Here is a 283,996-nt window from a genome sequence, read left to right as displayed (position 1 = left end):
ATCTCTCTGGCTTCCCAGTGAGTAGCAGAGACTAAGAAGGTGACAATGATGGGGCTTTCAGACAGTCAAAGACCCTGGCTGTACTAGACCTGTGATTGACAGAAGAGGCTTATTTCAAGAATCCTCCTGGCTTAGAAAACAAGGTCATCCACAGTGATCCTGACTGGAGTAGCACCCAGATTCCTGTGCAGTTGCAATAACAGTGATGACTGCCAGGCTGGTATTCTGAAAATTGTCCCTGTTAAATTATTTTAAAACATTTTTGTATTGCAAACTACATACAATTTTGTTGTGATGCCAGGTTACTTTGACATTTGGAAATCTCACCCTTATGCCTTGAATTCAAAGCATATGAATCTCTTACTCCATTTTTTTCTTCCTTGACTCCAATCCACCCACAGCCTGCAGTCGTAGGCAGATCTGTGCTTCTATGAGTCATACTGTACTGTCACATTGAGTAACTTGCAGTATAAGGAAAGAAAGGAAAGTTCTCTAATTTAGACATTAGATTTACCAAATCAACAGGATTTCAACATGACAGAAACTGTTTTTGGTACTTTTGCATCTGACTGTGCATGAACCAAGAAAGAAGAAAACAAACTGGAAAGTGTACTTTGAAACAAAATACAACTCTTGCCAATAAAAAATTGTTATCCTTGTTTAAAAAAAAATTGTCTACCCAAAGTTATCAAAGGAGAATTGGGATTATTTGAAGAATAAAAAGGTAGAAGGAAATAATTGGAGTTAAAATACCTCAGCATTCTTCCTTCAACTGGTATAGAGGCATAAATTGCTTTTAATTAGCATATTAAAAATTGCATACAAATATTATGACTCAAAGGCACACTAGTCCGGGGGTATATATATAGCTTTTCTTGAGATATAATTTATATGCCATTCAATTCACCCATGTAGATGTACATAAATTGTGCAACTACCACATAATCTAGTATATTTTTATCACCTCAAAAAGAAATCCTGTACGGTGTAGCAGTCAATTTTAATCCTCTTCCCCTTCTTCCACTCCAGGCAGCCACTAGCTTAAGTTCTATCTCTATGGGTTTTCTCATTCTAGACATTTCAGATATATGGAATTACACAATATATAGTCACCTGTGACTAGTTTCTTTCACTTAGCATAATGTTTTCAATGTTCATACATGTAGCACATAGGAGTATTTCATTTTTTTGATTGCCTAATTTTCTATTGTATGGATGTATCACCTTAAGTTTATTCACTTATCAGTTGATGGACATTTGAGTTGTTTCTACTTTTTAGTTTTATGGATAATTTGTGTACATATATGAGGTTGAACTTTACAATGATCAAATAGTATTTTATTTTCATTATTTATGATTCATTAAAGGTCCATGTCATATTAACCTTATGTTAATTAACTTTATTTTCTAAAATTTGTATCCAAAGGTATGTTTACAATTTACACTTCTTTGAATTACATATTTAATATTTTCTATTATAAATATTTTATAAGGAGTACACTAAAATTTTGTAAGTTATAAATGTATGGCATAGATATATTTTTATTCTATGACTTCCGTCAAAATCGGTAAATATTGTACATAATACTACTACTCCTAGTCCTCACTTTCTTACTTCAATGAATTGTCTAGATGAAACCATCCTCAGTGATTGCTGAGTCTGAAAGTTTTCACTTCCCATCTCTTTGATATTATACTCCCTAAATTTGGAAGGAGAAAATTGGACTCCTTGCATACTAGGCTTTCAGGAATGATTGACACCCTCATCAATTTGTAGCCATAGATGCTGTTTTAAGGCATACTCTGTTAAATATCACCACTGCTTAGAGTGTGGCAACTCATTATTACCAGGACACCTGGTCCTGAAATAGTAGTGCTCACAAAACCAGAGATAATGCTGTTCCTCAAACATAAGAGATGAGCAGAACACTCAAAATCATCCTTTAGAACTAATGTGATACCCTTATTTATAAGTACTGAAAGCCTTTTCACATGTAGATAAGAAAACTTGATATTCTGTTTCAGGAGGCAATACAGCACTGAGACAGAGCAAATTCTCCTCTTAGCTTCTCTCCCCACCATTCATTCCCTTACCACAAGAATGACAATGGGAGAGAATTCACCATGATCTCATTTTATGCTTTCAATATTCCTTGATACATAGTTGATTCTGGAAATACATATGGAAAGTTGCATCACAATGTGAACAATACAGTATAAACTTTTAATTTTTAGGCTGGGTGTGGTGACTTATGCCTGTAATCCCAGCCTGTAATCGCAGCACCTTGTGAGGTCGAGGCAGGTGGATCGCTTTAGGCCAGGAGTTTGAGACCAGCCTGGCCCACGTGGTGAAACCCCTTTTGTACTAAAATTACAAGAAAATTAGCCAGGCATGGTGGCACATGCCTGTAATCCCAATCTGGAGGCTGAGGCAGGAGAATTGCTTGAACCCCTTAGGCGGAGGTTGCAGTGAGCCAAAATCGCACCACTACACTCCAGCCTGGGTGACAGAGCCAGACTCTTTCTCAAAAACAACAACAAACAAACAAACCTTTTAATTTTTAAAGAAAATTACACCTGCTTAGGCCTATAGGCACATATTCCTTATTAAGTTTCCTATTTACATGGATTACTTGAATGATAATGCTAACTAGCTAAAGTGCTAGGTAGGACCAAAAAGATTATTAGTTAACCTGCCGTAGAAATGCTTTACATCTCAATCTGGATAGAACTTGCCAATTGACATTGATCTTAACATGTTAACTGATTGACCCAAGACCTATTTTAGCCAATTAACTACTTACTATTCTATTGTACTAGAGTCCATAAAGGCACCAGAGAATAATGCAGGTGATAGTCTTCCCCAGTCTTGGAGCTAAAGCAAATTAAAATGATGAGCAACTGGATAGTTCATGTATATGCATGACTTATGTGAGCCTGTCAGTAGTGATGCCCTCAGAAAAATATTTCCTCTAACCATGTTCTGTGAAACACTAACCCCCATCTCACCCACTAAGCTCAAGCAAGAAATGCTGCACGCTGCATTCCTGTCTTCTTAAGTATGCACATTGTGTTGTTGTTTACTAACGGCTAAAGAATTCTGCAATAAAGCAACTGATTTAATTTTGTGTATTCCATCCAGCTTTGCTCAGTTATTCTCACAGCCCACTTAGCTCCTTGTTGAAATTTTTAATTTCTTTGAGTAAATACTATTAACATGCTTTGAAAATTATGTTCCAAGATCATGTGTTGACTGTTTTTGACAATTTAACTGCTTTTGACAAAATTTATTATTTGCTTCTTTTTTTCTTTTTCTTTCTTTTATTATTATACTTTAAGTTTTAGGGTACATGTGCACATTGTGCAGGTTAGTTACATATGTATACATGTGCCATGCTGGTGCGCTGCACCCACTAACTCGTCATCTAGCATTAGGTATTCTCCCAATGCTATCCCTCCCCCCTCCCCCCACCCCACAACAGTCCCCAGAGTGTGATGTTCCCCTTCCTGTGTCCATGTGATCTCATTGTTCAATTCCCACCTATGAGTGAGAATATGCGGTGTTTGGTTTTTTGTTCTTGCGATAGTTTACTGAGAACGATGATTTCCAATTTCATCCATGTCCCTACGAAGGACATGAACTCATCCTTTTTTATGGCTGCATAGTATTCCATGGTGTATATGTGCCACATTTTCTTAATCCAGTCTATCATTGTTGGACATTTGGGTTGGTTCCAAGTCTTTGCTATTGTGAATAGTGCCACAATAAACATATGTGTGCATGTGTCTTTATAGCAGCATGATTTATAGTCCTTTGGGTATATACCCAGTAATGGGATGGCTGGGTCAAATGGTATTTCTAGTTCTAGATCCCTGAGGAATCGCCACACTGACTTCCACAATGGTTGAACTAGTTTACAGTCCCACCAACAGTGTAAAAGTGTTCCTATTTCTCCACATGCTCTCCAGCACCTGTTGTTTCCTGACTTTTTAATGATTGCCATTCTAACTGGTGTGAGATGGTAGCTCATTGTGGTTTTGATTTGCATTTCTCTGATGGCCAGTGATGATGAGCATTTTTTCATGTGTTTTTTGGCTGCATAAATGTCTTCTTTTGAGAAGTGTCTGTTCATGTCCTTCACCCACTTTTTGATGGGATTGTTTGTTTTTTTCTTGTAAATTTGAGTTCATTGTAGATTCTGGATATTAGCCCTTTGTCAGATGAGTAGGTTGCGAAAATTTTCTCCCATTTTGTAGGTTGCCTGTTCACTCTGATGATAGTTTCTTTTGCTGTGCAGAAGCTCTTTAGTTTAATTAGATCCCATTTGTCAATTTTGTCTTTTGTTGCCATTGCTTTTGGTGTTTTAGACATGAAGTCCTTGCCCATGCCTATGTCCTGAATGGTATTGCCTAGGTTTTCTTCTAGGGTTTTTATGGTTTTAGGTCTAACATTTAAGTCTTTAATCCATCTTGAACTGATTTTTGTATAAGGTGTAAGGAAGGGATCCAGTTTCAGCTTTCTACATATGGCTAGCCAGTTTTCCCAGCACCATTTATTAAATAGGGAATCCTTTCCCCATTGCTCATTTTTCTCAGGTTTTCTCAGGTTTGTCAAAGATCAGATAGTTGTAGATATGCGGCGTTATTTCTGAGGGCTCTGTTCTGTTCCATTGATCTATGTCTCTGTTTTGGTACCAGTACCATGCTGTTTTGGTTACTGTAGCCTTGTAGTATAGTTTGAAGTCAGGTAGTGTGATGCCTCCAGCTTTGTTCTTTTGGCTTAGGATTGACTTGGCGATGCGGGCTCTTTTTTGGCTCCATATGAGCTTTAAAGTAGTTTTCTCCAATTCTGTGAAGAAAGGCATTGGTAGCTTGATGGGGATGGCATTGAATCTGTAAATTACCTTGGGCAGTATGGCCATTTTCACGATATTGATTCTTCCTACCCATGAGCATGGAATGTTCTTCCATTTGTTTGTATCCTCTTTTATTTCCTTGAGCAGTGGTTTGTAGTTCTCCTTGAAGAGGTCCTTCACATCCCTTGTAAGTTGGATTCCGAGGTATTTTATTCTCTTTGAAGCAATTGTGAATGGGAGTTCACTCATGATTTAGCTCTCTGTTTGTCTGTTATTGGTGTATAAGAATGCTTGTGATTTGTGTACATTGATTTTGTATCCTGAGACTTTGCTGAAATTGCTTATCAGCTTAAGGAGAGTTTGGGCTGAGACAATGGGGTTTTCTAGATATACAATCATGTCATCTGCAAAGAGGGACAATTTGACTTCCTCTTTTCCTAATTGAATACCCTTTATTTCCTTCTCCTGCCTGATTGCCCTGGACAGAACTTCTAAAACTATGTTGAATATGAGTGGTGAGAGAGGGCATCCCTGTCTTGTGCCAGTTTTCAAAGGGAATGCTTCCAGTTTTTGCCCATTCAGTATGATATTGGCTGTGGGTTTGTCATAGATAGCTCTTATTATTTTGAAATATGTCCCATCAATACCTAATTTATTGAGAGTTTTTAGCATGAAGCGTTGTTGAATTTTGTCAAAGGCCTTTTCTGCATCTATTGAGATAATCATGTGGTTTTTGTCTTTGGCTCTGTTTATACGCTGGATTACATTTATTGATTTGTGTATATTGAACCAGCCTTGCATCCCAGGGATGAAGCCCACTTGATCATGGTGGATAAGCTTTTTGATGTGCTGCTGGATTCGTTTTGCCAGTATTTTATTGAGGATTTTTGCATCAATGTTCATCAAGGATATTGGTCTAAAATTCTCTTTTTTGGTTGTGTCTCTGCCAGGCTTTGGTATCAGAATGATGCTGGCCTCATAAAAAGAGTTAGGGAGGATTCCCTCTCTTTCTATTGATTGGAATAGTTTCAGAAGGAATGGTACAAGTTCCTCCTTGTACCTCCGGTAGAATTCGGCTGTGAATCCATCTGGTCCTGGACTCTTTTTGGTTGGTAAGCTATTGATTATTGCCACAATTTCAGATCCTGTTATTGGTCTATTCAGAGATTCAACTTCTTCCTGGTTTAGTCTTGGGAGGGTGTATGTGCCGAGGAATTTATCCATTTCTTCTAGATTTTCTAGTTTATTTGCATAGAGGTGTTTGTAGTATTCTCTGATGGTAGTCTGTATTTCTGTGGGATCGGTGGTGATATCCCCTTTATCATTTTTTATTGCATCTATTTGATTCTTCTCTCTTTTTTTCTTTATTAGTCTTGCTAGTGGTCTATCTATTTTGTCGATCCTTTCAAAAAACCAGCTCCTGGATTTATTAATTTTTTGAAGGGTTTTTTGTTTCTCTATTTCCTTCAGTTCTGCTCTGATTTTAGTTATTTCTTGCCTTCTGCTAGCTTTTGAATGTGTTTGCTCTTGCTTTTCTAGTTCTTTTAATTGTGATGTTAGGGTGTCAATTTTGGATCTTTCCTGCTTTCTCTTGTGGGCATTTAGTGCTATAAATTCCCCTCTACACACTGCTTTGAATGCGTCCCAGAGATTCTGGTATGTTGTGTCTTTGTTCTCGTTGGTTTCAAAGAGCATCTTTATTTCTGCCTTCATTTCGTTATGTACCCAGTAGTCGTTCAGGAGCAGGTTGTTCAGTTTCCATGTAGTTGAGCGGTTTTGAGTGAGATTCTTAATCCTGAGTTCTAGTTTGATTGAACTGTGGTCTGAGAGATAGTTTGTTATAATTTCTGTTCTTTTACATATGCTGAGGAGAGCTTCACTTCCAAGTATGTGGTCAATTTTGGAATAGGTGTGGTGTGGTGCTGAAAAAAATGTATATTCTGTTGATTTGGGGTGGAGAGTTCTGTAGATGTCTCTTAGGTCCGCTTGGTGCAGAGCTGAGTTCAATTCCTGGGTATCCTTGTTGACTTTCTGTCTCGTTGATCTGTCTAATGTTGACAGTGGGGTGTTAAAGTCTCCCATTATTAATGTGTGGGAGTCTAAGTCTCTTTGTAGGTCACTCAGGACTTGCTTTATGAATCTGGGTACTCCTGTATTGGGTGCATATATATTTAGGATAGTTAGCTCTTCTTGTTGAATTGATCCCTTTACCATTATGTAATGGCCTTCTTTGTCTCTTTTGATCTTTGTTGGTTTAAAGTCTGTTTTGTCAGAGACTAGGATTGCAATCCCTACCTTTTTTTGTTTTCCATTTTCTTGGTAGATCTTCCTCCATCCTTTTATTTTGAGCCTATGTGTGTCTCTGCACATGAGATGGGTTTCCTGAATACAGCACACTGATGGGTCTTGACTCTTTATCCAATTTGCCAGTCTGTGTCTTTTAATTGGAGCATTTAGTCCATTTACATTTAAAGTTAATATTTTTATGTGTGAATTTGATCCTGTCATGATGATGTTAGCTGGTTATTTTGTTTGTTAGTTGATGCAGTTTCTTCCTAGTCTCGATGGTCTTTACATTTTGGCATGATTTAGCAGCAGCTGGTACCGGTTGTTCCTTTCCATGTTTAGCGCTTCCTTCAGGAGCTCTTTTAGGGCAGGCCTGGTGGTGACAAAATCTCTTAGCATTTGCTTGTCTGTAAAGTATTTTATTTCTCCTTCACTTATGAAGCTTAGTTTGGCCGGATATGAAATTCTGGGTTGAAAATTCTTTTCTTTAAGAATGTTGAATATTGGCCCCCACTCTCTTCTGGCTTGTAGGGTTTCTGCTGAGAGATCTGCTGTTAGTCTGATGGGCTTCCCTTTGAGGGTAACCCGACCTTTCTCTCTGGCTGCCCTTAACATTTTTTCCTTCATTTCAACTTCGGTGAATCTGACAATTATGTGTCTTGGAGTTGCTCTTCTCAAGGAGTATCTTTGTGGCGTTCTCTGTATTTCCTGAATCTGAACGTTGGCCTGCCTTGCTAGACTGGGGAAGTTCTCCTGGATAATATCCTGCAGAGTGTTTTCCAACTTGGTTCCATTCTCCCCGTCACTTTCAGGTACACCGATCAGACATAGATTTGGTCTTTTCACATAGTCCCATATTTCTTGGAGGCTTTGCTCATTTCTTTTTATTCTTTTTTCTCTAAACTTCCCTTCTTGCTTCCTTTCATTCATTTCATCTTCCATTGCTGATACCCTTTCTTCCAGTTGATCGCATCAGCTCCTGAGGCTTCTGCATTCTTCACGTAGTTCTCGAGCCTTGGTTTTCAGCTCCATCAGCTCCTTTAAGCACTTCTCTGTATTGGTTATTCTAGTTATACATTCTTCTAAGTTTTTTTCGAAGTTTTCAACTTCTTTGCCTTTGGTTTGTATGTCCTCCCGTAGCTCAGAGTAATTTGATCATCTGAAGCCTTCTTCTTTCAGCTCGTCAAAGTCGTTCTCCGTCCAGCTTTGTTCCATTGCTGGTGAGGAACTGCGTTGCTTTGGAGGAGGAGAGGTGCTCTGCTTTTTAGAGTTTCCAGTTTTTCTGTTCTGTTTTTTCCCCATCTTTGTGGTTTTATCTACTTTTGGTCTTTGATGATGGTGATGTACAGATGGGTTTTTGGTGTGGATGTCCTTTCTGTTTGTTAGTTTTCCTTCTAACAGACAGGACCCTCAGCTGCAGGTCTGTTGGAGTACCCTGCCGTGTGAGGCGTCAGTGTGCCCCTGCTGGGGGGTGCCTCCCAGTTAGGCTGCTCGGGGGTCAGGGGTCAGGGACCCACTTGAGGAGGCAGTCTGCCCATTCTCAGATCTCCAGCTGCGTACTGGGAGAACCACTGCTCTCTTCAAAGCTGTCAGACAGGGACATTTAAGTCTGCAGAGGTTACTGCTGTCTTTTTGTTTATCTGTGCTCGCCCCCAGAGGTGGAGCCTACAGAGGCAGGCAGGCCTCCTTGAGCTGTGGTGGGCTCCCCCCCGGTTCCAGCTTCCCGACTGCTTTGTTTACCTAAGCAAGCCTGGGCAATGGTGGGCACCCCTCCCCCAGCCTGGCTGCCGCCTTGCAGTTTGATCTCAGACTGCTGTGCTAGCAATCAGCGAGACTCCGTGGGCGTAGGACCCTCCGAGCCAGGTGCGGGATATAATCTCATGGTGCGCTGTTTTTTAAGCCCGTCGGAAAAGCACAGTATTCGGGTGGGAGTGACCCAATTTTCCAGGTGCCATCCGTCACCCCTTTCTTTGACCAGGAAAGGGAACTCCCTGACCCCTTGTGCTTCCCGAGTGAGGCAATGCCTCACCCTGCTTTGGCTCGCGCACAGTGCATGCACCCACTGACCTGTGCCCAATGTCTGGCACTCCCTAGTGAGATGAACCCAGTACCTCAGATGGAAATGCAGAAATCACCCGTCTTCTGCGTCGCTCACGCTGGGAGCTGTAGACCGGAGCCGTTCCTATTTGGCCATCTTGGCTCCTCCCCCTGCTTTTGACAATTTAAAATTCAGTCACATCCAAAGTAAAATTGGCCTTGCAAAGTTAGAAAGGAAGAAAAAAATCAAACAACCCCATCAAAAAGTGGGCAAAGGATATGAACAGACACTTCTCAAAAGAAGACATTTATGCAGCCAACAGACACATGAAAAAATGCTCATCATCACTGGCCATCAGAGAAATGCAAATCAAAACCACAATGAGATACCATCTCACACCAGTTAGAATGACGATCAGTAAAAGTCAGGAAACAACAGATGCTGGAGAGGATGTGGAGAAATAGGAACACTTTTACACTGTTGGTGGGAATGTAAACTAGTTCAACCATTGTGGAAGACAGTGGCGATTCTTCAAGGATCTAGAACTAGAAATACCATTTGACCCAGCCATCCCATTACTGGGTATATACCCAAAGGATTATAAATCATGCTGCTATAAAGACACATGCACACGTATGTTTATTGCGGCACTATTCACAATAGCAAAGACCTGGAACCAACCCAAATGTCCAACAATGATAGACTGGATTAAGAAAATGTGGCACATATACACCATGGAATACTATGCAGCCATTAAAAAAGGATGAGTTCATGTCTTTTGTAGAGACATGAATGAAGCTGGAAACCATCATTCTCAGTAAACTATTGCAAGGACAGAAAACCAAACTCCGCATGTTCTCACTCATAGGTGGGAATTGAACAATGAGAACACTTGGACACAGGGTGGGGAACATCACACACCGGGGCCTGTTGTGGGGTGGGGGGAGGGGAGAGGGATAGCATTAGGAGGTATACCTAATGTAAATGACGAGTTAATGGGTGCAGCACACCAACATGGCACATATATACATATGTAACAAACCTGCATGTTGTGTACATGTAACCCTAGAACTTAAAGTATAATAATAAAAATAAAAAATAAAGCTTCTTTATTGCCTTAAAATTCTTTTACCTCACTTTTCAATCCTCTGACAAGATAAAGCTCTTTGAGATACATTTAGTATTATTACCCCTATTGAATAATGGTTAAAATAAAGAAAATGGGAGTGACCTAGTACAATGGAATAAGGAATAAAAATTAGGAATTGTAAATTTTGGCTGTGTACGGCAGGAGGCTTGGGGATTTAAGATTTAGTTGGCAGGATACAGTTAGGTCCACTGCACTTAGTTCAGGGATGGCAAAAACATGATTAGTCCAACCCAAATGTGAATCCCAGTTGGCAACAAGAGATATCCAGGAATTCTGGGCCTGACTGGTGATTCTCCTAGTTCCTCTTCCAGATGCAAGACCACTAGGGAGTAGCGACTCAAGAAGATGACACAGAGGTTGGCAGTATTGCATGTGATTCAGGGGAAGAAAGGGTTCATGTGGGTGTGCCTAACAATGAAGTGTGTGATGTGATGACTACACCACAGGGGGACCAAGTGTGAGCAGAGAGCCAATGGGTGCCCCAGGGATTTTGAGAAGCCAATCAGAGTTAATTGTGCATATAAGAAGTTAGATCACTGTAAGAATTCATTTGTAAACTAGAGCTGCTTGGCAATAACAAACATGCATTTACAACAGACAAGACTGCAGCATTTATTATACTTTCAGCATTTGAAAATGCTTGCTATTAACATAAAAAGTACAGCTCTGACTAGAAATTATCAGAATTATATGGTACAATTATTAAAGTTGTATTCTTGCAGTACCTCCCATATTAATAAGATAATATTAAGATATTAAGAAGACAATATTATCTTCTTTGGCACACAGCTAGAAAATTCTCTTGTTCTAATTCTCCAATATTTTCTAGGCATTTGTTCTTATGGAGCAATTTAAAATCCATAAAACTTTATTGAGAAATTACTGTGTACAAGCAAACATGCCAGACAATAAACGGGAGATAACGATGTGGAAAGAACTCTTCCCTCCAGGAGTTTATCCTCAACGAAGTGCAATTCGATTATGATGTAAGCCAATTGAGGTTCTGAAATAATTCACTTTGCTTAACACATATTTTTTATTTTTTGTAAAAACCGTATATTTAACATGTACAACATGATGTTTTAATACATATATGGAATAAAATAAGCAAATTAACATATTCATTTCCTCACTTACTTTATTGTTGTCATGAGAGCACCTGAAATGTTCTCTTAGAAAATTTCCATGTGTCTGGTTTATTAATTTTGCATAATGTCCTCCGGGTTCATCCATGTTGTTCTAAGTGGCAGAATTTCCTTTCTTAAGGCTGCATAATACCTCATTTTGTGTGTGTGTGTGTATGTTGTATAAGTTACATATGTTATATACAAGTTATATATATATACACACACACAAGTTTATATATATATATATATACACACACACACACACAAAATGAGGTATTATGTAGCCTTAAACTTATATAAGTTTTATTTATATTCATTACATACTGTAATTTTGTTATCCATTCACCTGTCTACAAAACTTAGGTTGTTTTCTTGTTTTGCCTAATATGAATAATACTACAATGAACACGGGAATGCAGAATATCACTCTGAGGTACTGAGTTCATTTCCTCTGGTATATACCCAGATGGAGACTTGCTGGATCATATGGTAGTTCTATTAATTGTTAATTTTTTATTTTTGATGAATCTACATGCTTTTTCCCATAATTGTATTCCCCTAAGAGCATGCTAAAGTTCCCTTTTCTCCACATTCTCGCCAGCACTTGTTATCTCTTACCTTTTCGTTAACAGCCATCTTAACAGGTGTGAGGTGATAGCTCACTGTAGTTTTGCTGTGCATGTCCCTGATGATTAGTGATGTTGAGAACCTTTACATATACTTGTTGGCCATTTTTGTCTCCTTTGAAAAAATGTCTACTCAGATCCTTTGTCCATTTTCTACTTTTTAATTAGATCGCTTTTCTTTTTTCTTTTGTTCTTTTTTTTGGCTACTGAATTGTGTAGGCTCTTTATATGTTGGGGATGTTAAATCCTTATCAGATACATGGCTTGCAATATTTTCTTTCAATCTCTTGACTGTCTTTCCATTTTGGTACTTGTTTCCTTTTTTGTGTAGAAGCTTTTTAGTTTGGTGGAGTCCCACTTTATTGTTACTTTTTTACCCTGAGCTTTTGGTAGGATATCCCAAATATCATTGCCCAGACCAAGATCAAGAAGCTTTTAGCCTATGTTTTCTTCTAGGATTTTTATGGTTTCAGGTCTGATGTTTAAGTCTTCAATCCATTTCGAGTTGAGTGTGTGTGTGTGTGTGTGTTTTATAAGATAAAGATTCAATACTGATTGTATGTTCTCAATAGAAATATTCTGATGTTGGTCAAAGATATGAAAAAGATGCTAATTCTGGTAAATCCATCTATTTTGGTGACCTATGCCAGGCCAGAAAAGCTTTTAAGTTGAGAAGGGACATTTACACAAGCATAGCAGTATATCAGATCACACAGAGTGTTCATCAAAAAAGAACTGAAACTTGACTGATTTTTAAATAAATTGAGATATTGTGACTGAACCTCAAATTAGGCTCATTTTCTATGTCCTTGAGATATCAAACTTCTGTTATCTGTAAGGAGATTAACAATCTTGAATAGTTTTTTTTTTCCCACCTGGTAAAATGCCACTGTAGGTAGTCATTTCAATCAAAATGATTAAGGTGGACTCATCCCAGAAAAGACAGGGTCACTGCACACGTTTGTCTCAGTGATAGGTTATCCTGAGTGATTATAGTATCAGAATCCATTATGATTCCAAAGTAGCTTTGCCTTCTGTTTTAGTCCGTTCTTAAACTGCAATAAAGAAACACCCGAGACTGGGTAATTTATAAAGGAAAGCAGTTTAATTGACTCACAGTTCCACATGGCTGGGGAGGCCTCAGGAAACTTGCAATTATGGAGGAAGGTGAAGAGGAAGCAAGGACATTCTTCACATGGTGGCAGGAGAGATCGTGTGTATAGGAGGAACTGTCAGACCCTTATAAAACCATCAGATCTTGTGAGAACTCAGTATCATGAGAACAGCATGGAGACACTGCCTCCACGATCCAATCATCTCCCACCAGTTCTCTCCTATGATGCATGGGGATTATGGAGACAATTCAAGATAAGATTTGGATGGGGACAAAAACCTAATCATATCACCTTCATAACATTCAGAAGAAAATATAGGAAGGACACTCAATTGAGGAAGCTCCTGGAATAGATATAGTTGTGTCCATAAAAGATACTACTCAACCTGATCAGAAAATGAACCTTGAAATTCATCAAGAGATCACTGCCCTTCTTGACTGCAGCTTTCAAAGTACTAAAATGCCATGAAGCACTGGCCACGTTAAGTCTATTTCTGGTGATTGTCCTGAGATCTCTAGAAGTTCAAGTCCAAATTCCTCCTATCTGGTGCCACAAGAAAGAAAAGGAGGGACTCTTACCAACCCCTAGGTTGAATGATCTCTGTTTACATACTACCTCACCTCAGTCACAATGGAGGATCCAATTTTACGTTGATTATGAGTGGAGAGGAAAAACAAAGGTATTAGAAACTGCAGCTTCACTTGGGTAAGGGTGAGACGGACACAGTGTGGGAGCATACTCTTGTATGGTTGTGCTAAGTTGGGTTTTTAGGCTTTCTAACGCTCATCAAGATAGTCTGCTTGCAGATAAGATAAAGTGTGCTCACTTAGGTTGCCCTTAAAGAGGAACAGTTAGGAGACTTTCTCCATGTCACAATATCCTGGATACCTTCTTTTAGTGTTTTAATTTACATATATGATGAAAATTAGTTGATGACTTCCCTTTTGTGGCCATACTTCTTGAAAGAGTTTCATATATGTTTTAAATACTTAACACTTCACTCACTCTTTAGCAATCTGGTTTCCTTGACCATGACTCTACTGCAATTGCTTCCCTCCACAGTCTCTCACAAGGATGGGGGCTGCTCATCACCAATGCTTCTCCCTAAAGCACACTCTTCTCTTACCTTTTGTGACTGTTCTCCTCTTCCTCTTCCTGGCATTCTTTCTAAGTCTTTTGGAAATGCTGCTTCTTCCAGCCCCATCTTTAAAGTTAACGCTCCTTGGGACTTTGTTTAGACTGTTTTATTATTTATTTATTTATTTATTTTTAATGCTATATTCTTCCCCTGCATGATTTCATTCATGTCCATGGCTTCAGTTATGTCTTTATCCAGTTGTCTCTTTCTCTCTTGAGTTATACTTCTACATTCTATATGCACCTAGCAGTACTTCTAAGGCTGAACACATCACTTCACCCAGCCAAAACCATGTCTACTTCTGTGTTGCCTATGTCAAGTTACCCAACTATCTAATCTATCTAAATATCTAATCTATCTAAATAAAAATCCTCTTATATCCTACAAATCGATCAACAAGTCCTGTCAATTCAACTCCCTCAATGTTTCTTGATTACTGTCCACTTTCACTGTGAACTTCTACTACCTTTGTTCTGATCACTAATATATTTTATGGAACTTGTTATAACATCCTTCAGTAAATGTGTTACACAATAGCCAGAATGATCTTTTAAATATTATCTGGTTGTGTCATCCTCCTTCCTAAAATCCCCAATGTTTACACCTCATCCTCAACAAGTTCAGTGATTCTTAGCCTGCTTTACAGAATCCTTCCTTGTTCACCCCACTGTTCATCTTCTTAGCTTCATTCTTGCCAGTCCCTAACTTGTGCTGGAAACTACAGCCATATGAAACTTGTTTTTGCTCCTCCAGTGAATCTCACTCCTCTCTAAGTCTTTTCATACGATGTTAATTCTGCTTAGAATTCCCTCTGATTTGGTTTCATTAACAACTATTTTTTCTGATGTTTCCTGTTTTTTTTTTTTTTAATTTTCTCAGTCTGATTTTTCCACAGGCTTCTTGCCCTTCCCTGATTATAACAGTGTATCACAATTTCCTACTTGCTTGTTTGTATCCCCACTAAATTGAAAGCAACTTAAGTTGATCTTATTCACAGCTGGGTAAGGGAAGGAGCCATCCACTAATATAAAGCATAAAAAGAACAGGATAAAGAAAGGTAATTCATTTTACACATTTCTATACTCCATTATGCTTCCGGTGTATTTTTCTATGCTTCTACTTTTATATTAACTTTTTATGGAAAACTAAAAACAGCACAATTTTTATTGAGCAAATTTATTAAGTTGGGCCTCAAAGCCTAAAAAAGAATAAGAAATAACTGTTTGGAATAGGAATTGTGACTTTCAGAAGGAACAGTAAGAAATGTTGAGATTTTACTTGATGGCCTGAATACAATTTGGTATCAATCATATTTCCCCATAGATCACATACAACTTTTGAAAGTGTTGGGGCCTTAAGAACACCAAGGAGAAGCCGATACATGTCCTTTAAATATAAAAGCTGAGAAAGGAAAATCGGTATGTAGATGTGTTGTTAGAGCCCATAGGAGAACACTGCTGTTTCTCTTAATTAGAAAATTCAAGAGAGTTCTTATTTTGGAATATCTTTGTTTTTGTAATTGTGATATTTTAAAAATTTGTAAATATAGCAATCTCTTTTGTGTTTCAGCTTGGTATCACTCATATTACCAAGTCTTAAATGCCCAAGTTTGAAAAAAAATTTTAATAAATTTTATTGTCTATATTTAAGGTATATAACATGATATGGGATACATAGAGACAGTGAAATGGTTACTAGAGTGAAGCAAATTAACATATCCATCATCTCACATAGTTACCCTTTTTTCAGTGTGTGTGGCAAGTGCAGCTAACATCTACTCATTTAGCACAATTTCTGAATACAGTATACTATTATTACTATTATTATTATTATTATTTGAGATGGAGTCTCACTCTGTCACCCAGGCTGGAATGTAGTGGCCCCATGTCAGTTCACTGCAACCTCTGCCTCCCTGGTTCAAGCGATTCTCCTGCCTCAGCCTGCAGCACAGGTGTGCGCCACTATGCCTAGCTAATTTTTGTGTTTTGAGTAAAGATGGGGTTTCACCATGTTGGCTAGGCTGGTCGTAAACTCCTGACCTCAGGTGATCTGCCTGCCTTGGCCTCTCAAAGTGCTGGGGTTACAGGCGTGAGCCAATATATTAACTCTAAACCTCATCTGCATTAGATTGCTAGACTTGTTCACCCTAATATCTGCTACTCTGTATCCTCTAACTTACATCTCCCCATTGCCCACCCCTGCCTTCCCCCACCCCTGGTAACTACATTGAGAAAATATTTCTGAACATAGCCTTGGAAACTATTTACATGTATTATTTCCTGCTGGGTTGTATTATATCTTAATATGCTCAAATAAGCCATTTATCTCCTCTATTAAGTTTCTTTTGTGTTTGTCTTATCTCACTAACTAGAAAATTACTTCCTTGAAGACTTCCTTATTTATACATCTCTCATTTCTCCTAAAACAAATAGGATAGTTCCAGACACATAGCAGATATTCAATAAATATGCTTTGATTAAGTTAATACATTTGGAATCTTTCTTCTGTTTAATGTTTGCAGTGTTAATCACCATCTGTGGTTCCATTAAATCATTATGTAATATGAAAAGCAAGCACACTACTCTGATGATGCTCTCCTTTAGGTCTGTGCCTCACTAAAATTCAGAGACTTGTGGGTCAGTTTAGTTGGGGCAACCCTGTACACACACACATACACACACACACACACACACACACACACACACACACACACACACACTTTCTCTCTCTCTCTCTCTCTCTCTCAGGTAGGGCAACACTGTAAACACACTCTCTTTCTCTCTCTCTCTCTCTCTCTCTCAGGTGGGGCAACCCTGTACACACATACGTGCACTCTCTCTCTCTCTCTCATACACACTTAATGGGCTGGCTGAAGGTGAAGGGTAAAACTGATGTTGATTTTCTTTAGGTATAAAATATTGCCCCTATTGCCCCTTCCACGTCTGATGCAATAGACCCACAAGTCTATTCTTCAGACATGATATGTGTAGGTTTTAAACGCTTATTTATCTTTTCAACATTTTTTATGACTTCTATATTGTCTGCCTCCAGCAATTCTTGTAGGAAATAGAGACAATTGTTCTCATTTGTGAAAACTCCATGTTAAAACAAAATAAAATGTTTGGGGGAACACAAAGGATGTATAGTTACCTTGTACCTGGGTGAAAGAAGTGGGGAAGGGCAGAAAGTTCTTCTCTGCAGAAATAGCTGGCAGAAGTCTGAAAGATGAACAGCAGTTCTGGTTTTACTTTTTCTTTTTTCTTTTTTGAGACAGTGGAGTGCAGTGGTATGATCTTGACTCACTGCAACCTCTGCCTTCTGGGTTGAAGTAATCCTCCCACCTCAGCCTCCCAAGTCACGGGGATTACAAGCGTGCACCACCTCACCTTGCTAATTTTTGTATTTTTGTAGAGATGGGGTTTCACCATGTTGGCCAGGCTGGTCTTGAGCTCCTGGACTCAGGCAGTACTCTCCTTTTGGCCTCCCAAAGTGCTAGGATTACAGGTGTGAGCTGCCGTGCCTGGCAAGAGTTCTGGTTTTCTACTGTATATCAAAGCATCCTCAATTCAGTGCATAAAACCACAATGATCCTTTATCATTATTATCTCTCATGGTTCTGGTGTGGACTGGACTCAGGTAGGTATTCCAGATGGGAGTTTCTGTTTATGGACTGAATGTTTGTGTCCATCCCTCACCCCCAAATTCATAATTGAAACTCTAACCCCCAAATGTAAGGTATTTGGAGATGGGGCCTCTCGGAGGTAATTAGGGTTAGTTGAAGTTATAAGGGTGAGACTCTGGTCCAATGGGATTAGTACTGCCTATAAGAAGAGACACCAGGGCTAGCTCTCTCCCTCTGTCGTGTGAGGACACAGAGAGAAGGCAGCTGTCTGCAAGACAGGAAGACAGCCCTCCGCAGAGCCCAATCACGGTGGAGCCCTGATGTTAGACTTTCAGCCTCCAGAACTCTGTGAAAATAAATATATTATTTAAGCCACCCAGTCTATAATATTTTGTTATGGAAGCTGAGCTGACTAGCACAGGAGTCTGTTGTTATAATGGGGTGCTGATTGCGGCTGAAGTCATCTCAAAAGCTTCCTCACTCACATGTTGAAGTGGGTTGAGAAGATTCATACAGCTGGAGACCGGACATGGGGTTCTGCAGGCATTTCTCTACCTCTATATGGCCTGTCTAGCATGGTGGTTTCAAGATAGCCAGGCTGATTACATAATGACCAGTGCTCCAAAGGGACAGTCTGAATAGAAAGACAAAGCCAGGCAGAAGCTGCGTCACCTTTTATGACCTGGCTAGGCAGTCATGCAACATCACTTCTGCTGCATACTAATAGTTAGAAGTATCTGCCTGCATTTATATGGGTGCTGGTCAGAGAGAGGAGGAAAAAGGAGGCTTATTGGGTAAGAAGCAGCATGGTGGGAGAGTGATCATAGAACATTTGAGTTATATCAAACTTATTCTTACAGTGTTATTCAAGCCACCAGATCCAATGAAATGCTTTTTTAGTCCTTATCTCACTTTGATACTATTAATACTAACCATTACCCTAAACCCCAGGAGGAGTCCATCCTTTGACTCCCACTGCATCACTCCTCTCCCGGGTTTTCTGTCTCCTCTCAGTCTGCTTTCCAGCTCATCACCCTCTAACATACCATAGCCAGTTACTCAGCAAATCCTGACATTTGTCTCCTTCATATTGCTCAAATCTATCCACTCCTCTCCATCTCCAATGTCAGCTCTCTTACTCTATGCCAATATCACTATTCCTTTCATTCAACACATATTTCCTGAGTACCTACTATGAGCCTATCACTGCCATAGGAGCTGGGTCTTATATACAAATAGACTAAAATGTCTGTTCTCTTGTTCTTCCTCCCTCTCTTTCTGCATATACAAGCACATAAACACAATTCTTAATTGCATGCAAACTTCTATCTATCTATCTATCTATCTATCTATCTATCTATCTATCTATTGAGAGAGAGGGAGAGAGAGAGCGCGAGCGCACACCTTGTTGGGAGATAAGCACAAGCAGAAAAAAGAGGAAAGGGTGGACTTGAGGTAGAATGCAAATTTAATAATGATTAGGGATGACCTCATGGGAAGGTTGGTTATTTATTTATTTATTTATTTATTTATTTTTGAGACAGAGTTTTGTTCTTGTTGCCCAGGCTGGAGTGAAATGGTGAGATCTCAGCTCACTGCAACCTCACCTCCCAGGTTCAAGTGATTCTCCTACCTCAGCCTCCCGAGTAGCTGGGATTACAGGCATGTACCACCATGCCTGGCTAATTTTGTATTTTTAACAGACGGGGTTTCTCCATGTTGGTCAGGCTGGTCTCAAACTCCCAACCTCAGTTGATCCCCTCGCCTCAGCCTCCCAAAGTTTTGGGATTATAGGCATGAGCCACTGCATCCAGCCTGGGAAGGTTAGTTTTAAGCAAAAAAGTTGAATGGGATGAAGAAGAAAGCCATGAGTATATATAGTAATGTAGATCTTCCCTTTGGGCAGGGGGCAAAGCTAACACAAAGACCACGCAGTGGGAGTGTGCCTGGCATATGCAAGACTGGACAAATTTATCAGGGAATCTGGAACTGAGTGATGGACAGGGAAAGGAATAGAAAGTAAGATCAGAGTTAAAGGTGGAAGGTGGACCAATTACCTGTGATCTTGAAGGACATTTTGTGAACTTTGGCATATACCCTGAGTTAGGGTTTTAGGCAGAGGAGTGACATGGAACAATATTTTAACAGGGACACTCACTGCTGGGTTGAGAATAGACTGTGGTGTAGGGGGTGAGGAGGGTGGCAAGATAGAAACATCCTTTCCACTTAAGAATGATAATGGTGGTTATGACCACTTGCCTAGGATTCCAATAGCAGAGGGATTTTTGTTTTAGTTTAAAGATAGAAAATATTTTAGCACACTCATTTGCTTAGGTGGAAGAATTAACCTTAGATAAAAAGGATAATACTTTCTGCACTGACACAAAATTGGAGAGATTTAGATGGCAATACATGAAAATAAGCCTGCTGGTGGATGAAAAGCAATCTGAGAAATTGCTGACAGGGTAGCCTGTTTGCTCTGTGAGTTACAGGGTGAAACTTATGGGCTCTTTGGGCATGTCCTGACAGGATGACAGCTGTCCTTCAGTCTCCAAACAATGATGTTAAGAGGGGTGAGCAGAATATGCCAAGGTTCTCTCTCAACTTATTAGAAGCCCCATTCTATATTGCTTTAGATCCTGCTAAACTTAAGAGTATTCCCAAAGCATTTCTCTAACTTGAACTTGAAAGTAGTATTGTAATAGACAAGGTTATTAATATATAACCACATATATTCAAGACCTAGCCTCTTCTCTATTGCTCACTCTATGTAAATGATTCTGCTGCCATTCATTCTAGGGTTGCTCAAGTGAAAAGCTGTTTAATAACATATTAGCCCTTGCATTTTAGATGATCTGTTCTTACCATTTTCAACTTCAGAGTTTTCAGTTAAAAGCACAGTTTGTTATATGGAGTGCCCTAACTCTTTTTTTGAAATGGAGTCTCGTACTGTCGCCCAGGCTGGAGTGCAGTGGCACGATCTCTGCTCACTGCAACCTCCACCTTCCAGGTTCAAACAATTCTCCTGCCTCAGCCACCCGAGTAGCTGGGACTACAGGTGCCCACCACCACACCGGCTAATTTTTTGTATTTTTAGTAGAGACAGGGTTTCACCTTGTTAGCCAGGATGGCCTTGTTCTCCTGACCTTGTGATCCGCCCACCTCGGCCACCCAAAGTGCTGGGATTACAGGCTGAGCCACTGCGCCCGGCTGTAGTGTCCTAACTTTTATGGGGCACTGTGTGCAGTTGAAAATCATATGGGCCTTTATTTGTAGCCCATTTGCCTCTGCTCTGAAGGCTGGCTACTTATATCCTTGATGTGTTCCTGAAGCCATTAAAGTTAAGTGTACATGCATGGCCTATGTTTCAGATTGAATCATTCCAAACATAATCGTTCGGTTTCTTGCAACTCTGTCTAATTATTTGTCACCATTTAGTAACAAAAATAAATTTAATGTATTTATATAGATGAATAGAAGATGCTAGGAAACCTCAGTCTTCTGTGTATGGTGGGGTAGGACTGGGGGAGGTGGGAGGGAGGGCAGCAGGAATTTTAGGGGCCTTATAGGCCAGTTAAAACCTCTACCTTTCTTCCTGCCTTTTCCGGTTCTGATTGCTTTGAAATGTGAAAAGCTTTGGTAGAAGTAATTAATTTACTCTGAAATTATCAGGTATTTATGCTTCAGTGTAAATTCAAGTTCAGGAGGTAGAATTTGATGGGTAGGAAAAAGTGGAAAGCTTGAATACAGGGTCACTCCTGGAAAACTGGGAATGGCATGCTACCAGAGAGAAATCACAGTGGATCAACTTCACCCCCTCAAAAATGAGGGCAAGTGTGTGTTTATAATAATGTTCACAGTTGAGGATCTTAAGTTGCATTGTGAACAATTCTTAGCAAAAGGAAGGGGGAAAAGTTTCCACAATAGAACACACCTTTCTAACAGCCTGTAAGTGGCAGATATGTTTTTACATAGATCATCCAAGACTCTCACTATTTCTGCATGCAGTCTCTAGATCAACCTCTGATTAATGGATGTGACGAATTATCCCCCAATAATAAGCCTTGGATACACCCTTCGTTGGGAAATACTCTACAGCGATTCTGCTAAGCAGCTACAGATCTGACAAGTCACATGCTATCCCCTCTTAAATATGGGATAGCACAAATTTTCTTCAAGTGTTGCCTGCAATAGATATTCTATGTAGTCTCAGACTGTAGTCATTAATTTGAATCTTAAACTAAACGTTATTGCTGGGATGTGGTTTGCAATAGTATTCATGGAGATATAAACAGAGTTTGGACTGTTGATGAATCTTTGAATTACTGGAATTTAGACTGTACCAGCAGAGAGGCATAAACTTGCTGTTAAAAATCCTAGAAGGGCAGAGGAAGTGTGAAGGAACAAGTAGGACACTATGTGGCTTCTGTCACATAGATTTGAAAATTAAGTGACTCCAGCAAAATGAAGAAGTTTCCCGATCTTTCTCCCATGAGCACCAAGTGACACTTTAACCCACAGAGGGAATGAAAGTCCTTGTGACACACAGTAATAGAACAGCAGACTGTTTTAACCAGAGCAGAGAAACTTGCAGAAGTCCAAAGGCATATAGGAGCCAAAATAAACACTAGCCAGAATGAGTGAAAGATTTTGATTCCCGGAGCTTGAGGGCACTGAGAGGGCTTAGCAGAGTGGAAGGTTGGTGAAGGAGGGCTTACCTGATTTGAGGCTCACAGTCCCACCGCCTCAGTCAAGAAAGGGAAAAGAGGCTTTGAAATAACAGTAACCAACACTTGTGTTGTGCTTTGTAGTTTATAAAGCCAATTTCCATACAACCTCAACTGCCCTACAAATTAGTAGTGCATTATTATTTATTGTCTACATTTTACGGGTGAGAAGATGAGATTCAGACAAGTGAGATAACTTACTCAAGGTCACTTCTTTATTTAGTGTCAAAACTGTGACCAGGACTCAAGTCTTTTTTCATGCTTTCTCACTATATTGAACAATTTCCCATTTAGTAACATGCGTATGTAGCCATGCCATTAGTTCAATTTAAAAAATGTGTAGGAAATATTTTATATGAAGCATATCTCTATATGTTAAATCAGTGATAGGCACTATATTAATACACTGAATAAATGTGCCAAAGTCAGAGGCCCAGTCTTTCAATAAAGAAATAGCGTTTCCATTTTTCCTCCTTGTCACGCTCCTGTATCTAACATTGGATTTCATCTGCCATCTAGTGGAATTTTCACAAATTACATGTTAAAATCGTATTCCCTGCATCAGGTTGTCCAATCTGTTTCTGAAATATAATCAAAGTCTTCATCTTCACCTTATTTAAGCACGTTTATGTGGCAGATGTTTTCTTTTCTCAAAAATTAGTAAGTTTTCTGTCATCCTGAATTTGGTACAAGCTTGTTCTTGACTAACATGCTGTGTGACCTAGGACAATTATCTTTTCCTAGGAAAATTATCTTTTAAAAACTTTGTTTTCTCTATCACACACTGAAGTCATTTACATATGGGATAGCACAAGTGAAGTCACTTTCAGCAATGAAATTTTTGACTCTACCTTTATTATAGTAAAGTATTTATAGTATAGTAAAATATAGTATTTATTTAATACAGTAAAAATCACTATGATTTTTAAACATCTATATTTTCCCTTTATTCCCCCACATCTAACTATTCCAAACCCCTAATCAGAGCATTCCTATGGATCAGTGAGTTACTAGGGTGACATAATTATGTTAAAAAATCAGAAAATGATGACATATATCACATATGTCATGAGAAAAAAGATTTGAAAATGCCCATTGAGTGAACCATTGAATTTGTGTTTAAAAAAAAGAAAAAAGAACAATGCGGATATGTTTATAAATTTTAGTAGATCATCACATAAAATCTAATTCCTCTTCACAATAGCTTTGTGAGGCCATTAAAGCAAGTGTGCTATCACTATTTGACAATGAGTAAACAGAGGCACAGAAATATTTACTGACTTGATCAATCTCATAGTGATGAGCAGTTGTAGAAAATGAATTAAAACTCAGGTTGGTGTTATGGTGCAGACCCACAGCAGCATGATCACCTGGGAGTTTGTGGCCAGTGCAGAATCTGACAGTATTCTAGACCTATGGAATCAGAATCTGCATTCTGACCACATACGCAGGTGATAATTAAAGTTTGAGAAGCATCAGTTGAGCCCAGGATATCAAAAGCCAGTCGTGTAATATTGGAGGAGAGTTTCAATTTTAATCTGAACAAAAGCTTAAATAGGGCAAAACGTCTCAAGTGAGAGGACAAATTTCAAAATAAATCTTATATGCAAAATATTAAAATGTCTTGAATAATTTCAGACTTGAAAATATAATCAGTGCCTTTCCAGAGCAACAATACAATTTTCTTTGTTTAGGGAAAACTTTCTATGACAGTGTATTATAACTAGCCCAAGCTTTTTAAAATATTTAGAATTTTCAAGATCAAAACACTTTGTTTAGCTCGGTTCCTTCAATTTATAGATGAAGCAATAAAGTCCAATAAGAAAATTATCGACAGTTAGGACTAAATTTGAAGCTCCTGTCTGTTGGTCTTCTGCTCTTTAATAGCACTTCCCCCCTTACATATGGCATATGGACTATAATTTGTCTGGAGGACCATTTCCCAAAGTCTGCCCTGCAGAACACCAGTCCTGCAAGTTGCTCTGCAAAAATATGTTTGAAAAATATTGCATAACATAGCTTCTTCATGGAGATTCTCAGCACATTCTCATAACGAATGAAAGGTGCTGTCATAAAGGAATTATTTTTAACTCTTTACCTTAGTTAACCAAGCATAAAATGCTCTCACTTCCTCTCTGATGTCCCCTTCTGCTATTTTTTAAAGTTTATTTTATATATTTAAGTTATATAGCATGATCTTATGGGATACATATACATAGTAAAAGTGTTATTACAGTAAAGTAAATTAACATTCTTCATTTCAGAGTTACCCATTTTTGTTTTGTGGCAAGAATGATAAAAATCTCATAGCATGAATCCCTTAAACACAGTACAACTTTATTTCCTATTGTCTTCATGTTGTACATTAATTCTCTAGATTTGTTCATCCTAAGTATCTGCTACTTTGTATCCTCTGACCTACATCTCTGTATTTCCTTCTTTTTATTCACACCCTACAGTGGAAGTAACCACTGTTTTGTTTTCTGTCTCTCTCTAAATTTTTTTCTAGACTAGCTAATGGTTGTCAATTTGTTTTCGAAAAACAAACTCCTAGTTTTATCAATTCTTTCTATGGTTTTTCCATTCCTATTTATTTTTATTCTGATTTTTAAAATTTTCTTTATTCTGCAAATTTGGTGTTTAGTTCTTTTTCTAGTTCCTTGAAGTGTAAGGCTAGGCTATTTATTTGGAATCTTTTTTTAATGTAAGCATATATTACTATAAACTTCCCTTTTAAAACTACTTTTGCTGGTATCCAATAGGTTTTTATATGTTATATTTCTATTGTTTGTCTCAAGATATTTATAAATTTCCTTTTTGGTTTCTTCTTTGATCCATTGGTTGTTCAGGAGCATGTTGTTTAATTTCTACATATTTTTTGACTTTTCCAAGATTCCTCATGTTACTGATTTTTAGTTCCTTACCATTGTGGTCTGAGATGATGCTAGATATAATTTAAATCTTTTTAAATTTGTTAAGACTTGTCTTGTGGACTCTGTGATCTGGTCTGGAGGATGATCCATGTGCACTGGAGAAAACTGGATATTCTGCAGCTGTTGGATGGAAAGCTCTGTATGCCTGTGAGGTCTATTTAATCAAAAGTACAACTTAAGTCCAGTATTTCCTTAAGTTTCTGTCTTGTTTATATATCCATTGATGAAAGTGAGATAATAAATTCCCCCACTATTATGGTATTGGTATCTGTTTCTACCTTCATGTCCATTAATATTGGCTTTATGTCTGTAGGTGCTTAATTGTGGCGTGTACGTACACTGAGAGTGTCTTCTAGATGAATTGACCCTTTATCATTAAATCTTAACCATCTTTGTCTCTTGCAAAAGTTTTTTACTTGAAATTTTTTTTTTAGATGTAAATATAGCCACTCTTGCTTTCTTTTGATTATCATGTTCATGAAATATTTTCTTCCATCCTTTTATTTTCAGGCTATGTGAGTTCTTAAATCTTAAGTGGATATCTTGTACACAACATATAATTGGATCTTTTTAAAATTTATTTATCCACTCTATTGATTAGAGAATTTAATCCATTTACAGTCAATGTTATTATTAATAGGTAAAGGTTTACTGACATTTTAAAATTTGATTTTGTTTTACAGATTTTTTGTTCCTTTCCCGTGATTTGTGATTTGATAATTTTCTGAAGTGTTAAGCTTTGATTTTTCTAGTTATCATTTGTATATCTGCTATCTTTTATTTTTTTGTGGTTACCAGTAGGCTTATGTATAAAATCTTGTAGTTATAATCTACTTTTTTTTTTTTTTGAGACTGAGTCTTGCTCTTGTTACCCAGGCTGGAGTGCAATGGCATGATCTCAGCTTACTGCAACCTCCACCTTCAGGGCTCAAGTGATTCTTGTGCCTCAGCCTCCCAAGTAGCTGGGATTACAGGTGCATGCCACAACACCCAGCTAACTTTATTTTTAGTAGAGATGGGGTTTCACCATGTTGGGCAGGCTGGTCTTGAACTCGTGACCTCAGGTGGTCTGCCTGCATCAGCCTCCCAAAGTGCTCAGATTACAGGTGTGAGCCACCACACCCGTCCTTATAATCTACTTTTTAAAGCAGATAACATCTTAATTTCTGTTGAACATAAAAGCTCTAGACTTTTTTCCGTCCCATCACCACAATTTGTTTTTAATGTCAAAATTTACATATTTTTATATTGTGTATTTAATGACAACTTATGATAGTCTTAGCTATTTTTGACCACTTTGACTTTTCATCTTTATATTACAGAAATGTATAATTTATACACCATTCCAGTATTGAAATATTCTTGATTTGATTATGTATTTACCTCTACCAGTGAGCTTTATACTTTCATATGTATTCATTACAGTAATTATTGTCCTTTTGTTTTCACTTTAAGAACTCCCTTAAGCATTTCTTGTAAAGTAGTTCTACTGGTAATGAATCCTTCAGTTTGTTCTCATCTATTGACAGTTGTGTTGAGTATAGTACTCTTAGCTGAAAGGTTTTTTTTTTCTTTTATAACTTTGAATATGTCATCCAACTTTCTCCTGGTCTGCAAGGTTTCTGCTGAGAAATTTACAGATAGTCTAATGCAGACTTCATTATATTTGATTTGATCCCTTTTATAATTTAAGTTCTGGGATACATGTACAGAATGTGCAGGTTTGTTACATAGGTATACACGTGCCACGGTGGTTTGCCATACCCATCAACCCAGCATCTACATTAGGTATTTCTCCTAATGCTATCCATCCCCTACCCCACCATCCCCTGACAGGTCCTAGTGTGTGATGTTTCCCACCCTGAGTCCATTGTTCTCATTGTTCAACTCCCACCTATGAGTGAGAACATGTGGTGTTTGGTTTTCTGTTCTTGTGTTAGTTTGCCGAGAATGATGGTTTCCAGCTTCATCCATGTCCCTGCAAAGGACATGAACTCATCCTTTTTTATGGCTGCATAGTATTCCATGGTGTATATGTGCCACATTTTCTTTATCCAGTTTATCACTGATGGGCATTTGGGTTGGTTCCAAGTCTTTGGTATTGTGAACAGTGCTGCAATAAACAGACATGTTCATATGTCTTTATAGTAGAATGATTTATAATCCTTTGGGTATATACCCAGTAATAGGATTGCTGGGACAAATGGTATTTCTGGTTCTAGATCCTTGTGGAATCGCCACACTGTCTTCCACAATGGCTGAACTAATTTACACTCCAACTAACAGTGTAAAAGTGTTCCTATTTCTCCACATCCTCTCCAGCATCTGTTGTTTCCTGACTTTTTAATGATCACCATTCTAACTGGCATGAGATGGTATCTCATTGTGGTTTTGATTTGCATTTCTCGAATGACCAGTGATGATGAGCTTTTTTTCATGTGCTTGTTGGCTGCATAAATGTCTTCTTTTGAGAAATGTCTGTTTATATCCTTTGCCCACCTTTTGATGGGATTTTTTATTGTAAATTTGTTTTTCTTTGTAGATTCTGCATATTAGCCCTTTGTCAGATGAATAGATTGCAGAAATGTTCTCCCATTGTGTAGGTTGCCTGTTCACTCTGATAATAGTTTCTTTAGCTGTGCATAAACTCTTTAGTTTAATTAGATCCCATTTGTCAATGTTGGCTTTTGTTGCCATTGCTTTTGGTGTTTTAGTCATGAAGTCTTTGGACATGCCTATGTCCTGAATGGTATTGTCTAGGTTTTCTTCTAGGGTTTCTATGGTTTTAGGTCTTACATTTAAGTCTTGATTTCATCTTGAGTTAATTTTTGTATAAGTTGTAAGGAAGGGGTACAGTTTCAGTTTTCTGCATGTGGCTAGCCAGATTTCCCAACACCATTTATTAAATAGGGAATCCTTTCCCCATTGCTTGTTTTTGTCAGGTTTGTCAAAGATCAGATGGTTGAGGATGCGTGGTGTTATTTCTGAAGCCTCTCTTCTGTTCCATTTGTCTATATAACTGTTTTGGTACCAGTACCATGCTGTTTTGGTTACTGTAGCCTTGTAGTCTAGTTTGAAGTAAGGTAGTGTGATGCCTCCAGCTTTGTTCATTTTGCTTAGGATTACCTTGGCTATACTGGCTCTTTCTTGGTTTCATATGAAATTTAAAGTAGTTTTTTCTAATTCTTTGAAGGAAGTCAATGGTAGCTTGATGGAGATAGCATTGAATCTATAAATTACTTTGGGCAGTATGGCCATTTTCATGATATTGGTTCTTCCTATCCATGAGCATGGAATGTTTTACCATTTGTTTGTGTCCTCTCTCATTTCCTTGTGCAGTGGTTTGTAGTTCTCCTTGAAGAGGTCCTTCACATCCCCTGTAAGTTGTATTCCTAGGTATTTTATTCTCTTTGTAGCAATTTTGAATGGGAGTTCACTCATGATTTGGCTCTCTGTTTGTCTATTATTGGTGTATAGGAATGCTTGTGATTTTTGCACATTGATTTTGTATCCTGAGACTTTGCTGAAATTGCTTATCAGCTTAAGGAGATTTTGGGCTGAGACGATGGGGTTTTCAAAATATACAATCATGTTATCTGCAAACAGAGACAATCTGACTTCCTGTTTTCCTATTTGAAAACCATTTATTTCTCTTGCCTGGCCCTGGCCAGAACTTCCAACACTATGTTGAATAGGAGTGGTGAGAGAGGGCATCCCTGTCTTGTGCCAGTTTTAAAAGGGAATGCTTCCAGTTTTTGCCCATTCAGTATGACATTGGCTGTGGGTTTGTCATAAATAGCTCTTATTATTTTGAGATACATTTCATTAATACCTAGTTTATTGAGAGTTTTTAGCATGAAGGGGTGTTGAATTTTGTTGAAGGCCTTTTCTGCATCTATTGAGATAATCATGTGGTTTTTGTCATTGATTCTGTTTATGTGATGGATTACATTTATTGATTTGCTTATGTTGAACCAGCCTTGCATCCCAGGGATGAAGCCGACTTGATCGTGGTGGATAAGCTTTTTGATGTGCTGCTGGATTTGGTTTGCTAGTATTTTATTGAGGATTTTCACAGCAATGTTCATGAGGGATATTGGCCTGAAATTTTATTTTTTTGTTGTGTCTCTGCCCGGCTTTGGTATCAGGATGATGCTGGCCTCATAAAATGAGTTGGGGAGGAGTCCCTGTTTTTCTATTGTTTGAAATGGTTTCAAAAGGAATGGTACCAGCTCCTCTTTGTACCTCTGGTAGAATTTGGCTGTGAATCCATCTGGTTCTGGACTTTTTTTGGTTGGTAGGCTATTATTGCCTCGATTTCCGAACTTGTTATTGTTTTATTTAGGGATTCAACTTCTTCCTGGTTTAGACTTCGGAGGGTGTATGTGTTCAGGAATTGATCCATTTCTTCTAGATTTTCTAGTTTATTTGCATAGAGGTGTTTATAGTATTCTCTGATGGTAGTTTGTATTTCTGTGGGATCAGTGGTGATATCCCCTTTGTCATTTTTTATTGTGCCTATTTGATTCTTCTCTCCTTTCTTCATTAGTCTGGCTAGCGGTCTATTTTGTTAATCTTTTCAAAAAACTAGCTCCTAGATCCACTGCTTTGTTTTTTAAAGGGTTTTTCGTGTCTCTATCTCCTTCAGTTCTGCTCTGATCTTAATTATTTCTTGTCTTCTGCTAGCTTTTGAATTTGTTTGCTCTTGCTTCTCTAGTTCTTTTAATTGTGATGTTAGGGTGTCAATTTTAGATCTTTCCCACTTTCTCCTGTGGGCATTTAGTGCTATAAATTTCCCTCCAAACACTGCTTTAGCCATGTCCCAGATATTCTGGTAAGTTGTGTCTTTGTTCTCATTGGTTTCAAATAACTTATCTATATCTGCCTTAATTTTGTTATTTACCCACTAGTCATTAAGGAGCAGGTTGTTCGGTTTCCATGTAGTTGTGCGATTTTTGAGTGAGTTTCTTAATCCTGAGTTCTAATTTGATTGCATTGTGGTCTGAGAGACTGTTTGTTATGATTTCTGTTCTTTTGCATTTGCTGAGGAGTGTATTACTTCCAATTATGTGGTCAATTTTAGAATAAGTGGAATGTGGTGCTGTGGAGAATGTATATTCTGTTGATTTTGGGTGGAGAGTTTCATAGATGTCTATCAGGTTCTCTTAGTCCAGAGCTGAGTTCAAGTCCTGAATATCCTTGTCAATTTTCTGTCTTGTTGATCTGTCTAATATTGACACTGGGGTGTTAAAGTCTCCCTATTATTGTGTGGGAGTCTAATGTAGGTCTCTAAGAACTTGCTTTGTGAAGCTGGGTGCTCCTGTATTGGGTGCATATATATTTAGGATAGTTAGCTCTTCTTGTTGAATGGTTCCCTTTACCATTATGTAATGGCCCTCTTTGTCTCTTTTCATCTTTGTTGGCTTACAGTGTGTTTTATCAGAGACTAGGATTGCAATCCCTGCTTTTTCTTTGCTTTCCATTTGCTTGGTAAATATTCCTCTATCCCTTTATCTTGAGCCTATGTGTGTCTTTGCACGTAAGATGGGTCTCCTGAATACAGCACACCGATGGGTCTTGACTCTTTATCCAATTTGCCAGTCTGTGTCTCAATTGGGGCATTTAGCCCATTTACCTTTAAGGTTAATATTGTTATGTGTGAATCTGATCCCGTCATTATGATGCTAGCTGGTTATTTTGTCCATTAGTTGATGGAGTTTCTTCATAGTGTTGATGGTATTTACAATTTGGCATGTTTTTGCAGTGGCTGGTATCAGTTTTTCCTTTCCATGTTTACTGCTTCCTTCAGGAGCTTTTGTAAGGCAGGCCTGATGGTGACAAGATCTCTCATATTTGCTTATCTGTCAAGGATTTTATTTCTCCTTCACTTATGAAACTTAGTTTGGCTGTATATGAAATTCACGGTTGAAAATGCTTTAAGAATGTAGAATATTGGCCCCCACTCTCTTCTGGCTTGTAGGGTTTCTGCAGAGAGATCCACTGTTAGCCTGATGGGCTTCCCTTTGTGGGTAACCCAACCTTTCTCTCTTGCTGCCCTTAACATTTTTTCCTTCATTTCAACCTTGGTGAATCTGATGATTATGTGTCTTGGGGTTGCTATTCTCGAGGAATATCTTTGTGGTGTTCTCTGTATTTCCTGAATTTGAATGTTGGCCTGTCTTGCTAGGTTGGGGAAGTTCTCCTGGATAATACCCTGAAGAGTGTTTTCCAACTTGATTCCATTCTCCCTGTCACTTTCAGGTATACCACTCAAATGTAGGTTTGGTCTTTTCATATAGTCCCATATTTCTTGGAGGCTTTGTTCATTCCTTTCCATTCTTTTTTCTCTAATCTTGTCTTCACACTTTATTTCATTAAGTTGGTCTTCCATCTCTGATATCCTTTCTTCCACTTGATTGATTCAGCTATTGATACTTGCGTATGCTTCACAAAGTTCTTGTGCTGTGTTTTTCAGCTCCATCGGGTCATTTATGTTCTTCTCTAAACTGGTTATTCTAGTTAGCAATTCCTCTAACCTTTTTTCATGGTTCTTAGCTTCCTTGCATTGGGTTAGAATATGCTCCTTTAGCTCAGAGGAGTTTGTTAGTAACCACCTCTAAAGCCTACTTCTGTCCCTTCATTAAACCCATTCTCCGTCCAGTTTTGTTCCCTTGCTGGTGAGGAGATGTGATCCTTTGTAGGAGAAGAGGCATTCTGGTTTTTGGAATTTTTGCCTTTCTGCGCTGGTTTTTCCTCATCTTTGTGGATTTATCTACCTTTGGTCTTTGATGTTGGTGACCTTTGAATTGGGTTTCTGAGTGGATATCCTTTTTGTTGATGTTGATGCTATTCCTTTCTGTTTGCTAGTTTTCCATCTAACAGGCCCTTCTGCTGCAGGTCTGCTGGAGTTTGCTGGAGGTCCACTCCAGACCCTGTTTGCCTGGGTGTCACCAGCAGAGGCTGCAGAATAGCAAAGATTGCTGCTTATTCCTTCCTCTGGAAGCTTCATCCCAGAGGGGCTCCCTGCAGATGCCAGCCAGAGCTCTCCTTTATGCGATGTCTGTCAACCCCTGCTGGGAGGCATGTCCCAGTTAGGATACATGGGGGTCAGGGAACCACTTGAGGAGGCAGTCTGTCCCTTAGCAGAGCTTGAATGCTGTGCTGGGAGATCTGCTGCTCTCTTCAGTGCTGGCAGGCAGGGACATTTAAGTCTGCTGAAGCTACCCCTTCCCCCAGGTGCTCTGTCCCAGGGAGATGGGGGTTTTATCTATAAGCCCCTGAGTGGGGCTGCTGCCTTTTTTTCAAAGATGCCCTGCCCAGAAAGGAGGAATCTGGAGAGGCACTCTGGCTACAGCAGCTTTACTAAGTTGTGGTGGGCTCCACCCCATTCGAACTTCCAGGCATCTTTGTTTATACTGTAAGGGGAAAACGGCCTACTGAAGCCTCAATAATGGCGGACACCCCTCCTCCCACCAAGTTCCAGCATCCCAGGTCGACCTCAGACTGCTATGCTGGCAGCAAGAATTTCAAGCCAGTGGATCTTAGCTTGCTGAGATTCATGGGGATGGGATCTGCCCAGCTAGACCACTTGGCTCCCTGGTTTCAGCCCCCTTTCCAGTGGAGTGAACGGTTCTGTCTTGCTTCTGTTCCAGGCACCACTGGGGTATGAAAAAAGACTCCTGCAGCTAGCTCGGTGTCTGCCCAAATGGCCGCCCAGTTTTGTGCTTGAAACCCAGGGCCCTGGTGGTGTAGGCAACTGAAGGAATCTCCTGCTTTGTGGGTTGTGAAGGCCATGGGAAAAGTGTAGTATCTGGGCCAGAGTGTACTGTTCCTCATGGCACAGTCCCTCATGACTTCCCTTGGCTAAGGGAGGGAGTTCCCTGACCCCTTGTGCTTCCTGGGTGAGACAATGCCCCACCCTGCTTTGGTTCGCCTTCTGTGGGCTGCACCCACTGTCTAACCAGTCCCAACGAGATTAGCCAGTTACCTCAGTTGGAATGCAGAAATTACCCACCTTCTGCGTTGATCTTGCTGAGAGCCGCAGACCAGAGCTGTTCCTACTCAGCCATCTTGCCAAAGTGCCCGATTTGATACTTTTCTATTGCTGCTTTTAGAATTCTCTTTGTAATTCACTGTTGACAGTTTGATTATAATGCGTCTCAGGACAGCTTTGTATTGAATCTATTAAAGCACCTTTGAGTTTCATGGATCCGGTTGCCCTATCTCTCCTAAAATGGAAAGTTTTCAGCAATTATTTCATTAAATAATCTGACCGTCCCTTTCTTTAACTGTTCTGCTTCTTGAAATCCTGTAATATGAATATGTGTTTGCTTAATGGTGTTCTGTAATTCCCGTAGATGTCTTTACTCTTTTTCATTTTTTCCTTTTTTCTGACTCATTTCGAAACTGAAGAAAATCCTTCTTCTCATATCTCATGTCTCAAATGTGTGACCTGGCAGTGCCCTCTACACAGTCACTCAAGAAGCCAAGCTGATGGCAGTCTGTGATCTCTTCTGTGCTGTCAGTTACTGCAACAGTTGACAAAGATGTGAAAGCTCTTCAATGCTCCTGATGTTCATTGCCTGATACTTCCATCCACAGAAAACTGGCCAGAATTTATTGCATTATTCCTTTTAATTGTAGGGGTCTGAAATATGCAGGGGGCAGAAAAGATGTTTAAGGACCACCGCTGTCTCTGCAACAGCTAACAGTCCTACTTAAATTCTTTTTATGAGCAAAGTTTTCATGGCATTAACAGATGACTCCTGTAAGTAATGATAGATTAACACCAACATTTTAAGATGTTGAGTAAAGTTTGCCAGAGAATGAAGTATTGAATATAAAGAAAGATTAAATAGTAAGATATCTGACATATAAGAGTGAGAGAAGAATCTTAGAATAGTATAGCAGACAATTAAAGGAATGTTTGGTGTTCTGTTTACACAGAGTATCTGTGTAGTCCAGAAATGTATCATGTGGTACACAAAGATAAAACAATGCAGTCAATACTGTGGTCAGATGATTAAGGTAAGCATGTCAGTGAAAGCCACAGAATAGGGAACACCATCAGCATTTCAAATGTTGGGTATTTTATATTTACCCTTATTGGCATAGGTACTTTATAATCATGCATCGAATAAATGTATGGCTATCTTACAGTGATTAAAAAGAGAAGTCAGGAAATAAATGAGAAGCAAGAAAAATAGTAACAGCCAAGACTGTTCTTTTAAAAAATGTACCCTGCCTTCCTAAGCAATTATTCTTAAGGAAAAGGAATCCATGGTCATAAAACTTTACTAAACACTGAACACTAACTTTTCCTCTTAGATATTTATAATACAGTAAAGGCGCTGAGAAGCCTTCTAAGAAGACATCAATTTAATGTTGTTAACTGAATTTACCAAACTTTTTTCATAAATCTAGAAAGGGCAAAAAAATTAACCTTTAATGAAATATGCCTGGAATGCTGTTGGAAGAGACAGTTGTCCTTGGGCTTATTTTCCTACATGTCTTGCTGGGTATGCCCATAAAGGAAGGTCCTAATTTCTCCTTGCATGGGCCTACTCTTAGTTATATGTTCTAGTGACAAGCTAGGAGGGATGAAGCAATGTCTTAGCCCTACTCTTAAACAAGAGGATGGTTTGCTTACTGCTTTTTCTCAAAGTGGTGGATTTTGGAACCTCAGTGTTCCTCAGCTGTGATACAAACCCACAAGGTGTGGAGCATCCACCTGGGCCCTATTGCATGGCCCCTGCAAGACTTAAAGTGGGGGCAACTGATGGAAAAGACTCTGATGCTCATGTTTTTACTGTGCTGTAAATAACAAAGTCTTCTGTTTTTGTCCCGGGATTATCATGTGTATTCTGCCAACATCCATGACATAGTGCAGACTAACTTATTAGTAGGGTAAATTCAAATCCAGGACATCCATTATCATCACAACATGGTAGTATTCAACATTCACCACTTTCCTGAAGATTGAGCACTTTGAGCAATTTTTCTAGGGCTACTGATTTGGGGAAAGGAGAAATGTGGGTTATTAAGCAATCAATTCATAGTGGCTATGATTCATCAAAGTTGCATGGTCTTAACATTTGAGTGCTTACTCTATTTCATTCACTGTTAGAAGCACTTTAAATGCATTAACTAATTTAATCCTCAAAGCCACTCTGTAATGAAGGTGCTAGTATCTTCATTTTACAGAGGAAGAAACTAAGACACCAGAGGGGTTAACTTTCTCAAAAGTACATAGTGAGGTGTGGGCCTGGAATTCAAACCCAGCCACAAGAAATATATTTATATCCATCACACTAAGAAAAAAGAAATGTAACCTAGGGATTTTATATTTAGTCAATGTAGAAACCAGAACAATTATTATAGATGTAATAATAAAAGACCTAATTGAGGAAGTATTTTTTAAAATACAAAAACCTAAATTTGCAAATGTCTTCCTATAAGAAGAAAAGTAAATCAAAATTTTAAGTGTCCAAGAAGTATATAGAATAGCTGAGGAGATGGCAGTGCCCTGCCAATTCAAGATTTAAACAGTCCTTTTTATTATTATTATTATTATTATTATTATTATTATTATTATACTTTTAGTTCCAGGGTACATGTGCACAGTGTGCACATGTTTGTTACATATGCATACATGTGCCATGTTGTTGTGCTGCACCCATTAACTCATCATTTACATTAGGTATTTCTCCTAATGTTATCCCTCCCCCATGCCCCCACCCCATGACAGGTCCCAGTGTGTGATGTTCCCTACCCTCTGTCCAAGTGTTCTCATTATTCAGTTCCCACCCATGAGTGAGAACATGCAGTGTCTGGTTTTCTGTCCTTGCGATAGTTTGCTCAGAATAATGGTTTCCAGTTTCATCCATGTCCCTACAAAGGACATGAACTCATCGTTTTTTATGGCTGCATAGTATTCCACGGTGTATATGTGCCACATTTTCTTAATCCAGTCTATCATTGAGGGACATTTGGGTTGGTTCCAGGTCTTTGCTATTGTGAATAGTGCCGCAATAAACATACGTGTGCATGTGTCTTTATAGCAGCATGATTTATAATCCTTTGAGTATATACCCAGTAATGAGATGGCTGAGTCAAATGGTATTTCTAGTTCTAGATCCTTGAGGATTCGCCACGCTGTCTTCCACAATGGTTGAACTAGTTTACATTCCCACCAACAGTGTAAAAGTGTTCCTATTTCTCCACATCCTCTCCAGCATCTGTTATTTCCTGACTTTTTAATGATCTCCATTCTAACTGGTGTGAGATAGTATCTCATTGTGGTTTTGATTTGCATTTCTCTGATGGCCAGTGATGATGAGCATTTATTCATGTGTCTGTTGGCTGTGTAAATGTCTTCTTCTGAGAAGTGTCTGTTCATATCCTCTGCCCACTTTTTGATGGGGTTGTTTGATTTTTTCTTGTAAATTTGTTTAAGTTCTTTGTAGATTCTGGATATTAGCCCTTTGTCAGACGGGTAGATTGCAAAAATTTTCTCCCATTCTGTAGGTTGCCTCTTCACTCTGATGGTAGTTTCTTGTTCCATGCAGAAGCTCTTTAGTTTAATTAGATCTCATGTTTCTATTTTGGCTTTTGTTGCCATCGCTTTCGGTGTTTTAATTCAACAGCCCTTCATGCTAAAAACTCTCAATAAACTAGGTATTGATGAGATGTATTTAAAAATAATAAGAGCTATTTATGAAAAACCCACAGCCAATATCATACTGAATGGGCAAAAACTGGAAGCATTCCCTTTTAAAACTGGCACAAGACAGCGATGCCCTCTCTCACCACTCCTATTCAACATAGTGTTGGAAGTTCTGGCCAGGGCAATCAGGCAGGAGAAGGAAATAAAGGGTATTCAATTAGGAAAAGAGGAAGTCAAATTGTCCCTGTTTGCAGATGACATGATAGTATACTTAGAAAACCCCATCGTCTCAGCCCAAACTCTCCTTAAGCTGATAAACAACTTCAGCAAAGTCTCAGGATACAAAATAAATGTGCAAAAATCACAAGCATTCCTATACACCAATAACAGACAAAGAGAGAGCCAAATCATGAGGGAATTCCCATTCACAATTGCTTCCAAGAGAATAAAATACCTAGGAATCCAACTTACAAGGGATGTGAAGGACCTCTTCAAGGAAAGCCACAAACCACTGCTCAACGAAATAAAAGAGGACACAAACAAATGGAATAACATTCCATGCTCATGTATAGGAAGAATCAACATCGTGAAAATGACCATACTGCCAAGGTAATTTATAGATTCAATGCCATCCCCATCAAGCTACCAATGACTTTCTTCACAGAATTGGAAAAAACTACTTTAAAGTTCATATGGAACCAAAAAAGAGCCCACGTTGCCAAGACAATCCTAAGCCAAGATAACAAAGCTGGAGGCATCACACTACCTGACTTCAAACTATACTACAAGGCTACAGTAACCAAAACAGTGTGGTACTGGTACGAAAACAGATATATAGACCAATGGAACAGAACAGAGCCCTCAGAAATAATACCACACATCTACAACCATCTGATCTTTGACAAACCTGATGAAAACAAGAAATGTGGAAAGGATTCCCTATTTAATAAATGGTGCTGGGAAAACTGGCTAGGCATATGTAGAAAGCTGAAAGGATCCCTTCCTTACACCTTATACAAAAATTAATTCAAGATGGATTAAAGACTTAAATGTTAGACATAAAACCATAAAAACCCTAGAAGAAAAGCTAGGCAATTCCGTGCAGGACATAGCCATGGGCAAGGACTTCATGACTTAAACAGTTCTTAATCATTGAGATAATATTAAGCAGAATAGCTTCATTTGGATGGTAACATGGACTTTAATCCCCAAAAGTGAAGAGTTCCATTTCTGACATGGCAAGGAAATTCAATCAACTAAAGAACATCTGTTTTTCAGTAGCCCCAATTCTGAATGGCATATCCTTTATATAGCTATGATTGGCTAATACAATAGGAAACTTTCAGACTAATCCAGTCACTCAAATAATTATCCATTGTATCAAAATCTACAAAGTTCCAGCACTTTCTGGTCTAGGAACCAACAAACTGTGGCTTGTGTGCCAAATACAGCTTATCATATATATCATATATATGTGTATATATACATATATATGTGTATATATACATATATGTATATATGTGTATATGTGTGTATATATGTATATATGTATGTATATATGTATATATGTATATATACACACATATATGTATATAAATACATATTTATACACACATATTTATACACACATATTTATACACACATATATACACAAATATGCATATATACACATATACACATGTATATATACACATGTATATATACACATATACACACATATGTATATATACACATGTATATATACACATACATACATATGTATATATACACATACACACATGTATATATACACATACACACATATGTATATATACACATATACACACATGTATATATACACATATACACATATGTATATACACACATATACACACATGTATATATACATATACACATATGTATATATACACACATACACATATGTATATATACACACACATGTATATATACACATATACACATATATACACATGTATATATACACATATATACACATATACACATACATGTATATATACACATATGTATATATACACATACATGTATATATACACATATGTATATATACACATACACACACACGTATATATACACATACACACACGTATATATACACATATATACACACACGTATATATACACATATATACACACACGTATATATACATATATACACACATATATACAGATATACACACATATATACACATATATACACACGTATATATACATATATACACATATATACACACATGTATATATACACACATATACACATATGTATATATACACACACATATATATATATATAAAGATTTATTAGAACACAGCCATGACCATTTGTTATATATTGTCCGTGGCTATTTTTTTTTGTGCCACAATGACAGTGCCAAGTAGTTGTCACAGAGCCTGTATGGCCTATACAGCCTAAAATATTTTCTATTTGGTCCTTTACAGAAAATTTGCCAATAACTGTTTTCTTGCTTAGTTACATTTTTATCAGATAAATATTTTATTCAACGTGTGTATTAAACTGAGTCAAATGTAGCTTTAATGTTTAGAAGTGAACCCTACTATTAATACATATTGAACTGACAGAGTTTTTGTTAGTAGACAGTTCCACAGTCTGGCAATGAATGATAATAGTTGACTATAAAAGTTTAACTCATTTAATGGTATCAATGTTTAAACCCTCACATCAATTCACCCATTTCATAATTACCTTTAGAGACTTCCCTTCCCATAAGGACTATAGATTTTCTCTATTACATTTCCTAAGACAGACCTTGCTAATTCTTTTGGCCTTTTGTCCACACAGATCTTAGACCTGTCTATGCATAATTCTTAACCAATTCAAGACTTTTTCAACTAAATGATTTCAAGCAATTATCAAATGATTGGTAAAAGAAATGTATTTGCCATTCAGGCCTTAGACTGCATATGATATTTATAATTCATTATTTAGTTAGCAAGCCTGCTGAACTTCATATTTTGCATGCTGAATTATTATAAACAAACCTTTTGTATTTAAACCCAACAGGGAAACCATAGTGTTGCACTGTAAATTACTTAAAGGGAATGTTAGCCTCCAAGTACACTACCAGGCACTATCCGAGAGCTCTGTCCTAAAGGAACAAAAAAATTGTAGAACAATTCAAGATTATTAAATATCACAATTTATTGATCAACTTCAAATGCACAGTGAGAAGCTAGGGCAAAGAGAAAAGATAGATTTACAAGTTTAGGACAGAGTACTAAGGAGGGTAGAAGTCCCACTATATATGAATCCTGAAGTACACAATATTCATATGTTCTGTCTCTCTGTTGCATCAACTTTCTCTTTTAATGGTGGGGTTACTAAAACCAGATTTGGAGTATAAGCAAGGGAGTCCAAAATACAGAAGGGGACTGGTGTCAAAATTAATTCTTGTTATATTGGAGAGACACAGGGGAAAGTATACCTGGCCACAGCTGTAGAGAACCAGAGGCCTGCTGAACAGACATGTCTGTCATTTGTTTTATTCATATTGCCAGCAGGGGGACAAGTGGGACACCTCTTTGACCCATATAAATGTAGTATGTTATGTACAGTTAGTGGCTTAAGTATATTTGACAATTCCATCTCTTCCTATGTTCAATAAATGCTTTCCTTGATATCTGACATGGTACTCTACTACCTTAAACTTAGTTTCATCTATGTTTGTCATTTGTTTCCTTTATTAGCAAAGCTAAATGTCCTTAAATAATATGGAAAACAGAAATAGCAGAGCAATACTTTCTGGCAAGAGATTATCTGCAAGAGAAATTTCAGAATCCAAGTAATCCTACTGTGCATTTGATTACTCTGCTGATGCCCTTGTGGCTGACTTGTACTTCTACTAAACAAACTGTGAATATGCTGGCTGCAGGGCTAAGATGGAAAGGCAATGAAAGTGGATAAAGAAACATTCCTAAATTAGCCAGTATAGATATAGTTTCACAAACTCATCACAGCAGCATTTAAAAATAATTTTTCAAGTATCTACAAGGACATATCCAACATTAACCTACATTGGTATTTCAAATTGGTTCTACTCTCAAATAGAGTCCTGCTCCCTAGTCTATATCCAAAGATATTTAAATCCTTTTCGTGTGTATTTCCATTCTAAGATGATTCCACAGAAGTCTCCAATAACTGAATTCTATTCTTTAATGCTAATGTGGCAGAGTATGTGAAATTACTCACCACTTACTTCAGAGCCTGCTCTGTTACGTAGGTTCCTCTTTCCACAAATGCCCTAGTCCTCAACCATGTAGAATGAAGACAAGATTAGGGCCGAGGAACAGCTGCCAAACTGTCACTTTAAGCCTAGATAGTTCCAAGCTCAGCTCTTTCATACCGGCCTCATTGACTCTTTGTTTTAGAGACGGGGTTTCACTCTGTTGCCCAGGCTGGAATGCAGTGGTGTGATCGTAGCTCACAACAGCCTGAAACTCCTGGGCTCAAGGGATCCTCCTGCCTCAGCCTCCCAAATAGCTGGGACTACAGATATATGCCATCACACGCAGCTAATTTTTAAATTTTTTTTGTAGAGACAGGGTCTTGCTATGTTGCCCGGGCTAGTCACAAACTCCTGTCCTCAAGCTATACTCCCACCTCGGCCTCCCAGCGTGCTGGGATTACTGGCAAGAGACACTGTGCTCAGCCTTCCTCATTCACTTTCTATATAACAGTATAGACTTTTTCCACTGTAAATACTCTTCTTTGAATTTTCTTCTCTTTATCCCCTCCCTTGCTCCTGCTCCCTACTCCACTGCAGACATGTGGCAAGCAGGCCATCTAGCAGTCTAGCCCAGTTTTGTGCTCATAGTAAAACTCCAGTGCTATTATTCAGTATACATTTATAAAACAGAAAGCTACTGGATCCTGAAGAATCTCTTTATTCAGATGAATAATTTTTATATCAGATAAAGTCTAGGACCTGTCTCCAATTTTAGTATCCCTTATCTGCTCCTAACCTATTCATTACTTTACATGCAGTATATATATTTGTCATTAATACTGTCAAGTAGATCAAATAACACATTCCAGCAAATCAAAGGAGTATAAAGTTTAATACCACTTCACCCTCTACTCTGACATATAGATTAGCTTTATTACTGTTTGAAAATATTTACAAGCTCAACAGGGCAAATTATAAAACTTAGTGGGATATTTATAGCAACATTTTCAGGTCTGATGAACTTCCCCCTCATCTCAGTATGTTTATGTCCTTCTGTTAATACATCAAACTAATACCAGCAACAGGTCAAATAAAACTCTTACAGCTAGTCAAACTTCAGTGACTTAAATCAGGGCTTTTCCAAAATTTCGAGTGTCTATGAATTTCTTAAAGATCCTGTTAAACTGTGGATTCTGATTCAGTGGGTCTGAGGTAGAACCAGAGATTCTGCATTTTTAACAAGTTCCCAGGTGATGTTGAGGCTGTTTGTCTAAGATTCATGTAATTAAAGCAAAATTTTAAAATATATTTATCCTATGTCACAGCCCCCTTCATGAGTATGCAGAATGAAATGTTTTGCAATGTGTAGATTGTACTACTAGCATCTGGGAACAGTTGGAAAAAGGAAATAGGAGTGATATGTAAATAAGTCATGAAAGGATAATAGCTCATATAAAACAATAGTAACAATATCAAACAATATGGAAGTCAACTACATTCAAAAATAAAAATAAGCAAAATCATTTTTCTAATAACAAAAGTTTTTATTTTCACAAATATTTTAAAATGCAGCTACCTTTGAGCCACAAAAGGAAAAAGCAGTATTCCTTTTATGTATTTGATACAAATATAAAACATAACTCAGTTTTAGTTCATTAGCTCAGCTCAGTGAAAATAGCTCAGGAAAAAAAAAGTCATAGGTAATGCTGTTGGTATATGCAGGAAACCAGAAGCGACGACATTGAGTTCAAAATCCATTTAGAATTGTAGACAGGCCACAAGGGGCAGGTGAAGAGAGCAGCCACAGAGTCACTAATACATTGGACTTCAAACAGAAAAACTGAAATGTCAGTTGGTACACACCTAAAACAAACTCCAACTAGAAAGATAATTATGTAGCTCAGACATTGATAACAGGTTAAGAAATTTGTACGTGCATACTTTTTTTTTTTTGAGATGGAATCTCGCTCTGTCACCAGGCTGGAGTGCAGTGACGCGATCTCGGTTCACTGCAACCTCTGCTTCCCAGGCTCAAGAGATTCTCCTGCCTCAGTCTCCCGAGCAGCTGGGACTACAGGCATGGGCCACCACACCCCGCTCATTTTTGTATTTTTAGTAGAGATGAGGTTTCACCATGTTGGCCAGGATGGTCTTGATCTCCTGACCTCGTGATCCACCTGCCTCCCAAAGTGCTGGGATTACAGGCATGAGCCACCATGCCTGGCCATGTATATACATCTTAATACAAATATTTTCAGAGATAACCATTGTGTGCATAGCTATTTTTTTTTCTTGAAATGATACCCTCCTTCACCCTTTTCTGTCAGAACTGAAAGCTACATAGCTTCTTCTATTTCTTCATGCACTTGTTAGAAGCAATATGCATTAACCTATTTTCCGATGCTGTTGATTCTCTAATCTGTTAATCCATTTGCAGATGCTATTGATTTTCAAACTTAAGTTATGAATACCTGCTATAATTCTGTGGTTAATAACCAACTTTGGAAAGAAAATGTGCTTCTATCAAAGGGTACAATTTTTCTATGACTAAAACATACAAATTCATCCATGAGCAATTGCAAGTGTCCAAACATTTACCCTTTCTGAACAACATTCACTTCGCCAGGGCGAAACAAAGTCACACATGTAACATATTCCCCAAATTGCCCCACTCCCACCACAGTGCATATGTGTGCACGCACACACACACACATCCAAAGCCCAGATTTCATGTAAAAAAATCTCCCCTTAAGTAATTATTTTTCCTACTGCATATTTTTAATCTCGTTGTCTTTGTATATGAATTGTCTTTCCTCTTATATTCCTTTTACAGAATTTGAGAAATGAAACACTGAGGAATGATAAAGATTATACATGTATTCAAACAATATTGAAGACATATAGGTCAAAACCTTTTCTGATATCTAAATGCTATGAGATCATCCCTGTATTAAGATCTGAGTCATGATTAGTCATAATATACAGGTCAATATGTATATTCTCATCCAATTATCTTTAGAAGTTTCTACATTATATAACTCAGCCCTACATGTCTCAATGATTAAAAAACTTTCCTTTATATTAGATGGACATGTCCACAAATGTCCTAATGCAAATAGAATAAACCTTGTATTATCAGAAGAACATGTCTACAATGTTATCTTACATATTAATATCTTGGACAGATACTTTTATCTTCCCAGTTAAAAGGAAAGGCACTAAGTATGCTTTAAGCACCTTCAGAGATGCAAAAGATCTTTCCAAACAGGTAGATTCTTGGTTTGTGGCTTTTCTATAGTAATGCTCAACATTTACTCTGGCGGCTATCATAAGGAGGCTAAAAGTTATTTTCAATTTTAGTATCCAAACAGGCCAGTTACTATTCCTTTGTCCTGTATCCTTCTATGGGTAAAACACAAGATAGAATTTGGTTTGTCTTCCCTTTCTATGCTGGAGCTTTTTAGGAGAACTAATGCTTTCAGAATAAGTGAACCCCTGCTCAAGAAAGCAGAGTTACCTATTAATGTGTCTCCTTATGAAAAAGGAAAAACCTTTGCAATTGTCCTACTGCTGTAAAGGATGAAACCAAATGTCTTTTTGTTCTTCATCCAATTAGCTTAAAAAATTAGCCTAGAACAAAGTGGTAGAAATTTAGAAAGCATATTTCAGCAAGGACTATGGATTTATAAAGAAATGTGGATTCAGATAAAATATACTTCAGAGAGAAAATTAGGATAAACATTTTATGACAACAGGAACTAGAAAAAGCACAGGTATTTAAGGAAGAACATATTTTAATGGCTGAAACCTGTCTTTATGAGGCGATTATGATAGCAAAAAATATTATAATGAATAACAATGCATAGTCTACGCTTTGTAATATTTCATACAATTCCTTTATCATTTCATACAATAATTCCTTTATCATTTACATCTCTTAATGCTAGAAAAGCATTCTGAAGATGCCAAGCGTAAGTTGCAACTGAGTAAAAAAAAAAAAAAGCAAAATTTACTCAATTTCCAGAAGAGGTGCAGAACAGAGAATGAAGGTCCTTAAAATATAAACCGCTAGTGTGCTAAAATGATGTCCATTTGCAGGATCAGTGACAAAATATTTAAGCCCATAAAGAAAAGAGTTATACCTGTTGTATGAAGGTATTCATAGAGAAATATGAGTCATAAGCCAATTATTTATAAATGTCTTTCAAAATATTTGGTGCACATGAAATGCAGTATGCTGATGGTCCTGGAGACTGTTGCAGTTGAATAGGGCAGCTACTGGGATGATGGTGTTTCCCCCGGATGAGGATGACAGGAATGCAGGGCCTAGGATTTGTTGAGCATGTCCACTCTTCTTCTGAATTGGCCACCCAGAAACCAATTATTGAATCAGAACAACACAAATTGGTTTGTGCTTGAGCCAGGTCTGTAGAAACGGAAATCAATTCAGTTGTGGAAATCATGAATTTTAAAAGCTGCTGGGTTTTTTTTTGTGCAAGGTAGAGATTTTCATAACATCTCAATAATCCTTTTGAAATGTGCAGTTGCTTAGTGCAAAAAAGGAAATAGTGCCACCATTTCTTCAACTAAAAGATAAGGTGTGCTTTGTAAAAGTAAAGCATATCCAATTTTCATCCTGTTGGTCGGTATTACCAAGGGTCATAATGTAGCTGGTGCACAAATGTGAAGAATCATTTACTGCCTGTAGAGTGGCAGTATATCTTAGATATCATACTTTTTATTAATCAGTTCAATTTCTCTAGCTGCAGAGAGAAGTTCTCTAACGGACTTCACCAATAGGGCAAAACACATTCCCATTCCAGAAAGGCACATAAGAAGGGTGCTTCTCAACCCTCAAGACAAGCACACACCAGGCAAGGAATGGTAGCTAAAGTGCATCTGCCCTGGACCAGCATTTCCACACCCTTCAGACCAACTTCCATTTAAAGGTGTATGTCCTACTTTCAAAAGGACCATTGGGTTATTTTCTTGTGACCCCCTGAGTAAAACCACACATTAAAGCTCCACCGTCTTACACTTTGCTCCTTCTTACATACCTGTCTTCTTACTTGTTCCTATTGTTTACAAATCTGCCCAAAGATATAATTTTTATGATATTAAGAGCTGAATTTTGCTTAAGAAAATCTACATCTTTTGTGATTCTTCTAAATCTAGTAAATCAAGTAATCAACAGTTTATTCTCTGCTTGTAAAAAAGGGTAGTAATTTTTCCTCATAAAAATCAAATATATAAGCAAAACTAATATATTTGTTGACAAAGTTGCTCCAGCAAGCCTTGAATTTTTCATTATAATTTAGCTATAAATAGACCCAAGGAATCTGACATCCAAGGATCATTAAGCAATCATAAAAATGTATCACATAATTTTAATTCTGAATACTTACAAAACATGTTTATAACTTCTGCATTTCCTTTTATTAAGCATGCTTTCCCATTAGGACAAGTTTTTTTGTTATTTTGTTTTACTTTTCAGCGGATGATCTTTTCTATTACCTAGTCATACAAATACCTTTGTTTAGTCATAATTTGTCAGTAGGCTACTGACAGGTATTGAAGGTAATATTTAACTTTTTATAATGTGAACATTTTAGGCTAGCATTTTGAAGCCATTCTGTCCAAATAGTTTGGATGCAGAATTATTGTCTTTTTGGTGACTAAATAGTGGTAGAAGTGATTAGAACCAAAAATTAGGTTGCCTTTTCAAACACAAGCTCTCCATCTCACAAAAGGAAATTATTGGTCCCCAAATTCCACTTTCACTGATTTATGCTTTGGTCATCATAAACAATTAAAATGTGTGATGATTTCATGGAACATCTCTAGAAGATAGAATGGATGCTGATGAATCCAGGCTATTGGAAAATCATGAAATTGTATTAGGGATCATGTGAGATAAAGAATCTTTAGCATGGTACTGGCACACAGTAAACAACTAAATAAGTTATTATAACACACATACTGCTTTTATTTACATTGCCTTGAGGTGGGCTGAAGAAAAATAGGGAGAAAGTAAAAAATTCTCCCCCACAGGCAACACCAATGCTACCTGTGATAACTAAAAAAAGGTTTTCCTTTAGGAAAGGTCAGGCATTCATTCATCTTTAAGAGTGCATGGACACTAATATCTAAAGCATAGAGGCCTAAAGTCTCTCTACAATTCTGCCAAAACTCTTGTACACCACTCTGAGTACTTGGTTCTACTATGTTGAACACTATTTTCCCCTATTTCCTGATACTATTATATTCAAATTTTTGTTCAGGACTTTTCTGGATTTGGAAAATGCACGGCCAGCATGTCTACATGCAGCAATCCTGTTCTTATGAAACCATTTCCTAGTCAATTATTTTTAAATATCAGATAATATATAACTAGCTATATAATTGAGAAATGAACCAGTCAATTTTGGACAACTTTGGCACAAGTGCTTTATTTGTGCTATTGTTACAATGGTCACAAGTACATCTTTTATCTCATTTCTCCCAGAATTAAAGATATACTTTAGTGATCTGCATGATAATATTTATAGGTTTATTTACCTATATTTAAAAATGATCAGTGGCTAGACATGTCTAGAAATACATATGGCCTAATATGTAACTTCTCTTTGATAAAATGAAAACAAGTAATATATAAGCTAATATTATTGAAGCAATATTTTTTGGTACATACTTACTTATTTTATTGTTTTCGATCTGCATGCACAATATGAAATCATAAAAGCAACAAACATCACCACACCAACACTGAGTAAGATCATTTCTATCAGGCCAAGGAGGTTTATTTTTCCAGTTACTTGACTTCTGAACATGTTTGCCTTCTCATCACCAATGGTCCCAGTCTGTAATCAAGTTAATAATCAACATTATTTGGGTACATTAGTAAAACAAAATAAACCCTTCAATTGCCTATCACCCTTTTTTCTAACACCTCTATTGGTGTTAGTCATCAGTATCTATAAGGCAAGTTAATGGAATTCCTTTTGCAAGTCAAGAAAGGCAATTAAGTGTCAGATAGAGTACGGTACTCTTCAATGTACTGGGATTCATTTGCTCTTCAGAACTATCAAAGGGTCAACAGTTTCATTTGCTCCAAAGACTTATTCAATGCTTTTCCTATTTTTATAGCTATCAATGCATGGATTTATAGTAAAAATACCTTGTCAGGCAATAGGATAGACTGTCCTAAGACAAATGTTACAACAAGAAAATGTGTTTAATAGATGCATTTTTGAAGAAAATCTTAAATGATAGGAAATGTTTTTGTTCAATTGGATCATCTCAAATAGGTTAAATAAATGTATACTCATCCATATGGGTAATGGAAATACATATAGCTTTAAATACTATACATTCTTTTGAAACATCAAGAGCTTGTTTATATACAAAGAAGGTTGTTTTTAATGACTAACAGCTGCAAATACAAACCTCATTAAGCCAAAGAATAGGCACAATATAGTTCCTCTTCAGATTCTTTAATACTCTGTAATATACGTTGAAAATAATTATGAACATATAAACTAATATTTATATATAACAAACTTTAAAATAAATGTTCATAAATTAGTTGCTGTTGCTAATTTGATTTTGTTCCTGTAATGACTCATTTAAATTTTAATATAGTTGTTTTTGACTTCCTTTGCTCTTATATGTCTTCTAATCACATTGATTTTTTTCCCAAGTGTGGATTTTTCCTTTCAATAAATTCTCGGGGAACTGAAATATGAATTCCAAAAATTATTGTCATAGAAATATTTGGGCAGCTAACAAAATAAGAGATGCTATCAAATGCTCAAATAAAACCATAAAACCATTCCAAAATCTGTGAAATTTGTCATAAGCATTTAATAATGATTGGTGACGTTAAGCTAAAGATAAGTTGATATCAGATGTTATTTCCACTTACTTACATAGATTTACTCATGTTCTTACAAGAAGATACTACGATACTACAGATCATATCAAAATAACCATTTTCAAGAGACTCACTGAATTTTTTTTGATGGCTTGACCAATAGGTTGACCTGCAGCCGTTTTGCAAATTGTAAAGTGAATCCAGTTATCTAAAAAGAGAACAACTAAATAATTACCAACTTTTAAAAACATTCTTTTATACTATTTAAAACTTATTTTTCTTACAGCAGAAGAGAAGGTAGTAACTTAAGGTTAAACAGGACTAATTGAAACTTTAAAAACTGCATATATAGTTATATTTATATACACATGCATCCATATAGATACACACAATTTATTTGCCCAATCGAATGTCAAGGTTTTAGTTAGTTAGATTTGTGATTGTGAGTTACTTGAAATGGTTTTAAAAAAATCAAAAATCAGCAACAAAATATAAGATCTCAGATAATTCCTGGTCAAATATATATTCAGTTAGAATCCATGTGTCATTGTTTAAACTAAAACATAACTACTAAAATCCTAGAATTTCATTTACTTTTTGAAAAGGAAGATACAAAAATAAAGATGATTAAAACTGTTGCACTACAACAATTTTATAGATTTTGACAATAAGTATAGTCAAACTCACATATACTCTTTGACTTTTGCATAATATACAATAACTCCTCATCTAAATATTTATATAAAATTATTTTAAGCCAATTAGAATCACTTCATAAACAATAGGAAGAAATCGACCTAAGTTTCAGTAACTTTCAAGAATGTGATTCAATAAATATGATTATTTATTGAATAAATAATCATCGACAAGATTATTTTTATTTCAATTGTATTGTATTTTTAAAAATATCAACCAAATCAGATCAATAATGTGTTTTCTTACAGGTTCAATATCCAAGTATGTCCTATGTTCTTCTTCATTTGGGTTTAATCCATCAATAGGTTCTGAAACATCAGGACTTGCATACAGAAAATGAGGAAGTGAAATGTACACAGGTCTCCCTGAAGACAAGTTTTAAGAGTCAATTGGAATTAACAAGTTTTAAGAGTCAATTGGAATTAATAACTTCCTTCATTTCACATATAACTCAAAAAATATTTCCACAAAACTAAAGCTTCTTGCATTAAAAAATACATGGTTTTTAACATGGGTGGGGAAGAATTATGTCAGTTGATTTCTACTGTAAACTCCTTCAGTATTAATTTTCAATATATAAAGCTTTCAGGCAGTAATATGTCTATGGACTAAGAATTTATTTAACACTAGTTTTTTCTTTCTTCTTCCACACCCATGTTAGTATGATAAATATGTACGGGATAAGCTAGTCTCCAAATTTTATGTTTAACTCTAGCTTTAGATACATACTGAAAATACATTTACCTGTACCATTTTCCTGTGAAAAACGTTAGGACAGATGAATAACAGGATGTTTAATGTGTTCTCGGAATTATTTTCATTTCACCCTAAATCTAAAAGCAGCCACAAGGAAATACTGGTGTGGTTTTAACTAAATTTTGTAATACTGAAACACAAGTGGGATCTTCCCAAAATACAAAATCAGCACTAAAATTTTCTGCCACCATTCTTCTGCCCTAATTACTTTCTTACTTTAATTTTAAATTTTGGTTGCTAAAGGATTATGGTAAAGTTCTCATTTTAAAGAATATCACAAATTATGATATATTTTAAATTTTGGTTGCTAAAGGATTATGGTAAAGTTCTCATCTTAAAGAATATCACAAATTATGATATGGACTGTGCTACTGAGGATATTTACTCACCTTCTTTGCATTTGCTGATGTCTAGCACACCATATGATGTACAATTTTTTGAGATAATTTTTTCTGTGCAGAAACAATAGTTGTCTGGGTTTTCAACTGGAGAGGCAAAGGCCTTGGATGGAAGAACAAATCTATACACAGGGATTCCTTTCAGATTAACGTCGGATTCAAATACAGCATAGATTGACCTAAATACAGAGAAAAAAGAGCTGCATTCCAGGAACCTGAACTTACATTCTGGAGATTCATTTTTTCTTATTCTTGTTTTAACTTAGAAACACCATATACTCTTTTAAATTCTTGTTTCATTCTTAGAAAAAAAGTGATTGGGAAATTTTAACACATACTAAAACTCAATAGCCAAGCATGAACTATTCTTGTTTGTGAAGTACCATGTTTATTTATACCCAAGTTACTTCTCACAGGCAATTTATCCAATAGAGTAAATATTTATAGGACTTCCTTCAAATACTTTGTGATCAGTTTAAATGAAATAGTTTCTTTCACGGCTTAATTAATCCTGGAAAGAAAGACCACTCACTGGAGTGTATGCATATACATGCTGGATATATACCTGGTACATTTCCATCGTTTACCAAGTGTCTATCATAGGGTTCAATACACATTTTTTTCTTATCCCCAGATACACGTATATGAAGAAATACTGCTGTCTTAAATTGTACAGATAAGAAAAAAATTCAGATATGTTAAATGCCTACCCACAAGCATACAGTCTTTAGGGACAGAGCTTGGGCTCAAGGGTAGTGGTAAAGGCTCCAGTGCTTGTGTGTTATCTACTGGGCCCCACAAATCTGAGCAGAGCACATTAACACAGTTCTGTTACATTTGCATCATCTTCTCTGTATGTCTTTAGAAAGATTGGGCACGCCCTTCTGGACTTGATCGTTAATAGACTACTAGTTTAGTTTTTAAAAGGCAAAATGGTTCTTGCTTAGATAGAAATGGCAAAAAAAATGATTTGTACTATTAAAAATTGGAGGATGCAGAAGAACATTTTGCAAAGAGTTAGTTAATAAACATGATGAATTTCCTATGCTGTGTTTAAGTTTCTTGGTCTGCATTTTGTCACCTAGGGTCTGACTCAGACATACTTCAGTATCTGTCTTACCTGCAAATATCAGAAGAAAAGAACTGCAATACCTGGCTTTTCTCAACAAAAGGTGGAAATGAGGCTGCATCTGTTTAAAAATCGAGTGGCAAATGATTAGATGTAATATGTGTTCTAGAAAAAAACCTAGAAATCTCTCCTCCAGTGTAGTCCATAGAAATGTAATGCAAACTGCCTAAGTAATTTATCTAGCAGCCACATTTTTAAAAGGTAAAAAGAAATAACTGGCCAGGCATGCTGGCTCATGCCTGCAAGCCCAGCACTTTGGAAGGCCAAGGCGGGTGGATCACCTGAGGTCAGGAGTTTGAGACCAGCCTGGCCTACATGGTGAAACCCCGTCTCTACTAAAAATACACAAAATTAGCTGGGTGTGGTGGTAGGCGCTTGTAATCCCAGCTACTTGGGAGGCAGCTATCCTGAGGCAGGATAGGCCTGCCTCAGCTATCCTGAGGTAGGCACTTGTAATCCCAGCTATCCTGAGGCAGGATAATTGCTTGCACCCAGGAGGCGGATACTGCAGTGAGCCAAGATCATGCCATTGCACTCCAGCCTGGGCGACAAGTGGAAAACTTTGTCTCAAACAAAACAAAACTATATTTAACTTATTAATATCCAAAATATTTTAACATGTAACCATTATAAAATATTTTAAATTCTTAAAGTCTCAAAATCCACTGTGCATTTTATATTTACAGCACATTTCAAATCATACTAGCCAGATTTTGAGTCCTTAACAGTTACATATGGCTGGCGGCTGCTATTGTCAACAACAAATCTACATACTATACATATTTAATGGTACAAAATAAAAGAAACTTAAACACGAAATGTTAAGGCTAACATTGTGTTTGTTTTTTGAAATGCCCTACCCCACCAGTAGAGTGGCACTTTTCTTCCAGTGAAGTTCATTTGGATCTCCTGCCATGTCCACATTTATTTGTAGTGATTTTTTTTCTCATTTGTCCTAATGGCTGATTAATACTTCCAAAAATATTTACTAAAGTTCTCTCACTAAACAGAACTTCAAATGCTTTGAAAGTGTATTAAAAAAGTCATTTATTGAATTTACTTTTTGCTACAGCTATGATCCATGGCAAACATTGGATATATGAAGAAATAGTTAACTCCTCCATGTACTTCTCACATGAATATCACTAATACGAGCCATCATTGAATGAGTTTTAAATGGTAAGTCTCATCTTTGATTATGCATTGTAGGTTCTTTCTCTGGCAAGTGTGTCAACCTTGTGACCTTGTTTTCATTAGTGTACACTCTTGTGACAAGTAAAATATAAGCCCCCATATGGACATTGACAACAACTGCTTTTCCATTTCCTTAATAATTAAAGAAAAATGCATTGAAAAGCTTTTAAGATCATTATCTAAAATATCATTGAAGATTGTGTCCTAATTATACCCAGCAACTACCATGGACAATGACTGCAACATAGCTGATATTTGCAGAGCTTTTTTTCTGTCCTCCCAAAAGAAACATTCTAAATGTATACCAATACTTTAAGTCTTTTCAAACTTACTGAAGAAGGTAAAGAGGATGCACTTCTAAATTACGATGAAAACACATTAGAACCTTACTGTTTTATTACTTTCTTTTCCCTAGTGCCATAAGCAAGAATCTCTCTCACAGGGATCATCCCCTGCTCTGTCCAAATTCCCTCTTTTCCTAGTTTGTATCAGCCCTATTTTCCCCATAGATATTTTTAACATCATGCCTGATGCTCATGCATTTCTATTATTGTCAATGAATCTTCTTTTTAAAGATTTTTCTCCTTAAAGAATCCTTTACTAGGATTAACACAGTATATTTATCTCTGCATCTAAGGACTAAGTATTCCGCTTATACAACTACTAGCATTGGTAGTATTGAGGACTTGAAAATTTATTTCCAGAAATGCTTTACTTAGAAAATAGCTTATTTGCCCACTCCTATGGCTCAAAACCCTGCAAAGCCTTGGCCAGGTGTGGTGGCTCAAGCCTGTAATCCCAGCACTTTGGGAGGCCGAGGGTGGCGGATCACAAGGTCAAGAGATCAAGACCATCCTGGCCAACATGGTGAAACCGTCTCTACTAAAAATACAAAAATTAGCTGGGTGTGGTGGCACATGCCTGTAGTCCCAACTACTCATGAGATTGAGGTAGGAGAATCACTTGAACCCCGGGAGGCAGAGGTTGCAGTGAGCCGAGATCACACCACTGCACTCCAGCCTGGCGACAGAGCCAGACTATGTCTCAAAAAAAAAAAAAAAAAAACCTGCAAATCCAACAGTGTTTTTGCTGTTTTTTTTTTGTTTGCTTTTTTTGTTTATCATTTCCTACAAGGCAATGATAGAATCAAGTACGCATACGAAGTCAATAATCATACCTTTGGCAAAGTAAACATTCTCTGTACTTCATTTTTACTTAAGTGTCTTTATCTTTGTTATATCATTTTCCTATGGGATATTCCCTAATTTTCTAAACTTCATGCTTTTGTTTCCTAGTAGTTGAAAGCTTGCCTAATTACTTCATGGTATTCGATTCCCACTTTTTTTTTTTTTTTTGAGACAGGGTCTCACACTATTGCCCAGGCTAGAGTGCAGAGGCACAATTATAGCTCACTGCAGCCTCCACCTCCTGGAATCAAGTGATCCTCCTGCCTCAGCCTCCCAAGTAGCCAGAACTAAAAGCGTGTGCCAGCACACCCAGCTAATATTTGTATTTTTTTTGTAGAGATGGGATTTTGCCATGTTGCCCAGGCTGGTCTCAACCTCTGGGGCACAAATAGTCTACCTGCCTTGGTCTCCCAAAGTGCTGGGATTATAGACATGAGCCACCGTGACCAGCCTCCCATTGCTTTTTAAAAATCTTAATTCTTAAACTAATAGGCATATCTGTACTTTGCTTTTCCTGAAGGAGAATAAACCTGATCTAACCATACCCTAAATCTAAGTTTATGAATGCTCATTTTTTACATATATTTTTCACAGTTAAGAAGACATCTGACTTTGTTATTGTTTTCTCTCTGATTCTGACCACCTTATCCAAAAATGGATGGTTCTGTCTTGCAACTTTATTCTATCTCAGCTATAAGCCTTGCTTAGATATGTTTTCTATGTTGTAATTAGCTTTTTAAAAATTCTTTCAATTCTAACTTATCTGTATACTATTTATAAAATATTTGAAATGTAACTAAAGTGTTTTTTGTTGTTGTTTGTTTTTTACCATTTACTTCTGTTGCCAGGATGGCAGTAAAGTTTTTACAAAGCAAACATTTCTCTGAATCATGCAGTAAGGGCTAATTTTTTATGATTAATCTTTACAAATCCCATCACATTGAACAGACATTTAGCCTATATACAAATAGTGACTCTGAATTTTGTTGTGGGGATATAAAGGCAAGTAAACACACACCCTCAACTTTCAGAACACTGTCAGTACAACGGTGGATTTGTGGGAAAGGGAGGTGGATTCACTGTGATGACCACAAAACAAATATTCTTACCTGTACCATTAATCATGTCGCAGTGACTTTCCCAATAGGACAGATTCCTAGGAATAGAAAAAGACAATGAATAAACATTCTTATTTAAAGACTACCTTTCTTACATTACTTTTTCTATTGTAATTCAATACTTCTGTTAATATGATGCATTTAAATGTGACAAGTACTAAGTTTAAGAAATGTTCAATTCTGTTTGTTTTGTTTGAACCTTTTATCTTATTGCAATGTACCTGATGCCATTAGGTAGCAAGATCATAAAATAAAAACTGCCAGGTGTTAATTAGAAACATCTTGGAATAAGAAAAAAATTAAAAACATTTATCAGAAACTTAGATCTCTACTTAGGGGAAAATTTTTTTTTTCCAATGGGATACATGAATTACTCAGTAGTATAAGTGTTCAGAATGAATAGAAGGAAAGTGTTAAGTGGGTAACTGATATAAGCTCAGTACAAGGCAGGCAGAAGAGAGAAGCAGGGAAGAGGAAAGAAGCAGATGTTTGGATCAGCAAACATTCAAAACATGTAGATGATTAATTTATATTCTTGCCCCTTCCTCCCTTTAATTCTCTCGTGGACTGGCGTTAAAGTAGGAAAGAGTTTATTAATTTATACTTTGCTGTCTAAATAAGCTATATATATCTGGAAATGATAAAAACAATAGTAATATTTTCCCTGCATCCTCACTTTTTGGTGATGGAAAAACTTTTTTTCCACTCCTGACAGTGACATGTCAAGACAAGCCATTGCTTAAACAAAATAAGTGGTTAATCGTGTTCAGTCTTGCCATGAGTTAAATCAACCTTACAATCTTAAAATGATGTGAAATTCTTACTCTAATTAGGAGCGCTTTGCAACTCCCCTCCACGTCTCTCTGTAATATTAGAGTGAAATGCTCGTTATTTCTCAATATAAAAAATTGCTGTGATTTCCTTTTAAGTGAATACTTAGAAGTGTTTTTTTCCCTCTACTGACTTTTTCTATAAAAATATGTAACTGTGGACTCTTTAGAAGAAAAAGTACTCCACTAGTAATATTTAGCTGTTAAAAGCAATCATTAGATAGACTCAGTTTGAGGTAGGGGTTGCTTTATATTAATAAAAACATTTCATCTCTTTTGGTTTTGATCACTTTATTCTTTTTCAGAAAAAAACTAGTCAAACACACAATTGTTAATTTTATGGAGAAGAAAGCTTATTCCCCTGATATTTATTAGGGTTCTTCCTAGTTTACATATATGATAAATTATAAATTCTTTAGGTGAATAGGCTGGAGCTAGAAAAAAAAAGGAAATAATGGCTCAGGAAGCTGATTTGTTATTTTACCACTTTAAAGTTGGCAAAGTCTTCATTTTCACATTTTGTATTTACATTGTAGAACTGCACTTGAAATATTCATTCTATTTTTGCATTGATAAAGTTAAAAAAGCTGAGTTATCAATATGGAAAATTATTTAAAGACTATTTGCAGGGGGAAGGTCATGAAGGCACTTGCCTGGATTCATTAAGCTTCCGTCTTTATAGACACATTTAGGTCATGCCACTGGAATATGGAATTCGATATGCTCGATTTAAAAAGTAAAAAAAAAGTTTCCATCTACTACACAATCAGTTGATGTGTTTTTTTTTTTTTTACCTTTTCATTTATGGTTATCTAATTGTAAGAATAATTATACTGTAATGCTGGATAAGTAGCAGAGATGAAAAAATAGTCCCTTTGGGGATTTATGTAACACAACCATAACCTGTGCAGAAAGGTGAACCAAACCTTAAAGTGGAACTGATAGTCAGCAGCTATGCACTGGTGTGAACTCACCAGTTACCACAACTAAAGAGTTAATACCTAGCAGAACAGGAGTTTCCAGAGCTGAATTATAACCAGGTCTGTTCTATAGGTTGATGCCTATGTCTTATGAGATGTTAAATGAATACTATTCCTGCTTAAGAGTACCCTAGTAACATACATGCACATTTTACCAGAATACTTACCTTTTACCTTTATATGTGTCGATTATGGCAACTTTACTTATGTTATCTTTTCCATTGAAAACTTTATAAACTCCATCTGCAGTATTGTTGTACTGAAATATATGTATGGGAAAATGTTACTTCTACAACAAGTCATTTTTTCAAAGTTGTACAATACATAACTCACTTTCACATTTCTCAATCACTGGTTACTCAAATGACTTGAAATACATCTGCAATACATTTTTTTAAATTATTGGCCTTAAAAATTGTGAAAGGTGCCTAGAAATAAGTGCTAGATGCTGCGACAAAGAAGATACATATCAGAAACTGACATGATGTGAACTCTAGCACTCTGTCATAATTAAGCCAATGAGGGCATTTTGATCACTATTCTTACTATGTTGAGGTGAGGGACATTGAACAAACCTATAAGAACAATGATTTCTAGGGGTATTCTAAATGTTACAATCATTAATAAGTGGTTACTAAAATGATAATAAGTGGTTACTAAAATGATAAAAATTAGACATCCAAAAGTTAAAGCATTAGCCAAAGAAAGAGCTATGAGTATTGAGTTAAAATCAGAATGAATTTGATTCATTATGGCTTTCTACATTCATTTATAATTGATATATAACCTTGTAATCCTAACAGTATCTAAAAGTAAAACAATGAACTAGAGAACATAATATTCACATATAGTGCCAAATGAAGTCATAGTCCAACTTCCAATTCAGTAGTTAGCTTATCCTATTTGTAATTCAAAACATTAAGCGGTAATCAAGTACAACATCAAGTTCACATTTTCCTTAATCTTCAAGCTGCTATTTCATGACATTATGGACTACTAAAAATTCTTATTTACAAATCCCATTAAAATGAAGTCTATTACCTTATCAGAATTGAGATGTGAACATTAGGCTAACTTTTAAATATAAATTAAAATTGTAAGAGGTCTAGAAAAGGAGGAATGAGGAGTATATTTAAAACAAACAAAAATATGGTATTAAACTTGATTATGTGAATAGGGAAATAAAAGCCAAAAACAGCGCTCAAAGATTTACAGACTAGCTTACCGGCTAATTTTTAAAAAATTGTGTATTTATAAATGAGTAGAAACCTTATTAAATCTATTCTTCAGGTTTAAATTTAATTGTTAAATTCAGATGAATTTCCCAACTAGGAAAGCTGAAGCTATAATGAGAAGCGGACTTTTTAAAAAGTTAGGATATATGTCTCCAGATCAGCAATAAGACTAATGAGCTAAATTATAAAATTATGCCTTGCCAATGCCATCGAATTAATTCAATTAAAATGTAATAATATTGCCATTCATATTTGGTACTTACAGGATAAAACAGACCAACTGTGGTAGTAACAGGGTACGGAACCAAACTCAAAAATGGATCCCTATAGCCCCATAACAGTTCTCTCAAAGTTCTGACTTGGAACATAGAAGATTTTGACTTGTTAATAAGTGAATTGAGGACCATTTGAACAAATTGATTTTGATAGATATGGGATGCAGCCTACAAAAACAAAATCACTGTTTAAGACAAGAATACAATATTAGATTTTAACAAATAAATGGATTAAATGCTAATATTGAGCTTAATACAAAACTTTTTAAAGCTTATCTTTAAAATTACTGCCAGATCCTGCCAAAACTCAAAATGCAATTCGTCTAATTCCTAGATGATTACATTTCTTTGCCTCAGTGCCAGCCACAAGAAGATGACATTCCAAGTTAAGCTCTATTTATTTAACGATACACTTAAAGTTGTCTTCTCAAATATCTAATGCATTAAGGCATACGGGGCTTAAAACCTAGATGATGGTTTGATAGGTGCAGCAAAGCACCATGGCACATGTATACCTATGTAACAATCCTGCACGTTCAGCACATGTATCCCAGAACTTAAAAAAAAAAAAGCCGTAAGTCTGGTCCCAAAGGCGCTGGAGCCACACGTGACAGAAATGGCGCAGACAATTGTTGCAGGCGTGTTCATCACAACGGCAGGTTCCACGTCTAATGGCACGAGGCTCTCTGCCAGTGACCTGACCAATGGTGCGGATGAAATGCTGGCCACAAGCTCCAACAGGTCTCAGTACAGCATCTCCAGGGTGAAGACCCCGGTGTCCCAGGTTGGGGAGGATGAGGAGGACTACGATTTCGACGAGGACAACTGACGTCCTCTCCACTTCAATTTCAGCTTCAGGAAAATGTTTAGGAAAAGAAACTTCTTTTTTTAATGTGGGTTTTCTGTTTCCTTTTGGCCTACTCCCAAGAAGATATTGGTAAGCTATTGAATTTAGATATGCACCTCCGATAAGCAAGGATTGTTTCCCATAGAATTAGGATGTGCTGTGGATGTGTGGTTTGATGCCCGTGTGCTAATGCAGAGCCTTCATATACTTTTTAGGATTTTGTGTTTTCGTTTTCTATTTTTCTTAAAATGCAGAGTTCATATTTGCCCCTTAAGAGTTTTTGCTGAGCTTGCTGAAGAAATTGTACTTCATCCACATAAATGTCCGCCTGTTGTGAATGGTGAGCACCAAATGCCCTTTATTTGCCATGAATTTGGACGGCACCCCCTGTTGGCGGATAGCTAGACTCTGCAGAGTTTTATGTTTGTTCAGTGGTGTGGTCTCTAGAGCCCCAAGCAAATAGCCGAATTCGACTTTCCAAACAATAGACACCATCAACCTTATCGACTTTATTTTCCCTTAAATTATATTGACAGTTGTGCCATCAAGTTTATATACTCTTTTTTTCTCCCCATTTTGCAGCAACAAATTGCAAAGTGCTTTTGTTTGTTTGTTTGTTTTTGTTTGGTTAAAGGTTATTGCCCACTGGTACAGCTACTGGTACACTGTCTGGAAAGCTCGGAATGGTTTATTGCTTATAGTAAAATTTGCCTGATTTCTTACAGGCTGCGTTTGGAAACCTTTTATTATATAGTTGCTTACATACTTAAAAGTCTATCATTTAAAGACATACTGAAACAAATGTTGTACTTGTTTCTTAAGCATCTTCCTGTAATCTGTTATAAAATTGAAATTAAATATAGAGAATGTTTCGACAAAAAATAATGAAAAAAATAAAGTGGTCTTCTAATGCAGTCGATTCTTATATGATTTTGTCACTTTCCAAATGACCATGCCTCCATTCAAAATAATGATATAGGAATAAGTTTTGATAAAAATGGAAAAACAAGTAAAACCTAATAATTCTAATGATAGGATTAATTACGTGAGTTCTAGAGTATTTTAAAATAGATAACTTTGTTGTTTGTCTACTCACTGCCACAGCCAGATTGAGAACTGTGAAGTTGTCAGCCTCTGTTCCAACTGATAGTGAAGGTTCGAAGATGGCACCATTGGGCTGCAGGAAAGAGACTGTGTTGTCCTCAGGGTCCTGGGTTACATTTTCCTTGGCTAGAAAACGAACTCTAAAGAAACAGCAGTAAACAAAATTCAAAACATTTGTCATATGTGAACATTAGATCTCAAATGTCATTCATTCAACAAATGATTTTTGAACACACAGAATATGCCAGATAGTATGTAAGCAATGGTGTTAAAATGAGAAATCAGCCAGGGTCTCTAGCAAACTAATGAGAAGGGGTCTTAAACTGGCAAACTGGAAATTAAAATAGTGAGAGAGAAGGAATATTGTTATAATGGAGACTCCATGGGAAAACACAAAACAGATCCAGATCCAGATTTAGAATGGTCAGGGTAGGGGTGAGGGTTAAAACACTTTTTAGTACAAGTCTACATAAATGGTCTATGTAACAAATACAAGTTTAGTTAGGTAAAGTACGGCAGATGGTAGCATGCATAAGAACGAACATAATTTGTTTTGGGAAATGCAGATATTTGAGTGTGGTTGGATTACAGAGTAAGAGGTGAGGAGAGTAGTGGAAATAAAGTTATTGAAACAAGTAAGATCTCAAACATGAAAGAGTTGCATCTAATACTCAAATGAGACTTTATCCTGAGGATAAGGAGGAAAAAGTACAGGGGCTTCAGCAGGGGAATATTTAGAGCACATTTTCTTATATTAGAAAGAATGATCAAAATACAAGGCCTATCCAGCACTGCTTTTTCCCTTTTTCAGGACTTCTTTAATGAGAATTAGAGATAAGAATATAATTTCCATTTTAAGGGTCATAGACTAACTTCCCCAACCCCTCAAGTATATTGAATACTTTTGCTAGTTCTAATCTCCTGACTCTAACATATCTGAGCTGCAAAGTACCAACTACATTTTAGGAACGCGGTGAAGGGTGATTATTACAGGAAAAATACATTTCACAAGTGGAAGATATTCACTGAGAAGAAATAAGATATATATCATAATTGCACTGTCATATTTGAATGCCTGTGAAGTGAGTAGATAGCCAAGGTAAAGACTTAAACAATTGGACTGAATTTTTTAAAAACCCATTTTATTCCATTATAATAAAAATGTAAATTCCTACAGGGTAGGAGTTTATGAGTGTTTTGTATCTCTAAGCATCATGCCTGGTATATAATGAGTTCTCAGTAAATGTATTTACTAAACAAATGTCTCAGATTCTTTAAAAAGAGGATTCAAAGTTGGCTAGAAATATATTTTTAATATAATTTTATTAAAACTACTATTCTTGAAGTACTGCAGACACAAAGAATATAAAAATCTGAAACAGCACTCAGGACAATTGTATTTTAAATTAGTGTGCATATTACTAATATTTCAAATCAAAGTACTTCAATTTTCAGAAATATGCCCATATATTAAAACAATAGCAACATAATTGTCACATTACCTAAAGTGTACTGACAACATTATACCAGTAGATGGCAGTCACTAGAAGAAAAATCCTTAAAACAGCCCTGCCTTTAGAATGTTGTTTTAAAAAGGGAACATAATTACTGAATTTTTTGTTTAAAAGTTAGACTGTATGGAAGTTTTGGAACGTGTTTGTTTATAAGGTCAAGGGAAGGAATTTATGCTTTTCTCAAGATGACTTTATATTCTTTCCAAAGTAAAGTAACTCAAAAAATGAATTACGGATCTAAGAATATTCTGAAGGAATTACAGCATCTTCATAGAGATGGTGTAGGTAGAAACACACATAAGATCTCAACCCAAGCAATTTCGTGCTTTGATTCAGGTCATATCTTGTCAAAGTGTAATCAAGCTTACTTTAGCAGACAATGGCCAAATACAGCCTGTGGTTCTGTTTGAGGAGGGACATTCTCACATACTTCCAATGTCAGATGGATTTAGGGTATAATTAATTATGAAAAAGCATGTTTAGCTCAACACATGCACTATCAAAGTGTTAACTTTTTTCTAAAAGGTACTGGTTGTTTTTCCATTATTTAAGGCACTCAGGCAAACAATAAAAGACTATTTTGGTGACATGCTGAGACAAGATGACCTATAGATAATCAGGAATCCCTTTAAAATTGTTATAGAAAGAGCTATTTATGGATTCTAAAATTTAGCTGTAAATGCAACTGTTCTTCTCCAGTCTTTGCTCCATTGCCTCTCTAAGCAAACCAAATATATCTAACACATCCCCTTTTTGTCCCTTAGAGAGATAGGTTAAAGGCTTTAAGAATAAAATATAGATTAGCTGTCAACTACCAGAGGAGAACTATTTCAATCATATGTTTTCTCATATCCCAAATAATATATTTAAAAGTGAAAAATATGGTCGGGCATGGTGGGTCACACCTGTAATCCCAACACTTTGCGAGGCCAAGGCACATAGATTGCTTGAGCCCAGGAGTTTGAGGCCAGCATGGGCAACATGGCAAAACCCTGTCTACAAAACAAAACCCATAAAAATTAGCTGGGTATAGTGGCATGCGCCTGTGGTCCCAGCTACTCAGGAGGCTGAGGTGGGAGGATCACTTGAGCCTAGGAGGTTGAGGATGCAGTGAACTGTGATCGTGCCACTGCACTCTAGAGTGGGTGGCGGAACAAGACCTTGCCTCAAAAAATAAACAAAATTAAAAACAGAAGTGAAAAATATAACTTCCCCCAAACAAACAAACAAACAAAAATCATGATGAGTTCTCAAATTCTAACAACTATTTTCTTTCCTCACACTTACTCAGTTCACTTAGGTTCTATTTCTTAAACAATTATGCTGATACTCTCCTTAGGTCATATGTGAATTCTAGATTTTCATAAGTATATATACACCTATGAATACATATATATATATGTGTATATATATATGGTACACCTAACAACATTCTTTGCAACAAGATATTTGTATAGACTCTTGCTAATAATATAAAAACTTTAAGACCATGAAGAAGATTCTAAGGTAAGATTTTTTTGTACCCATAAAAACTAAGTCTTCATTGACAAAATTATGAATTGTCACAGATGCGCACAGAGACACCCGATTCAGGTAAAACTGCTAAGACAGGACATGCCCCAAGGCCCTCTGTGGCTTATATGTCATGTGCTATGGTAGTAGGCACCACCCTCACCATGCCTGTTATTTCATTTTATTTTGGGTGTGAATTTTCAATCTGGAAGCATAGTAATGCTTTGGGGAAGAAGGAAAATTATACAATCATCCGATAACCAAAACAGATAAGATACTAAAACTATAAATTATAAAAAATCATTAGAAATACAAAACTTTGTGATGAGAACTAATCATGGTGTATAACTAGTTGTGATTTTCCATGAGGGAAAATACACATTTAGGTAACAAATTCTATAGCAGAACATAACTATGTTTCCATATGGATACCATAAATATATTCCTAATCCTTGGTTAAGGTAGTGTTTTTGGCAACTCAATCTCCCCCTTTTTTCCATTTTTAGTGAAAAAGACAGAGTGTCTATAATTGAAATGGAAGAAAATGTATACAAAAATCTAGGAGCTACCAGTACCTACATCTGTGTGAACATGGACAAGTGACCTCACATCCACGGGATCAGGCATTTTTAACTCACAAAATGACAAATTCTGGCTGATCATTTCCTCTAGTTCTAATACTCTAAGATTCTGTTCAAAAGTGTGTTAAACTATCAGGGAAGGCAGAGGAAAGATATAAAATATTGTCTCAACACTAGAGGAAATGTAAGAGTGAAACTAAAATAGATCAATGTAAACATCTATATAACCCGGAAGTTAATTTGAATATAAATCTTGAGTAGGTACCGCAGTTAGGAAAAATGAATTTAGCACGGTGGTTCTCAAAATTGTGCATTCAAATCACCCAGGATTTGTAAAACTCTTTAGTGGGCCTCAACTCTTTCATTCATTTGGTCTGGGATGGGGTGGAGGGATTTGCATGTTTCCCAATTCCCTGTTGATGCTGATGCAGCTGGCCCAGCATTTTGCTGTGGCCCAGCTACACTTTGAGAACCACTGTTAAAATATGCTTTAAATTTTAAGATGTGAAAACTGATTTTTTTTTTCCTCAGCAGGAATATTTCAGCTGTTGAGAATATATGCCACAATAACAAAACACTAACTTCATAAACATAGGGAAGTTATTTGATACTGGTAAGTTTATAATAAAATCTGTTTATCTTTTCTATATATTGTCTAATAAATATTTGGATAATGTATATATCTTCCAGTTTTTTTCAAAATAAATACCTTATAATCATTAAATTCTTAGATTAGGATTCTATACAGACAGGAAAAATATTTTAAAGTATATTTTTGGCAAGAATAATAAGTACATTTCAATACAATGACATTTGCCAAGTAGAAGACTTCTCAGAAATACATGGTCAAGGTAAGAGTGCCTCATATTTGTGGGGACTCACTCACCTGTACGTATAAGGACCTCTTTGCTTGACTTGAATGTTGCTGCTGTTCATCATCACTTCCTGTGGATTTTGCACATCAAAGATCCAAAACTGTCTGTAAACTTCTGTGCCTGTTTTAACCCAATTTTTAAAGGCAATTGTACCTTCTTCGAGGACAACTTGCTATGAAAAAGAAAATAAGTTTGGGTTATGTCTTTGTAGTAAGTACAGGCACTTCTGGAAGATTGTTTGTAGCCTTGAGTCAGCCAGAATAAAAGGACCAAGCCCAGGTACCTCATTCATGAGAACCTTTGCAACCTTACCGTACACTTGCAGCAGAAATGTTTTCAACAAATTATTATTACAGCAGTCTTTTTAGCCTTTTACAAAGAGAATCAGTGTGTAATACTGAAGACATGACTGTTGATTTTAAGGCAAACTTTAAAGTGACCCTTCGGCAAGCTTTAGAGTGACGCTTTGAAAATATTGCAACAGTCAACATAATTTATTAAGCAAATTTTACCGAAGTTCAAAAAAGTTCTTACTGAGTTGAACATTAACTTCTTCTCTGCCCCTAAGTTGGATTGATGAAACAAAACACAAAAACTGAGTGAAAAATCTAATGATATTGGAAGCTTTTTCTTTTCCTTCAAGAGTTGGACACTTCAGAGGATGGTACTTAACACTCACTACATTAAGAAAATAAAAATATCTACATGAAGAACACAAATTTGACACCGTGTCTTCAAAATCCTGCTCAATCTGGCTTCCCTAACCTTTTTCTTTTCTTTTTTTTTTTTTTTTTGAGACAAGATATTGCTCTGTCACCCAGGCTGGAGTACAGTGTTACAATCTTGGCTCCTTGCAGCCTCGACCTCCCAGGCTCAAGTGATCCTCTCACCTGTGCCACCATGCCCACCTAGTTTTTGTAGTTTTAGTAGAAACAGGATTTCACCATATTGGTCAGGCTGATCTTGAACTCCTCAGCTGAAGCAATCCACCTGACCTGGACTCCCAAAAGGCTGGAATTACAGGTGTGAGCCACTGCACACAGCCCCTAACTTTCAATATACTTGCAACAACCCATTATCATGTTTCCAAAAATTACAACAGCCTCACTCATCATTATTGGGTTGTAGTTTTTAAAGAAAAAAACAGGACAAGGAAGCTGTCCTATTACTCCTTTGTGAAATCCACTAAAAATCACTGATGCTCCTTTGGTAAAAATAGACAAGTGGAAAATACACCAATAAGAGAATTAAAAATCCTACATTAGGAACTCGATTCCTTGCTTTGGGACTGGGTGGAGAGTCATCAAACCTCCCTAGGGTCAACTTCATTAGCTGTAAAATAAGGGAGTTAACATAAATATTCTTCTAGTTTTCTTCCACAGCTTTCACTCTCTGAGCCAGAAGTCTATTACGCTGTAGTAGATAGTGCAAACAAAGGTGATTTTGAAGCAGGCGGTATTTCTAATGACGTATTGGGAAGAATGCCCAGGTTAAAGAGCTCCAACTTAACCTGAGTGTGCTACAGGAAGAGGAATACAACTATTTCATGGAAAATGAGCCTAAAGAGAACAATGACCACAGGAACATTCTGACCTATTTGTTTCCTTGACCTGGAAGCACCACTTCACAGAATGACAGATTAGGAAAGGACATTGAACATGATCACATTTTCCAGTGGATCACACTGAGGCTCTGAGAAACCAGGTGGCTGGCCCAAGGACAGCCTAGGCAAACAGTAGTGAATTCATGACAAAAATCCTCATCCCTGACCCTTAGACTAGTCCTCCTTTACACCATGCTATGACCCTTTTTTTTTTTTCCGTCACCCTCTGCACTTAGTTGGTAGAAGTCAAATTAAGTTTCATATCTTCATGATATTTTACTTATTGCTTAATGTAGGGAATAAGCGAATTCCTTAGAGAAGAACTGGGCACCAAGTTAAAATGGAATTACAAAATCCTACGCTGCTGTACCCTGCTGTAATCCACTTATACGGGGTACATTGGACCTGCTAGAGTGATGGAATCTTTATTACTTTTTACAAGAAATTGTCCTTGAAAAACTTTTTATTTGCTCCCAAAAAGGCTTATTTCCATACTAAGTCTAATATTAAGACAAAATTGCTTAAAGCATTATGGATATTCTTCTAAATGTAAATATGTTTGGTGAGGATGTTGAAGCTTAAAGCTAAATAGAAGCTGAAAATGGTTGATTTCTCCATTTCAAGAGGCTTAACAAGGGAGAACACACAAACACAAACATTATTCTCCTCACACTATTAGAATATTAATGCTCAAAAACAATACCTGTTATTCATCAAGTGCCTCTCAAGGTACATATTAGGTTTGTACACAAGTAATTATGGTTTTTGCGATTTTAATGACAAAAATCACAATTACTTTTGCACCGACCTAATATCTCTTAATGAAAGAAACTCAACAAACTCTTATAGAATTGAAGAGAGTCTGTGACAGAATGTGCTTGACAGGATTGAATGCCTTCCTAACTCTACAATGAGTGTCCATCTAAACACCAAAAGACATTGTACGTGTATGAGACCTTTTTTTCTAAAGGCCACAAATCACTTTTCCCTTAAAAAATATCTCTAGCGACAAATAAGGCAAACGTGAAACACAGGGTTGAAATGAATGTGTTGGATTATCAACTGTTAGAATCAGGACCATCTAACCCCGTCCATTTTTTTAGAGGTGGAAAATGGGTTCTAGAGAAAAGAGACGTCTGACTCAATGTTATGTGACAAATTTACTAGCAGATAATAGAAAAATCAGGTCCTTTCACTTCAATTTTATATAGTTTCCATAGCATCATGATTTGTTTAGAGACATAGAGAAAAATATTGAAGTAGTCGAAGTAGTAATAATATGCTTCTGACGCTACCACTACTATATATATTAAATTGTAGTCACTCCTTGAATACCAAGACTAAATATGTCACAAGAAACAAAAGATGTTATGTCCTTTGTGAATTTAAAAGAACTTGATTTTAAATTGGATTTGGACTATCCAGACTATTTTGCAAATATTTTACTAAATTTGAAGTACAAAGCTGGTAAGTATGTACACAGAAAAAGTGATACAAGATTTTCTCGCTTGGCTAATGTGTATGTGTGTATTTGTCCCTGACTCTAAGCATGCAGACTACCAAGCCCCAACAACAACTGGATTTCAACCTGGTGACTCTCACATAGCATGGTCTATAGCTGGGTTGAAAGCACTGACCTTGAAACTTCTATTCTGCTACATTAATTTGAAAACAGATGCTTGTTGGGACCTTAATATCCTATATGTAGTCATGCACTCACTTGAATACTGTTTTCAAGCAACAGCAATAATCATCTACATAACTGACAACTTTCATTATTAAAATGCCCTTCATACTTTGCTATGCATGGAGTAGAGTACAAATGTAGAAAATATTTTGTTTCACTTTTCAAGGACTTTACAAGTTTCTACCAAGAGACAGAAGTATGTTTAGCAGATTTTAATCTACGAGTTAGATTTTTTTACCCTATCCCCACCCTAACAAGGTATAGTGGCTTCTTCCCTAAAGCATAGACTGAAGTGGCCAACAATGAAATTAGATGCTATGAGTTTGATCACTTAATAATAATCATCATCACTGAAGTTTGAGCAGATTATTTAATTTCTTTGTACCTCACTTTCCTTATCTGTGAAATTATAACAGTAATGTTAGATTGAACCATATAGACTTAGTATTTTTGAAAATCAAAAAAAGTTGAATTTTGGCATTTTCATGTGACTTAAATATTTATCCTCATAGGTTGTTATGGGGATCAATAAACGTGAACACTTAGAACAGTGTCAGTACAAACCAGACATTCAATAAATGTCAGCTATTAGTATTTTACAAATTCTATCCATCCTTTAGAGGAAGAACTCTAATACCATTTACTTCTCCATTCTGCTTTAATTGCTTGGTTCATAGCATTTACTGTCTAAGCCAGTCATGTGCCAATAACTTATATAATATCCTGTGACAATTATTTTTCTGTTATTTAATCATTTTAATATTTCTCTTTCTAGTGAAGTAAAAACTTTCTTAAAAACCAGAAGCATACTTCCATCCTTCCCACTAGCTGCTACCATTTGCTTGTAATTGGGCCTAAAACGAATCATTTCCCCATGTTAAAAGAAATTCTAATGTTTTTGCATTATGCAAGTGTGTGTAAGTTGAGAATGAATTAGAATTGTAGTGACAGTTATGCAGAGAATCTGAAAATGGCTTTAGTTTCAGAACATCATCATCAACTAAAACCCAGAATAAAATTTGGTGAAATGTATAGGAGTAGTAAGCTTTAATATGTTTCTGAAACCTAGAAATTAGCCTCCAAGAATTTATGTAAGTACCTAAAATGGTATGAAAAGTAAACTATGTTGTGTTTGGCATGAAAAGTAAACTATGTTGATATTAAATTGGACTAGTAGAAGAAACATATATGCTTGTCTATTTCTTGAAACATTGTCTTTAAGTGACATTTGTTATTACAGCTATATGCACATATACATAGTGTTTAATTCGTTTTTATACTGCTATTTTAATTTAAATATATTGGGTTGTTCTTACTTTATTAAATATAAAACAAACTTTACCATCTTTAATATTTTTAGTCATTTATTTTTGAGTTTTTAGATACTATGAAAAAGTACAAATTATTTTATTATATCTGGAAATACTAGAAGCATACATTTTAAAGGTAATATAAACAAATTATATGTTTAAAATATGGACTATTAATTCAAACATAAGTTTTTGCGGGGGGAGACAGGGTCTCACTTTGTCACCCAGGCTGGAGTACAGAGGCGCGACCTTAGCTCACTGCAGCCTCAACCTCCTGGGCTCAAGGGATCCTCCCACTTCAGCCCCACAAAAGCTAGGACTACAGGCATGTGTCACCATACCCAGCTAATTTTTTTGTATTATTCGTAGAGATGGGGTTTTGCTATGTTGCCCAGGCTGGTCTCAAACTCCTGAGCTCAAGTGATCCACCCGTCTCAGCCTCCCGAAGTACTAGGATTATAGGCATGAGCCACCATGCCCAGCCATGTATAACCATTTTAATGAATCATGATTTCAATTTATTTTGTCTGAAGGCATTTCTTACAAGCTACAGAAGGATCATTGTTTTCAAGAATGGGAGAAGGAAAAATGGTGTAATTGAATGATGATATTTAATATTAGTTCTCTAACAGGAACAAAGAAACCTATAATTCCTTTTTGGTGTTCTATAGTTAGAACTATAGAACTTATTTAAATTTTAGTTTTTTTCTTCCAACTTTTATTTTAGGTTCAGAGGTAGATGTGCAAGTTTGTTATATAGGTAAATTGTGTGTCATGGAGGTTTGGTGTACGGATTATTTCTTCACGCAGGTAATAAGCATAGTACCTGATAGGTAGTTTTTTGATCCTCCCCTCTCCTCCCCCTTCCCACCCTCAATTAGCCCCAGGTGTCTATGGTTCCCTTCTTTATATCCATGTGTATTCAATATTTAGCTCCTACTTACAAGTGAGAACATGTGGTATTTGGTTTTCTGTTCCTGCATTAATCTGCTTAGCATACAACTACCTATGTTATGTTATACAATATTCACTAAACTTTTTATCAACTGACATTAATAATGTCAAGTGATAAATTATCTTTTGTAAATGGTGGCAGAATTTTGACCCTTTTCCACAGTGCTTTGGTAGTTTCTACTTTCATGGCAGCTCTTGCTATTGATTTTTAGTTTTTTTTTTTTTGAAAGACTGCATAAACTTGCTGGCTGCACACAACTCTATTAAGAATCACGGTCAAAAATACTGGTAAGAAAGATTGCAGCTATAATCCATAAAAAGCATGAGGATACCAGAGACATCCCTTGAAAATAAAGAGCAAAAATAAAGTACAAATAAGGTTTCTAAACTGTTTTAGACTATTTCAAATGGTAATGACATCTTTCAGAATTGGAAGGTATCACAGCACTCCAACTCTACACTAAATATGAAATGATTTTCTCATCATTCTCAATTAAGAAGTTTAATTATTTTTTTCAAAATATCACTTGTATACAATAGCTTTCTTAATTTGCTATTAGTCAGCTAAACAAAGTAATATTAAATGAGTTTTAATGGTACACAAATAAGAAGTCAACAGTACCAAAACCCATATGTTTGTGAAATAGCATTACTCTAAGTATTTCTGAGGCAGCAGTAAGACACTTGGCTCTCTAGGTTTACACAAAATTCAAATATTTGACTCCTACTGTATGCCAAAGATATACATACGCCAATATCATTTTAAAAATAGTCTGTAAACTGAAGAAAAAAGAAACAGTCTATTCAAACAATATTCCACCTACTTCATATGACTAAATTAACAAGGTCAACATGATTGTGTAGGAATCTGAGAGCAAAAAGAAGCTTAGCCTTAAATGTACCATACATCTTGACCAATATAAGGATTCTGATGATGAGTCTTAGTCTATGGACATGTAGGGGGCTTACAATGTGCACTGTCATTTGACAGTTTTTATGAATCTCTGTTGTACCACCTCCTTGAGTTTGAATCTACACTAGGAAGTCTGAATCTTCTCTTTTCCTTGTAAAAGATTGCATGGATAATTCTTATTTCAAAAACAAGAAGGAAAAGCACTCCATTGATTTAATTCCCCCTTCTTTATTACCCTACTCAAAGTATACTTTCAAAATTATTGGTGACCATGTTCTAATCATTATTTTCTTAATTTTCATCTGCCTGAGAACACTTTATGCTTTCTTTCCTTGAGTTCTGGCCTCCTATTAACTTCTAGGATTGTACTCTTTGTTTGTTTCTTCATGTAAGATCATTCTTTTCCTTTTCTACTTTTGTCTTCTGCCTCTGAATTATTACAAATTCTGTAATAATTCTTCTGCTTTTTCCTCTCTCCATTAAAACTCTCTAAAAGTAAATCTACTGTTTAGTTTTATTTTTAATCTCTATAGCAATGATCAAATCTATTTGAACTCTGACCTTTGAAACACAGACTGATGTTCATAACACATCACTTATAAAACCTCTGTTTTACTTTGTAAGGTATATACATACCTTCTATCAATAACTCACTGGACATCTTGAGTTTGATGCTTTTACTCCTCTCTCTAATTTAATCTGTCTCTCCAAGCTTCCATTTCATCCTATCATCTATCAGTTTTTTTTTCTATATACTCAACCATGCCAGACCAGTGTGCCTTTTGTTATATGATGTGCAGATTATGCAAATATCTTTCTAAAAGGGAATCTTATATTCTCCTTGAAAGTGGTCATATCCTACAGTTTTTTGTTTGTTTGTTTTCCTATCTCTGGTATCCTCACTTTGCAACCTTTCTGCTGTAGAGTAGTATACAAGGCAGGTTTTTCCATCTAGGCTCTTCCTACAGATTGCTTACATTTGGAGAATGACTTCTTTCCCTATTGGCTAGGTGAGTTGGCAAGTTGATTTAAGGACTTGCGCCTGTAAAATGGGTAAAATAACAGCAACTTCTCACAGATATTTTTGAAGATTAAGTGAACTAGTATATAGGAAACTCTTAGTAAGAATTAAATGTTAGCCATCTAATCTCTAAATTCAGGTTTTATTATATCTTACACTTGCTGAAAAACATACCGACGACTATTGTGTATTGTATCATCAATTAAGTATTTTTCTGCCTGATGTTCTAAGCTTGCTTCCTAACTCTAACCCCATGTTAACTTCTAATCTTTTCTGCTGTGAATCCAGTATTATGGGCACATTCTCTACCTTCTTCCTTCCACCTTCACTGCATTTGGTAGCATTTTCACAGGGTTTTTCATACTATCAATCAGTCCTTTAATATGGTTACTGCAGTTATTTGAGACTTTCAAAATTCTACACTTCTTTAAAATCTGAATCAAGTCCTACTTTTTTCTTGAAGTTCCTTGAATACTCTGAGAGATTTCTCTTTCGAAGTATTACAGAATTTACTTTTCCAATTCAATTCTAGAGTCTCATAGGTCTCGGTATTTTTTATTATAATATATCTTCCCCTGGTTATAGCTTACAATAGATGAGATTATATTATTCTCTTAGTCATTATACAAAAGCACATTTTGATGTCAGAAAACTTACTTTCTCATGGTTAACTATTACGAGCATAAAGATAAATATTAAAGAATTAAAATAAATGCTAGCACCTCACATGCTATCCAAAAGAATCTACATGTACCAGTTTTGTTGCATGACAAAGAAAAAAATTAAATCATCAATACTCAGTTATTGACCAATAATTATGTGTCAGCAAAAAAAAGTAGTCTAAATTGCTGTGCGTTGGAAGATTATTGTGATTTTTGAATTTGGAAAACTTTTCCAAATGATGTTGTAGTCTGTACGTTAACACAGACACTAATCTTGTCCTTTCTCTGCATAAGATCTGGGTGAGAACACAGTTTATGAGTAGGAAGGATGTCAGATCAATGGCCACTCCATCCCACTATTAGATAAGCCCCACACCTCACTATTACCTGTCTGTTTCCATTGGCCTGTATTAAAAATACTATCAGGAAAACTAAGAATTCCAAGGCAGGGGATACTAATTTATATATGTTTTTTCAGTTAAATGCATGAGGCTGAAGTTCTGCAATATGTTAGCAATAAACACAATACAGTCAGCCCTCTGTATTCATGGGTTCCACATCTGCAGATTCAACTAACTGTGGATCAAAAATATTAAAAATACTAACAATATAGCAATAAAAATTTAATAAAAATTCAATTCCTCCTGTTCTCCATTGTGCACTATGCTTACTAACCCTTTGTCTAGGTCATTGCCATCCTAACCAGGTAGAGAGTTGAAGGCAGAACTCGTTTTATTTGGCCAGTATTATGTTTAATAAAATGAACATTTATGCCTTCAGGCAGTAAACACACAGTCTAGTTCACAGCAGTTCCTGTTCTTCATTTTATCTTGTTCTTGGCACCTTAAATTTTAACCCCTGTATCCAAACTCCTGCAGGCATTTGAATTTGCCATCCCTGATTTAGAACTTCAGCAGATCTGCTTCCCTTTATTCTCTTCTTCCCCCTATCAATCAACGTTTCTGATGAGTGAGTGTGTAGCTAATTCGAATAAGCTAGGGTGGGAGATGAATTCTAGGTTGTTGTGCAAAGCCCATCTATTCAATCATTCTGTTTTTTCACACTACAGTCAATTTGTTTTATACTAAGACATGTTCTGCATATTTCAGAAAGTATTTTCTAAGATTCAAATATGAAGCTTCATAAATAGAAAATATTTATGAGATGAGATTATTACACATATATAAAAATAGTGGATTACTAAACAGTGTATTACCAAACAAGTTTACCTACAATTTAATAAGGATTTATGTTTCAATATTAAACACATTACACACACACACACACACACAGTTTTACTTTTCTCAGTATTAACTAAAGTGCAACTTCTTTTATAAATGTGCTTTTACAAAATATACTCACTTATTTCCTATTCAAAAGCATGCCAACATGCTCTTTGGACATAACTTAAAACAATTATTTCTACTAACATGCATACCTGTAGACAGCTTTTAATAGAATTTGGTATTTATATTTAAGATAGCAATGGAGTCATGTTAAATATACATTATAACATTTCACATAAAGTCACATCATATAGAGTTGCAGTGGTTCATAATTACCTTTATGTCAAAGATACAAAATTAGCAGTTACCATGAAATATAAAGCAGGTAAATACAAAGCAAAAGAAGAGAAGTTAGAATCAATCAAAACGAGAAGGCATATTCTTTGGACTACTTGTACCTTTTTAATTGTCTTCTGGATAAGCAGGTCTCCAACTGGCATTAGAATACCTCCAAACACAGCCAGGACAGCACCAATGACAGCCCCAGCGATGAGCCCACAGTTCCGGTCACAGCCCATTTTTCTTGTTCAGGAGGTGAATTAGTGTTAAGCACCTGTTTCTTGCAAACTCCTGGATATGATTAAAGTGGTTTCTACAAGCTCTGGTTCTATCATTAGAAAGAGATCATAAAACAGAAGCTTAAATATCAGTACAAAAAGATCAAAGTACAAAGAAAACACCCACTGAAACGTATCATTTTGCCCGTTTTAAATAAACAAATGCTTTTCTTTTTGTTTCACCAAAGTGGCTTCCTCGGTCCGTCTCCCTTTTCTTGCTTCTAATGCCTACCAGTGCCAGAACTAATAATGTCATATCTGAATTTCTTCATATTCCTCCTTTTTAATTTTCTTTCTACGCATGATTAACATATTGAAATCTTATCTAAGGAGAACTCTCACCCTCATCTCTCTTCCCTTGTCTCAGCAACTTAGTTGCATCCTCACTATCTGGTTTCTCCACCCAACACAACCTTCCACACCCCTTCTGGAGCTCTCCTGCGAACAGAATGTGGGTTGACTGATGTGTTTTCCATTAAATGATAAGCAAGTATGGTAACAGATGTTTTATTTACGATACCTTATTCACAAATCAACAGCAAGACATGAATTTTACAGGAAATGAACTGATGAGTCACAGAAAGAATCAATTCGTCTAATCATTGGAAAGCTATCTGTGAAAATAAGAAAAGCATGGGTAAATAGAAAAAAAAATTCTCAGAAATTTTATACTGGGACACTCTCTAATATCACCATACTTAAAATAACTGTTAAAAGAAAGTCTAATTTTCATGAATACTGAGTTCAGGCCTGAATGGCTTGTCCTAAAAACTGTTTAAAACACGGAATTTTTAAAATAAGTGTATCTTACTTTCAGTTTTATTGACGACTTTGGATAGACTACAGCTGTAAAGAATTTGAAGCAAATATAAAATGTAGAGGATGTCTTGTTTCAACCATGGCATTGCTCTCTTACTGAAGAATTTTTTCCCTACACATTCAACTACAATATAGTTTGTCACTTGCAGTTGATTCATGCTAATTCTGTTAAAATTAGGTAGTTTGCGTTAGTATATATTTGTCAATCTAATGTTTGGTGTCTTCTTAAAGTATGTGATTATTATTATTTTTTGAGACGGAGTCTTTCTCTGTCACCCAGGCTGGAGTGCAGTGGCACGATCTCGGCTCACTGCAACCTCTGCCTCCTGGGTTCAAGCAATTCTCCTGACTCAGCCTCCTGTGTAGCTGGGATTACAGGTGCACACCACCATGCCTGGCTAATTTTTGTATTTTTAGTAGAGATGGGGTTTCACCATGTTGGTCAGGCTGGTCTCGAACTCCTGACCTCGTGATCCACCCACCTCAGCCTCCCAAAGTGCTGGGATGACAGGCGTGAGCCACCATGCCCAGCCATAGTATGTGATTATTATATAAAGATTGGGAGAGCCGGGCGTGGTGGCTCACACCTGTCATCCTAGCACTTTGGGAGGCTGAGGCGGGTGGATCACCTGAGGTTGGGAGTTTGAGACCAGCCCGACCAACACAGAGAAACCCCATCTCTACTAAACATACAAAGTTAGCCGGGCGTGGTGGCACATGCTTGTAATCCCAGCTACTCTGGAGGCTGAGGCAGGAGAATCGCTTGAACCCAGGAGGCGGAGGTTGCGGTGAGCCGAGATCATGCCATTGCACTCCAGCCTGGGCAACAAGAGTGAAACTCCATCTCAAAAAAAAAAAAAAAAGATTGGAAGAACGAATACAGTTTGTGAAATGAGTGGATCCTACTGTAATAATGAGAGTTAATTCTAACTAGTATTTGAAAACACATTTATTTGAACTTTTTTGTTGTTGCAATGACATTTTGTCAATAATGGGGTTGGCGTGTCATTTATAGTCAGAATGCGCTTTATAGTTTATAAACAATTATTCTCTACTTTGAAATGCTCATGGCCAAAGAAAACATATGTGCCAACGGAATGAAGGCTGCAGTCAAAAAAGGGCACATAGAATATTGTTGTTAATGTTGTAAGTGTATTAATAATTGTGGTTTGTTATAATTTCAGGTTTTCCCTCCACAGCTGTCTTGCAACAGAGGTACCACTCTTATGATTTTATTAGTATTTACTTCCACTTTAGTAATCATATAGTTTTTCAAAAACATTACCTGTAGAGCTAAGAAAAGAATAAGAAAATGATATTTTCCCCAAAAATGTAGGAATAAATGTTACAAATATTTTTCTTGGCAATTTTATTATTTACATATGTTCCCTTAACCTTTGGGATTCCCCTTTGCCTATTCCCTTATACATAGGATACTTTCCAGTATAAACCATAGGATGCAATAAACTTCATTTACATCAAGGTCTTGGTGATTAAGAAGACTGACTAGTTCTTTAGTGTCATTTTTCTCCAATGTAAAGGGAATGCACATAAGTCTAAACAAGTGATTTGTTTTTCCTGTGGAATTTTCTGTCTCACTGAGCAAGTAGGGCTGGCTTTTTATTAATTGTTCAGGGTGGAGTGGTAACAATAGCTTTCCCTGCCCTTGGAAATCGTATACCATGCTACCTCATATGGCTTTGTCCATGGCTGTCCTAATGCAATGGAATGAGTAATTTAATGCTGGTAATCAGGACTGGATATTGTCGAATAGAATTTCCTTTGCAATGCGTAATTGTAAAGCACTTGAAACTTTTCTTGAAACCATCTTTTAAGCAACCATAGTAATCACTAACTAGAGAATGTCATGCTGGTGTTCTGTATGTTGTGAACTGATAATGAGATTTAGGGTAGTTTATTAGGTACATAATATTTTATTGAATGCCCATTTCATAGACCATCCCCAAATATTTTCTGCAAGTTATACTTAACGAAGCAATTAAAATATAGCGATCCCAGCTGGTTCAATTGAGATGAAGGGACAAGATTAAACCAAAGACTGATTTGTCACTGTCTTGCTAAATGAAAGCAGACAAGCCACGTAATCTCTCTACACCTCAATTTCCTCATGCGTAAAATGAGATGATAAAATGAGACCAGCATTTTTTAATTTAAGCAGCTGAACTGGTTTTTCAATTCTTACGTGGAAGTCCATTAGGTAAAATGACTGATTCCACAGCAGTTGAGAAACCCAGAGACTCTGTTTCTTAACTTTGTCTTCCTGTTCCTGCCTGACACTCTTTATCCTCACTGTTAGGAAGCTCTAGGAGAATCTCTGTAGAAACCCACAGCTTTATGAGCCCACATAAAAAATGCAGCAGGAAACCCCCAGTGTCATATTCCAGTTTTGTTAATATAGTATGAAAATCTATTTAAAACATGTATAACTCAAGGATTAAGTTATCTCTCTGGGACAGTTATTTTATGTTCCACATAAACTTCACTAAAAATTACTCATTCAATATTAATGTCATTTGCAACTCTGACAAATGTGATACAAAATGATTTAAAATTATAACTCTATTGCTGTTAGAATAAGTATATGTGCATATATTAGCCCTTCTCCAGATTCTATGCCACAACCTAGTTGTGAATCTATCTGGCCTTTTCCCAAATCATTCTTCTTTATTCAAGTAGCTCCATGCACTACAGAGAAGAGTTTCTGCAAGGGGTAAAGAGTTCCAACAGTAACCACTGAAGAAACCAGGGAGTAGTGCATGCTCTCCAATGGCTCCCTCTCTAGACCTGAAAACTGATTATTATAACTTCTATGGACTCTGAGCCTAGATATGTTGAGCAATGGACAGGCCTGGGTACTGCCTAGCTCTGTCTGCTTTGAACTTAAAACTGAAGTGAGATAGTGTACACATCCCACTGCTGTAGAGTCACATACATTAGAAAACAGAAGTATCAAGTAATTTATTCTGTTGAATTCTATGGTTAGACAGTTCTCAATCTAACATTGGTCAGGATGATATACAAGCAAAATTACAAGTATTAATCTAACAAAACTTCAATCCATGTGCTGATATTTTGAAAAAAGAGCTAGACAAACTGAACTTGTCTATTTGTTCAAATTTTCAACTGATTGATTGCCTCTTATTACTTTAAGTTTCTACCTTTTTCCTAAGAATAGGCAAAATACGTGACATTAGTTGGGTTCATTTATTATCACTCGGTGCCTTGACACCATGAGTAATGAAGTATTGTTATTATAATCATACTCTATCCTTAAGCTGCATATGACAAAATTATAATTAGTTTTATTCACCTGAGGCAAGGGAGGACCACCCATACTACGTAAGACGTGCACCAAATACAAAAGAGAAAAGCTCATGTTAAATAGCACATTGTAGTCAACAGCTTTTCCACCTATATTTATCTTCAGAGAAAGAATGTAGTTTGTCTCCACCATTCCACCAAATTTAGCTGTCTAGAGCATAAAAAAATTTGGGTTATGCTTACTCAGTTTTCTTAATAACACAACTCCTTATATATGAAAATAGGTAATTAATTTCATTTGCTAATTGTAGATTAAATTTTATTCTTTACTAATTGTTACTTGTCCTTTATAAGAAACAGACAAGATATTGATACTGTATCGGTAATAATTTACTTCCTGCTTAAAATACTTAAATTTAGAAAGCCAAGATACAGAAAACTAATTGAGACTTGTATAAAGAAGAAAGAGAAAATAAGAAGACGTGTTTTAATAGGCAACTAATTACATGCCTTTCTTGATTCTATAGGCAGCTCAGTTGCCTTCTGTCCAGTTTATAGATTATAAATCCTATTCCTTTTGTAGAATTCATGAGTGGACCCTATTCCGTTGGGTCATCTTTGAAAGAGGGAGGAAAAATATAACTTTTTTTTTTTTTTTGGTTATCAGGTCAACAGTGTTTCTGTAATGAACTTTTAAGCAAAATACCCTTCCACTATATTGGGAACCCAGTAGAAACAGAGACTAAGCTTTTTGCAAAGCCTGCATTAGACTGAGATATAAGAAGCCTCTTCAGTAAACAGTTTAGAATATTAGAGCAAGTCCCCAGAGCATCTGTAATTAATCCCTTGTGTTTATAAAGCTGTGTTCCCTTGGAAACTCCACCCAGAAAAGGCATGGCCCTGAAGTAACATCTGCTGGGATGTAAACTATGAAATTTGAAAAGTTTTACATTTCCAGGGTACTTGTACCATAGACACTTGCCAGACCTAAATGACATTTTCTTACTGATCAGTAGATTGCTAAAATTTCTTTTTTTTCTATCTATAAGCCTTCCTCCCACTGTTTCTTAGGATAGAAAACCAGACCACACTCTTGTTTTCCATTCTCTTGATACAGAGAGTTTTCCTTACCTAAAAAATACAGCATCTGTCCATAAAATCTAGTTTTTGGAGGACTTGGGGGAATTCATTCAACGGTTTGCATGAGTATAGAAGTTAGTTTTTAAAATTACTTTTTTCACATTCTTATCATAACTATGTATGTTTATAAAGACACAGTTCCCTATACATGAGTAAAAATGTAGATTCAAATTCAAGGTAGTAGAAATGGGTGTAAAACAATCATTTAACTATGATTATGTTTCATCAACATAAGGTCATTAGGTCATTCTTTATAAAATCATGTTTAGAGATAGAATTCTCCTTTCAAGGTAAATTTTATGCACAATACCAATATAAAAGATAGTTCAAAGAAGAGCTATTTGGTAAAAGAAAGGAGCAGAAACTGTGCCTCTTCCCTTTTCCAGTCACGCTTCACTTGGGCTCTGAGTCATCTCCAAAGAACCCATGGGCTCCACAAATAATTTTCAAATAACTGGACTATGAGATCTCCAGAATCTTATCTTACTGAAGTTATCTCATGTCCATTTCCATCCTATCAGAATATATGATGGTAAAAATGTAAAATAGGAAAAAACTTGATAGACATCTGTAATATAAAATAATTATATACTTCTCAAATATTGCAATTTGAAACTTGTTTTGATGGTAGTCTTTAAAAATTAATGCAATAAATACATTGGACTTTATATATTATACTTGGGATCCTTCTAGAAACAAGTCCCGTCTTTTAAAGACTTATGAACCAGGGATTACTGTAGGTTTGAAATTATTCCCTTAAGTTCATACTGACTTAAAGAGTATTATCTAGACCCATTCTTAATTTTTGAACCTTAGACAAGAATGCTAATGTCTTTTTTCCACACCCCAAATTCTACTATAAACAGACACTATAAGGTTTGTAATGCCAAAAATGCTGGGCCTTGAAGCCAAGAAATGTAGATTCAGTTCTGGGTGTTAGTATTGAAGTTTGTCTGTGACACAGTTTTCTCTAAAATGAGTTTACTTACATCAAATAAGGTTGCAAGTATTAAATGAAGTAAAATAATATATATTTATATTGTAGAAAATGTTATTGTTATTTTGAAATATTACTATGAAGTATCATTTCAAACCATAACAGTAAAGTGTTATTTCATATTGGCCAAGTGTTTTAAAAATCTAATAAATGTGTATATTTTACAAAAGTAGAAATGAGTATTTGCAAAATAGTTAGATTATAATGAAATGTGATCATATATGTATGGAATTAAAATATGCAAATGGAAAGACAGCTACTAGTTTAGACCAATGCTACTTGCAAGTTTCAGACACATCTTGGGCCAGTGAACAAAAACATCTTCGGATTAGATGAGAGGATACTTACAGAATTAAGTATCTGATAGTTACAGAATTATCTTAAACTTTCCTTTTCAGGAAACACACAGGAAATACACACACGTGCAGGGTTCAAATGTGTTAAAGTAAACAAGGTTAAAAAAATTCCTTAAAAAAATAGGGTGGTAACTATAACTTCCAAGGTAAATTCCAAATTCAGTACACTCTGTGCAAGTACCTCCAGTTGTAACTAATATTCTTCCCAGGCTAACCCATTATCTGATGGTTCTCTGTTTGGTTTATTGTTCTGGTTCACTAATGAGTCTGGTAAATTAAATGATTTCTATTTTAGTTCTTATTTTCTTGTAAATTCCAAAGGACCACTGGACTTTCTATATAACAAACATTTTTAAATATTTCATTTTGGCTTCCTTGTGAACCAATATTTAAAGCAATATTTTCTTAGCTTCAACACACATTACCGACTTCAAACCACACAGAAAAAGACTAAAAAGTACATGCAAATCTTTACAAAACAGGTTTCAATATGCTACTTGATGATTTCAGAAACTGGGATGTACTCTAGAGAATTTATGCCATTTACAGTTATTTATAATTTTAGTTAATATATAATTAATTTGAGGCTTTTACTTAATTCCTCCAAATTGATTTCTCCTTTACTTCAACTTGGCATCATCATCTAATAATTCAGTACTATTTGTAATAAGCTCCCTGAATCAAAAAAAACATTAACTTTATTTTTATTCTACTAATTTACACTAATTAAATTTCAGATTATTTAAAAGTAATATACTTTGCTATTCCCAGTAACAATGACAATATCTTTGTTCATTACAGAAAAGAACTTAAAAAGCACATATCCAAAATACACTTTGCATTTGATCATGTAGAGCAAGTCAGGTATACCAAAAGTTGTGCAATTCAGATTGAAAATTAAACAAGCTAATGACTCTGTAAAGTAATAGTTAATAATTGCATATTAGACAACATGTTGACATAAGAGCTGTAAGTCATTTATAACATCTAACCTCATTATATTGGTCTGCACTATAATGATCTTCATCATTTAAACATCATGTATAAATAGCCTAAGTATAAAATGAAAGTTTTATAATAATCCAGATTGGATTATAAATCACTTTAAATATTAACTTATACATACGACATGAAATGCCATTGGGTATGGTTTAAGCATAAAATATAGGAAGGCTGATAAGTTGAAAATAATGCAAAGCTGATTTTTAGATAAAGCCTAGTGACTAAGAAAACAGTTACTACCTTTTTTCCTGTCCTCCTATATAACTTCTTAGGAGTATTTATACAGTAGTGTCACCTCCCGTCATCTGGGTGATGGGAAAAATCCCTTAGTCTTTTTTATTTAAAGAAAAATCATACAACTTACCTTTAAAATGGCTAAGAAGGATTTTTCAATCAAATGCTCCAACATTTGGACAATTCTTAATAGGATCAAATGGTATTCTGCAGGAAAGTCCTACACTGCAGTCCTCATTACATAAATGCGTGAGAGTTTAAATATGCAACCACACCCCCTCCCCCCCCCCAAAAAAAAGAGGAAAAAAAGCACTCTACAGTGTCAGATCCCAGTGTGTGGTTTGTTGCCAGAGGAATTGAAAGAAAAAAAAATCCCCCACACAGCACATTACTGATATGGCTAATAAGGGTCTATTTTTATGTTCTGGTGAAGACCCATTACCTATATCTGAGATATTCAGCTTTTTTTTTTTTTTTTTGGCTATTTCCCATCCAAGTAAGTCAGAGGCCAGAAAAACAAAAGAAACTGACTTGCTGAGCTTCCCCTAACATATTCTCAGATGCTGAACTGAGACCGCTGGTGGAAATAGTAAATTTGGAAGAATAATCATATTCTCACTTCCCTGTCTTGACTGAGCTTGCGAAACTTATTAAGTTTAAATTTAATGTACTTTTTATACAGCGTAATTCTGAAATACTGTCAGACTAATAATTCTGAAAACAATTGGAGACTGTCAATCAGCAAGGATGACAAACTGACTTAAAAAAAGGAAACAGCCTATTGTTCTAGCTGGAAGTTCTTAACTGTTTATCATTTTCTGTTAGTTTTGCAAAAATTTCATGATCACAGCACAGTGCTCCTACAAAAAATAAACTCCTTAAATTTCTTCAACCAAAATATGTCTAAGTAGAATTACTATTGAGGATAATCTTTAGTACTTAAGTCACTTTCAAAAAAAAAAAAGCATTATGTTGATATTGAATCAAAATAGAAGGCCTTGCACTTTGGGGAAAGAACCTTCACTATCAAGACCCTGTTCTTATAAAGAAATTCTCAGAATCATACAGGAAAACCTTCACAGGGTTAACCTGGCATGTATTTGATAGGAGAGCTGGATAAATGCATTCAAACAACCTTAGAAGTAAAGTAACCTAAGAATACCAGGCAGAAATATATTTAGTTCATTAGGTCATATTTAAACCAGTCCTTATAGTTAGAATGCTTGTGCTGTCCTTTTTGGGCATGTGAGGCACACAAGGAATCCTTTCATTTGCAAGCAGTGCCATACAACTGGAAAAAAAACCCCAAACACTCTTTTCTCCTCGAGCATTTTTTTTCCCCAGGAAAGTTTTTACTGACATATTTATTTAAAAAATAAGTCATAAAAATATTGTAAGTCTATTACTTTTTTTTCAAATCTCAGACCACTTAATTAGGATAAAGTAGAAGTGACCATGTGCAATCTCTTTATAATTTATGCTTTCAGTTAGAAAAGAATAACTCAGTGATTTCATGAAACTTAAGAAGGTAATTCCCTTAAGTAACTGCGACCTTTTATCTTGGTGGCACGATATAAAATGGTAGTATAAAGACAAATATTATTTTGGTTAAGAATATCTATTTTGTAGATAGCTGTTTTGTATTTAAGCTAATTTATTTCTCAACCTTAATTCTCATACATTCACACTCTGACAATTCAGAAAAAGATTACCAACGAAAGGGTTCAGATAAGACCTGTTTAAAAGAGCATATTTTAAAGATATTAAAAGACTAAAGTATAATGAAAATATGATCACAATTAGAGAAAGATTATTTCAGAAAAAATACATGCAAAATAGATGCCTAAGCTGACATTAAACTTACTTGGGTATTATTTAATCAGTAGCCTAATACCATTCAAATCTGCTGTCGCTGGAGAGGAAAATGTCACAGAGTCCCATGAGCAGTCCAAAGAATCAAATTTACATTCCCAGAGACAGCTGTTAAGTGTTCAATCCCATAGACAACAGTTCCTGAGTAGCTTAGCATACAAGACCTGAAAGCACACAGCTGAGTCAAATCTGCAACCGTGGATTTTTAGAAAAATATAGACCTTAAACAATAACATAGCAAAATGCTGTACCCATTTTAAAGTAAAGAGTGTTGGGGTTTTCATTTTTTTAAAGACTATGCACCCACCATATTTTGAAGGGATGTGTTTTATGTGAGCATATACCTTGCTTTATGTAAATCCACTATAACACTGGATTAATTTATTAGAATGACAGGATATAATTTTCAACCTACTTCAGTCAGTTTAGACACAATTCTTTGGAAATTCTTTTTTTTTTTTTTTTGCAAGAGATCACATAGGGTTAGAAATTGGAAGGATGTAAGTTTAAATCCTCAGGCTACCGGGCCCTAGTTATATTGACTTGCAATTGGAAGTTAACTGCTTGTTCTTCTTTTTCCAGATTTATCAAGGTATGAATCATTTTGACATGTGTATGCACTGTAAAATGATTGCCATAATCAAGTTAATTAACATATTCATTGCTCTCATTTTCATAATCAAAGAATAGAGAAAACTAAATAAAAGAGTAATAATAAGAGCTAAGAGATGAGTAGTGTACAATACTTGACAGGAGCCTGAAAATTTCTAGGCACTCAACACTCCCCATTTCATCACCCCCACTTCCTACAAGTCTCCTCCCCTCTCCGTTCTCTGCTTTATTTTCCACAGGTCACTTATCACCATCGAAGAAATTCTGCCAATTGACTTTTGTTTTTGTCCTGTCTTTGCACCTGCTAGAATGTTGGGTTTTTGCAGAGGGGGATGCTTGTCTGTTTAATTCACCACTGAACTTTGCACCTGCCTTTGCACTTGCTAGAATGTTGCGTTTTTGAGGAGGGGGATGCTTGTCTCTTTAATTCACCACTGAACCCCTATAGTATAGAATAAGCTCATAGTTGGTAATAAGTTGAATAAACAGACACACACAAGACTATTATAACCATCATAATGCTTTACAAGTAGTGAGAATGAGTGGAAATGAGAGACTATTATGCTGCTGCTTCATACCATGGATATGTAATGGTTTGATTCAGATTAAGAACATCTGCTAGGAAAATCAATGGAATCCGAGTCTGAATTTGGAATTCATCACTTCCTAAGTGTATGACTTATTGCTAACTACTTTACCTCTCTTAAACATGGTAGAAATATCTCCCTCACAGAATTGCTGTAAAGATTAAAAGTGATAATATGAAGGATTTAGCACAGAGCCTGACATAGTTTTTGTTTAACAAATAATTGTGGCTGGGCTTGGTGGCTCACACCTGTAATCCCAGCACTTTGGGAGGCTGAGGTGGGCGGATCACTTGAGGTCAGGAGTTCAAGAGTAGCTTGACCAACATGGTGAAACCTCCTCTCTACTAAAAATACAAAAATTAGCCAGGTGTGGTGGTGCATGCCTGTAATCCCAACTACTCAGGAGGCTGAGACAGGAAAATCGCTTGAACCTGGGGGGCGGAGGTTTGCAGTGAGCTAAGATTGTGCCACTATACTCCAGCCCGGGCAATAGAGTGAGACTCTGTCTCAAAAAACAAAAACAACAACAAATAATTGCTATGGCCATCACTGGCTATCATGCATAATTTTATTTTGGAAAAAGTATTAAGTATGGAGAGAAAGAAATATTGAAAATTATAGAAAAGTGTACAATGAGAAGCCTCAATCCCCAATTGTATTCCTCAGAAGTAACAAATGTTAAGTGTGTGTTAACCTTCCCCCAGTAATTTTATAATTTTCTAAAGTATATTAGCCATTTTTATTTTAAAACATTTGTAACAATATCCTTTTCACCTTTTTTTCCATAAATTGCTTTGCCCCTTTCTTAATAATTAGTAGGAAAATAGTCTTTGGACATTTGACAATTTTTTTTAATTTGACAATTTTTACTTTTCTGTTTGTATGTGTAACTTACAGAAATGTTTACATTTTTATTCCATAAACTTTGAGTCATTTCCTTTTGAGGATTGTATCATGCTTTGAAAGCCTTTATCCACTTTGAGCATACAAAAAAAAAATAAACTTTCTTTTAGCATTTGTATAGTTAAAAAAAATCCTTTTAACAGTACTTTTGGACAAGCTGATTCATGGAATGTAACACTTGTGAAATAAAAGAGGAAGAGTACAGTAAGTTGAGTAACAAATATTGCAACATATTTGAGAAGCAAATGACAGATGGGTAACAAGAGTTCTGGAAGAGGAATCACATGGCCCATGTGATTCCTTTATTAGCAATAGGATTTGTGAACTAGGCAAGACGTAATAATCATTGTATTCCTGTTGTCCTTTCTTGTTAAATGGGATAACCTATAAAGTCTACCTACCTTTAAGCTGAAGATCAGATAGTAGATTTAAACTTTAAAATGTAAGGCTATATGCAGATACAAGAATATCTTATAGTAGTAGATACCATTTAAAAGAAAACTAAGCGATTATTTTAACAGTTCAGCAAATGAAAAGAAGCATTTTAGTATAACTTGCATTGTAATTCTAGATTGAATGGGTGAACAAAGACTTGAAGAGCAAAGAACAATGAAGATGATCATACAATAACACAGTCAACACATAGTAGGAGCTTACTACCTGCCAGGTGTGGAGCTAAGTATTTCACATGTATTACCTTGCAGAATAATCATCTCTCCTTACTAGGCTCTTTAGATGACTAGCTGAGTTCACACAGCTAGTACTTGGCAGAACAAGGGCTGGAACCCAAACTGACTGACTGAAGGGCCTATACTCTTTTCTTCAAAGAAAAAAAAAAAGACACATTTATCCTTGATCAAAATCTAATTTTACATATTTTTCTCAAAATCCTTGCACAAGTTGAATAATTTTAACCAGATATTACATTAAGAGCAAAATAATGTCTAGACACAATAGAAAATGAACAGTGAACATATGTAGGTGGCAACCAACAGAATTATTTTAGATTAAATAAAACATAAAATTTCATTCTACTGACCTATGAACTATCTCATAACATTAGTTACCAATGTAAAACCAGGCAACATTTATTTTATCACTTTAATCTTTAGGGAATACTAATCATGGAAATGTATACATACATACATTTAGGCATACACGCACTTATGCTTATATATGTATAATAGGTGAACATTTTTCAGTTGCCAGCTCGTTACTTATAGAAGTATTAAAGTATTAGTATGTTCTAACTGCTTTATAAGTTGAGGAAGGACTTCACATGCAGTAATAAAAAAATCTATGTAATTTGAATATTAAATTGCAAAAGACAAGAGCATCATGTAATGCTAGTGAAATGCTGAGACTGAAATGGAGATTTCTAATATCACCTTTAAAAGAAAATTTCCAGAAAATTATTAAAGGTGAAATTCCGAATATCAGAGTAACTTAGTTTAGACTTAAACCACATGGCCTAATGAATCAAAAGTCAGGATAAAAACAAACATACTGCATTAAAAGTAGAAAATAATCTTACCTATAGGTTTAATAGAAGTCATGCTTGTAACAGATTAAAGAGAGCACTTCTGTATATGTAGGTAGTTCTCATGTGGGCATGGCCAAATCATTATGTAAATTTTACAGGCCATCTAAAAATGTTGGCAGACCTAATTCTTACTTGAACAGCTTGCAAAAACAATTCTCTAAGTAGGAAAAAAAATTAGTCAACATTTAAATGATGGTAAGAAACATAAGGAAATGCCATGATCAGCATAGTTAGGTAAACTGTGTTCATAGAGTAGATAGGAAATTATTCAAGGAAAAAACAGAAACATTTAGGTAAAAGAATAACTAGGTCTCAAAGCATGGTGTGATGAAATAGCAGGAAAAAAATCAGTAATTCATAGCCAAAATAAGCATTTAGTTGATGAGCACCGAGTTTTTTAAACGTTGAGAAAAAAATAGCAATTAATTAATTTTGAATTTTACCGGGCAGAAAGAAAAAATTCATTGTCATTAAGGGTACCACAAATTTTAGTTCTGAGAAATATTATAATAGCCCTGGATTAAAAAGGTGGTCCCTAAAGTGGAGTCTTTAAAATAAAATAAATAATTTTGAGAAGGTTCAGAGAAATAATTTAACTTTGCATTGGCTCTAGGCTTGGCCATAATGATGTGTTTTAAAATGCTAAAATATTAGGTTTTTCTTATTTTGTTTAAACCATAAAAAATTGATCAGCATGATGAATATCTTAAAACAGAAAAATATAAAGAAATCAGATGAAGGATGACATAAAATGATTTTTTGTTCCATTTAATAAATAAACACACTAAACCACACTGGCAAGTCTATCTTTTAAAAAATTATATTGACATCTGCACCAGCTGATCATCTGTTACCTCAAGTTTAAAGATAAAGAACACTTGGGCATTAGCTTCCTAAAAGACTGAAATACATATGCAGATATGCATGTGTATACACACACAAACATTTTCCAGGAACACAGAAGCATGCCTGATTACACTTTTTTAAAGCTTGTGGGGTGAAGTTTCTAAGAAGCATACAAAAATAATTTAAAAGAAACACAGGAAATAATACATCTGTGATACCATTCTTGTTCTGTTTTTTTTTTTTTTAAATGGAGAAGTGATCATTCTGCCCTGAGACTTCACAGAATTATTTGGCACAAACCCTGCACTTGAGTGGCACAGCAGCTTCTGCTAATAATTTCAAAGGAATATAAAACAATCTATCAAATCCTATAGTGAAATCATAACATCATTTTCCAGGTTGGTTCTCAAAAACCTTAAGGGAAGGTTTTGCTCTTGGACAAGCTTCAGTTTTCTGTCTTCCAAGAGACCAACAGGTTTAGTTTGGAGTGCTACTTCTCAAATGAATACCTTGCAATAACTTGACACATATTCTTAAGATTTCTGAGCATCTATAGAATTAACAGTGGGAACATCTTACACTGAATGCATTTTTGGTTTTAACAAAGCATTATACAATACTTTGTTAAAAAATACAAATATGTGTGTTTTGTACATTATTTATATCATTTATGTATATATATAAAATATATATAAAACTTCCAGAAATGTTTTTCTGGAAATGTTATGAATTATTTAAATCACTTTGTTTATATCATGTTTACATGAGTATATACTAGAAAATATTAGAATTCAGATAATGAAAAGTGGCAGACTACTATTCTATAATACACGAGACAAATATCTTAGAACTTCAGAATCATTCTAAAACATTGAAACCCTTCAACTGTCCTGTATGTGTCTTTGTGATAGCTGGTTATCTTCTTGAAATAAAAAAAAAAAATTGCAAACTTATCAGCAGTAAAGTAAAACCTTCACTTTGGAATTTCCACATTTAAATTTTGAATAATAGAGAAGTCTAACTTACCTATTAAACTTCATTTTAGCCCTGAAACTTAAGTAGCAGCATTTAAAATTTGCTTCACATTATGGAGCAGTTACAATGGACTTGATAAAATACTTTACCTTGTGGTTATGCAGAAAGAAATCTTTCATCCTTCTAACTCTCCTATGTAGGTTTAGTTATCATGAGCCCTGTCTTTATGAAAGTGTCTATCATCCTCATTGTTCTCCAGCAAACAAGGAAGGACTCAAACATGTTTACTGTGATCATCCCATTTCAGATTCTGAATGTCACTTTTCTTTTGTATTCTGGGGTTGTGAATTAAGTAAACAATAGCAGGTATGGAATCTTAATTGCTACAGAATGTCACTCTCAAAAGACACCACTAGCCCTGCTACTTTTGCACTGCTCAATTTGTACTTAGATCCTCAGAGACTTCTCGGACACGATGTTTTGTTGGCTTTTGGAGCCCAAGGTCTCTCAGCTGTGTTATGTAGGTATGCAAACTGTTCTGTTCTACAGTGTCCCAGTTCATGGGTGAAGATAATAAATCCAAACTGAAATGTTTATGTTTTCTATGTTTCGGCATACTCTGCAATTCTCCTCTTGTTAACCACACTGTGCTTTCGTGTTCGGAGTGAATACTCTAAGCATATTTATTTTCCCAAGCTGCATTTACAAGGCTTGGAGTGGCATCCTCCATGTAATGTATTCCAAGGACTAAGAACATTTTCTGGACTTGATCCAAGATCATTGCTAGGCCTGTTTTCCTCTCATTTTCAACAACCCCTCCGGGAAAATTGGGTAATCAAAATAGGCAGGAGGAAAGGAGCCTGCAGTGAACAAAAATTTGAGGTGAAATAAATCCATAAAAACATGGAAACCACACCATTTCTGGAATCCCAAATTAAAAGCATCAAGTATTTCCCATGCTATAGAGAAGCACATCCCAAAAGATTGGTTTTTATAATAAGCTTTCAGTATAGACTTTTCTCTTAATTTTTTCTTCTTTAATTATCCTACATTTGTCTGTTCTGTTGATTTTTGGCTATTTGACATCCCATTTTTATCTTAATTTTCTTTCAAAATGGTACCTGGTTTTAGGTATGTAAATTTGTAACTGTCTCCAAATCAACTTCATACAATTCCACAAAGAAAAACACAAATATCTCTAAATTAGAAGAAACTGTAAGTTCATTAGCTCTTCTACTCCTTTTATGGATGTGCTCATTTTATCCACTTAACAGATCCTTGTTTTGATGGGCATACCACCCCAATGACAGTTTGACACACAATCATGGGTCTGCAAATATCATCAAAAAATATTTCAGCCAAAACTAAACCTTATTCTGCTACTTAGTCTCTTAATCTCACATTTAGCACCCTAAGTATTAAATATTTTAATTCTTCAAACTATTAAAATTCAAAAAATGAAGATGAAACTTGTGCTATTTACTAATTTTTCCCTGGCTTATCTGCCATGTCATCTAGGTTAGGTGAAAAATAAAAGAAATATAGCAGTGGTTTTCTTTCTAAGTCTTTAGATGCAAATTAATTACCTAGAATACTTTTTTTCATGATACCAAAAAAAAAAAAAAAAAAAAGGCTACTGTTGAATTTATCAGTCTCCAGACAATCTAGGTGAATAAGATTCAAACTAAAAATAGGCAATTTTTATTTTAGAATAATCCAATACATGAGTGTTAAGGTGTATGTTGAGGGATTTGCTTCTATTTGTACACATGAAGAACAATGAATAAATCTGACAAAATTCAGCCATCTCAGTTAACTGAATTATAACCTCTAAGGGCTAATTCAATATGCTTAAGTATTTTCCAGAGGAAAGAAAGCAACATTTCGAGACTTCACAACTCCACATCTATAATTCATCTTGTGTAATGAGGAGTACCTTGTTTTCCAGAAAGTCTTGCTTGGCTGGTTAGTTTCCAGAGATGCCCTTTAACACTAAGTTCAGAGGGAAAGATTCGAAAGTTTCTCCATATGTTGATGTGGAGCTATTAATGTGGTATTGCCTCTAAAAATGTCAAGGTACTATTTAATATTCTCATTTAATTAAATAGAGAGTGTTATAGGACATACATTTGCCCAGAACTCATGAAAATGTGCTCCTTTGTTGAACAGCAGTGGGAATTGATTTTTCTATCATCATCTATTCTCTATTCCAATCCCCACTGCTTATGTATAAGGGGGAAGCCTACAGCCATGCTGCTGGAGGCCCTCTTACAACCTCAAGAAAAGCCAGTCTGTGTCAAACCTACCATCCAAATAAGGAGAGAGCAGAGAAAGTTAAGAAGAGCCAGCAATCTGATCCACCTGTGCCGGAAGAGTGCTAACACTGGAGTTTTCAATTCTGTGGGCAAACCTGTCCTCCTATTGATTCAGCTAATTTAGGTTTGTGAAGGGAGAATAAATCTTGGGACCCCAAAATCACTAAGCTAAAAGAAAAAGTCAATCTAGGAACTGCTTAGGGCAAACCTGCCTCCCATTCTATTCAAAGTCATTCCTCTGCTCGCTGAGATAAAAGCTTATCTGATTGCCTTCTTTGGAGAAGCTAGTCAGAAACTCAAAAGAGTGCAACCATTTGTCTCTTATCTACCTATGACCTGGGACCCCCTGCCAACTTTGAGTTGTCCTGTGTTTGCTTTGTGTTGTCCCACCTTTCCAGACTGAATCAATGTTCATCTTACATATGTTGATTGATGTCTCAGGTCTTCCTAAAATGCATAAAACCAAACTGTGCTCTGACTACCGTGGGTACATGGGATTAAATTAACTGGGATCTGTCTTAGGTATTTGGGGTTCACAGGCTGAAAGCACCCAAGCACCCAAGATTCTATTTAAAACATAGGCATTAGATCACAGGTATTTTTAATAAACTAAAACACTTAATCAAACTTCTAGTTCATGAGTGCAGTCAAGAAACATGGCTTAACCAGGTCTCTTAAAGGAGGAGAAAAAAAGTGTTTCTGCAATATGGTTTTCTACATTCTATGTAACAAATATAGATATTAATATAACATGAAGCACATATACCATGTGACTGTATTTTACTCATTTATATAGCTTTAGAATATTTTAGTGTTCCACTTATAGAAAGGATTCCAAAATAGCTCAATTCATCATCTGTTCATTCATAAGTAGCAAGAGAGTAGGTCACAATGAAACTCCCTATAACATATTACCAGGGATCATGCTGGTAGCATTTAGCATTATATTCCAGAGTTTTAAATAGTGCCTGATACCTAATAGGTGCTCAAATTTTTTTTTAATTGATGCTGAATAAACAGTAACTCTATGTATCACAGCATAGATTTTTAAAAGACATGCATATATATGTTAAATACTTTTGTAGGAGAGGAAGTACCTTTGTTTATTCCAGTATCTGATCAAGTTTAAATGCACTGATGATTTTCCAGATGTGCATTTTCTATGTTTAATAGACGTCATGCATGTAATGGAATGAAGAACAGATGTACTCGTTTTTAAGCAAAAATCTCAAGTAGCAAACAGGTAAATAGTTTGATTATTCCACATTAGAAAATATTCTTATAAAGGGCTTTAATTATTCCCTTTCACAGGTATTTATTAACTATAATACAAGAATGAATGACATGCTTCTATACAATGAGCTTTTCCCAAATATTTTAAATGACGCAATGTACCAGTTGTGTTTATGTATCCATTGGCAGAAACAGACATACTGATTAAAATAAAGTTTTGTAAAATGTATTAAAATAATTCAGTCACACCAAAAAGCATGATTAAACATGAAATGTGTATCATGAAATAGTTGTATTGTTTTGCTTTTGCCTGTTGAAAATCCTCTCCAAGTCTTCTGAATATTTGTACTCTACCACCTAATTTTTTTTTACATGCCAATCTACTATCTCCTTAAAGGCTAACACACATGATCCCTTGATAAGAGTTTGATTCCTTTGGGTTGTTTAGTGTTCTGGACTGCTCATTTATTCTGTTAAAGAGCAGTGGGTCTGTAGTCTAAGTAAAAAAAAAAAAAGCCCCTCTTTTAAGGGAGGGGGTCAATATGGTGTACTAATTGGAGGCTTAAGCAAGGACCCCTGGGAATTGGTTTTTCTGTTCCAATGAGAATTAATTCCAAGAAAATAACCTAAGTTCTCTCTTTGTACTTGTTTCCATCTGTGAGATGAGACATATCGTCAACCACAGGGGCATAGCCTAGTTGAACTGATGTACTAGAGGATTCAAAAATAACTTCATCATTTGCAGAATTATGAGGCAATGGATAAAATATAAAGAAAAAATTTAAAATATAATCAAATGTAGCACTGTCCTGTAAAAACCTGAGTCAGACTGATTCTTTCAATCTCAAGAGGAGCTTTAATATGATGAAGTCTTAAGTATCAAAACAAAATGCATAAATGCCAAAACCCAGGAGAAAAGGACAGTAAATAGAACCTTGTAATAGTCTGTCTCAGGAGAGAATGCTGGCTCTGCTTCTGCTATTGACTGTGATAAAAACAAAAAGTTGGAATCAATAGGGAGATAAGATGAATGCAATACTTACATATGAAGAGGTACAGAGAAGATTGTAGTTTATATATAGTGTAAAACAATAGAAATTGTTAGCATGTAAAACAACAGAACCTAAAAGCATGACTAAAATCAGAAAGGGCAAAATTTTTGTAAATGTACTACAGGGAACAAATACTCAAACAAAGGTTGAGAATATGTTCCCTAATGTCTTTCCCACAATTGCAAAAATGTACTTTTCAAGTAAAGTGGTTTTCTAATACATTTGTGTATCAGATTACATGGTATATTAAGACATAAGATTTTAAAAATACATAATACTGTAAAATCTTACAATTATATATGAAGTTTGTAATGTAAAACAAAATTATTAAATTATACTATACATACATAAATTTATCTATTAATTGGATAGAAGTATTAAAGCTAAATTTGCAGACCATTTTTATTGGCACATAGATAATAGACTGTACTAGTTTTGTTTTCTCATGCTTTAAATATAGTACAAATCATAAACCACATACCGTAGATTTAAGCTAAGGCAATGGCCTGGTAACCGGCAGACAGTGTAAATTGGAAATCTAAAAATACATTCAGAATTTAAGCTTCATTTTCATGTAGTTCTCGACCATTATAAATCATAATTTATTATTTTCAAAATTTGATAAATATTTAGCTCAATAGTGTAAATAATATAAATACTAGTATGATAGAAGAACTTATCTGAATATTCTTACCAGCAAAATATGGAGATTTGCCACAATGCCAGCTAAGTTAGTTTTGCAGTCACTAATAAATTGGGTTGCCATAGCAAGCCCATAGTCGCTGAGTTTCTAAGCAACCTGAGACTCCACAGACTGCAGATAGTTAGGAGTCCACTGATCTTTCATCATCCCTTAAGGAAAAATACAAAAATTTGTGCTACCAAACTCAATGGCAGATCTCCTGATTACCCAGGAGAACAGCGATTTCTGTAAAATACCCCCCTGTATTGATACTCATTTAATTTATTGAATAATAATATTTGTCCTGGGGAATTATTGGATTATTCGCAGTGCTAAGTGGATGAAGTTAGTTACAGAAAATGGTCAGTGCCTGGTATGTATTGGGCAGACAAATATTTGTTGAATCAATGAACAAAATGCAATATATCATCCAATTCTTTAGAGACAGTCATTTACATAATACTAGCCTTCATAAATTCCTTGCCTTTTCATATAAACATATATCTGTTTAGTAGCATTACTATACAGTACATCACTTCAATTTCTTTATTTCTAATTATTGTAGCATAGGTAACGTGGGTAATTATAAATCAGTAATTCTTTGAGGTCTTCTGTTGAAATATTTAATCACAGCTTGTCTAGAATACTTGAGTCACAATACTAGCTATCCAAATGACAAATAGAATTGCATAGATCTGAAATACAAGCAAGGTTATGATTTTTTGAATGAGCATGCATTAGCATTTCCTGTGTCTGTCTATAAACACCTTCTTCAGTCCCTTATCTTCACACAATGCCCACTGCGGCAAACCATGGCCTCCTGTACTCTCTTTTAATACATCAGGCTCAGTTTCCAACTGTTTTAGATCATCACAACAAAGTTAAGGCATATAGTTTGTTTCTATAGAACAATGTATCACAATACAAGTCCAAATAAAATGTAACCAATAGAAATAATCATGTGTGACCAGCAAAACAATTATACCTGTAATCTGTAAAATTTTAGCTAGTTCCAGTACCCCCCATTTTTCTATATTTCCCAGTATCATTCCGTGTAGCTAATTCTTACCATGGAAAACATGTTAGAAATGGTTTGCAAATTGAAAACTGTCTTTAATGGCTAATTTTTTAAAACACTACTTCATATATCCTATTGGCTGTTGTAACAAAGATTCACTAGCCCAAGCCAATACAACGACTAAATTATCTAACCTGAAAGTAAAATAAATGTTCAAAGTCACCTCTCAAACAAGTCACAGTAGTCACTGTGACCATGCCAGGAATGCCAGCAGCAGAGACTGCGTGTGACCTCTACTTGTCACTATTGAACATCAAAAGCAGGGGAGGATAGATTCTGCTTGCTCCAACACTGAGAAGTCAACCACTCTGTCTTACAATATTAATATAAGAGAATCTAAATTTTTATAATCATATTCATTATAATACATCTTTGGCTAAAAAATGACTATCTATAACTTAACAGTCTTCCTAGGGTATACTAGGAAGTATATCCTACTATTGTATTACTGTATTTTTGGTAGAGACAGGAGACAGGGTTTTGCCATGTTTTCCAGGCTGGTCTTGAACTCCTGGCCTCAAAGTGCTGGGATGACCGTGTCTGGCAGGATATACATATTCCTAAGAATAAAAGATGGCTGCACACAAATTTGCCCTATTAAGATATTCCTCCACTGTTGCATGCATATAAGCATGTGTATGTTGGAGCACTTAGATTATTTCAAATATTTTTGAATGCCTTCTTACCACTTATTAACATAACAATTACTGAGAACTCATAGTAAAAATCATTTGACTCATCCCTCCACTTTCTTTTAGATACAACTTCTTATTTAAAAGTTTGAAACAGGCTGCCTAAATGCCTACAATACTCCATAAATTCTACGCCCTGAGAGAAGAGAGAGAAATGCAAATATATATTAAACTGGACAAGAACAAAGCAAAAGTCAGATCAAAGTAGGAAATTTTAAGTATTGCAAGCAAAGTGTGAAATCTTACATATTTAGATTAGGTAACTTTACTGTGATTACACAGGCATAATTACCATTAGAAGTCCGATGAAAGAGCACAAGGCCACAAATGTTAATGCACTTTCAGAATGCTAGTTGGGAAGACCAGGGAATTAACACCGAAGACTCTGGTTGTGTTTGCCCCAAGTGCTGGGTCAAATCACTGCTGTACATCAGTCAGTCCCACCTCCTAGTGTCGAAGAATGGCTGTGGAATTTTGATTGACACTCCTGTGAGACAGTGGTATTCCTAAACCAAAGTAAATCCTGCAGCCAGTGCTTGTTAACCTCTCCAGCTTAAAAATGAGCTGCTCTTCACCCTGGTTCCTTCCTTTAAAAAAAGAAACAATTACTCTGTGACGTCTAAAAGCACACAGAAACAGTCCCCTCTCCAGGGATATCCCTACTTTCTCATAGTAATTCCCTTGATTCATTCCATCCTGTGTCTTTGTTAGAGGACTTTACAGTCCTCCTAGGAACCACATAACAACATGTATCCTGGTCTGGGAGAAGAAACAAAGCATCAGTGAATATTCCAGTTTGTGGAAAGCTGGAGATGAGGGCAACCTTGGGCAGGGCCCAGCAAGACTAACAAGTTCAGGCTTATAATAGCTGTTTATTTTGCAATATGAAAGAATTAAGCAATATTTGATGGGTACAATATTGTATATGCAACACAAATCAAATAAATTAAAACAAAAATAAATACACCCTAAAAATAAGTATTAATTACAGTATATACTAAATGAGACCAAAAATATGGCTTTTTCCCAGAACACTTAAGGCAGTCAAAGAATATTGATGACATACATCCTCATACACTCACATACTGAATTAATATTTATCACATGGTCACTATGTACTCAGAACTCTGCCACAAAGTGGAAGAAAATGTGACCCCTACTGTGAGGATTTCTATAATGTACTTCAAATACTTTGATATATATTATTGTGTATATATGAGAGTTTGGTATTTTTAGTCTACTTTCATGAAGTGGACAGTCACCCTGGTTGAGAACATTCATTCTAGAGCTGGTCCCTAGCCTTTAATAGAAGTCCAAAATTTAGTTATTTTTTATCTCTTTAGAACAGAAGATTGGTATAATAAATACTAACAATGAGATCTTCAATAGAGAAAGTAATGGTATCAGAGATTTATGAACCAGCTAGAATTATTACTAGATAAGTCTCTACTTTTACATAACAGAGTAAAAAAAAAAAAGTCTACCAAGGACTGTTGTCTAAAGTTTAGTTCAGAGATAGCCTGTTGTCTAGCTATAGATTTTAGAGCATTCTTGGTTATTGAAGTTACCAATATTTACCAAGACAACCCAATAATGCTGTCTGTCCAGATTGGTCTAGGTACTTAAGTGTTGCTAGGTAGTTTCAAGGTGTTCATATTCTAGAGATGCAGCTTATACACAGAGGACAATTCTTTATATAAATGCGTGGGTAGAAGACCACAGAATCTCTTGGACTAATAGGAAATGCACATTTGTTCGGATATAAATAGCTGTGACTCATAGTTTAAGGAACTTTCCCCTACTTCTGTGTAGAATACATTTCTTCTCTTTCTTATTTTCTCACTGCAGACAGCTAGTCCTACAAATGAGGGTTCAGAGACCCCCAGAGTTACAAACACTTGTTCTAAATTATCCTAATGATTATTTTTAAAAATGTAACTATAATATTGCTTTGTTTTGCTCTTTTTTCTATTTCCACTTTTTATCTCTTTTTAACACCTTTCTCCAAGTTCTGCTGTAATGTTTGAGACAGTACTGCTTTGATTTTTGGTGGATGCCATTATTCTTCTTTGTTCTCCTTCAGCAATGCTAGTAATGTAAGATTTTTCTTCATGGTCTCTTTGCAAGCCAGGGACCCTTGGCGAGCCATGCCCCACCTGGGCCTCTCTTGGCCACACTGGCATGTCCCAGCTTATACCAGCATTCAGCGTTTCCCAAGCTCTTGTCTCGTGCCCCAGAAGAATGAGGATATGGTGAATATTGAAGGTTGAGGAAGACAGAAAATTTTATTGAGTGATGGAACAGCTTTCAGCAGAGAGGAGATGCAGGGGTGGTCCCCCCACCTGAAGGTGGGAAAGTCCCCCATGTGGCTGGGTATGGGGCCTTTTACGGACTCAGAATGGGGAGTGTATGCTGGTTGTAAAAAAGGTTAAAGCAAAGACACCACTCAAAGGTGGACACGACAGTGTGAAAAACCAATTTGGAAAGGGAAGGTATATATAAAATAGGTGAAGGGTGGGGATCAATCAGAGGAAAGCACGCCAAACAGGAAGACAAGTTCTCAATGCAGTCTGAGGGTTTAACCTGTAGCGTGGCTTTCAGGCTTTAAACTGTCTTCGGCTAGAGGTGGGATTTCAGTGGGGACCTGCCGCTATCTGCCTAGGCATTTGGCTGCCTCTTGCCACTCTCGCTAGTTAACTTAATATTAAGCTCTTGGATAACTGGAATAATACCTCTTTTTCATTTCCATACACTGTTACTAGTGGCCTGTTACTAGTATGAAGTTAATTTTTAAAATTATTTTGATTCTCTAGTGTTCTTTGGATTTTTTTTAAAAAAATATAAATGACCTTTAAATTATTAAACATAATACCTTGTTTTTGTTCTAAAACATTTATTTATTTTGTCCCTCACATGTGAGACAACTTGAAAAATTCTATCAAATGATACAGAAGGGGACAAATATTTATTCACCTATTACCATGAGTCAGCTATCATGTTAAATGCTTCCATGTATTATTTGTCCCAAAGCATTCTATAAATTATTGCTAGTCACATGTTTACAGATGAGAAAACACTAGAAAATGTTAAGAAAATTAGATAAATGTAAACATGCCCAGAATATAGGCATCCTCTGCAGATACTGGAAGTTTGGTTTCAGACTGCTGTAATATAGTGAATATCACAATAAACTGAGTCACACAAATTTTGTTTCCCACTGCATAGAAAAGTATATTTACCCTATACTGTAGTCTATTAAGTGTGCCATACCATTAAAAAATGTACATACTTTAAAATACCTTATTGCTAAAAAAAAGCTAACAATTATAATAATCTTTTTACTGGTAGAGAATCTTGCCTGGATATTGATGGCTACTGACTGATCTAGGTGGTGGTTGCTGAAGGTCAGGGTTGCTGTGGCAGTTTCTTAAAATGAGACAATAAAGTTTGCCGCATCACTTGGAAAAATCGTTTGCCTTTTCTATAGCATGCAATGCTGTTTGATAACATTTTACCCAAAGTAGAACTTCTTTTAAAACTGGGACAATCCTCTCAAACCCTGCCACTGCTTCATCAACCAACTTTATGTAATATTATAAATTCTTTGTTGTCACGTGTGGTGTTACGATATATATTGGTTTTTGTCCACCTTTTCTGGTTCATATTTCCCTTAACCCTAGTTACAGACTTTTTGTTATCATGTATATCAGGCCTCAGAAAACAGAATCTCCCTCTAGCCCTCCTTTCACTTGCCCCAAGGCAGGACCCTAATCTTTCCCCTCCTTTCTGATTGTTAGTCTCAAGACTCTCCCCAGACAGGATCCCACCCTACATCCTGGGGGAAGGAATGCTGAAGTCAGGAAGCTTCCATAAAAACTCAAGAGGACTGGGTTTGGTGAGCTTCTTGATAGCTGAATGCTTGGAGGTTCCTAGAGGGTGACATGCCAGGGAGGGCATGGAAGCTCCACACACCTTCCCCCATACCTTGCCTGATCCATCTCTTCATTTGTATCCTTTATAATAAACTGGTAAACATAAATAAGCATTTCCCTGACTTCTGTGAGCTGCTTCAAGCAAATTAATCAAACCCAAAGAGGGGGTAATGAGAACCCCAACTTGAAGCTGGTCGGTAGTCCTGGAGACTTGGACTTGTGACTAGTGTTGAAAGAAGTGGGCAATCTTGGGGACTAAGCTCCCAACCTGTGGGATCTAACTATTTCCATGTAGATAGTGTCGGAACTGAGTTGGATGACATCCAGCTGGTGTTTGCTGCTTGGTGTGTGTGTGGAAAACCCCCACATTTCTTGTCATCGAACTCTGCTTTTGTGATGATTGTTGTGGCATGAGGCAGAGGAAAAACATGGTTTAGAAAGTTTTTCCCTACACATCATGTCAACGGTGTTCATAGCATCTTCACCAGGAGATTTCGTCTAAAAAAAACAAAAACAAAAACACTTTCTTTGCTCAATTAGAAAAGCTACTTCTCCTTCACTGAAGTTTCATCATGAGATTGCACCAATGCAGTCACATCTTCAGGCTTCACTTCTAATTCTAGTTTTCTTGCTATTTTCACCACATCTATAGTTATTTCCTTCTCTGAAGTCTTGTAACCCTCAGTCATCCATGATGGTTGCAATCAACTTCTTCCAAACTCCTGTTGATGTTGCTATTTCAACCTTTCCTATGAATCACAAATATTATCAATGGCATCTGGAATGGTGAATTACTTTCAGTTGGTTTTCAATATACTTTGTCCAGATCCATCACATGAATTACTATCCATGGAAATTATAGCCTTTTTTTTTTTTTTTCTGTTTTGAGACAGAGTCTTACTCTGTCACCCAGGCTGGAGTGCACTGGTGCAAAATAGGCTCACTGCAATCTCTGCCTCCTGGGTTCAAGCGATTCTCCTGCCTCAGCCTCTCGAGTAGCTGGGACTACAGGTATGTACCATCATGCCTGGCTAATTTTTGTGTTTTTAGTAGAGACAGAGTTTTGCAATGTTGGCCAGGCTAGTCTTAAACTCCTGACCTCAAGTGACCACCCACCTCCTATTTCTTAAGTAATAAGTCTTGAAAGTCAAAATGACTCTGATCTCTGGGCTATAAAACTGATGTTGTGTTAGCAGGCATGAAAACAACATTAATTTTATTGGACATACCCATCAAAGCTCTCAGATGACCAGCTGCATTGTTAATCATCAGTTGTATTTTGAAAGAAATCCTTTTATCCTGAGCAGCAGGTCTCAACAGTGGGCTTAAATTATTCAGTAAACTATGCTGTAAACGGATGTGCTGGCATCCAGGCTTTGTTGTTCCATTTATAGAGCTCAAGCAAAGTAGACTTTGAATCATTCTGAAGGGCCCTAGGATTTTTATAATGGTTGTAAGCATTGATTTCAATTTAAAGTCACCAGCTGCATTAGCCCCTAACTAGAGAGTCAGCCTGTCCTTTGAAGGTTTGAAACCAGGCATTGACTTCTCCTCTCCAGCTATGGAAGTCCTAAATGGCACCTTTTTCCAATGGAAGGCTGTTTTGTCTGCATTGAAAATCTATTGTTTAGTGTAGCCACCTTCACTAATGATCTTAGCTAGATCTTCCAGATAACTTGCTGCAGCTTCTTCACTTGATGTTTTATCTTGCACTTTTATGTTATGGAGACAGCTTCTTTCCTTAAACCTCATGAATCAACCTCTGTGAGCTTCACACTCTTCTTCTGCAGCTTCCTCACCTCTTTTACTTTCACAGAATCGAAGTGAGTAAAGACCTTCCTCTGGATTGGGCTCTGTCTTACAGGAATATTGTAGCTGATTTAATCTATCCAGACCACTCAAACTTTCTCTATATCAGCAATAAGGCAGTTTGACTTTCTTATCCTTTGTGTGTTCACTGGGGTAGCACTTTTAGTTTCCTTCAAGAACTTCTTCTTTGCATTCACAACTTAGCTAACTGTTTGGTGTCAGAGGCCTAGGTTTCATCCTATCTTAGCTTTCAATATGCCTTCCTCACTAAGTTTAATCACTTCTAGTTTTTTTATTTAAAGAGATGTGTGACACTTCCATTCACTTGAACATTAGAGGCCATTGTAGGGTTATAAATTGACCTAGTTTCAATATAGTCATGTCTCAGGGACTACGGTGGCTCCAGGAAAGGGAACAAGAAAGGGGAACAGTGTAGCAGTCAGGACACAAACAATACACAACACTCTTTAAGTGTCACTATTTTCACAGTATTACAAATGGCAAAAATGATGCTCTGTGAGGTTAGCTAAATTGCTCAAAGTCAAACAGTGCTGAGCTAAGAGTTAAATGCTGGCTGCTGCATTCAGACCCTGAATGCAGGGTCTAAATATATATATCACACTATAATCTATTACTATCCATATGAAACAGTGTAAAAAAAACCAAAAGCATTTATGAAATTTATAAAATTTCTCCTAACAATATTCATGAAAGAACATGTACTGTGCATGACAGAAAATAGTAATCATCTTTACATAAATGGAATAAAATTCTGCCCTAAACTAAGTAATTTTTCCAATGAATTTAGGCATGACCAACTTTTGGCACTTCACTATCTTATCAGTCTGACCTTTCTCTAATGACAAACCCCTAGAAGACCGCAGCACAGATGTAATTGAAAAGAATATCATAGTCAAGTGAGAAATAGAAACTTCAGCATCCAATGTATGTTTGAAGAGCTTGTTTTTCTCACAACAATTTTTTTTTTTTTTTTTTTTGGAGACACAGTCTCGCTCTGTCGTTCAGACTGGAGTGCAGTGGCACAATCTCGGCTCACTGCAAGCTTTGCCTTATGGGTTTAAGCAATTCTCTAGCTTCAGTCTCCCAAGTAGCTGGGACTACAAGCACCTGCCACCATGCCCGGCTAATTTATTTATTTTTATTAGTGATGGGGTTTTGCCATATTGGCCAGGCTGGTTTCGAACTCCTGACCTCAGATAATCCACCCACCTCAGGCTCCCAAAGTGCTGGGATTACAGGTGTGAGCCACCGTGCCTGGCCCTTCACAGCAATTTTACTTTTTAAAAATTATTTTGAGGATACATATATTTTATTTTATTTTTTAACTTTTAAGTTCAGGGGTACACATGCAGGTTTTGTTACATAGGTAAACTGTGTCATGGAGGTTTGTTCTATAGATTATTTCATCACCCAGGTATTAAGCCTAGTACGCATTAGTGATTTTTCCTGATTCTCTCCCTCCACTGTCCACCCTCTGAAAGGCCCCCATGTGTGTTGTTCCCCTGTGTGTGAAGACACATGTATTTTAATTTTCAAAAATTGAACTCATGTAAATTAGAATAGGACCTACTATGACAGAAGTTACTTCCATTCTTTCCACTTCATCTCTCCTCACTGAGCTCTGATTTTGTGTTAGATATTTCATGTCTATGTGATTATAAACCTCTCCCAAGCTACAGAGGTTGAATATTGATTAGTTTTAGCCACAATTCTCCTTGATAATGAGATGTATAACAAGCATATAACAAAATGCTGACATTGAGGCATAAAAACAAGTCAGCTACAGACCTGTAGTGATAGTTTTCTGTTTTAAAAGACTGAAACAAGACAGAAACTTGTTTCTTACTGTCGTTAGGCATTGTTATATAAAGACATGATCCTTACAATCGTCGTAGCCACTTTGCACTTGTAGGGTAACAGTAAGAAAAACCAACCTAGAGCCCTATGAATTAAGTAATATCAGTGAGCCTAAGGATGATTCCAAGCTGGTTAATTCAGTCTGTTGACTCCTTATTATATGAACAAAATAAAAAGTACCCAAGAAACTGCTTCTTTTGGACTTTGTTACTTGCAGGCAAAATCATCCCAACTGATAACAACCGGAGACTTAAGAAAATGTTTGAGATTTATTTTCATAGTATTTGCCAAATAATAACTTTCCTCTAGAGAAATCACTTTAAAATACTGGACTGTCATACCATCTTGATAACACAATTATCTGCTCAAATTGCGTGTGTGTGTGTGTGTGTGTGTGCACGCATGCACACACACACACACACACACACAGATGGTCCCCAACTTACAATGATTCAACTTACAACCCTTCAACATCACAATGGTGTAAAAGCAATATACATTCAGTAGAAACCATAGTTCAATGCTAGATTTGATTAATTACATGACATAGTCCACATTTTATTCTAAAATATGCTCTGTATTAGATGATTTTGCCCAAATGTGGGCTAATGTAAGTGTTCTGAGCACATTTAAGATAAGCTAGGCTGAGCTATGATATCCAGTAGATTAGATGTATTAAATGCATTTTTACAATGATATTTTCATATTTTTAACTTTATTGGGATATAACCCTAACAAAAAGTCAAGGAATATCTATAGAATCAACTCTAAAGAACAAAGAAATACAACAAGATCTCCTATTGCCTGGAAAGATAGATTTCTTTAAAGGAAGAAAGTGTTATCTGTTAAGGCTATAAAATCAAATCAAAATTAAATCAAAATTCAAAATAAAATTAAGTCCAAGCTTCTATCCTTCCTAAAAACAGAATTATCCTGACAAATGAAAAGTGAACTATAAAATTAACCAATCTGAAACAAAGAAAGCTAACATGGAAACCAAGAAAGAGTCTTCCATTTGTTTTGGTAAGACTATTAGAGAAAACTCCAAGAGTTTTCATGAAGCTTCCCGCCTTAGAATATTTTGGGAGAAATTCTGAAGAGTAAAGAAATAATACAATTTCAAATTGTGAGTTAAGAGAAAGGAAACGTACTAAAGAACTAACTTATTCATTCAAACACTAACTGACCTTTAATCATACTCCAGGCTTTGAGCATGGCGCTGGCATGCAAAGATGAATAAAATATGGTCTTGAATAGATTGTGATTTTGTTCATAGGAGATAGATTGTAAAATAACAGAAGGGCTTCAATGGATGAATAGATATTTTCTAATCACAGAAGATGGAAAAAGGGCAATAGAAGCAGAAAGAACAACATGCATAAATTCAGAGGCAAAAAGGAAGTGATATGCTTGCAAAAGTACAAAAATGGTTTTCAGGGAAGTTGCAAAAAGTGAGGAAAATGGGTGGATACCAGACCTTGAAGCCCCCTGCATGATATTCTAAGGAGATTGAACTTTATTCTGTAAGCAGAATAGAACAATTAAATAATTATAAGTTGGAGGAGTGACAGGATATGAGTTTGTACTTTTAAAAGGTCACATGAAAAGCAATAAATTGGGTTGAGAAATTCAGCTAGATGACTAATAAATGAATGCGGGAAAGACACAAGACCCTGAACTAAAACTTGTATTCAGCCTAATGAAGGGAATGTGGTCTCATTCTAGGCAGAGTTTGGATTAACGGGAATGTGCTTGCAGTTTGTAGTGGCAGCCATGGCAAAGAGGGCTGTAAAATTGAAAAGCAAGCCCTAAGAGTCATTATCACAAGTGGGAGAAATACTTTTGGTTAGCTTTCATCTTGGTGGCATTCTGGAACATAACAGCAGGGGTAGACAGAAGAGAAGTAATGAAAACTGGATACGCCCCTATGCAAGCAGAGGGGAAAAAAACACAAAAGGTCAAAGGAACAAAGGACTTAGCATTTCTTTTATATTGGCATTCGTTGAAGCGACAAATACAGTATAAAGCTAACAAGTAGCAGAGCAAATAACAAGGGCACCCACAGTTTTCAACTGATATCAGGAAATATTTAATCCCCCAATTTCCCACTTCACATTATAAACTGGGGTATTGGAATTGGGGTCAGGAACTCAGATTTGGTTTCCAAGGAAGGGCAGAATCGGGGAAGTACTTCAGTGTCGTGGTGGGGAATTTGAGGGAAAGATGGAGCCGCGAAGAAGAAGCAAAGATTAAGATACAGAGGGCACCCCTGCAAAAAAATCACAGACTAATGTACAAGAGACATTGATAATTTCATTTTTATTCTGGAGTCAGGAACTGGACTCAAGTAAAGAAGAACCTTACTAGGAAGAAGGAATGAGTAAACTAATTGTATAAACCTGCTTTTTAGTGAACATATATATAGATTCTCCTGTTGGCCAGTGGTTGTATAAAATATAAATACATTATGATGGTCTAAAAATGTAGGATAAAGAGTGAAAGAGAACCTATGTCTAAATCCAATGGAAAACAAGGAGGCTCTCCAAGAAAGAATCTGGGTAGTTTTTGCAATTAAAAACAGTCACCATTGTTTCTCCACAATACGGATGTGCTCTGGAGAAACAAAAATTCGATGTAAACAAAAAAGAGAATGATGCCCATTTTATTCTGGTATAATTTATACAAGTAGTTTAAGAATATCTGTGATGTGTTAAGAGTTTGTGGAAAAACATCAAGTACAGGAATATTTCTAGTAAGAAAGCTGATTGGCATTAATGCTCTTTTATTTTCATTTCAAATAGACAACTGCTGCTAAGCCGGGCATACAAAATATCCCTTTGACTTTCAGAAAAATAATAAATGTTTATCTGTAACAACTTTTCAGATAGTATTATTACAAAATATAGACATCCAAAAGCACATTAGCTAATTATATGCATTTGGTTCTGTATAAAATATACTCCAAAAGTACTATATTAACTTCCCAAGTAACTGGTAGATATTTTAGATTTATTGATAATATTTACCTTTTATTACTGTTAACAAGGAATCAACTCAGTTATCAGGATCCTACTCTAATTTGACTTTTGAACTATTCAAATTTAAGAATCAAAAGTGCTGACTAGACTTAAATAAACCCCATCTCTTAGGCCCGTGACAAGCATCTCTCATCTGTAAAAGATTCAAGCCTCTTTGTCCCATTAAAAGTTAAAATTTTTAACTGTGATTTTTACTTCTTAACTACAGTTTCCTGTTCAGTAAATTATTTCTGGCTCACATAAAACAGAGCTACATGTTTTATTCCAAAATAGGAAAGATGAAGTAGGATCTTGTGAAAAGATAGACCTTAAGGAGAAAGAGAAGAATGAATATCTTTCTTGGTTTAGATGATATCTTCAAGAGTAACTAAAGGAAAAATCTCCATAAAGTAGAATCAAAGTAGCTTATTAACAAGATAATATGATAAATACAGCAGTGGTTAAAACACACTATTTCTCTTGTATTGCCTTTATCATATTTTAAGAGCAACCCCCACCTCCCTGCACAAAAAAAAATAGAGAAACTTAAGTTTACATATGGCACTGAAACTTTGAATTTATCATGCAGCTCATGTTTAAAAAGCATATATGTATAATGTAAAGAAAGTAGTACAATTATGAATATTACAAATGTCTTAAATATTACATTACCATAAAGAAAAGATACTTTTTCTTTGTGTGACTCATGGAATCAAGTTTATTTATAGCCTTATCTCCCCTCCTCTCTCTACTACTACTCCCTCTACAGATTTATGAGAAGTTACAAAGTAGATTATTAGCATGGGATGTTTGTCAATATTTCTACTCATTTTGAATCCATATACTACCTAAATATATGGAATATTATTCAATCACAGACTTGAATCACTTACTAGATTTTTTATTTAAGCAAAGCTTATGATGAAAGTTTATCTGAATTCTTAAAAAATGCTTAGTGGATATAAAGTGTTCTCACCACAAAAATAATAACTATGTGATATAACACACATGTTAAATAGCTAGATTGAGCCCATTCCACAATGCTTATACATTTAAGACGCAGTGAATACATACAATTATATCTGTCAATGTGGAAAATTAAAGAAATAAAAACAACAAAAGAAAGTATATGGTTGAATAATAGAAAAAGTCAGATTATCTCTTCTATTTCAGGTGGTATCTGGAATATCTAAATAGAAAGTTGAGTATATATATTTAACCACATTTATATAAGTTCCACAGAGGTGCATATTTTCAGAAATACGTTTTAAGATAATTCCCAACTGCAGGATTCTACAATCTGATTAGCATGCTATTCATCTATATAGTAAGTAGAAAGACCCCTTAATTTCTTCATAAGAAGCTTTGAGTTATTAAAATTTCATTTCATTGTATTTTATATATGCCAAGGCATAATTTTTTCATTTATATAACAAATTAGTTTTTATGGTATATGTGCAAAGAAAAGAATAAATGCCCCCAAACAATTTGTGCACATTATCATTGTTATACAGGGACTGATCTCCTGTGATTTTTCAGGTTGCTAGCATAACAGGAATGATATTTTGTATTACAGGACTCAGTGTATTGAGCATATTATGGAACTTAAGAAGGACATTCAAAAGAATCTTATTTCAACAATCATCAAAGTAGCGGAAATTGGATTTCAGGTGTGCACGTTTAATTACTGAAGTAACAAAGAACTTTGTACTGTAAAGAGAAAACAGCCCATCATCCAGGAGCTGGCCTGATATTATTAGTTAGGTCTTGCTGTTTCTGGGCACAGGCCCAGCACTCACTGCTTGGCCTTGGTGTTTGTTCTGCTGAACACAAACAATTCATAGAGCATTTACTTTAGTTAAAATCATTCTGTGATCATGATGAGTCAAGACAAAATGAGACCTTTTATGTCTGAACCCAAAACGATTATCAACACTGTCCAAGCCACAGATACTACACATTCCCTTCTCACTTACTATGAGTGACTCTGCTTCTTTATCAATTACAGCTTTAGCTTCAGTCTAGTCTTCCCTCCTCCAAGATTAAGACACCCAATCATAAAATTATCCTGCCTCCTGACAACATCTAATTCAGAGCAAATCTCTATTTCCTTCAGTATCACCCCCTCGACCCTCCCCAACCAACCAACCGAAGTCCAAATTCTAGAATAGATTTTTCCTAACATTTTCTTACCGGGTCACTGTCAGTTCCCTATGGTACACTTTCCTCTCTTTTCAATGAGTAATGAACTTGTTTCACTACAGGTGTGTTCCTGTTGGTCTTTGGTTAAAGAAAGGACATTGGCAGTAATAAAGCATCTAAGAAACTTGGCTCCTAACTCCAGTGCTATCAGGAGGCTCTCATGTATATGCTAGCACAATCTCTCAGAATTTTCAAGATGACTAAAGAGAAACTCAAAGAAGAAAAATTAGAAGATGCCACAGTGATGAGAAATAGGAGAGATTATTATGGGTGTGCAAAATGACACGGGACGACGATTTTGAGGTTAGGGCCTCTGTGTCATGTATGGGAGAAAAAAGCAGGCTGAGACAAGAAACATGGCCAGGTCACAACAGGGGGGCAGAGCATCTGCTGAAAGGCCACAAAACACTCAAGAGCTTTATTATAATTTTGTTCAAGGCAGGGTGCAGTGGCTCAGGCCTATAATCCCAGTGGTTTGTGGGGCCCAAGAGGGAGGATTGCTTGAGGCCATGAGTTTGAGACCAGCCTGGGCAACATAGAGAGACTCTGCCTCTACAGAAAGAAACAACTACAAAAATTAGCTGGGCATGGTGGTGTGTACCTGTAGTCCCAGCTTCTTGGGTGGCTGAGTGGGGAAGATTACTTAAAGCCAGGAGTTTGAGATTACAGTGAGCTATGATTGTGCCACTGCACTCCAGCCTGACTGACAGAGAGAGCAGACCCTGTCTCTAAAAAATAAAAAAATCTGGCTGGGTGCCGTGGCTCAGGCCTGTAATCCCAACACTTTGGGAGGCTGAAGCAGGCAGATCACGAGGTCGGGAGATAGAGACCAGCCTGGCTAACACAGTGAAACCAGTCTCTACTAAAAATCCAAAAAATTAGCCAGGCGTGGTGGCGGGCGCCTGTAGTCCCAGCTACTGGGGAGGCTGAGGCAGGAGAATCGCTTGAACCCAGGAGGCAGAGGTTGCAGTGAGCCGAGATCACGCCACCGCCCTGCAGCCTGGGCGAGACAGACCAAGACTCCGTCTCAAAAAAGATAAAAGATAAAAAAAATAAATAAATAAAATTAAAATAACTGTTTAAAATATGTTCAAAAGAAGATAGAGGAAAATTCTGTTTCACTAAAACTTCACTAAAGGAAAGAAGCCTCAGCGACTACACTGAAGATATTACTATTCTTGTATTTACAAAAGATGACATAAAAATACCATAATATTAGGAAGCTAAATTACCCTCTCAGTAAATGGCTACCAAAATAATTGTAGGTGGATTTTAAATAACTTCCTAGAAGGGACTAAAAATCTTAGGTAGTCTGAGGTGAGACATACAGAGCACAAATATAGATCAGGAAAACTCAAAATAAGAGTAATGATGATGATAATTACAATGACAATATAGTAACAATTTTTAAAAAGGCATTGTGAATACCAAGTTAAACATTTTTTATCATTCTCATGCCAATTTTTGAGAACTACTGTGATAAATCTAGTCTCATTTAATCAGCTGTTAAAAGTGAGCTGTGTGCTTTTGGATAATACTTCTCACTCTTCGGTTTCCAGTATTCACTTGCCAGTCCTTGTTTTCCAAGGAAGGCTTTAAACCTAGATCAGACCCAGAGCTTGGCTCACCCCTCACAGTGCATGTCCTTTCCTAATCTTATCTTGTCCTCAACCCTTTGCCTACATAGCAAGCACCTGCTGGGTGATCATACTTGTAACCTGAACCAAATTCTCATCTGGCTCCCTTCACCAACAGATCACAAGCCAAAAGACAGGCAAATACTAACTCAGGCTTTTTGTAACTATTTTTTCTGACTCTAATACTGTATTATGTCTCCTATCAAGCTCTTGTTGTTGAAATCTTCAGATTACGTGTGAAATTATTCTGCTATCATAGTTTGAATCATCAACTTTGTTTTATTTATACATGCTTTTATTCCCCCCAATTACATTGGCAAATATTTTATCAATCAGTAGCCCTTGCAAGAGTAAACTTAAATACATTCCTAAAGTATTCTTAGTTTGGACTTCTGATTGGGAGAAAACGTGAGAATCAACAAAACAAAAACCTGACACCCTGCTCAAGTAGCTCCCAGCAGGTCTAAGAAGGCAGATTCATAAACAGACAATTCTAATAGGCCGTGACATCTACACTCAGGTGGGAAGAGTGAATGGTGAGGGAGAGAAGGTGTTAAAGGACAGTGGTGGAGGAAGTGGTTCCTTACGCCAGGACTGCATTGTACAGCTCCGGGTACAGAGTGGGAGAGGGTATAGTGGATCACAAGCATTTCCCCAAATACAGATACATAAAGAAACATACAAAATAATAAACATACAACTGGGGAAACATGTTTCAGTAAGGATTCGGTACAGTGTTTGAGTTTTGGAAGAACAAGACACCAGAAAAGTGGCCACAAATGACCACAAACGTGAAGCCCTAATGTAACACATACTATACCCAACTTTATATTATATGTGTGTCTTGATTACCTGGAATTCATTCTCTCGTGGGTTTATCTTGAAAGCAACATAGGACTACTCAAGGATTTTTAGAGAAGGAGCGCATGACAAAATTTGGGTTTAGGAGATGGCCTTGGCATCAGCATGAAGAATGGATTGGAGGGAAGGCCAGAGGACGCCTATCAAAATAATCTAGAAAGGAAATTATGTAGTTGAACTTAAAAAGTGGCTATGGGGGTGGGGGTGGGAAATGTGGGAAAGATTTCAGAAATATTTAGTGGATATGGAAGATATTTAGAAGTTAGCATGAATAGCTAAGGCTTGGTGACTAATTAGCTAGGTAGAGAGGAAAAAATCGTCTCAGGTTTTACGCTTGGATAACAAGACAAAAGGAGGTACTATTAACCTGGAGGGGAAACATAGGACCAGGTTTAGGGGTGGTGTGAAGTTAGTCCTATCAGGTTTAATATTGACATTTTCACTAACTGGCTGCAAGATCCTGAGCCAATTTTTTAATCTCCCCAAGTCTGTTTACTCATTTGTAAAATGGAGATAACACTATCTACTTTAAAATTATTGTAAAACTTAAATAATATTTAACCCTTCTATGGAACTTACCATATGCAAGACACTTGTATGAGTATTTTATATGCATTAAGTTGCTTATCTTGAACAGTTACCCTATGAGGTAGGCATGTTTATTATCCATGTGTTACAGATAGGGAAGCAGAGGTACAAAGAAGTTTACTAACTTGCCAGAGGTCACAGAGCTGGAAAGTTAGAGATCTAAGTTTCAAACATATGCAGTCTAACACTAGAGAGTATGCCTCAACCAGTAATTTACTTCTCATTAAATACTAGGCACTTTGCATAATTATTTTTAGAGTGCTTTGCAGGTACCACATAGATAATAAATAGCTATTAAAATTTAACCATTTTATTTTAAAATAATTTGCAGGGGATATGTTATATGCATATATATTATTGAATGCTGGGATAAATTCAAGCCTAGTAAAAGACACTCACTTGGGGATTATAATTTAATTTTGAACATAAAAATGTACATCTTGAATCAGAACACATTAACAAGGTTATATGGCTCACGCCTGTAATCCCAGCACTTTGAGAGGCCGAGGCGGGCGGATCACGAGGTCAGGAGATGCAGACCATCTGGGCTAACGCAGTGAAACCCCATGTCTACCAAAAAATACAGAAAATTAGCTGGGCGAGGCAGCGGGCACCTGTAGTCCCAGCACTCGGGAGGATGAGGCAGGAGAATCGCTTGAACCTGGGAGGAGGAGGTTGCAGTGAGCTGAAATTGCACCACCGTACTCCAGCCTGGGCGACAGAGTGAGACTCAGTCTCAACAATGACAACAACAACAACAACAACAAAAAGAGTTTAGATACTTTCAACTTGAGAACTTGACCTACTGGCATGGAGATATATGGGTCTGAAGTTGAGAAGAGTGATTGGAGCCCTAAGATGTAGACTGGGGTCTCCTCAACATTCAGATTACAGGTGAAGTCATGAAAATCGATAATATCACTTAGAAAGTGGGGGATGGGGAATGGGAACCTAGAAAATCTGCAGAAATGGAAACTGAGGAAAGCAATATGGCTAGACAAAGGCATAAAAGGTCACTAACTTCTACAAGCCTCCACGTCCTTATTTGTAAAAAATCAGTAGATCTTAGTTTTAGAGTGTGCTAAGAACTATCCCCACTTCTCCTGTTTGTAGCTTTTGCTATGAAAAAAATGTAAACTTTGGCAGAGCAGCTGAAAGTAGACGTCCAGCCCTAAGCCTCAGAAAAAAAGAAAAGGCAAGCTTCATAGCTGTTGTTTTGCCATGGTAAATAATTAAGTGCTTTTCTTTTTCTTCTTTTTTTCAAAGGACCATTCAGATTGTTTCAGTTGCTTTTATTTATTCTACAGGATTTCAGCTTCAGAAACTCTCTTGCTGTTACTATGTACAGAAGTTTTGCATGGGAGAGTTGAGAGAACAAAATGCTACCTTTAATACTCAAGAGGAATATTAATGGAGTGGAGAAGATAATGGGAGGAATTATAGTAAGCATCCTGTTTGCCTCTTAATAATAGGATTTATTTTTCACTTTGCTTAATCCTGTGTTTCCCAACTTCAGCTGGTAAACCATATAGAATTTTGTTGAATGATTATAACAGAGCTGCAGTACAAGGATAAAATACACAAAGATTGGAAGACTGAAGGGGAAGGAACATTCAAGCAGCTGTCTAGGTCAGAAAGGAACTAAGGGATGGAGAAAGAAAATGGGTGATGCCTGTACTTTTACCACCAGCTGGTAACCATCCCCCAATTTCAGAGAGGGTTTTGAGGGGATACGTGACTAGGCTAGCAAAGAACAGTACTGTGCATGCTGTGGTTGTTCATGAAGTGAAAAGTGGAGAAATCACAACCCTTTCCTGGAGGAAAGATTAGCAAATTTCCAAGATGACCCTCGGACCCAGAGTGAAACTGACTGAGCTAAATGTTTCTCTCTGGTTTCATCCAAAACTCAGTACATGCGGCAAAGACATCTAAGAGACTGAGCACAGTAGCAAGCACATCTAAGTTTTGCATGCAGACTGGGGAAAAGGACTAGGACATCATTGAGAGGCATTAGATGAATGAGCTTCATGAATTGATTCACTGAGACATTCTCAGCATCTGTGAGTTTATATATTTAGCATCTTGTAAATTATAGAATATTTCTCTATTAAATCCCATAATTCATTTTGTGACTAGAGGATCTGTCCTATATTGTAAAAATAAACAAACCCAGCCAGACATGCTGGGAAGAACAGCAGTAGTAACATTCCATTAAACTACCTACCTGAGAATTTAATACAAAAAAAAAAAGTTGCACAGATCTACGTATTATGTTATAGTAGAGCTCTACATCAATTTGGATATTTTTAGAAAAAGTGCTAAACATAAGAAAGAAATGTATCTAAGTTATTTACGTGATTCAAAATTCTTAAAATTTTAGTCATAGTCCTTAGTAGAAGATGAATATTTTGATTTAGGAAATATTTAGACAATATTTTAAATAAATGAATAAAATCTCTCTATTGAGTGATTATGTATGAGTCAGGTACTGGGACATTGCTGTTACTAACACAAGTAGTTACAAATGGAATAGCTCCATTACCTTTATGGAGTTTATATGCCGGCAAGATGCTCCAACTCTAGGCAATAGCAAAGGTCTGTAAGGAATGCTCTTATCCCTGTATATTAAGCTTATCACAGCTCATACCTTTCTGCACTGCAATTCTTTGTCTATGCATCTGCTTAGATGTACCTATTGCCCAAACAGCTCTTAAAAGGATGGGGCTAATAGAAATTAAAGGTCTCCCCAGGAGACCAAGATAAAATCAAGATTAGTATTTATTCCCCATTTCAGATGAAATAGTTCAAGAAGAAATAATTTTAGGAAGTTATCAATCCTAAAGCTTAGAGTCCATACTACAGATATTTTATTCTGGAGAGGCTTCCTATGTTGTGTGAAGTTACTTAGCATTTTAAGAGTAAACGATGCAAAAACGAGAAGCTTAGAGCAAGCAATGGAAACAACTCTGACAGTATCTTCCTTCTAGTCCTTCTGGAAATATAACTGTCACTCATTTGGTCCATTTTTTTTCCCCCAGAGACTGATAACACTTTAAGGGAGCTGTTATTGTGGGGTCATGGGGAAAAGTGTCCATAAAATGATGAATACGCTTTCACCATTTACTAACAGTTTTTGTTTGTTAACCTTCATCAAAAGTTTCATTCTATATGAACAAGGTTCAGAAAACCACCTGTAAAATGATCCTAGATTCTTATAAATGTTTAGCACAATATTGCTTCTAATAGCATTTCCTAAAGCAGTGTAGGTGTTCATTAAATATTTTTGAAAGAGTATGTCAATGAATAAAGGTATTTGAAAGATAGCAACTCCATCAGGTATTCAAACAAAATAGGTATTTCATGTTTGAGGGCTCAGTCTTAAAGTAGATATCCAGTTTACTTTAAATTTTGTATCTTCTCTGGAAAGATAGTATGCTTTGGGTTCTATTTTCTGAGACCATTGTATTGAACACACTAATTTTTATTACTTCATTTCTAAAACTGACCAGAATGAGATACAAGAAGTAGATCTTGCAATGGCATTTGCTACATTTTACATAAAGTTACAGTGAAGTTCCAACATGGGACCAAAGGAACCTCCAAATGAATTTCAATTAGACTGAAGTGTTCTTATTAAGTCATGGTCATAAAACATGACATGACTAATATATATTTTTTAAATTTTCTAAAAATTTAAATGAGAAAAGTAATATTTATAAGACGTAATGAGAAGGAACAACATTAATGAAGAGATGAAACTAATAATAATTTATTTTTAAAAACTATCCTCATTTCACCTTTAAACATCACAAGCACTGAAGGGCAAACAATGGTTTTCCATTTGAGCACAGTCCGGAGTCCTTGGTGAATGAGCCAAGCTGTCTCCTATGTCCCCTCTAATGCTTGCCAATTTTCTGTCATTTCCTTCTTTGTACTATAGTGTTTGTGTGACAAAGTTTTCTGAGTATGTTTCAAAACATCTTTAGCTATTTAGCAGGGTACCAACAAGCACGTATCTAAAAGTGTTACTTCTCCACATGGTTTGTCAGAAGATACAAATCAGAATTCATTTTACCCTTTTCCATAAAGAAATGACTTGAAAGCTTATTGTGGAACCAATGGCATACTTTGCTAAAAAAAAAAAAAAAAATTCCAGTGGCTTAGCCAATTACTGTACTTCTATATACAACAGAACACTAAAACTATTTACTCGACTATATTCTTTTTATATTCATTGCACACTTATATTTGTTTGCAATCATTTACTTTTCCTGATAAGCATTTATTGTTTGTGATTGAACCACTGTGGATTAGACATGACTGAGGATTCTAGTCACATGATATGGAAACCCAACCTCATTCCCCTACCTCTAGTACCTCCTCTTGCTCCTCACAGGTGGCAATAAAGTAACCTGTTGTGAAGCGCGTTGCACGCACTTCACAATTTTTATCTGAAGTGCACTCATTTTATAGCATTTATTTTTCAAAACAATTTAACCTGAAGCTTTATTAGTTTGTAAATACTAAGAATATCAGATTAAATTCCTTAAGTAGTCATCTTAATCAGTAATTTGTGCCAAAAGCAAAATGAGCCACAGTCACATCAAGAACTTTATATTATATTTCTTTGCTCTGAAACATTTCCTTCCATTTAATCATCCCACTCTACAACCTTAAGCAGTCTTTTTCAATGATTTCTCAGCAGTTTAAAACTCTTTTTTTTTTTTTTTTTTGCCTGACCGTAATTCTTGAGTTCCAGAGCTTATCTTTTCCCCAGGTGAAAACTGTTTTATTATCCTCAGGTGTTAGCTTTCTTGAACTCTTAGAACAGTTAATTACACAGTTGTCATTATCCTTTACAAAAGTATCAGATTCCAAATAATTAGTATTTGCATAGTACATCATTTGAAAATATTTTTCCTTTCCTCTTGTCAGGATTACAGAAGTCTCATATATTGCCCCACAAATCCACTTTTATTATTTAGTCAGTTACACCTGAAAACAAGGTAGGTTGCCTATTTCTCTTTGAGATAGAGATCCCATCTGAATTGTGAGTTCTCTCAAGGAGTGTCAACAAGTTTACCCCTTTGGAAGTATTAGCCTTAAATGGTTCCCCAGAATTCAGTCTAGCACCAAGCAACCATTCCCCAAATAATAAAAGAAAGTGACCTTTTTTGTAAAGGCAAAGAAGCCTATCTAATTCTTTTCCAGGGCTTGTAGAATAGCAGAATAGCATGGAGAAACAGAAGGAATTGCTTTTCTTTTTTTGTATCAACCTTAATTGTGTCTCGAAATATGCATAACTTAAGTTGACTTTCTGTATAAGTAACGACTCTGTCATTCCTGGCGGTGTTGTCTGATCTTATGTAGCCATATTATGAAACACACCATATAATAAAAATTCTGCTATGTAACAAAATCTGCCCCCACCCCACAAATAAGACATGTGGCACCCACACTCAAGAAAATTTCTATGATCACTAATGATTAGTAAGTTTTCTGTATAAAAAGATTTTTGTTTTCTTCTATCTAGGAGTCAAATTGTTAAGATTGGTCTTTTAGATTATTTCTTAAATATATTTGTCAGTTGTGACAGCAAGCCAAAAAACATTTTCAGAGTTCCATGAAAGAAGGTCATTCAAATTCTAGTCTCATTTTAAATACATATTTTTTCCAAGTTGGAAGAGGATAATCAAATTGGCCAGATTTTTAGAGCATCCTTTTGAAAAGATTAATCTTCTTAAAAACCTATCAGAAAACATAAATAAGAAATCTGAAGGAAAAGAAGTTTCAGGTACAATTACACTTTTTAAAGTCACAAGAAGTTTGGGTTTTCTGATGTTTTCTAAGTAAAAGACATGAACTAGGCAACTAGAAACCCATAGCATCCTATGGAATTTAGAGACTTGTGGATATGTGAGGTTTAAGGGTTAAAAAGCAAATTTCTTTAACCATTTGGTTAAAACTTACAAATATGTTAAAAGAAGCATCACAGACTAAACTATTATATCAGATAATAATTACCTTTTTAGAGAGCCCAAAAATAATAGTTACTTACTAGATGAGAGTGCATCAACTACAAAGACATTTATAGCCACACTTCTAAACAAAAAGCATTCTGCTCACCAACTTCTAGAAGAGCTTGCTTTCGGAGATGTAGGACCTCAAGACTGGCTCCAGAGCCTTGCAGGAGCAGATGAAGAAAGTAAACAGGATTTCCACGGCATAGCAGCTGAGAACTCAGAAATGAGGCACAGGCTCTCAACCCTTCATCTATCCTTAAGGTTATCCTGACATCTGAAAGCCATTGACATCCTGAGCCTTCCAGCACTTCGGACGCATGCCTAACACAAGTTAAATATAGATCCCTGACACCTGAGCCAAATGGAATGAAAGTTAACTTGAAAAATCTCACTCATTTTGGGCCTCAGTTGAGGAAAATAAAACCCTTAATCCTTTCCCTGCTAAAACCTGTTATTCCTGTTAACAGATGGTTGCTCTACTTATAAAACATAGAAATTCAAGTAATCAGTAATCAATAATCAATTTGCTTCACTTCATGATTGCCATTTGCTCTGATAGTAAAGAGAAAGGCTCAGGTTTTCCTGTCTTAAGGACAGAACAACATAAAAGTGAATATTGATTACTATTGAGTCAACAAAACAGATTTTTGTTCCAGTAACTTTTGTTACTGGAAAGTCTCTGTAAACTTTCTTAGTATTTTTTCTCCTCTATGTTTTCAGTAGTCATTTGGTCATTTTTTGTTTGCCTCATTTAATGAGGCAGAAAGTGCCATGCACTGCCAGAGTTCTTTGGTTTAAATTATTGTTTTTTGAATCTTTTTGAAGGGTTGTAGAATGTACTTGGTTTAAAAAGTTTTTGCTTGGGACTTCTGGTAAACATGAATAAAGCTCTACTCTCAGCCCAAACAGACCCTGTGATGAAAGTTATTACTCTGAAGATATAATGACAAGATTTCTAAATTACTTTCTAGGATTTATATGTTAAGAATCTCTAATTCTATACTAAAATGAAGTGAACAGAGAAACTGGAAAAGTCATATTTCTCTCCTGATAGTTAAATATTTTCAATTAAAATTTCTTTTACAGAATCACATTAAAGGGAAATGATAGACTAGAGTTACCACTCTTTAAATAAAACTATTCTGTATCAAGTAGTAACCACTATCCACAAAAGAAGGTTGTTTTGTCAAATTACCATAACCAGTATTTTCATCATATTTTAATAATAGGTCCTATGTATTGAGCACTGTTCATGTGCCTGACCCTTTACGACGCAGATACCATCTAATTCATTCTCCTTTTCTAATCCCAAAATAAACTTTCAAATTAATATTTTAGGCTCACTTTCCAGAGAAGAAACTGCAACTAAAAGGATAAGTTTTGACAATGGACACATGGTGAATAACTGATTCATTTGAGAGTCTAACCCACAAAATTTTGACCCACAAGCAAGTTTTCTTTTCCATCCTACAACATAGTTACAGGCTAAAAATGAGTTTCATCCACCCTTTATCTGTATCAGATTAGCCACCCTTTGAGCAAGTCCAAAGCTTTTTTGCTTTTTTGTTGCTTAAACAAAGTTACAGAAAGCACAGAAATGGTCCCTAAAGAGTATTGCTATGACACCAGGACATTCCCAGAAGCATTATGTCCCTAAGACAGGAAAAAGAGAGAGGATCCATAAGCCACCACTCCAGCCACAGAGATTTCTCATTTCTTGCATTTATGCATTTCATGTTCTCCTTGCCAGTTTGTATGAGCAGACTTTGATCTTCCAGATCCTGGAAGGCCAGCCCTGATGGCTACCTCTCAGCCAGTCAGAGGTCTGATATGTGACAGAGAAAGGGACAATCAGGTGGCAACGAGTTGGCCCTTTAGGTCAGATGGTCTTTACATGAAAAGTAGGGTCACATATTTCCAAATATTGTAGAATGTGAACTTTTTAATTAAGGCAAAAAATGTTGTTCCCTATGTGTAAAATGTTTCTTTATTATTTGAACTAGGAACTTTTAAACAAATTATTTTATCAAAGAGGCATGTTAAAAATTCAGTGAACACAGCTATGCATATTTTCTATGAACACAGTAAATATCATAGACTGCCTCTGACATTGTAAGCACTGTTATCTTCAAATATGGATTATGTCCCATAAGAACAGGAAATCCTGTATTTCCTTTCCACGAATCATATATGCATTATCATTAAATTGTTTACTCCCTGCTGGGCATGAGCTTATAGGGATAGGTGGTGAGGGAGAGGGAAAAGTTGTGGTAGATTGTGCTAAAAAGCACGATGGCTCTGTGGTAAATCACTGAGACAAGACCATTGACTCCCTCCATTTAGGGAATCCCTAGAAGTTTTCTTCACCAACTGTCTTCAAACCTGAACATTTCATCACAGAATGTCCATTGAAACTTAGGACTTTTTTTTTTTTTCCAATTGGTTGTCTGGCCTAACTTTAAGCCATTAAAGTTGAACCAACAATCCTGTTGCTAACAGTAGCTGTTTCCAGCTGTTGCCAGAATGTCCTTCACAAGACAGTATCATAGAATTTCCCATTTCTGTGTGAACATCTTTTTCTCAAAACAAGTAATTAAGTTCATCTGTACATATGCAAACATCATCAATATACAGGCAGTAGTAGGATTCATGTTTTCACTCCTACCCAGCACTTCCCATGTCCTTTTTCTCTGAAGTCTTCTGAGTGCTATTCCTCTTTCAGATAATTCTCTCTATTCCATTGTCATCATCCAATGTGCTTGAAGTATTATTAATGACATTTACTTCATCCTTGTGTATGTAATGCTGATTGTGTTTAGGACTTTTAAAATTAATAGTCCATTGTGTAAAAGTTAATGGTGAACTGTTTTTGAACCCCTGGCTCTGAAACGCAACTGGGAAGGAACAGTTTGTGGCCTTCTAGAGAAATTCTGGCATAAACCCCTCTGCCCACTTGAAAACAATGAGTATTATTCAACAAGATGCTTACACATTAACCTTGCTAACTTGTGTTTAGGAAAAACATATTTGAAAAAATGCCCTTGTATCATTATTAGCTTGCCTAAACTATAAATTCAGGCTCTGAAAGATACTTTAGGGCTAATTTGTAAGTGATTCTATTAGTGCACTCTTCTTAGCAAGGTTTTTTGTTTACTTGCTTGTTTGTTTTCATGGAATAAACAATTTCACCCAAACACATCCTTCATTAGGAGCATTTTTCTACAGGAGAGCTATGACAAAGGTTTACTATTAATCTTCTCAGCTTAACTTGCTTTTCTCTAATCTAGCATATGTGAAATGTCCTTATTCTAAACATCAGATTAAGGTGAAGTTTTTATTGCCATTGCTGCTCACAACTGACTTCAATATATATATTGTTTTCTCAAACAATGCGAAGAGAGTGAATTTTAAGTGTTTGTACCACATACATGATAACTATGTGAGGTAATTTATATGTTAACTAGCTATATTTAGTCATTCTGCAATCTATGTATACTTCAAAACACATCATGTTTTATACAATAAATACTCACAATTTTATCTGCCAATTTAAAAGTAAAATAACATATATGTTTGAAAAAGCTGACTTTAGGGAAGAGGGCTTACTCTGTGTTTGGTCTTCAAAAATAATGAAGATTAATGGAAATATATGCTATTAAAATAATTTAATGGAGTAATGTTTCAAATCTTTGAAGCCTAAAATTATTGCTAAATTAGTATCCTTATTTATTTCCTCCATTCTATTGTCATCTTCATTAATTATAAAAGCCTTGACAAGAATTTGCAAGAAACAGTATAGTCCCAAAGCAGCATTCTTCCCTTTTGAGATGGTTGGGTTATCAGTTAATCATATTTCATTCGAAAGCAAGATATATTGCAATTCTATTTACATATATGTTTTGTGCTACTCCTTTGGGGAAAAAGTGGTAAAGAGCCAAAATTTGTGCTCTCAAGTATATTATTGTTTAGTGAAGGGAAAAAAGTTGCAATGTGATAAGCTAGACTGAGAGATCAGAGAGGCTTCCCTAATAGATGCATGCATATATATATATATGTGTGTATGTATATGGATATATAATGTATGTATATAAATATATGGATATGTATGGATATATGTATATGTATATGGGAATGTATGTATATATATTTGTGTGTGCGTATGTATGTATATACGTATGTACATATATGTATATACATATGTACATATATGTATATACACACATACACACATATACACATACATACACATATACACACAAATATGTATACATACATTCCCATGTACATATACATACAAGATTTTTAGATATTAGTTTATTTAGCTAATGTAGCTTTATGTACATTGAGCTAAATAAACCAATATCTAAAAATGAGTCAGTTTTAACTGGCAAAGAATTAAGGAAAGCATTCAAAGGTAAGGGAGCAGCAACTGCAATGAGCCTGCCAGGGACAGCTAAGAGCACAGCAGGTTTAAATAACTGAAAGCAGAAAGCAGAAGGCCAATGCCCCTGGATGACAGAGAACAGGGAAAATAAGAGATGATGCAGGAGGTTTAGAGATGGGCCAGATATCACAGTAGTTTGTAAGGATTTATCCCAGGAACAACAAGAAGTCTTTGAAGTATTCTAATCTGGAAAGATTCACGATTGGATCTGAGTTACATTGAAAAGAAAAAGTCTCCAACAGCAGCATGGTTAATGGGTTGAAGAGAGATAAGAATTCAGGTGGAGAAACCAGTAAGGCAATGATGCTTGACTGTAATGGTAATATGGCCTAAAAAGGATGCAGAAAAAAGTGGAGAAAAAACGATGGACTTAAGACATATTTAGAAAGTAATATCAACAGGTTTAGTGGTGGTAGTGGTGCGTGAGGAAATGAGAGTGAGATTAATTGAAGAAGTCTTTAAATGGGAGGTATTCTAGAAATCATTCTATATCCTACCATGAACACTCATTCTTTGGATAACATATGAGAACACATCTAGCTACATGATTGGTATACGGCAGGTGCTGAAAAGATATTTCCTGAATGAAAGAATAAATGAATGAGTGAATAGAATTGAATCTAATGTCAACATGAACGAACAGTGATATTGAAACGTCAGTGTATCTGTTTAGTTTGGTTATCATAGGAGGCTTTCAAAAGGCTATGGCAGGGAGAGTTACAACACACCAAGCGACACCGTAGACACTGTGAGTCCAGGGAGATACAAGTTAATTCTCACAGAGAAAGGACCAAAGGAAACTAAAAGAAACCCAATACTAAAAGGAAAAAAGTTAAGCATGATCTACAGAAATTATGCAAGAGTCTTGCACACATCTGGCTATGTGCATAGAGCTTGTAATCTAATGGAAACTTGGGTCCCCCTGGACCAAGAACAAATAATATCCACAGGACATAAAGTCCCTCTTCCAGCACAACAAAACAAACAGGCTGGTAGCCAATTATGGTAGCAGCCAAGCCGATGTCCCACTGTTTTTTTAAATCAGACAGAGAGCCTTGGTTTGTTATCATTATTACTTCCATGCTGTAGCACTTATGTTTATGAAACTTTGTTCTGATGTTATCAGATAGTAATCAGTAACGATCAAACAATTCTTATTGTAATTTTTTGACAAGCATGGTACAAGGCTGTATCTAGTGAACTATAGCTCCATCCTCTTTCTTAGAGCAAAACATGAAAAGGATTAACTACTATGGTTCTGAGGTAGACTGAAAAGTTCTAGCAAAGCTCTGCAATTGAGACCTCCAGCCCTTATAATACAGTTCATATACCACTCTTTCAATTTTGCCTATTTTTAAATGTAAAGATTAGAAAGTGACCTTCTTGGCTGCTGTTTCCCTGTCTACTTCTGGGTTCCCACTGCTCTACCTGCGTTCTAAGTATAGGGATCTATCAAGGTCTAGGCTATATTTTTTTCTTTTCTTCCTATATCTTCTCTTCCTTGATAATGCATTTTTCTCTGTGGGTCTGATTTAGCACCTCTGCACAATTAATTCCAAATTTTAATTTTTGACCCCTAAATTTTATCCTAATTATAAGATTAGTTAGCATTGTTATGACTTTTCTACATACTGGTACAGTGTTTATTATCTCAATATTTTTTAACTCTTGGGGTGATACTAATATTTACTGCTTTACAACTTAAATAGAGGCTTAGAAAAGTTAAGTAATTTACTCTACTGTTATGGTGCCCCACATGGCCAGACTTGGACCTAGATCTCCATGGATCTGGGCCTTGAACTCTTGGATACTCTGGTGTGATTGACTCACTGTGGTGTAACTGCATGTCAACCTTTTGTGGCTGTCTCTTCTCAGATGCCTTAAACACACATCTCCCCCTCCCTAAGTCTGTGTTCCCAATCTCCATAAATTTCATCACCATACCTACTGTCACTCAGCTTGAAATTGTCACCCATACACCCAACCATCTTCCAATTTCTAACAGTTTTAACTTCACCATATTTTTTTCTATTTGTCTCCTGTGTTTTATTTTTCACTGCATCCACTTAAGTCAGGTTTTAATCACCACCATGTTGACCACTGCCATCGTGACCTACTTGATCTTCCTGCATGAAGATTTGCTCCCTTCTCATTTATCAGATTAATCTTCCTAAGTCCCAAACTTGATTATTTGACTTATTTAAAATAAAACATTAATAATCCTCATTGCCCAGATAATGGACTTCAAACTCCTCAGTATTTAAGGCCCTCACCTATTGTTTCTATTTTGAATCATCTGTTCTTCAATGAAATTGTCCCTGCATTCTCACTTTTCATCTCTCACTGCTTCAAATAGTTCTTATATCTAGAATTTTCTATTCTCTACTAAATGTTACTCTCCAGATTCAGTGATTCTTAACAAGGTGTGTATACTTGAAGCATTGAAAAAATAATAACATGTCCAATATACAACCTGGTCAAATCAAATCTAAATTAATGGGTATTTCCATGTTTAAAAATTACTGCTTGTGCTACCACTGGCCCATAGGATAACTGTGCAAATAAAAGAAGCCATTTCTTCATGGCATTTTACTGCACCCTGCAAGAAAATTGGCATAACATGTATATACATTATATATAGGACATGTATATCATATATATCATGTATAATGTATGATGTATATATATGATGCATCATACATGATATATATTTATAAGTATGCTTGCTGTACAATATTGTATATTTCATAATATATGTATTAATATGTTAATAATAAGTTGTACCAAATTGGATACTATTTCATAATATATAATATGAATGACACCCTTTAGTATTGGGCAGTGTACAGCAAGCATTACCATATTCAGTAGCACACAGTGGTGTTACCTTAAGATTCAGTGGAGGTACCTTATCTCTGTGCTGTCTTCTTCATTTCCCCTTAGGCAGTAAAAACCCTTCCTGTATTGACCTCTCATAATATTACATATCAGGCTTTATTTTACCTGTCCATTTAAATCTTATTTTATCATACTTGGCAACATATTTAACCTCATTGGTGTAATTGAGGGCTTATTCATTTAATTTAACAGACAGTTCCAAGATACTAAACAATTATTTAATAAATGGATTTCATGTGAATCATAGTTTTAGAAAGAAACATTCCAGACTGGCAAATGTGGTGATTTTATGGATTTTTAAAAACTGTACTTATTTCCAAAGGTATTTGAAACAGCAGTGAACAACATAAAACCAATGGTGACATAAAATAAATAACAAAGAAAATAGTCATGAAGGAGAGGAGATGAATTTTCCCCAAAACCTTAGCTAAGAACTGTTAGTTCACTGGAGCTCAAGCTTGGTGTCTCCTGGCAGCCAGGACCACAAAGGAACTGCTTTGTGTTTCAAAGCTCTCATCAGATACAGGAAAATGTAGCAGTCCTTCGGAAGACATCATATTTCTTCATGCACTAAACTCTAAGATAACTTCATTATGTTTGTCTTTATAAAAAATAAACATTAGGCCAGGGTGCGGTGGCTCATGCCTGTAATTCCAGCACTTTGGGAAGGTGAGGTGGGAGGATTTCTTGAGCTTAGGAGTTTGAGACCAGCCCCCTGGCAACATAGCAAGACCTGTCTCTACAAAAAATAAACAAAAGCAGCCAGATGCGGTGGCATGTGCCTGTAGTCCCAGCTACTTGGCAGGCTAAGATGGGAGGGTCACTTGAGCCTGGGAAATCAAGGCTGCAGAGAGCTATGATTGCGCCACTGCACTTGAGCCTGGGCAACTGAGCGTCTCAAAAAAAGGAAAGAGTAAATATTAAAATATTAAATGTCTTCAAAGCATTCTAATACAGGGTTCGGAAGTAGAGATTATCTTCAGATATTCAGAATCTATAACACTTCACATGATCTGGCCCTTGACTAGTTCTCTATCCTTATCTCTTACCATATTTCACTTCATGTACTCTACCAAAATACACAGCCCCTTCTGGAAAATGCCAAACTATATTCCGCCTCTGGACCTTGCACTGGCTGTTCTGTCTACTTAGAATCCTTTGCCCTCAGACACTTGTGTGCCTGTTCTGCTCCCTGTCTTCATTTAGCCATTATTTCAAATAACCTCTCGTCATACCCTATCATCTAACCCACTTTATTGCATTTATTGATTTATGCTACCTGATTTTATTGCACATTAGTTTGTCTGGTATTTTAAAAATCTTTAATATCTTTCACATGAACATGTCAGCTCCTTGAGGCCAGGAAAGTTTTACTGTCTTGTTCATTGCCATATCCACACTGCTTAGAAGACTACTCAGCACACAGAAAACACACCAGAAATATCTGTTGGCCAGTTGAATAAACTATTTCTCATATATTTACTTATCACATTAATTCACAATGAAAAATGTTTACGGTTTAATGATGAACCTTAATTCTATGAAATAATATCTGTGAAGAATGAAAAATCTATAGTCTGATACATAGCTTAAAATTGTCGGCCGGACGCGGTGGCTCAGGCCTGTAATCCCAGCACTTTGGGAGGCAGAGGCGGGCGGATCATGAGGTGAGGAGATAGAGACCGTCCTGGCTAACACGATGAAACCCCGTCTCCACTGAAAATACAAAAAATTAGCCCGGCGTGGTGGCGGGCGCCGGTAGTCCCAGCTACTCGGGAGGCTGAGGCAGGAGAATGGCGTGAATCCAGGAGGCGGAGGTTGCAGTGAGCCGAGATTGCACCACTGCACTCCAGCCTGGGCGGCAGAGCGAGACTCCGTCTCAAAAAAAAAAAAAAAAAAAAAAAAAAAATTGTTTGTCATGATACACAAAATGATAGGAATGAATAGCAAAAAAAAATTAAATAGCAACCCTAATGTATTCATCTTCTGTTGCTGCATAACAAATTACCACAAATTGAGTGGTTTAAAGTCATACCCATTAATTACCTCATAGTTCTGTGTGTCAGAAGTTGGGCATGGAATGGCTGGATTCTCTTCTCAGTGTCTCACAAAACTAAAATCAAAGTTTTGGTTGAGCTGAATTCTGATTTGGCACTTAGGGTCCTCTTCTAAGCTCACAAGATTGTTGACAGAATTGAGTTCCTTAAGGTAGTAAGACTGAGGTTCTCCTTCGTTGCTGGCTGTCAGCGAGATGTTGTCCTCAACTTCTAGAGGATGACCTCAGGGGCTATTTTCTCCTTCCACTTTATGTATTTACTCATCTATTGATTGATTGATATATTACGTTTCTCAGTAAGTGTAAAGCATTTATTATATTTAGTTTTTGTTATTCTTATTTTCAATTAATATTTTTAAACATTTTCTGACCTGTGGCCCATTTTTATATTTATACATAAACCCTCCAGTTCTTAAAAATATTATTAATTTTTACATTATAAGATAAAGTTAGATTTTTAATTATATTAGTAAATTGTTAAGGATTATGTATCGTTAATAATACCCCAATGAAGAGCTAAATTTGATTCTTTCATACTAATAAATAAATTTTACTCTAAAATAATCAGCTAATAAAAGGATAATGTGTTAACACATAAATTATGTTTTAATGTATTGTGTTTTAGTACCAAATATATAGTGAAAAGTAACCTGAAATTTAACTACCTTTTTGGTCATCAAATATAGATAAACACTTCTTTTATTAATTGCTATTTAAATTTTTGTATTTCACATCTTAAATTGTATTATTTTGTTTTTCATATTTTGGGTATTTAATTTCTTAATTATGAGGTAAGAAGGTGCAGTCTGCTTAATAAATATAATAAATATACTTCTCCATCCATGTGAATTGTTTTTATACTAATAAATAAAACATTAAATATGTGTGTATGTATATATATATATATATATGATACATTTTCTTTCTGATAATTGGTTTTGAAATACCAGAGACAACGCTTCTTGCTTTGTTGGAATATGAATCAACTGAATGTAATTTTCAAATCCGATAAAGATGGTGTTGCAAATTTACAGATAGAGATTTCTCTACTTTCAATTGTGGTTTTCAATATACTTATATTTGTCAATACCTTTAACCAATGGTATCTAAAATAACTTTATAAAAATAAAGATTTAAAATTGAATAATGTTTGAAGGTCTCCTTATAGCTAGGACTGTTCAGTTTGATAAGTTGAATGTGTGCTCATTTGACAACCACTAAGAGGATCTGAAACTGCTGATTTCCTTTTCAAGCAGTTAGAGTCCAAATTGATTTTAAAATCGAAATGGAAACAGACACATTTACCATTTTTGTTATTGTTAATCCCTGAATATTGGAAACCAGTGGTTGGGAAAAACTGTAGTACAATAGTAGATAGATGATAGTTATAATAGAAAGTAGCTAATTATTAAACCGTAAGATATGCATAAATAATTTGCTTTGACATCTCAGAAGGAGATGAGGAAATGCAGAGATAACAGGATATTATGTAAAACTTTGAAAAAATTCATAGGATATGAACATGTGGAAAGGGAAAGAAATGAGCTTCTAGGCAGAGCAAACAGTTTAAAAAAAGACTTGGAGGCCCTTAAACATATGGGATATGTACATGAAGCAGAGAGGCATTAAGTTTGCCTGAAGCTCTGCCAACTCAAGAAGTAGGAAATAATTTTCAAATTTGGGAAAAAAGAAAAAGAAAACTGAGGAAATATCACAGAAAATGTTAAATGCTTGGCCAAGGTATCCATTCAGTAGGAATTGAGGAGACACTGAAAGGGTATGAAAGGTTAGTGCAAAGGTTTATTCTCTTCATGTTTGGCATATCTTGGCTTATGATTGCTCTTTGCTTCATTATTTTCAACTGTCCCTGAAAACCTAAGTGTCTCAGATTTGTAAAAAAAAGAACCTTAGAATTATATTCAAGATACCTGTGGTATCTTTTGCCTTGATTGATGTTTCTGTTATTATTATTTTAAACTTTGCAATTCCTTATTTTCCATGATCTCCCATTTCCTTATTCACAAATTGGCATCAAATTGCCAGATTTGTATACTTTACTTTGGAACTCTAAGTGTATAAATTGAATATGTTTTGCCATACTATTTTGGGGGTATGATCTAGGTACCTCTAAGAAATACTTTTATTTTAGCAAATATTGTATATTCTTTAGAACAATTTACAATTAGAGGAAGATACGGGGTGGTGGGCATGTCAAGTTCATGTATCTTATTACCAAATTCAGATTATAATCAGTGGTCATGTCCATGGTTCAGGAGGTGACACAACATATAGCCAGAAATCAGTCATAAATACGAGGGTATAGGAGAAGAGATTTCATCTCTATCAAAATTGAAACATTCTTAGCAGAAAACCTAAGACCTAATATTATATAACAAGATATGTTTATATTTGTGCCTGAGATACATTTCAAATAGCCATTTAATAACTCATTGCTATAGTCTCTTCGATGATAAAGAAAACTTATACATTTTCTGTTCACACTTTTTTGATATATTATCAAAATTAGGGACTGTAGTCATAGATTCCTGAAAGAAGTGAGCTCAGGATAGTGACATTAACCCTTGCCTTACTGTTTGTAGATGTAATACAAAATTTTAATCTTTGATGGAATGTTTCTGACCAAAATTAGTATGTAAAGTATATGCTAATACTTGGTTTTAATTCTGGTTTATTATCTTAATGTCCTAATTGATCCATAAACTTGAACATCTTTTGCATTACAGAGCACACTTGTAAGCAATTTTGGAAGCTCCTAAAATTAGGGTTGGGGACTTTCACTAATATTTTTAGTTTGCTTTTTATCTAGAAGTTATGTTTTGTTTACATCAAAAGAAGTACAGAGAATAGCATTGTCTGTGTTTTTGCTTTTCCCCTTAAATGATACATAATAGACAAATTTAATAGTATAAGGAGAATATTAAGCCATGGAAATACTCAGCTGTATTTTAAAGACAATTATTAAAAGTTTACCTGAATACTAAGATACACTTACAATGCAAATTGGAATGTTTCCCCATAAGACTTTTTTTTTTTTTTTTTGCATGGAGATCACAGTTAAGCAAGTTGGAGTGTGCTGTCTATTTTTTTCTTAGCTTCATCTGGTATCTCCATATACTGTGTCTGTCTCCTTCTCTTTCCCTTTCCACATTTTTCCCTTAGAGCTTCCTTCCTTGTCCCTAAAACATTATTCCAAGCTGCCAGCTCAAGGACTCTATACTGTAATGTCCTGCAAATGACCGCATGGAAGCTATTAGTAGGTATAAATTTTAAGATAAAAAAGAGAAGCAAATAAGAAGCCATAACCTAGTCTAAAGGAAACATCTGGTCCCTACCAGAAGTGATGTGCTAAAAATGAAACACAGAACTGTGGGATTTGAATTTTAAGTTAATAACAATGAACACAATATAGAAATGGGTGATTTAAGCAGCTAAGATTTCAAGGTCTAACTCTTGATTAAGGTTTATATGACATTACCCCTTCCAGGAAACTTAGAAACATAGGAGACTGATTGTCTTTCATGTAAAGGATTAAATGCAAGCAAAATTCATAAAGCAGAAAATATTTGTGATACTTGTGTTTTTTGATTGACAGCAGATACAGTTAGGCCTACTCAGTCTTTCTGTAAACTTTTCTTCCTGTACAGTTACAAGTCAACTTTATACTCATTTTGTTCATAAGGACAATATCTAAAAATATCTTTTATTATTATTTTTTGTCTTTTAACTTTATGTTGTGGACATTTTAGAGAGTAGAGATAATGGTATAACATAGAGCCCAGGTGATCATACCTCAGCTTCAATGTTTATCCACATTTTGCCATTTGGGCGGTAAATCACTTTCAGATATTCAATCTAAAAACCTTAACATAAAGGACAGACATGATATAAACGGATATTTGAATATTGGAATTTGGAGGCTAAATCAGAGATTACATAAGAATTGCAATGACCAAGGTCCGAAGTCACTAGGAAAAAACAGTCGCTAAATTTTATGTTTGTATTACATGCATGCCAATTCACTACACAGAACTGATTGGATTTATTTAGCTACTGTGTGCTAATTGTAGTATTAAAACATCTGCAGGATCAAAGAGATCATATACAACACTGAATCCAAAACTGTCACATCTACTTTTCTTGATGATACCTCAAATAAAAACTCTATTCCATTGCCTTAATGCTAAATAGAAGCTTTGGCACATTACAATATAAATTCCCTTGGAGGTCTGGCAGTTATTTGCAGGTCATGACTCAGCGTTAGCCAGTTTACCCTTGTTCATCTTAGGGCCTGTTACATTGAAGGCTTTCCATGAAATTGACTGAATGAATTGTTTCAATACGGAATGCAATAAAACACATTTCTAGGTACCAGTACAGGCAATTGAGAGATAGATGTGTTCAGATTTTCGATTTCTTAATAATTCAATCTTGTTAGATTGCACATGTTCAGTAATTTATCCATTTCATCTAGGTTTTTCCAAATTGCTAGCATATAATTGTTCATAATAATTTCTTGTGATCTGTTGTATCTTTTCCCTTAGATCTCAGCATTCTCTCCAACGTCGAGCCATTCTTTGTGACTTCTTTGGTATAGATTTTCTAGATAAGTCTGACTTTTGAGAAAATCTTTGGATGAATTGTGATTATGAAAATCAGACTGACACACACATGCATAAAGTAACTAATTCAAAACAAATGGAAATTAATAGAGCCACCTCAAGTCACACACAAAGCTAAATGCTTTGCTCAGGATTCTACGGCAATTAGAAGCCGACTCCATCAGACTCTTGGTCTTTTGACCACATTGAGTTTTTATGTCCAAAGCATAACTTAGGGCTTATGTTCCCTCATTGTGCAGTTGATACCTATTCTTGTACCACCACTACTTCTACGCCTCCCTTACATCTTATAGTTATCATTAGCCAACAAATTAGAAGCCCCTGGAGAGAAATGATTATGGCTTTGCAGTCATCATTGTGTTTAGTAGTAAGTACCCAATAATATATCTGATTAGCAGTCAGAGAGCTAACACATTAGCCATTTCATTTAAGCCTCATTAAATCTCTCATGTAAAGAACACTACAGTGCAGATTATTGACTAGATGAGGAAGCTATCTTATTTATCATCCAGGTATTATTCTTTATCCTTGTTCCCAGACCAAGTGACACCAAATGTCAAAATGTTGTTTGATTATAATATCCTCCCTTATCTTGGTTATCAGCTGTTTTTACCCTTACAACTTCAGTTCTGAATGGAGAATAATTGTCTAATAGATTATCCATGAATCTGTCATACACTGTCAGATATTTTCCAAACACTGTCACTCAAATGACTTCTCAATACTCAGCTGCCTCAATTAACCTTTGAGATCAAAGGCCCCATTTTTTTTTCAGATAGGGTTCACTCTGTCACTCAGGCTAGAGTGCAGTGGTGCAATCTTGCTCACTGTAGCCTCAACCTCTTAGGTTCAAGTGATCCTCCCACCTCAGACTCCCATCACTGAAATTACAGACATGATGTGCCACCATTCTCAGCTAAGTTTTATTTTTACTTTTTTGTAAATATGGGGTCTCACTATATTGCCTAGGCTGGTCTCAAACTCCTGGGCTCAAGCAATCCTCCTGCCTCAGCCTCCTGTGTCACTGGGATTACAAGTATGACCCACCACACCCAAGTCACATTTTCTCATCTGTGAATGAAAGGTGTTAGAATCCTGGGCCCTGAAAGGTTAGATTGTAATTATATGGATTCTAAACTTGGCCTTGAACTCATCACTATATAAACTTGACATGCACAAAAGGCCTGAAATTCGAGTCAAAGTTTTTTACTATGCTCTGCAGATATTTGCTATCATCAATATCTAGGAATAGCAGACAAAATGCAATATAGTAAAAGGTATTTGGAAAATCAGAAAAATTCTCCCCCAACCAAATAAAAAAGTGAATCCAGCAGAAGCAAAGCCTAAATGAATGAAGAGGATTAGATTGTTATGATGAATTTAGGAAGTACAACTATGTTAAATCTATGATCCCTTTAAAATTTTAATAACATTTATTATTATTATTTTTATTATTATTATTTTTAAGACTGAGTTTTGCTCTTGTTGCCCACGCTGGAGTGCAATGACGCGATCTTGGCTCACCGCAACTTCCGCCTCCTGGGTTGAAGCGGTTCTCCTGCCTCAGCCTCCTGAGTAGCTGGGATTACAAGCATGCACCACCACGCCCCACTAATTTTGTATTTTTAGTAGAGACAGGGTTTCTCCGTGTTGGTCAGGCTGGTCTCGAACTCCTGACCTCAGGTGATCTACCCACCTCAGCCTCCCAAAATGCTGGGATTACAGACGTGAGCCACCACGCCCGGCCCTTTTTTTTTTTTTTTTTAATTTTTTGATGCTATGCAATAGTTGCTCTTTGTGAAGTGCCACTCTCAAGTAATAATAAGTATCTCACTGGAAAGAAAGATACAAAGGTAAATTGAGTGATTATCCTTAGATAGCAGAATAAATGATATATATATATATGTTTTCCATTTTAATTATTTGCCTAATTATCTATAAAGAGTGTGTTCAGCTTTATAGAGAGAATAACAAAAACTACTAATATGTAAAATGGAAAATCATGACTAGAAGCACAATATAAAGACAACGGTTTGAATATTGTTCCAAGGAAATATCACTTTAGATATTTACACCTGCCAGAGTTATTATAACCTGCCAGAGTTATATTTACACTTTTAGTTTATGTAAGAGTATAGCAATAAAAATGCAAATGTTTATTTACATATGTTAGTATAAGAAACACTGTCTCACAAATTGGTTTTTATAGTTATCTTATGAGTATTACTTCAGTTTAAAATTAGTATTCATTCAATTTGGGGGGAATTGGTTAAGCAATTGAAGATTCCTTACAGACTTATACAAAATAATACTTCAAATCATTGACTTCATAGACTTGGGTCAGTTTTTTTCCTTCTTGTGCCTTCCTCTCCCAAATCATCTACAAAATCCAAGATTTGTACATCTTTGATAAAAAAACTAGTTTCAAAGGCCAAGAACTTGATGGAGAGAGCAAGCAGAATGGCTTACGAACAATTGTCTTTTATCTGGAAGATTCGGTAAATGAAAAGAGAATACATTTCCTTCCTAGAGAAATCAAGCTGCAAATAAACAGAATGAGCTTATATCCTAAATTCCGACATCTTTTGTACACCTCATTCCCAGAATGTCTCTTTTTGCAATACTAACACTATTTCCAAAGTCTTGGGTACAGGTAACTGATAACATTAAAGCTTCTGACAACAGAGATTATTTTTTAAAATGTCATAATCTTCAGGCTCTTTGACAAGAGACAGATAAGATACCTTAGTGCTTTTCTCAACTATCCCTCAGCACAGCCATTTTCTAATGTTTGTTGTACATAAAAGTAGAGTGTACTGATCGCCAATTTTTTGCCAAATATGTAAAGATAATTGAAAGTGATTTTGGAGGTGATCAGAAGACAATGGTATGCAAAATAGGAAAAATCCAATATGAATGGGGAGCCCCTTTCCTTTCAATTTTTTAAAAGGGACATGTCAGAGATTTTATGAAAGAACATTCTAAGACTTTCCCAATCCTCCTATAATTCTTTGGGACAAAACCTGCAATGAATTTCAGATAAAAATGAAGTACAAACAATGTCAATGAGTTCACCGGACAACCCCCCCACCTCCACACACACACACACACACACACACACACACACACACACACACACACACAAAATTCAGGGTGCATGCTCTATGTTGCAAAATATGTATCTATTTCTTGCTTTTGATCATGGATCAAGTGGCCTAATAACTTCTGTCATGATTAGATTCAGAGTGTTATTGAAACCTCTTTCTATCAGCAAACTATAACAGCATGGTTGTATCTATTGGGCTTCCAGTGCAATGTGGTAGCTGTTCTGTGAGTTCTTCTTTTCCCCTTTACTTTGCCTTGTTCCTTGGGCTTCTTCTATTCCCTTTGTCCTGTGCCACAGTATCTGATCACATGATCAAGGCACTTAGGCAATGTGCTGACACACCTCCTGCCTTCCTGGCATGCTTAAGGTAGAGATTATCATGGGAATTTCTGACTGGGTCTATGTATTTAAAATGATTGAGCAACACATACAATATCAGCAGCAAAGTGCAAAAAGTGCTTGAAAATAGAGGAAAGGACAGAGAAAAATGGTGAAGCAGTAACAGAAGCAAAGATAAATGGATACAAGATGGAAGAAAATACGACAATGTCATAAAAATCATATGTCTAAGGTCTAAATTATAGTTACTGTTCACAAAGAGCAATGAGAAATTCTGAATTCTATTTTTTATTGTATATAGTGAAGTATTTATTTTTTTAAATTTTATATATTCATAAGGTACAACATGATGTTTTGATATATTTATACATTGGGGAATGATTAAATCTGGCCTATTAACTTATCCATCACTGCACATACTTATCCATGTTTTGTGGTGAGAACCCTCAAAATCTACTCTCTGGGCAGTTTTCAAAAATACAATACATTGTTATTAACTATCATCCACATGCTGTATAATATAAGTCCCAAACATTCCCCCTGTCTAACTGACAATTTGTATCTTTTAACCGAGAACTCCCCAAGCCCCCCTGGTAACCACCCTTCTAATCTCTCTACTTCTGAGTTCAACTTTTTAAGATTCCACATATAAGTGAGATTGTGCAGTATTGGTCTTTCTGTGTCTGGTTTATTTTACTTAACAGTTCTCTCCATGTTTATCCATGCTGTCAGAAATGACAAGTTCATTCTTGATGCAGTTCTGTCAAAACCATCCCTAAGAACTTCAGGAAAATCACTTGGGCAAGCTCCCTGGGTTCTCTTTTCTGTTAAATGGAAATAAATATATTTGGCCTGCTGATCTTGCAGCCTTGTTCACTGTGGCATGGCCCAGTGCCTGTAACAACACTTGGGACTGAGCAGGAGCTCAGTACAGCTGTGAACACCCAGAATGAAAGCCTTGCAAGACTCAAACACCCAGGGCTCTTCCTAAGAAGAAATCTGAAATAAATGGAAGTCTATTTTCACTTCCTTGCCTCCCATTCTCGTGAAATTTCACTATTTTACTATCGGCCTTTCCCCCCTCCCATGACCAGGAGCTCTTGAGTCGTTTCCATTTGCTCCTTCTTTTGAAAAGATACACTTACACTGTTTATTTAATTTTTATGGTAGGCAAAACTTAATCATGGGTCATAGAGATATTGGTATGTTAAGGCTCAGTTTTATTTAGAGAAAGGGCTCTCTTTATTTCATAGCTAAAGCCATGTTTTAAATTATTATAGCACTATACTGCTCAATTCAAAGGAAGACAAAGGGACTGAGATCAGGTGTTAATGGCAAAAAAAAAGTGATCAAAGAGAACTGTGTGGGAAGAAGCTGGGAAGGTAAGATTTCAAGGCAGGAAAGTACAGAGCTGGAATTATAATGCAGAGAAGGAAAACAGTCACACAGAAGACACAATGTCACTCTATACTCTGCATTCAGGTTTCCTTGGGTTGTCTAATATTTAAAGCCTGATGCAGCCCAGGCCGAAATCCAGGAAACTTTTTTTAAGGTCTGTGTGAGTGGTAATGGGGACAAGGCAGGCACAGGGGTAGGAGAACTACTTTCATTAAAAACTATATATTTGCCACACAGTTCTCAATAGTATATTACAAATTACATACTCTTGATTTGAAGGGGGTAAATTAATTTTGTATAAATTTGATTTAATTACTTTGTATTAACTAAGACATTCAGTTACCTTTTGAGAGTTACATATCACTTATATTTTAATTATTTTAACCCATATTATCAAGATCCACACATTTTGGAATGTTTTCTATTTTAATGGAACCATGTGGTTTTAAGATGTTCTTCATGGGTGGCTGAAGTATTCTGCTATTTATCTGGAAGAACTTGAAAATTATTTTATTGTTACCTGTAGGTTTACTTTGTTTGGCTAAAACCATCATAAACTTCATTATTCAATGAGGCTCTTTCACGCTCTTTGGATTGTGATGTGTTTCATCTCAATTGTTAGCTTTTAAACTGAATTTTTTAATGTGGTTAACTGAGATAAGTGAACATGATGGCAAAATACATACATTTCATTGCTTCTTCTGCTATATTCTTTTCAATTTAAATATTCTATAATTCTAGTAAGTGTATGACTTTATATATTTATGACCAAGTTTTATTGTTAGATTGAGCCCTTAGAGACTCTCTGTTTTCCAAGCAATAATTTATATGTTTTAACAGTTTTAATTTGGAATACTTAAAACATCATTTAGCATGGTTGATTGCATGTAATTACCACCTGTGAATATTTGTTGTGTGAAGAGACTTCAGTTTAGTAATATTAATATTGAAAAAAACAATATAAATATGCTTGCTATTTTGCTGTTTTCTATAAATAATGCTTTGATGTGCAAAAGAGTCTTTAGTTTCCCAGCTGTAGTCCTACTAACCCCTCTAGACTCAAGTGTTACCTCCTAAAAGGTGTCTTCCTGGACCCCTAAAAGTGGGATCTTCCTGTCCTGAGTGCTTCCTGTGCGTATTTCTGTTCCTGCAGTTGTCGTGCTATTTTGTATTAATGCTGCTCTCTCTCTGGGCCTGTTTTTTTCCACCAGACAGTGAACTTCTTAAAGGCCAAAAATGTAGACTATAATTCTTGTACACTCCATGCCTGGAATATAAAATGTGCTGCGTATTTCTAGAATAAATGGATAAATGAAAATATTGTCTATTTTGCTAGATGAAAATCCATGATTCCACATCTGTATAAATGAACAAATGTGGCTGCGTAAAAGTGAAAATACTCTAGAAGATGGGGTCATTACTTCCTCATTTTAATGTAGCCCTCTATACATGCCCCAACATTTCTGTCAGGCAACTTTTGTGCAAGATAAATGTATTCAATGTAACTGTCTGGGAAGATAATTTGTAAGAACATATTTTTCTGAGAATTTCACATTGTGTTCACTTATCTCAGTTAACGACATTAAAAATTCAGTTTAAAAAGTTTTTAAGGACTTTATTATCAGAAGCATAGCTGCCATTGTGTATATGAGTACATGCGTGTTTCTCTTTACTGTCAAGTTTTTCTGATTAGAAGTAAAATCACATTCCTTTTGGAATCCAGATATTTTTAGTGTAAGACAAAACTATTTTTAAATTGGCATATCAACACTCTTAGGCTCCAAGAGATACTCTCCATTCTCCTCAAAATAACCGTATGTGACCAGATTGGTTCTCCAGGTTCTCACACACCGTGTGACCCTAGCATTTGTAGGTGGGAACACTTATTTCATCAGAGGCTTAGTCACTTCCAATATGCTGGACTGGGCTGGCTCACACCTCTAGGTCACAGGAGTGTCTCATGTTCTGGATCAGGGAGCAATTATGCTGCCTCTGTAATAGGCCTTGCTGTTGATGTTGCTTTTACTTTGGTACTCTGGTTTTGAGTACTGGGGTCCATAATTTTGTCTTCATAAATCCTTCTAGGTATTAGATTCTGTACCAGAAAAATCACTTTCAATGAACTAAAGTTCCTGAACTTATTTTCTCCTAACAAGGTCTTAGACAGCTGCTTTGCACATTCTCTAATACATTCTATGCCTAATATAAGAATATTGATTATCTATTTGCACCAGATATGAAGGCTTTACATAGACCATCTCATCTGGAATATTTAATCTAATCCAATGAATACCATTCAAACCAAATACTCGTGAGTATTTCTTGTGTGAGCTGATGGTAGGGGCTGTTGTTAGGCTCACACAAGAGAGCAAGCCTTGAGGCTGATATTTACCAGTCAAATCTTCCTTACTCTTTGGTACGTCCCATCTAGGGACTCACAACTCCATTAATACCTACATGTTTGATACCCACTGTGATATACCTGGTATCGGGGGCCTACATTGCAACCAAATGGGGTAACTTGCTTTTCTGAACCCTATGAAATCAAGACACAAATGCACAGTAGGCTCCCTTCTCCTTGGGATTTTAAAAATTTTTTCCATAATAAAAATGGAAAATGGGATTGCTGCCTTCATCAGCACTAACCTTATATCTCTGGAATTTTTTTGTTCCAACCAACTATACCATACTGTTAATATTCTGATATCTGTTTTATTTGGTTCTTCAATTCAAATTTTTCTCTTAAGAGCACTAGCTTTAATCCTTAGACTCAGACACACTATAATACTTTGACATGTAAATCATCTTGGCTGATTTTCTAACATTTGCCCTCTGGCATCCGACACCATGATGTAAGGACTCAGAACTCTCTGTGCTATCATCACAACTCAAAAATCCTGGCCCATTACTGGCCTGGTCCCCCACTAACTCACAGAATAGCATATTCTCTCTTTTCCTTGCCTATATGAAGCTCCAAATTTTGTAGAAACAGAATTTTCTGAGATATTAATTTGTATCTGTCCCTTCTGTATCTCCTTTTATCCCTCTTCCAAGTAGATACTAAGGCCTTTGAATTTCCTTGTCAAAAATATTCATTTTTATGGGATAAAAACAAAAGCTGCTTGAGGCCAATTGCTCTTACTGTCTTTTGTAAAAGTTAATGCTCACTGAAAAAGTGATGCTAATGACCTGGAGAAAAATTTTAAAAGTATGGAATATTTTTAAGAGTGAGAATTGTGGGAACAATCTCCAGCTTCTAGGAAGGAGACATGAGACTAGTAAGATGACAAAGACCTGGGTTCCCGCTAATAAGGGGAGACACATTACAGAAGGAATAGAAGATAAAAGAACCACAGGAGCAGGTAGTGGTGGCTTGCACTGATGGAAACAACTTTATGATCATAGCCTCAGGCCTATCAGTTGGACAGTTAAGTCTGAATGCCACTGAACACTTTTGGAAAGGCAGAGAGATGACACTGCTTCAGACTCCCTGAAAGCAGGCTGCCAAGATGGTAGAAACTGATTTAAAATGGAAAAGCGTAGTCCTGGGTCTTCTATCAACGTGGGGCCCTGTGATGTGCACAGATAGTGTGATGTAAAGGAAGAAACCATCATATCTCTAATAGTCTTTTTGCACCTGAAAAAGACTATTAGGTTTTATTTCTAGTGCTCTGGCACACACAGTGTCCTGAGGTTGCACGAGAAAATCAAGCCCTGATTTTCATCCATTATGTGCGATAATTTCTTTCTTATACATCTAGAATAGTATTTCTACTACACTGTCTTTTGGAGAATTGTTTTGTGGATCAGATGAGAAACTTGGTTGAGAAAGTCTTCAGCAAGAAAGAGCACTGCCCTCTCTCAAAGAGAAAACATTCCTGATATCATGAAGACGAAAGGGGAGAAGTTGACTTTGGTGGAGGGTGGAGGGGCAGGACTCCAAAAGGCCCCAAAAGAAAACCTTCCTCTAGCTTCATTACCCTTGGGGGAAGTGGTAGGATCAAAATGGTTTCAAGCTGAGCCTTAAGAAGCATCAGAATTCCTTGTTTCAATAAAGGATTTTTGAAGCAACAGAATTCCAGAAACTCAGAGCACCAAGAAGACTTGGTCATTGAACATTTAATAACCATCAGTAAGAAGTGAAGACAAGAGCAGCTTCCAGGGGTTTAAGTGCAGATTAAACTTCAGGATTTATCCATGACTTGGACAGGAAGGAAAAGAACCTTCATGATCACAGAGATTGAATTAACCTCCAGCCCAGGGGCATGGGTACTCAGAATATAATTAGAGTTAATATAAAGAAATGTGGCCTCCTTTGCATTCTTCGTTTTGTGGCTGTAAGGTCATATTTACTACAAACATACCCACTGACATTGAAGGCACCTTATCTGAGCCCTATTTCTGCTAACTCCTACCAGGTGGTTAGGAGGTAAGGACTTAGTAAGTAAATCTCCCAGAGAGTAATGAAATGTTCACCAATCACTCATAACTCAAGGGCTCCTTCTTTCTTCCCCTTTTAAACTCAGGCTCCTTTCCTCAGTGAATATAAAGAGTCCCCCTCTTTCTTGATAATGGGGTCCAAGCTTCTCACTGTCATGTTTATTAAGATTTAACCAGCCTTGCCCATTCCTGAGCTTCACTATTTTCTTCAATCTTTGTGCATTTCTATCCTTTCTACAATTATTGATAGCCTGAAATTTCAGTTGCTTCCAGGATATCCATTTTCACGTCTTGCCTTATGCCTACAGAGAGCCCTACAATTCAGATCCTAAATTCCACCAGCCTTTTCTATTATTGTACTCTTGACTCAACCTGATCTCCTTGATACTGACCTGCAGTACAATGCAGCGTCTTCTCTTCTAAGCTTTGAAACTAAAACTGAATAACCACTCCTCCTAATATTCTGCTACTATTACTTGATGTGACATAGAAGCATTGTAGACTGAACAGATGACACTATAAAACCAAAACAATTTAATGACATAAAGGAAACAATAATAGTGGCATAGGTTTTTGGTTTTGTTGGTTTTACTTTTAAATATTTGCTCAATTTTGTTTGTTTTAAATTGACAGTTATATATATATTATGTGCAACATGATGTTTTGAAATATATCTACGCTTCAAAAATATATATATCAATATACTTCAAAACATGTTTTACATGATGCACATCATGTTGCATACACACACACACACACACACACACACACACACACTGTGGAATGGCTAAATCTAGCTAATTAACATGCAGCATATCTCACATGATTATTTTGTGGCAAGAACAGTTAATATCTGCTCTTTTGCATTTTCCAAGGATACAATATATTGTTATTAACTTTTGTTTTAATGTAAAGCGCATCTCCCTAAGCATAATATGGAACCTATCATATTTATTTCTGCCAACTAATAAGCTTCTGGTAAAACTCATACTATATATCACCAGTGTTTTGGTATTTCTAAAAAACTTAGGTTGCAACAAATATTAGTGAGCAGAACATTAATGTCTTATAAAGGAACTTCTTCATGGACACTATTAATCATATTAATTGTCCTGCCTTTGAAATTTGGGTTCTTCTACACTAAATAAAATTTGGATAACTTAATTCAGGAGAAACCACTAAAAATGGCTAGAAGGATAGAAGTATTAGAAAAGTAAACACACAGTTGGAAAAATTAATATGTATGTAGTACATAAGTGGATGTGGTTGGGTGGTGACCATCACTGAAGGTATGGTTTGTTAATTTATAATACAAATTGATTTCACTTGTATAAACATTACTGAATAATATAAGGCATTAAGCATGGTTTTAGAATTATCTTAAGAATATTCTTTAATACAAAGTAAATCATCTGCCTTAATAAATCATCATGATTCAACAGGCAATTAGAAAGATTGGAAGACCATTCTAGGCAGAGGACACTACAAGGGTTAATACCCAGGAAAAGGCTTTTGGAAACCTTTGGAAAAGCTTTGGACATTAAAGACTAAGAAGACGAGTATTATGAGGATGTAGTAAAGAAGAAGAGATTGATAGAAGATGAAATAGAAGAAAGACAAATCAAATTAGAAAAGGTTTGTAGGCCATGGTAAGAGTTGTGATTTTATCCAATGAGTGTTTGGAAGCAATTTCAAAGTAGGACAATATAAGAGAAAGAGTGGAAGCAAGGGACTCAGCTAAGATACTAGTGTAGAAGGCTATGTTATCTTTCAAATTTAGTGTACAGCCATGAATACTAGTAAGGAAACAAAAGGAAAAGCAGTATGCATAGACTGTGCTTTATTGAAATTAGGCCACCATAGTTAATGAAAAAAAAGTAGAGGTTTATAAGGAAAATAATGCCCATTTTATAATGACGGAATGTTCCAGTTTGAAGGATCTTAGAAGTCATCTTGTTTGACTACTTTATTGGGGGAAATTCACCCCCGATATTTCACATAGGTTCTTTTCTATTTTCCCTAAGTGTCAGCCGGTCTGAGAAGTAAAGGGACAGAGTACAAAAGAGAGAAATTTTAAAGCTGGGCATCCGGGGGAGACATCACATGTCGGCAGGTTCCATGATGCCCCCCAAGCCGCAAAACCAGCAAGTTTTTATTAGCAATTTTCAAAAGGGGAGGGAGTGTACGAATAGGGTGTGGGTCACAGAGATCACATGCTTCACAAGGTAATAAAATATCACAAGGCAAATGGAGGCAGGGCAAGATCACAGGACCACAGGACTGGGGCGAAATTAAAATTGCTAATGAAGTTTTGGGCACGCATTGTCATTGATAACATCTTATCAGGAGACAGGGTTTGAGAGCAGACAACCAGTCTGACCAAAATTTATTAGGCGGGAATTTCCTCATCCTAATAAGCCTGGGAGCGCTACAGGAGACAGGGCTTATTTCATCCCTCCGCTACGACCATAAAAGACAGCTGTCCCGAAAACAGCCATTTCAGAGGCCTCCCCTCAGGGACGCATTCTCTTTCTCAGGGATGTTCCTTGCTGAGAAAAGGAATTCAGCAATATTTCTCCCATTTGCTTTTGAAAGAAGAGAATTATGGCTGTGTTCCACCCGGCTCACCGGCCGTCAGAGTTTAAGGTTATCCCTCTTGTTCCCTGAACATTGCTGTTATCCTATTCTTTTTTCAAGGTGCCCAGATATCATATTGTTCAAATACACATGCTTTACAAACAATTTGTGCAGTTAACACAATCATCACAGGGTCCTGAGGTGACATACATCCTCCTTAGCTTACGAAATGACGGGATTAAGCGATTAAAGTAAAGACGGGCATAGGAAATCACAAGGGTATTGATTGGGGAAGTGATAAGTGTCCATGAAATCTTCACAATTTATGTTCAGAGATTGCAGTAAAGACAGGTGTAAGAAATTATAAAAGTATTAATTTGGGGAACTAATAAATGTCCATGAAATCTTCACAATTTATGTTCTTCTACCATGGCTTCAGTCGGTCCCTCCGTTCGGAACAAAAGGAAAAGCAGTATGCATAGACTGTGCTTTATTGAAACTGATTAGGCTACCATAGTTAATGAAAAAACTAGAGGTTGATAAGGAAAATAACGCCCATTTTATAGTGATGGAATGTTCCAGTTTGAAGGATCCTAGAAGTCATCTTGTTCAACTACTTCATTTTACATATGGAAGTTGCGCATCAAAATTACTTTAAATTACTTTTAATGTAATTTTGCACAAGTTTTTCTGTCTTTCCCTATTCACTTAAAATTACACATTGAATGGGCTTCAAGATGGCTGAAGAGAGACATCTGGCATTCATCTCCTCCACAAAGAAGAACCAAAAGAGCAAGAAGACAATTCTACTTTGAATAGAGCATTTAATAGCAGACACTGGAATTCAAAAGAGAAGTGACAAGAAATATTTGAGACATGGAAGGAGATGGAAGTGAGACAGCCAGCTTACCTGTGATTGGCTGGGGGCTCAAAGAGGCTCCCTAGTTCAGGGAAAGTATAAGTGAGAGATCTGCAGCAGTCCACATTCCTATTGCAGACTTCTGCAACCCTAGACATGAGAGAGGGCCCTGACCCTCACAGGCCCTGAGACTAGCTTAGGGAGCTTCCTGGAGACCATGCAATAGGATTGCTTCATAGAGGGAGCACAGGCTGGGTCCCCCACACCTCCAAAGTCCTAAGCAACTGCAACACAGCACCATTTGAAAGCCCAGACTCCACCAGGCTGCATCCTGCCCTTTGGGTAGGGGTCAACAGCCTCTGCATCTCCACACCCTTGGGGGTCAACAGCCTCTGCATCTCCACACTCCTGGAGCCCAACTAATATCTCCCCATATCCACCTACAGGGATGCAGTGGCACAATGATGTTTGGACCCAGCATAGCATCAGGGTCTCTAGTGTTCTGGCACACACGGTGTCCTACACCCCATGTAACAAACAGTGTGGTACACTGGGAGACTGACCCTGAGAGAAAGGGAACCAAAGCGCATACTCTTCCAGAGACTGTATTCTGCCTGTCCGGGACTGGGACCTCTGACAGCAACCCTATCTCCCCATCAGCAGGACTGCAGGGCACTTACATATACCGTGGAAACTTGCTCTCCCTGCTGCTGCTGCAGCTGCCACCATTTCCACCACTGCTAGAGGACGAAGCACATGCTCCCTAAAACTTGAGAACTGCCTGTTGATGGCTGCTATCACTAATAACAACCCTGCCCCACTACCCCAGCAGCAGGGCCAGAGTGTACTTGCGTGTGCCCTGAGGAAAGGCTCTCCCTACCCACTGCCACCACTGCTGCCACCACCTGAGTACTCTGCTGGGGTCCTGGGAATCACCTCACCCTGCACATCACAGCCTCCACCAGTGCACACCACTGAGGGTTCTGAAGACTGGCCCTCCCAGCCTGGCACTACTTACCACAATGCCTGAGCACGCTGCCCACAGAACAGACACACAAATGAGGAAAAGAAAGGTCCAATTGTTACCTCTACAGAAAACCATCAAATCACAATTATAAACAATAAAACAGAAAGAAAGGAACAAAGATATACAAAACAACCAGAAAACAATGAATAAAATCACAGGAATAAGTCCTCACATATCAGTTATAACCATGAATGTAAATAGATTATATTTTCCACTTAAAAGTTATAGATAGGCTGAATGTATTTTTTAAAATGGCCCAACTATATGCTGCTTACAATAAACTCACTTCAACTGTAAAGACACATATAGACGAAGTAAAGGGATTTGAAAAAATGATATTCCATGCAAACAGCAAGGAGGAATAGCTATAATTATATCAAGTAAAACAAATTATAGGTTAAAAAGAGTCAAAAGAGACAAAGAAGATCATTATATAGTGACAAAGGGATAAACTCAGCAAGAGGATATAAAAATTCTAATTATACATGTACCCAACACTGGAGCACCTAAAACAAATATTATTAGATCTAAAGGGAGAGATCTCTCAGCAGTAGATTATCTAGACAGAAAATTAATGAATAAACATTATATTTAAACTATACTTTAGACCAAATGAACATAAAATACATCTATAGAACATTTTATTCAACAGCTGCAGAATATACATTCTTTTCATCAGCACATGGAACATTCTTCAGGATAGACCATAGGTTAGAACACAGAGCAAGTCTCAACAAATTTTTGAAAATCAAAATTACACCAAAATCTCAGAGCATAATGAAATAGAACTAGAAATCAGTAAAAAACAGGAACTTTGGAAACTACAGATACATGGAAATTAAACAGCATGCTCCTGAATGACCACTGGGTCAATAAAGAAATAAAGAAAAAAATACAAATAAAATCTGAAACAAATGAAAATGGAAATACAACATACCAAAACCTATAGGATACAGCAAAAGCAACGCTGAAAGGAAACTACATGGCAATAAATGCTTACATCAAATAAATGGAGAAGTTTCAAGTAAACAACCTAATGATGCACTTCAAAGAACTAGAAAAGCCATACTCAGAAATAGAAGGAAGAAACAATAAAGATCAGAGCTAAACAAAATGGAGTCTAAAAAAATGAGAAGTTAGGATTTTGAAAAGATAAACAAAATGGATAAACCACTGACTAGACTAGCCAAGAAAAAAAACGGAGATCTAAATAAACGAAATCAGAAATGAAAAAGGAGATATTGTAACTGGCATGACAGAAATACAAGCAATCATCAAAAACTACTCTGAATACCTCTATGCTCACAAATTGGAAAACCTAGGGAAATCACATAAATTCCTTGATATATACAACCTGCCAGTTTTGAATCCAGAAGAAAGATAAAATGTAAACCGATCAATAACAAGTAAAAAGACTGAATCAGTAACAAAATGTCTCCCAACAAAGGAGATCCCAGGACTAGATTATTTTCAAATTCTACCAAACTTGTAAAGAAGAACTAACACCAGTTCTCAAACTATTTCAAAAAATTGAAGAGGAGGCAATTCTTCCTAACTCATTCCGTAAGGTCTGCATTACCCTGATACCCAAACCAGACAAAGACACACACACACAAAAAGGAAACTACAGGTCAATATCTCTGATGAACATATATGCAAAATTCCTCAACAAAATCCTAGCAAACTTAATCCAACAGCCCATAAAACATAATAGTACACCATGATCAAATGGGATTTATCCCAAGAGAACAAAGATGGTTCAACATATGCAGTCAATAAATATAATACATCACATCAACAGAATGAAGGACAAAAACCATATGATCATCTCAATAGACACAGAAGCAGCATTTCATAAAATTTGACATCCTTTCATAATAAAAACTCTCAAAGAATCGGGCGGAATGGAACATACCTTAACATAATAAAGGCCATAAATGAAAAACCCACAGCTAACATCACACTGAATGGGCAAAAGCTGAAAGCCTTCCCCCTAAGAACTGGACCAACATAAGGATGCCCACTTCCACTACTCCTATTTAACATAGTACTGGAAGTCCTCGCCAGGGCAATCAAGAAAGAGAAAGAAGTAAAAGGCATTCAAATTAGAAAAGAGGAAGTCAGATTGTCTCTCTTTGCATATGAGATAATCTTGTATGTGGAAAAAGCTAAAGATTCCATGAAAAAGCTCTTAAATCAGATAAATAAATTTAGTAAAGTTTAAGGATACAAAGCAACATACAAAAATCCGTAGCATTCTGTACACCAATAATAATAAAACTGAAAAAGAAATAAAAAGATAATCCCATTTATAATAGCTATAAAAAATAATAAAATAACTAGGAATAAATATGACCAAGGAGGTAAAAGATCTCTGCAAGAAAAGCTACAAAACACTGATGAAAGAAATCAAAGAGGATACAAACAAGTGGAAAGGCATCTTGTGCTCATGAACCCAAATTAATATTGTTAAAATGACCACACTGCCCAAAGAGTTCTACAAATTCAATGGAGTCTATCAAAATGCCAATGAACGCTTTTCACGAAAACAGGAGAAAATATCCTAAAATTTGTAGGAATCAAAAAAGAGCTCAAAGTGCCAAAGCAAGCCTAAGCAAAATGAACAAAGCTGGAGACATCACACTACTTGACTTCAAAATACATTACAACTCCATAATAACCCAAAGAGCATGGTATTGGTATGAAAATGGACACATAGATCAATAGAATAGAATGGAGAACCCAGAAAACAATCTGCATGTTTGTGGTCAACTGATTTTCAACAAAGGCACCAGGAACATACACTGGGGAAAGGATACTCTCTTCAATACGTGTTGCTGGGGAAACTAAATACCCATTTGCTGAAAATTGGAACTAGACCCTGTCTCTCATCACATACAAAAATTAACCTAAAATGGATTAAAGCCTTAAACCTAAGACCTAAAACTATAAAACTACCAGAAGAAAGATGGAAAAAAACACTACACAACATTGATCTAGGCAAAGATCTTATGGCTAAGATTTCAAAAGCACAAGTAACAAAACAAAAATAGACAAATGGGAGTATATTAAACTAAAAGCTTCTGCACAACAAAGACAACAATCAACAGAATAAAGAGACAACCAGTTGAATGGGATAAAATATTTCCAAACTACTCATATGACAAGGGACTCACATCCAGGATAAACAAGAAACTTGTGGGGAGTGATGGCTCAGGCCTATAATCACAGCACTTTGGGAGGCCAAGGCAGGTGGATCACCTGAGTTCAGGAGTTCGAGACCAGCCTGGCCAACATGGTGAAACCCCATCTCTAGTAAAAATACAAAATTTAGCTAGACGTGGTGTTGGGCACCTGTAATCCCAGTTATTCAGGAGGCTGAGGCAGGAGAATCTCTTAAACCCAGAATGCAGAGGTTGCAGTGAGCTGAGATTGCACCATTAGACTCCAGCCTGGGTAACAAAAGTAAAACTCCGTCTCAAAAACAAACAAACAAACAAAAGAAACAGAATAGGCTGGGCGTGGTGGTTCACGCCTGTAATCCCAGCACTTTGGGAGGCCGAGGCGGGCAGATCACGAGGTCAGGAGATCGAGACCATCCTGGCTAACACGGTGAAACCCCGTCTCTACTAAAAATACAAAAAATTAGCCAGGCGTGGTGGCAGGCGCCTGTAGTCCCAGCTACTCGGGAGGCTGAGGCAGGAGAATGGTGTGAACCCAGGAGGCGGAGCTTGTAGTGAGCTGAAATGGCGCCACTGCACTCCAGCCTGGGCGACAGAGCGAGACTCCACCTCAAAAAATAAATAAAATAAAATAAACAATATACAAGAAACTCAAGCAACTCAACAAAATAAATAAATAATCTCTTAAAAATTGAGCAAAGAACATGAATAGACATTTATTTAAAAAACACAAGTGGACAACATGAATATGAAAAAATTCTCACCATTACTAATCATCAAGGAAACGCAGGTCAAAACCACATGAACTATTATCTTACCCCAGTTAGAATGGCTATTATTAAAAAGACAAAAAATAACATGCTGAAGAGGGTGCAGTGAAAAGGGAACTCTTGTACACTGTTGGTAGGAATGCAAATTAGTACACCATTATGGATAAAGGTATAGATATTTCTCACAAAACTAAAAAATAGAACTACCATATGATCTAGCAATCCCACCACTGGTATTTATCCAAAGGAAAGGAAATTAGTAGATCAAAGAAATACTTGCATTCCCTCTGTTTATTGCAGCACTATTCACAGTAGCAAAGATATGGAATCAACCTAAACGTCCATCAATAGATGAATGGATAAAGGAAATCTGGTATAGATACATAATGGAATGCTAATCAGTCATAAAAAAGAATGAAATCCTGTCATTTGCAGCAACATGGATAGAACTGGAGGTTTTTATGTTAAGTGAAATAAGCCAAGCACAGAAAGACAAGCATCACATGTTTTCACTCATATGTCAAAGCTAAAAATATTGACCTCACAATAGTAGAGAGTAAAACAATAATTACCAAAAGCTGGGAGGGGCTTTGGAGGAGGTAGGATGAAGAAGGGTTGGTTAATGTGTATGAACATACAGTTAGATAGAAAAAATACGTTTTAATATTCCATGGCAGAGTAGGATGACTATAGTTAACAATGATTCAAGAAATTTTAAAACGACTAGAAGAGAGAACTTGAAATGTTCCTAACATATAGAAATGATAAATGTTCTAGGAGATGGATACCCTAAATACCCTGAGTTGATCATTACAAATTCTATGCATGTAAAAAAAATCATACAAATCCATACAAATGTGTGAATATTATATACCAATAAAAAAATTAAAGCACATCATTTACCCCTCTATCTCACCCTTGATTTCTTTAAAAAAATTTATGGCTTGTAAACTCAAGATACTGGGTAATCTTTCAATATTTCATATTATTTAAAAGCTAATAAAATGAACAAAAGAAGAACTTTCAGTTTATGGAAGGTTTCAACACACTTCTGGAAAGTGGTAAAGGGATAGGAAATTACAGAAAAATAAAGTAGAACCCGGGGAATCATGCCCTGAATATACATAGAAATAGCTGCAGGGAGCAGCCAGACAAGCTGGGTTATGTGAGTTAAATCTTCATTTATCAGTAGAAAATATTCTAAATATATAATTCAAAAAATAGTGATATAACTATAGTATTTAGAAATCTGGAGGTAATGAGACTAGCTAACACCTATTCTACATGTCAAACACTATTCTAAAATATTTTAAAGTACTAGAACTTTTAAAGTTGATACTTTCATCTCTATTTTTTGATGACAAAATGGAAACACCAAAAGTTATGCTCAAAGTTGTCAAGCTAATAAATGGGTAAGCCAGGATTTGAGTCCAATAGTTTAGTTCCAGATTCCACAATATTAGCTATCACATTATTATACCTCTACATAAATTGTGAGGGTAACTACAATAATAAACAAAACTAGAAATAGTTAAAGGAGGCTATGAGAGATGGGAGTAGGAGCAGGCAGAAATAAGACAGAGTTTGCACCTTTGTTTTAAAGGGTCTATGCTGTTTTTTTTTAATTAATTAATTTATGCTATCTTATTTTTTAAACATTTGCTAATTTTCCTTAGACTTAAACAAATATAATAAAAAACCCAGGATATTACAAGCATTGAATAATACTGAGTAATATTAATGTAGTCAGATTGGCCTAATGTAGAATACATGAAAAATTTTCTCTCTTTTTCCTAGTTTCTACTCTAGGTTCATAAAGATTAATTTCAAAAATTTTACAAAAACTTTTACAGAAATACAAAGTGATTCTCCACAAATCAACAGACTCATATTTTTAAGCTTCAAATATTTCTATGACTACCCTGGGTAATATTTTAAAGTATTCATAGGATGAAAAGCTTAGGCCTAAAAAGCCATAACTTAAAATCACAGAGTTTATACAATTCAAACCCTCAGTAACGTTTATCTCCTTTCCCCTACAGACTTAGATTCTAAGAACAAAATACAGAAAAAAAAGTTCATTATGTAAAGCAATCAACACCAGGAATTGATGACCTCACTGTGTGAAGGCCACAGAGTCCCAGAGATGATAATTATGTAACACAAACAATAATCACTTAAATTGAAATTAGTATTATTTACAAAGCCCCTAAGCCATCATCTCCATGTATATTTCACATGTTTTAGTGAACCAGGAAAATATAATCAAAACAACACTTTGAAAGTGATGGTTTAAAACAAAGAGAAAATTAATAAACTCCAACAGTTTTCAACCAAGTACAGCAAAAATTAAGTATGAAGTTTTAAAATATATATACAGATGGCTGGGTCATTACTTGGAGACTCTGTTTAGTAGGCTAAGTGTGCTGCAGAGAGATTGACAAAAATAAAATAAACAATAACAAAAACACCTTGACAACTAGAATTTTAAAACATTGATCTGGTTATTGGAGTATCTAAGTTTAAAATAGATTATTTCCTCCTGAAATAATCTGGTGATCCTGCCGGAAATAAAAATCTGTTCTAAACATACAAAAAGTGTAATATCCAGCCAAAAAGAAAAAGTCAGGAGTTTACTTTATTTGTGCTGTTTCCATAAATTCTAGGAGAAATAAAACAACAAACAGGATAATAGAGAGTATATACATTAAAGAGTACCTTTGGGATATTTTCTGAAACAACTAAAATCAGACATTTTGTTTGTTTTAAGTTTGCCTACCAAGTTTTTGATACTTCTGCCTTCAAGAGGTAGATCTTAATTCCTTTCCTCCTGGGTGTGGGGGCTGGACATGGTGACTTATTTTTCTGAGGTGACTGTGTTTAAGGGAGAGACTGCAACGCTGCAGCAAGCATGTACAATAAAATACTCCACCAAACTTTCTCCAAGGGGACCTCAAGCCATTTACCAGAATAGTTGTGCAAAAGGTAGGGAAATTACCTAGACCTTTTCAGGGCCTCAACATATAATTTGTCATTGATAACCTGGAGACATAAAAGGAAGCATGACTCCCCAGTTAGGGTGTGGGTTGAAGTAGATACAGGTGATAAAAAGACTCTAAAGCCCAAGTCCAAGACACTCTGTGGTTATTTCCTTGATCTCTAAGTGCTGAAATGGGGTGGATACATTCTGCAGCTGACAAAATTTTTATATTGGTTTCTTGGCCTGTAGAATGAGTCGTTAGCATATACTAACGACTTAGCATAGGATAAGAAAAAACAAGAGAATCGGATAGCATAGGATAAGAAAAAACAAGAGAATGCCCATAGAATTTCTCACTTCTGAGACTTCAGAAACAAAACCATATTCTGAGTAGAATTGCAAGGTTTAGTACCCTCCTCAAAAATTTACGTGTGATGGTTATCCTGACATTCCCATTTAATTCATTTGAACGGCTTTTGCAAAAACTCTATGGCTGGCAATGGTCTACCACAGACTTAACCGGGTGGCCTCCATTGCAGCTGCAATGTGGATGTGTTGTTTTTATTTGAACACATGAACACAACATATGGTACTTAGTGTATATCTATTGATCTGGCATATATATATATATATTTATTTATTTATATATATATATGGCAATCCCCATCAATAAATACAATAAAAAAATCATTATGCTCTTACATAGGAAGGGCAGCGGGCTATGATCATGGACCAGGCTATGTTAAATTGCTTGCTGTCTGTCTCTTTCATAATACAGTACACAGGATGCATAATCATCTTTACATTCTGCAGAATGTCACTCTGTTTCTACAGTGAAAGAGAATATAACATTATGCAAATTGGACCAGGTAAGTATAAAATACAAGTATTCTAAGCCTAGTTAGACACAGTGATATTGTGATTTATAATTTAAAAAATATACATTTGGTCTTTGTCCCATTTCTGGCGCAGAGTTTCTAAAACACTTAGAATTTCCTAAGTGATAAGAGCAATAAAGGTAAAGGAGCATTTTCTATTATTCATAATAATCCCTTTTTAACCACATCTGAGTTTATGTTAATGAGGTGATTTTTTGAAAACTCACTAGACCTAAGAAAAGAGATAGACAGCAACATAATAATAGTGGGGTTGGGGAAGAGTGGCCAAGAAGGCCGACTAGAAGTAGTTAATGTGTGTGCCTCTCATGGAGAGGAACAGAAGAGGTAAGTAAATACAACACCTTCAACTGAAACATCTAGGTACTCACATTGGAACTAATCAAGGAAACAATTCAGACCAAGGAGAATGGAGAAAGGCAAGGCTGGGTGAAGGCCCACTCAGGGAGCCAAAGAGAAGCTCCCCTGCCCTGAGAAGCAGTAAAAGAATGTGCGACCCTGGAAACCCATGCTTCTCCCATGGATCTTTGCAACTCTCAGGTCAGGAGGTCCCCTCATGAACCCAGCCCACCAGGGCCTTCAGTTTGACACAAAGAGCTATCTGTCTCAGCAAAGGAGCCACTCATGCATGCATGGAGATGCGGGAGCTTTAAATACTCTGGCTTTCTGGGCATCCCAGCAAAATTAGCTGCAACTTTGTCAAAGTGGGAGGTTAGACCCCTGTACACACCCCTAGGAAAGAGGCTGAATCCAAGGGGCTGAGCAGTGATGGTTTGCAGGTTCTGCTTGGAACAGAACCTTATGTTGCAGGATAAGACACGCTGGCTTGGAATTCCAGCCAACCATTGGTAACAGCATTGTGCTTCCCTGGGACTCAGCTCCCAGGGGCAGGGGCAGGCCACCATCTCTGCTGTTTGGGTGACTTAGCCATTATGGCCTTTGGGCTTTGGAGAGTCCAAACCAACTGAGAGCAAAAGGGATTCCCCCAGTGCAGCACAGCTGCTCTACCAAAACATAGTCAGACTGCTTCTTTAAGTGGGTCCCCAATCCCGTTACTCCTCAGTAGGTGGGACCTCCCAACCAGGGCCTCCAGCCACCCGCACCAGTGTTCTCTGGCCAACAGAGATTTAAAGACTCCCTGGGACAGAGCTCCCAGAGGGAGGGGCAGGCCACCATCTTTGCTGTTTGGGCAACTTAGCCTTTCCAGCCTTCAGGCTTTGGAGAGCCCAAGCTGACCAGGGTTAGAAGTGGTAACCCAGCACAGCACAGCTGCTCTACAAAAATGTGGCCAGACTGCTTTCTAAAGCAGGCCTCAATCCCATTCCTCATCGCTGGGTGGACCCTCCTAATGGGTCTCCACCTATCCCCACCAGTCTTCTCCAGTTGACAGAGGTTTCAGGCCTCCCTGGGACAGAGCTCCCAGGGAGAAGGGTGGGCCTCTATCCTTGCTGTTTGGGTGACTTAGCCGTTCCAGCCTTCAGGCTTCAGAGTGTCTGAGGTGACTGGGGGCTGAAGAGGACCCTAAGCACAACACAGCTGCTTTACAAAAACATGGCCAGACTACCTTTTTATGTGGGTCCCTGATCCCATTTCTCCTGACTGGGTGAGACCTCCCAACTTGGGTCTCCAGCTACCTCCTACACGTGTGTTTGGGCTGACAACAGGCCCATACCTCCCTGGGACAGAGCTCCCAGAGGGAGGGGCAGGCTGCCATCTTTTCTGTCTCACAGCCTTCATTGATGATATCTCCAGGTACTAGAAAATCTGAGGTGACTAGGGACTGGAGTAGACCCCCAGCATAGCACAGCAGCCCTAAGGAAAAGTGGCCAGACTGTTACATGGATACGTGTTCCCCTGTCTCCTTACCAGGCAGGTCCTCCAGGTCTGGGCCTCTAGCCACTTTCTGCCAGAGTGACTGAGCCAGTAGCAACTCAGCAGCTCCCCAGACAGAGCCTTTAGAGGCAAGTGAAAGCCTCTCTGCCACTGCCTCTGCAGTGGAAACATTCTTGCTACCCTTGAATTAATAAAGGAGCGAAGACCCTAAGTACCTTGTCCACACCTCCAATAGGCTGCAGTCGAACCAAAGAGACAAGGCAAGTCCATCTCCCACAGTAGGGTCCCACATACCCACAATTCTTGTCACCAGAGAGGGAACCCCTGGCTTGGGCCCACAGCACAAAACAGGGCTGATTACACTGAGCGATTGCTAACCTGCGTCTTTCTGGGGTTGAGCCCCCAGGAGACAAGTAAAGTGATGGATCAGCAAGCCAGCTCATGTTGTGCCCAGAGGGTTTGGTGCAGGAGAGTTTGTAGTTGGGAAGTGGCCAGGGATGGCCATCCCCCTAGGCTCGACTTGCTCCATAAAAGACATTAGCCCTTGGGGAATTATCAAACCTGATCTCTGTGGGGAAGTCTTGTACATCAGATAGGGCTGGTCTGACCTGAGAACTCCTTAGTCTGCTGGCCTCTCTTGGGGCCCCAGCCTGGCCACGCCTACTTACAAGGAAGTCTTGGGTGCCCTGGGGGCCCATACCATAGATAGCTTCTGTGCCAGTGGACCATGCCTGACCAGTGAAGAGTTCCAGCAAGGCAACCCCTAAGGCCGTGCACCAGCCCTCACATTTTCTCCCCAGACTGCAGCTTCCCCTGTGCCCATGGCATTTCCCCACATCACTTTGCTGGCACAAGTTTGTACAGGCGGGTTTTGCTTTAATTGCCCCACCAGTACATGGGAGTGCAATATTTCCTCTGACTCCTGTGGACCAGCATTGCAAAAGGAGCCTTGGTGGGCATACAGCCAGCAAGCCCCATCCCTGCCAGCACCCTGCTTTTGTGCTAATGGTGCACAGATAACAGGGGATCCTCCCACACAGGTGGTCAGCACCCCATCCCAAACCAACACCACATCCTGTGCAACAGCATACAGTCTCCATCAGGGCACCACCCGCTCCCCCTCCAACTGCCTTGCATCTGCCACTGTGGTGAATGCCCACAGGGAGGCAGGCACCCCTACACCCACTAGCACTTGGTTGTGGCTGCTGCACCTTGGTCACCTTGGTCCCCCCGGCATAGTAAACTTCAAACCTCAAGGAGCCAGAAAACAAAGTCGGGGCTCAATACAAGTCCCCCAGAATTACAGCATGCAGTCCAGGAGTTGGGAGCTGAAAGTTCACTCCCTAAAATCCTCCAGAAATGAAGCCAGTTAGCTGAATCCACCTTATATCACAATCAAACCCTCAAGGTCATCAGATAAGATAAAAGAAAAAAAAAACCCATCCAAAGGTCAGCAACCTCAAAGTTTAAAGGTAGATAAGCCCACAGAGATGAGAAATAATCAGCACAAGAATGCTGAAAACTAATAAAGCTAGAGTGCCTCCTTTCCTCCAAATGACTGCATCACCTCTCCAGTGAGGGTTCAAAATTTGGCTGAGGCTCAGATGGCTGAAATGACAGAAGTAGAATTCAGAACATGGATAGGAACAAAGTTCACTGAGCTACAGGAGTACACTATAATCCAGTGCAAGGAAGTGAAAGATAAAATAAAACATTGCAGGAGCTGACAGACAAATAGCCAGTATAGAGAAGAAAATAAGCAGTCTGACAGAGCTGAAAAAACACACTACAAGAATTTCATAATGTAATCACAATTATTAATAGCAGAATAGAACAAGCAGAGGAAAGAATCTCAGAGCTTGAAGACTGTCCTTCTGAAATAAGACAGGCAGACAAGAAGAGGGAAAAAGAGTGGAAAAAAAAAATGAACAAAACCTCCAAGACATATGGGATCATGCAAAGAGGCTAAGCCTATGACTGATTGGTGTACCTGAAAGAGATGGGAAGAATAGAACCAACCTGGAAAACGTATTTTAGGATATCATCCGTGAGAACTTCCCCAACATAGCTAGAAAGACCAACTTTCAAATTCAGGAAATGGAGAGATCCCCAGTAAGCTACTCCATCAGAAGATCATCCCCAAGACACATAGTCATCAGATTCTCCAAGGTCAAAATGAAAGAAAAAATGTTAAAAGGCAGCTAGAGAGAAAGGCCAGGTCACCTACTAAGGTAAGCCTGTCAGACTAACAGCAGACCTCTCAGTTGAACCCTACAAGCCAGAAGAGATTGGGGGCTAATATTCAACATTCTTAAAGAAAAGAAATTTCAATCCAGAATTTCATGTGGCCAAACTAAGCTTCATAATTGAAGAAGAAATAAGATCCTTTTCAGGCAAGCAAATGCGGAGGGAGTTCGTCACCACCAGGCCTGCCTTGCAAGAGCTCCTGAAGGAAGCACTAAATATGGAAAGGAAAGACCTTTACCAGCCACTATAAAAACACACTGAAGTACAAAGACCAGTGACACTATGAAGCAACCACATAAACAAGTCTGAAAAATAACCAGCTAACATCATTATGACAGGTTCAAATCCACACATATCAATAATAACCTTAAATATAAATGGGCTAAATGTCCTAATTAAAAGACACAAAGTGGCAAGCTGAATAAAGAACCAAGACCCATTGGTATGCTGTCTTCAAGAGACCCATCTCACATGCAATGACATACATAGGTTCAAAATAAAGGGATGGAGAAAAATCTACCAAGCAAATGAAAAACAGAAAAAAGCAGGGTTGCAATCCTAGTTTCTGACAAAACAGACTTTAAACCAAAAAAGAGTAAAAAAAAAGACAAGGGCATTATGTAATTGTAGAGGGTTCAATTCAACAAGAAAACCTAACTATCCTAAATATATATCCTAAATATATATGTTCTAAATATATATCCTAAATATATATCCTAAATATATATATATGTTCCCACACAGGAGCACACAGGAGCACCCAGATACATAAAGCAAGTTCTTAGAGACCATCACAGAAACTTAAGCTTCCACCTAATAGTGGGAGAGTTTAACACCCCACTGACAATATTAGACACTTCATTGAGAGAGAAAATTAACAAAGATATTCAGGACATGAACTCAGCTCTGGATCAAATGGACCTATGGACACACAGAACTCACCACCCAAAAACAGCAGAATATACATTCTTCTCATTGCCAGTGGCACATACTTTAAAATCAATCACATTGTCAGAATAAAACACTCCTCAACATATGTAAAAGAACTGAAGTCATAACAAACAGTCTCTTGGACAGCACAATCAAATTAGAAATCAAGACTAAGACATTCACTCAAAACCATACAATTACATGAAAATCAAATGAACTGTTTTTGAATGACTTTTGTTTTTGTTTGTTTGTTTGTTTCTTTGAGACGGGGTCTCGCTCTGTTCCCCAGGCTGGAGTTCAGTGGTGCAATCTCAGCTCACTGTAACCTCCACCTCCTGGGTTCAAGCAATTCTCCTGACTCAGCCTCCTGAGCAGCTGGGATTACAGGCATGTGTCACCACACCCAGTTAATTCTGAATGACTTTTAGGTAAATAATGAAATAAAGACAGAAATCAAGAAGCTCTTTGAAACAAATGAGAACAAAGATACAACATACTAGAATCTCTGGGACACAGCTAAGGCAGTGTTAAGAGGGAAATTTATAGTACTAAATGCCCACATCAAAAAGTTAGAAAGATCTCAAGTTAACAATCTAACATCACAACTAAAACAACTAGAGAACCATGAACCAACAAATCCCAAAGCTAGCAGGAGACAAAAAATAACCAAAATCAGAGTTAAACTGAAGAAGATAGAGACAAAAAAAAAAACACCATTCAAAAGATCAATGAATCCAGGAGCTGTTTTTTTGGTGCAAAAATGAATAAAATAGATTGCTAACTAGACTAACAAAAGAAGAAAATAGAGAAGATTCAAATAAGCACAATCAGAAACAACATGGGGGATATTACCACTGACCCCATGGAAATACAAACAGCCATCAGAGAATATTAGGAACACTTCTATGCATATAAGCTAGAAAATTTAAAAGAAATAGATAAATTCTTGGGCATATCCATCCTCCTAAGATGGAACCAGGAAGAAACTGAATCCTTGAACAGAACAATAAAGTGCTATGAATAAATAACCTACCAACCAAAAAAAGCTGAGGAACAGATGGATTCACAGCTGATACATTCAGATGTACAAAGAAGAGATGGTACCATTTTTACTGAAACTATTCCAAAAAATTGAGGAGGAAGGACTTCTCCCTACCTCATTCTGTGAGGCCAGCATCATCCTGAAACCAAGAGCTGGCAGAAATACAACAAAGAAAGAAAACTTCAGGCCAATATCCTTGAGAAACATCAATGCAAAAATCCTCAACAAAGTGCTTCAAACTGAATCCAGCTGCACATCAAAAAGCTTATCTAACACAATCAAGTAGGCTTTATCCCTGGGATGCAAGGTTGGTTCAACATACACAAATCAATAAATGTGATTCATCACAGAAACAGAACTGAAGACAAAAACCACCTGATTGTCTCAAAAGATGTGGAAAAGGCTTTTGATAAAAGTCAACAGCTATTCATGTTAAAAACTCTCAATAAACTTGGTATTAAAGAGACATACCTCAAAATAATAACAGCAATATATGACAAGGCCACAGCCAACATTATACTGAAGGGGCAAAAACTGGAAGCACTCCCCTTGAAAATTGTCACAAGACAAGGATGTCCTCTCTCACCACTCCTATTCAAAATAGTATTGGAAGTTCTGGCCAGGGCAATCAGGCAACAGAAAAAACAAAGGCCATCCGAATAGGAAGAGAGGAAGTCAAACTATCTCTGTTTGCAGATGACATTGATCCTATATCTAGAAAAACCCATAGTCTCAGCCCAAAATCTTCTTAAGCTGATAAGCAACTTCAGCAATATCTCAGGATACAAAATCAATGTGCAAAAATCATTAGCATTTCTACACACCAAAAACAGTCAAGCTGAGAGGCATATCAGGAATGAACTCCCAGTCACAACTGCCACACACACAAAAATAAAATACCTAGAACAACTAGGGACGTGAAAGATCTCTACAACAAGAACCACAAACCACTGCTCAAAGAAATCAGGGATGACAAAAACAAATGGAAAAAACATTCCATGCTCATGGATAGGAAGAATTAATATTATTAAAATGGCCATACTTCCTAAAGTGATTTATAGATTCAGTACTATGCCTATTAAACTACAATTGGCATTCTTCACAGAACTAGAAAAAGCTATTTTAAAATTCATATGGAGAAATAAAGCCTGAATAACCAAAGCAATCCTAAGCAAAAAGAACAAAGTTGGTAGCATCATGCTACCCAACTTCAAACTATACTACAGGTCTACAGTAACCAAAATAGCATGGTACTGGTACAAAACAGACACATAGTCCAATGGAATAAAATAGAGAACCCAGAAATAAGACTGCACACCTACAACTGTCTGATCTTTGACAAATGTGACAAAAAGCAAGCACTGGGGAAAGGATTCACTATTCAATAAATGGTGCTGAGATAACTGGCTAGCCATATGCAGAAGATTGAAACTGGACCCCTTTTATGCACCATATATAAAAATCAACTCAAGATGGATTAAATACTTAAATGTAAAACCCACAACTATAAAAGCCTTGGAAAACAGCCTAGACAATACCATTCAGAACATGGGCATGGGCAAAGATTTCATAACAAAGACACCAAAAGCAATTGCAACAAAAGCCAAAAATGACAAATGTGATCCAATTAAACTAAAGAGCTTCTGCACAGCAAAAGAAATGACCAACAGAATAAACAACCTACAGACTGGGAGAAAATTTTTGCAAACTATGCATCTGACAAACGTCTAATATTAATATTCAGCATCTATAAGGAACTTAAATTTATAAGAAAAAAGAAACCACAAAATTAAAAAGTGGGCAAATGACATGAACAGGCACTTTTCAAAATAAGACACACATGTGGCCAATAATCATGAAAAAATGCAAATCAAAACCACAATGAGATATCATCTCATGCTAGTCAGAATGGCTGTTATTAAAAAGTCAAAACACAACAGATGGTGGCAAAGTTTTAGAGAAGAAGTAATGATTATACACTGTTGGTGGGAGTGTAAGTTAGTTCAACCATTGTGAATGACAGCATAGCGATGCCTCAAAGACCTAAAGACAAAAATATAATTTGACCCAGCAATCATATTACTGGGTATATACCCAAAAGAATATAAATCATTCTATTATAAAGACACATGCACGTGTATGTTCACTGAAACACTATTCGCAATAGCAAAAACATGAAATGAACTTAAGTGCTCATCAATGATAGACTGGATTAAAAAAACAGTGGTACATAATACACCATGGAATACTATGCAGTCATGAAAAAGAACAAGATCATGTCCTTTGCAGGGACATGGGTAGAGCTGGAGACCATTATCCTTAGCAAATTAATGTGGGAACAGAAAACCAAATACCACATGTTCCCACTTATAAGTATAAGCTAAATGATGAGAAAACACGGACACACAGAGGGGAAAAACACACATAGGGCCTATCGAAGTGTGAAGGGTGGGAGGAGGGAGAGGATCAGGTAAAATAAGTCATGGATACTAGGCTTAATACCTGGCTGATGAAATAATCTGTACAACAAACCCCCATGATGCAAGTTTACCTATGTAACAAACCTGCACATATATCCCCTAAAATTAAAAGTTAAAAAAATCATGGATTTTATGTGTTAGAAAAAATAAAATTACATCTGATTATTTTATAATAAAGAAGAAAAAAAAACCAGAGAGACAAGAAGGATATGCATTCAGGGAAGATAGAAAAAAGGGCAAAAGGTAGCAATAAGGTAATTCACTAAGGGGGATTCTGAATAATTGATAGTTATACTGAATTGCATTTGTAACCCGATAAATAAAATTAAAGCAAAAATAAAATATACGTTTATTCCATGAAGCAGCCAAGAATGAAAAATCTTCAAAATACAAAATTGGTGAAGGTATAAGTTAAGATGACCTCTCATCAGAATGCAAATTACTGTAATTCCTTTGTAAAACACCTTAGTACTACTTTATAATTTTGAAGACAAATATATCTTACCTACAGACATTATTTTTGACATGACTTCATGTCTGTGCATAAAGAACAAGAAGGTTCATCAAGCTATTGTGTAAGTGGAAAAGTGAGACCAACCTAAAGGAACATCATGGGATGACTGGAAAAATTAAGGTCTGTTCACATGATGGCATACTATATAGATTAAATCCATTAACTACATCTAAATGTATCAACATGAGTAAGTCTCAAAAACACAATGTTTAATAATAATTATCAAATGTTACATATACCATGACATAATTTAGTAAATTAAAAACATTGATTCTCTATTTTCTTTTTTGACTTATTTATCACTATGTCAAGACTCCACTATGCTAATTACTATTGTTTTCTATGAGATCTTGATTTGTGTGGGCATATCTCTCTACCTTGATATTCTTCAGTAACAGTTTGTTTATTCCTGGTCTTTCATTCTTTCAAATAAAATGTAAAAGGAATTTGTCAAATAAAAAAAAATAGTGAGGTCTCGAACACTCCACTGACATCACTAGACAGATCATCAAGGCAGAAAGTCAACAAAGCTACACTGTATTTAAACTTCACTCTAGAACAAATGGACCTAACAGATATATACAGAACATTCTGCCCAATAACTGAAGAGTTTACATTTGTTTCATCAGCACATAGAACATTCTCCAGGACACACCATATGACAGGCCACAAAAACAAGTCTCAATACATTTTTGAAAATCGAAATCATATCAAGGGTCTTCTCAGACCACAGTGAAATAACACTAGAGATCAATTTCAGAAAGAATCCTCAAAGCTATACAAATACATGGAAATTAAACAATCTGCTCTTAAATGATTTTTGGGTTAACAATGAAATCAAGATAGAAATTGAAAAATTATTTGAATGAATAACAGTGACACAAATTATCAAAACATCTAGGATACAGCAAAAGCAGCGCTAAGAGAGAAGTTTAGAGTGCTAAATGCCTACATCAAGAAGTCTGAAAGATCACAAATTGACAACTAATATCACACCTCAAGAACTAGAGAAACAAGAAGAAACCAAATCTAAAGCTAGCAGAAGAAATGAAATAACAAAGATCAGAGCAGAACTTCATGAAATTGAAAGAAAAAACATACAAAGGTAATGAAATAAAGAGTTGGTTCTTTGAAGATGAGGAAACAAAGTTAAAAGATCATTAACTAAATTAACCAAGAAGAGAGAAGATTCAAATAAGCTCAATTAGAAAAAAAAAGGAGACATTACAACTGACAGCACAGAAATACAAAAAAATCATTTGAAAATACTATAAACACCTCTGTGCACACAAACTAGAAAATCTAGAGGAAATAAATAAATTCCTGGATACATATGGCCCTCCTAGTTTGACACAGGGAGAAATAGAAATCCTGAACAGATCAGTTACAAACAGTGAGATTCAATCAGTGATAGAACACTTACCAAAAAAAGAAGCCCTGATTCACAGCTGATTTCTAGCAGACATTCAAAGAAGAATTGATGCCAATCGATTGAAACTATTCCAAAAGATTGAGAAAGAGGGAGTCCTCCCTAACTCATTCTATGAAGCCAGTATCATCATGATACCAAATCCAGGAAATGACATAATGAGAAAAAGAAAACTACAGACAAATATCTCTGATGAACATAGATGGAAAACTCCTCAACAAAATACTAGCAAACTGAATCCAACAGCACATCAAAAAGAATCACCATGATCAAGTGGCTATCATCCCAGAGATGCAGGGATATTTCAACATACACAAATCAATATATGTGATTCATCGCATAAGCAGAATTAAAAAGAAAATCTATATGACAAACTTCATAGATGTAGAAAAAGCATTTGATGAAATCCAGTATCCCTTTATGATTAAAAAACCCTAAAAAAACTAGCCATACAAATTATATACCTCAAAAATAATAAAAGCCATGTATGACAAACCTACAGCCAACATCACACTGAATGGGGAAAAGTTGAAAGCATTCCCCCTAATAACTGAAACAAGACAAGGATGCCCACTTTTACCACTTCTATTCAACATGGTACTGGTAGTCCTAGGCAGAGAACTCAGGCAAGAGAAAGAAATAAAAGGCAACCAAATTGGAAAAGAGGAAGGCTTAAACTGTCTCTGTTTACTGATTATATGGTTGTATACCTAGAAAACGCTGAAGACTCCTCCAAAAAAAGTCCTAGATTTGATAAATGAATTCTGTAAAGTCTATTGTTACAAAATCAGTGGACACAAGTCAGTAGCACTGTTAGACACCAGTAATGACCAAGCTGAGAATCAAATCAAGAACTCAATCATTTTAACAATAGCTGCAAAAGATACCTAGGAATATACTTAACCAAGGTTGTAATAAACCTATATAAGGAGAGCTACTAAACACAGCTGAAAAAAATCATAGATGAAACAAACCAATAGAAATGCACCCCATGCTCATGGATTGGAAAAATCAATATCATAAAAATGATCATACCACCCAACGCAATCTACATATTCAGTATAATTCCTATCAAAATACTGACATCATTTTTCACACAATTAGATAAAACAATCTTAAAATCAATATGGAACCAACAAAGAGCCTGAATAACCAAAGCAATTCTAAGCACAAAGAACAAATCTGGAGGCATCACAGTACCTGACTTCAAATGATACTACAAGGCTATAATTGCCAAAACAGCATAGTACTTGTGTAAAAGTGGAGACATAGATCAATGAAACAGAATAGAAAACACAGAAATAAAGCCAAACACTTACAACTAACCGATCTTCAACAAGGCATACAGAAACCTAAATGGGAGAAAGGACATCCTAGTCTATAAAAGGTACTGGGAAAACTGGATAGCCACATGTAGAAGAACAAAACTGGATTCCGATTTCTCACCAAATACGGAAATCAAATAAAGATGGAGTAAAGACTTAAATCTAATACCTGAAACCATAAAAATTCTAGAAGAAAACCTAGAAAAAACGCTTCTGGACATTAGACTAGGCAAAGAATTTATGCCTGAGACCTCAAAAGCAAATGCAACAAAACCAAAAATAAATAAATAAATGGGACCTACTTAAACTAAAAAGCCTCTGCACAACAAAATAAATGATCATCAGAGTAAACAGACAACCCACACAATGGGAGACAATATTTCTAAATTATGCATCTGACAACGGACCAATATCTAGCATTTACAAGGAGCTCAAACAAACTAGCAAGAAAAAAAGCAAAAAGTCTCATTAAAAAGTGGCCAAATACATGAATAGACAGTTCTCAAAAGAAGAATTTCAAATGGTCAACAAACATGAAAAAATACTTGACATTACGAAACATCAGGGAAATGCACATTAAAACCAATATGAGATACCACCTTACTACAGCCAGAATCGCATTAAAAAGTCAAAAAACAGTAGATGTTGCCCTATGTGTGGTCAAAAGGGAATGCTTATACACTGCTGTTATGAATGTAAATTAGTACAATCTCTATGGAAAACAGTATGGAGATTTCTCAAAGAACTAAAAACAGATCTACTGTATTAGTCCATTTCCACACTGCTGTGAAGAAATACCTGAGACTGGGTAATTTATAAAGGAAAGAGGTTTAGTGGACTCACAGTTCTGCATAACTGGGGAGCCCTCAGGAAACTTACAACCATTTCAGAAGGCAAAGGCGAAGCAAGGCACATCTTACACAGCAGCAGGAGAGAGAGAAAGAAGGTGCCACACTTTTAAACCACCAGATCTTTCGAGAACTCACTATCAGGAGAACAGCAAGGAGGAACACGCCCTCCATGATCCAATCACCTCCACCAGGTCCCTCCCTTGACATGTGGGGATTACAATTTGAGATGAGATTTGTGTGGGGACACAGAGCCAAACCATATCATCTACCATTTGGTCCATCAATCCTAGTACTGGATATGGAAAAGAATTCATTATATAAAAAAGACACCTGCATGCATATGTTATCACAGGACAATTCACAACTGCAAAGATATGGAACTAACCTAAGTGCCCATCAACTGATGAATGGATAAAGACAATGTGGTTTATATACATTGTGGAATACTATTTAGCCATAAAGTAAAAATAAAATAATGTCTTTTGCAGCAACTTGAATGGGACTGGAGGTCATTATTCTAAGTGAAGTAACTCAGGAATGGAAAACTAAATACTGTATGTTCTCACTTATAAGTGGGAGCTAAGCTATGAGTACACAAAGGCATACAAAGTGGTATAATCGACATTGGAGACTCAGAAGAGGGGAAAGGGAGAGCGGGATGAGGGATACAAAATGATATATTGGGTACAATGTATACTATTTAGGTAAGGGATGCACTAAAATTTCAAACTTCACCACTATACAATTAACCCATGTAAACAAAACCCCTAAAGCTATTGAAATAGAAATAAAATAAAATAATGAAAAGAAAAAAAAAGAATTAGTGAAGCTAAATAAAACCATCAGTAAACAGGCCAGGCGTGGTGACTCATGCCTGTAATCCCAGCACTTTGGGAGGCTGAGGTGGGTGGAACATGAGGTCAAGAGATCGAGACCATCCTGGCCAACATGGTGAAACCCCGTCTCTACTAAAAATACAAAAAATTAGCCGGGCATGGTGGCAGGCACCTGTAGGCCCAGCTACTCGGGAGGCTGAGGCAGGAGAATCACTTGAACCTGGGAGACGAAGGTTGCAGTGAACCGAGATTGCGCCACTGCACTCCAGCCTGGCGACAGAGCAGGACTCCGTCTCAAAAACAAACGAACAAACAAAAAAATTAGTCAACAGCAAAAGCAAAAATATAACACTATCAGAAAATATGTTTCGACATGAGAAACAAGTGAAAAAATTGGAAAGGAAAATGAAAAATTTTTACAAATTATTGATAATTTTCTAGAGAATTGAAAAAAATTTGTCAATTAGCATTATTCCCTAGCAGATTACTTTGTTATCCAAAAAGTATCTACTGAGATTTGAATATGAGTTTTCAGCCAAGTGGAATCAACATTTATATATCCTCAAACTCCAAAGCCACATAGATCACATGTTTAAACGTGCATGTCATAAGACTCTGAGTCATATGCAGAGAATTGAAGGTCATAAAATTTGGTAAATTGAGCAAAATAAAAAGGTTTTTATTGGAGTTGTGGAAATTGACTGAACAGAAGAGACATGGATGCATAGGAAAAGTAGTGTTTAGATGAATTACTAAGCTATATAAGAATACATTTGGTCTCATAAATAAAAGTTACCATGGGAGAAATACTTGGAAGTTGAATTAGAACTTTATTTTTGTACTTTTGTTTGCATGAAAACTATTCCTAAGTTCTACAAAATGCTTATGTCAAACTAAGTGTTCAGTCACCCTGAAGAAATAATTGACTCCTTGAATTAGTCCCAAGTTAGCCACACTGTCAGCTTGACATGATGAAATCATTCAAGGATTTGTGACCCAGAGTTGGTGACAGCAGTAAAAAACAGACCTCTTACTATATTATGGAACCATATTGATTTCTGGATGTCTTATACATTATAAATATAAGTTATATGTCCTGATAGATTATTTAGCATATTTAAAGCATTAAACTATTGAAAGTAAGCATTTTAGAGTAGTATCTTGAGAAATGTCAAGACCAGTAGCCCCCATTTCATAGCAACTCAGTCCTTATAGGAGAAATTGTTACTGAATTATTCTTGTTAGAAAAACTTATTATCAGGAAAGGTTATCTCTGGGCCAGTGGGATGAAGGCTAATTCTAAGAGAACAGGAAGATAAACAGAAGGTCTTTCTATATTCCTGATTGAAAGGCAGGAAGTAGCAGAGTGACTTTTCCTCTTGATTTTTATCCCAGTAATTACATGTTTACAGTGGTTCAGCTGTTCGTTAAAGATGCAGAAAGTTCTCTTGACCTAGATAGCAAATATTTCTATAACATCGAAGATGAAAATTAATACTCAAACGAGGTTTTACAAAAAAATCTCTCCCTGATTTGTGGGGTTTTGCCTACAAATTACACCTTTCTGCCTGGTTTTACTCTTTTTTTTTTTTTGAGACCGAGTCTTGCTCTGTCACCCAGGCTGGAGTGCAGTGGCGCGATCTCGGCTCACTGCAAGCTCCGCCTCCCGGGTTCACGCCATTCTCCTGCCTCATCCTCCCAGGCGCCCGCCACCACGCCCGGCTAATTTTTCTTTTTTTTTTTGTATTTTTAGTAGAGACGAGGTTTCACCGTGTTAGCCAGGATGGTCTCGATCTCCTGACCTCGTGATCCGCCCGGCTCGGCCTCCCGAAGTGCTGGGATTAAAGGCTTGAGCCACCTGCTCCCGGCCCTGGTTTTACTTTTATAAAGTTCATGTGATGCATCAAGCAGTGAAATGAAATGCTTTTCTGCCAGCTGTCCTGTGGAGGAATGAGGCCTTCTTCCTCAATAGTGATCATGTGTTGCTTGATTCTGAGCACTAGATTCACTAAAAATGTTTTAGTGTCTCTTTTCTTCGATATAAATTTACACAGTAGCTTAAGAAAGCCTTAAAAAGATATAAATATTTTAAGAGCCATTTGAGGTATTCCTAACCTCTCTTAAAATTGCAAACTAAATTAAGAAGGGGTTTTGAGACTACATGAAGCAAGCACTGTGCCATGCCTATGAAGTTGTAGAGGGAAAACTTTCTGGTTTTCACTAGGAGAGACGGGATGGCTTTACTTTAAAAGAGTATCCTTCTTCCTCTAAGCTTGCAGATGAAAGACACAATGGGAAGGAGAATGGAGCAGGAGAGTCAGAAAGCAACAAACCTGAAACAGAAGTGAGACTTGAAAAGAGGAGTAGCATCCACTAACACAAAATGGAATGAAACATCCCATGTGTGGAGCATAATTCAGACAAGTGCTTCATGTGTGAAGGTGTAGTGTCTTCCTCACATTCATGTTGTGCATATGCCGGAAGAAGGTATGTGGGGTGGAGAATCCTGAAGCAAAAGGAGATGCAGATTACAAACTTGGGCTTTGGAGTTAGAGAGACGTGAATTCTAATTTTGGCTCCTCTACTTACTTTGTAAAATTGAGCAAATTACTTAAACTGCTTAGCTTCAATTTCCTCAATATTTAAATGTTAAGAATTACCTACCTCATAGGACGATTCTATTAAGTAATATATTCATGTATAATTTTAAGTAACATTTAATGCATAGAAATTACTATATGGTCAGTATTGTTCAAAATGCTTTATTTCACACAACAAAATAGTGAGGTAAACACCTCTATTATCCCCTTTTTACATGAGAAAACACTGAGTTGAGGACAGCGTATCCAAAGTTCTTAGCATGGTACCTTATACACAAGTGGTCTCAATAAATAAGAACAATTGCTACTTAAAATAATGTCTCTGTATTTTACATTATATAGGGAAGAAAAGTTTCTTAAATGATGCAATAATCTAATTGCTGAAATTATTTGGAAAGAGAATGTGACCACTGACAAAACATTTGGATAGAATGAAAATATCTCAACAAATAATTAAGGAAAACAATCATTATATCTGCCTTAAGACTTATTGAACTAGGAATTGATGTAAATTGATAAAGTCTTCCTTGAAAAAAAAACAGAGACTCAAAAGAGATTACTCACTAAAAGAATAGAATCATAGAAAGGTAAAACTTCCTTCTCTTAGATTTAGCCTAGTTTTTCCCCTCTAAGGTTAAAGAATGAAAACCTTTGTTTTTAATTTTGATGTCAATAAAATGTAGAGCCCTTAAGTGTAAACACTCTAGGGAGTAAATATCTAGGCAATACCATTTCACACAAAATTGGAATGGAACAATAGATATTTAATGATTTTTGGTTTTTTTTAACAAATCAAAGAAATGAGTAAACTTTTTGAGATGTGTAGATTTTCAGAAGTCCTTTCTTTTTCTCCCAGGAAGCAGGAGAAACAGCTCAGAAAAATTAGTGGGTTTCTTACAATTCTCTGTTGACTTCCCTTTCCAATTTAACATCCTCATAATTGTTCAGAAAATATTCTGAAATGCAAATCCCAGTTTTTGATATCTAAACAATGCTCCACGAATTTCAGTCTTCTGTGTGTAATTAATTTTTTCTTCTGGGTTACATTGCAGGTGAAATGTCAAATAGTTCTTTGACACAGCTGTTTTACTCCGAAGTTGAATTGTGAATTCTATGATTAGCCTTAGAGAAGTATTTAGCCATTTGGCTCTATCAGTTGTCCTGTGCTTGGTAAAAATACTTGCCAAATTGCTCATAGGAGTCAATGTGATTTAAACTTTGCCATTAAAGGCAGCTATCTGGAACCTGACTATCACTGGGGAAATGGAGGAGGATATCACTCCCATTGTACAAGGAAGACAAAAAGTGTTTATTTCCTTTCATGTTGATTAAATTTCAAAGGGAAAGGTTAAAATGGAGAATATGAAAAACAGAACTTTGGTCCCATATGCTCTCATTGCCTTGTGCTGTAAATTTGAAAACACTCTGTGAACTGGCAGCCTCCAAGACCTCCAATAGCAGGAACTGATATAATCTAAAATTAGATGTTAATGGGGAAAGTTTCTGGGGTTATTCAAAAATGTCCTTTTGTTTGTTTTCTTTTGTGTCACTAAGTAAATGTTATAAATTGCAAGTCAAAGGTTCTGGGATGCTTCCAAAAGACAACTCCCTCTTATACTGAGCACAGATTCTGGGATAATTATGGATAACTAATAGGAATTCATTATGAAAGAGAACAAGACTCATCACAGTAAACTAGTTGTGTTAAAGGAACAAGTGAACAGACAGAACTACCACTTAAGAAAATAAAAATGAGCTTTTGTACAATGATAAGGGATAGATAGTTACCAACATTAATAGTTGGGAAGTTAATGAAAAAAATATTTATGACATGTACCAATTTGAGAGTAAGAATGAGAGAAAGCTAAAACTAAGAACCTTAGTGAGTAATTGCTTCTGGACAAAATCCCTAGCCTTCAGTCACAAACTCAAGCCTGACTTGTTACCAATTCAATAACACCTTTCCTAAAACTACCCCTTATTCTTGTAGAACAAATATACTATCTGCAGTTCCTCTGCATAGAATATGTATTTCTATTTCATATTTATATTATTTGGCTTTATACTAAACAAAGTGGACAAATGCCATTCAATTATGCATATTACAAATAATTATTGGTCACATTCTATTTACCAGGAAAATGTACCAGGGTCTTGGTAAATGCCAGTGCAATGGTACTGCTACAGAGGGTTTTACTAGCTAGTGGGGGAGATGGATAATAAATAAATAATAAATTTATGAAGAAAGGGCTTATAAGTCTATTAATTTGACAAACTGGTACGGCATTTCAGATAGAATTAGGAGATTTAAGAATGCAAAAATGTATGATTGGGAGAGAAGGGGATAGAGCAGGCTGGTGAGGAGATGGTGCTGGATAGGAAAGCCAAGACCTGATACAAGGGACCTGAATGCCAGGCCAAGGAATTAGACTTGATTTTCTAGGCCAGAATCTTAATTGGTAGGGATTCAGAAATCTCTATTTTAACAAGCTCTCAGGATGATTCATATGCTAAACTACCCAGCCTAATCAAATAAAAGAACCCTTTGGCCATTATCAGACATCAGTAGTACGGCTTATAGATTATTTTTCTAAAATGATATAGCCTTATTATTGTCTTCACATTCTTAGAATTATTTGTTGTTAAAGTTATATCAGTGATTTTTAAATTGAAACAAGAAACTGTCATTTTCATATCTCAAACATTAAAATATCAATAGTTAACATATATTTCAATCTAGTTACTAAAATTTTACAAGTATTTAAAGAAAATAACATCACATATTATAAGGATTTCATACCCTGGACCTTGATTATTTAACATGTGAGCTTTATCACAAACCCTTCAAAAATTAGGTCTTAATGAATTAACGTATTTATTGCCCATTCATGTATCTCGCTAACATTAGTTGAGTGCCGAATCCAGGGGTCAGGTCTAGTTCTAGACTCTAGAGATACCACAATGAAGGTGACTACAAAATCTCTGTAGTCAGAGAGCTTATGTTAATGGCCTGAAAGATCTTTTCAAAGTGATCTTCCACTAGACTTGAAGTAGGAAAACCTGGATTCTAATTTTGTCTTGGCCCTAAATTTGATGGTTTATTTGAGAAAAATATCCAGATTTTTGATCCATGACATAAAAATGTTTATACGTAATTTTACATAATCTCTAAATATCTCCTAGGCATAAAATTTCAAGCTTCTATTTTTCCACATATTTCATAAACTTCCAGGCTTTTCTCAGATATTTATACCATTAATTTTAATACCTTACTTCACAATATCTTTATTTCCATTTTGTTCATTCTCCTTATAGTATAGTTCTTATAGTTCTATTTTATTTATTTCTTTTATCACTTTTGTCAATTTTTACAAATTGTCAGATAAAATCATATGTATTTATCATGTACAACATGTTTCAAGGTGTATTTACATTGTGAAATGACTAAATCTAGCTAATTAACATATGAATTCATTCACATAGTTATATATTTTGTAGTAAGAACACCTATCCACTCTCTTAGCATTTTTCAAGAATTCTATATATTACTAATCATATTGTAATACATAATAGTATCACTATATTGTACAATAGAGCTCTTGAACTTATTCCTCCCATCTAACTGTACTTTTATATCCTTTGACCAACATCTTCCCAGACCCCTTTCCTCAACTGCCTCAGCCCTTGGTAACACCATTCTACCCTTTGCTTATATGACATCAACTTTTTCAGATTCTACATATGAGTGAGATAATGTGGTATTTGTCTTTTTGTGCCTTGCTTATTTCACTTAACATTATATCCTCCAGGTTTCATATTTTAAAATTGGTACCCCTGACAAGTGTATTTACTGTAGTAGTCCATTTTCACAGTGCTGATAAAGACATACCTGAGACTGGGAAATTTACAAAAGAAAGAGGTTTATTGGACTTACAGTTCTACGTGGCTGGGGAGGCCACACAATCATTGCCGAAGGCAAGGAGGACCAAGTCATATCTTACGTGGATGGAGGCAGGCAAAGAGAGAGCCTGTTCAGAGAAACTCCCGTTTTTAAAAACATCAGATTTCATGAGACCCAATCACTATTACAAGAACAGCATGGGAAAGACCCACCCTTATGATTCAATCATCTCTCACTGGGTCCCTCCCTCAACACATGGGAATTATGGGAGCTACAAGATGAGATTTGGGTGGGGACACAGAGCCAAACCATATCATTTCATCTCTGGCCCCTCCCAAATCTCATATCTTCACGTTTCAAAGCCAATCATGCCTTCCCAACAGTCCTCCAAAGTCTCACCTCATTTCAGCGTTAACTCAAAAGTCCACAGTCCAAAGTTTCATATGAGACAAGGCAAGTCCCTTCCGCCTATGAGCCTGTAAAATCAAAAGCAACTTAGTTACTTCCTAGATAGATACAATGAGGGTACAGAAATTGAGTAAATACAGCCATTCCAGATGGGAGAAACTGGCCAAAACAAAGGGCTACAGGCCCCATGCAAGTATGAAATCCAGCAGAGCAGTCAAATCTTAAGGCTCCAAAATGATTTCCTTTGACTCCATGTCTCACATCCAGGTCACGCTAATGCAAGAGGTAGGATCTCAAAGTCTCGGACAGTTCTGGCTCTGTGGCTTTGCAGGGTAGAGCCGCCCTCCCAGCTGCCTTCACAAGCTGATGTTGAGTGTCTGTAGCTTTTCCAGGCCCATGGTGCAAGCTGTCAGTGGATCTACCATTCTAGGGTCAGTAGGATAGTGGCCCTCTTCTCACAGCTACACTAGGCAGTGCCCCAGTAGGGACATTGTGTGGGGCCTCCCACTCCACCTTTCTCTTCTGCACTGCCTTAGCAGAGATTCTCCATGAGGACCCCACCCCTAGAGCAAACTTCTACCTGGGCATTTAGGTATTTTCCTGGTTCTTCTGAAATCTAGGCAGAGGTTCCCAAACCTCAATTCTTGACTTCTGTGCACTCGCAGGCTCAACACCAGGTGGAAGCTGCCAAGGCTTGAGGCTTGCACCCTCTGAAGCCATAGCCCGAGCTCCACATTGGCCCCTTTCAGCCATGGCTGGAGCAGCTGGGATGCAGAGCACCAAGTCCCTAGGCTGTACACAATGCAGAGACATTTCCCCCATTGTCTTAAGGATTAATATTTGGCTCCTCATTACTTATGCAAATTTTTGCAGCTGGCTTGAATTTCTCCTCAGAAAATGGGATTTTCTTTTCTGTTGCACTGTCAGGCAGCAAATTCTCCAAACTTTTATGCTGTGTTTCCCTTTTGAAACTGAATGCCTTTAAGAGCACCCAAGTCACCTCTTGAATGCATTGCTGCTTAGAAATTTTTTCCACCAGATTCTCTAAATCATCTCATTCAAGTTGAAAGTTCCACAAATCCCTAGGGCAGCCACAAAATGTCAGCAGTCTCTTTGCTAAGACATAACAAGAGTCACCTTTGTTCCAGTTCCAAACAAGTTCATCATCTCCACCTGAGACCACCTCAGCCTGGACCTTATTGTTCATATCACTATTAACATTTTTGTCAAAGCCATTCACTAAGTCTATAGGAAGTTCCAAAATTTCCCACATTTTCCTGAGCCCTCCAAACTGTTCCAACCACTGCCTGTTACCCAGTTCTGAAGTTGCTTCCACATTTTTGGATATCTTTTCAGCCATGCCCCACTCTACTGGTGCCAATTTACTGTATTAGTCCATTTTCATGGTGCTGATAAAGACATACCTGAGACTGGGCAATTTACAAAAGAAAGAGGTTTATTGAACTTACAGTTCCACGTGGCTGGGGAGGCCTCACAATCATGGTGGAAGGCAAGGAGGACTAAGTCACATCTTACATGGATGGCAACAGGTGAAGAGAGAGCTTGTGCAGAGAAACTCCTGTTTTTAAAACCACCATCAGATCTCATGGGACCCAATCACCATCACAAGAGTAGCATAGGAAAGACCTGCCTCCATGATTCAATCATCTCCCACTGGGTCCCTCCCACAACAAGTGGGGATTATGAGAGCTACAAGATGAGATTTGATTGGGGACACAGAGCCAAACCATATCAATTACCTATTATTTAATTCCTTCTTATTATAACTGAATCTGTAGACCTTCTATGAGACAGAAAGCAAAATAAAGCATTGCTCAATTGTTTAAGGCTTACAATTTCTGGATGTTCCTTCTTGAAAGCCTTATAGGAGCAGATGAAGAATCATAAGAAACTGTACTCTACTCTCTATGAAAACTACTTCCTCGACTTAAACAAATTGTGTTTTCTTTCAGCATAATATTTCCAAAGCACAAAGGAAAGGAGAAAAAAGAGAGAAAAAGAAAACAATGTTGGTTTCAAATATTTATGAGAGCACACTAGGTTTTGAAACTAGACCAACTGTTCCATAGAACTGATGTTTATAATTTCTTGGAGTAAACATAGAAATTAATCCTCCCAGTCTTACAACTTGAGAGTTACATTTGTCTTACCTGAGTTACCTTCTCAGGAAACCAGCTATCAGGCCTCCCAGATTATACCATGGAGCTGAAACTTACCAGACCACTGCACCTAGACAAAGAGACGCCAGACTCCTCACCCAACATGACTGCACCACCCCGCTGCCTGTTGACCAATTTCTCTGCCTTGTCCATCTCTAATTTTCATTTTCCCACACATGGTTTCATGTCTTCCCTGCTATATAAACCTCTAATTTTAGTCAGTGAGGGAGATGGATTTGAGACTGACCTCCCATCTCCTCAGCCACAGCACCCAATTAAAGCCTTCTTCCCTGGCAATACTCATTGTCTCAGTGACTGGCTTTCTGTGTGGTGAGCAGCAGGACCTAGACAAAATCCCCAGTGTTTTGGTAACTTTTTTTTTTACCTAGTTGTCAATTTAAGGCATTTAAATTAGCAAGTATTATTAAGTTATAAATTAAAATACTGTTAAGAATTTTTTTAAATTTAAAATACAGTGAAGAATAAGCAAATAGCTAATTACTGTGACTGTTTTCTTAAAATAACTGGAAATAATATAAGAGAGGGCAAGGTAGAAAATTATCTGTAGCAATAAATATGTTCATGTATTCATTTATTTTCTCACTGATATGGACCTTTAGTTAGGAATGCAGTCAGATAGCCAATAAATATGTTTTAAGGATCTCCTATTCCTTAGGGACTCTAGAGGAGATAAAGGTTTAAAAAATATTTTAAATCTTTTTTAAGACCATGTCAGGATGGGCATGGCAGCTCATTGTTTTAATTCCAGCACTTTGGGAGGCCGAGGCAGGTGGATCACTTGAGCCCAGGAGTTCGTGACCATCCTGGGCAACATGGCTGGGTAATCCTGTCTCTACAAAAAATATAAAAATTAGCTGGTTGTGGTGGTGTAACCCTGTAGTCCCAGCTACTAGGGAGGCTGAGGTGGGAAGATCACTTGAGCCCAGGAGATCAAGGCTGCAGTGAGCTGTGAGTGTGCCACTGCACTCCAGCCTAGGTGACAGAGCAAGACCCAGTATCAAAAAAAAAAAGTTAAAATTAAAATTAAACATGTTTTCTGTTCAGAAGGATCTTCCAGGTAAGTGGCCTGACTTCCATAGTTTGTTTTTTGAGAAGTAGGAAAGAAAGAAGACTCTTGGAATCCAGTGGGAGGGAGAAGGAAGTACAGAAAGGATAGGTTCTAACAGAAATTACAGCCTTAGGAAGATGTAATGGGTTTCAAAAAATTTATAACCCCAAGCCCCCAAATTTCCCATTCCATACATTTTTCTATGGATTTTAGTTGGGATTTTTAGCTAAATGAAATCAAGAATAACTTTGTACCGAGAAAGGCTTTCCCAAGAGTGTAGAAAAAGCTGACTGTGACTCTTCACTTTGTGTTTGTCTTGAAATTCCTTTTGGCTGGTTGTCAAAGATGAGTCAATAGGCAAAAGCCTTAAGGAAATCAGGCTATAGGCAAATTGCAGATTTCATCAAGGAAAGAAAATGTTTTACAGATTCTTATCAGTCCAATAATGCCCAAGTATTGTGCTCTGCATGCCCATTGCCTAATCAGAAAATAAAATGCAAGAAAATTTATGGTAAGGAGTATTCAAAAGGACATAAATGAACAACTTGGGATTTCTCTGCAAAAATTTCAAGCAAATTTAGCAAAAATAGAATCATTTTTATTCTCATCTGTCTACAACTATTTATATAAGAATGACTAAATCACTGATTGAGGGTGAATTAGCTTAAGGTTTTGGAATCCTTTGGTGTCCTAAACAAAACTGAAATTTTAATTAAATATTATCTTTCACGTGATTCCTTTGCGTTTTTCTCTTAGAGATCTAGTACTAGTCTGCACCGTAAGGGTTTTTTATGCCTTTGAAGAAAGGCGAAAGAACATGTTCATAAATATTTTTTGCATTTGTTTACAAAGATAATTTCAACCGTGTTTAAGGGCCCCAGAGTTGATGAATTGAGGACAGTTAAGACTAGATATAGTCATGTTAAAGAAGTAACTGGACAGAGGAATAAAAGCAAAACTCATTAGTCATATAACTGTGAAGCTACTGTGATGTCCCTTCAGAAAAGACAACCTCAAATTAACCTTTATACACAAAAGCCTCCCATAAAGTGTGATTAATCTCCCCACGTGAGATTTTTGGTGCCCCCATTATGGCCTACTTTGACTGATGTGGATGTGATTTGCTTGATGGAATTGGTCAGCAGATTATCTGTCCTTTATAGTTGGTATATCATGGCTTATTTGTTGAGAAGATCTTGGAAAACATTTTTTTAAAGTGTAGTTCATTTATTGAGCATCTAGTGTCTTTCACAGAGAAATACTTTGTTAACCTATATTAAAACATTTATTACTTAAAAATTATTTATTTCTGTTGCTTATTGTTTATTTTTATTAATTGTTACCTTTTTGATTACTCACAACAGTCCTGTGAATTTATCTGAGTATTTTGAACCATCCATTTATTGGGAAATCAATTTTAAATATTTAAAACCAGTCAAAAGAATAGATTTTCTATGACTTTCAGAAATCTCTTTAACAATTATGTAATGTTTTAAAGTATTCTCATCAATTCATATGTCCATTCGTTACTCTAATAAGACTTATTGAAGGCCTTGATGTGCCAGGTACTATGAAAGCTTTTTAAAAAATAGAATCACTCTACTCAGGAAGTCCTCAGTTCAATTCTGGAGACATATAATCTTGCTCAAGCAGTGTGGCAATAATTTTAATGGAATAGAGTGACTTCTACCACCATTTACTTTTTATCAATTAGAAAGATGAATTATTGGAAGATGCTAAAATAAGTGAATGAAATGAGGAGTAAGAATGAGGGATACATATATATATATATAAAATAAAATAGATACGATAGAATTCTGAAAAAAAAAATATATACACACACACACACACACACTCACCACATCCCTTTCATCATAGGAAAGAAGATGTATTTCCAAGTCGTGGGAAGAAAAATAGCTTTCCTTGACCCTTTCTGAAGGTCCCTTGAGTAGTAATTCCTATGGAACAAGAAAGACAGTGATTGATTTCAGCTGTGCTAATAGTTTTTGGCCTGGGACTGAAGCCTCTCTCTTCCTTTCCTTTCTATTTACAGTTTTAAAATAGCTCAACAATGTGACACTGTTCTTTAAAATTCTGAGAAATGAATAGTAAAAACAGGGGAACAACATAGAGAAACCAATAACATAGCGAAACCAAATAAACAAATTAATTTAATGAGTTAACTTTATAAAAGTACCAAAATAGTTACTTTTTAAAAGTATAGCTAATGTAGGAATGCGATACACTGGGACGAGTTTGAGGAGAAATTTGAAATCACTTAAATTCTATCAGATATGCATCAATCTGCCTATTCTACTCATTAGCAGAATTGGCCCTGCCTTGAGAATATTGCTTACAGAAGAAGAAAGTCAATGGCTAAACTAGAAAGAAGTTGAGCAATAGTCGGAGATAATTTATATTGTCATTTAACACAATGCCATAATCTGCATTCTCAGTAGTTAAAAGCATTAACAATAAAATTCTCAAAGTAAGACTTTATCTGTATTTGTGAGAAATAATCTAGAGAATACTAGCACATCAGTTAGGAAGACAACAATTCCACAAATATCTGGAAAAAACTGGTAATAATGAAATATTTCAAAAAAATAAATAAGGTCTTAGAATTTTACTAGGACTAATCTAAAACATGAAACCTGAAATAAATGTAGTAACTTGCAAGCAATTTACAAACTGTCATCAAAGCCTCCTGTGAGAAAGATTTCCATTTTCACTAATGCATATACATAAAAAGACTATATCCTTTTACATGGGTTTATTCTAGATGATCACTGGAAATTTAAATACATAATCACTCCTTTTGAGAAAATAGTTAAATAATGCAAAAGATAAATTACTTAGTTTTATAGAGGAATTTCATTAATGGCAATAGCTTGGATATCTAAATATTCTGAAACACCCAATTATTTACTTTTGTTCATGTAACTGTATATAAATGCATTTCTGTGCAGCAGAAACTGATATAAATGATTATCATGTAATTACACTTAAATACAGATAATTTTTATTTACTTTTTAAATATTCCCCCAAAACTCTATCATCAGTATTCTGTCCTCATTCTATGAATACTCTCCATGTAATTGTATTCACATAGAATGTGTCTTAATCCATTCTGGTTGCTATAAAAAACACCAAAAACTGGTAGATTTATAAACAACAAACATTTAATCCTCACAGTTCTGGAAGCTGGTGACCCCAAGATCAAGGCATGGGTGGATTTGGTGTCTGATAAGGCCACTTCCTTGTAAAAGAAACCTTCTTGCTGTGTCTTCACCTGGTAATAGGGGCAAAGAATCACCTTGGAGGCTCTTTTGTAAGGACACTAAGGCCATTCATGAAGGCTCCGCCCTCATGACCTAAATACCTCCCGAGGCTCCAACTCCAAATACTCTTGCTTTGGGGATTAAGTTTCAACATATACAATTTGGGGTACATAAATATTTAGACTATAGCAGTGAGCAAGAAATAAATCATTATTTCAAGTCACTGAGTTTTGGCATTGTTTGTTAATGCAAGTATGACTGGTTCTATTTTGACAGATGCAGAGCCATACAATTCTATTAAATCAATAATTTCAAGAGAAAAACATTCCAAAAAATTAATGTTCATATCTTAGAACTATGTTTAACCACATTCAAAGCAACAATTTTATTTTTTCAAGAGAGCAAAAAGAATACTCATTTCAATACAGAAACCACTCATTCTTTCAAAAAATTTTGAATGTCTCTGACATATCAGGCATTATGTCAAGATCCACCACTACAATGGTGACTAATATTTAACATTTCTAGTCCTTTTGGAGCCTAAGTTTGAAGAGTTAAAAACTAAATTACTCAATTGTATGTATTAATGAATGTTATTAGCATGGTAAGCCAAGAGTTTTAGGGGAAAACGTAACAGAATATTTGATCTAGTCTAGGGTAGTAGAGAGGGTTTTAAAATTTTTGTTTTAAGAGGATAAGACGTCAAAGTTGCCACTTGAAAGATTAGAAAGAGCTGTCCAAATTGGGGGAGTTTAAGGCAGTGAGGAAGTACAAGGCATAGGGAACAGTTTGTGCAGTATCCTAGAGGGCAGAGAAAAAATGTATATCTGTGAGGTTAAGATGCTTAGTGTGACTAGAGAGGGAGTGTGGTGTTAGAACTGCCTGTTAGTGTCACAACAGGATACGTATGGAGAATTCTAACAAGGTCTCAGCCAACTCTACAAGAAGCTCTGGGATGGTGACCTGAAAAGAGACTGGAAGTTAGGCAAGAGGTGGATAATGCAATAAGTAATAAGGCAAACTGCTGCTGATTAAATTGAGTAGCCAAGTCAAGCAAGCTTTCGATATTGCAGCCTGCATGAATGACTGTGTGTGTGTGTGTGTGTGTGTGTGTGTGTGTGTGTGTGTCTTCCCCAAGGTATGTGTCTGAACATGTGCAGTTAACTTATGATATTCTTCACTTGTGAGTTACTTGGAAAACTCTTAATGCAAGCAAAACCATAGATGTATTTTTCTCCAAGGACACTCAAGGAGTGTCATAGTGAAGGAAGATGATGAGAAGAGTGTAACAATAAATAAGATCAATTAGTTTCAGAAGAAAATGAGTGGTAGGAAGGCCACTTCTCAATAAACTGGACATTTACTGTTGTCAGTTATGACACCAGTTTATTATTCTGCCCAGTTGCTCCCATTTGGTGTCCTCCTTTCCATATCCTTTACATGCTTCTAAGTCCTCATGGCCTTCTGCTCTATTTTTAGCAAGACTTGCTTTTAGAAAGTGATCTTTAACCCATTCACTGCCAAGTGGAAAGAATAATAACAACACAAAAGACTTTGGTTTCTGGGAATACAACATCATTGGGGAATTTATCTAAGGTTATTTAAAAGTTTATATTTCTCAATACCTTAATTTTTGTGTGTGTGGAGGAAATGGTGATCCTTTGAACAGACAATCTAATAATCTGTCCTCAAAATTATTGTAAATCACAAGTGTGTCCACGTGGCTTTGGTGAAATCACTGTGTGTTAAATACTCCATGTGAATCGATAATATATTTTAAACATATTGAACAGGAAGTATAAGAAAATATGAAACCAGTTAATATGTTACTATAATAAGTCAGGGATGAATTGTCTGAACAAAAGCAGGAGAAATATGAATGGAAATGAGCCTTAGGCTGGAGAGAAATTATAGAGTTAAAAATGGAAAGACTGTTTCCTTGAATGTGGGAACAAAGTGAAAACGAATAGGATACATTGGGCAATTGAGTCAAAGACAGTACAATTTAACTCATAAAATGCAGTGTGAACAGGTTTGCTGGAGGTGGTAGTGGTGGTGGTGGTTGTCTGCTTTGGACATACTTGGCTTAAAGTATGTTTCTGATGTGGTTCTGCAGGGAGCTGACTCTAAAACAAGCTAACGAAGGAAGCTTAGGGTCAACACCTGTTGGGGAAGTGACAGTAGCAGAATTACACAGAGAAGGGCTGCAAATGGGCTTCAGTGCAGTAGTAACAAAGTCTCAGCCAACTCCACACTGAGCTCTGAAGCTGGGATGAGCGTTCAGATTTATCCCAATTTGAGGCACCAGTCATTAGACATAGGCTATCCCTCACAGAAGTATGTGACCACGGGTAAGGTAGACATTTTTGGCCGAGAGAAATTTCTAGAGAGAAATAACAACTCTCTGCTGTTAGCATTCTAGCCACTGGGGAGGGTAAGTCCAGTCTTGTTTGGCTGGGCACAGCATCCATAACAGGATACTGATGGGAAAGTCTAACAAACCTGTCATTAGGCTACACAATATAAAAGAACTGTGTTGGAGATATAATCATCATTAATTATGTAGGCAGGTGCTATCGGGATGACTCTTTTTGGCACAGGACAAGGAAGAATAAAATTTTGAATAACTGCCATGTGCCAGTTCACTCACTTGTGACAACAGATTTTGATATCATCATGTGTAGTTAAGAAAACTTAAGCCCAGAAAGTTCTGTCTGACTATCACCCCATTATGCTTACTAAGAAAGCTTTGATAACTTCCATCTTCAGTTATAGAATAGGTCTGAGTTATGGTGCTTTGTCTAGTGGAAGAGTTTCAGTGAAGTGTATTTTGAAAATGGGAAGTTCTGGGAGGCCTCTGAGTTTTAAGAAGGAATGTGCCAAGAGACAAGAAATGAACTCTTAAAAGTAAGGTAGAATGATGCAAATAATGATTTTGCTCACTTCACATTAGGGTAACTCTCTCTTTAAAGGGATTGGTTTTAGGTAAAATAAAAGCCAATTGTTATGCAGTAATGTCAGTTGCCCATACTAAGCAAACTCCATGGAAGATAACAAAGACTTTCTCTACATTCTCCCAATGGTTCATTGTTGCCCATTATAGGAAAAGGTTGGGTTTGCACTACTTCTTGAAGCTAAAACAAAGGAAGGTCAATCTGATTCTTACATATTTTGCATCTGACTCAAATTGTTGGATTCAACAAATAACAAGATATAAATTTAATTGACTTCTAGATCCATGCACACCTAGAAGGAATGTTCTATTTTACATCACACAAATTTTCAATTTTAAAATAAATACACTCTGATATCCTGAAAATGCATGAGATTTATGATGACATTTCACATTTTAGGACAAAGAGTATGTTTTGATAAATAATTCAAAAGTCCTGGGAGATTTTGCCTGGAACAGCAAAGAACATAACAGAAATGTGATAAGATATAGGACAAGGAGGGTGTATTAGAGTCATATAGCAGAGAGATGAGAATGTCAACCTCCAAAACTATGGAGGTTTTTAAAGGGGGCATAGGAAAATATACTTAGCCATATTATGGAGACTGAATAGGAAAAGTGACAGCAGCTAGCTAGAAAAACTATTACCATGATCTAAATAGAGTTCATCATGGTTTGAACTTAAAGATGAAGAATTCCATATTTATATACCTTGCAATTTGGTGTCATCTCAGCTTTAATTCTCTTCCCATACTTAAAACATACTTAATTTTTAAAATAAAATAATGATCTCTCCCTTGAGTATTAGTCATGAATTTTCAAATGCCTATTATATGTTTTCTTATGGAGATCCTGCCATCATATCAAATCAAACAAATGTTAGTCTTATTATTTTGTATTTCAAATGTGTTTCCCTTTACCCCCAATCTTGTTCATTTACGTTAACATTATCCCAATTTAGAACAAAAGAGAGACCTTACTATTTTATTATATTACAAGACCATAGCAAACTCACTGGCATGATTACTTTTGTTTTACAGATGAGCTGAGTATATGACTAAAGGCACAAAACTAGGGAAGACACAATTTGAGCCCAAGACTCTCTGACTCCAAAAATAGTGTTCCTTTCACAGCACCAAATTTTCATTCCATGTTCTTTTCCCATCAAGCATCTATTATTATCTTTTTCTTGATATTATTTCTAGTATTTGGACATTTTAAAATTACTTTCCCATATTCAGTTCAGTACCCTAATTCTCATCCTTATTTTCTAATGTTTTAAATATTGTAATAGGACTCTTACTTGATTCTTTATTTTTATTTTCTTTTCTGTCCACCTATATAGTATGGCACAGGTATATTTTTTTCTTAAAATGCTGCTTCTACTTGGCCATTCCCTTACTCAAAAATATCTATTAGCTCCTTCCAACCTGTACCATAATCCCTTACCTTGGAATTTGATGCCAGCCACAATCCTATTTGAATCAATTTTTAAATATGAATTTGTCTTTTATTGCTCTTCTACACACACAATTCTCAAATCAAACTGACCTGTTCATGGTAATTCACCACACTGTCTCTCAATCTCACCTATGTCTGTGGAAATTCCTGCCTCCAGATCTCAGGATATGTAGTTTTCTTCAACTGGAAAAATCATAAATGCTGCTCTATATTGGTCTTCCAGGAACCATGCTAAGAGTTTCTAATATTCAAAAGAGCTTTGTAAGCCTCTAATTTTATAAGGAAGGAAAGTAAAAGTTTTCACAAGATTACATAATAACCAAGAAAATTGTATATCCAGAGATGGGTACAGAGGAAAGACCATGTGAGGACACAGCAAGAAAGCAGCTATCTGAAAGCCATGGATGGAAGTCTCAGAAGAAATCAAAGCTCCCAACACCTTGAACTTGGATGTCCAGGCTCCAGAACTGTAAGAAAATAAATCCCCGTTGTTTCAGCTACCCAGTCTGTAGTATTTTGTTATGGAAGTTCTAGCAAACTAATATATGCCAGTATTTTGTTTCTTTCTTTTTTTTTTTTTTTTGAGACGGAGACTCACTCTGTTGCCCAGGCTAGACTGGAGTGCAGTGGCACAATCTCAGCTCACTGAAAGCTCTGCCTCCCAGGGTCATGCCATTCTCCTGCCTCAGCCTCCCAAGTAGCTGGGACTACAGGCACCCGCCACCATGCCTGACTAATTTTTTGTATTTTTAGTAGAGACAGGGTTTCACCGTGTTAGCCACGATGGTCTCGATCTCCTGACCTCGTGATCCGCCCTCCTCGGCCTCCCAAAGTGCTGGGATTACAGGCTTGAGCCACTGCACCCGGCCGTATTTTTGTTTCTTTATGTTAAAATCAATATTAATTGAAGGTGACAGAGTCAATTTACCTAAAACAATTTAGATTTCCACCAAATATTTTAAGAGCATTCATTTCTCCATATCATAACTAGTAACTGAACTTCTTAATACTACTTTTTGGCAAATATGGTTGTCCTGCAATTCAAACATCCTCAGTATTGCTGGCGGAAGTATGAACTATGTCTCCTGACAATATTCTCTCCATCTTATTGCCTACGGAAATTCATGAAAGGATCAAATGTAAATGGCTATGGACTGACTTACTCCATTTGTGCTGCTATAGCAAAATACCACAGACCAGGGAATTATAAATAACAGAAATGTATTTTCTCACAACTCTGAAGCCTGGCAAGACCAAGATCAAGGTGCCAGTAGGTTTGGTTGTTTGGTGAGGGCTGCGTCCTTTGGAGAGGAGGAACATTGTGTCCTCACTTGGCAGAAGGTGGAAGGAAAAGTGAAAGGTGCATGAAGCCTCTTTTATAAGGGCCTTAATCCCATTTACCAGAGAGGAGACCTCATTGCCTAATCACCCCTGTATTGCTGGGGAAAAGCTGAGTGTTGGGGAAAAATACTGAGGCAGGGCTTGCATGTCTGACATAATGTCCTCTGGAATGTGTCTGGACTTGCTGGCTCCTTGCTTCTAGCCCTCCTAGGCTCTGAGATCGATTGTATTCCCATTATCTCAAGTAGCAGAACATGTTCCATATAAATGCTGAACCATCACAGCTGTAGATCATGCACCTGCCCTTTTGACCTCCACATTCTTACAACCTGTTTCTTTGTTGGATTACCAATAAATAGTGTGGGCTCCCAGAGCTAAGGGCCTTTGCAGCGTCCACAATCACGATGGCCCCCGGTCCCACTTTACTTCTCAAACTGTCTTTTTCTCAATCCTTTGACTCAGCTGGACTTCATCGCCCCCACGACCTGGTGTTGGGTCTCATCACCCCAACACTGTATTATTCTATTTTCATGCTACTGATAAAGACATACCCAAGACTGGCAATTTACAAAAGAAAAAGAAAGAGGTTTCTTGGACACACAGTTCCACATGACTGGGGAGGACAAGGGGGAACAAGTCACATTTTATGTGGATGGCACTAGGCAAAGAGAGAGCTTGTGCAGGGAGACTCCCACTTGTAAAACCATAAGATCTCATGAGACTCATTCGCTATCACGAGAATAGCATGGGAAAGACCCACCCCCATGATTCAATTGTCTCCCACTGGGTCCCTCCCAAAACACATGGGAATTATGGGAGCTATAAGATGAGATCTGGGTGGGGACACAGAGCCAAACCATATCATTCCATCCTGGCCCCTCCCAAATCTCATATCTTCACATTTCAAAACAAATCATGCCTTCCCAGCAGTCCCCCAAAGTCTCAACTCATTTCAGCATTAACTCAAAAGTCCACAGTCCAAAATCTTATCTGAGACAAGGCAAGTCCTTCCGCCTATGAGCCTGTACAATCAAAAGTAAGTTAGTTATTTCCTAGATACAGTGGGGGTACAGGCATTGGGTAAAGACACCCATTCCAAATGGGAGAAATTGGCCAAAACAAATGGGATACAGGCCCCCTGCCAGTCCAAAATCCAGCAGGGCAGTCACATCTTAAAGCTCCAAAGTGATCTAATTTGACTCCATGTCTCACATCCAGGTCACATTGATGCAAGAGATAGGTTCCCATGCTCTTGGGCAGCTCTGCCCCTGTGGCTTGCAGGGTACAGCCTCCCTCCAAGCTGCTTTCACAGGCTGGCATTGAGTGTCTTCAGCTCTTCCTCCAGGCACATGGTGCAAGCTGCCAGTGAATCTACCACTCTGGGGTCTGGAGGACGGTGGTCCTCTTCTCACAGCTCCACTAGGCAGTGCCCCAGTAGGGACTCCATGTGGGGTCTCTGACCCCACATTTCCCTTTTGCACTGTCCTAGCAGAGGTTCTCCATTAGGGCCCTGCCCCTGCAGAAAACTTCTCCCTGGGCATCCAGGCATCTTCATACATCTTCTGAAATATGAGTGGAGGTTCCCAAACCTCAATTCTTGACTTTTGTGCACTGGCAGGCTCAACACCACAAGGAAGCTGCCAAGGTTTGGGGCTTGCACCCTCTGAAGCCATGGCCCGAGCTCTATGTTGGCCCCTTTCAGCCACAGCTAGAACAGTTGGGATGCAGGGCACCAAGTCCCTAGGCTGCCCACAGTATGGAGACCCTACCCTGGGTCCGGCCCCCAAAACCACATATTTTTTCCTACGCCTCTGGGCCTATGATAGAAGGGGCTGCTGTGAAGACCTCTAACATTCCCTGGAGACCTTTTCCTCATTGTCTTGGGGATTAACATTCGGCTCCTTGTTACTTATGCAGATTTCTGCAGCCAGCTTGGATTTCTCCTCAGAAAATGGAATTTTCTTTTCTATTGCATTGTCAGGCTACACATTTTCCAAACTTTTATGCTCTGCTTCCCTTATAAAACTGAATGCCTTTAAGAGCACCGAAGTCACCCCTTGAATGCATTGCTGCTTAGAAATTTCTTCCACCAGATACTCTAAATCATCCCTCTCAAGTTCAAAGTTCCACAAATCTCTAGGGCCAGGGCAAAATGCCACCAGTCTCTTTGCTAAGACATAACAAGAGTCACCTTTGCTCCAGTTCCCAACAAGTTTCTCATCTCCATCTGAGACTCCCTCAGCCTGCACTTTATTGTCCATATCACTATCAACATTTTGGGCAAAGTCATTCAACAAGTCTCTAGGAAATTCCAAACTTTCCTACATTTTCCTGTCTTTTTCTGAGCACCCCAAACCCTTCCAACCTCTGCCTGTTACCCAGTTCCAAAGTCACTTCCACATTTTTGGGTGTCTTTTTTTCAGCAACACCCCACTCTACTGGTACCAACTTACTGTATTAGTCTATTTTCACACTGCTGATAAAGACATACCTGAGACCTCGTAATTTACAAAAGAAAGAAGTTTAATTGGACTCACAGTTCCACATGGCTGGGAAGGCCTCACAGTCATAGTGGAAGGCAAGGAGAAACAAGTCACATCTTACGTGGATGGCAGCAAGCAAAGAGAGAGTTTGTACAGGGAGACTCCGGTTTTTAAAACCATCGGATCTCATGAGACCCATCAACAATTACGAGAACGGCATGGGGAAGACACAACCCCATGATTCAATCATCTCCCACTGGGTCCCTCCTACAACACGTGGGAATTATGGGAGCTACAAAATGAGATTTGGGTGGGGACACTAAGCCAAACCATATCAACCTCATAAAGGGCCTGCCTCTTAATACTATCCCATTGGCCAAACCTGAATTCAGGTGGTGGCACATTTGAAGCATAGCATGGTGCTAGTATTCACTAAGCCACTTATAACTAATGATGTAACCAGGAGTACAATTCAGATTTTTCTGGTTCCAAACTCTACAGTTTATTAATTAGTATGGGTGATAAATGTATATATACATAATTTAAATACATTGAAATAAGTTCTTAAACAGATGTATTGTTGAGTATTGAGTCACTCAATTCTGGAGACTAAGAAGCCCTACAATCTGTTGCCTGCAAGGAGGAGACCCAGAAAAACTGTTGACGTAGTCTGTAGCCATGAGAACCAGAAAGCCAATGATGTAGATTCTTGACAGAGTCTGAAGGTCTAAGAACTAGGATTACTGAGAGCAGGAAAAGACTGATGTTCCAGCTCAAACAGTAGGCCAAGAGCCCCTTTCTCCTCCTTTCAATTCTGTGCTTTGCCATGATGGAACTCTTATACAAGCAAGTTTGCTAATCTCCTGCAAACAGCTGCTGTTAGCAATTCCTATGGGGGAAGAATGGGCCAGGATTTTTGCAGTTCCACACTTCAGCATAGAACTCTAAAAGTCAAAGAGTGCTAAATTTCAGCATGGCTCTTCACAGCATTATGAAGTTACTTTTTCTAAGTAAGAGGAAAATATATATTTCATTAATAGTCTGTTAGTTTGATTAATAACAAATATTTAGACATGTAGTACATGTCCCTCAAATGATACTCTAGCTGAAAATGTTATAGGTCTGTCTGGATTCAAGAATTAATTTTCAATATATTTTTTAATTGACCATTCACCAGTATTTGACAGACTGAATCACTCCCTTCTCTTAAAACCTTTTCATTACTTGGCTTCTAGGAAAAGAGTACATTCTCCTGACTTTTTAATATTCATATTAGCTGCAACTTCTTAAGCTCCTTTAAGTTATCTTGGACACAGTCTTTGGAATTCTTTTCTTTTCTAGTTTTACATAATCTCTTGATTATCTCAGCTCCTTTTGTAGTTTTAAAGTCCATCAATTGCTGATGACTCCAAAATTACATTCTAGCCATGATTCCGAACTCTAGTCTCATATGTGAGATGAACTGCTTGAACACTTAATTTGGCTAGTAATTATTTCAAACATATTATATTCAAAATTGAGGTCTTGATTTTCTGCCTTAGTCCATTGTCTGTTGCTATAACTGAATACCACAAACCAAGTAATTTAAAAAGAAAATATGTTTATTTAGCTCATGATTCTCAAACCAGAAATTCCAAGAGCATGGCATCAACATCTGGTGAGAGCCTTCTTGCTGCATGATAACATGGCAGATAGCATCACATGTGAGAGAATAAGAGCAAGGGAGCCAGAGAGAGCTTGTTTTGGAAGCAGAGGGATTGTTTCCAATACATAGACTTTTGGGGGACACGTTCAAACCATAGCAGTTTTTCTCCTCCAAATCTGCTTGCTACAGTCTTTCCCATCTCAATTGTTTTGAATTTCTTTAAGGCGGTAGACATAGACATAAATATCTATGTCTGGCTCACGCCTGTAATCCCAGCACTTTGGGAGGCCGAGGCGGGCGGATCACGAGGTCAGGAGATCGAGACCATCCTGGCTAACACGGTGAAACCCCGTCTCTACTAAAAATACAAAAAATTAGCCGGGCGTGGTAGCGGGCGCCTGTAGTCCCAGCTACTCGGGAGGCTGAGGCAGGAGAATGGCGTGAACCCGGGAGGCGGAGCTTGCAGTGAGCCGAGATCGCGCCACTGCACTCCAGCCTGGGCGACAGAGCGAGACTCCGTCTCAAAAAAAAAAAAAAAAAAAAAAAAAATATCTATGTCTTTAGGGTTAGTTACTGGTGATTTCTTTTGTTCGTTTGTGCCATGTTTCCTTGATTTTTCTCGATCCTTGTGTCTGTGCATTGGTGTCTGCATATTTGAAGAAGTAGGAACATTTTTAGTCTTTGCAAACTGGCTTTGTCTAGGAAAATCCTTCACCAGTGATCCTATCCAGAGATTCTGGGGAAGTCATGTAGTATGTAGTCTGTGGTCAGGCTTACTGCTGGAATCTTAGTTGATTGGTTCAGCAGGTGAGTGGGCCTGCCAGGTTCTACGGAGATTGGCCTGAAGCCTGGGTTTGCAGGGGCTGACCTGGCACCAGGGTAAGACATGAGCCTGAATCCACAGGGGCTGGCTTGGAGCCTGGCTCTGTAAGGGTGGTCATGGAAGTTCAGTCCATGGGGGCTGGCCTGACCCTAGAGTCTAGTGGGGTGGACCAGATCCTTGGTCTACTGGAGCAGGTCTGGACATTGGATCCACTGGAACCTGAGGCCAGCCTGGTGCTGGGGCGGGTATACAGTCTGAGTTTATGGAGGCCAGTTGGAGGCCTGAGACCATGAGTGCCAGCCTGGAGTCTGGGGCCTTTGAGACCTGTCTGGAGCCAGACCTGTGAGGGCCAGATTGGAAGGTGGCTGTGTGGGTACTGGCCTGGAGGCTAGGTTTGTGATGGCTTGCCTGGGTCTGGGGTTGTGAGAGTGGCCTGAAATCTGGGACTACAGGGGTAGTCTTAGAGCCTGACTTCCTGGGAGCCAGCTCAGTGCTAATACCTACTGGAACAGGCCTAAACATTAGGTTTGCTTGAATGTGGGGCCACAGGGGCTAGCCTGGAGGGTGGGGCTACAGGAGCTGGCCTGGCACTGGGCAGGCCTGGAGCCTATGTCTATGAGTGCTGGCCTGGTGACTGAGACCAGAGGTGTCAACCTGGCCCTGAAGTGGGCCTGAAACCTGGAGCTATGTGAGCTGACTTTGTTATGGGTTGGTATGGAGGCTGAGGTGGGCCTGGAGCTTGAGGCTACAGGGAGAGACCTGATGCTAGGGAGGCCTAGAGACTGTATAGCAGGTTACGACTAGGACTGCAGGTACTGGCCTGGTGCTGGGGCTGATGGGATCAGCCTGGTGATTGAATGGACCTGGAGGCTTGGTCTGAGGGTACCAGCCTGGATGGCGGTGGGGGACTGGCCAGTGCTAAATTTTACTGACATGAGCCTAATTTGGGGGTCCAAAGCAAAGCCTTTTGCTTGCTTTTCTCTTCTCCCATGCGGAGGGTATCTCTCTCCACTCTATGCAGCCTGGGGTTAGGAGAGGGGTAGTAATGGGTAATGTAAAACTGTTTCCTAATCTCTTTGATGTGCCTTTTCTTATTCCTGTGCTATACCCAGGTGCTGTAACCTTTCTACCTGGTTTCTCTAGCTGTTGCGAAGGCATGTTCATTCATGGATAGTTATTCAAATTGATGATTCTGCAGAGGGGTAAGCACTGGAAGTCCTACTCCACCATCTTGCTGCTATCTAGCCTCCTTCCACCCCAATATATAGCACATTCTTCCTTACAATTACTCAGGCTCCTTTCTTTTGCTCAAACCCCACATCACATCTTTTAGCAAATCCTGCCAGTTCTACCTGTCAAATGTACCAAAAATCTCACCATTTCTTAACATCGTGATCATCTAGCCTACATCATGTTGCCTTCACCTGGATTATTGCAAATTTTTTCTAATTTTTCTATTTCTGCCCTAGATCACTTCAATATATCTTCAACATGTTCATATCAGTTTACTCCACTCCTCAAAACCCTGCAATGGTTTTCAGTCTCTCACAGAGAAAAGCCATAGTCCTGACCTAATCTAAGAGTCCCTCAGCGATCTGGACAGCCCACACCTGTGCCCACTAATGCTCCCTCCCTCCCTCCCTTCCTCCCTTCCTTCCTCTCACCCTCCCTTCTCTTCCCTCCTTCTTCTTTTCTCTTTTCTTTTCTTTCATGCAGTCTTGCTCTGTTGCCCATGATGGAGTGCAGTGGCATGATCTCAGCTCACTGCAGCCTCCACCTCCCGGGTTCCAGAGATTCTCCAGCTTCAGCCTCCCAAATAGCTGGGATTACAGGCACCCACCTCTATGCCTGGCTAAATTTTTTTTCTTTTTTTGTACTTTTAGTAGAAATTAGGTTTCACCATGTTGGCCAGGCTGGTCTAAACTCCTGACCAAGTGATCCATCCGCATCGCCTTCCCAAAGTGCTGGGATTACAGGCGTGAGCCACTGCACCCAGCCTCCACCTTCCTCGTGTACTACTCTTCCCATACCCACTCTACCCCAGACACCCAGATTCCCTTGCAGTTCTCCAAATACACTAGACAAGTGCCTGCCTCACAGACTTTGCAATTATTATTTTCTTGGCTCAGATTTGTCTTTCTCCTGATGTCTGTGTTTTTCATTTCCTAATTTCTTTAATGTCTTTGGCCAAATGTTACTGGAGTTAATATTCTGCTATACCACCTAAAACCCCTTTCATGACTAAGACACTCATTCTTACAGCTACTGGAAGTATTAACAGCTGAGTTTCCCTCCAGAAATTGTCCTTAACCGAAAGGACTTCCCTGGCCAAGGTTATAACTGAGGGCAGCCACATCCAATGACTCGGATAACGGGAGCATGAGGGTTCACGCTCCTTTCAGTTTTAGCTCTGAAGAGTTTTCCCAGCTATAGACTCCCTTTAGAATCAGCAGAGGACTCTCTTGTACCTCCACTGTAGTTCAACTGTTTCTGCTGCCTGCCTTTTTCATTCTATACAGGTATATCTGCCGATGGCGTATCTTATCACTCTCCCACTTTATGCAAATATCTGCCCTAGACTCTGTTTCCAGGAAGCCTAATCAAAGAGAGTTGGTGCCAGGAGTGGTCCTAGGATGCAGACTCTAGAAAGGGATATTGAAACCAGATTATCCAGCCCGAACCCCACTTCTCAACCAGCTGGGCAATTAGGACCCCATTACTACTTGTAGGTGTGTTACTTGTAGTTCCTGATTTGCAGTAGCAGAACAATTTTTTAAACATTCATTGATAGTGACCTAAAATGTGATCTGAATAAGAGGCAATGATGGGGCAAATTTCACAGTTTGAGAGGTGTAGAGAAAGTGGAAATTATAAGAACTATAGCACTGCATAGTATTCCATGGTGGGGAGGGATAGCATTAGGAGATATACCTAATGTAACTGATGAGTTAACGGGTGCAGCACACCAACATGGCACATGTATACATATGTAACAAACCTGCACATTGTGCACATGTACCCTAGAACTTAAAGTATAATAAAAAATATATATATATATAAAGAAAAATCAATAGACCAAAAAAAAAAAAAAAAAAAGAACTATAGCACTGATGGCTATTTGCTGAGAACTACCAATCCACTAGAGAAAGACAACGGAAGGCCAATGGTGGTTAGTCACTAATTTAATGTAAAGTGTAAAAGCCAGAGGGACTTTTTGGCTGCATAAAAACAAGCATTTATCTCCTGGAGTGGAGAAATGGCTTGAAAACACAATGATTAGGTGCAGGACTTAATGAGAAAGATAGCAAGTTCCAGAGAGGACTGAATTTTCAAGCTTTTTAAATCTACTACAACAAGATCAAGGTCTTCACTGGGAAGGAGTGGGACCTTGAGATTTAGAATAAGGATGCCTGGGCTGATGCATCAAAAGATCTTGAATTCTTAAATTCCCCTGGACCTTTTGGGCTGGAAGACGTGGCATACTTCCTTTTTAAAGGCTAGCAATCCCTCTTGCATGAAGCCAATGCCCAGGCTCTTGTCTCATAAGATAACGTGCACCTTAAACCTTAGTGGGGATCTATGTTTTCTTCTCCTTCTGGAGAACAAGTTAATAACTGTAATCTACTTACACCACACCTAGTCAGGCAGGCAAGTTCTGGACCTGCTAACAGAAGAAAGAGATCATGGACCACCATATACCAAAAGAGGTGCAGAAGCTAGCCAGTGTGAAATTTCAGGAAAGATACTGTATTCTAAGAGTGCTGAATTAAAGGAAGATAATACATAAAGTTGGATAAAGAAGATATATCAGAGAGAAGCCCTTTTTTTTGTATCAGATTCAACACCCTGAGAGATAGCATTAATGTTTTCTATGAAGACTCTTGGAAGCCTGAATATAGTGTTGTCCTACGACAAACAGCAGAGGAAGGTGGCAAAAGACTCAGAGTTGACATATTAGAAAGAATAATATTAATACATAAGGCTGGAAAATAAATCAGACTTCAAGAAGTTGCCAGAAAGCTTTATGTGTACTGAAATTTGAAAGGAATTCACTAGTGAGAGGGATTTCAGCCAGGGTTGATAATAGAAAAAACAGTAACAGACCTCTTCTTGTAGCTGAAGGCAGGTTCCACCGCTTGCCGCTTGCAAAGCCAGTGAACAAGAAGGAAGTGCAGTGGAAGGAAAGTGATTTTATTCTTGAGCTAGCAGTGGGAAAACGGTCAAGTCTCTTGTCTTAAAGAAACCGTTTCAGGCCGGGCGCGGTGGCTCTCACCTGTAATCCTAGCACTTTGGGAGGCTGAGGCGCATGGATCGGAGGTTGAGACCATCCTGGCCAACCTGGTGAAACCCCATTTCTACTAAAAATACAAAAATTAGCTGGGTTTGGTGGCACGTGCCTGTAATCCCAGCTACTTGGGAGGCCAAGGCACAAAAATTGCTTGAACCCAGGAGGAGGAGGTTGCAATGAGCGAAGATTGAGCCACGGCATTCCAGCCTGGTGACAGAGCGAGACTCCATCTCAAAAAAAAAAAAAAAAAAAAAAAGATAACAAAAAAATCATTTCAAAAGTTTGGGGCTGAGGACAGGGATTAAAAAAGGAGAAGCTTGACATGGGAGGCATGCAGAAGTTGTGTAGAGTATAGGGGCTGTCTGTTTTGCTCCAATGCCTATTTTGAGTTACTGCCCACCTGGAGTGCGGCCTGGCATCATCCTGACAGCTACCGAGCTGTAGATTATCCAACTTGAGCCAGTCTTTACATGGAGGAGAATTCCGCAGCTGGGCCTTCATGCCTGGTTTGTTTTAAGTAAGCCCCTGGAATTTCTTAAACATATAGTTAGATATGTGCATTGTGTAAGTTTAACAAACACACAGTTCGATAAATGTGCATGGGATAAAGGAGTGTATGTGGGAAAGTGACAGGAGTGCAGTTTCACAGTACATTTCAAGGCTATATTTTAAGACTAAGGAAAAATATTTTTATAGTTTGTTTCAAGGTTACATCTTGAGACTGGGGGAAAGGAGGAAAGAAAAAATAATTTTAAAAATGTGCTTGAAACTACACTACTTGATGAAAGTGTTTCTCGACAGCTAAGCATCCTTTCAAAGCATGGGGATAATAAGGTCCCCAAACAATAGAGGCCAGGTGCTAGCATTTAATTATGATAACTGAAGTAAATACAATGTGGTAATGAAAGTCAAAGTCAGAGCAGCAGCCAGGAGATCCGGACTTGCAGAGACCTATGGACATGATCAGTAGAAATGATCAGTGTTCTTGGAGCAAAATAAATGAGCTTCTTACATGAGTATTGCTCAATATAAACAATCAGAAGCATCAAGAGTAATCATTAGGAGGCTAAGGGTAGCCAGTCTATAAAATGGAAGCCATCTACAGGTCAGGAAGAGGTTTCACCAAAAATCAACCCACCGCTACCTTTGTCTCTTACTTTTAGTTTCCAGACCTGTGAGAAAAAGAAATTTCTGCTGTTTAAGTCACCCAGTGTGTGGTATTTTTTTACAGCAACTTTAGCAGACTAATACACCATCCAGTAAAATAAATGAAACCTATGTTGCACCATAGAGGAAATGGCACACATTGTTGTCAGCATAAATATATGAAGGACTCAGGAATAGTGGACCCCATCATATCTTATTTAATTTAGGAGACTAGCTGTACAAGCCAAACAGATCCTGGCAGATGACAAAGCACTGCTACAAGTGGAGCTAAGTAGTAACATTAATTGCAGTTGCTTTGCCCATTGTGGTATCTTTGCTAGGGCAAATTAACAAAACTTCAAGTACATAGTGTGTGGCCACTGATTTCGTGAAAATCTTTTTTTCCATTCCTATCTGGAAGGAGAAACAGAAATAGTCGTATTCATGTGCGATAAATGGCTGTAAGCATTTATGGACTTGTCCTGATTTGTATTAACATTCTCATACTCTGTCATAAATATTGCAAAGAGTCCTGAACTGTCTTAACATTTCTCAGCACATTGTATAGATCCACTGTATTGATAACATTATGTTAATAAGAAAAGATGAGCAAGAAGTGACAAGTATATTTGGAAACCTTGTTAAGACACATTAACTCTAGAAGATGGTCAAAAGCCCTAAAGAGATTCAAGGCCTTGCCAGATCAGCAGAGTTTCTAGGAGTCCAGTAGTATGAAACACACAAGGGCCTTTGTCTGAAATAAAGAACAAATTATTGACTCTTGTACCTAATGAAACACCACTTGTAAATTTCCTTGGGTTATAAAGACAGCATATTCCAGCTCCACCTTATTGATAAAGTGACGCAAAAGGCTTCCAGAGCAACAAAGGGATTTCAGCAAGTTTAGGAAGTCATATGAGAAGTTCTGCTATATGAGCGACTATGTCCCAATAGACTTACAGTACTAGAGCTGGGTTTCTTGACCTCAGTACTATTGACATTTCAGGTCAGATAATTCTTTGTTGTATGTGGCACAGGGGTGAGGGGGTGGGGTGGAGTGTCCTGTGCTTTGTAGAATATTTAGCAGATGACACTAGATGCTGATAGCAACCCCTTTTTCCCACTTGTGCCAACCAAAAATGTCTCTAGACATTCATAAAGGAGCTCTGGAGGGCAAAATCACCTGCAGTTGAAAACAATTATATTATAGTTGTCTACAGTGAGAAAAGGTGCCTTGTAGAATTAATGGAAAGCTCAATTGGAGAAACATAAGACAGAACCATAGGGAGCAAAGTAATGCCATCTATAGCAGAAATATATACCATTTGGAAGCACTATTTTCATGCTACTGAGCTTTGGTGGAATTGGACTGTTGGAAAATAGGACATCAGGTGACCATGTGATCAGATCTACTCATCAAGAGATAGGTTTCATAAGACCTACCAAATCATAAACTTGGGTGTGCTTAACAGAAATCCATTGTTCAGTCAGAGTATTATACCCGGGATTTGGCCCAAGCACGGCCAGCGGGCACAAGTAATCTGAATAATCAAGTGGCATAGTCACCAATGCTCATCCCTTAGCTGACATTTATAGCCAGGTAATGAAGGAGGAAAAAAGCCAAGCTAAGCTCACAGGTGGCTCAGCTTGATAGACAAGTATAAACAATAATGATACAGCTGCTGTGTCATTTGCCTTCTTTGGGTGTTACTCAAAGTCACCTGCGAAAAAGAAAGCCTTCCAATGAGTGGAGCTGTGGTAAATAAACCTGGTTATACACTTTGTGTGAAAAGATAAATTACTCTTAAAACAAAATGGGTCTGGGTGGTGGCTCATGCCTGTAATTCCATCACTTTGGGAAGCCAAGGCAGGAGGATCACTTGAGACCTGGAATTCAAGATCAGCCTGATTAACATAGCAAGACCCCATCTCTAACAAAAAATTTAAAAATTAGCCAAGTGTGGTGATGCAAACCTGCAGTCCTAACTACTCGGGAGGCCAAGCGCGGGGGGTGGGGGGCGGGGGGGTGGTAGCTTGAGCCCAGGAGCTTGAGGCTGCAACAGTTGTGATTGTGCCACTGCACTCCAGGCCGGGCCACAGAGCAAGACCCTGTCTTAAAAAAAAGAATTTAAAAAAGAATACAATGTAAAAATATATGTATGGATAGCTGTGAATGAATTGGCTGGATGCTCTGGGTCCTGGAAATGAAATGACTAGAAGATGAGGGACAAAGAGGTCTGAGGAAGAGAGTAAATGAACCTGCTGAAGGTTTGTATGGCATGTTAACACCCAGTAATGAGCATCCAGCATGGAAGAGGCTTGGAGTAACCAATAGGCAGACACAAAGATCCCCAGTGCTACACTAATGGGCTTAGGAATGAAGTAGCCATGGAGACAGGGATGGAGGCTATGCATGAGCCTGACAGCATGACCTCCCACTTACCAAGGCTGACATAATTACTGCCTCTGCCAAATGTTCTACCTTCCAGCAACAAAAATTAACTGACTCCCCTATGGAGCACAATCCCATCAGAATACCAATCATTTGTCTCTACTCTGGAATAGACGGACATCCATTTTGACTAGTTTTATCACTCTCCTGGGGTTTATAGACTATTTGATCTACTGACCCAGAATGCCATAACATTGCATTGGACCAATGGACTCAATTTATAGAAAAGGAGACATAACAGTGGACCTATAACCAGGGAATCTACTTGTCCTATTTCATGTGGCACCACCCAGAATCTGTCAGCTTGCAAATGACAGCCATCCTCAGGATACAATATACATTCTAGATGCATTTTAAAAAATGATACAGTGCTTGTGTCCCTAAGGTCACAAGGGACACACCTGAGAATTATGGGATGGAAGTAGAGGTGGCCTCACTTACCATCTTTCCCAATGTCCCATGTGGGGAATCTGTGCTTCCTATGTCTACAAAATTAGACTTTGTGGGGTCTAGTTCTGGTTTCCAGAAGGGCAATCCTTCCACCAGGTGCACAATAAGGGTCCTATTAAACTGTAAATTACAGCTGTCTTTTTATCACTTCAGGCTTCTTAAGGAGTCACCAACTAGGTGTGAACAATTGACTCTAGTCATTAGGAGCAGGACTGACTGCTGTTACACAATCACATCAGGCCAGCATACACTCAGCACCCAGGTGACCAGATGAGATGTTTATTGATTTATTCCCTGCTCAACCTTAATAGTAAACAGCAAGGGCAGAAGCCACAGACTGTTAACGGTATGATGCTCAGGGGCCTGCAATTCATCATGAAAGAATCTGCATCATCTCAACAGATAAGCCATATACACAAGTACAAGTGTTAGTAAGATGACCACCTTTTCTCAGTTTGCCATGGCTTTCCTAGATTTAGCACTAAAAATCTCACATCCTGAGAAATTCTGTAGTCCCAGTCCCAGTGCTGATTTGCCCAGCACTGTCCCCATTTTAAAAGTAAAAGTCCCAAGTCTCAGGGAATCTTTCAGTCCTGGAAAAACTTGGAGAGATGATCACCCTAGGTGTTAATCTAGGAGAAGGAAACCTCGCATGGGTCGAAGAATAGGGAGATGATGAGTAACAGTTGCAGTTTTGAGACCAGCAAGCATTGACAAGGGCTGTAGTTTGATTCACTGAACACCTTCTTGTAAGTTTCCTTAGGAAAAAGAGTAATTGCAACCCTTGGACATGCCCAGATGTAGTGAGTGTACTAAACTTACCTGCATCCAAGTAATACGGGAGGTGAACTATAACAAAAGCCCAAGTACTTTGCCCATAGTTCCGCTTCAAGATTAAGAAATCACTCCCTTGGCTGACAGGTCACAGCTTAGGCCTTGCTCAGAAATGACCCTCAGACAAAAGGATCAGTTTTATCCTCTCTCCAGGGCAAACATACATTAAATTTCTGTTTCTTGAAAGAGATACAACAGTCCAGTCTTCTTGTCTCTTTTTCGTATAAATCTGTACAACTATCTCAGCTTCAGAGCTCCCCACAAGATTGGCTGAGTTCTCTGTTGCAACTGCTGTGTATCCAATTCCTCTCTCTTCTGATATTGCTTCCCTCACTCACCTATAAGGGTGGTTTCAAAGAACACTTTCTAATAAAATTCCTGTATGTGTTTTTCATCTTAAAGTCAGTTTTCAGAGAACGTACTCTAACACAATTTTTTTTTAGTGAGCTTTTTTTCTGGACACATTATGTGAAATTCTAATCTTTCATCTTCATCTCCATCCCCGTGCTCCTTACCTCTGTTCTCTGTTTGGTTTTTCTTAGCAACTGTCACCATCTATAATTCTATATACTTTACAGATGTATCTTATTGTCTGTGTAAATTTTAACCTTACAGATACATACATACACAGGTACAAATACTAGAAATTAAGCTATATGAAGACATGTCTCTAACTATTTTGTTTACTGCTGAAACTCTCATTCCTGACATATAACAGGAGAACATTGTTAGGTAAACAGATTCCTAAAATTCCAGAACTAAAATTTCATATTTGAAATCATTTGGGAAGGAGAATTATGCAATTTTAATACAGAGTAAAGAGCTCTTTAATACTATACATCTATTGATCTTCCACCATTCACCAATGATTTCAACAAACAAAATTTTATTTTATGTACTACCAGCTTAGAACCCACAAATCGAAGAGAAGAACTAGAGAGAATGGCCACTGGAAAGTGTACTGTCTGGTTGATGAGGAAGGACAAACCAATTGCAGCAGATTCCTCTAGAGAGATCTCAGAAGTGAAGAATCGCCCAGGCTGGGCCTGGTGGCTCACACCTATAATAACAGCAGCTTGGGAGGCCAAGGTAGGAGGATCCCAGGAGTTTGAGACAAGCCTGGGCAATACAGTGAGACACTGTCTCTACAAAAAATTAAAAAATTAGGCAGAGTGCGGTGGCTCACGCCAATAATCCCAGCACTTTAGGAGGCTGAGGTGGGTAGATTGCTTGAGCTCAGGTGTTTGAGAACAGACTGGGCAATATGGCAAAACCCCATCTCTACCAGACATACAAAAAAATTAGCCAGGCATGGTGGTGCACACCTGTGGTTCCACCTACTTGGGAGGCTGAGGTGGGAGGATCACTGGAGCCTGGGAAGTCAAGGCTGCAGCGAGTTATGATTGTGTCACTGAGCCTGGGTGACAGAGCAATACCTTTTCTCACACACACACACAAAACCTAAAAAATTAAAAATTAGCCAAGTGTAGTGGCATGTGCCTATAGTCCAAGCTACTTGGGAGGCTGGGGTGGGAGGATCACTTGAACCCAGGAGGCTGAGGCTGTAACTGAGCTGTGATTGTGCCAGCACTATGGCCTGGGTGACAGTGCAAGGCCCTGTCTCAAAAAAAAAAAAAGAAAAGAAAAGAAAATATAAAAGATCAGCCAATGGATGTTAGTAGATGTGAAGTGTAATGGTAGGTTCTTTCTTAATGAATGAGTACTATGCAAAAAAAGTCATCTGTGGAAGAGCAAAATATCCCTAGTGAGGAAAAGAAGAATGAGTAAAAACTAAAATGGGACTCCTAGTTTGGAAACAGTAAAAGCCCACCTATAATAGAGACTGTTATGAGAAGCACAGGCATAACTCATTTTATTGTGCTTCACTTATTGTGCTTTGCCAATATGGGAGTTTTTTTTTTTTAAACAAATTAAAGGTTTTTGTCATCCCTGCTTTGAGCAAGTCTATCAGCATCATTTTTTCAACAGCATGTACTCACTTTGTGTCTGTGTATCATATTTTGGTAACTCTCTCAACATTTCATACTTACAATTATTGTTATATCTATTATAGTGGTATGTGATCTTTGGTATTACTATAGTAATAGCTTTGGGGTACCATGAACCGTGTCCATATAAGACAACAAACGTAATGCACGTGTGTGTTCTGACTGCTCCACCAACTGGCCGTTCCCCTCTCTCTCCCTCTCCTTCGGCATTCCTAGTCCTTGACACAAAACAATATTAAAATTAGGTCAATTAATAACCCTACAATGGCCTGTAGGTGTTCAAGTGAAAGGAAGAGTCACATGCCTCTCACTTTAAATCAAAATCTGGAAATCATTAAGCTTAGTGAAGAAGGCAGGTCAAAAGATGAAATGATAAGCTGAAAGCTAGGCCTCTTGGAACAGTTAGCCAAGTTGTGAATATAAAGGAAAAGTTTTGAAATAAATTGAAAGTGCCACTCCAGTGAACACACAACTGATAAGGAAGTGAAACAGGCTTATTGCTGATATGGAGAAAGTTTGAGTGGCCATGGATAGAAGATCAAACCAAACACAACATTCCCTTAAGACAAAGCCTAATCTAGAGTAAGGCTCTAACTCTCTTCAATTCTATGAAGGCTGAAAAAGGTGAGGGAGCTGCAGAAGAAAACTTGGAAGCTAGCAGAGGTTGGTTCATGAGATTTAAGAAATAAGCCGTTTCCAGAAGATAAAAGTGCAAAGCAAAACAGCAAGTGCTGATACAGAAATTGTGGCAAATTATCCAGAAGATCTAGCTAAGATCATTGATGAAGATGGCTACACTAAATGCAGATTTTCAATGTCATTAAGTAGTCATATTACAAGAAGCTGCTACTTAGGACTTTCAAAGCTAGAGAGGGAAGTTAATATCCGGCTTCAGAGCTTTGAAGGACAGGCTGACACTCTTTTTAGGGGCTAATGCAGCTGGTGACTTTAAGTTGAAGCCAATGCTCATTTAATATTCCAAAAATCCTAGGGTCCTTAAAACTGATACTGCTATGCCTGTGCTCTATAAAAGGAAAAACAAAGCCTGGATGACAGCACATTTGTTTGTAGCCTGGTTTACTAAATATTTTAAGCCCACTATTGAGACTTACTGCTCAAAATAAAAGATTCCTTTTGAAATATTGAAATTGACAATGCACATGGTAACTCAGAGCTCTGATGATATACAAAAAGATTACTATTTATATACTACTATATAAATACTCCTAAGAAGTTATATAACAAGGACAACAAAAAGTAGTAACTATTTTCTTGTTAGGCTTTATGTAAAAATCAAGTTTGTGTTGTTTTCCAAGTTATCGATATTCCTATACTTTAATTTTAAAAAGCATTGAAACCATGTTCAATGGCCAATGAAACTGCACCTCTTGATGTTTAATATATTGTGTTTATCTGTAAACATTTATTTTGTTAATATTTACACAGTGATTTATAAAAGATTATAAATTGCTGAAGGCTCAGAGGATTGTTAGCATTTTTAGCAATTTTTTTTTGTTAAGGTATGCACATTGCTTTTTTAGACATAGTGCTATTGCACACTTAATAGACTACAGTATAGTATAAACATAACTTTCATATGGCCTGGGAAACTAAAACATTTGTGTGATCACTTTACTGTGATATTCACTTTATTGCGGTGGTCTGGAACAGAATCTGCAGTATCCTTGAGGTCTGCCTGTGATTGGGAAATATATTTGGATAGTTAGATAGTGCTAACTATATTATTGAGTACATGGTATACTCATGTACTCAGTAATAACATATGTTACAGGAGTAACACAGGAGGAAGTAGTAAATATAGAATCATTTGTTTTTTCCAGCCAGAAAGGAGTAATAATTAAACTTGCCTTTGAGGGAATTTAGCCTGGCACAATCAGACCGATTGGACTGGGATAGAGTGGAGCCTAGAGTAAGGAAACCTAAGTGAGAAGCTGTTGCAACAATCAGGGCTGAAATTGCTGAGAAATATGATTATGGGAGTTAGTAATAGAAATGTGTTAAAAAGCAATATTTAAAAAATCTTAAAAGAGACAGAATTTGAGACAGGAAAAGGCACCCTGGGAAACAGTTGTGACTCTTATCCAATAATCATATATAAAATTCTATCCTAATTCATAAAAAAAATGTAGAAAGGTAGAAATCAACTCCAGTGAAAAAAATACATATTTGTGTTACCTATTAGTACATAAGAGCTGTTTAATGTCGGCAATGTAAACTTGTTGCACCATCTGAATGTACTAACTTGAAAGAGTAAGGTTTGCTTTATTCCCTCAAGATCAAAAGATTGCTCTTAGGAAGCCCCAAAAGGCATGAACTCTCTGGAAGAAATACCAGGCTTGGAGCTCCCTGAAGTGAACATTTGAGTACCATTAGCAAAGGAGAGATGGTTTGCCTCAAGTTTCATGGGAATATACAAGGATAAAGGTCATTGCTAAGGCAGCCACAACTCAAACCACCTAGGGATAGAATGCCTGAAATCAACACCTCCTATAAGATTGGAAACAAAATAAAGAGTAACACTGATCACAGCCTGTTTTAGCAATTTCCAGCATTAGCTGAGCCATTGAGACATCCCTAAGATGTAGCAACCTCAAGTCATTGAAGTCAGCCACAGGTAACATCCCCACGAGCAATTCAGCCTGATGACCGTAGAAACGCAGGTGATACTGGCAAAAGAGACATCTCCAAAAACATAGATTGAAATCTGGTTATTAAAAGCAGGTAGCAAATAATTGCATGTCACCTCTAGCTATATGTTTAATCATCGATGTAAAATAGTGATTACTCACACTCTTTAAAGGCTAATGTTGCTTTCTGAAGATTCCACAGAGATCCTAACCAAAAATAGCAACAGAAAATTTATTCTCATCCTCCATACTTGTGGTATTTCAGTGACTATTGGAGGTTAAGTGTGGTTCAATCTCTGTATTTGTCCTCAAATCAATTTTACTGTGATGCAATAAAGAAACAATATTCTTAAACGTCATTCTCAATGATTATTCTAAAAGACCACTGCACTCCGACACAATCTCTTGCTTTTTGTGTGTGTGCATGGGCTTGTGCATTCACGTTTTTGTGTGTGTCTGTGTGTGCAAGTGTGTGTACACAGGGCAACCATCTCTCCTAGCTGGAACATACATTAAGTTGGTGCAAAAGTAATTGCGGTTTTTGTAATTACTTTTAAAATGACCAAAAGCACAATTACTTTTGCACTGACCTTACATACATGTGTGTATGTCTGTGTGTGTGTGTATGCATGTATAAAACTCTAACATGATGTTGGTGTTTTGGCTAGCTTCACATTTCTTGTTTTCAAGAACAAACAAAATTTACGGTCACGGCATCTAATTTAGCTCTTTTTTTTTTTTCTGTTGTCATCTTCTGTCAGTTTTCCCTTACTGTAGAACAAACAGGGCTTAACAATTGAAAAGGAGGATGCTGCTATTACTTTTAAGACTGAGGAAACAAATGTGTGACTGTTGGACTAATAGCTACAATCGTATATACTGACACTATTTAAAACTAAAATTTGGCTTTTTGTTGATTTTTTTGAGTCACTCCAAAATTTTAGAAAAGAAATCTTAAGTATACTGTCACTAAGCACAGGAAAGAAAGGGCCTCCAGCCTCTATCAGTTTGTCAGCAAGAAGTAATTTTGAACATTTACTGTAACTAGTACTGTGCCATATACCATGTAGACCATTCAAGCTAGTAAGATATTATCACCACGCTAGCGGAGTTTACTATTTTGATTTTCCTCATTTCTTTACGTACAGAAAGCTATATGACTAAGTGAAGCAATATGAACTAATAGCTGTATTAAGCCCAGCTCATTAATGATGCTGTGTCCGAGGCACCCAGGGGAGAAGGCTGAGAAATGAGTCTTGCTTTCCTCTCCAGCTCTCCCGCTCTCCCTCTCTGTAACACAGACATACCTAGAGTTTTATGTCAAGAATATTTTAATCACTGATGAAAAAATAACCTGATAATCTCATCAAGTTGATGAACATTACTGGTTACAACAGAAAAGTGGAAGTTCATCGTTTTATACAGTGCAGAAAATGTATACTCCTACTCCTGAAAGAGTTGGTCAGTTTTAGTTAGTAATCCCATTAGGGAGCCTTAGTAAAACATGTATGTTCCTAAAAGCAGGGTACGTCTCTGCCAAAAAGCTATGAGGTACATTTATGCTTGTATGCAAATTATATGATGTAGCCTGTCAGTTCGTTTCTGCCATAGAACATGCAAGAATTCTGTTTATTCAGGGTGCTATTATATTCAATTTCTATTAAAAAAAGCACTAGGCAAAAAGAGATTAAATGTGCTAAGTGTTGCTTTCAGAGTGGACTTTGTGTTCACAGGTGAGCATTAGGCCGTGCAAATCTCCTTCCTTTGGGACAGGCCCTTTGCATTGTAAAAGCAATACCACATGATTTGCACAAATCCTTGCCTATCCACCACTGCACATCTTTATACTATCATAATATGGCTTTGGAAGAACGGAACCCAGGAAGTTTTGACTATGTTTATGTATCTTCAGCCTAATATCTTTAATGTGGAAAAAGTAAACAAAGCAGGACTATGTATTTAATCTGGCAGCCTATTTTCTTGTTGCATGAATATGTAAAAACTCACCTGTTCAAATTTGCACATGATCCTACAAGAAGAGCACCACTGACAGGTTGGTGGATTGACTGTATTCTAGCATTTTCTGGTTAAGCACATTCACAAATCCCAAAATGCACACTGAAAGATGTGCCACAGGCAACCGACTCTGTTTATAAGGAAAATATTGATTGACTATCTACCAAGCACTTTATGCTTCATATAAATAAAAAATTGTGCAACATAATCTCTGCCCTGAATCCTGAAGATTTTCAAGAAGTGCATGGTATCTGTCGGGGTAGTTGAAAGCTATGGAACTTATTTAGGTGTAATTACTGTTTTTAGTTTGTAGGAAAAACCAAATTACCTGCTGTTTCAAAGAACATTGGTTTTTATTCCCTTGGTACCAAATCAGTAAGAGTCCCTCCAGCACAGCAGCTGTTGCTTAATGGCCCTAAAGAGTTAATGCACTGCCTAAATTGAACATAGTTCAGTGTCTACACCAAGTGGGCCCTCAATTAGTGTTGATGGATTGACTTTCTCACAGGTGGCAAAAGCTCAATTTATAGAGATGGATCCTATGACACTAAAATCAATAATTTAAGAAAACTGTGTTGAATTCTATATTTGTAGCAATACAACATGTACAAATATAAAAACTATATGTATTTGTATCCATTGTTAAAAAAAAGATTTTTTTTGTTCCCTGACAGATGCTAATAGATGCTCAATAGCTTTAAGTAATAATCTAAGCATAGGCAGACCATAAAAGTTGGATAACTTACATGTATATATTCTGATTGTGATATAGGAGTGATTATAAAGAAATTGAAGAGCCAAATATCTGAAGATAAGATGTAAGCATCGCTGATTAGTAATAACTTTTAATCACAATAATAAAAATTGCCCAGTAGTGAGAAACATTCTATTTGAATTGCTTATTGTAGATCATCTCTAGTGTATAGATTTTGACAACTTTCTACATTATTTTATACTATAAAGCAGATAAGCCCGTTTTCAAAGATGTGCCTGAAGCAGTCATTTAATTTGAAAGCATAATGAACTTCCTCTCTAGCCTCCATCAGGGTGGTATGGTTTTACCACCTGATCAGGTGACAGATGAGAAAGCATCTCCTTAGTCAAAGCAGAATCTTAGAGCATTAGGGAATGGACTGCTAGGTACTTCAGCAGAGCATTACTCTTGCATCCTATGTCCAAACCACAGCTGTGCTCAACATTTGAAAAGTTTGAACATATAAACTGACAAGTATCTACCACCACAAGATGGGAAGTGGAATTAGTTCAGAGAGCAAGGAGTCAGCCAAAAGATCAAAAGAACTGGAGAAAAAGCTTCAGGAGGATGCTGAGCGAGATGCAAGAACCGTAAAGCTGCTACTATTAGGTAATTTCTTTTCCCTTTTGCTTTCAAAAACCTGACTTTTTTTTCAATTGTGATACATTTACTTTTCTCAGACTTTAATTTCGAGTGTATTATCATATGGGAAATTTATTATAAAAATGTGTTTGGAAACTTAAGGAAAATTTATCTGTACTCCATCAATATTTAATAATTTTTCTGTTTAGTATTTTATTACGTTTTTGTTAAGCAAGGAGGCAAATATTTATCAACTAATTTCTCTGTCAGTAATATGATTTACTATTATTAAAATAAAAATCAGATACATTTATTATTTTATTGCACCCTAATCATTTTCTGAATGTCAGCTTTTTAACACTGAAATCAATCCTTTAGTTACAAGTTATAAAGAGTTATATTATTTTGTTTAAACAGAAATAGGTTGAATTGTTTGGCGTTGAAGTTAATGTTTGTTATTTACTTGTATAGTTAAAAATCAATTAGTCAAGTTAGAGAACAATGATAAGGTACTTTAAATTATATCAACAATATTACTTAGGCTCCTGAATACTGCCTGCAATATTGCCTGTACACTTGAAAAATACTCTACCTAAATCCTTTTAGAGCATTTATATATTCATTCAGGTCAGGATTTCTGTCTCTTTTATTTTTTTTTCCTTCTTTCAAAACTCAGCACTGTTTTACCTTGACTATAAATTCAATAAATGTTCAATTAATTGAAAGAATAAAAATAATCCATATGCAGATTTTTTCTATAAAGCATAAAACATTTTACATGAAGCATAAAACCTTTTACATGCAGTTTCACTGAAACAGAAATATGTTTTTGAAATAAAAATGATGACCTATATAAAGAATACAAAGCAAGCACTTACTTCTGATTCAGTTATGAGTTGTACTTTCTCCCTGATTTTGGTTATACACAAAAGGACTTCATCTTATTTCAGAATCATGCATATTTCACATAACAAATTGCCTCATATTTTAAGTATTTAAACACTTAAATACTTAATATTAAATGAATTAAATACTTAAACTTATTTAAGTATTCCTTCGTTGTGTCTAATTTGCTCCCAGTGGCAAGAGTGTTTCAGAAGCCAACTGTGGGATTCCCAGCACTTGCTCCTTAAAGGAAAGGAAACATCCTTGCCCCTTACACACAGGTTCTGTGCCTGCACACAGGCCCACAGCACTTGTCAGTAACTACCCAGAGGTTGGTGACTTTGAAAGATGTGGGTTAAGTGTTAATGACACCAGGAAATATATGCTTCCTAACACACCATAGAATTCTGTTAGTTTCTGAGCAAGAGTGAAAGTAATATGGACACAGGAAAAGCAAATGAAAAGTAAAAGGGAAAAGACAAGCATTCTTACAAATGCATTTTTATATTCCTTTTGTACTAAGATCAATGACATAAGAATGGTGATAAAACGTATTAAAAATCTCCATGTTTAAATAACATTTCAATAGATGTGTGTTCTCAATATACCATTTATCTACTTTTTTACATATTCTCTTATTTTGTAAAAATACAAATGGAAAGCCAAAACAATGAAAGCGCTAATACCACAATTTAAACTAAGACAAAAACTATTAAACATGCCAAAAGCAATGACTCTTGAGATAAGCATATCAGAGCTGCCAGTCAACTAGAGATTCAGTTGTGATGGAAAAGAACAAGGTAGAAAGGTGGTTTCTAGGGGCTAGGGTGGTTGGGGGGAACAAGGGGAAAGGGAATTGTTGGTCACAGGACACAAAATTACAGTTAAATCGGAAGAATAAATTTCAAGAGATCTACTGTTCAGCAAGGTGACTATAGTTAATGATGATATATTGTATTCTTGAAAAATGTAAAGAGAGCAGGTGTTATGTGCACTTATAACTGTGAAGTAATACATTTGTTAATTAGCCAGATTTAACCATTCTACAGTGTATTTTTACTTCAACATATCGTGTTGGACACAACACAAGCATGCAATGTTATTTGTCAATTTAAAAAAATAAATTAAAAATGTTCAAAAAGAGTATATATAGATGAATGAAAATACATCACTGCAAATTGAGTCAAAAAGGTACAATGTAATGATTGACAAAAGAAAGTTTTTTTAAAATTTGGAACTGAAAATCAATGGACTACTGATATATACAGGGTTCCAGAATTAGTAAATTTTACAACTCCACAGAGCCATTGACTGGGACCCAACTTATTGTATGCAATGCTATCAAATGAAAAATAAGTCAGATGAATTATTTTTAGACCTAAGTGTTGGTTAGATCAAGAAGAAAGAGCAATATTTGTACCAGAAGTATAAAAGAATCATTAGTGGGACTATTACATGTTTTACTTTCCCAAGGTGTTTACAATTTTATACATACAATTTCATCATTAGTAAGTAAAATACTTGGATTTATTTGGTCCCAACACTATGTGCACTAAACTCCTTTGTCACATTTTATTTATACAAAATAAATGAAATTCTCTTAAGTTGTTCCTATTTCAATTATATTACAAACATCTGGTTAAGTTTCCCTTTTGGAGTCCATCTGAATTCTACATATGATGATACAATTATCAAATTCATAACAGTCTTATAACAGCTCTACTTCATTCTCATGTTTGGATTGAATTCAAATTCTCGAAACTGTAATTTTTATATTCAATTTGACCTCATTAAGACATTATAAAAGTGCTTAGTTGAACTAAACCACAACTTTCCACTCTCCTACCCTCAAATCTCCTCACCAATGAAATCTATTTAATTTTTCCCATCATTGAAACGATGTTCTCATTCATCAGCGTCATCTGAATGACACTTTTAAGTTTATCAGTGAGTACATGTCACATGGAACTAATCAGTTTAACTTTAGTAGTGACCAGATCCTGAGTCAAAACCTACATTTACAAAAATAAGAAATCTAAAAAACACTTTTGACGGATTTTTTTTCAGTATGTTGATCTTCATCTAATGAATTTCTAGAAGCTTAAACTCATAACACCAACTTTCCACATTTAACATGTACTGCAAAGTGGATGTAACCATTTGGTATTATCGAACACAAGATTTCACTGAATCTGAAGAGCTGTCAAAGTGTGACTTTACAATTAAAGGATCATCTTGCAGACAGATGCCTTTTTTATTACACCTTTCAGACCTTCAGTAAAATTACAGAACAGATGCCAAATCTGTGTTTTATTTTAGCAAAAAGTAGGCTTTTAGGAAACACTGGAGATGACTCATACATTGCTGAGCACATTTGATAACTGCAATCAAGAAAATAATGTCACATGCTTTAAAAAATTTACTTGCAAAGATATTCCAGAAAGAGCACATTTTAATAAGAAAAATTCTAATGGATAAAATATTCTCATTTGTATCTAAGTACGTTTTAAAGTTTTATAAATGTTTCATTCAATGGTATTTTTATTCAAAATAATACCTATTATTTAATTGTAAACTCACTATGGATCATGTTTCCATTTTTCCTTTCTCCCCTCTTTATGCTCATTACATCAAATTTCAGTTTGAGTTTATTTTGCTGCATCAGTTTCGTTTGTTTTTTTGCAAATTTCCATCACATGGGCTGGTTAGATTTGAAGCCCCATGGAAAGCATAGGAAAAAAATTAGCTTTCTTTTTTCTTCATATTCAAAACACCCTCCGCCACATTTATATATATAATTAACATTTATTCTACAATTTTTCACTTTTAGCTAGTGATTTCCAGCATTACCATGGGAAGTTCATCATAGATGTTCTTTTCTTTTAGTTCTAAAACCCTTTATTTTTATTTTTTCTTTGTGCTATATTGTAAGAGTCACACTATTATTATTTTAATGATGTAATCTGAGTTTTACTGTTTTAAACTATTATTCCACTTATCTGGCTTTTAGAAACATGAATAGGGATGGAGTCTAGAGATCAAAAACTACTTCGAAGGTAATATATTTATTGTATTTAACATTTTCAAACTTTTCAAATGGTTTCATTTATTCAACAAATGGATATTCTGGAAGGTATGTAGTAGGAGAATTATGATTTTTGATGCTATCTAAAGGCTTGTCACAAAATAATTAGTAAAATAAAACTTACACAGCAGAATTAGCTAAATAGGTTTAACCATGGAGCAGAAAAAGGAGAATACAATTTAATACTAGAACAGAATGCATTTTTAAATCACCTGAGATGGAAATTGATTTATTAATACCTTCATCAACTGTAATGCGTTTTGTACTTCCCAGAGTGACCTTAGGCTAGCCACATAAACTCAGAGAAATAATGGATGTCAAAGTATTTTGTAACTTGTAAAGATCTAGACAAACGTGGTTTATTCTTTGGCATAATAGATTCCCAAATATGAAATAAATCAAATGTCAATAAATGTGTATCATTATTCTTCCTTTGTCTTTCTTTTACATGTAACTAAGAGAAGTGAGGACTCAAGACTCAGGTTAAATTTAAATGATTATTTTTATTCTATGTGTGCTTTTTAATGTCTTTATTTTTTTTTAATTATCCCTAGATATGAGTGAGAGAGATTGCAGGAAACTAGAGTTGTTTCTGACTTACTGGTTAGATTACAAGCTCATCAACTCTAAGAAACACTATTTTGAAATTTTATTACACCAACATAGTCCATGCCTGTCCATGGATAAGATCCGATAAATACATTCTTTGGAATAATTATATATTAGGATTAACCAATAAGTCCCCTTCTGATCACTGGTAAAAAAGAAGAATCTTCTTAACAACATGTAAAACAAATTCCCAATAATGTTTCCAACTTTTTGTTTTGCTTTATTTATCCAAATTAAAACAATTCTTTCCTTCCTCCAACAATAGTACCTTTTTATTTTAAACATATTTATAAATATTACAAAATATTTTTATATAGCATAATGGCTACAGTTAATGACATCATATTGCATTCTTGAAAAATGTTGAGAGTGGATAAGTGTTCTCACCACAAAAATAACTACGCAAGGTAATGCATGTTAATTAGCTAGATTTAACAATTTCACAATGTATATATATTTCAGAATGCCATGTTGTACACAACAAATACATACCATTTTCTCTGTCAATTTAAATAAACAAATTATTTTATGTTTCTAGAGGTATCCAATCTTTGGGATGCATGAATATTCTTAATGCGAATGTTTAAAACTGCTTCTCAGTGAAGTGGAAAGAAAACTTTAGGCAGAAAAGATCTACTTGGAGAGTTTAAATTTTTCTCCAAAATGCAAGGGACTACAACAGCTTGAAAGTTCCCGATATTTACAGTTTACAAAAAAGTTGCCAAATATTTACAATGTTGCATTTATTTATCAGAATGGCCCATGGCAGCATCAAATAGTTTCCAATAATTTCCCTCTTTTCCAACAAGCAAAAGCACATAGACAAATAATTTGTGTATATTTGACTGATTGTTTTAGATGCATTTATCTCAATTGATCAGCACATCTTAAAAGCAGGCTCGTAAGGCACTCGCGTAAAAGATGCAAACCATTTAGTAAAACATTCCACACTTAGCCAAATGATAGTATTTGCTAAGGAGGTTGAAAATTCTGGCTTGCTGACAATGACTCTTGCTAACTACAGTTTAACAAGCTCTCTAGTAATATTACAGAACATATTTATATTCGCATATTTTCATTCGAGCATGAATTATTGACTCAAGACAAATATTTTATCTTTAAAAATATTTATATAAGCAACACGAGCAGTTAACAAGTTATTTACCTCTCCATACTGTTAGAAAGGAAAGGTAGCAAAACACATTTCATAGTGTAAGGATTCCATGATCTATTTTATATAAAATAAAATATACTTCCGTTTAAGGTATTAGACCCAAGTTCAGAATCCATCCCCTACTTATTAGGTTCGTGCAAAAGTAATTGCAGTTTTTGCCATTGCTTTCAATAATTTTCCTCCAAATACTGGTGTGCAAATATATCAATGTAGAATTTGAACCTAAAGTAGGATTAAAGGTAAAACTGAGTTTAAGAATCCATAAGATATGAAAAATATCCATTCTGTTTACAAGATGCAGTGCTAATAAAAAAAGGGAGAAGTCATGGGTTTGATTCCTGTCTCAGTATATTTCAATAGGATAAATTTACTACTTAAAATTGTTTTTTAAAGATATCTAGAAATATCGCTCTCTGCCAGGCGCAGTGGCTCACGCCTGTAATCCCAGCACTTTGGGAGGCCAAGGTGGGAGGATCACAAGGTCAGGAGATCGAGACCATCCTGGCTAACACGGTGAAACCCTGTCTATAATAAAAATATAAAAAGTTAGCCGGGCGTGTTGGCGGGCGCCTGTAGTCCCAGCTACTCTGGAGGCTGAGGCAGGAGAATGGCGTGAACCCCGGAGGCGGAGCTTGCAGTGAGCCGAGATTGTGCCACTGCACTCCAGCCTGGGCACAGAGTGACACTCCGTCTCAAAAAAAAAAAAAAAAAAAAAAAAAAAAAATCACTCTCTAACCAGAATTTTATATTCTATTATCTCTCATACTTTTCCATATTTAGTGAATTAGTTGTCTGATTTAATCTACTTCCTTTTAAACAGGGCCAGTCATTTCAGCTGTGTTCCTCCTAAAATTCAGGAGTATTTCACCTCCGTAATCTTCTACCTTAATTGACATTCAAACCCTCAACCCTGGATAATCCCTCAGAGTTCTCCATTTACCATTTTCCTGATACACTTCTCCCAACTGATTTTCTTGAATGTAATGCTGTTTAACAGCTTTTTCAGCTCTTAGTGCTGATCTAACCCTGATCCCTCTGTAAATTCTTAATTTCCTTCATTCCCAGATGTTGTAGAATAAAACAGTGTATCATTTTCAGTCTCCTGGCTGACACATATCACGTTTTACATTTAGCTGGGCCAATAATTATTTTACTTATTCATTTTCTTCTAAAATGTTCCAAAGGCAGCTCGTCGCACATTTCCAACATCACTTTCATCTTGAATCTCCCCCCAACCTCACCCTAGATGATCACTAATATACAACAAAACAATTATAAATGATCATCTCCAAATCTCACTAAACATTCACGTATTCTCTTATATTTTCACTAGTGTTAAAGAAGCAGTATTCCATTTTCATTTCAGATTAGTTTCAGCCTTTGTGCTATAAATTCTATCACCTTTCATATCTTAAAAATTTTGTTCCATTAATTATTTTTCATTTTGTCATCTTCAAAATTATCTATTGGCTTTTTCTTCACGGCAAATACAGATGTTTCTCTTCTTTAGCCTAAGAAAATTTATTTGACTTCAACACACCCTTGAATTCACCTTATATAGATAGCTTTTAAAATATTTTTATATTGAAATACTTCTCAAAGGATGCTATGCTCACTGCTTCTATTTTCTTATCCTGTTTAGTCTCTTTCATTAATTGCAATGTAAGTTGTATATATGCTCTTCTCTACTAAAAAGTTATCCCTCACAGAGTGCAGATAATGGCCAATTCACAAAATTCACATCTCAATAATTTTTTCTCTTTTTTTTTTAAAGACAGGGTCTTTTCACCCAGGCTGGAGTGCAGTGGTGCAATTACGTCTCACTGCAGCCCCAACTTCCTGGGCTCAAGTGATCCTCCCACCTCAGCATCCACAGTAGTTGGGACTACAGGCGTGTGCCACCACACCTGGCTAATTTTCCTATTTTTTGTAGAGACAGAGTTTCAGCATTGTTGCCCAGGCTGATCTCAAACTTCTGGGCTCAAGCGATCTGCTTGTCTTGGCCCCCCAAAGTGCTGGAATTACAGGCATGAGCCTCCACCCCCAGCGATAACTTTTAAACCAAGTCTGAACTAAACAGTCCTCAATTTTATATCCCTGTATTCCTCTCTTCATTGAAGCTTGCTTCTTCTTTCCATCTATAAGTGGATTCATCTACCACGGTCTGTTCTTAAACCTTGGTGGGTTTTAGTCTGTACTCTCTTATACTCTCTTTTGAGGACCTCATAACAGAACTTAACTGATATGACTCTAAAATTCTTTCTTTTGCTCAATTTGTTGACCCATATTCACAAATTCCTTGTATCTGTCAGTGACCTGATCACACTTTGGGAGATCTCAAAATAATTTCCCAAGTTTACTTTGCTGCCTATGTATCTTTATGTTTTCCATGAGGTGCCTTGTTATGTCCTTTCCCATTATATCCACTTGATATTTCAATCCTCCTTAGCTTTCTTTATGACTATTCCCTCTCCATTGTCCAAAAGTCAATGTTGTCACAAGATTTAGTTTTAGCTGTATCTCTATTGGCATAAATCTCATATTTTTCTCTTTACTGCTTCTGTTATTGCTTTATGAGAAAATCTTATGAAATAGATATTACTTTCATGATATAGATAAGAAGAAAATGACAACTTAAGAATATAGTTTGGTTTCCAAATATCAAATGTTTATTTACAGCCAGGCAAAGCCTTTTATTTGTATGTGTCAGTTTTAAGTTAATGTCTGCATTCTAATTTCTATGAGAACAAAGAACATATCTGCTTTTGTTCTTTATTGAATTATGGCACAGGAAAGAATGCATGTATGGTGAATGGAAGAATGACAGAATCAGAATCTAAAATATTCTTGTGATTTGTTCATGGTGGCTAGAACACAGGTATACCTTTGTATGTAGAAATGAGCTAGAAGAAAGTCATTTATATGTTATTGCATAGGAATTTTATTTTGTATCTGTAGTCAATAAGAAGATATTGATAGGTTTTTTAACTATGTAACTAAAATGATAGTACTTGGCTTTTTTAAAAAAAATTAAAGACTACCCTGGCTATACTATGGCTCAAAGATTTAATGAGGAGGATAAAGGTAGGTAGGACAATTAGGAAACTGTTACTATTGTGCAAATTCTTGATGCAATTCTGAATTAATGCAGAAATTTTAAGTTTGAAAATAAGATTTGAGGAATGTTAGGAGACAAAGTGACAGAACTTGGTGGCAGACTGCATGTGGATGGTAAATGAGAGGAGTGATTGGGGTGGAATTGGTTATGGTTGATTATGTTATTCACTGGTATGTGAAATGCAGGATAAATATGAGGCTGGGGAAAAGGGAAAGGGATAATAATTTAGGATATTCAAACCTATGTTTTTTTTTAGCAGGACCAAATGGATATCTATTAGATCAACATATGGGTCTGAAAATTAGGAGGGATAACTCTAGTAAGAACTACATGCTTGATAAATTCAATCCTCCATTTTCCTTATTTTATATTTTCCTTTGTCCAGATATCAGTATAGGCAAACCATGTGATTAACCAAGGCCTTTTTAAAAATCGTTGTTGCAATATGTATTTATACTAAAAAATAGTATACATGACTATTCCCACAATTAATGAACACTCAGACAAATATCTGCAACAGACCTGTGTGGGAAAAATCATGTAATTTTGGATTTTAGTGTTGTCATTTTTTAGCCTAAAACGTATGTTAATAAGAAAAATGAAATATCTGTTAAAATGCTTCTCAAAATCCAAGAAAGCTCATATAACATTTTTAAACCACTTCATTGAGGTATGCTTGATATGCAAAAGCTATACATATTTAATGTATGCCACTTGATGAGCTTGGAGATAAGTATACACCTGTGAAATCGTCACCACAATCCACACAGTAGACTTCTCCGTCACCTATAAAAGTTGTTTCCTGTCCTCTTATTTATTGTCACTATTATTATAAGAACACTTAACATAAGATCTACCCTCTTAGTGAATTTTTAAGTATCCAGTAGATTATTGGTAACTATAGGCACTATAAATATTATCAGATATTTTAAAAATAAGTATAAAATGGAAAGTTGGAATATCTAAATAAAAGATCATTAAAAAGGAAAGATAGTATATAGCTACAATATTCTTTCTCATGAATGAAACATACTTAGTTTGGCTGATGAGGAATTTTACAGATTCATGATGCTTATTTTTTCTGTATCACAGAAATAGGTACTTATAGTCATATAAGTATATCTGACACCATATGTTTACTGATATGACAAACTGAAAATCCACAATATTATTTATACAATATTCATCTAAAATATTTACATTGAATCTAATCATCAGAGAACACAGATAATTGAATATATTTAGAAAATTGTCTTAGACTTTAGAAAAATGCCAATGTCAACAAAACAAAATAACAAAAATATTACAAGGAAAATGTTATAAATTAAAAGAGCTTAAAAAGCATAACGACAAAAGAAAGTGTGAAACTTGATTGGATCATGAATACAAGAAACAAAAAAAGGTATGGGAAACATTTTTTTGAAACAATCAGATAAATTTGAATATGGAGTATATAGTATTAGATAACATTTAGAATTAATATAAATTTTCTTAAGCATGGAAATAGTATTTTGGTTTTGTAGAAAAATTGTCTTATTCTTAGAAGATGCATTTCAAAATATTTATGGGTAAAATGTCTAATAAAGATTCAGCAAAACAAAACATAAAACTATGTTCATATATGTATATGTAAATGTATACATACATATGAGAAAGAAAGCAAACAGGACAAATAATTCAGAAAGGGGAAGGGTATAAAATGTGGGCTTCCATAACACTATATTCTTGAACTTCTGTAAGTTTTTAAATTAATTATCAAAATAAAAAGTTTGGGAAAAATAAACAATGTTTTTTTTGGCAAAAGAAAATGTACAAATTTATCTGCAAATTTATTCATATTGCTTTATAAGGGAATTCTATCAAACAGTCCATGGGCAGAGCATTTCAAAATTACATAAACATTTTTAGAAAATTCTTTTCAATTTATTATTTGACAACTTTGACAACAAAATTTGACAAAGACAATGGCAGGTCAATCATCCTCACAGACATAAATATAAAAACCAAAGCCAAATATTAGCCAACCGATGCCAGCAATACATAAAATGCAAAAAGAGAAAAGGTTGGGGGGACTTTTGGGGGAAGATGGATTATCCCAACAATGCATGTTTAAAATACTACTAGAAAATCAATTAACATTATTCACTACATTATCAAATTAAAAGAGAAAAATCAAAAGAATGTCAGGAGGTGCCAAAAAATAATTAAATAAAATTCCTTATCAATTCCTGATTGAAAAAACACCAATTAAAGTAGAAATAGAAGAGAATTTCCTTAGTCAGATAAACTGTAGGTACAAAAACCTTCAGTAACTATCATACCTAATGGCCAACATTTAGCATTGTTCACTAGAGATAGTGAACAAGGACTTATGATTAATAGGTTTCCTGTTAACAGAATAGACCCTAGAGTATGACATAGTTTCCTGCCCTTGACCTTCTCTTCAATACTCCTATCAGGGATTTGGGTGAAGGGGGATAAAGCAGGCATTTCAAACTTGAGATTCAGTTTGGAAGGATATAGTGACAAAACCAAGTCAGACTTCCAAATAACCTCTACTAGCAGAAATGCTTGCTGCAAATAAGCAAAATGGAATTTAATAAATATCTTTATTGAGGTTCAAAATCAATTAGATACACGTGGTTTGTGGGAGAATCTGTTTGGTAAGAGATGTGAAAAAAAAGTAGAAAAACTTTAATTACCACAAGCTCAGTGTAGGCCAAAAAAAAAAAGGAGGCAAACTAATCATGGTCTTTATTAAGAAAATTACTTATTTATAAACAAGCCCACCAGGAGTGAGGCAGGTCTAGGTGGCAGAATGTCAGCGCTGTTCATAAATCTGGTATCTACAGCATAATTTTCAGTACTGCATTTCGGAAAGACATTGGCTCTTACATGGGGTATGGTTCAGAGGACAAATAATCTAAAAATCATGTTCCACAAGAAAGGAGTAAAGGAGTGGATCATATTATACTTGAAATATTTCTTTAAAAGGATATGAGCACATTCTTCAAATAATAGAAAATACTTAAAGCTCACTATATATTAGTGTATGTTCTAGGTAATTTATATTTGTGATCTAATCCTCCCAAGTTTTAGCCCAATTTTATAATAGAGGAAACTGACTTTCAGTGAGACCGAATTTGATCAAGACACTTAGTCACAGTCAGAGATGAGTGCAAGCTCATATCTATTTAGTTCCAAAACATGATGAATCCAGCTATGTGATGGGCTGTCATGTGCAAAGGACAGAGAATCTTGATGTCACTCCATAAAAAGGAGAAATAATACATGGAACAAAATTGAGTTGGCTCAAAAGAGACTACCCTAAAAATCTTTTATACCAACAGTCTACCTGTGAATGATAAGCTGACACAGCAATGCCAGTATGCCTCTGAAAGTACACTGCTTTCAAGGCCAGGTGTAGGGGCTCATGCTTGTAATTCCAGCAGTTTGTGAGACAGGCAGGAGGATTGCTTGAGGCCAGGAGGCCAAGGCTGCAGTGAGCCATGATCATGCTACTGCACTCCAGCCTGGCAACAGAGCTAGATTCTGTCTCAAAACAAACAAACCAACAAAAAAAGTACACCGCTCTCATACTAATTTATAAAAAATGCATTTAAAATAATTTCTAAAGTGTTGAAACCATTTTGGTATTTATCAGTGCCTACTTAAAAAAAGAAAGCAATATGACACAGCTTTAGTAAGAGTCAGAATACATAGTTTCTTTGCTTGAAGACAGATCTGAAACTTTGGATGATTATCATAATCTCTATTGGATTCATTTTTCTCATGCATAGACTGAAGAGATGTGCATAGCTGGTTGATTTCTAAGGTTTCTTTCTACTATACAATTATGTGATTTTTAAGACCACCTACAAAAAAAAATCTTACGTGTGATTACAAGTCACAATGTTGTAATCTCATTTTGCCTGTTTGAACAAGTCATCCAAAATGAGCAATCAAGCCTTGTGTGTGTTCAATTGAAGTTCAGTTACATGTATAAATATTGGGTAGATTTAAAATTCTTTTTAATATTTTCAGATTTAAAAATGTAGAACAGGATTCCTTACTTATTCTTATTAAAAATAAAATAATTTATGAGTATCTAAGTATGAATTAAGTATAAATTTAAATATTTAATTATTTGTAACATTATCTATTTCAAAGAAACAGATGCATATCTTGTTAAAATTCTCTTGGTACCCCTTGACCCAGAAACTATTATTAGTGATGACCACAATTTGGAAGGAAGAGATTATTTCAGGACACCATCAGCGTATGTGAACATGCTGTTATAATGTCTATATTTGGCTCTGTAACATGATCTAATCTCACAAGACTGAAATGACTATTGTGAACTATGACCTAGAATCACTGTGAGAATGGGGCTCAATAATTTATTTTTGAAATAACTTTGCAATAGAGTTCCAAATAATAAATGAGATTTTAAGTAGATAGGCTTTTCTTTAGGAATTTTCCTCTTAATGCTGTAATTGACTATACTGGACCTTTACATAGAAGACTGAAGTCACTACATAAAGCAAGGATGGTACAGACACCTTTTTAAAGGCTTTCAAGGGAAAATATTAACTTTTAATATGTAGTTTCATTTAAAAGTACATGCCATTTTTAAAAAAGTGATTGATTATTCTGCTTACCTTAAACACAGCATGAATTACCAGCTAAGTTACAAATAATTGTTATACAATAACATACCCTGTAGCCTTAGAAATACTTTTGGAAATGCCACAACTTAGTGTTATCTGTATGATTACCAAATGGCCATATTTATGAAGTACAGAAGACCATTCTGAATGTACATTAACTGACACAGTCTAAAAGTCACTTTTTTCACAAATTTATAAATTTTCAACTAGTCAATAACATATAGTGAATAAAATAAAATTCAGTTGTGATTTTTTAATCTGTCTAAAAGTGGTTCTTAATCAATAAAATATTTCTCTATAATACATATGCTGATACAATTCTGGAAAATCATTGACACACTTTTTCTCATTAGGCTCAATATCTCAAGATAGACAATTCATTTAAAAGAAAGTGGTCTAAATTATTTTCACTTTATTGTAGAAATTATATCATCCTTTAAATAAATTTAACTGACATTCAGAAATGAGACTTTTTTCTCATTTCTAGTTGAATACGTTGGTTGAACAAAATACAACGTTAAATATACCTGCATGAGCAAGTACTGCAGTTCCTACCGAGCCCATTGACTTTTCTTCCACATCCCCACTGCTCTGTAATTTAAGACAGTGTGTGTATATATATATATGTATATATGTATATACATATATGTGTATATATATAGAGAGAGAAATAAGATATTCTGATATTCTGTCATTTGTACAGGATGATGCTAGAATTTCGAATATTCAGTTCCATTGTTAGAGATTTTAAAATAAAACCTATCAAGGACAGTTTTATAATATTATTGTATGACTTTTCCCAAAGTGATGCACTTCCTACAGCAAAATAGTGAGTTATTTAAAGCCAGCAAACCAGACTATTGTGCAAAGCTCATTCATTTTTGAATGAGTTGCCACTCTCACAAACAAATAATTCTCAGCCATGCAAAATGATAGGGTCAGTTGTCTTCGGAAAATGGGCAAGATGATTTTATTTTATTCTCAACTGTTTCATTCTTGGGCATTGCAGCCTCTAGTAAATGAGATGGTTATGCCCAATCTGTCAGTTTGTGTTTGATTATGTAAAGAAATTTTAGCAAGTTACTTTGATTTTTGCATCTATCAACTTTGTTGTCATATTTCACTATCAGTGGTGGAGAGTCAACTAGCATAAAATCACGGAGAGGTGTGTTCTTGAAGTTTTCCCAAGGGAAAGAATCTATATATCATCACCAGAAAATGAAACATAATTTCCCATAGCTTTACCACTCTTATTTCCTCACTATCACATAAGGTGGACAGCTGTTTCAGACAACTGCAGAAACTAGATATATTTACATATGGCTATGACCAAAAAAAAAAAAAAAAAAAAAAAAGTTGTCCTGAATAGAACTAAATTTAGGTGTAACTATATCTGTTCATTGAGGCTTAAGAAAACATTGTAAATCATGCAGAAACATTTCAGTGAGGAAAAAATGATGTGCAGTACAAAGGACAAAATCTCATTTCTGAAGTATGAGTCAAAGAATTCATTTGTTTTATTGAGATTCTACTGAGTTAGGCACTGTTCTAGGTGCTTTGGCTAAATCAGTGAAGGAAGCAGATAAAGATTCTTTGCAACGTGAAATTTACTTTGCAGTGATGAAAGGAACATTTTTAAATAATATATGAATTATTCCTAAGCATGTAGAAGGAGAAAAGTGTTAGGAAAGAAGTGAAGGTAGAATAGGGAAATGAAGACTGAGTGGGTGAGAGCCGAATTAGAAATTTAAATAGGGTGGGTTGGGTGCAGTGGCTCATGTCTATAATCCCAGCACTTTGGGAGGCCGAGGCAGGCAGATCACTTGAGGCCAAGAGTTTGAGACTAGCCTGACCAAAATGGTGAAACCCTGTCTCTACTAAAAATACAAAAATTAACTAGGCATGATGGCGCACACCTGTAATCCCAGCTACTCAGGAGGCTGAGGCAGGAGAATCGCTTGAACCCAGGAGGCAAAAGTTGCAGTGAGCGGAGATCTTCCACTGCACTCCAGCCTGGGTGACAGAGCGAGATTCCATCTCAAAAAGAAAGACTCTTCTGGATATTGGCCTAGGCAAAGAATTTGTGACTAAGACTTCAAAAGCAAGTGTAACAAAAACAAAAATAGGCCAATGGGACAAACGAAAAGCTCTGCACAGAAAAAGAAATAATCAACAGAGTAAACAGACACCTAAAGAATGGGAGAAAACATTTGCAAGCTATGCATCAAACAAAGGACTAATACCCAGAATCTACAAGGAATTCAAACAACTCAACGAGAAAAAAGCAAATAGCCCCATCAAAAAGCGGGCAAAGGACATGAACAGACATTTTTCAAAGCAGACATACAAATGGCTAACAATCATGTAAGAAAATGTTCACTACAACTAATTGTCAGAGAAATGTAAATTAAAACTACAATGAAGGCCGGGTGCAGTGGCTCACACCTGTAATCCTGCACTTTGGGAGGCTGAGGCAGGCAGATCACGAGATCAGCAGATCGAGACCATCCTGGCCAACGTGGTGAAACCCGTCTCTACTAAAATACAAAAAATTAGCCAGGCATGGTGGCACGTGCCTGTAATCCCAGGTACTCGGGAGGCTAAGGCATGAGAATCGCTTGAACCCAGGAGGCGGAGGTCGCAGGGAGCTGAGATCATGCCACTGCACTCCAGCCTGTTGACAGAGTGGGACTCGATCTCAAAAAAAACAAAAACAAACAAACAAACAAAACTACAGTGAGAGACCACCTTACACCAGGTCAAAATGGCTATTATTAAAAAGTCAAAAAAACAACAGATACTGGCAGGGATGTAGAGAAAAGGGAACACTTACACAATGTTGGTGGCAGGTAAATCGGTACAACCTCTATGAAGAAATAGTATGGATATTTCTCCGAGTTAAAAATAGGACTACCATTTGGTCCAGCAATCCCACTACTGCATACGTACCCAAAGAAAAACATTATTTTTAAAAGGCACTTGCACTTGTATGTTTATTGCAGCACTATTTATAATAGCAAAGTCATGGAATCAACCTAAGTGTCCATCAATGGAAAATTGGACAGAGAAAATCTGATATATATAATTGAATACTACTCAGCCATTAAAAAAAAAAAATCATGTCTTTGATGTCTTTGCCAGCAAATGGATGGAACTGGAGACCACTATCTTAGGTTAAACAATTCAGAAACAGAAAGTCAAATACCATATGTTCTCACTTATAAGTGGGAGCTAAACAGTGCACACACATGGACATAAAGAGTAGAATAATAGACACTGGAGACTTGGAAAAGTGGGAGCATGGGAGGGAGGTGAGGAATGAAAAAAACTACCTGTTGGGTACAATGTACACTATTCAGATATTGGGTAAACTAAAAGACCAGACTTCACCACTATGCAGTTTATCCATATAACAAAACTGCACTTGTACTCCCTAAACCTATTTAAAAAAATTAAAGATTATCCATGAAAAGTGATAATTAGTTTTTAATGTCTATTCAAATTTGGTGTATCAGTTAATAATATTCCTCTTTTTATGTTGCAGGAGCAGGAGAATCTGGGAAAAGTACTATTGTTAAACAAATGAAGTAGGTATACATCTGTCTCAAGTGTTTAATATTTGATGTCTGTCCATGTATTTGACCATTCTTAAAATACATGCTTTTGTAAACACTGATTAACAATCTCTTCTAAATCATGGATCATAGAGTGGTCATAGTTCCTGTGCAAATATACCTTGTATCCTTTAGCAGAAAGTGTAGCAGATGAATATTATAATTTTCATTTTTTAAAATGTGCCTCTCAATAAGACAAATGCTTAAAGCATTATATTTTAGTCATATTAATCTGGGGATATCAAGGACTTTATAATCTGATCATTAACGGTAAATATTTTAAAATGTCAATCAATCATTTATTTGATTTTTTGAGCAAACAGTATTTTTAACCTCATTAGCATTTTGTCTACCTGGGAATAAAATGCTTAATTACTATCATGAATTTTGATGTATTTTTGCATTTGTTTCTCTACTTTTTCCTTTTTATAATGAAATAACTAGACCTGAATTCCTTAATAAGGAAATAATGAAAAAAGAATGCAGTGTCTACCTGAATAAAAAGCTAATTGATAAGTATTTGTTTCTCTACTTTTTCCTTTTTATAATGAAATAACTAGACCTGAATTCCTTAATAAGGAAATAATGAAAAAAGAATGCAGTGTCTACCTGAATAAAAAGGTAATTGATAAGTAAAGGTAAATGGGTGAAACCTCATGGCGTTGTTACTGCTAGAGAATTTTAAAGGATAATTGTGGCTAAAAAGAAGTAAAAGAAGAAGCAGAAGAAACAGAAGCAGCAGCAACAGCAGCAGGAAGAGAAGGAGGAGGAGGAAAGAAGGAGGAGGAGGAAAGAGGAGGAGGAGGAAAGAGGAGGAGGAGGAAAGAGGAGGAGGAGGAGGAAAGAGGAGGAGGAAAGAGGAGGAGGAGGAGGAAAGAGGAGGATGAAGAGGAGGAGGAGGAGGAAAGAGGAGGAGGAGGAAAGAGGAGGAGGAGGAAAGAGGAGGAGGAGGAAAGAGGAGGAGGAGGAAAGAGGAGGAGGAAAGAGGAGGAGGAGGAGGAAAGAGGAGGAGGAGGAAAGAGGAGGAGGAGGAAAGAGGAGGAGGAAAGAGGAGGAGGAAAGAGGAGGAGGAAAGAGGAGGAGGAGGAGGAAAGAGGAGGATGAAGAGGAGGAGGACCATTTTTGAGCGTATTTTTAAATTATATGTTAAAGGATCTTGTTCTTTGGGCCATACTTTATAAGGGAGTGATGCCTGCCAGTCAATAATGAAATTGGTTTCAATCTAAGACACTGTTTTCCTTTTATGTGATAATGTCATGGAAGTTTTATATCAACCAATATTTAAGCTTCACTTATCTAGGACCATCCTTGCAACTAAGTCATCTGGCATTCATTTATAACATTTCCACAGTATCTGCCTGCTCTTGTCTCCCAGGCTATGATCATGCTTGAACCTTTCTTTTTTCATTTCTCCATTCTCTGTGAGCTTAAATAAAGAAAAAAAAAGACCAATTATTTGGCTGTGTAAAAAATAAAACTTTTAATTATAGTAAACTGTAAATAAAATTAAGCCAAAATTAGAGAACTAGAAAAAATGTATAATAAATATGATAAGTAATTGGTGACTAGTATATAAAGGCCCATAGATTGCTAAGTAAAACAATGAGCTCCCCAATATACAGAAATGGGGATAGGCTATGAGTAGAGAGTATAGAAATGACAAAATTCAATAGATAATGTATTTTAGTGTAACCTTATTATAAAAGTTAAAAATCAGATCACTAATGAGGTAATTTTTCATTGTAGTAAATTGACAAACAATAATTTAAAAAAATTACCCAATAATAATGAGATTTTGAGAAATGGATATTTTTAATTGCTATTTGTAAAATTATATATTACAGAGAATTTATAAAAATAATATCTTTAATATACATAGTAAGCTGGGAAAATTATTGATCTAAAAATGTTTCTGAGAATTGTCAAAAATAATAAAATATTCATAAGCATGAAAATAAAATAATTCAATAATATAAAATATAAAAGCCTGTATAAAAGGCTTATATCACTATTTAAGATAATGAAATATGGGATAGAATAAAGTGCCACAAATTAAAATAAAACATAAGCAATTAGGTTGCAAAGTTACAGTACTATTCATTCTTCAATTGCAATATTATATAACTACTACAAATCATGTATTAATCTCATGTATATGAGAAGGTTTTAATATGAGAAAATGCTATGTTTACTAAAAAAACAGGTTACAAAACTGCATTAACATTTTATTTTTTATTTTATTTTATTTATTTATTTAATTTATTTATTTAATTTATTTATTTGAGAAAGGGTCTCGCTCTGTCGCCTAGGCTGGAGTGCAGTGGCACAATCTTGGCTCACTGCAACCTCCACCTCTCAGGTTCAAGCAATTCTCCTGCCTCAGCCTTCTGAGTAGCTGGGATTACAGGTGCCTGCCACCATGCCCAGCTAATTTTTTTTTTTTTTTTGGTATTTTTAGTAGAGTTGGGGTTTCACCACATTGGCCAGGCTGGTCTCGAACTCCTGACCTCAAGTGATCCACCTGCTTCAGCCTTCCAAAGTGCTGGGATTACAGGCATGAGCCACTGTGCCCGGTGCATGAACATTTTAATCTCAAGTATGATCAAATAGATAATTTTTTTAAATGAGAGAGCATTTACCAGTATTCAAATAAATTTTCTCTCAATAGTGGAATTTAAAGTTCAAAGCACCTTTGCTTTTTAATATTGTTAGGCTTTTCACATTTTCTATAATGAGCACTTCTTTTATTATTTAAAAAGAGCAAGTTTCCGGTTCTGCTTTGTCTTTCCTTTTCTCAGTAGAATTTCTGTAGAAAATAATCAAAATTAGCTCTCTTTACCTTCCACTTTCAGCCATTTTCATCACACTTTTGCCTCTGGTAAGTTGCAGAAGTTGCCCTTACGAAGATTATTTATTATATCATCTTCGAATAGCCTTTTTATCTGAAGTCTCCCTAAGTCCTTATGTTAATTCCAGATGACATCACTTTTCCCACTTAAAACTTTTCTTCAGCTTCTAGAACTCTTTCCCGGTTCGTCTAACTATCTCCTTTATTCTTCTAACTCTATCTCTGACTACATTTAAAATGTTAGTGTCTCTATTGTACTAGAAGATGCTGGCACTTCTCTACTTACTCTGCACCTTCATCAAAATGAAAACTGCTAGAGTTCTATGATTTTCACCAGAATCTTCAAGCTGACTGTTTCAGAATATTTCTTTCAAACTCACACACTTTGTCTAAACTAGAGAGGCAGATACATCTACTGCTATATTCTCTGGCTAGGTCCAAATCAGAATAAACATGAAACTTATCTCCCATCTGGCCTCTATCGCCCTAAAATTAATTACAACAACGCCAGCCTACAACGCAATAAATCTCAGCATAGTTATGCTAAGCCTTCACCCTTTTACCAAGTCATGCCACATCTATACAATTTGTCTCCAAACATGTCATTGATCTCCATTGGTCATCATTTCTGACCTAGATTAATTCAGTATCTTCCTAAGGAGCTTCTACCTCCCTTCTCTTCCCTTCATTGCATTATCCACACTGCCATGAACTGATCCATTTAAAGCTGATTTTATCTCCTGAATTCAACTCTTCACCCTTGCTGTCAAGATCAATCTCCTTGCCATGGCACACAAGACACTGGAGCCCAGTTCTTGCCGATGTCTTCATCCTCCTGTCCTATAATTTCTCCCCTCCTACTTCCTGCTTCACTAATGCTGACCTTTTATAAGTCTGTAGACTAACACACTATAGAAGGCTGAGCATCATGGCTAAGATCATGGACTGTACATCAGATTGTGTTTGTGGCCAGGTGTATCACAAGCTAACTGAATAAGTTGGGGGTATTTGCTTAATTTATCTATATTGACATTTCTTACTTATAAAATGTAGATCATAATTGTATCTACTTTAAAGGGCTTATTGTAAGAAATAAGACAGATGAAGTGCTTACAACAGTGCTGTAAATAGAAAGCAGGCACTCCTATTTTTCAGCATGATAGGAAAAGTCATGAATGTTCTAAATGACTTCGCTTCCTCTAGACATCAGGCTGTAAACACAAGGTCAAGTTTCAAAACTCTGTATATATCTTTGTCCTGGGAATCTAGAAATTTTTCTCTTAAAAAAATAGACGTTCTAAGTATAATGCTTATGATTTACCCATTTAAATTTCAAGTGTTAAACATATTTAACACTTGAAAATTGTGAGCATCTATTTGCTCATACTGATCTTTCTTCCTACAATGATTCTCTCTCCCTTTGACCATCTAGGAATAACTATCCTTGAACAATCAGCTGATTATCACTGCTTCCGGGATGTCTTCTTTGATACCTTACACCTAGTAGAGTTTATCACTTTTTCTTTTCTATAGCATCTTACTATATGCAGAGTTTGTTCCTATGCATTATCATAATGTTCAAAAATCTCTTTATATGCTCTGCCTTCTTATAACTCAGGACTCTTCAACAGAACTTTGTGGGATGATAGGGAAGTTCTCTATTTTGCCTTGAAATATGGCACCTGCTAGCCACATGTGGCTTTAGTAGCCACTTGAAATATTGACAGTGTGATTGAGAAACTAAATTTTTAATTTTATTTCATTTTAATTAATCATCTAGTGACCAATGTATTATACAGAGGAGCTCTAGTCTATGGTTTTGGGAAGGAGAGACTTGTATAATGTATTTCTTTAACACATAACACAGTATGTCACAGAAAATGCACAGTAAAAGCTTATTAATTTCAACAGACCTCAGAACCAACTTTGCCGTTGGAGTGCTCTATCTCACTGAAATTTATATATGCATCTCCTGGAAAAATGATGTTGTTTAAAGTCCCACTTCAACTGGACATTTTAACATCTGTTTTTATCATTTTTCTTTGTGATAAATGTTTCTTCATCTTCTCATTGTAATCAGAACTTGTTTCGTGAAGATAACCTAAGTGCCTCATGTTTATTCACAGTTGCCATTTTAGTAATTAAAATAATTTTCCAAGTTCAATTTGACAGAAAACTGGGATTTCTTTAATAAACTTATTCTTGATCTATCCATAAAGACATTTTACTGCATTTTTTTCTACAGCCTTTGTCTATTTTATTTACTTATGTGAGTTATTTAATGGTTTAATGCAGCAAGACAAACATGACCATGTTTAAAGTAGAAGTTCAGCAATGATTTGTAATCAAATATAAAAAACAACAAATAACAAATATAGGCCCTGCCTTTACTCCTTTCAGTTCAGATTTCTTGTATATGAAGGTTCTAATATCTTCAAAGACATTAAAGAGGTGTTTATGCTCTTTCCCCCCCATGCTAAAGCCTTTATACATGTAGACACAATATAAATCTTTAGTAATATGACATCCAAAAAGACGCCTAATGAATACAAAGCACTTTAAGACAATAAGAAAAAATAGAAAGGAACAAAAAAAATTATACAATAAAGATGCAAAAATACGTAACTGGCATATCTAACAATTTTAGCTTTTGATAGGTAAATCTATTTTAAGCTATTATTCCAAAACTACTAGTAAAATCTTGAGTTTGGTTGAATCAGTGGAAGGTAGAGAAGAGTTCAGCCAAATAAAATGTCAGGCATTTCAACTTTTATAACTCAGTGGCACGTACACAGATGGAGAACTGACAAGAAATTTAACAGGGCAATTACCTGTACTAAAAAAGATGCCTTTGTTAATGCTGTAAATAGAAAGCAGGCACTCCTATTTTTCAGCATGATAGGAAAAGTCATGAATGTTCTAAATGACTTCGCTTCCTCTAGACATCAGGTTGTAAACACAAGGTCAAGTTTCAAAACTCTGTATATATCTTTGTCCTGGGAATCTAGAAATTTTTCTCTTAAAAAAATAGACGTTCTAAGTATAATGCTTATGATTTACCCATTTTAAAAAAGTATTTTTAAATAACAAATCCTAAGTCTTTTCATATTTATCATGGGTAGCCCAGAAAGAAAATACTGTATAAATGACAATGATAATAAAAGTCCAAAGGCATAAAATTGTTTAGAGTTAGCATATACATATGGTCAAAATTCCTTTTTAATGAATATATACTGTAATTTTATTCAAGCAACTTAGTTTGATGTGCTTTAGTGTTACAATCAATTTTCAACTCACAGAAACTTTTCATGTTTAAATTATAGGATCATCCATAAGAATGGTTACAGTGAGCAAGAATGCATGGAGTTCAAAGCAGTAATTTACAGTAATACACTGCAATCCATCCTAGCTATTGTGAAAGCCATGACTACCCTTGGAATTGATTATGTAAATCCCAGAAGTGCAGTAAGTATGCAAACAATGACAGCTGTATGTCCTGCAATAGAGTTTGAGCCATAAAATAAGAGGACTTAATAAGTTCATAGTATTAATCTATACCCAAAATTTAAAAATATGAAACATGAATTTTGAAACATTAATTCTGTTTTGTGTAAGATTTCTTATTTTCCTTGAAGTGAAACTTTTTTACTGTATACTATAATATTATTCAACATTAGTTGTTTTCCTGAGGATTAAACTTAATATCAAATAATACACCATAACAAATAAAAATATTGCTTGTGATTGCTAAATACAAAAGAATTTATGGCATAAACACAATTTGCAATATCTCTACATTAATTTTTTTAGTTACGTCATTTCAAAGAGACTAAAAATGTTTAATAACATAACAATTATAATTAATGTTTGACGATGATTACAAGGTCTGTGTGGCAACAGTGAAATGATTACTTTATAATGATAAGTTTTTTTAAAAAAAGAATTCAAATTGTAGGAGTAAGCAAATGTCTGTATATTAAGTATCTTCAAGTAGTCATAGTTCCATTTGTAAGGTAGTAACAAAATTATTTTCTCCCTACTTTATATTTTGCTATCTAATTATTTTACATTAAATTATATTTGAAATCCACTTACTTTAAAAGTTTATAGGCAAACATATAAAATTATTTGGCAAATGAAACTTACAGTATTATCCAAAGAACCATAGTTGACCCCACCCAAAAAAAAGAGTAACTGAGTAGAATCCACAAGAAGAACTCACCCACTTCCATATGTCCCCTCCAGGAGCAGCTGGGCATGTGGTTACCTCCAGAGGATGCCAGTTGAATGCCTACCAATGTAATTCTTGGAAACTTTGCTATAGAAACAATAAAAATAGAGAGCAAAAGCATAGTAAGGATAAGGAAAGAGGAGTCATTTGAACTCCCTCACCCAGCTTAGTGGACCTTTTAAATGACCACTGGATCTTGTAAATGACCACTAGAAATCATTACAATTAAAACAAAAACAAAACAAAACAAAGCCTTTTCTGTGCTCTTAATGTAAAGAAAGGGGAAATCCCCCTTTTTCCTGTCACTTTTCTTCAAAGAACAAGGAAATGCTAAGTACGGCCTTCAGGCAGATAGTTTATAAAGCAAGGAGTCAGGTATTTTACTGATTCCCATTTCTAGCTTTCTCCACAGTTTGCTCCAATCTACCTCTCTGGCTACAGTTTCCCTCTCATGTTTAAAAGGGGAATTTGGAGGAGTCGAACTCCAAGATCTTTTTATTCTTTATCTCTCTATGACTTAGTGATCATGTTCTTATTTAAGTGTAGTTCAGTTATGGATCTGACCTTGGCTTTTCCTAAGAATGTAGGATTTTAAATTGGCTCTTAAGAAACAACATAGTATACCCACCTTAATTTAAAAAAAGCAAGGCTCAAAGATTAGTTGGTTTACATTAAGTAGCTCAAGTTTATGGAAAAATCCACTTCTCCTGGATTCCATTATAGTGCTTTTTGCTATTAAAGGATTTAATGATTAGAAATATTTATTTTTTCCTCTTAGACAATAATAGTTACAAAAATAGACATACCCTCTGAATTCCTTTGAGAATGATTTAATGATGTTTAAATTTGTAGATGCAATATGGTATTCCATGCATTTGTGTCAGAGAAGTTGGAAATCACAATCTTGCCTATTGCTACTTATTTAAATAGACTGTGTCTTTCATACAACCCAGAGTTTGTGAAACAGTGATGCTCTGATCACTAAATACTTGATATTTGACCAGATGTGGTGTCTCATGCTTATAATCTCAACACCTTGGGAGGCTGAGGCAAGAGGATCGCTTGAGCCCAGGAGTTCCAGACCAGTCTGAACAATATAACCAGACACTGTCTCTATAAAGAAAAAAAAAAAGGAAAAGAAAAAGAAAAAGAAAAAAAAAATTAGCTGGGCATGGTGGCCTGTACCTGTAGTCCCAGCTACTTGGGAGGCTGAGGTGGGAGATTCACTTGAGCTTGGGAGGTTGAGGTTGCAGCAGCTGTGATGGTGCCACTGTACTCCAGCCTGGGCAACAGAGCAAGACCCTGTCTTAAAAAAAAAAAAAAGTGAGATGAGAGATTTATTAGTAAAAGTCTTAATGAGTTGACATATAGGGGAAGTGAAAATAATAAACTCTACACATTGCTGCCATCATGCTAATTAAAAAATAAAAGTACAGTTCATTCAAACTGTACATTGAATGGCATAAACAGATCAACTTAAGCAGCACTTAGCCATTGTCATAACTTCTCAAGAGTACCTATATTCTCAACTATCAGAACATCACAGTTGTCAGACACGACATAGTTCATATTTTGATTTCAACTTATGTGAACTCTATCAGTTTCAGCTGCATTCTAGTACTTGATTTTGAGATTAATATACTCTTGACCTGTTTAAAATTGTTTATTTAACAGATTGATTGCTAAACACTACCTACATGCGACTTTCAGAGTTCTGGTTAGCTCTCGATTATTTATTTATACAAGTGCATATACTTTTATATAGCCATTTGCACATCATCACACAGATTGCCAAAGAGAGAAAGTTCTGATAGAAAATTTATGTGAGCTTTATTAGTTACTGGGTCTATAAGTTTGGACAAGTTAACCTCTCTAAATTTCAGTGTCTGCTTCCACAGAATGTTATGGCTTTCCTCCTTGAGTTACAATGACTATTAAAGAAGGAAGCAAAAACATAAGAAATCCACTATATACAGAGTATTATAGAATGTACATTTTCAGTAAATATTAGGTATTATTTTTCAATATTTATTTTGAATATAGGATCATTAAAATTTAGGTAGTGAAATCTATATATCCAACATCACTTGAAAAAATTATTTTTTATTAAACTATTATTTATGTGGTAGACATTTAGTTGGACACCAGGGATGTAGTGAGGGCTCAGCAGTAACTGAGATGGAAATAGTATTTGTCATCAGGAGAGGAGAGCTTGATGTTTAACAATTAACTACAAATATGCTATTTCAAAAAGGCTGTGCAGCTATATGTGGAGCTCGATCCTTGCTTAAAGAAGGAATTACTAAGAAGGGGAACACTAACATTAAATGAGGATGGAAAAGAACTAATTAGTTTGGTTTTGGAATGAGTTTGTAAGTTCTATTTGATATCTACATATGTAAGCAATTACAAATGTGCATTTGAAGCCCAAAATGGACACTTTGTCTAGAGATCTAAATCTAGGTGTTATTGGCATGCCATTATACTATGGCATATAATTCATACTAAGAAAGTAGGATGGAATAGGTGAAGGAAGCACTTAGATTAAGAAGGGAAGGGTATTAGGGATAACAGAGTCTAGGGAAGAGTGATAAAAAAAAAACACACAATATTTTCTGCCCATTTGTTAGGAAAAGAACACTTCAAGGGGGAGGATAGAAGAGTAAAAGGAAATCAGAAGTATGCGAAATCACAGAATTCAAGAGAAGGGTTCCAAAGGGAATTATCCACATTGAAAGGTCTTGAGAGGTCAAGAAAGGAAACTATTAAATAGAATCTATTGGATTTAGAAATATGGAGCCATTGGGAATATAGTGAGAGAGGTTTCAGAAGAATGGTGGACTCCTACTCCTGTGGAATATGTGGAGAAATGAGAAAGGACAATATTTCAGGACCTATAGCCAAGGAGTAGGAGAGAGATGGGATATGTAGTTAGAGGGGAAGCAGCTAAATCAGGATTGTTCTTATTGGTTGTGGTTTAGTATTTGATAGGCTTAGAATTTCCTAAGCATAGAACTTGAAAAGAGGGTTAACAAACCCTCTTTTTTTGTTACCTATGTAACAAACCTTCATATCCTGAAGAAATAGGAAAGGAGAAATAATGAAGATATTTAGTAAATATCTACTTATCCTTTTGAATATTATTATATCCTATTTTGGAGCATATAGAATCCACTCAACTGACATAAAAGAATGCTGAAAATTGTAACACTTTTACTACATAATTTGAGCGCTGTTGTAATCATCTTGGACATAGAACCCTACAAAGTAAACTCTACAATATGAACCAAAAAGCACTGATTCCTCAAGATGTCCTACAATTGAAGTTCTGTGATTAGATTTGTTTGGTATATATGCGTCCAATAACTTGGAAATTTTCAACCGATATTACTACTCAAAGATTCTGAAAACCGAGTAGCCACAAAACATGGTATTTTTAACTCAGCATTTCTCACAATTACTAGGTAAACTATATAGTCTTCCTTTCTTTTGATTTTTTTTCATGATATTTGGAAATATGACTCTAGGGTTCAGAATAAGTTCCACAAAGTTCTAAGACCACCTGGGATCCCTAATATTAACGATGAAGTTCTGAGTAATCTGTAGGGAAAACACATATTTTATTTTCTATACAATGTAGTCCCAAAGTTACACAATCTTAAGAGAATGAAGATGAGTTGATAGGTGCAGCAAACCACCATAGCACATGTATACCTATGTAACAAACCTTCATGTTCTGCACATGTATCCCAGAACTTAAAGTAAAATAAAAATGATGAGTAAATAAAATAAATATTCTTTAAAGAGAGAGAGAGAGAGAGAGAGAATGAGCCATTCCAGGCCCACTGTAATTTCCAAGCTTTTCCAAATACCTCATAGGGAAATAAAACTTCTTTGGGATGCCACTCAAATCCACAGAGTGTTATTTGAAAAATGTGGCAGAAAGGATGATTAGAGAAGGCTTCATTGAGGAGGTGGTATTGGGAAGAGACTTGAGTGAAAAAGGAAATGAACCACCGAAGGACATGGACGCAACAACCACTGAAATGCGCTGAAATGAGGGCTTGGTGAGTTCAAGGAGCAACAAATTGTTCAGTGCATCTTGAGTCTTGGTGGCAGGGAGAGAAAGGGAGAAAGGAGGGAAAGAGGGGATCAAAACATGTAGAACCTTGTGAGTCACAGTAAGGGATAAGGGATTTGGGTTTTATGTTGAGTTTTGAGTTTGGTGAGAAATTACTAGAGTTTTAAAAATATAACAGTAAAATAGGAGTTAAGTGTTCGATCAGTTTGGCCGTTATGAGGAAGCTAAGTTTTCATAATACCTATACATTTTGGTGTTATATATTTTAAAAATTCACATTTGATGGGTAGGCTCAATCCTTTAAAAGCTTTAAAGAATTTTAAATTTAAAGAATTGTAATTCTTTAAATTATACCAGCTTTTCAATAAGCACAGAAGAACATCAAGAATGGAAATACACTATGTTCAATAAAGTGTTATTTATGGTTAAAAAAATAACAACTGTATATTGCCAGAAATTCTTAATGCAGTCAGAACAGTTGTGTCACCTTGAAGCTTTTAAAAACTACCTTTGCAGGGCCTGACATGCAGGGATGCTGATTCATTTTGTTTGGGTTGCAGTTCTGCTATCAGTACTTTTAAGGGTACACCATATGCTTGTAATGTGCAGCCTGGATTGAAAATCATTACCGTAGGCTCCACCTATGCACGCACAAATTTAAAAAGTAAAAGGTCTGGAGACACAAAAACCAACCTGATAGGATAACTTGCCTTTGTAGGAGGTAGTAGGATTGAAGTGGTCAAGGGAGACTTTGTAACATTGAAGTGTTTAAACTAGAACTATATTCATGATACCTCTACAAATAAAGTATATTGAAATTAAAAATAGAATATTTTTTTAAAAAGGAAGGACAGGTATGGTGGTTTACACCTGTAATCCTAGCACTTTGGGAGGCCGAGGTGGGCAGATCATGAGGTCAAGAGATCGAGACCATCCTGGCCAACATGGTGAAACCTCGACCCTACTAAAAAAAAAAAAAAAAAAAAAATTACAAAAATTAGCTGGGTGTGGTGGTGTGCACCTGTAGTCTCAGCTACTTGGGAGGCTGAGGCAGGAGAATCGCTTGAAAGTGGGAGGTGGAGGTTGAAGTGAGCCTAGGTTGTGCCACTGCACTCCAGCCTGCATGACAGAGCAAGACTCCGTCTCAAAAAACAAACAAACAAACAAACAAACAAAAAAACAAAAAAGAAAAAGAAAAACAGAAAGAAATGAAACAGTATATCTGTTTGGTTTGTAAAGATATGCTGACAAGATATACAATTTTTTCTCCTTAGGGATAAAACTGTGTAGTGGTTGTTTTATGGCATCATTCGTCCTAAACAGCACTTTAAAAGTGGAAGGAGCCAATAGCATGATGCTAGTGAAAGTGACCAGAGCATATTTCGCTGAACTTGCAGTTCTCTTTCATATCCATTTAACAGAGAAATGGGGTTTTAAAAATCTATCCTGTGTTGATGCAGGAAAATCAGGTTGAGACTTGATTTGGCCATTTGTTGACAAAAAAGCCAAACTCTGTAAAATACTTGAAGAGATTTATTTTGAGCCAAATGTGAGGGCCATGACCCATGGCACAGCCTCAGGAGGTCCTGAGAACATATGCCCAAGGAAGTTAAGTTATTGCCTGATTTTATACATTCTATGGGGATTAAAGTTACAGGCAGATATCAGTCAATACATGCAAGGTCCAGAAAGGCAGGACAACTTGAAGCGGGACCTTCCAGTCATAGGTGGATTCAAACATTTTCTGACTGGTTGAAAAGAATTAAGTTATTTTCTGATTGGTTGAAAGAATTAAGTTATTGTCTAAAGGCCTAGAATGAGTAGAAAGGAGTCTCTAGGTTAAGAGGCTGTGGAGACCAAGGTTCTTATTATGTAGATGAAGCCTCACAGGTGGCACCCTTAGAGGCAATAGATGGCAAATATTTCCTATGTAGACCTTTAAAAAGTGCTAGACTCTCAGCTAATCTCACCAGGATCAGAAAAGGCCTTGAAAAGGCAAGGGGCTTCTCTACACAATGTAAATTTCTCCCACAAAAGACAGCTTTTATTTTATTGTTATTTTCTTTTATTCTTTTATATATGCCAAAAAAATATATTTGGGGGTAAAATAATTTCTTTCAGGGCCTGCTCTATACTGGAGTCAGGTTGGAATTTGGAATCTTATTGCTGTAAAGATTCTGTTTTATCAGTCCTAAGATCTCTGTTTTAATGTTAATGCGGGTGAGTTATGCCTGAATTCCAAAGGGAGGAGGGCCTAATGAGGCATGTCTGACCCCACCCTTCCTATCACAGCCTGACCTAGTTTTTCAGGTTTACTTTGGAATTCTGTTGGCCAAGAGGGATTTCTGTTGGTTGCTGGGCTTAGAATTCTGTTGCTTGGGGGACTTAGAATTTTGTTTTTGGTTTACACATTGAATATGTGGACCAATGATCATCTGATCAGTTTACTTTTAACAATAAAAGCTGATTGTGAAGAAAAAGTTATTTTCTTTTTTTACCCTTACCAGTGTCTCTTTAACAATAAGTGACATATCCTTATTTTTTATACAAAGAACAGATTTTTGATAAAATGGTAGAAAAAAACTATAATCAATTCAAAATAATAAGCTGAGTTGTATCAGAAAAGCAGCAAGTTCTTATTGAACATACTTCACTGGTAGTGTCAGAGGCATTTGAACCAGAGCAACTTCATCTTAAATAGGAGCTGAGGAAAATGAGACTGAGACCCACTAGGCTTCATTCCCAGACAGTTAAGGCATTCTAAGTTACAGGGTGAGATAAGGAGGTCGGCACAAGATGCAGGTCATAACGACCTTGCTGATAAACAGGCTGCAGTAAGAAGCTGGCCCAAACCCACCCAAACCAAGATGGCCATGAGAGTGACCTCTGCTTGTCCTCACCGCTATACTCCCACCAGCACCATGACAGTTTACAAATGCCATGGCAATGTCAGGAAGTTACCCTATATGCTCTAACAAGGGGAGGCATGAATAATCCACCCCTTGTTTAGCATATCATCAAGAAACCACAAAAATGAACAACCAGCAGCCCTCGGGGCTGCTCTGTATATGGAGTAGCCATTCTTTTATTCCTTTACTTTCTGAATAAACTTGCTTTCACTTTGCCCTATGGACTTGTCCTGAATTCTTTCTTGTGTGAGATCCAAGAACCCTCTCTTGGGATCTGGATTGGGACCCCTTTCCTGTAACAGTAACAGCCTGACATGGCACAAAATGTGCTTGTATTTGACTCTTATTCTGATACTTACTGTATTTACTGGTTTACTCGTTTCTAAAACTCTGAGTTTTAGATTCCTCACATGTAAAATGGAGAAAATATAGTGTCTATCTCCTGGTTGTGAGGATTATGTGTGATATTGCATGTGCAGTTTTGTAAATTGTAATAATATGCACTAGGAGGATTATGAGCTAAAAAAGATATCAGTTTTGGAGGCTGACAACAAGGTTGAGTTCAGACTTCTCCATTTGCCTGGGCTATTACCACAGTCAATTTAGTTATTCTGAAACTCAACATCTTAATTTTTAAAAAAATGATTTGTCATAAAGCTATTTTGATTATTTGTTTAAATAAATTGCAGACTATAGTATTTACTCAGTAAACTTCTATTTCCTTCTTTGCTGGTAACCTCCAAATGTTATCCCAACAGGACTAAGACAATAATTCCTTGCTTTGCGTAAAAAACTCTCACCTCTGTCCTACTGATTTGTTCCAAAGGCATATGCAATCAACAATACCTACAGGGATGTTCAAAAATATTATGTGGATCCAAATGTTTACCATTCTTTATATGATTACGAGGCAGTAACCCGATGACAAAAAAAATTATATATTAATTTTTTGAAACAATACAATTTTAGAATAATGAATTTATTTCCATTTTTACTCTAATTTTTTTTTTTTTTTTTTTTTTGAGACAGGGTCTGGCTCTGTCACCTAGGCTGAAATGTAGTGGTGCAATCTCTGCCCACTGCAACCTCTGCCTCCCAAGCTCAAGCAATTCTCCCACCTTAGCCTCCCAAGTAGCTGGGACTACAGACATGCACTACATCCCTGACTAATTTTTTTGTAGAGAAAATTTTTGCCATGTTGCCCAGGCTGGTCTCAAACTCCTGGGCTCAAGTGATCTACCCACCTTGGCCTCCCTAAGTGCTGGGATTATAGGCGTTAGCCACCATGCCCGGTCTACTCTAATTTTTACTTGGCTTTTTTTTTCTAGAAAAATTCATGGCAATGATTAAAAAAAGAAGAAGATACCAGATTAAATCAGCTTAATTTTTATTTTACCTTGGTATAATATGTAGACCTTTTGCAAACTTAGTATGACCACAGCAAAGTATTATTATCCTCCTTGATATCATATTCAGAAGTCAGTGACACATTTCAAAATATGCTAATTTCTTCACATAATGTTTTATAGTTTTTGCAAAGGAGAACTCTTCTGGACATCATCCAGCCATGAAAAACTTTAGTTCTATTTACCTCAATATGGTTTAAAAAGATGTTTGGTGGAATTATTAGCTAAAAGAATAAGATTAAAATTATCCCAGTAAATTACTCTATTAGAAAATAGAATATGTGATTCCAAATAATACATACTTATTCTCACCAAAATATTGTTCTAGGAGGACCAACGACAACTTTATGCAATGGCAAATACCCTGGAAGATGGTGGCATGACACCTCAACTGGCTGAGGTAATAAAACGGCTGTGGAGAGATCCAGGAATTCAGGCCTGCTTTGAAAGGGCATCTGAATATCAGCTCAATGACTCAGCAGCTTAGTAAGTGAATTCACTTTAAGGGGAATTGGAGGTAAAACATTTAAAATTAAGAATTATAATTCTGCATACTTTGCATTTGTAAATTCAAATGAGGAAAATAAATGGTGTTACATTTTATTAGAGTAAAATAAAAAGCAATTGAAGAGAAATGAAAATGAACAAGGTGACATAATGAGATTTAAGAAAATATAACCAGGGGAGCATTTTAAATAACTAAGTTTGAAACTGCCTGAGAAGATTCTATGGTGCAAATATCTTCTCTTGATTAAAAAGTGTTAACCTTTATGCATAGCCTTTCACACTAACACAGACTGGTGACATGCACACTGAGGTTTTGGGCTATTCATTTCATCTCTATTCATATTAGTGAAATCATCTCCTAGATTAATTTCATTAATGACACATGCCTTGGCTCATTGGGTTGATGACCATGATACAAAATTCGAGAAGAAATTAATGAAATGATTTCCAAAATACTTGTATACTAGGAGATTCTTTTGGAGTCTCAAAAAATTCTATAAATTTCACTGCTTGTATCATCCATTTAGCATTAATTAACCATAAGGAAATTAGGGGCTTGTGACACTATTTATAATTTCATTATCAAAGTGATTTAAAATTTTCCTTTAGTGCTGGGCACAGTGGCTCACGCCTGTAATCCCAGCACTTTGGGAGGCCATGGCAGGCAGACAGCTTGAGGTAAGGAATTTGAGACCAGCCTGGGCTACATGGCAAAGCCAAGTTGCTACAAAAAATACAAAATTAGCCAGGTGTGGTGGCATGTGCCTGTAGTCCCAGCTACTTGGGAAGCTGAGACAGAAGGATTGCTTGAGCGCAGGAGGTCAAGGCTGCAGCAGTAAGCAGAGACTGCACCACTGTACTCCAGTTGGGGCAAAAGAGCAAGACCCTGTCACCAAATTAACCCCAAAAAACAATTCTTTGAGCAAGTGGTTCCTAACATAGCCCCCTACTATATGCCTGCAAGATGTGTGCATATGTAAATACAATTACTCATTTTCTATTTCTGTTCATGCATATGTGTGAAAAAGTATAAATATAGTTCTTTTGATGAACTCCCCCTCTCCCCGCCAACAGAAGCTGCTAGCATCATTTAATTAAACAAAAGCAAAACAGTAATGTAAAAGTGAAACAAATGAAAAAGATCGGTTAAGGACAGAACAATGAAGCTTGCATGACACTTCAGATTTTTAATCATTGATGGACAGAATGATTAGGGAGAGAAAATAAGCTATATAAACTCTAGAGAAAAAATTTTCTGTAATTATTCATTCATCTTTATTTTAAAACCCAATTTCAAAGGGCACATTGCTTTTGGAGGAGTTTTTCCTAGCTCTCTGATGAAGGAGAGAATGAGTCTCATTTTGTGATTATATCAACTTGAATAATTTTTCATAAGTGTCTCATGACCTACCACATTTTAATAGTACAAGGGATCTCTGCAGTGGAGTAAAACATTGCTTTTCTATACTATTCATTGGTAAAGGTAGTCACAAGGAGTAAGAAGCTGAATTGTGGAATATTTCCATAAAATCTTGCTTAGTAAAGCTCTGGGTAGAAAGCTAGAGAGAAAGATAGATTAAAGTGGGCTCTCATTAATATATTTAGTCTTGTACAAACCACATAGTTAAAATGGGCAAATAAATGGCATTTTATTGTATTTTCTAGTATTTAATTTTAGTTTTTTCCTTTATTTAAATACTTAAAGTATGTTTTACACTGGGACTATCTATTCCATTATAGATTCATAGTAAAATTTTAAATCTGTTCATCAAGTTAAAAACAATTAAACAATATCAATTTGCATTCATTTTGTAAATGTTGCCCATATTGTAATAGTTTTCAACTACCCAGATTACTGCAGGTGCAATAGAATAACAACAGGAAAGCTCATTTTCCCTGTGTCTCAGAGAAATTTCATACATAAACAAAAAGTAATAATAATAATAAAGTGGGTTTTTTTTTTCTGCTCTTAGGTGTCCTTAAAAGGAAAGTTTGCTGAGAAAGGTAGTTGAATGGTCATTGCTTTCTTCCAGAAATTAAGAGCAGATTTTTTTTTTTCAAATACTGAATTACATTGGAAAACTAGATATAAAATAAGATTGGTACTACAATGTGTGTCTATTTCATATACATTATATACAGCAAGGTCTCTAACACTTTTTTCTTTTTTTGGTAAAAGATACTTCTTGTTTTCTCAAATCTAGAGATCCTTCAAGTTAAGGCTAACAAAAAAGTGAATATAATCAGAATAAGGGAAAGGAATGCCATAGTTGGCAACATAACCTCATCAGTTCTAGCAAATTGAAAGAAGAGGGGTATGGCAGGGATAATCAGAGGAAACATTTTAGTTGACTGCATGGTTTGCTAATTGCAGCCATCTAGTGTGCCTTTAAAATTCCACGTGCTTTAAGAATTACCATAGACTTCACCAGGAAAAATACTAGTTTAAATAATTGGAAAATAATTTAGTACTTTTAAATGATTAGATTCATATATGTTAAGGGCCTCTATTTGGTCTAAGCTTTAGATTATAGACTTGAACTCCCACATTCCATATCTGTTTATTTAAACAAGCATTTTAAATGCAAATTTGTCAGTCTGCTAATGCTTCTGCTTTGCTTGAAATCATTCATACATGCAAATAAATGTGTCCTTACCAAGGTTTTCATTTAGGTATCATGAAATGAATTTAATCTTTATTTTGGTAGGCATATTTTTGGGGGTTTTTTTTGTTTTCTTTTTACTCTTGCGTGAACTAACTGACCAACAACACACCTACCACACACGCAGGCTTAGTTAATAGAAAATTCACAAAGGGATTTGCTTGCCAAAATAGAAAATAAATACACTAGCAAATCCTGCCAGTACTTTTTCCAATACATTTACATCTTGATGATTCACTCTTTTTTCAAAAGAAAACTTAAGCTTTTTTAGAATAAAACAATGGTGATAAATTTTCATATTATATATGTTATGTGTTTCTGAGGTGTGATTTTTACTCTCGGCCGAAATCCCTTTGGGACACTTGTCCAACCTTAATTTGTTTCAGCTTAAAAGCAAAAAGATCCTCCAAGAATAAATTACCTATATTAATAATGAATTTTTTTAAATAATAAAATAATTTTGTTTTTTCAATCTTTGTGCTAGGTGCTAAGGCATAACAGCTTCTCAGCTTAATCACTGAACAAACAACTTTAACACTGACTAACATTCAGCTGGATTCTACCTCACAAATTCTGTCTCGATGGAAGCACTTGAATCTTATCTTTCTATAAATGTGGTTCAGTGTAATGGTGAAATTTGTCATAAAAGCATTACCATGCTATTACTATTTGTATCTGAAATTTTTACAGAAATAGTGATATCGCTAAGCCACTAAAAGCTTAGTATCAAAAGTCTAGACCAGTGGTTTTCAAATTATTTTTAAAGCAATAAAACACATTTTTTTTTTAGTATGAAGACATTATCTCGTTTCAAGAGTTAGGAAGCTGAGAGCAGGTTTTTTTCCCTCTAATTTAGCAGACTGTTATAGCGTACACAATTTAATTAGACTTATTCCTGTTCATCACCACACCTAGATCCTGTGAGGGGAAAAAAACACCATATTCAGCCTGTTAATACTAGGAATTTTTAATATAGCTTCCTGGAAGGGGTAAAGACACAGTGATGCATTGATGGAAGAGGAGGTGGGAGTGGGGACAGTGGGTACTTTCACCCTTCTGTCCCCAGGAGAGCCAGATCAGGGTGGGTTTGCAAATTGATGAGTCACTTCCAGCATAGACCAGGAAGAGAGACAAATGGTACTTCTTTTATTGCACTAACTAGATATTGCAATGGCATTTAATGGAAATGGCTGAGTCTTGATGAGGCAAATTCATGCAAAAATCACAAACAACCTTCAAATTAGTTCATTCGAACCAATCACTTTCATAAAACCGAAAATGCCTAAATTCAAACTACAGAATTTCGAGGATAATCTAGCCACTACCACTATAAGGTAGGTTTTAGTTTTGTAATGATCCAGGCACTATAAAGAGAAATTTTTTTTCATACTCCTATCCATATACAAGCAAATTTATCACATAAACCACATAAAATACAGGTTAAGGCAGTGTTGATTTAGGTGCATTTAGAAGAGGACGCTGGGGGTCAGCTGTGTGCCACATTCAGCACTCTGCATTCTGCAACATTCCAGCTACCAAACTTTTAATTCGATGAGCAGAGTTTGGAAAGCGCCTGTCTAGAATTTATCATCTTTAATAGATCCTACACTAAAAATTCATTTCTACTGAATCCTGGTTTCTTCAAACGCAAAGTTAAAAAAAATATATATATATATATATATATACACACACACATATATATCTATGTATGTGTGTATATATACATATATGTATTATATATACATATATGTATGTATTTATGTATTATATATACACATATATAATTTTTTTTGTCTTTATTAGCTACCTTAATGATTTAGATAGAATAACAGCATCTGGGTATGTGCCAAATGAACAAGATGTTCTCCATTCTCGAGTGAAAACGACTGGAATCATTGAAACTCAATTCTCCTTTAAAGACTTGCACTTCAGGTATGATCAAATATCTTTTCTAACTGTAGACAGAAGTATGCATCAGGCTTAATATTTCCTCATGGAGAAAAGCTCTAGCCCATGTTCAGGTTCAATAATCCTTGGATGTACTCACTAGCTCTAGTTTACCTTCAGTACCACTGTCCTTTACTGTCCTCCTATAGCCTCTCACCCCAACCTCTCATCCTGAGCCTCATCCCTCCTTCCAGGCTAAAATGCTTCTGGCTTGAGCAGGTGGGGACTAGATTTTACTTTCCTCATGCTTAAAACTGGCACTGTACTTTGGGGAAAAAAAAGAAAATGTATTTAAATAATATACAAGAAATGGGTGCCAGGAATCCTATTTCCTTTGCCTTTCTATTTTCCTATTTGCTTGAAATATTCCTATAACATCTGTTTCCTTAATTTTAAAAAATGCAAATTACCAAGATGAGAATTATTTGAATATGATACTATTTACTGCAATAACAAGGCATATTTTATAACCATGTTTTGAGTATGAAAATGAATCATTATTTTCATTGCTATTATATTATCGAGAGCTTCCTAGAAATTCTACTGCAAAATCACTCGTTTACTATACCAAGAAATGGAAACCCATACTATAATGTTAGAAAATATCCCTTAATATTTAAATACCTTTTTGTATGGATTGTGGACAATATGGAATATTAAACATTAATAGCAGGTTCTAGCTGCATTGTTTAGTAATGACAAAAATCAATAAAAATATAACTAATAAAATTACTCTTGTATCAAACAATGAGAATAATCTTAAACAGTAAAAAACTGGAGATAGAGTGGCATGAATTATTCATATCCATTCGTGAGGAAAAAGAAAATGGTAATTAATCAACATCATAAATTTATTTTAGTAAGATAAAAGCTTCAAATATTTTAAAGTATGTGTTATATATAATATCTAAGTAGAATACCTATTATGTAGATAGTATATTTTCAACTAATACGGAAAACTCTTCAAAATTCGTATCTAAATTTTAGGCCCACAAATAGTTAATTTTCTGAAAGATAAGCCAAAGATTAAACCAGGGTAAAGGGACTGCAACAATTGGGATCAACATCCTCTCTTGGCAAATGTAGGAAAAGTTTGTCGTCAGTCTTGGCTTCACTATTGTATAGTTCTTTTTGGCAACTACTTTCTTCAGACTCCTCACCTTTGATCCAGTTTCTGGGTTTTCCTTTGAGGCCCTGAGTCCAGTTGTTTCTCCCCCTCTGCCCCTCCCACGCTAGTGAAAGCATTTTTGACACTGTCCCTTTTCTGTGTTACTCTTTCTTTTCTCCAGATGTCTCACTGAAACAGACTAGAACTGAGTGTGGGCCTTGAGGCTGCCCAGACCAAAGTTCCAATTCTGGGTTACCTAATAATTAGCAGTAAGAGTTAAGAAACACAGTTAACCTTTTCTTTATTTGCTTGCCTAATGAGTTTGTTGTAAAGATTAGATGAAGTAAAGTCCTAGTAGAGAGTTATAACTTGATGTAGCTTACCTTTCATAAGCCAGTAGAACTCTCTGTGTCCTAGATTGTCTGGACCATAAACGGGTTTGGACAAGTGATGTTACATGTTGAATACCTAAAAGCTCACGACCCAAGTCACTCCCTACAACACCAACCAATTTGGTATTGTCTCAAAAATGATCACTCTCAAAAATTATCTTGTTTATGTATCTGTTCTTTAACATTTCAAGCCTTTGTACTTGCTAGTCTCTTTGCCTAAAGTGCTCTGCCCCTGAATCTGCAAGAAACATTTCCTTCTTATCATTAAGTTCCAAAATCAAATGCATATCCTCATGGAGGCATAACCATCTTATCTATGTACCATCCATGCTTATCCCTGTCACTATACACCCTGCAGCATGCTGATAAATGTTTAACAGCAGGGTTTCTGGGGCAGTAAGGCAATGGAGGGCTGGCTGATTGTAGCTCTTGATTTTTCTGGTGCAAATAACCCCACCATGGTCAATTTCAGTCAACCAAGGTGATGTCACTAAATGCAGAGTTGAGGAGAAATGCAAATAAACAGCTCTCACTGGCTAAGCCAGGGTGAGCCATAGCCACTGCAATATTGATACATCACATTGCTTTCCTTTTAAAAAAAATTATCAATATATGAGATTGCCTTGCTTCTTTATTAGTTTTCTCTTTTTGTTTCTGTTTCTATCTCATATGCCCCCGAGCTCCTGGAGGCTAGGGGCCATGTCTATTTATAGCTCTACTTCCAGTGCTTATCATAGTGGCTAGCATAGAGTAAGAATGAAGGTAATTTTTGCTGAATGAGTAAATGCACTATGCCAAACACTCTACATACACAATCTTTATACTTGCATAGTAACATCATGAGCTGAGTGTTGCTATCCATACTCAGGATAAGCTTTCTTGGTTATCCTGAGGCTAACTGGATAGCCTCAAAAACTGGAGGCTATACTGAGATAAAAGATTTCCCCCAAGGTCTTTCACGGAAGTGCTAGAGATGGAATTAAAATGCATATCTTTCTGTCTTCAAAGACCACACTCCTTACACTGTATGGCACTAATGAGTTGTTAGATAAATTGGGTGAAAACCATTTTTCTGTAGAGTGTTTTTTTCAGTGTTGTTGGTCACTTATAATCTCTTTCAGAGAGAAGGCGGGAGGGAGGATAAAATGACAGCCTTTTGGGGAACTATCTTTAAGTTGGAGGGTCATGTGGTCCTTTATAAGTCAGTGCTTCTAAAACCAGGGTACGAGACAACTGCCAATAAACACATAAATCCTCAGAAAATCATGGTCATTTTCTGAGACATCTATTTCACTCTGAACAAAGTAATATAAACAATCATAAAATTTTGAAACTTAATTTTGAGTATGTGATGGTTAATACTGAGTGTCAACTTAATTGGATTGAAGGATACAAAGTATTGATCTTGGTGTGTGTCTCTGCGGGTGTTACCAAAGGAGATTAACATTTGAATCAGTGGGCTGGGAAAGGCAGACCCATCCTTAATCTGGGTGAGCACAATCTAATCAGCTGCCAACGCAGCTAGAATATAGGCAAGCAGAAAAATGCGGAAAGACAGACTGGCCTAGCCTCCCAGCCTACATCTTTCTTCTGCCTCAGTTCCCCTCAGCTGGTACTGCCACCACATCAGCCGCCCTTCCAGAGATAGAAAGATGTAGGCTGGGAGGCTAGGCCAGCCTCCCTTTTCACATTTTTCTGCTTGCTTATATTCTAGCTGTGCTGGCAGCCGATTAGCTTGTGCCCACCCAGATTAAGGGTGGGTCTGCCTTTCCCAGCCCACTGACTCAAATGTTCATCTCCTTTGGCAACACCCTCACAGAAACACCCAGAATCAATACTTTGTATTCTTCAATCCAGTCAAGTTGACACCCAGTATTAACCATCACAGAGTAGAATATAACATTTGCATTAATGTTTAAAATAAAATATTAATTTTAAAATACATTTTATTCTTACAATAGGACTCTTCAGTTTAGACCTCCAGACCGTCTTTGGTACATAGTCATTTTCCTCTGTCGTTTTGTAGTTTTGTGATTTTGTGAAGCACTATCTTAAATCATATAGGAAGGTGAGCTATTTTGCTTTTGCATATTATTGATCCTTATGAAGCAATGAGGAGGGTTTTGCTAATTCTCTATTACAGTATGAATGCTAAAGTGTAAGGTGTTTGTGAATTGGATTGTGAAGCCCAGCTAGAAATTATTTTGATACAATATTCTCTTGGCTGGGCGTGGTGGCTCACACCTGTAATCCCAGCACTTTGAGAGGCCGAGGCGGGTGGATTACTTGAGGTCAGGAGTTCAGACCAGCCTGGCCAACATGGTGAAACCCTGTCTCTACTAAAAATACAAAAATTAGCGGGGCATGGTGGCACACCCCAGTAATCCCAGCTATGCAGGAGGCTGAGGCTGGTGAATCACTTGAACTCAAAAGGCGGAGGCTGCAGTGAGCCAAGATCGCGCCACTGCACTCTAGCCTGGGTGACAGAGCAAGACTGTGTCTCAAAAAAAGAAAAAAAAAAAGAACATTCTCTTTACTGTGCAACTACCACCTCTTCGATATATACTAAAACAGGTTTCAAGCTTGTTTTTTTAAGAGCCTTTGCTTTTCCTCTGACTCAAGACAATGTTATTAAAGGCATTTTCAGTGAGGAAGAGGATGGAAGATACAGTACCTCCTTACTCCAATGCAAGGAATTTTTCTAAAAACAAGTCTTTATTTAAACAATAAAATTTGGAAATATTTAAATTTTGTTACAAAATATTTTAAAATATCTTTTTCTTGAGGAGCTATTTAAAATTATTTAAATACAGTTTTAAGTTTAGTTAGAGCAATTAAGATATATTAATCCTTTAATAAATTCTCACCATTAAATAGCTTTTCTTTCAAGTGCTAAATAGGATAGTCCAAAAGTGCACAGGGTTTTGGAGTGTACAATTCTGTAGTATTTCAAAATAGGAAGTATAAAAATAATGTACCTTCCAACTTTTTTTCAGCACGTGCCCAGGTGTTAAAATATATTACATTAGCATTGATTTGTATTCACATAGCAGAAGACGTCTTATGACTATTTAACACCAAAGGCTCAATTTACATACTAAATTAGATAACTCTAAAATTTTACACAGGAACACCAAAATGAAAAATTATCTCTGCCAAGGTACTGTATCATAATTGTGTATCATCTAATTCAATGGAAATTACTGTAGAGTTCTTATCAAACCAGAACTGCAACTGTCAAACTGATAAAATAAATTATCTTTATAGACATTAATGTACTATGTAAGTGGAAAATGCAGAGCAAATGTGAGCCCTCCTATTGTTACAGAATAATTCCTCAGAACAAATAACTTAGACATGTATTTACAGGGATTTAGCAGACAATTATAGAGAAGAAACTTTCTCCCTAATTTTTCCATGATGGAAAAACAGAATTGAAAGGACTTAAAACTATATGGGAGCTAAGGAAAAACGGTTAAAAATTATTACAACACAGAGCTTTAGATTTCATAAATTACCATAACTGTTTATAAGAATGTTTGAGCAGATCTATGATATAAAAGAAACTACAGTTTTCCTGAGATATGACGTTGAATTGTGTATATCGTGGTCATTTGTGTGGCATATGCATCATCTCAGATAGGAGTGAATCTGGCTGTCCATCCAGCAGCTACATTTCAATTTGGCTTTGCTAGTCTTTATAAGATCTCATAGAGCAATAACTCATATATACTATATATTTGTTTCAGGCATGTTGATGGTTAGCATTACCAAAATAATACGTTATAAAATATCATGTTTAATTGATTCTAGTGACAGAATTTATTGTGATGGCTTTATGAATTACATTATTAAATAATCGGAGAATTATCTAGTGGGCATTTGAAGTTTCAAATGCACACACACATTTAGTAGAAAGTATATAATGGTATTAATGATTCTGATGATTTGGAGAGCTTGGCTCCCTTACAGTTATAAATCCTTTTGATTCTGTTTTTTAATTGTGAGGATTTAAGAGACTTAGTAAGACATCTGTGCACATCCTTCCTGTCTGCGATTATCTACCATTCTCTGTTTTCAAGACCAGAAACAAGGGAAAGATTGGTTAGACCATTTGCTATGGGTGTGTAGTGAAGACACAGATCCACCTGGTCTCATATGTAACCATGATGAGAAATTATAACAACTGCGATAGAGACTAACATCTTGAATAAATCCCATTCAATAGAATACCTTAAAATAAATTCCTACTCAGATTGAGTTTTATTTTTATGTAATCATATACATAGTAGAGAATGTCAGAAAGTGATTTTTCAAAGATAAGTACATGCTTATAGGATAAGCAAAGACATCTAACAAATAAATTACCTGCAGTAGCGTTGTTGATTTTTAGCTACTCTAGATTATATAATAATTTTACAAGAATTATAAGCGGTAGATTATATTATAATAATCTATTCTGATATGAAATATGAATAATCTCACGTGATCCAATATTTAGCCAACTGTTTAACATAAACCATAAAGCTCAAAGCTTTGCCGACTGCTTACTAGAACTGTAAAACTCAACTGTTGAGTCAACTGTTTAATATAAAGCCGTTAAACTCTGATGGTTTGCCCTGTATTAATGCCTTGGTCAATTTAACAAATAATCAGTGTTCGACTGTCACTTAAAAGCCTGGCCTGTCAATTTTTAGCTATATCATAAATTTTAGTTATTTAAATTTTTTAACTTTAAGAATTCCATCAAATGTCAGACTTAATAACAAAATACATATTATCCCTCCTTAAAAAAAAACTTAAATAAGACCAAAAAACCCCACACAAAATCCCAAATGAGGACTGTAAGTTCCATGTAACATCGTGGAAGTTAAGATTTATTATTTTATTCAGGGAGTTAAGAGTATTCAAGCATGTCCATTTCCCTCATTAATAATCTATATTTGACCAATCCAAAACTCCAGGCAGCAAATATACATGTTTTCTCTGATTTTAATTTTGTCTCTCACAGAATGGTCACAATAAAGCTTTTTGTTTTGATTTCATTTTTATGCATAAGGGAGAATATTCCTTTGGCCAAAAATATAAGCAATTACTTCACTTTGGGGATCTTCAAATTGTTTTCATAGGTAGTAATACTTTACAATTCCATAAAATAAGGACTAAATTAAAATTTGGGGAAAAGCTAAAACTGAAAAGTATGAAAAATAAATGACTACAATATTAGCAAAACAAAATGTAACTAGTCTTAGAGCTAACATAGTGTCCAAGAGAATCAATACAAAAACAAAACTCTGGCTATTGATCTGATTTGCTAATGAGCATTTCAGTTCAATAATAGCAGATGGCATTAGAGAAATGTTCAATGCTCCCTGGACCTATGTCTCCTATGTCAATCTGCACACACAAAAATATTGTTTATCAAATGAGTCATAAAATGAGATGATTATAAGCATTCAACCTAAGATAGACTTTCAGAATCCATTTTATCTATATGAACAAAATGCTAAGACTGAGCAATCTTTGTCCTCTCTTCCTTGGGAGAAAGCCAAGCCACTTAAAACATGTTTATTAGAAGCTGCATGATATGCTGAAAGAGCACTGGGCTAAAGGTCATAGTACGTGAGTTCTATCCTTTACTAATTGTGAGTTTAGGAACAAACCACCTTAGCCTCTCAAAGGCCAGTTTCTTCATTTTGGTAAAGAAATGGGTAAATACTATTTTCCCTTCAAAGAATTGTTATGAGGAACATAAGGCCATGGATTAGAATTTATTTTTCAGGGAGAGTACACAATTCCAATATGACTTTTATTCAACCGTAAGGTATTATTCCTGCAATTGTTACTTATCACAGTTGTACATATTTATCAGAAGAGGAGAATAGCTACCTCTTACACCTGTTAACACATCATTAGTAGGCTGCAAAGAAGCTGACTCATCAGAGAAAATTAAGACATAGCCATTGAGTTTGCTGTTACTCTGATTTTCATCTCAGAGATGCTTCAGATGTTTCAGATTTGGAGAAAAGCCATTTGAGAACATTATGTTGTAGAAAATAAAATATGTAGGAAGTATATGAGGCTCCCTTTTTTTCCTCCTCCTGGGGAGTTTATGTCCCCCATAGAACCCACAAATTAGAGTTCCCATATCTTAATTCCTACTATTATTTTTATCATTAACCCCCCACACACCAAAAAACAAAACTATTAGCATGAGAGAAATAAGATGATTTTTCTCTGAGGTAAAATATTTGGTCACTCTGCAGGAAATCTGAGCAATTACAAAGTCACCTTAAAGAGAGGAGTTTCTCAGACTTTTAAGATGTGAATAGAATCTAACAATATATAATCTAATTGAAAATGTGACTAAAAGAATACAAATATCAATCGGAATGAAAGAAAATGGCATAATTGGGCATAAAAGCAGGGAAAAGGAGACTACAAACAAAGGTTGACAAGACTAATGCAAGTTCTGCTTAGTGGAGAAAACTTACCTGAGGCATCCTAGAATTCGATTCCTACAGCCCTGCCATCACTGCTGTGGAAATGGCACATCGGGCTCCCTTAGTACAAACATTCCATTACTCTTTGTCCTGGCTCCATGACTGGTTTGTTATTAAGCAATGGAAAGGGTTTCCCCCCCCCCCCCCCTGAGGTGGGGATTAGAGTGAAAGAGATTAGGACTATGGAAATCCTTATGGGTTAAAAACCCCGTGGGTGGGGTTAGAAAGGGTGGTTTCAGTTTGAAAAGCCCACCAGGAGTTTAAACCTAGTAATGTATACTCTACCCTCAGGTCCCCCAAATCCATAAGTTAATCATCATTGTTCAGTCACAGCATCACATTTCTTTGCCAAAAAGTGATCCACAATATATTCATATATGACCAAATGGAGCCTATATGTACTACATCTGAAATGCATTAGGTGATTATCTTCGTTAAAAGAAAAGAACGAAACCTCCCAGAAGAAGGGACTTTAATTTTTTTGCCCAGTGACCTGTTTGACAACATAGAACTACTGCCTGGCCTGGGAAAAGGATTAGACTCCACAGTGAAGATAATTTCTGTCCACTAGTGAAGGTTTGAGAGCCAACTGCAGGCACTAGTACTAGTTGTACACCTCTGTTCTAAGTAAATAGACTTAGCAAGTTAACAACTTTCACAGCATAGCTGTCATAGCCACAGAACCTATCGAACCTATCGTGGTGCCAGCCAGGTACATAGCAGCCTCAACAAATATCAGTTGAAATAATAATTCTTAGGCAATTTGCTTAAGGGCCCCTCTGAAAAAATAAGAATGCTAAACGTACCTACCTTGCAAGTTCCTGAAGAGGTTTAAATGAGTTAATTGCTGTAAGGTGCTTATATACCCGACAAATAGTAAACTCTTATTAGGTGTGTTAAATTAAGATTAATCCATTACAACTGGTGATGTGGAACATGAAAGTCATGATCTCAACTATTTCTATTTCCACCACATTTTACAGTTTAAATGTAATTTATACTTTAAAAGTAATTTCAACAAAGAAATAAATAAAACTCCAGTTTACGAAGTCTGAAAAACACTAAGGTTGTTTTTATGGACTAACAAAACAGTTGATGAACAATTTAAATGTCTGAATGCATATTTATCATCCTTGTTTCTGTAAGAATGTTGTTTAATTTTTAAAAATTAAATGTATTGGTTAATTTTCACATAATATAACCGTAAAGTCAAACTTTGGAAGGCAGCTATGCTTACCACTATACTACCACGTAAAGTCAAACTTTGGTCCCCTTCCTCCATTTATTTTGCAAGCCTGAAACTGCAATTTGGTAATTAGTAGCACATATAATATTCTTTATACACACCAAATTTAAATTTCCACACTATTAACTATTGAACTCTTAACCATTATCTTCAATATTGTGAGCATCTTCTCTTTTAGTCTACTGTTCAATGGAGTGATTTTGCATTAGTACATTATTTGGGGAATATTAGTTATATATATCTTTACTTGGTTCATATGTGAAATACGAAGTATAATATATTGTACTTTTGATTATTTTCAATAATCAGATTGGTAGACATTTATTACTCCAAATATAACTATTACGCTTGAAGTCTGTACAACTTGGATGCTTTTTGGTACTTAATACCTTGGTTGTAAACTATTATGATAGCCCCATACTTTATTTCTTTGCTTCTAATCTCTTCCTCATTAAGCCCAACTTCTGGACTCAGATCAAAGTGATCTAACACAACAACAAACAAACAAAAAATGTCAATTCCCTATCTAAGAATCACCCATAGTCCTCTATAGTCTGCAATATGAAATCTACATTTCTCATGTAACATGAAAGGACCAGTAAATCCACTGCTGGCTGATCACATGAGGCTCACTCCTGAAGTACTTTGCTCTTGCTGTTTCCTCTGTCACCTTTGCTTATAACATTGTTTGCTCCAGATATCCATTTGGCTCAACCCCTCATCTCCTTAGGTTTTTACACTTCTGCTATCTTCTACAACTCCTGATCACTCCATTTCAAATGACAACCCACCCCCTACACTTCCTATATGGATATCTGAAGTCTATTTTCATATGGATATTTCCTATTAAGTCTATTTTCAGATATCCATATAGGATATCTGAATCCATTTTGGATATCCTATAGGATATCTAAAGTCTATTTTGAAACACACACACCAATCACTACCACCATCACCACCAGTTTAAAAGCTTCTTAAGGCTGAATCCTTGGTGCCTGGTATATAATAAGTGCTTAGTAAATATTTATTGAATAAAGGATGAATGAGTGGATAAATGGATAATTATTAGGCCATATAGCTCAGTGTTTTTACCTTATTCTTTATGTTCCCAAAACTATAAATTGCTTGCTTACCCCAAACATGCTATGTTCTCTCATGCCTTGATAACTTACACATATTTATAAAAAACATGTGTAAGTTATCAAGGCATGAGAGAACATAGCATGTTTGCTGTGTTTCCTGCCTCTCTATTCAGTTAACATGGAATCTATTCGTTTACTTAGCAAATATTTTTTGCATGCCTGTTATGTGTTGGGCATGGTGCCAGGAACTAGGAATACAGCAGTTACTAATACAGATAACGTTCCTGACCTCATGAGGCTGCTGCTATTGTATTAGGGAGATGATAGATATTGATGATTACCATAAAGGAAAGAAAGTGATGCTATAGAAGGTAAATAGAGGGTGGAGAGAGGTGTAATTTAAATGGACGCTCCAGGAGGCTTCTTTATGGAGGAGATATTGATGCTAAGACTTCATAGTTGAGAAAAAAACAACCTTGGAAGGAAGAAGGAAATCTTTGTCACAGGAAAAGGAAAGAGACTGTGTGTGAAAGCCCTGAGGCAGCAAACATTAAACAGCTCCTTTGATATAAACCTAACTTTTTACTGCCTAGCTCCTAGTTTTTAAAATTGAGTCCTCGATCCACAATGATCTCTTACCAAAATATAAAAGCAGAGGAAAGGCTGAGTTTTCAAACACCTTCTCTAAGTGTCATGATCCCTCAGGCTAACTTAAGTCTTTCTGTATGCTCACATTTTACCTTGTATATTAGAATATTTTTTACATAATATTATAGTAACTTATTTGTTTTTTTCTCTACAAGACAGAACGTTCTTCGAAGATAGGGACCATATCTTTTCATCTTTGTGCTAGTAGACCTAGCACAGTGTCTAGTACATAGAATGCAAACAATAATTGTTTGAGTAAATGAATGTAGAAAGACTTAAGAAAATAGGCAAGAATCATAGCATCAGAACTACAGTAACTTCCAATCTTCTTGCAGTTTCTTTTCATTCAAGAGAATATGTCTAAACTTTTATCAAAATCTTCTGTGGCTAATGAATGTTTTACCAAAACTCTAAACTCTTTTAAATTTCCCAGTTTCTCAAAGTCAGTGTGTAAATTATTTTACTCTAGTTTGCACGGAGACAATTTTAAAAGACTGTTTTTTCTCTGTAGTCCTTGAGCAGCCATTTGACCAAATAAATTTAATTTTATAATCAATAAAAGTCAAAAGAATACCTTTTGAAGATATGGGATCACCCATTTATACCTCTAAATGTTAACCTCAATGCACATTTTGGAGGATATTTGTAAGATTTATTATTCATTTGATGTTTTCTTAAAGGATGTTTGATGTAGGTGGACAGAGATCTGAGAGAAAGAAGTGGATTCACTGCTTTGAAGGAGTTACATGCATTATATTTTGTGCTGCACTTAGTGCCTATGACATGGTCCTCGTGGAAGACGAAGAAGTGGTAAGTCTAAAGGAAAAACAAAGCCAGGGTTAAAAGTAATCTTTGTGCTTTTCAGTAGTACTACCACATTGCCCAACTCATGAAGGTTTGCCAAAGATTTATGTTAGTTCTAGATCCTTGTTCATGATGCTCAACATTCACATTTTGCAAATAATAATCCTACCCATTCTCATTTCTGATACCTAACAGAATAGAATGCATGAAAGCCTTCACCTGTTCAACAGTATCTGTAATCACAAGTATTTTTCAACAACCTCCATTGTCCTGTTCCTCAACAAAAAAGATATCTTTCAAGAAAAGGTAACCAAGGTGCATCTTAGTATCTGCTTTCCAGAATACACTGGTAAGATTCTTTTCTTTTAGTTCCATAGAAATAACTTTTTATATAAACATATATTTCCTATCTGGATCTTGACATTTAATACTTATGAGGATGAGGCTTATGATCATTTTTGAGTTATCTTGATGATCCAAACTGGAAAAAAAATCTTACAAATAAAGAAGAACCCTCTCTACATTGTGTACATTAAAGCAAAACCCTAATAAAATAAACTGGAAGGGGTTAGATGGACCAGGGTTGCTACTATATAGACTTTATCAAATGACATTGGAACCTGAATTGTCTTCAAAATTATAACAGGAATGCAAATCTTATTCGAAATTGGCATTTTTAATGTATCTCCTACTGAAACCTTGTAATGCTGTAGTAGATCTCAGAGGCTCTTCAATCTCTGAGTTGTTTCTAGAGATATAGCATGAATGAATTTGAGAATGAATAATGACATCTTCATTTTCCGGTTTTCGTGGATCCTGGAATTTTAGTGCTAATCCTGTTAGTCAGCGATTGTAAATGTGAAATCCCACAGAAGGGCTGTTTCTCCTTCAGAAAGAATTTTATTTATTTATTTATTTATTTTTGTAAATAGTTGGATATTCCATTGGTAATAAAATTACATAAGAAAAAAATTTATTTTTCTTTTTTGAGATGGAGTCTCGCTCTGTCGCTCAGGCTGTAGCCTTTGCCTCGTGGGTTCAAATGATTCCCCTGCTTCAGCCTCCCGAGTGGCTGGGACGACTGGTGCACACCACCACACCCAGTTAATTTTCGTATTTTCAGTAGTAATGGGGTTTCACCATGTTTGCCAAGGCTGGTCTTGAACTCTTGACCTCAGGTGATCTGTCCACCTTGGCGTCCCAAAGTGCTGGGATTACAGGTGTGAGCCATTGCACCCAGCCATATTTATGATTTAAACAAAAATACAAATCCAGTTTTACCACTTAGGTGCGTAAGGTTGCCCAGATGTTACTAGGAGCATGGCATTTTATCAAAACAAATACTTACATTGGTCAACCTACAATTAGGGCTTATATCTTTTTTCTATAATTATAAATATTTATAATATATTCATACATTTATCATGTGATTAAATATAATAATATATTTTGCATATTACAAATAATATTCAAATATATTGAATATTACTAATTAAATATAAACTCATAATTAAAGGTTTATATTATATATATAACAGGACTTATTTCTTAGAGCACTTTCTAGTGTACAGAGAAAGGAAATGTTTCAACAGAAAGTACAAAGAGTTCCCATGTACTTTCTTTCCCATCCCCTCCTACAGTTTCTCTATTATTAGAGAACTGCTTTGGTGTGGTACATATGTTACAATTGATGAATTGTATTGATGAATTGATATTAACACATTTTACATTATTAACTAAAGTCCATCTTTTTTTTTTTTTCTTGAGATGGAGTCTCACCCTGTTGCCCAGGCTGGAGTGCAGTGGCATGATCTCAGCTCCCTGCTACATCTGCCTCCTGGGCTCAAGCTATTCTTCTGCCTTGGCCTCCCGAGTAGCTGGGATTACAGGTGCACGCCACCACGCCCGGCTAATTATTGTACTTTTAGTAGAGACGGGATTTCACCATGTTGGCCAGGCTGGTCTTGAACTCCTGACCTCAGATGATCCATCCTCCCTCCCAAAGTGTTAGGATTACAGGCATGAGCCACCGTCCTCGGCCAAGTCCATCATTTAATTAGGGTTCACTCTTTATGTTGCACAGTTCTATGTGTTTTGCCACATGCAGGTCATGTATCCAGCATTACAGTGTTATACAGAACAGCTTCACTGCCTTAAAAATCCCCTGTGTTCCCCCATTCATGCCTCCTCCCTCCTCACACTCCTGGCAACCACTGATCTTTTTATTGTTTCTATCCTTTTGCCTTTTCCAGAATGTAATATAACTGGAATCATATAACATGTAGCATTTTCTTACTGTCTTCTTTCATTTAGCAATATGCATTTAAGTTTCCTCCATGTCTTTTTATGGATTGATAGCTAATTTTTTTATTCCTACATTAATATTCTGTTCCTTAAACGAACCACAGTTTATCCTTTCAGCTACAGAAGGACATCTTGGTTCCTCTCAATTTTTGGCAATTATGGAAAAAGATGTTATAAACATCCATGTGCAAGCTTCTGTGTAGACATAAGTTTCTAGGTAAATGCCTAGAAGTGTGATTGCTGGATTGCATGGTAAGACTATCTTTAGCTTTGTAAGAAACTGCCAAATTGCCTTTCAAAGTGACTGCACTATTTTGCATTTCCACAAGCAATTAACTCCTATAACTCCATGCACTTACCAGAATTTGGTATTGCCAATGTTTTGGATTTTAGCCATGTTATATGGCTTTAAAGCTTGTCCTTCAAGGAATTTTGTTTCTAGTTACAATAAAGTAGGAAACAAAGACTTATTTTTTAGAAAGATGCTACTGCTGTATTCTGTGTCAAGTCCCCATAAAGCATATTCTGTTATAAAGCCCATCAACAGGTCATTTTTAGTAGTCCTGTATTTTTTAGCCTACTTGTTTTATTTCTGCCTTTTCTCAACTGATTCATTGCACATCCTGCTATTGGACTAAAGTTTCTCAAGCAGAGCCTTCATTGTATTACTGCTATATAACACATCAGTGAAGAGTACCTCTCTATAGCCTTTTATATCGCATCCTAACTCCTTTGTTTTGTTAGTAACATAGTCTATAATCTAGCCCATAACATCTATTCTACTTGATTTCCTACAATTCCGCTACAAAAATCTTTCATTTCTATCAAAGTAGATTCTTCAAAACTCAGTCTGTTTCCCGACCCTACCCTCAAGTCTAGTGCTACAATTCTCAGTTTCACTTTTTTGTTTTCACGTACTTTTCTCTGTTGTAGCTACCTCTCAAAGTCCAGCTCAAATACCATCTCCTTCTGTGCCTTAGTCATCTACATTTTCCATTCTTTTTCTCTTTTAATTTGTATAAAAACACCCATACCCATACCCACAAACACACACACAGTGTTTGATGTAAACGTAAGTTTGTATCACTCACTTTGTTTTATAAATATTTTGGGATTTCTACTGTATTGTGAGCTTTTTGATGCAAAGTTTACCTTTTAGCCACCGGGAGCTCCCAAAGGGGTGAGCATAGTTCCCAGCACCCTGATAATTGACCCTTGCCTTTATGATTTTGCAATACTTAGAATATCAAAGTAAAATCCTAAAACTTGCTGATATTATTTATAGCCTATTCTTTGTAACATATGATTAATCTTTACTTCTTCAAATATTTTGTTTAACAAGGGCCAAATACATTTGAAGATGCAGGAAACTACATCAAGAACCAGTTTCTAGACCTGAATTTAAAAAAAGAAGATAAGGAAATTTATTCCCACATGACCTGTGCTACTGATACCCAAAATGTCAAGTTTGTGTTTGATGCAGTTACAGATATAATAATCAAAGAGAATCTAAAAGACTGTGGGCTTTTCTAATCAACCATTTTCTCTTCCACTCTTGCTCATGTATGCTTTTCAAAATATAAAAGAAAAGGTGCTGTATGACGTATTTAGTTTGAATAGACATTAACTTATCTAGACATATAACTAGCATTGTAAAGCAAAAAGTTTTCCCACAAAAATATTTATGTGTTATCATCTATATCTGGATAAGTTTAAATTTCTTTGGAACATGGGGAATGGGAGTGTCTTTGATGTCCTTATATCTAAAAACTGATATATTTTGGTAACTGTAACAGTACATATCAATGACACTGGATTTTCTTGGAAATAAACTTCTACATGCGGACTATTTGTAATCATAGAATAATGAAGAAATATGGAATAATATTATTTCCATTGGCCAGATTTTGAGAGGCATTCATTTTTGTTGATAATGTAGCCATGCCAGTACTGTAGAGACTTTTTTTTTTTTAAGAGACAGGGTCTCACTGTGTTGCCCAGACTGGAGTACAGTGGCACAGCCATAGCTCACTATGGCTTCTAACTCCTCAGCTCAAGCGATCCTCTCACCACAACCTCCTGAGTAGCTAGGTCTACACATGCATGCCACCATGCCCAGCTAAGTTTTTTGTTTTTTGTGAGTTTTTTTTATAGTAACAGTGTCTCACTATGTTGCCCAGCCTGGCTTGAACTCCTGGCCTCAGGTGATCCTCTCTTCTCGGCCTCCCAAAGCCCTGGAATTACAGGCATGAGCCACGGCTCTTGGCCTGGAAAGTCTATTTTAAAAGGGCATGAGGCATTTATTAGTCAATTACCCCTCTGTTAGGCAGCTGCAAATGAAATGTTCTCTATACATTTCTTTGTTAATATGAAATTACATTTGCAAAATAAATATATTCAATTTTATCTCCTACATTATTTTCTTTAAAAAATCATTAATGCTGAATTTACTCTTGGAGTTGAAAATTTCAATAATTTATTAATTTTTTTTTTTTGCACTACCCTGGTTGAAGAGAGGGGGAAGTATATGGTCACATACACAATGTAAGGCTTTATAAGTGAATAATAGTTTTTAATGGAACGCCCATTCCCCACATTTTATTCCAGATTGGCATGGAACATTATGACAACTGACGACCACATGGGCTTTGGGATGATAACTCTGGACTTCAAGAGAGAAAAATAATTTAATGTTTTAGCACTCATATGTTTTTTGTTTTGTGAATAAGAAGTGGGAAGGAAGAACAAGCAGATTTTTAGAAGGTAAATGTTGAGCTCCTCCCTTGGTACTGTATGGTCCATTCTGACTATCATATTTTATTCTAATGGTCAAAGTCTTCCTTTTTAAAAAACCAAGTTGGTGCTTTACAAACTAAATCAAGTTATCTATGAAGATTACAGGTGATTTTTTTCTTTTTATAAATTGTCTACCATTTGCAATACTTTTTTTTTTTTTTTTTTTTTTTTTTTTTTTGAGACAGTTTCTCAATCTTGCTCAGACTGGAGACCAGTGGCCCAATCTCAGCTCACTGAAACCTCTGCCTCCCAGGCTCAAGTGATTCTCCCACCTCAGCCTCCGGAGTAGCTGGGATTATAGGTGCACGCCACTACTGCCTGGCTTATTTTTGTATTTTTAGTGGAGACAAGGTTTCACTATGTTGATTAGGCTGGTCTCAAACTCCTGACCTCAAATGATCCACCCACCTTGGCCTTCCAAAGTGCTGGGATTACGGGCGTGAGCCACCATGTCTGGCCCTGCAAAACATACTTTTAAAGCATGTCTGGGCCAGGAGTGGTGGCTTATGCCTATCCCAGCACTTTGGGAGGCCAAGGCCGGTGGATCACGAGGTCAAGAGATCAAGACCATCCTGACCAACATGGTGAAACCCCATCTCTACTAAAAATACAAAAATTAGCTGGGTGTGGTGGCACGCACCTGTAGTCCCAGCTACTCGGGAGGCTGAGGTAGGAGAATTGCTTGAACCCAGCAGGTAGAGGTTGCGGTGAACTGAGATCACGCCACTGCACTCCAGCTTGGGCAACAGAGTGAGACTCCATCTAAAAAAAAAAAAGCATGTCTCACTATCATTTATCCTTCTATACTTCTGGAAAATGGTATATAGTCAGAATATTAGGTCAGCTTGTTAGATTTATAATGACTCTTAAAAATATTTAATTAAATTCTTATAAGCTAGGTGAGTTGCAGGGAAGATAAGTTAAACAATTTGCCAAACTGCGGTTTAGGTGGATTTAGATAATTCTGTCTCTCAGTGTTTCTACTTCATTTTTCTATGACGTATTTTCCTTCTAAACACATAAAGATAATCATAACTCAATGAATAATCTTCACTTAAGTGCCTGTGGCTTTTTTTCCCAAAAACAAAGAGCAATTATCAACAAATACAGTCAAATTTTAAAAATTATATTAAAAAATTAATTTGAAATTCCAAGATATCAAGCACACATGAACAAAAGCATGAGCAATCATTTAGTTCAGGCATTCCATGAAGTTTTCTAGCTAAGAATCACTATCTGTACGACAACCATCCAACGTTTTGCTAGAAGACGTTCAATATTATGAAATTTTAAATAAATATTACAAATACTATATTTCATTCATCACTTTGTCTTTCCTCCCTTCCCACTCTACATCAACCTGTTATCTTCCATAAGTGTGAAGAGACTCTTCCATAAAGGAAAATATATCATTTGAAATGTTACTGACTTAAGTTTAGGATTCATTTTTTAGATAATGTAGGTGGAAAGGGTGGGGTCAGAAATGGTTCAGTTTGCTTTTCAGAAGTACATAACTCTTGACCTCATGATCCGCCCGCCTCAGCCTCCCAAAGTGCTGGGATTACAGATGTGAACCACCAAGTATCTACTAAAAATACAAAAATTAGCTGGGTGTGGTGGTGCATGCCTGTAGTCCCAGCTGCTTGGGAGGCTGAGGCAGGAGAATCACTTGAACTTGGAAGGTGGGGAGGTTGCAGTGAGCTGAGATCATGCCACTGCACTCCAGCCTGGTGACAGAGCGAGACTCCATCTCAAACAAACAAAGTACATAACTCATTTTGCCCTGTGCACAAAAGTGACAGGCATAAATATTTACTTCTGAAATATTGTTCTCTGAGAACATTAAACAATACGTTAAATGACCAAAATGAAAATGGAAGTTATCTTGAATTATTTTTAAAAAGAAAACTGTTAAATTCCTCCCAATATTATGATTTCACTTAAAGAAGTTTTCTTCATCATCACAAATATTGCCATGCTAAATAATGAATTCTAATTAAGAAAAGAGAATTTTTAGTAAAGAAAAAAATTAAATAGATGTTTGTATTAATTCTTTAATGATTGCAATCTTTAAAATTTAATTATTTCAGATTTCACTTTTAAAAGTTTAATATAAAAAGTTAGAGTAGAAGCACAGCATTTGGGGCTAGTTTTTAAATATAACAAAATAAAATATGGAAAAGTTTGCTTCTACCCTGAAGAAACTTCCACTGAGAACAGTAATGTTGGTTAAAATGAAAACATGCATTTCAAGCTGAGGCTCAGGCTTCTATCTGTGCCGTCGATGCCCTTGCTTTTTGCGGTTGCTGCTCAGTCACATGCTCAAACAAACAAAAATGAATGCCACTCAAACTCGCTCAAACATGATTATAATGCCAACACACTGCACTACCTCAGAAACAAGATGTGGGCTTATATACAGTGGGGTCATTAACAACCAACCCTCACAGCAATTTTCCAGAAGCATCAACTGGCCAATAAGTTAGACTTTGCATCCTGGGATTAGTGACTAGTGAGTTAAATAAAGATATACTTTTGTGTCAAAATATGGAAGTGGCCGGGAGTGGTGGCTCACGCCTGCAATCCCAGCACTTTGGAAGCCCGAGGTGGGCAGATCACCTGAGGTCAGGAGTTCCAGACCAGCCTGGCCAATATGGCAAAACCCCGTCTCTACTAAAAATACAAAAAAATTAGTTAGGCATGGTGACGCACACCTGTAATTCCAGCTACTTGGGAGGCTGAGGCAGGAAAATCACTTGAACCCTGGAGGTGGAGGTCACAGTGAGCCAAGATTGCGCCACTGCACTCCAGCCTGGGTGACAGAGTGAGACTCTGTCTCAAAAAAAAAAAAAAATATATATATATAAAATACACACACACACACATATATTATGGAAGCAATCAACTCCACAAAGATGCTGTATGGAAAAGGGGTTTCAAATTCTGTGGAATCGCCAACATTGACTATGAATATCCAATATCCTATTGGTTAAAAAAAATTATGAACAAATATACTCTTAATAATAGACTTAATAATAGTCTTATTAAAATATCACATAAATAGCAAACTATTTTCTCAGGCCATAGGCCTGTCCTAATACCAATTTCCTACCGGATACGTCTTCCTATTTACTTATAAAATGTATTTTTAAACACTTGCAGAGAATGACTTAGGCTTGACTTAACCAAATACTTTAGACATGAGGAAAAATACATCTTTTGTGTTGATTTATGTGTCTTTACTATGTTATACACTTCAGAATTAGAAGCAGACCCATTGGTTAAAATGTATGACTACTAAAAATAATATGATTGTAAGAATTATGGAAGAAACTGAGAATCCTGTATCTTAGAAAAACTTTAAAAACAGGAGAAACAATTCTCTGCTTGGGATGGAGTAAATATTAACAAGATAATATTAATATAACCAATTGAAGCCCCCTTTCCATTAATGCTTCAGACATTCTTACAAACCAATCTATAGCCACATGGGGGCACACTTACATCACAGGTTTTTCCCTCCAACTATTAAAAACAATACATCTAGATGACCAATAACTTTAGTGAAACAAATAATAAAATCTCGTTAAGAATCATAGTATATTTTTTGCCTTTAACTCAGTAGTATATTATAACATTCTGAAAACATAATATGTAATATTTTAGTCAAGTTTAGTTTATGATTAACGAAGCTACTGAAGCTGCTCCAAATTTGTAGTGTTACACAGATACATAGTTCTTTTAGGATCTTCTTACTTTTTTGGTCATTTTCTAACTGCAATGTTTTAGCCTAAGTAATTATTAATTTTGTAAAGTGTGTCTTTCAATTTATCTGTATTGTGTTTAAAATCTTGATTTGCTCACAGAGACTAGTAGGAGAAATATAATTTGATGCCTGACAACTGTGTTTTGTGAGTTGTAATCAATTGACTGCTTATTAATGTATATCTTTTCAGCAAATCAAAGTAAAATCCCATTCTGCTAAAACATTAACCATTCCATTATTCTGTTTATTACAACTTTTTCCCAGTGACCACTCCACCAAATCAAGAGGAAAATGAGTGCTCTGTGACATTTTTCTTTATCACCACTGCTGCGACCAGCACATTTTTCATTAATAATAGCAACGTTTTTATTTTAAGCCACATTTGTCACACTAGTTAAGTAATAAATAGAGTCAAATGAAAGAAAAAGGAAATAAAAAGACCCTAATTTAATTCATGGGGGACAGTAATGGTCTTCTAATTATTACACCTTTCAGATAAGGAATAACATATGAGACACAGGCAAAGCCAGTATTTTATGGGAAAGACATTTATATTTTCTAAAGTGGTCAGATTGGAACAAAACCAAGCACACATATGTGATTGAAAATTTTTTTTTCAAAGTATACTGCTGTAAGTTTTCTCCTCTGAAAAACAAAAATGATCAAGTATTAATTGCATTACAATATCAAAATTAATGGAGAATATTTATGTTTAATACATTAAAAGCCTTACCTGGGAGAAAAGAACTAGATGATTGCACCTAGAGTTAGCATAAGAAAGTTTATCATATAAAGCACCCTATCCTGAATGCCAAAGAACAAGATAATCTGGGCTACAATCATCTTATTCATTAAAAGTCTGAATATTTTATTACACTTAAAATATTGGTATACAAGTGTACATTTATATAAAGCACAAGGTAGGTGAGATAATTTACCAGCAAAAGAAACAATTTAATTTCCCTAGGAGTTAGAGGTCCGTGAGTCTGTCAGTCCACCTGAATCCACAAATGCTTAGCCTCTATTCAAGAAATAATCACTTAGCATTTTTATTCCCACATATGGTGTGTACTACAATGATACATGTGGCAGAATAGCATAATCATCTACACTTTTGGAAACAAAAGGCAGAGAATTGTATAATAAAAATGTACATAGGCCAGGTGCAATGGCACACACCTGTAATCCCAGAACTTTGGGAGGCCAAGGCGGGAGGATTGCTTGGGCCCAGGAGTTCAAGACCAGCCTGGGCAACATAGTAAGACACTGTCTCTATTAAAAATACAAAAACTTAGCAAAGCATGTTGGAATGTGCCTGTTGTCTTCAGCTACTTGGGAGGCTGAGGTGGAAGGATAGCTTGAGCCCAGGAGTTTGAGGTGGTAGTAAGCTATGATGGTGCCACCACACTTCAGCCTGGGAGACAAAGTGAGACCCTGTCTTAAAAATAAATAAATAAATAAATAAATAAATGTATAAAAAACAGACACAAATGCTTATTTCATCTTCACAATTGTGTTCCTTTTCATATTTAAAAAAGAACAAATAATACTGTGACAGGGTTCAGGACATGTACCACAAAATGTAGCACTTTGGCATTTGAGAAGACAACTTAAATAGGAAGATTTCTCTGACTTTCTCTCACCATTCTTCCCTGAAGCAGGCCATAAAAGAATTCTCTGACCTTCCTTTAAAGTAGGTCGGAAAGCCCTCATTCTAGAGGGATACTTCCTATACCAAAAGGAAAGAAATAAAGACACAGAGAAACCGAGAATAATTTGAACAGGCCTTGCTAACGTCCCCATAGCTTATTACCATTAGATCATATCCTCTTTCATTCAATCATACTTCCACATGACTGTTGTACTTGCCCATTTTTCATACTGCTATGAAGAAATGCCCAAGACTGGGTAATTTATAAAGAAAAAGAGGTTTAATGGACTCACAGTTCCACATAGCTGGGGAGCCCTTACAGTCATGGCAGAAGGTTAAGGAGGAGCAAAGGCACATCTTACATGGCAGCAGGCAGGAGAGCATGTGCAGGGGAACTGCTCTTTATAAAACCATCTCGTGAGACTTATTTACTATCAGGAGAACAGCATGGGAAAAACCCACCCCCATGATTCAATTACCTCCCACGAGGTCCTTCCCACGACACCGTAGGAATTATGGGAGCTACAATTCAAGATGTGATTTGGGTGGGGACACAGCCAAACCATATCAACTGTCCAGCCTTCATTCAATGTAAGCATTAAAACACATAGTTTTCCCTGCTTCTTTGGGTCTTAATTTCTGAAGACTCCTGTGTCACATAAATCTTCTACTAAATTTGCATGCCTTTCTCTTGCTACCCTGTCTTTTGTTATAGGGGTTTCAGCCTTGAACCTAGCTACAGATGAGGAAAAGATATTGCTTTTCTCCCCTACAACTGCTTGATGATCTAAAGCCACAGCCATGCTGCTTTGCTGTTTTTCCTAGGATGTTCTTTACCTTAAAATAGTAGTGGAAGCACATATGCAGTTATACTTTGGACTCTGCACTCCTAGAAGGCTTCATTAAACTTAGATTCCAACAGCAAATCACTAAGCCAGTATTTCATTGTAAATCTGTGGCAAAAAGTTCCCCTGAACTATATTTTCCCTCCTAGGACGGGTGACACAGTCACTGTAGGGAAGCGTGGGCTATGTTTGAGGACTTAATTTTAAATCCCAGTTTGAGCACCAACCCGCTGTGAGACATTGAACAGTCGTTTATTTTAGGTGGTAGTTTTTCTTACCTATGAACAAACAGAGTAGATTAAACAACCACCACAGACCAACATAACCTCAGCTTCTGACTCAGCAATTTCTTTTGAAAACTAATACCAGAGTAAGCTTCTCTTAACTCTTATTAAAACGAGGAAGAGGAATGGTATGCAAAAGATTTTTAATGAACATTTAAAATATGACTTTTATGTTTAAAAATTGGGATTTCCTTTTCATTTTTGGTTTAAATTGAAGGCTTAAAAGTGTTATTTATTCCTGGGGAAAAGAACCAGATATCTAATGATGCCCCTAGGAAAGATTTCACAAGGGCAACATTTCATTGTTAAGCCTGGTAGAACATCTCGTGTCATCCAAGGGAGGGAAAATGAATCAATGTATAAACATTTTATTAAAGAATAATGTAAAAACTTGGTAAGTTACCAAACATCACTGAATTGAACACATAAAATGGGCCAATATATGTTAGCTCCCAAAAATCATAACGAAAATAATAAAGGTGATTTTTAAAGGAATAAAGTGGCATTCATTCATACCCATAGTATCTCACCTACATAAGAGAATTAAAAAGTATTTCATAAATTAATAAATGATGAGTCCATATTTTCCATAGTGACCTCCATTGGGACATGGAAATGTCCCAAACTTCAATATCCTTGTCAATATAGGTCTACATTCCCTGCATAGCTGGTTGCCTAAAAGTAATAGTTAAATTTTATTTTTTAAAACTCCTAGAAGCTGAGATCATTTCTGGGTTAAAATAAAGTTTCAGGAGTGCAGTTACTCAGGGAAAGTGGCCCTGATTTCACACGTTCAGTCCTTTGCAGGATCAAAGTCCACTTGCAGGATTATCTGCCAGGACTGCCCTCTCCCCTACAAGCCCTGTTGGCGCCTACTCATTCTTCAAATCTTAGGTTAGAGTTCACTTCTTAAGACAAGGTTCTCAAACTTCACAGAATAGAAGTTCATTCGCCTGTATGTACTTCTATGGGTCTTCATAATTTTACTCTTTTTTTTTTTTTTTTAAGAAGAGTCTTGCTCTGTCACCCAGGCTGGAGTGAAGTGTTCTGATCTTGGCTTTACTGCAACCTCTACCTTCTGGATTCAAGTGATTCTTGTGCCTCAGCCTCCTGAGTAGCTGGAACCACAGGCACACACCACCATGCCCAGCTAATTTTAGTGTTTTTAGTAGAGAGGGGGTTTTGACATATTGGCCAGGCTGGTCTCGAACTCTTGGCCTCAAGTGATCTGTCCCTCTCGGCCTCCCAAAATGCTGGGATTACAGACATGAGCCACCACATCTAGCCCATAATTTGACTCTTTACAACTTATTAAAGTTTACAAAGAAATATTTATGTGTGTAATTTTTCAACTTATTTTTATTTCTTCATATTACTATGCACTCCCTGAGAGCAGAGACCAGATATGGGTTTTTCCCCACCTGCTCTTTACACAAAATAGAAACTTAATGAATGAATGTGAATTAATAAAAAAATTAGCCAATGATTGTTTACCGAGGTCTCCTGGAGAGCGTCCTTATTACTCTTGACTTCCAGAATGCCATAATTCCCTGGTTTTTCTGCTGTATCTCATGTTTCTTCTCCTCAAGCTTCCCTGATCATTGTGTAAATGTTAGTATTAATAAGAATATTCACTAGGCCATCTTCTCTTCTCATTCTATACATTCTGAGAAATCTTAAGTCTTTCATGGCTTCATTTTTTTTTAGACAAGGTTAGTCTCTTGATCCCTACATGCATATCTTCCTGTCTCTTCAAACATATACAGACAAATAAAACTCAACATTTCAAAAAAAAAAAAAAAACAACAAACCACTATTTATTACCTCCAAGTCTATCCCTCCTCTTAGTTATTTAAGCTGGATTAGTTTTTATCCTTCTTCTTCTTCTTCTTCTTCTTTTTTTAACTGACACAGTTTCACTCCTATTGCCCAGGCTGGAGTTCAGTTGGGCAATCACTGCTCACTTCAGTCTCGACTTCTCGGGTTCAGGTGATCCACCTTAGCCTCCCAAGTAGCTGGGACTATGGGTGTGCACCACCATGCCTGGCTAATTTTTTTTTGTATTTTTAGTAGAGACTGTGTTTCACGCTGGTCTTGAACTCCTGGGCTCAAGGGATCCACCCACCTTTGCCTCCCGAAGTGCTGGGATTAGGGGCATGAGTCACTGTGCCTGGCGTATTCTTTTCTTTCACATTTCAAATTATTCAACATGTTTTGTTTATTCTACATTCTCATTCTAAATTTTTTTTTAATGATCTGCTTTTCTGCATCATCACTGCCCCTTGTCTTGTTCATCTCTCTTGCAGAGATTCCTGAAACACCTTCTTAAACTGTGGTGGCCTCCACTCTTGCCACTTCCAGTGTTTTCACCCAACTGCCAGATGCTCTTTCGAAAATGCAGTGCAACTACATGACACAACTTCAAATGCTTCCATGGTTCTCTAATGCCTATAACAATGTCCAGCTGCCACACTGTTTAAATGTTCTTAACTACCTGGCGTCTTTTTACCTTGCTAGCTCAATCTTTTACCTTTATAAATACAATTGCAAACATCCTCTCTCCCAGAACATTCTTCTTCTCCCTGTTGGTTGACTAACTAACTCAACTTTTAGGTTTTTACTTTTTTAAGAAGTGCTTCCTTTACCAGCCAGTTCTTGGCTGACTATCTGTCCTATGTGATCTCTGACCCACTTGTACTTCCTTCTTCATAGGCCTTATCACTATAACAAAGTCAGGTAAATCTCTGTGACTAGTACACAAAACAGACAATCCACATTTAAATAATATTACACATGTGTAACAGAGCATGTGTATGTATGTGTATGTATGTAGGTGTTAAGGTTCCCAGTTCTGTATTAATGCTTTTGGTGGGAAAGGGAGGAATAATAAAAATGTCTAAAGAAAGTGATGTACTATGAGTAAAAGGCCATCATTTTTTTTCTACCCAATTCAAGATTTTAAAAAATCTTGAGTACATTTGGTAAAATTTCCAATTGGTAAGCTTTACACATTTATTTTATATTCCAAATAATGCTACATAAATGTCAGCAATCTCTGTTCTCCCAAAGCCATTTACCCAATTTCATTGGTGTCAACAAAAGTTATACATGCTTGTAGAGAGGAAATCAGACCCTTCACTATTCAAAGAAATAATGGTAGAATCCTAAAGCCATGTTAAAGAAAGCAACACAACCCTTGCCTTTGCCACCTGATAGATGTTTCTGTAAACAGAGATCCACCTCAGTGTCTCAAAGCGTTGAGGTAAGATTGCTGAACTGAGGGCTGACACACAAGTCAAGTGGATTTTTAGTCTTTTGATAACAAAAGTGCAGCACCTCAAAAAGGTCTGTAACTATTTATCTGTCCATTATATAAGAAACACAAGACCGGGCGCGGTGGCTCACGCCTGTAATCCCAACGCTTTGGGAGGCTGAGGCGGGCAGATCACGAGGTCAGGAGATGGAGACCATCCTGGCCAATATGGTGAAACCCGTCTCTACTAAAATACAAAAAAATTAGCCTGGCGCGGTGGCGTGCACCTGTAGTCCCAGCTACTCGGGAGGCTGAGGCAGGGGAATCACTTGAACCTGGGAGGCGGAGATTGCAGTGAGCCGAGATCACGCCACTGCACAGCCTGGCGACAGAGCGAGACTCTGTCTCAAAAAAAAAAAAAGAAAAAGAAAAAGAAAAAAAGCACGAATCTTGAAATGTGTTTAGGAGCATTATTTTCAGTCTAACTGCTTGCAAAAGCAGATTTATGACATATGAAGCACTGTCCTTGGAGCAACAAAATACAATAGTAAAGGAACCAACCTTCAAAATCCATAAACATTTTGTTTTACAAATTTTAAATTATATTTTTACAATAACTACAGTGTAACCTATTTAAATATACGACTCTATTTTTAATAGTCTTTTTCCCTTACTATCTTTGAGCCTTCCAAGGATAGTCTTTGTCTCTTTAATGTCAGGACAGATTGTGAACTGTTTACTCAACCACTTTACAAACCTAAAACATATTTTCACCAAAATATCAGTACTAAATTAAAGCTAGTAACAACCTCTACTATAAATGACCACTGTCTGTAACATTCCAAGAGATAACAAGGCATATATACCTGATTAAAGTTTTATCACAGAGCTTTGGAAAATGCTTACACTTCAAACCTTGCAATATAACTTTGGTAACTAATAAACAGGTTAATGACTTTCTAATGTCTACAATTATAAGTAGATAATAGGGGAACTCTTATTTGTAGTTTTTTGTAATATGAATGTATTTTTTCCTTTGAATTTCTCACATTTATATTACATATTTTATATATATATATATATATATATATATATATTTTTTTTTTTTTTTTAAGACAGAGCCTCACTCTGTCACCCAGGCTGGAGTGCAGTGGTGCGATCTAGGCTCACTGCAACCTCCGCCTAGCATGTGTGTGTAACTTAGGGAAGTCATCATAAAATTTTCAAGTTTCTTCTATCATCGTTCCTTAAACTTATAAATTCATCAAGCCTAGCTACTTCAAGGGTTTTGTCTTCTAGCTGTAAAGCATCAAGTTGCTGAATATAGTCAACTACGTCAGCTCATGCTTCATGAAAATCTAAAACGTTTTTGCCAAATATATAAGTGTTTTCTAAAAAATTAACTAGTGAAGCCTAGCATTTACTTAGTCCTTTTCAAGCTCACAAATTTAAGTCCAATTGATTGAGGGTTGTACCTTTTTTTGTACACAATTCATGGAGTTTCATTACTGAAAAATTGAATTAAAAACTTCTCACAGATTCAATAAATTTCTACTGTTTCTATACTCAGTCTATGCTATCTCTTAGTTGTATTTAAATTCCAAAAGTGTGGTTAGTGTCACTTTCTATTTTAAAAGAGGTTTGAAGAGGCAAATTTTTCCCCATGCATAATACCCAGACCAAATTGCAACCAGCTTGGAATTTATTGAACTCAGAACATGAATGGTGAATGTACACAATTTGACTTTCTGATGATCATGTAATAGTCTACAAAATGCATTGTGATATTTACCTGCTGAAACAATGTTTCCACTTTGAAAGCCTTTTTTTTTTTGTTTTTTTAAGCCTAAATAAAATCTTACTCCATGAGAGGACTATCTTCAAACTCTGTCTCGGCAGAGGCCCAGCAGATGTCTGTTTATATTACCTTTGTGATCTATGATAACAAAATGCCCAGCTGAGCTCATAGCATTTTATGACTGTTCCAAACCCAGGAGGTTGGCATATTAAATACCCACATACTAATTGTGACATTAATCTCTAACCATCAACTGACGGAGGATGTTAGGGTTGCATGGGAAACATGTTTTAGTTTAAATCACTTCATCGAGTAGCTCATGTAGGGCCATATTTTATTAAGATTCCAATAAGAGACGTCATGAAGCGAGGAAGTATAACTGAGTATAAATTTTGACAGTAAAAACTCTGTGTAGATATGCAAGTTGTGTAAGTAGAATATAATAAAACTGGGATCCAGAACTCAAAGGACATTATTTATTTTTAACACCTGACTACACATGGGATTTTTTTTTTTACTAAATAGGGTGTTTTTAGACTATAAGGGGATTTGTTTCTTTTAAACCCTGGTATCTTAAAGCATAATGAATAGTTTAACTGTGTTATAGACTATTCTGTCTTCTGAGGCAGAATATTTTCAACATTGTTTATCCCTTTCTTAGTGTCTTGTAATCATTATGATGAACAATAGTTACTATGTAATGCAATAATAGTCGGAGTTTCAATGTAGGCATGTGGGTTTCATTTCATTCATTGTTATAGGAACTTATGTATATGAGAAGCTAATGTTAGTCAACAGGAGCAAAAAAGCCCTTGCTTTTAAAGACAAAAAGAATAAGAGGAACATCCTCTCCAGTGTGGAGAGACTATAGATAGAGAAGAGTAGTGACAAGTAAGGGTTCTTCAGTTAGACATCTGGGCTGATATCTCAGCTTTCTCACTTATTAGCTGCACAGCTTAGAGTGAGGCTCTTAACTCTTCAGTATCTGCATCTATAAAATGAGGAAAATAATAATAGCTACTGCTCAGAATACAGAAATGAATGAGATAATATGTGTGGAATGCTCAGAAGAGTGCCTGGTGCCTGGTACATGGTAGAGATTAATAATTATTAATGCAGGGGGCAGTTAACATGTAATTATTATGTTGTATGATAAAAATATAAAGAGGTTTGTGGGGGGTTTTTGTTCATTTTTTTTTGCTTGTTTATTTTGAGATGGAGTCTTGCTGGGTTGCCCAGGCTGGAGTGCAGTGGCATGATCTTGGCTCACTGCAACCTCTGCCTCCCGGGTTCAAGCAATTCTTGTGCCTCAGCCTCCTGAGTGGCTGGGATTACAGGTGCACACCACCACACCCAGCTAATTTTTTGTATTTTTAGTAAAGATGGGGTTTTGCCATTTTGGCCAGGCTGGTCTCAAACTCCTGACCTCAGGTATCTGCCAATCTTAGCCTCCCAAAGTGCTGGGATTACAGGCATGGGCCACCACTCCCGGCCAAAATATAAAGAGGTTTTGTAGTATAGCAGATGACGTGGTTGGGGAAGGGGAAGGGATTTGAAGAAAATAGAGGTAAAATGGAAAGAGATTCAGAAGAAGCATCCTCTAAGAGGTTAACATATTGATTAAAAGAATGATCTGACAGAATTTTTGTATCTATTGCAAATATTGGTTAATCTTACCAGTAATATCTGACTTTAGCAACTTTTATTCCATCTTTACCATAATTATATTTGATAATTATATTCATTGTGTTGAGCCTATGGATTATTTTTATTTATTAATTTATTTGTTCATCTATCCTCTATCCATCCACTAATCCATTCATTTATTCATTCAATTTTTAATAAATAACTATATGAATGGGCACCCTAAAAGTTACTGTGTAATGATTAAGGTTCAATATGAGGTGTCTTTCCTCATATTGAGACAACAAACATTCAACCTAACATGCTGTAGACTGAGTGATTGTGTTCCCCAGAAATTCATATGCTGAAGCCTAATCCCCACTGAGATAGTATTTGGAGGTGAGGTCTTTGGAAGGTGATGAGGTCATGAGGGTGGAGGCTTCATGAATGGGATTAATGCCATTATAAAAGAGGCCCCAGAGAGATTCCTCACCCCTTCCACCATGTGAGGACACAGAGAGCAGGCAGCCCTAGTATGAACCAGGAAGTGGGTGTTACCAAATCCGCCAGTACCTTGATCTTGGATTTCCCAGCCTCCAAAGCTGTGAGAAATCAACCTCTGCTACTTATAAACCGCCCAGTCTGTGGTAATCTGCAAGGGATTAGTTTCCTCAAATAAGATTTTGACATACAAGGTTAAATAAAGTTCAACATATTTCTTTACTGCTATGCATCTTCAAAAAAGGAACACAGTATAAGAACTCCTTCTTTTTTGAACTTGTACTTATGCAACTCTTATTTTAGAAAATTTAGTTTGGGAAATATTACATAAGTTAACATCAATAACATTATTGCATGGACTTTGTGAGTGGTTTTTGGAAAAGACCTTTTCTACTTCCCCATTTTCAATTCTGTTCAGCATAAAGTGGTCCCAAACTAAATTTCAATGAAATGGGGGACCACTTGTGTCCCTTTAGATAAACCACATACATGGGAAACAGACTTTCTCACAGTTAAGGGCAGCTTTGATGACTGACAAAGGCCAGTTCGCAGGGAGGGAGTATTGTCCTGAACCTGGTAAGGCCACCTTCTGGATAATGGGCTTCTGCCAGCAGCCAGCACTCTTCTTTTCTGAATAGAGCTTAGATAATATAGGAAGAGATTTTGTACTGCAATTTTCTTTATGGAAAAAAAGCACTGGGTAAGGAGAAGTCCTTAGTGTTCTTCAGGGGCTTGACTTTTATCCTAACTCTACGTGGTGAATTGAGCATGAAATAAAGATGGCTATCTCTAAGTTACGAAAGATAAAGACGGCTATGTTTAAAATACGAAATTGTAATGTTTAAACCCAAATCCCACACATGCAGAAATCTTGATTGTTCCAAAATTGGAACCATTAGAATGTTATTAATCTGATTTATCATCATTTTAACATGCCAAACAAAAGACAAGATTCTCTCTCCCTTTCTCTTGGAAACCATTTGTCCCTTTGTAAAAAATCAATATGAGGTTATTCGTCTGAGCATGTTTCTTGCTTGACACTCTAATTTTTCACTAAAATGCTGTTGTAATAATCTTAACATGGCTTCCTCAGCCTAGCTATTTTCCAGACCATTTAGCCCACACAGTTGAACCTAGAAAAATGTTAGTACTTAGGTTAAGATTTCCCAAAAGAATACGCAGTAAAATGTATGAGACACAATTGCACCATTGTGGATTAGGATAAATCATATATTATCAGGTACAACCACACTATCAGCATTCAACCTTAACTAGTGTCTCTCCTACCTCAAGACATGAGTAATAATTTCCTTATCACAGAGGAGGACAAACATATCTCTGCCCTTAGCAAAAAATTGGTCAGATAAAATACAAAATGTACATATGAATCAGGAAAAAAGAAGAGAACATTTGTAGGTCTGTCATAAATAAACTTTATTTTTGGACTGTATCAATATAAACTAATGGATAGAAGAAAGAAAGGAAGGTAAGAAGAAAAGAAGAACATAGCTTCCCTTAAGACATGTGTGAACGATGTCAGTTTTTTCTAATCACTACGTCTATTATTAATATAAATATATAGCGCTATTAAACCGCTGTTTCTCAGATTTACAGATTCGGATTCACTGGTTTTCTACCCTGATTCTGTTGCTCTGAAGAACACCCAAGAATTTGTGATTCTTGTGATTAGGCAGTAGGGGAGACATTGCTTTAAACACTAAATATCTAAACAAAACACTGGTTTGTGTTGTTTTATTTCCACTTATATTATTTCAGTTTGCCTGTGAACAAAGCACTTACTGTACTCAAACTTAGACAGTTGCAGGAAATATGAGTGGATAAAACTAGTGTCTGTTCTTAAAATAGTTACTGTAGTAAGGGGTATACACTATGTATCTCAAGTGGAATTGTAGGATAAAGGTTACCTTTCCAACTTTGACTATGTTAAGTCATTCAATTATTCATTCATAGACTTAATATGCATTACGTGCTATACAGAATAGGCACTGTGCCAAATTAGAGGGCTGCAATGATGAGCAAAAACAAGTATGAGTTCAACTTCATGGAGCTTCTAGTCTAAGAGGAAGAAAGCCATTGCATAAATTAGCAACATAATACATATAAAATGCACTATCTGCTATGAAAGCAATAGATATTATCCTATATGTACATAATATATAAGTGATGATCTAGTCAGAGGGGTTAGGAAGTTTTCTTTGAGTAAGTAAATTTGAATTGGGAATGAGGCTTCAGTTATGATATCAAAGAAGAGAACTATTCAAGGCTATAAGAAGTGCATGTGCAAAGGCCCTGAGGTGAGAAAAATCACAGAGCGTGTAAAAATCTGCAGTGGCTGGAGCTCAAAGAGGAAGGGAGAGAATAGAGTGAAGGGAAGTTGGAAAGATTAGACTATGCAGGGCCTTTTAAGATACATTAGAAATGTTTTCTTTAGTTTAAAAACAAGTGCTCAGTGGATAGTATAATGAGATTTGAAATTTGAGAAGATAACTTTGTCCTGTGGAAAAATGACTAAAGGGAGAAAGAGTATGGTTGTACATATGACTGGGCAACTATTCAAAATGCTTCTAAAGGATGTAATAATAACTTGAATGAGGGCACTAAGGGAGGAGAATAAGAAAAGCAGACAGAAGTTTGATGTATTCTGGAGGCCAAATTAACATATCTTGTTGATAATTCATTACCATAAGATGTGGTAGGGGATGGTGGGTCGTTTTGGAGATGGTTGTGACTTGCTGAGGTAGGGAACAGTAGAAGAGGATCGAGTTTGAGGAAGGGAGGAAGAGCAGATGAGAATGGTTTTGAACATGATTAATTTGGAGGCCTTCAATATATCCCAGTAGAGTTGAGTAGGCAGTTGGAAATTCTGGTTTGGAGCTCAGAGGAGAGATCTGGACTGGAGACAGACATCTGTGACTCATCAAGGGTAGATAGTAATAAAAACTGGTGCAAATGAGACTGTCTAAGGATATAGAATAGGAAGCAAAAAGAGCATGGGATATAACCTTAGAACTGTAATAGTTACTTGGCAAAGAGGAGGATATTGCAAAGGAAACTGAAAAGGAAAGAGCAATAAAAGAAGTAAGATTCAGACTAGGGGATGTGAAGTGATGCAACACAGGGAAGAATTTTTCGAAATCAGAGAAGAGCAATTGATTGTAGTAAGTATGGAAAAAGCTCAATTCAGTTGAGGTCTGGAAAATATCCATTGGAATTAAAGATGCAGATATCACTGACAAAGCTTTGGCAAAGCAATGCAGCTGACCGTAATGGCAAAATAATAGTCATGAGTTAATTAAGTTAAGGACTAAGAGGCTGATGGCAGCAGTGAGTGGCACCTTTTCCTTTTTAGATGAGAGAGATAAAGGAAGTGTTGAATTCAAATGACATTCAACATTTCAACTATTATATGTCCCAAATTTAAAATAACAATCATCTCTACTTTCTTACTTGTCCTTTTAAACTTCTTTTACGTTTATTTATTTTCTGTTAAATACACCCTGAGCCTCTCCATCAATGAAGCTAGTGTTCCTGCTCTAACACCCCTCTCTATCAAGGTTTCATAAGTCCTGTCCCTCCCCACAGCGTGTTGAAAGTTGTCTCTCCTTCCCCCTCTATTCAATAAGTGTGTGATTTAATTTCACCAGATGATTCACCCTAGTTCTCCCATTTAGTTAAAAATTTAACCACCAATAAAAAATTTAACTTTCTTTAAACAGAATTTGCTCAACTAAAATGGAAGAGTATACCTTCCTTCATGAATTTCTATGAAAGCTGAATGAAATAGTGAATCCAAAGTGCTCATTAGAGTTCCCGAACATCACAATTCTCAATGATTATCAAATAAATTTGAATGAGACTTATCTGAGCATAATGGCTTTCCGCTCCATATCTACATGTAAAAATCAATGAGAATGACATAAAATGCAGGAGAAAGAATTAACATTTGAATAGAAATTCAGATTAGTTCAAAATCATGAAGATATAGTGCTCTAAACTTTATAATCATCCCCATCAGATTACTATAAAAAGATACGTGGTGTGCTATTTTAACCCAAGTAAAGGTACACTAGTTCAAGTAACAGGCAATAACATTCCTATCATTATTTACTGAAAGGTGGAGTGTACTGGCTTTAAAATAATCTCTGTGTTAAATTAGTTAATAACATTTTTCATTTAAGAAGGGTTTAAAAATAATTTTTCAAGCAGAGATGCAAAACAATCAAAGCTTGTAATTTGCCTTTATCACTTTTACTTTTTATATTAAGGATGGACAAAAATATTCTACTCATAGGAAAGGAGATAAAATTGTGACTCACTCCTTTGAGTTTGCTAATTAAAAGAGAAAAACAAGCATGTAGCTGGAGGATAGATGAATGGCAGAAGATAAAAATCCAAGGGCCATTATACCAAAGGAGGGTGAAGACTTATTAATGAATTTCAAAACCCAGTGTATACCTTTTGCATTGCTGTGAATAATATGCCTTTGATATCTCAAACAGAATTAAACAAGAAGGAGGTGACCTGTCAAAATGAATAGAATGAAAGGAACCTCTCTTTACACTCTCATTTATTTATTTATTATTATTATTATTTTGAGATGGAGTCTCGCTCTGTCACCCAAGCTGGTGTACAGCGGCGCGATCTTGGCTCACTGCAAGCTCCGCCTCCCGAGTTCACACCATTCTCCTGCCTCAGCCTCCCGAGTAGCTGGGACTACAGGTGCCCACCACTGCACCCAGCTAATTTTTTGTTTTTTAGTACAGAAGGGGTTCCACCTTGTTAGCCAGGATGGTCTCGATCTCCTGACTTCGTGATCCACCCGCCTCGGCCTCCCAAAGTGCTGGGATTACAGGCTTGAGCCACCGACTCTCATTTATTTTTTGCTATAAATTTGTAAGTTTTCTAAGATGGCAGCAATGATTTCAGAAAAAAAGTTGAGGCAGGAGTAATAAATGACAGTGATTTTAATATTCTACAGATTAGTACAACATGATATAAATAAGAATAAGGAGGAAAATTATGAAATTCTGCTTATGATGAATAAACTGCAATAAGAGAGGTGCCTTTATTCAGTGAAACCCTTAGAGGAATCATAGACACTATTAAGTGAGAGAAATCCTGTTATTAACTCCTTCCTTCTCCCACCTGCTACCTTTGAAAGAAGTAATATTGTGTGATATGAATCAACTCAGCCTATTGCTCAGGAATGTAAGATCTGAAGCCAGACTCCTTGGGTTCAAACCCAGGCTCTACTACAAGTTCAAACCTAAGCTTTACTACTTGCTAACTCTGTAACTCTGTGACTTAAATGCTGAGCTTCAGTTTATTGTTTGTTTGTTTGAGACAGGATCTCACTCTTTCACTCATGCTATAGTGCAGTGGTGCAAACATGGCTCACTGCAGCCTTGACCTTCTAGACTCAAGCAATCCTCCCGCCTTAGCCTCCTGAGT

General features: G+C 36.4%; 2 protein-coding genes across 8 annotated transcripts; one reads left to right on the top strand and one right to left on the bottom strand.

The window, feature by feature from the left end:
* Positions 1–45,261: 45,261 nt before the first annotated feature.
* Positions 45,262–236,083, bottom strand: CD36 (CD36 molecule (CD36 blood group)). Of its 7 annotated transcripts, XM_063605948.1 has the most exons (17): positions 235,593–236,083; positions 234,399–234,494; positions 175,749–175,825; positions 76,103–76,196; positions 75,424–75,632; positions 65,601–65,761; positions 61,100–61,247; positions 59,145–59,324; positions 57,814–57,905; positions 55,828–55,874; positions 52,329–52,398; positions 51,200–51,387; positions 50,301–50,419; positions 49,493–49,566; positions 48,932–48,986; positions 48,181–48,345; positions 45,262–45,911 (listed from the first exon to the last, which is right to left on the bottom strand). In XM_063605948.1, the coding sequence occupies exons 5-16, from the start codon at positions 75,541–75,543 to the stop codon at positions 48,181–48,183; spliced, it is 1,419 nt and encodes a 472-aa protein (XP_063462018.1). In that variant the 5' UTR covers positions 75,544–75,632; positions 76,103–76,196; positions 175,749–175,825; positions 234,399–234,494; positions 235,593–236,083; the 3' UTR covers positions 45,262–45,911. The 7 variants fall into 7 exon arrangements, with proteins under 7 accessions (XP_063462018.1, XP_063462019.1, XP_008974579.3 ...); XM_063605949.1 differs by lacking the exons at positions 175,749–175,825; positions 234,399–234,494; positions 235,593–236,083 and adding an exon at positions 165,831–166,589; XM_008976331.7 differs by lacking the exons at positions 175,749–175,825; positions 234,399–234,494; positions 235,593–236,083 and adding an exon at positions 98,095–98,585.
* GNAT3 (G protein subunit alpha transducin 3) lies at positions 209,945–263,576 on the top strand. Its single transcript, XM_003822747.6, has 8 exons — positions 209,945–210,200; positions 227,259–227,301; positions 233,500–233,641; positions 243,132–243,289; positions 247,777–247,905; positions 259,580–259,709; positions 259,899–260,052; positions 263,350–263,576. The coding sequence occupies exons 1-8, from the start codon at positions 210,083–210,085 to the stop codon at positions 263,538–263,540; spliced, it is 1,065 nt and encodes a 354-aa protein (XP_003822795.1). The 5' UTR covers positions 209,945–210,082; the 3' UTR covers positions 263,541–263,576.
* The last annotated feature ends 20,420 nt before the right edge of the window (positions 263,577–283,996 follow it).

This window comes from Pan paniscus, chromosome 6 (assembly GCF_029289425.2).
Source record: "Pan paniscus chromosome 6, NHGRI_mPanPan1-v2.0_pri, whole genome shotgun sequence".
NCBI lineage: Eukaryota > Metazoa > Chordata > Mammalia > Primates > Hominidae > Pan > Pan paniscus.
Note: the sequence above shows the minus strand (reverse complement) of the source record. Positions and strands in the feature narration are given on the sequence as shown.

Coding starts and splice junctions, on each gene's coding strand:
- GNAT3 (XM_003822747.6), top strand. CDS start 210,083: ATGGGAAGTGGAATTAGTTCAGAGAGCAAGGAGTCAGCCAAAAGATCA. Junction 233,642..243,131: donor ATGTAAATCCCAGAAGTGCA/GTAAGTATGCAA, acceptor ATATTGTTCTAG/GAGGACCAACGACAACTTTA. Junction 259,710..259,898: donor TCGTGGAAGACGAAGAAGTG/GTAAGTCTAAAG, acceptor GATACCTAACAG/AATAGAATGCATGAAAGCCT.
- CD36 (XM_063605948.1), bottom strand. CDS start 75,543: ATGGGCTGTGACCGGAACTGTGGGCTCATCGCTGGGGCTGTCATTGGT. Junction 51,388..52,328: donor TTTTCTTCTGATATTTGCAG/GTAAGACAGATA, acceptor CTCTGTATTTAG/GTCAATCTATGCTGTATTTG. Junction 48,987..49,492: donor AAGCCATCAAAAAAAATTCA/GTGAGTCTCTTG, acceptor CGTATATTACAG/AGTATTAAAGAATCTGAAGA.